General features: G+C 44.3%; 10 protein-coding genes and 1 long non-coding RNA gene across 20 annotated transcripts; 8 read left to right on the top strand and 3 right to left on the bottom strand.

The window, feature by feature from the left end:
* Positions 1-166: 166 nt before the first annotated feature.
* LOC122153939 (proline-, glutamic acid- and leucine-rich protein 1-like) lies at positions 167-1,264 on the top strand (the record flags this gene model as incomplete). The annotated part of the gene is made up of 2 exons (XM_042798151.1): positions 167-652; positions 1,105-1,264. Coding segments are annotated over 2 exons (570 nt in total), but the record flags the coding sequence as incomplete, so codon positions are not given.
* Positions 1,265-1,370: 106 nt separating this feature from the next.
* SNAPC2 (small nuclear RNA activating complex polypeptide 2) lies at positions 1,371-3,607 on the top strand. The gene is made up of 5 exons (XM_042798079.1): positions 1,371-1,621; positions 2,343-2,462; positions 2,572-2,640; positions 2,738-2,966; positions 3,309-3,607. Exons 1-5 carry the CDS (start codon positions 1,409-1,411, stop codon positions 3,557-3,559), a joined length of 882 nt encoding a protein of 293 aa, XP_042654013.1. The 5' UTR covers positions 1,371-1,408; the 3' UTR covers positions 3,560-3,607.
* Positions 3,608-3,821: 214 nt separating this feature from the next.
* On the top strand, positions 3,822-7,887 carry COPS6 (COP9 signalosome subunit 6). The gene is made up of 10 exons (XM_042798027.1): positions 3,822-3,950; positions 4,439-4,564; positions 4,992-5,123; positions 5,404-5,492; positions 5,606-5,668; positions 5,783-5,830; positions 6,084-6,198; positions 6,454-6,546; positions 7,347-7,447; positions 7,646-7,887. Exons 1-10 carry the CDS (start codon positions 3,872-3,874, stop codon positions 7,784-7,786), a joined length of 987 nt encoding a protein of 328 aa, XP_042653961.1. The 5' UTR covers positions 3,822-3,871; the 3' UTR covers positions 7,787-7,887.
* A 61-nt stretch (positions 7,888-7,948) lies between these two features.
* Positions 7,949-14,200, bottom strand: MCM7 (minichromosome maintenance complex component 7). Its single transcript, XM_042798022.1, has 15 exons — positions 14,082-14,200; positions 13,889-13,968; positions 12,509-12,673; positions 12,297-12,421; positions 11,867-12,047; positions 11,615-11,752; positions 11,016-11,165; positions 10,809-10,923; positions 10,591-10,722; positions 10,235-10,318; positions 9,758-10,151; positions 9,508-9,591; positions 9,247-9,415; positions 8,569-8,678; positions 7,949-8,321 (listed from the first exon to the last, which is right to left on the bottom strand). Exons 1-15 carry the CDS (start codon positions 14,110-14,112, stop codon positions 8,117-8,119), a joined length of 2,163 nt encoding a protein of 720 aa, XP_042653956.1. The 5' UTR covers positions 14,113-14,200; the 3' UTR covers positions 7,949-8,116.
* Positions 14,201-14,316: 116 nt separating this feature from the next.
* AP4M1 (adaptor related protein complex 4 subunit mu 1) lies at positions 14,317-18,292 on the top strand. Of its 4 annotated transcripts, none has more exons than XM_042798024.1 (16): positions 14,317-14,373; positions 15,008-15,072; positions 15,171-15,265; positions 15,363-15,469; positions 15,549-15,645; positions 16,011-16,121; positions 16,245-16,325; positions 16,427-16,489; positions 16,644-16,710; positions 16,793-16,846; positions 16,951-17,057; positions 17,137-17,228; positions 17,323-17,367; positions 17,445-17,495; positions 17,600-17,717; positions 18,060-18,292. In XM_042798024.1, the coding sequence occupies exons 2-16, from the start codon at positions 15,015-15,017 to the stop codon at positions 18,156-18,158; spliced, it is 1,245 nt and encodes a 414-aa protein (XP_042653958.1). In that variant the 5' UTR covers positions 14,317-14,373; positions 15,008-15,014; the 3' UTR covers positions 18,159-18,292. The 4 variants fall into 4 exon arrangements, with proteins under 4 accessions (XP_042653958.1, XP_042653957.1, XP_042653959.1 ...); XM_042798023.1 differs by having other exon boundaries at positions 14,321-14,373; positions 17,896-18,292; XM_042798025.1 differs by lacking the exon at positions 14,317-14,373 and adding an exon at positions 14,519-14,526 and having other exon boundaries at positions 17,896-18,292.
* On the bottom strand, positions 18,183-33,158 carry STAG3 (stromal antigen 3). 4 transcript variants are annotated; one of them, XM_042798018.1, is made up of 33 exons: positions 31,325-33,155; positions 27,837-27,930; positions 27,641-27,757; positions 27,397-27,493; positions 27,214-27,290; positions 26,936-27,140; positions 26,700-26,851; positions 26,544-26,617; positions 26,300-26,423; positions 26,119-26,217; positions 25,968-26,047; positions 25,665-25,772; positions 24,824-24,923; positions 24,628-24,739; positions 24,085-24,188; positions 23,914-24,003; positions 23,732-23,821; positions 23,062-23,262; positions 22,673-22,743; positions 21,353-21,440; positions 21,174-21,254; positions 21,004-21,096; positions 20,752-20,932; positions 20,529-20,656; positions 20,307-20,408; positions 19,879-20,024; positions 19,664-19,792; positions 19,355-19,545; positions 18,916-19,066; positions 18,800-18,838; positions 18,586-18,661; positions 18,415-18,459; positions 18,183-18,318 (listed from the first exon to the last, which is right to left on the bottom strand). In XM_042798018.1, the coding sequence occupies exons 1-33, from the start codon at positions 31,492-31,494 to the stop codon at positions 18,310-18,312; spliced, it is 3,624 nt and encodes a 1,207-aa protein (XP_042653952.1). In that variant the 5' UTR covers positions 31,495-33,155; the 3' UTR covers positions 18,183-18,309. The 4 variants fall into 4 exon arrangements, with proteins under 4 accessions (XP_042653952.1, XP_042653951.1, XP_042653950.1 ...); XM_042798017.1 differs by having other exon boundaries at positions 21,004-21,042; positions 22,673-23,262; positions 31,325-33,157; XM_042798016.1 differs by having other exon boundaries at positions 22,673-23,262; positions 31,325-33,157.
* A 480-nt stretch (positions 33,159-33,638) lies between these two features.
* Positions 33,639-37,697, top strand: GAL3ST4 (galactose-3-O-sulfotransferase 4). 2 transcript variants are annotated; one of them, XM_042798272.1, is made up of 4 exons: positions 33,639-33,914; positions 35,159-35,351; positions 35,574-35,841; positions 36,208-37,697. In XM_042798272.1, exons 2-4 carry the CDS (start codon positions 35,242-35,244, stop codon positions 37,015-37,017), a joined length of 1,188 nt encoding a protein of 395 aa, XP_042654206.1. In that variant the 5' UTR covers positions 33,639-33,914; positions 35,159-35,241; the 3' UTR covers positions 37,018-37,697. The 2 variants fall into 2 exon arrangements, with proteins under 2 accessions (XP_042654206.1, XP_042654207.1); XM_042798273.1 differs by having other exon boundaries at positions 35,239-35,351.
* A 191-nt stretch (positions 37,698-37,888) lies between these two features.
* On the top strand, positions 37,889-42,977 carry TRAPPC14 (trafficking protein particle complex subunit 14). Of its 2 annotated transcripts, XM_042798249.1 has the most exons (11): positions 37,889-38,691; positions 38,893-38,988; positions 39,490-39,622; positions 39,713-39,799; positions 39,933-40,053; positions 40,236-40,383; positions 40,738-40,820; positions 41,095-41,258; positions 41,475-41,629; positions 41,735-41,928; positions 42,231-42,977. In XM_042798249.1, exons 1-11 carry the CDS (start codon positions 38,293-38,295, stop codon positions 42,382-42,384), a joined length of 1,734 nt encoding a protein of 577 aa, XP_042654183.1. In that variant the 5' UTR covers positions 37,889-38,292; the 3' UTR covers positions 42,385-42,977. The 2 variants fall into 2 exon arrangements, with proteins under 2 accessions (XP_042654183.1, XP_042654184.1); XM_042798250.1 differs by lacking the exons at positions 37,889-38,691; positions 38,893-38,988 and having other exon boundaries at positions 39,611-39,622; positions 39,684-39,799.
* A 162-nt stretch (positions 42,978-43,139) lies between these two features.
* Positions 43,140-45,238, bottom strand: LAMTOR4 (late endosomal/lysosomal adaptor, MAPK and MTOR activator 4). The gene is made up of 4 exons (XM_042798098.1): positions 45,174-45,238; positions 44,889-44,969; positions 43,878-43,995; positions 43,140-43,521 (listed from the first exon to the last, which is right to left on the bottom strand). The coding sequence occupies exons 1-4, from the start codon at positions 45,174-45,176 to the stop codon at positions 43,424-43,426; spliced, it is 300 nt and encodes a 99-aa protein (XP_042654032.1). The 5' UTR covers positions 45,177-45,238; the 3' UTR covers positions 43,140-43,423.
* A 3,595-nt stretch (positions 45,239-48,833) lies between these two features.
* On the top strand, positions 48,834-95,687 carry LOC116963669. Of its 2 annotated transcripts, none has more exons than XR_004408344.2 (4): positions 48,834-49,086; positions 50,284-50,403; positions 87,539-87,613; positions 94,500-95,687. It is a non-coding gene; the product is annotated as an uncharacterized LOC116963669 (long non-coding RNA). The 2 variants fall into 2 exon arrangements; XR_004408343.2 differs by lacking the exons at positions 87,539-87,613; positions 94,500-95,687 and adding exons at positions 55,477-55,647; positions 57,761-58,241.
* Positions 95,688-110,362: 14,675 nt separating this feature from the next.
* On the top strand, positions 110,363-188,145 carry RB1CC1 (RB1 inducible coiled-coil 1). Its single transcript, XM_042797853.1, is given in 25 exon segments — positions 110,363-110,627; positions 122,719-122,834; positions 123,985-124,112; positions 126,615-126,741; positions 127,003-127,173; positions 137,192-137,394; positions 138,487-138,919; positions 142,898-143,068; positions 149,779-149,963; positions 151,621-151,807; positions 151,888-151,969; positions 152,402-152,463; positions 153,500-153,603; positions 156,647-156,773; positions 164,304-165,989; positions 165,991-166,220; positions 170,625-170,784; positions 172,427-172,535; positions 172,651-172,891; positions 176,635-176,686; positions 178,027-178,074; positions 181,281-181,339; positions 183,099-183,226; positions 187,051-187,121; positions 187,502-188,145. Coding segments are annotated over 23 exon segments (4,785 nt in total). The 5' UTR covers positions 110,363-110,627; positions 122,719-122,834; positions 123,985-124,041; the 3' UTR covers positions 187,580-188,145.
* The last annotated feature ends 59,686 nt before the right edge of the window (positions 188,146-247,831 follow it).

A 247,831-nucleotide genomic window follows, 5' to 3' on the forward strand; every position in this document is an offset into this window, starting at 1 on the left:
ACGGGGATCCCCGGGGAGCCCGACCCGGCCGTGATCAACATCAACAGCAGCGAGGAAGAGGAGGAGGAAGAGGAGGAGGAGGAGGAAGAGGAGTTCGGGGAGGAAGAGTTCTTTGAGGAGGAGGAAGAGGAGAGAGGAGGAGGAAGAGGAAGAGTTCGACGAGGAGGAAGAGCTGGGCGAGGAAGAGTACGAGGAGGATGAGGAGGAGTACGAGGAGGACGAAGGCCTCTCGGAGGAAGAGGAGGTGGAGGAAGAGGAAGAGGAGGAAGGGGGGGCCGAGGAGGGCAGCCCTGCCAGTGCCCGAGGAGCCCCCCCACCCCCTGGGGACACCGGAGCCCTGGTGATGGAGGTGGATGAAGGCCACCCGCCCCCGCAGCCCGGGGAGGAGGAGGAGGAGGAGGAAGAGGAGGAGGAGGAGGAGGGGGCTAAAGCCCCCCAGGAGGGCGGGGAGGAAGAGGGGGAGCCCCCTCCCGTCATCCCCGAGCCCCCACCCCCACTCCTGGAGCCCCCCGAGGTGCCTCCCCCCGCCCTGGATGCAGCCCCCCCGCTGCCGCCACCGCCGCACCCCGAACCCCCGGGGGGGGCCGGCAGCCCCCCCCCAGTGCCCCCCCAGCTGGAGGAGGAGCCCCTGCCCCCCGTGGGCAAGGAAGAGGTACAGGGGGGGGTGGGGGGGATGTGGAAATTTGGGGTTGCTGGGGCGATTGGGGGGGGCAGTTGAGGGGGGTGGATGGGATGGCTTGGGAGCGCTGGGGGGCAGTTTGGGGGTGCTGGGGCGCGGGGGAGGAAATTGGGGAGAATGGGGGAGTTTGAGGGGCAGTTGGGGGGGAATGGGGCAGTTTAGGGGTGCTGGGGGGGGCAGTTGGGGGGGAATGGGGCAGTTTAGGGGTGCTGGGGGGGGCAGTTGGGGGGGAATGAGGCAGTTTGGGGGTGCTGGGGTGAGAGGGGGTGGTTGGGAGAATGGGGCGGTTTGGGGGTGCTGGTATAGTTGGGAGGGAATGGGACGGTTTGGGGGTGCTGGGGGGGGAACTTGGGGGGAAGAGGGGTCCAGTGTGGGGGGTGCCTGGGGAGGGGGAGCATTTGTACCCACACCCCCCCCCCCCCCAGGAGCTGGATGAGACAGCCACCATGCTGGCGGATTTCATTGACTGCCCCCCGGATGACGACAAGGCCCCCGAAACGGCCCTGTGACCCCCCTCATCCCCTACCCGCCCCCCCCCCGACCCCACAGCGGCGAGACGTGGAATAAACACGGACCCCCCTCGAACCCCGAGTGTGTGTTTTATATTGGGGGGGGGGGGGGGGTTTGAACTACAACTCCCAGTGTGCCGCGCGGCTCCGGGCGCGCCGGCAGTGACGCCATCACCGCGCGCCGCCGCCCCCCCTCCCCTCCCCGGGGCCCTGTGCCGCCATGAAGCCGCCGCTGCGTCCCCGCTTGGCCCCGGCGCGGTTCGTGACGGGCCCGGGGGCGGCGGCGGGGCCCGAACGGCCGCGGGCGGCCTGGTCGGGCCGGGAGAAACGGGCGCTGCTGGCGGCGCTGCGGGCTCAGGCCGCCCGCGGCCTCCCCACGGACCTGCAGCCGCGGGCGCTGCGGGAGCGGCTGCCCCGGCGGAGCGAGGCCGAGGTGGGGGAGGACGGGGGGGGGGGGGGTGACATGGGGTCCGTGGGGGGTCCCTTGGGGGGTGACAGGGGGGTCCCGAGGTACTGAGCTTCCTGAGGGGGTGTCCCCAGTTCCTGGGGGGGGGGGGGGGTGTGACATGGGGGTACCGGGGCGCCTGGGGTTTCGGGGGGGGGGGGGGGGCCGTGGCATGCCGGTCCCGAGGTGCTGGGGTTCGTGGGGGGATTTTGGAGGCGTCCCTGGTCGCTGAGGGGGGTGACATGGGGGTTTCTGGATGTCTGGGGTCCCTGGGGGGGGTTAACGTGGGGGTCCCGAGGTGCTGGGATTCCTGGGGGTCTAAGGGGGGGGTGGGGGGGTGTCCCCGGTCCCTGGGGGTGTGACATGGGGGGGGGTCCCAAGGTGCTGGGGTCCACGGGGGGATTTCGTGGGGGTCCCTGGGCGGAGTGATATGGGGGGTCCTTGGGGGGAGGGTGGGGTGGTGCTACATGGGGGTCCCCAGATGCTGGGGTCCCCGGCGGGGGTGTGACGCGTCGTTCCCCAGTCATGGGGTTCCCTGGGGGGAGCAGCAGCCCCGCAAAGGCTGCCCAGGATCACCTGGCCCCCCATGGGTGCCCCATCGTCTGCAACCCTGTCCCCCCGCCCCCCCCCCCCCTCCTCGGGGCTGGATGTGGTGTCCCCCCCCACGACCCTGCATTGCCCCCCCCCCCCCCCCCCCCCCCCCCCCCAGATCCTGTCGTTCCTGTGCCGGCTGCGGGGCCGGGCAGCGCGGGAGGCCGTGCGCACCCAGTACCGGCACTGCCTGGAGCAGCAACGCCGCCGGCGCGCCCAGGTCCCGGCGCCCATCGAGGTGCGGGGGGGTTTGAGGGTGAAGGGGTGGGGGGGCCCTTCCCCAGGGGCGGGGGACCGGGGGGTGGCCAGGCCCCCCCAGCGTCACCCCCCCCGGCTTCGTTTTTCAGGTGTGGCTGGAGCTGGCGGAGACGCTGGCAGAGGGGCTGGAGGAAGTGACAGCAGCCGCCTTCTCCCAGGTGAGGGGTTTTGGGGGGGGTGCAGGGTTTCTGGGGTGGGGGGGCAGAGTCTCTCAGGATGTGTCACCACCACCCCCCCCCTCATTGTCACCTCCAGGTTCTCACTGTCGCAGCCACGGAGCCGCTGACCCTGCGCCACTCCCTCCCCCCACTCCCCGACAGCACTGCGGTGCCGCCGGATCGGGGGGGGTCGGCACCGGGGGACCCCGCCACCCCCCCCCCACAGCCCCCTGCCCCCGAGGGCTTCACTGTCAACTTCCAGAGGGTCTACGAATACCTGGCGCGGCTCTGCCTGCGCAGCAAGGTCCCCCCGCTCCCCCCTGGCGGTGAGTGGGGGGGGTCCCCGGTGCCAAGAGGGGTGTTGGGGGGGGAAGGATTTGGGGCCCCTCTGTCTTTGGGTGTGGGGGGGTGTTGGGGGCCCCCTGGACGGTTTTGGCACTGTGGGGTGATCTGGGGAGGGGGATTTGAGGAGCAAAGGAGGGTCTGGGTCTCTCCCTGACCTGGGGGGGGGGGGGGGTGTTGTCAGTCCTGAACTGGGGCGGGGCTCCAGCTGGAGACAGCATCGCTGCTGTGTCCCCCCCCATTGTGGGGCTGGGACCCCCTCCTGCCCATAGGGTGTGGGGGGGCCGATGAGGGGTCCTAACTCTGTGTGTGTCCCCCCCCCCCAGAGTCGGCGGTGGTGCTGGCGCTGCTGGGCTCCCTCCCCCAGGAACTCGGCGCCCTGGACCGCGTCGCCCTCCACAGCCACCTCCGGGGGTCCTACAGCGCCCTGACAGCCCCCCGCCCCACCGGGACAGACCCCGCCGCCCCCCCGACCCCTGCGACACTCACCCCCGGCTGGGGGGGGGTCGGCCTCTGCCCCCTCAACCTCTTCCTGGTGCCTCTGCGGCTCCTGGCCCGGGTGGGACCCTCGGGGTGAGGCGCAACGCCCCTTCCCCGAGGAATAAAGGTGGAAATTTGCCCAAAATTGGAGCTTCTGGAGTCATTTCGGCAGTGGAATAAAGGGGGGGAGGTGTAATCACCATTTTGGGGGTTGCAGGGAGGGGTGACGCCCCCCGTGAGGCTCTGGGAGGGCACCGGGCAGGGGCTACCCCCCACACACACACACGTGGATCGCGTCTCTCGGCCACAGCGCATGCGCGCCCCGGCCTCCGCGCCCACCCCCCCCACCCCCCCGCGCATGCGCAAAGACGCTGCGTACGGCGGCCGGGCAGGGACAGGCCGAGCCAAGATGGCGGCGGCGGCGGCCGGCGCCTCTTCCTCCGCGGCGGGGAGCAACGGAGCCGGCGGGATGGAGGTGGACGTGGCAGGTACCGTGCGCGGGTCCGTCCCGGCACCCGGAACCGGCGCCACCGCACCGGAGCTCCGGGGCCTCCCCGGGACCGGCCCGTCTGCCCCCCCGGGCCCCGCTTCCTCCGCTGACCCCGCCCCTCGGCCTTTGCCCCGCCCACAAACCCCGGGGACCCGCCCCCGGTCCCTTGCCCCGCCCCAAAACCCCGATGGATCCTCCCATGGGCCTTTGCCCCGCCCACAAGCCCCGGGGACCCGCCCCTCAGCTTTTTACCCCGCCCACAAACCCCCGAGGTGTAATCGCACCTCAAACCATTGCCCCGCCCCTAGTCCCCGTGACCCCGCCCCCCACACCGCCTTGCCCCTGGCTACACAGCCTTGGGGCCCGCCCCCTGCCCCTAAGCCCCGCCCCCCCGGCCCCAGCCCCGCCCCCCCGGCCCCAGCCCCGCCTCCTAGCCCCACCCCTGGTCTCACCCTAATTCCCCTCTTTTTCCCCCCCCCCCCCCAGCCGCCCCCTCGGTGATGGCCGGGGGGGTGACGGGCAGCGTCTCGGTGGCCCTGCACCCCCTCGTCATCCTCAACATCTCCGACCACTGGATCCGCATGCGCTCGCAGGAGGGGCGCCCCGGACAAGGTACCACCGCCCCCCCCCCCCCCCCCCCCCGGGGTCCGTCCCCCCCCCCCCCGCCAGCAGCCCCACAGCTCCCCCAAATCTCCCAGAATCTCTCCCTGGGGCCTTCCAGAGCCCCCCCCACCCCCCAGTGGTTTCCATGCCTCTCAAGCCCACCCCCTTAAACCCCCATGCAGCCTCCACAGCCCCCCAGGGTTCCCCCCCCACACCCCCCCCCCCCCACACCCCCAGGGTGGGGGTCTCTATATGCCCCCACCCCAATCTCTGTCCCCCATATCCCCAAGGTGGGGTGGTACCTGGGGCTGGTGGAGGGGTGTCCGTCCCTCTCCCCACCACGAGGTTTGGGGCCGTTGGGGGTGCACCCCAGTGCCCCCCATCACCCCCCCACCACCACCACCACCACCACCCCCCCCCGCCTTAAATCCCGCAGTGATCGGGGCCCTCATCGGGCGCCAGGAGGGCCGCAACATCGAGGTGATGAATTCCTTCGAGCTGCTCTCGCACACGGTGGATGGGCACGTCCTCATCGACAAGGAGTACTACTACACCAAGGAGGAGCAGTGTGAGGGGTCCGGGGAGCTCCTGGGGGGTCCTGAAGGGGTCCCGGGCTGCTTCTGGGGGTTTTTTTTTTGGGGGGGGGGGGGAGATGGGTGGTAGAGCTTGTTGCAGGGGTGGGGGAGAGAAAGGTGGTGTCTGCTGCCCTCAGGGGGGCTGTGGGGTTCACCCCTCCACCCCAAGCTCCCAGATTGGGGGTTGGGGGTGATGGGCGGTGCCACCCCCCCCACCCCCCAACTCAGCGTGGCCCCCCCCCCCCCCCCCCCCCCCCCCCCATCTCTCCCCAGTCAAGCAGGTGTTCAAGGAGCTGGAGTTCCTGGGGTGGTACACAACTGGGGGCCCCCCTGACCCCTCTGACATCCACGTCCACAAGCAGGTGAGTGGGAGGGGGGGGGGCAGATGTCGGGGGGCTGGTGGAGTGGGGGGGGAAGGGGTGTACACCCCCATCCTGACAGCTTCCCCCCCTCCTCCTCACTACACATGCTCCAGGTGTGTGAGATCATCGAGAGCCCCCTCTTCCTCAAGCTGAACCCCATGACAAAGCACACAGATGTAAGTTGGGGGGGGGGGAACAGTCCCAGCATGTGGGGGTAACCACACTGTGAGGGGGGAGTCTGGGCCCCCCCCAAAACACAGCTTTTCTCTCTTTCCCCCCCAACACCCCAGCTGCCCGTCAGCGTCTTCGAGTCTGTCATTGACATCATCAACGGGGAGGTCAGTCGCTGCTGGAGGGGGGAAATGGGGCTGGGGGGGGCGGGGGAAATGGGGGTACAGGGGAGGTTCCTGAGGCTGGGGGGGGATGATGGGGGGGGTATTGGGGCTGGGGAGGGGTGCGGGGGGTCGCTCAGGGTGGGTATGGGGTGGTTGGTTGAGGCCATAGGGGGTCTGGGGGGGGGGTGGTTGGGGGGCTTGTAGGGCTGTCCTGCCCCCCCATCATCCCCCCCCCCATCATTCCACACCCCCCCAGGCCACGATGCTCTTCGCGGAGCTGACCTACACTCTGGCCACCGAGGAGGCCGAGCGCATCGGGGTCGACCACGTGGCCCGAATGACGGCGACCGGCAGCGGGGAGAACTCCACAGGTTGGGGGGGGGGGGGGGGTTACACAGAGACACACACAACGTGGGGCTGGGGGGGCAGTCCCAGAGCTGGGGCGGGGGCGCAGGGAAGGGGGGGGGGGGGGGATGTGTGTGTAGGGGGGAATGTGGGGACAGGAGCTGCAGGGACACGGCTCTTGGGCTGGAGCTGCCTGGGGAGGATGGGGGGGGGGGGGGGCGGGAACAGACACTGGGGGGGACACACAGGTGGCCTTGACCCCCCCCACCCCCCCCCTGCAGTGGCTGAGCACCTCATCGCCCAGCACAGCGCCATCAAGATGCTGCACAGCCGCGTCAAGCTGATCCTGGAGTACGTGCGGGCCTCCGAGGCCGGTGAGTCGGGGACACGGCTGGCCCCAGCGCCCGGGGCGGGTGACGGGGCAGGTTTGTCCCTGGGCTGTCCCCAAGTGACTGTCCCCGGTGCCCGGGGGGGGGGGGGGGTGTCCCCGTGGAAGTAGGGCTGTCCCCAAGGGCCCTGGCTGTCCCCCTGGTGTCCCCGAGACTGATGGGGTCCGGGGAGGTCCCCGTGGGAGTCAGGCTGTCCCCCTGGTGTCCCCGAGACTGACAGGGTCGGGGGGGTCCCCGTGGAAGTAGGGCTGCCCCCCTGGGGTCCCCAAAACTGACAGGATCTGGAGGGGGGGGGGTGTCCCCGTGGGAGTTGGGCTGTCCCCAAGGGCCCTGGCTGTCCCCCTGGTGTCCCCGAGACTGATGGGGTCCGGGGAGGTCCCCGTGGGAGTCAGGCTGTCCCCCTGGGGTCCCCAAAACTGACAGGATCTGGGGGGGGGATTCCCCGTGGGAGTTGGGCTGTCCCCCTGGGGTCCCCAAAACTGACAGGATCTGGGGGGGGGGGGGGGGGGGGGTCCCCGTGGGAGTTGGGCTGTCCCCAAGGGCCCTGGCTGTCCCCCTGGTGTCCCCGAGACTGATGGGGTCCGGGAAGGTCCCCGTGGGAGTCAGGCTGTCCCCCTGGGGTCCCCGAGACTGACAGGGTCCGGGGGGGCCCCCGTGGAAGTAGGGCTGCCCCCCTGGGGTCCCCAAAACTGATGGGATCTGGGGGGTCCCCGTGGGAGTTGGGCTGTCCCCAGGGGCCCTGGCTGCCCCCCTGGGGGTCCCCGAGACTGACGGGGTCCCCGCAGGCGAGGTGCCCTTCAACCACGAGATCCTGCGGGAAGCCTACGCCCTGTGCCACTGCCTGCCCGTGCTCAGCACCGACAAGTTCAAGACAGATTTCTACGATGTGAGTGAGGGGGGGGTGCGGGGGGGGGGGGATCAGGTCCCCGTGTCCCTATCGGGGCACAGGGTGGGCCAGGGCTGGCTCCTCTGCCAGTGGTGCTGGTGGCTGGGCTGGAAGCAGTTTTGGGAGGGGGGGGGGGTGGGGTGGGGCAGGGGTGTGGATGGGCACCACAGCAGCCCAGTAACACCCCCCGCCCCCCAGCAATGCAACGACGTGGGGCTGATGGCTTATCTGGGCACCATCACCAAGACCTGCAACACCATGAACCAGTTCGTCAACAAGTTCAACATCCTCTACGACCGGCAAGGCATCGGCCGCCGCATGCGGGGGCTCTTCTTCTAGGGACACGCACACACGCTGGGGTCACCCTCCCATCAGGACTGTCCCCCCTCCTGGGCGGTTTCCCCCCCCCCCCCCCCAATAAATCAGCTCCAGGATGGGAAGGGTGGCCTTGTTTGATGTCTTTGGGAGAGCTGCACTGGGGTGGACGGAAGAAGCTGGTGGTGCCGCTAAAACCAGGATTTATTGGTAAAAAAAAAAAAAAAAACAAACAGAAAACAACCGAGGGCTTGGAGAGATGCTGTAACAAGGGGAGCACAGGGGAAGGGGCTGCCAGAGCCAGCGGACACGCTGACAGCGGCTGCAGTGTCCCCCCCCATCCCCTCCCCAACCTCAGACGAAGGTGATGCGCGTGCGGGCAGGGTTGACCTGCAGCACGTTGAGCTCCTCGTACTCCTGGAGCGCGGCCTGGACCTGGGCGGGGGTGAAACCCTTGGCCAGGCAGCGCTGCAGGGCTTCGGCGTAAGGCACGGCCCGGCCCCGGCCCCCCGCCAGCTCCCGCACCGCCGCGAAGATGGCATCGGAGGGACGCTGCACCCTGGGGAGGGACACACACACACACACACACACACGCAGAGAGGGGTCAGAGTGGCCCTGGCACCGCCGCCTCCTCCCAGGGGGACACGATGGGCGACCCTTGGCTCTGCCACCTCCTCTTCACCCACCCCGGGGACAAGCTCCCCCAGCCCTGCCACCGCCACCCGGGGATGCCCCAGGGAGGGGCACTGTGTGTGTGTGTGTGTGTGTGTCCCCCTCCCCAGTGTCCCTCTGCGTCCCCCGCTCACCGGCTCTGCTGCCCCTTGTCCCCCAGAAGCGAGTCCTTCGACATCTCCATGAGCCTCATGGCTTCGTTCACATCCTCTTTTTCCACCACGTCCACCAGCCGCAGCCGGGCCTGGAGGGGGGGGGGGTGTCAGGGTGGTTGGCAGCAACTGAGACCCCACTCCTCTGACAGGCTGGGGGTCCCCCCCCCCCAACTCCTCCCTGCCCCAGCAAACCCCCTCCCGAGACCCCACCTGCTCGGGGGGTGCTGCCAGCCGGCCCCAGGCAGGGATGTGGACATGGCGGGGGGGGGCCAGAGGCAGCGCTGAGCTGGCTGTGCCCCAGGAAGGGGACACTGGGGGGGGGGGGGGACACACACACACGCTGGGGGCCTGGAGGGGACGCCAGCCCCATGCTGGCTGTGCCCCGGGGGCTCTGGAAGCGCTGCACACAGGCTACACCTGCACAAACAGCACTTTGGTGCCCCTGGGGCTTGAGGAGGACAAGCTTGGGGGGGGGGGGGGGACACACAACACAGGGACACTCTCCCAGCCCCAGTTGATCCCTCTGGGTCTGGCCTGGCTCCATCTGGGACCCGCTTTAGCTCGTCTTCTCCCGCCTGGTCCTGCTCAGCGATACGGGTCCCGCTTTGCCGCACTCCCCCCCCCCCCCCCCCTTCCCGGTCCCGTCCCGGGGCTCACCAGGGCGGTGGCCAGGCGGAGGATGCCCAGCAAGGTGCGCGCCGAGGTGTAGGTCGTGTCCTTGCTGGCCCAGGCTTCCTTCCGCATCTCCACGTAGGCAGCCGTGATGTAGTCGGCCAAAGCCTCCGGCACCACCGGCTGCTTCCTCTTGCACATGGCGATGTAGCGCCTGGGGGGACGGGCAGGGGGAGGGGGACGGGCAGGGTGAGGGGGCCAGCGGGGACGGGGTCGGGGCCAGCGGACCTCGGCGGCCTCTCTCACCTCATGAGCTTCATGTCGAGCTGCTGGAAGGAGCAGGGGGGCTGGCGGCTGTGCTGGTGCACGTAGGTGATGTGCTGCGCCAGGCTGCGGGGCAGAGGGAAGGGATGGCAGCGGGGCTCAGGCTGCCCCACGACCACCAGCCCAGCCCCACAGCTCGCGTGGGTCCCACATGCCCTCCAAAGCCCCCGTGGACTGTCCCAACAAGCCCAACACCCAGCCCAGTCGCCCCTCCAGCCCCGCCCCGGCTCACCGCAGGTCGTTGTCGCGGTCAGGGCGGTCTTGGATGAGCCAGAGCAGGTCGAAGCGGGAGAGGAGGGCGGCGGGCAGCTGGATGTTGTGCTCCAGGCTACGCTTGGGGTTGTAGCGGCCATAGGCGGGGTTGGCGGCGGCCAGGATGGCACAGCGGGCATTGAGGGTGGCCAGCACGCCCGCCTTGGCGATGGAGATGCTCTGCTGCTCCATCACCTCGTGGATGGCCGTGCGGTCGGCCTCCAGCATCTTGTCGAACTCGTCAATGCAGCAGACGCCCCGGTCGGCCAGCACCAGCGCACCCCCCTCCAGCGCCAGCTCGCCCGTCAGCGGGTCCCGCAGCACGGCCGCCGTCAGCCCCACGCCCGAGGAGCCCCGGCCGGTTGTGTACTGGCCTGGGGGGAGAGGGGTGAGTTGGGGGGGGGGGGAGCACAGGCCAAATCCTGCCCCTCCCCGGGCCCAGAGCACAGTTACTCACTGCGGGGAGCCAGGCGGTCGATGTAGGACAGGAGCTGGGACTTGGCCACACCGGGGTCACCCATAAGGCAGATGTTGATGTTTCCTGGGGGGAGAAGGGGAGGATGAGCCTGTTGGGGGGGGGAGGCAAATCTGCTGCCTCTGCAGCACTTTTGCCACGCTCCTGCCCCAAATCCGGTTCCCTCCGCGGTCCCACGAGGCCAACCCCCTCCCCAAACCTGCTTGCGCGAGGTGGGACGCCCTGACCCCAAACCTCCCAGAGCTTCGGGTTGATCCCAGACACCCAAAACCTTCCCGCAGGAGGTGGCTGGGGGGCACCCCCTGGCAAAGCCCCCCCACCCCAGCGCTCAGACTCACCCCGGATCTTCATGCCGTGAGGGTTGCGATCCACGCCGCCCACCAGCAGCAGCAGCAGCGCCTTTTTCACGTCCTCGTGGCCGTAGATCTCGGGGGCGATGGAGGAGGCCAGCTTGTCGTAGAAGTCGTCCTCTGCGGAGGCAGCGAGGGGAGACGTGGGGCAGCCCCAGGGCTGGGGGGGCGTGTGTGGGGGGGGTGTGTGGGGCAGACAGCCTCACCTGTGATCTGCCGGAGTTCCTCCTCGCTCAGCTCCCCGGCCCCCGTCTCGTCCTCCTCGCTCTTGTTCATCTTCACGATGCAGTGAGCCTCCAGGTAGGTCTCGGAGAGCAGGCCCTGCACGGGAGGGGAGGCTGGCGGTGGGTCAGGGTGGCCGTGGCCCCCGCCGCAGCCCCCCCACCCAGCCCCCCTGCCGCCACGGTGCTTGCCTGGCTCATCTGGTGGAAGCCGGTCCTCAGCAGAGGCAGGAAGACGCCGGTGATGCTGACGTGGTCCCCGGGCTGGGCCAGGCGCGTGTTCTCCCCGTGCACGGCCACGCTGATGGAGCGGGGAAGGTGTCCCACCGGCACCTGGTCGGTCTGCGGGGACAGACAGGGCTGGGGGGGGGGTCCCGCAGCGCCAGGACTCTGCCCCCATCCCACCCCTGCACCAGCGCAGAGGACAGAGCCACGTGGAAGTGTCACCTCCTTGTCTCCGGCAGCGATGACGCTGACCCAGGGGTTGGGATGTTATTGACAGGGGGTGACTTGTCCCCCTCCACCCCCATGCTGGGGAAACCTTGGCGGGGGGGAGACTGGGGCCAATTCAGGGCTTCCCCAACCTGAGGCCCTGATGCCACCGCAGCCCCCAAGCTCCACGAGACCCTGGGGCAGGTGACAGAGCAGCACCAGACTGTCCCCGGAGGAGAGCAGGGATGGGGAGGAGCCCCCTGGGAGGGACAGGTCCCTCTGGCTGCAGCCGGGGCTCACGGGGACACCCCAAGGTGCCACGCACACCTCCACCCCACCCCACCCCCCCCCCAACTCACGTGCTCCTGCATCTTCAGCTCCTGGAACTTGATGAACTTGGAGCCGCGGCTCTGCAGGTAGAGCCGCCCCCCCGAGCGGTTTGTCTGGCACTCGCGGCTCGGGCACATCAGCAGCGGCATGAAGGTGGGCGACTGGATCTGGGGGGGGGGAGTGGGGGGGGGAAAGTCAAGGCTGGGGGGGCTGAGCAGCTGGGGGCCAACCAGGGATCTCCCCCCCCCAAACCCACCCCGGGGCCCTTCCGCTGCACTTACGGGCTGGTAGGTCTCGGCCCCGCACTGGTCACAGCTGTAAGTAGCCACCACCATCATGGGCTTGACCTCGGTGACGCGGGTGACAATGCCACGGACGGTCACCAGCTTCCCGATGCAGTCGGCCTTGACCTCGCGGACCACGCGGGCTTTGGTGGTGGAGGGGGCCTTGAAATAGAGCTCGCTGGGGGTGGGGAACAGAAAGGGCCCGGGGGGGGGTTAGTGGGGAGGCAGCTGAGCTGGGAACGTGGGGTGAAAGAGCAGGAGAGCGTTGGGTTGAGGGGGGGGGCAGGGAGGCAGCACAGAGGGATGGAACGGGGTCCCAAGGGATTCGGACGCGGTTGGTGATGTGGGTTAGAGAGGAGACGGGGCTCCCCGGGGACATGGGGCAGCGGGGGGATGCGCCCCCCCCCCCCCCCCCAATCACACTCACAAGCGCCGCAGCAGCTCAGGGGGGTACTGGTTCTGCGGGCTGCGGGCGTCCCCCGCATCCCGGCCCCGCTGCTCCAGCAGCAGCCGGTGCTCGATGTACACGTCCAGCACGTCCTTGCGGGACACCTGGGGGAAAGGGAACACGGCAGGGGGGGCTGCTGGGGCACCCCCCCCCAACTGTGTCCCCACCTGGGGGTGGGACGGGACCCCCACCTCGCGCTCCTTGTAGAGGGGCAGCAGGTCGTGGACGGCGTCGGCGAAGAGGCGGCTGTAGCGCTTGGCGTTGTCGCAGACGGCCTCGGCCAGCTCAGGGTCGTCCTCCACCACGTCGTCCAGCGCCACGTACAGCGCCACGCGCTCCCGGTGCGCCAGCGCCGTCTGGGGGGGGGGGGCGGGGGGGGGCGGCGGTGTGGGGACCCCAAATGGGCACCCGCACACGGGGACAGGGCAGCGGGGAACCCTGAGCAGGGCAGGGCAACAGGAGGGACCCCAAGCGGGTGGGGGGGGGACCCCAGGCGGGGTAGGGTGACAGGAGGGACCCCAAGTGGGGCAGGGCGACAGGAGGGACCCCAAGCGGGTGGGGGGGGACCCCAAGCAGGGCAGGGAGACAAGAGGGACCCCAAGTGGGGCAGGGAGACAAGAGGGACCCCAATAGGGTGGAGGGGGGGACCCCAAGTGGGGCAGGGCGACAGGAGGGACCCCAAGCGGGTGGGGGGGGACCCCAAGCGGGGCAGGGAGACAAGAGGGACCCCAAGTGGGGCAGGGAGACAAGAGGGACCCCAGTAGGGTGGAGGGGGGGACCCCAAGTGGGGCAGGGCGACAGGAGGGACCCCAAGCGGGTGGGGGGGGACCCCAAGCGGGGCAGGGAGACAAGAGGGACCCCAAGTGGGGCAGGGAGACAAGAGGGACCCCAATAGGGTGGAGGGGGGGACCCCAAGTGGGGCAGGGCGACAGGAGGGACCCCAAGCGGGTGGGGGGGGACCCCAAGCGGGGCAGGGAGACAAGAGGGACCCCAAGTGGGGCAGGGAGACAAGAGGGACCCCAGTAGGGTGGAGGGGGGGACCCCAAGTGGGGCAGGGCGACAGGAGGGACCCCAAGTGGGTGGGGGGGGACCCCAGGCAGGGTAGGGTGACAGTAGGGACCCCAAGTGGGGCAGGGCAATGACAGGGACCCCAATAGGGTGGAGGGGGGGACAGCAAGTGGGGCAGGGTGACAGGAGGGACCCCAATAGGGTGGAGGGGGGGACAGCAAGTGGGGCAGGGTGACAGGAGGGACCCCAAGAGGGCCAGGGTGACAGGAGGGACCCCAAGAGGGTGGAGGGGGGCACCCCAAGTGGGGCAGGGCGACAGGAGGGACCCCAAGCGGGGCAGGGCAACAACAGGGACACCAATAGGGTGGAGGGGGGCACCCCAAGTGGGGCAGGGCGACAGGAGGGACCCCCAGCTGCCGTGGGGCATGGGGGCTGCAGCGGGGCGGGGGGGGGGGGGGGGGACGGACGAACGAACGACCCAGGACCCCACACCGGCTCGCGCGGGGGGGTGGGTCGGACCCACAGCGGGCCCGGTTCCCCGGGGCGCGGGTGGCCGCTCTCACCAGCTGCTCCCGGTACGGGAACTCCTTGCCGCCGCCGTCGCCGTCGCGGTAGAATTCCTGCAGGAACCGCTTCGCCTTCTCTGGGGGGGGGGGGGGGGGGGGGAAGTGGGGGGGCTCCGTCACGGCGCCCCGGCCGCTCCCCGGTTCCCCCCCCCCCCCGCCCCGGCCCAGTTCCTCCCCGCTCCCCCCGCACCTTTCTCGGCGACGTAGTCGCGCGGTGCCATGGCGGGGGCGGTCCCGGGGGCCGGGGCCGGTGTCGGTGTCGGTGCCGGTTCTGGTCCCGGTGTCGCTCCCGATCCCGCGGCAGATCCCCGCGAGATCCACCCCCGACCGCGCCGCCGCAACCAAAAGTGGCGCGAAAACCGGCACCACGTGACTGCCGTCGCCCACTCCTGCGCGGGCCACGCCCTCCACTCCGGGTCACGTCACACCCCACCCCGTCGGCGGTGTCATGTGACCGCCACCCGCCGGGCGGCGGGACGCAGGTTCGGGGGCGCGCGGAGGGGCGCTGGACACGCCCCTTCTTAAAGGGGACGCGTCCGGGCGGGGGGGGGCGGGGCGGCGCGCTGGACTGTGGGCCTGGAGGGGGAGAAGGATCCGGGGGGGGGGGGGGGCTTGGGGGATGCTGAGCTCTGTGGGTGGGTGGGAGGATCTTGGGGTGCGGGGCCTGGGGTGCAGAGGGTGCTGAGGGGGGGAACAGGGTGCAGGGTGGGGAACAGGGTGCTGGGGGGGGAACAGGGTGCTGGGGGGGCTCAGGGTGCAGGGGGGGTCACAGGGTGCTGGGGGGGGAACAGGGTGTTGGGGGGGGCTCAGGGTGCTGGGGGGGGAACAGGGTGCAGGGGGGGGGTCACAGGGTGCTGGGGGGGGGAACAGGGTGTTGGGGGGGGCTCAGGGTGCAGGGGGGGGTCACAGGGTGCTGCGGGGGGAACAGGGTGTTGGGGGGGGCTCAGGGTGCTGGGGTGGGACTGGGGGTGCTGGGGATTCTGGTGCAGGGCCCGGGGTGGGGCAGGGGCTCTCAGGCAGGCAGTTTTGGGGTGCACAGAGCTCGAGGGGGGCTGCAGGGCCCACACCAACCCTCCCCACCCCCCCACCCTGATCCCCCCACCCTGGTCCCCCCAGCCTGGCGATGCTGTCCCAGATCTTCATCCTCTCCTCCAAGGGTGACCGGCTCATCCACAAGGACTGTATCCACCGCCCCCCCCCACACCCGCTGGGGTCCCTCCTCTTTGGGGGGGCTCCCCAGGGCCACCCCCCCCCCCATTCTCCTTAACCCCCCCTCCAGTCCGTGGGGAGACCTGCGGCACCACTACGGACCTCGCCGACACCTTCTACCGCAGGATCACGTCGCTGCCAGGGGACCAGGCCCCTGTCTTCATGGTAAGGTGGGCAGGCTGAGGGGGGACGGGGGGACGGGGGGGGGGGCTCCATTGGGGACCCACGGGGCTGGGGGTCCCAGCTCTGCCCCCTCCCCCAGGCACACGAGGGCCGGCACTTTGTCCACGTGAGGCACGCGGGGCTCTACTTCGTGGCCACCACGACGCCGGATGCGTCCCCCTTCGTGCTGGTGGAGTTCCTCAACAGGTCTGGGGTGACCTGGGATGGGGGGGGGGGGGGTGTGACAGGGACCCCCCCCTGATGTCTGGGTGGGTCCCTCCTGCAGGCTGGTGACGCTGCTGCGGGATTTCTGCGGGCCCCTCAGCGAGAAGAACGTCAGCCTCAACTTTGCCCTCATCTATGAGCTGCTGGATGAGATGCTGGTGGGGACGTGACCCAGGGGAGCTGGGTGGGTGGGTGGGGGGATTGCTGGGGACACCCTACTGAGGAGGGGGGGTGCACCTTGGCATGGTGAGAACTCCCTGGAGGGAAGGGGGGGGGGGGGGACGGACACCTCAGGGGGCTGGGGACACACCTTGGGGTGGTGGGGACCCCCCTTTGGGGCTGGGGACAGTTCAGGGGGTGAGGGGGACCTTGCCAGAACACCCAGTTGGGACACCCCGTAGGGAAGAGGACAGGGAACACTTTGGGGGGGCAGAGGGGGAGGGCGGGCAGAGGACACCCCCAGGGACCACATGGGATGGCTTTGGGGAGGGGGTGACAACCCCCGCCCCCCCGGCCCCTCCAGGACTACGGCTACATCCAGACCACAGCGCCCGAGGTGCTGCGCAACTTCATGCACACGGAGCCTGTGGCCACCAAACCCTTCAGCCTCCTCGACCTGGGCTCCATCGGGCTGGTGAGGACCACGGGACACCCCAAACTTCACCCCCTCCCCAATCCCCCCACCCCCCCCGGCCTCCCAAGGCCTGGCTGGGGTACCCCAAACCCCGTGTCACCCCCCCCTGCCCCGTCATTGCAGTTCGGCGCCGAGACGCAGCAGAGCAAGGTGGCCCCCAGCTCAGCCGCCAGCCGCCCCGTGCTGCCGCCCCGGGGGGAGCAGGTAGGACCCCCCCCCCCACCATGATGCCCTGTCACCTCATTGCCCCCCTCCCCCCCCTCTCCAAAAAAAAGCCTTGACCCCCCCCCCCCCTCTGGCTTTAGGGCACCAGGAACGAGGTTTTTGTGGACGTGGTGGAGAGGCTGACGGTGGTCATCGCCGCCAATGTGAGTGGGGACAGGGATTCCCTACCCTCCCCAACTCAGCATGTCCCCAGAGCGTTGGGGGGGCCATGTCCCCTGGGTGTTTTGCCCCCCCCCCCTCGTTGGGACCCCTATGTTCTCCCCAAATCTCACCCACACGTCCTGTCCTCTTCCCCAGGGGACACCCATGAAGGTGGATGTCCAGGGGGAAATCCGCCTCAAGTGCTACCTGCCCAGCTGCGTGGGTAAGGGGGGCCCGGGGGGGGGGTCCATGCACAGCCAGGGCCGTCCCTCGGGGTCACCCCACACCGTTCCCCATCCCCACAGAGATGCGCATCGGGCTGACGGAGGAGTTCTGCGTGGGCAAGTCGGAGCTGCGGGGTGAGCTCTCCAGGTCCCTCTGCCCTCCAGCACCCCCCAACACCCCCCTGCTCTGTCCCCCCCACCCCATAGTGCCCTTCTCTGCCCCCCCCTCCCCCCCCCAGGGTACGGCACGGCCGTCCGGGTGGACGAATGCGCCTTCCACAGCTCCATCAAGCTGGATGAGTTTGAGAGCGGGAGGGTCCTGAAGGTCACCCCGAGCCAGGGGGAGGTGAGAGACGCCGGGGGACATGGGGAGAGGGGGGAGGGCTGTGGCAGCTCCCCCCCACCCTGAGCCCCATCTCCCCCAGCTCACGCTCATGCAGTACCAGCTGGCTGATGACATCCCCTCGCCTCTGCCCTTCCGCCTCTTCCCCACCGTGGACCAGGACCCCACGGGGAGGTGAGTGGGTGGGTGGGTGGGGTGGGCGGGTCACCCCCATTCTGACCATCCCTGGGGGCTGACCCCAATTCTGACCGTCCTTGTTTCCCTGCAGGCTCCGGCTGTACCTGAAGCTCCGCTGCGACCTGCCCCCCAAAAGGTAGGAATCTGGGGGGGGGGCTGGGGACACAGCAGAGTCTGGCCCCTGACACCCCCCCCCCACCTCAAATATTCCAGCCAAGCCCTCAACGTCCGCCTGCAGCTGCCTGTACCCAAGGGGGTGAGCAGGTGGGTGCCGGCATTTGGGGGTCTGGGGGGGGGGGGGGATTGTCTCCCACCTTGTCACCCCCTCACCCCCTCCTCGTGCCCCCCCCCCTTGCCCCCCCCCCCAGCCTGGCACAGGAGCTGAGCAGCCCCGAGCAGACGGCCGAGCTGCAGCCCGGCACCAAATCCATCCGCTGGGACATCCCGCGATGCCAGGGGGGGTCACAGCTCTCCGCTCTCTTCAAGGTGAGGGATGGGTGGACCGAGGAGCGGGGTGGGGCGGGGTGGGGGGGTGTGGGTGTGCCGGGCAGGGAGCTCCCCCCATGGCCCCCCCCCCCTTTCCCCGGAGCTCGGGGACAGGCAAGCGACCCGTCCCCTCCCTGCTCCTGGGGGGTGACCGTGGGGCACCATGCCCTCCCCGCAGCTGGAGGTGCCGGGGCTGAGCCGCGCGTCGCTGCTGGAGCTGGGCCCGGCCAACCTGGCCTTCGAGCTGCCGGCGCACACGTGCTCAGGGCTGCACGTCCGCTTCGTGCGGCTGCTGGGGCCAGCCAGGCCCCCCCAGCGCTGGGTGCGCTACCTCACCCACAGCGACTCCTACGTGCTGCGCCTCTGAGGGGGGGAACCCCCCTCACTCCGCCAAAACCCGCACCCCTACGGCCCCCCCGACGGCAGGAAAGCGTGCCCTGAAAGGGAAACCTGCGCCCCTACGCCGGCTGTCAACCAAGTATTTATTTAACCGTCACCAAACGGGGCCCGGGGCGCCGGGCTCCCCCAGATTTGGGGTTGTAACAACAATAAACAGGCACCAAAGTGCTCCGTGCTACCGGGGCTCGCTCGCTCAGCTGTCCTGTGGGGAGTGATGGGGGGGGATGTCCTGTGAGACTCCCCCAAAGTGGGTGAGGGGAGGGCTCTCCTTTTGGGGGGGGGGTCCGTGCATGCTCACCTCAATTCCCAGGATGGTGGAGTCAAAGAGGTCCCGGAGCTGGTCCTGGGGGTCCAGCAGAGTCGGGGGCAGGGGAGGGGGAGGCAGATTGGGGTTGGGTGGGGTGGGGGGCACCCCAGGGCACCACTGGCCCCACCCCTGCAGTTGCAGGTGGGCGGGGGGACACCTCACCTTCTGTTCTGGGGTGTTCTTGCTGCTCTCCTCTTCAATCACCTCCTCCTCCTCCTCCTCCATCATCAGACTGAGCCTGGGGGAGAAGGGAGGGAGGTGGGAGATGGAGGACCCTCCCCAGGACTCTCCCCCTACAGCCCCAGTGCCCACTCTGGTCCCCCTCATGCCCACCCTGTTCCCCCCCAGCAGCCCCAGTCCCCTGGCCCTCACTCACCGGTTCATCCCACTGCGCTGGCGGGACAGTGAGCTGGTGCTGGAGGAGAGGATGGGGAATCAGGGGGGTGCCCTGGGCAGGAAGGGGGACCCTCACCCCCTAACCCAGCCACTCACCTCTGCAGGAAGCTGGGGTCAGAACCAGGGTCCTGCGCTGGCAGCCAGGGCTGGGGGGGCCGGGGGCCCCCCTGCAGCATCGTGGAGGTCAGGGCCGGGCTGGGGAGGCGGCTGCTCGGCCATGGGCTGGAGTTGGGGTGCTCCGAGGGGGCTGCAGGAGAGGGCCGAGCGTGGGGAACCCCCCACGCCATCCTCACACCCTAATATCCCTCAGCCATGTCCCTGTCCCATCCCCTCCTGTGGACAGCCTGGCTCTGCCAGTGACAGCACCGACACAAACCACCTCTCGGCTTCCTCCCCTGCGGTGACCCTCCCTTTGTACTGGGGAGACTCAAATTGGTCCCCCCAGCGAGGGGCAAACCCTCCCAGCCCCGCAGAGCCCACAGCCTGGGTGCTGGGGGTGGCACTGCCCCAGGACATGGGGTCCCCCGGGTCTCACCATCCATGCGGGGTCTCTTGGCGGCGGAGCTGGGCGGGGGGTGCGGGCGGGGGGCTGTGCTGCGGCTGCTGACAGAGCCCCCCTCCTCCTGCGGCTGCAGGGAGTTGCGGTAGGTGACAAGGGACGGCCACGGCGTGTCCTGTGGTGCCAGCCACCGCCGCTCCTGGCACATCTTCTCCAGGTAGGCCAGGCTGTGGGGGGGATTGGGTGACACGGCACCAGGGACCTGTGGGGTGCTGGGGGACCCCGCATCGACCCCACGTGGCCCCTGGGGACCCAAATGGGATCCCGCCCCGTCCCCCCACTCACATCAGGGCCTTGTCAGGACGCAGCAGCCGAGGCGAGAACTCGCTCAGCACCTCCAGGAAGGGCAGGTTGAGGGGCAGCAGCCCCATCCCGGGGCCTGGCGGCTCCTGGAAGGCGAATTGGATCCCCTCCCTGGCCAGGGAAGAGGGATGAGGGGTAAAGGTGAGCCCTAGCCCGGCCCCCCCCGGCCCCCCCCCCCCCCCCCCAGCCCCTTGTACCTGTGCACGCTGAGCAGCGCTGGGCGGTTGCGGAGCTGGTGGAGGCTGAAGAGGAGGGAGAAACGCCGCGCTAGGTCCCGGATCTCCAGGAAACCCTTGGCTGCCTGGATCTCGGGGCCCTGCTGCAGCAGCAGCTCCGTCATCAGCTGCGCAGGGGCAGAGGGTCAGTGCGGGACCCCTTGGAGACCCCCAGGTTCACGCGGAGCCCCCAAACTTCCTGGATGCCCTCCTACCCCTCCAGAGTCCCCCTGAGCCTCCCAGACCTCCCCAAACTCCCCAAACTCTATCCTCATCTCCTGGAGCCTCCCAGGCCTCCCTACAGCACCCCGAAGACACCCCTGGAGACCCCCCAGATTTCTCAGAGACCCTCACAGCCTCCTGGAGGACAACCCTAGGGACCCCCAGAACCCCCCCAGCCGGCGGCGTACCTGCTGCAAGCTGAGCAGCAGAGTGCGAGCCCACTCCTGCCGGTCGATCTGCCGGGTGCAGTTCAGCGTCTCTTTGATGATGTCCCCATAGTCGCTGTAAAACTGGGGAGCAGGCGATGGGGGAGGAGGTGACGGGGGCCGGTGGCGGGGTGTGTGTCGATGTCCCCAGGGCGTTGTGGGGCCGGGGGGAGAGGGGGGAGAGCCCTCCCGTGCATCCCCTACCTTGGCGTAGTGCTTGAAGACATCAGAGGCGGCGCTGAGCTCCAGCACGTTGTAGATGATGAGCTTGCAGAAGCCAGCCAGGAGCACCCGGCGCTGGTGCAGCTCCTCGATGCGGCTCTCGCCGTCCTCTGCGGAGACAGGAGGGGACGGTGTGTGTGTGGAGGGGAGAGGTACCCTGGGGGAACACCCCCCCCCCCCCCAAGGTAGCGTGGAGGGGACGTACCCGTGGCCGAGAGCTCCTCGTGGCTGCAGGCATGGTTGAAAACGTGGTCCATGAGGAAGGCGGCCAGCTGGGACTGCAGCCCGGCGTCGGGCAGCAGCACCAGCGGGGCCAGTGCCTCCCGCCCGTCCTGCGGCAGCTGGGGCCCGAACACCAGCAGCAGGTCACTGAGCACCATGAAGGCCTGAGGGCACGAGGATGGACTCGGTGCCAGGCCTGGATCTCCCCCCTGCCGTCCTCTCAGCCCCTGCATACCCGCTCCTGGACACCGGCGTCCACGTCAGACAGGCAGCTCTGGCACAGCGAGCAGAAGGAGGTGACTCTGGTCTTCAGGCTCCGCAGCTGCTCCTGGGAAGGGGGACCCGGTCGCCTTTAGGGACACGGAGGCCGCCCCAAACTGTCCTCGCGGCCGTCTCTGTGCTCACCTGGGGGACATCGGTGCTGGGCAGGCGTGAGAGCTCCCAGAGGATGTGGAAGTGGAGGCAGGTGATGGTAGGGACAAGGACCTGTGGGGGTGGATGCGGACAAGGGATGGCCGTGGGGCTGAGGAGCCCCGCCACCTCCCTGCCATGTCCCCACTGTGTCCCCAGGGCGGTACCAGTACCTGTGAAGGCACCTCGCCTGTGTCCACGGTGTGCTGCAGGAGCTGGGCGCAGGGCTCAAAGAGCTGCCAGGGTGTCAGGTCGTGGGCGCTGCAGGGACAGAGGGGCGTCAGCCGGGCGAGGGGAGATGTGGGGCAGGAAACAGGATGCTGGGGGACAGGGACATGGGGAGCACGTGGGGCAGGGGACAGGGACACGGGGACAGGGAAATGGGGAGTGCAGGGGACAGGACACGGGGACAGGGACATGGGGAGCACATGGGACAGGGACACAGGGAGCACGTGGGATGGGGACAGGGATATGGGGAGCACATGGGATGGGGACAGGACATGGGGACAGGGACATGGGGAGCACATGGGGCAGGGGACAGGACACGGGGACAGGAACATGGGGAGCACATGGGGCAGGGGACAGGGACATGGGGAGCACATGGGGCAGGGTGCCAGGGGCACAGTGAGCACATGGGATGGGGACAGGGACACGGGGAGCACATGGGACGGGGACAGGGACATGGGGAGCACATGGGGCAGGGGACAGGGATGTGGGGAGCACATGGGGCAGGGGACAGGGGCACAGTGAGCACATGGGATGGGGACAGGGACACGGGGAGCACATGGGATGGGGACAGGGACACGGGGAGCACATGGGGCAGGGGACAGGGATGTGGGGAGCACATGGGGCAGGGGACAGGACACGGGAACAGGGACACGGGGAGCACATGGGGCAGGGGACAGGACACAGGGACAGGGACATGGGGAGCACATGGGGCAGGGTGCCAGGGGCACAGGGAGCACATGGGATGGGGACAGGGACACAGGGAGCACATGGGGCAGGGGACAGGGATGTGGGGACAGGGACACAGGGAGCACATGGGATGGGGACAGGGACATGGGGAGCACATGGGGCAGGGGACAGGGATGTGGGGAGCACATGGGGCAGGGGACAGGACACGGGAACAGGGACACGGGGAGCACATGGGGCAGGGTGCCAGGGGCACAGGGAGCACATGGGATGGGGACAGGGACACAGGGAGCACATGGGGCAGGGGACAGGGACACGGGGACAGGGACACAGGGAGCACATGGGATGATGACAGGGACATGGGGAGCACATGGGGCAGGGGACAGGGACACGGGGAGCACATGGGATGGGGACAGGGACACGGGGAGCACATGGGGCAGGGTGCCAGGGGCACACAAGGCAGAGGTACAGGATGCCACGGGACAGGGCACAGGGGAGGCACATGAAGGGGGACAAGGACACTGGGGAACCCCTGGGGATGCGGGCGGAGGGGTGGTGTGGCCTCCCGGCTCCCCACTCACTTGAACAGGATGGAGATCCTCTTCAGTGTGGCCGCCATGCTGTACACCTCCTCCTCGTCCAGGGACGAGGCCTGGGCAGGGCCCAGGGTTGGGGACACCCCAGCGTGGGGTTGGGGATGCTCCGCGCAGGGTTGGGGACCCACGCGAGGCTGGCGACACCCCACTCCCCGTGGTCCCTTGCCAGTTCCCCCACCCAGTGCCTCCCAGATCGGCTCTCTTCCCTGCCAATCCTGCCCAAGCCACCACTGTCCCTCCGGGTCCCGGTCCCTCTCCTGTCCCCAGCCCTGTCCTGGAGTGCGAGTCCCTGCCTTGGGGTGGCCCGAGCTCCATCCACATCCAGGTGCCTGTCCCTGACCACAGACTCGGGGTCCCGCTCCCGTCCCCTCTACCTGGAGCAGCTCGGTGACCTCTTGGTGGAATTTGTCGGCCAGCTGGTCGGCGAGGCGGCTGCGCACCAGGTCCCCGCGGCCGTGGAGGGTGAGCTCAGGGTCGCAGAGTGCGTGGAGGGCACGGGAGGCGGCCTCCAGCACCGCCTGCCCCGCGTGCTTCTCCACCACCTCCTGCAGCTGGCCCAGCACCAGCTCCAGGTGCTGCGGGGAGAGGGGGAGGCAGGGGCTGCAGGGGGCATGGGGATGCGACGCCTCCCCGGGGGGACGAGGGGACTTGCAGCCTCCCACAGGGATCTACGGCCACGCACTGGAGAGGATGAGCACAGCCATGGGCCCCCCAAGGGGACAGGGACAGCCCCTTGATGGGGGGCGCAGGGGACGCAGACAGGAACCCCATCGGGAACAAGGACACGGCACCCTGACCGGGACAGGGCACACAGCACCGCAACAAGGACAGGGATACAGCACCTCGATGGGGACAGGGACACAGAGAACCCCGATGGGGACAGGGACATGCAGAACCCCAAAAGGAACAGGGACGCAGCACACCGATGGGGACGCAGGGACGCAGCACCCCGATGGGGACACCCAGAGGCCTCAGCATCCCATCCCAGCAGACCCATTTCCCCAGGGGGGGTCGGATCCTGCCCGGGGGGTGAGGGGGAAGCACCTTCTCCAGCCGCCCGGTGCAGTAGATGCTGAGGTCGAAGCAGCGCAGCACCTCCAGGAGCAGAGCCGCCTTCTCAGCATCGGCCGAGAACTGGGGGGGGCCAGGGGAGGTGGGGGTGTCAGCACTGAACGCCCCCCCCACCCCCAGGCCCCTGGGGTGGCAGGGGGCCCCATCCCCCTCACCTTGGCCAGCAGCTGGGGCAGGGCCGGGACAAGGCAGTGGGTGAGCCGGGTTCTCTCCTCCACCTGCGCCTTGCGCTCCCGGGCCGAGGGCTGAGGGCAGAAAGGGGGGCTCAGGGCGGCCCAGGGGGGCCCCCCCGCCCCCTCCCCAGCCCCTTCCTGGGTCCCCGTTACTTTTTTGGCCGGGCCGCGGCCCACCGGGGGCTGCCCCTCGGCTGCCTGGACCACACTGGCTGCCAGGATCTCCACCAGCGCCTTCTCCTGCCGGTCTGCCAGGTCTAGGGGGGAACGGGAAATGAGGGGGGTGGGGGGTGGCCCGGCACCCCCTTGGCTGTGCCGGGGGGTCCCAGAGCATTCCCACAGGTCCCGGTGCATCCCAACAAATCCCAGTATGCCCCCTCGACCACCCACCAGTGCCCCAGCAATGTCGCAGCCCACCCCAGGGACACTTGAGCATGTTGCCGTATGTTCTAGTGACGACTCGGCGCCTCCCCATCACATCCCAGTAACGTCCCAGACTCTCCCAGGGATGCCTCAGTATGGCCCAGTGCATTGCAGCAGTGCCCCGGTGCCTCCCCGTGATTTCTCAATACATCCTAAAGCATCCCAGCATCTCCCAGTGCATCCCAGCAGCATCTCTGTACAACTCAAGGGTGTCCCAGTGACTCCTCCGTGATGTCCCAGCACATTCCAGTGGTTTTCCTGGTAGTGCCGTACCCTCTGTGGGCGACTCTTCCAGCAGCAAAGCGCTGATGGTGTCCCAGTCCCTCAGCCTTGGCCCGGCGCAGTCCCACAGGCTGTCCACCAAGTAGGCTGCGTGCTCGTGGAGCTGGGGAGGGGGGACAGGGGACCGTCGCGGCACACCGGGCCCCCCCCTCCCCAGCCTGCCCGGGCCCCCTGCGACCCCTCTCACCTCACTCTCGATGAAGAAGGCCAGAAGCAGCCGGAAGAAGACCCTGTTGTCCCCATCGCGAGATGGCTCCCTGTCCACCCCTCGTTGGGGGTCCAGCAGCCTGGGGACACACGTCCGAGGTCACACGGGGGTCCCCGTGGGCCCACGCTGGGTGTGAGAGGGGGCAGAGCCCTGAGGGGACGCAGACACGGGGGTCCCAAGTGCCTGAGCAGGATGTACAGGGGGGAGCCCCCCAAGGGACAGGTCCTACATCGCTCTGGGGACAGAGCCCCAGGGGATGCAGTCACAGGGGGTGTCCCCCAACCCCCAGCCCATACCCTCGGGCGGCACCCGAACCCGGAGCCCCGCGGGACAGGGAGGACCCAGGCTGACGGCGCGCGCAGCTGCGGCCGCCCCAGATGTGCAGAGGAACAGGGCCGTGACAAGCCCAAACACCCGCCGCTGCCAAGAGCCGCCAAGGCCTGTGCCGAGATAAACAGGAGCCGAGCGCAGGAGCAGGAGCGGGGCGGGCGGCCAGGGCTTGGGGGGCAACTGACCCAGCGTGTGCTGGGCTCGCGCTTGCCCTGCGGCGACCCCCAGGCGGTCCCACTGCCGTTAAACTAACGAGTCCGGGATGAAGGTAGCCCGTCGGCCGGCCTCCGCCAGCCCGCCTGCCAGCTGCTCCCCACGGCGAAGCGGGGGAGGAAATTGAGACTGACTCAGGGTTTGGCAGGCAGGATAGGCTCAGCTTTTCGCGGGGGGCTGCGGCCGGGTGACAGCAGCCCCGGTGCCGGGCAGCGGTGGGCTGGGAGCCAGCCGCCGATACGGGATGGGCTGTGCCAGGCACCGGCCCTCCGCTCACCTGCGGTAGAGGAAAACCCCGGCGGCGGAGGCCAGTGCCCGACTGGATACGTAAACCACGGGGTAAACACTCTGGCAGTCCTCCTCCGTCAGCGCCTCCTCCGCATTCCTGCGCACAAGGAATAGTGGGGGGGTCCCCGCTCCTCCCGTCCCCCCAGCCCGGCTCCCTGTTCTCGCTGCCCCAGGGCCCCGCATTCACAGCGGGACCCTGTCCCCCCCCTGGGCGCCCTCCAGCCCCATTGTCCGTCCCCTCTCACTGGAGGACCCCATGTCCCCCCCCCCCCAGCCCCAGCCCTGCGCTCACTCCAGCATCAGCGTCAGCAGCTTCACCACCTCCACGGCAACGTCAGGCTCCTTGTCGAGCACCATGGAAACTATGCGGGTCTGGCGAGGGGGGACACGGTCGGTGACAGCCTGCAGGGACCCGGGGGACCCCTGGGGGTCCCCCCGCTCACCTTGAAGCGGCTGGTGAAGAGTTCCATGTGGGCAGCCGTGTCCCGGCGGCAGTACAGCCCTTGCAGCACCTTCACACACTGCAAGCGCACCTCCCGCTGCTGCAGGGAAGGGGGGGGCTGTCAGCGGGGACCCCCGGCCCAGCCCCACGGCCCCCAGCCCCCCCCCCCATCCCGAGCCCACCTTGTCATGCAGGGTCCAGCCGACGTACTTGAGGTAGCCGTCGGTGAGGAAGGAGGCCGTGTAGCTCCTCATCCACGTCCCCAGCTCCTCCATGCAGATGGCTCGGATCTCGGGCACCACATCTCTGCCACGTGCGGCACCGCGCCGGCTCACACCGTGGACCCCCGCATCACCCCCCCCCCCACGCTCCGCGCCCCTTCTCCCCCAGTCATACCCCCTCCCGAGCCACTGGGCTGGCCCCGACCTGTAGCGGTGCACGAAGACGCCCTTGAAGACGGCGTTCATCATGTTCTCAATCTCCTCCTGCTGCTCCTGGAGCTGGGGGGACGCAGCGGGGCTCGGCGTGGGGGTGCCTGGCCCCCCGCCGTCGCCACCCAGCCCCCTCACCACCGCCGCTCACCTCCCGGCGCTTCTCCATCAGCGCCTCCAGCTTGTCGGTGGCCCGGCGGCCAGGCCCCTTGCTCCGCTCGGCCTCGTACTGCCGCTGGTTGTTCTCCCGGTGCAGGCTCACGCCCAGCGCCACGTTCACCAGGGCCGTCATCAGCTTCATGGCTGGGAGGGCAGCGCAGTGGGAGTGGGGACCCCCCTGGGGAGCCCCCCCCCCCCACACACACACACCCCCAGGGACCTGCCTACCTGCCAGGGTGCTGGTGTGGCGGAAAGCCCGCACCTGGGAGTCGGAGAGGCCAGTGAGCAGGGAGATGAGAGCGTCCATCAGGAACTCATCGTAGACGATGTTGTACTGGCACTGCCGCACCACCACTGTCACCAGCTCGCAGAAGCCGGCCCGGAAGCGGCGCCAGGGCTGGGTGCTCAGCGAGAGGGGGTAATCGGCTGAATCCTGCGGGAGAATTGGGGTGAGCCAGGCCCCCCACCCCCCCGGCTGCCGCCTTCCCCTCACACCTGCCCCGCACCTCCTCAAACTTCTCTGTCAGCTGCTGGATGATCTCCGAGTTCTGCAGGTGCCTGAACATCTCTGGGGTCACCACGCCTGCCAGAGGAGCCAGGGGTGGAATGGGGGTCCCTGGGCTGGGGGGGGGGCAGGCCCCACCAGCAGCACAGAGGGGACAGAGCACCTGGTGGGGACCCCTCCACACCTCTGCAGCCACAGGAGCGGATGATAAAGTTGGCGAGCTCCAGGAACCCCGCCTCCCGGTCCTGTTTGTAGGTCTCCAGCCAGTCGTCCACCACTGTCTGCGGGCGCAGGAAGGCGGCATCAAAAAGCAATCAGACAGGGACACCTGAGTCACCTGCTTGAGCCACATACAGCCCCCCCCGTGCCCCTTCACCCCCTGTCTGAGCTGGCTACGTCTCCCCAGGGCACTGGGTGAGCAAGGTTACCTCGACAGCGATCTTGGCTGACCGGATGGCCTCAAAGAAGGTGTTTTGCTCTGGGTTGCTGACAGCCAGACCGTTCCCATCCCCGCTGAGCTCCCTCCTCCGGGGACGCTTTGAGACCTGGTGGGAGGGGACACGGCAGAGGTCTGGAGCAGCCCCGGGGCAGGGGACACAGCCCGAAATAAGGGGCAGGACGTACGAGGCCGTGGTTCGGCGGCTGGCGGGGTCCCCGCTTGCTGTGCGGCTGCAGCGTGTCCTCGAAGTCGCTGCCAGAGTCACCGCTGCTGAGCTCCCTGCGGGGACAGGGCAGTGGTGGGGATGGACAGGGAGATGGTGGGGATGGACAGGGAGGTGGTGGGGATGGACAGGGAGGTGGTGGGGATGGACAGGGAGGTGGTGGGGATGGACAGGGAGGTGGTGGGGATGGACAGGGAGGTGGTGGGGATGGACAGGGAGGTGGTGGGGATGGACAGGGAGGTGGTGGGGATGGACAGGGAGGTGGTGGGGATGGACAGGGAGGTGGTGGGGATGGACAGGGAGGTGGTGGGGATGGACAGGGAGGTGGTGGGGATGGACAGGGAGGTGGTGGGGATGGACAGGGAGGTGGTGGGGATGGACAGGGAGGTGGTGGGGATGGACAGGGAGGTGGTGGGGATGGACAGGGAGGTGGTGGGGATGGACAGGGAGGTGGTGGGGATGGACAGGGAGGTGGTGGGGATGGACAGGGAGGTGGTGGGGATGGACAGGGAGGTGGTGGGGATGGACAGGGAGGTGGTGGGGATGGACAGGGAGGTGGTGGGGATGGACAGGGAGGTGGTGGGGATGGACAGGGAGGTGGTGGGATGGACAGGGAGGTGGTGGGATGGACAGGGAGGTGGTGGGATGGACAGGGAGGTGGTGGGATGGACAGGGAGGTGGTGGGATGGACAGGGAGGTGGTGGGATGGACAGGGAGGTGGTGGGGATGGACAGGGAGGTGGTGGGGATGGACAGGGAGGTGGTGGGGATGGACAGGGAGGTGGTGGGATGGACAGGGAGGTGGTGGGATGGACAGGGAGGTGGTGGGATGGACAGGGAGGTGGTGGGGATGGACAGGGAGGTGGTGGGGATGGACAGGGAGGTGGTGGGGATGGACAGGGAGGTGGTGGGGATGGACAGGGAGGTGGTGGGGATGGACAGGGAGGTGGTGGGGATGGACAGGGAGGTGGTGGGGATGGACAGGGAGGTGGTGGGGATGGACAGGGAGGTGGTGGGGATGGACAGGGAGGTGGTGGGGATGGACAGGGAGGTGGTGGGGATGGACAGGGAGGTGGTGGGGATGGACAGGGAGGTGGTGGGATGGACAGGGTGGTGGTGGGATGGACAGGGAGGTGGTGGGGATGGACAGGGAGGTGGTGGGGATGGACAGGGTGGTGGTGGGGATGGACAGGGAGGTGGTGGGGATGGACAGGGAGGTGGTGGGGATGGACAGGGAGGTGGTGGGGATGGACAGGGAGGTGGTGGGATGGACAGGGCGGTGGTGGGGATGGACAGGGCGGTGGTGGGGATGGACAGGGCGGTGGTGGGGATGGACAGGGCGGTGGTGGGGATGGACAGGGAGGTGGTGGGGATGGACAGGGAGGTGGTGGGGATGGACAGGGAGGTGGTGGGGATGGACAGGGAGGTGGTGGGGATGGACAGGGAGGTGGTGGGGATGGACAGGGAGGTGGTGGGATGGACAGGGAGGTGGTGGGGATGGACAGGGAGGTGGTGGGGATGGACAGGGAGGTGGTGGGGATGGACAGGGAGGTGGTGGGGATGGACAGGGAGGTGGTGGGATGGACAGGGAGGTGGTGGGGATGGACAGGGAGGTGGTGGGGATGGACAGGGAGGTGGTGGGGATGGACAGGGAGGTGGTGGGATGGACAGGGAGGTGGTGGGATGGACAGGGAGGTGGTGGGATGGACAGGGAGGTGGTGGGATGGACAGGGAGGTGGTGGGGATGGACAGGGAGGTGGTGGGGATGGACAGGGAGGTGGTGGGGATGGACAGGGTGGTGGTGGGGATGGACAGGGTGGTGGTGGGGATGGACAGGGAGGTGGTGGGGATGGACAGGGAGGTGGTGGGGATGGACAGGGAGGTGGTGGGGATGGACAGGGAGGTGGTGGGGATGGACAGGGAGGTGGTGGGGATGGACAGGGAGGTGGTGGGGATGGACAGGGAGGTGGTGGGGATGGACAGGGAGGTGGTGGGGATGGACAGGGAGGTGGTGGGGATGGACAGGGAGGTGGTGGGGATGGACAGGGAGGTGGTGGGGATGGACAGGGAGGTGGTGGGGATGGACAGGGAGGTGGTGGGGATGGACAGGGAGGTGGTGGGGATGGACAGGGAGGTGGTGGGGATGGACAGGGAGGTGGTGGGGATGGACAGGGAGGTGGTGGGGATGGACAGGGAGGTGGTGGGATGGACAGGGAGGTGGTGGGATGGACAGGGAGGTGGTGGGGATGGACAGGGTGGTGGTGGGGATGGACAGGGAGGTGGTGGGGATGGACAGGGAGGTGGTGGGGATGGACAGGGAGGTGGTGGGGATGGACAGGGAGGTGGTGGGGATGGACAGGGAGGTGGTGGGGATGGACAGGGAGGTGGTGGGGATGGACAGGGAGGTGGGGGGGATGGACAGGGAGGTGGGGGGGATGGACAGGGAGGTGGGGGGGATGGACAGGGAGGTGGTGGGGATGGACAGGGAGGTGGTGGGGATGGACAGGGAGGTGGTGGGGATGGACAGGGAGGTGGTGGGGATGGACAGGGTGGTGGTGGGGATGGACAGGGTGGTGGTGGGGATGGACAGGGAGGTGGTGGGGATGGACAGGGAGGTGGTGGGGATGGACAGGGAGGTGGTGGGGATGGACAGGGAGGTGGTGGGGATGGACAGGGAGGTGGTGGGGATGGACAGGGAGGTGGTGGGGATGGACAGGGAGGTGGTGGGGATGGACAGGGAGGTGGTGGGGATGGACAGGGAGGTGGTGGGGATGGACAGGGAGGTGGTGGGGATGGACAGGGAGGTGGTGGGGATGGACAGGGAGGTGGTGGGGATGGACAGGGAGGTGGTGGGGATGGACAGGGAGGTGGTGGGGATGGACAGGGAGGTGGTGGGGATGGACAGGGAGGTGGTGGGGATGGACAGGGAGGTGGTGGGGATGGACAGGGAGGTGGTGGGGATGGACAGGGAGGTGGTGGGGATGGACAGGGAGGTGGTGGGGATGGACAGGGAGGTGGTGGGGATGGACAGGGAGGTGGTGGGATGGACAGGGAGGTGGTGGGATGGACAGGGAGGTGGTGGGGATGGACAGGGTGGTGGTGGGGATGGACAGGGAGGTGGTGGGGATGGACAGGGAGGTGGTGGGGATGGACAGGGAGGTGGTGGGGATGGACAGGGAGGTGGTGGGGATGGACAGGGAGGTGGTGGGGATGGACAGGGAGGTGGTGGGGATGGACAGGGAGGTGGTGGGGATGGACAGGGAGGTGGTGGGGATGGACAGGGAGGTGGTGGGGATGGACAGGGAGGTGGTGGGGATGGACAGGGAGGTGGTGGGGATGGACAGGGAGGTGGTGGGGATGGACAGGGAGGTGGTGGGGATGGACTAGGCCGTGGTGGGGACGTGCCCTGGGGCCGGCAGTGCCCCTACCCCCCTGCTCTCCCCCCACTCACGGGCTGTCGGGGTCCGGCGGCAATGGTGGGGAGCCGCTCTGCGCCCCGGCCCGCCCCGGGGCGGGGCTGGAGCCGGTGCCGGGCCCGGCGGAGAAGCTGGAGGAGCCGGAGGATCCGGAGGAGGAGGAGGCGGCGGCGGCCTGGAGGCGGGCCGAGCGCCGCGGGGGCATGGCGGGGGGTCCGGAGTGTCCTGGCGGCCCCTCGGCCCTGACACCAGCCCGAAGGCCCCGAACTGCTCCGGGGAACCGGGGGAGGGGGGGGGGGGGGGGGTAAGGCCCGGCTCTGCCCCCCAAGGGCTCCCCGGGATCACGCGGAGGTCACGTCAGGTCACGTGCCCCGCCTCGCCTCGCGCCGCCGGAAGGTCACCAGGCCCGGCACGTGCAGGCTGGGCCCAACGCGCAGGCGCACTGAGGGGAGGGGGGGGGGGGGGAAGCCCCGCCCCCCCCGGGAGGCACGCGCGAGGGGCGTGGCCCGAGCAGGCCCCCACCGACCACGTGGGACGGGGTGGCCTCGGGGTCCTTGTGCCCCCCGCCCGTCTAGCCGGGGGTCCCTCTAGCGCCCTGCCTTAGTTCCGTATGTCCCGGGGACCCCCCGCAGCCCTGTATGGCCGTGGGGTTCCCACCCCGCGGGGCCTCGGTGCCCCCCCCACAGCCTCGGCTCCCCTATGGCACTCCATACGGTGCCTGCAGATCCTCTATAGGCCCTTATGGCCACCTGACGCTGGGGCCCCATCGGGTTCCACTTGGCCCTGGCATCGCCAAGAGCCTCGGGATCCCCTATAGCCCCGTATGGCCTGGGGGTTCCCATAGCCCCCTATAGTCTGGAGTGTCCTTATAGCCCCATATGGCCTGGGGGGTCCCATAGCTCCCTATAGTCTGGAGAGTCCTTATAGCCCCATATGGCCTGGGGGGTCCCATAGCCCCCTATAGTCTGGAGAGTCCTTATAGCCCCATATGGCCTGGGGGTTCCCATAGCCCCCTATAGTCTGGAGAGTCCTTATAGCCCCATATGGCCTGGGGGTTCCCATAGCCCCCTATAGTCTGGAGAGTCCTTATAGCCCCATATGGCCTGGGGGGTTCCCATAGCTCCCTATAGTCTGGAGAGTCCTTATAGCCCCATATGGCCTGGGGGGTCCCATAGCCCCCTATAGTCTGGAGAGTCCTTATAGCCCCATATGGCCTGGGGGGTTCCCATAGCCCCCTATAGTCTGGAGAGTCCTTATAGCCCCATATGGCCTGGGGGGTCCCATAGCCCCCTATAGTCTGGAGAGTCCTTATAGCCCCATATGGCCGGGGGGGGTCCCATAGCCCCCTATAGTCTGGAGAGTCCTTATAGCCCCATATGGCCGGGGGGGGTCCCATAGCCCCCTATAGTCTGGAGAGTCCTTATAGCCCCATATGGCCGGGGGGGGTCCCATAGCCCCCTATAGTCTGGAGAGTCCTTATAGCCCCATATGGCCGGGGGGGGTCCCATAGCCCCCTATAGTCTGGAGAGTCCTTATAGCCCCATATGGCCTGGGGGGTTCCCATAGCCCCCTATAGTCTGGAGAGTCCTTATAGCCCCATATGGCCTGGGGGGTCCCATAGCCCCCTATAGTCTGGAGAGTCCTTATAGCCCCATATGGCCGGGGGGGGTCCCATAGCCCCCTATAGTCTGGAGAGTCCTTATAGCCCCATATGGCCGGGGGGGGTCCCATAGCCCCCTATAGTCTGGAGAGTCCTTATAGCCCCATATGGCCTGGGGGGTTCCCATAGCTCCCTATAGTCTGGAGAGTCCTTATAGCCCCATATGGCCGGGGGGGTTCCCATAGCCCCCTATAGTCTGGAGAGTCCTTATAGCCCCATATGGCCTGGGGGTTCCCATAGCCCCCTATAGTCTGGAGAGTCCTTATAGCCCCATATGGCCGGGGGGGGTCCCATAGCCCCCTATAGTCTGGAGAGTCCTTATAGCCTGGGGGTTCCCGATAGCCTCCTGTGCTCTGGGGTGTCCCCCCGACCTGCTGCCCCCCTTCCCCGTGTCCACCCCCCTTGTCAGTCTGTCCATCCTATCCCTCCACCCCCCCCCCCCCCGGTCCCCCAGTGCCCTCTCTGCGACCTCCAGTGCCCCCCCAGGCCCTGCAGCATCCTCCCCCCCCAGCGCCTCCCAGTTTCCCCCAGTCCCACCGCCCAGGGTGCAGGGGCAGCTCCTGGCCCCGGTGTCCTACGGCGGGGGGGGGGGGGGGTCCCGTCGCAGTCCCGGTGCCGGCCGTTCCGCCGTATCCGGGCGGGGGCGCGGGGGCCGTCCCGGTACCGGGGGCCGTCCCGGTGCGGCGGGGCGGGGCGGGACAGCGGGAGACAAAGGAGAAAACTTCGCGAAGAGCGAGAGAGCGGGGCCGGGACACCGGGAGCCGCCGGGACAACACCCCCCCCCCCCCCCCCCCCTCCGCCCCGCCCGGAGTACGAAATACCCCCCACCGGGTATCGGCTCCTGCGTCAGCGGGACCCCCCACCCGGGACACCGAGGCGGCTGGACCCCCCCCGGGAACCCCCCCCCCCCCCCCCCCGATCGCGGCGGGATGCGGCGGGGCTGAGCGAGCGGCCCCGCGTCTGCGGTGAGTGCGTGGGGAGCACCGGGACCGGGGGAAACCGGGGTCACGGGGGGTACAGACACCGGGGGAGGGGGGCACCGTGGGGCACGGAGGGTCGGGGGGGACACCGGCACACGGGGACGGGGCACGGCGGGGAGCCGGGGGTCCGAGGGGGAGAGGTTGGGCACACGCGAGGGACGAGGGGCACGGGAGGGACACGGGGCCGAGGGGGGCGGGGGGGTGGCACAGAAATTGTGGATCGGGGGCGGGCAGCCCCTGGGAAGCCACACGGGGCCTGGGGGACACTGGGGACAGTGGGACGAGGAGACTGTGAGGTCACGTAGGGGTCAGCGGTCCTGATGGCACTCGGGGTTCAGGGGGGGCACGTGGCTGTGCAGCACTGGAGGGGGCAGGGGGGGCTGGAAGGGGATGAGGGAGGTGGGGGATCCAGGGGTCTGGGGACAGGAGGGGTACAGGGAGTTGGGGGGACCCGGGGGAGGAGGTCCTGGAGGGGAGATACAGGTCTGGGGGTCGACCTGGGGGGGCTTGGGGGGGGCCCCGGGGCACGGCTGGGGGAAGGTGGGGTGTGGGCAGGCAGCCTGGGAATGTGAAGGAGGGATGGGGGGGTACAGGGAGACACGGGGGGTGAGTGGGACAAGAGTTTGGGGCTGCAGGGGTCCCAGGGGAATGTGGGGTCCCAGGGCTCAGGAGCAAAGCAGGGGGGTGGGGGGACAGAAGGGGTGTCGGGACGCGGCTGGGGACATGGGGTCAGGGGACGGGAGTGTCCTTGGGGGGGTACAGGGGGAGACGTGGCATTGTGGGGCAGGGGCTGTGGGGGACAGATGGTGATTTATGGAGGGGGACAGGGGGGTCCTGGAAGGGACAAGGAGTAAAGGGGGGGTCCTGGAGGGGGACGGGGGGACACAGGGGTTTCCTGGAGCTATGGGGAGAGCGGAGGGTCCTGGAGTGCGACAGAGGGGCCCCGGGGACATGGGGGGGGTCCTGGGGCAGAGGGAAGGATGGGGGTGTCAGAGATCTGCCCTGGGGCGGTGGCCCATCCCTGTCCCCATCCCCATCCCCTTCCCGTAAGAGCCCCGGCCGTCCCCGGGTGGGGCCAGGCTGGCGGGTACCCAACACCCCCGCAGACCCCCCCCCCCCGGCATCACGACGTGGCTTTGGGCGGTCCCGGGGCTCTTCCCAGGCGGAATTGGGGCTGGCTTGGTGGGACCAGGGGGACCCCGATGTGGCAGCACCCCTGTGTCCCCCAGGAAGGTGACGCCGGGGTGCTCTGAAGCCACCCTGTCCCCCATCACACCCCCTCCAAACACCCCACACCCCCCGCCCCCAGACGATGAAACTGCCGCCCGCCTGCTGCCGGCTCCAGACGCTGGGAGCTGCCCTGGGGGTTTGCGTCACCATCGGCTTCACGCTGCAGCTCCTGGGGGGGCCCCTCCAGCGCAGGTGAGACCCCTCCCTGGCTCACCACACGCTGCACCCCCAAAATCCCCCGGGGCCGCACCCAGCGGATGTCCCAGCTCGGGTGGGATTCTTGTCCCTGACCCCTCGGGCATCCCCTGGATGGATGGGATGGGGGTGCCTGACCCCCTTGGGGCTGAACCCCCCTGGCAGGATGGGGGGGGGGGGTCCCCACCAGCACCCCCTGATCCTGCCGCACGCCCTCAGGGCCCCCGCGGCCCACCCTGGCCACCCCCCCGCACCTTGCCAGCCCCGCACCCACCTGGTTTTCCTGAAGACCCACAAGACGGGGGGCAGCAGCGTGGTGAACCTGCTGCACCGCTTCGGGGAGGCACAGGGGTTGCGCTTCGCCCTGCCCCACCGCTACCAGTTCGGGTACCCCAGCCCCTTCCGGGCCGAGCGGGTCAAGGGGTACCAGCCGGGGGGTCCCCCCTTTGACATCATCTGCCACCACATGCGCTTCAACCTCACCGAGGTACCGGGGACGACGTGGGGGGGACAGGAGGGGGTGTGTGTGCGGGGAAGTGGGGGAGTGGGAGTGGGTTGGGGGGTGTGGGGCGGAGAGGGGTGGGGGGTGGCTGGGTTTGGGAGGGGGGGGGAGGACATGAAGGGGAGATGGAGGGGGTTTTGGAAAGAGAAAGAAGGGAAACTGGTGGGGATGCCTGGGGTCTGGAGGAGATGGGGGGATGTAACGTGAGGCGGACGAGGTCTGGGGGCAATGGGTGGCTGGGGGGCAGACGGAGGAGGCTGGGGGGGGGGGGGGGCCAACGGGGGGGGTCCAGGGGACACCCCGAGGGTCGGCCGGCGGGGGTGCCGAGCCGCCGCCGCGGTTCCTGCCCAGGTGCAGAAGGTGATGCCCAACGACAGCTTCTACTTCTCCATCGTGCGGGACCCCGGCACGCTGGGCGAGTCGGCTTTCGCCTACTACCGGGCTGTGGCGCCGGCTTTCCGGCGAGCCCCGTCGCTGGCCGCCTTCCTGGCAGCTCCGGGCCGCTTCTACGAGGCCGGGGCGCGGGGCAACCACTACGCCCGCAACCTGCAGTGGTTCGACTTTGGTTTGCCGGCGGTGGGCGAGGAGGACAGGGCCGGGGTGACGGCGGCGCTGGAGGGGCTGGAGCGGGTTTTCCCGCTGGTGCTGCTGGCCGAGCACTTCGACGAGTCGCTGGTGCTGCTGCGCGAAGCGTTGTGCTGGCCGGAGGAAGCCGTGGCCGCCTTCGCCCACAACGGCCGCCCGGCCGGGGACGCCCCCCGCGTCTCGCCCTCCCAGGCCGCCCGCCTGCGGGCATGGAACGGCCTCGACTGGGCTCTCTACGCCCACCTCAACCGCTCCTTCTGGCGCCGGGCTGAGGCTTTCGGGGCCACCCGCCTGCGGGACGAGGTGGCCCGTCTGCGCCGGCGACGAGCCGCCCTGGCCCGGCGCTGCCTGCGGGGCGGCGGGCCCTCGCCCGCCCGCGCCATCGCCGACGGCCGCCTCCGCCCCTTCCAGCCCCCCGGCCGGACCCAGATTTTGGGGTACGCCCTGCGGGCCGGGCTGCCCCCCGCCGAGCGGGAGCGCTGCGCTCGCCTCGCCACCCCCGAGCTGCAGTACAAGGACATCCTCGACCGGCGGCAGTTTGGGGGGGGGAACGGGTCGGTCCCGCCCGGGGGGTAGCGGGGTGGGGAGCCCTGACAGCGACAGGGGAACGGCGCCGTGCCTCGGTTTACCTGGGCTGGGCAATGGGCCCCCTAACCCCGATGGGGGCCAGGGTCCCCCCATGGAACCACTCTGTGCCTCAGTTTACCGGCTGTGGGTAATGCTGCCTCCCACCCCACCTCGCCCTCCCCCCGGTCTAATAGGGATTGGGGTCCCCCGTGGTACAGCTCTGTGCCTCAGTTTACCTGGGCTGGTAATGGCCACCCTGAAACCTGACTGGGATCGGGATCCTCCCGTGGTACCACCCTGTGCCTCAGTTTACCAGGCCTGGGTAATGGGCCCCCACCCCCCTCATGGTACAGCTCCGTGCCTCAGTTTACCAGGGCTGGGTAATGGGCCCCCACCCCCCTCATGGTACAGCTCCGTGCCTCAGTTTACCAGGGCTGGGTAATGGGCCCCCACCCCCTTCATGGTACAGCTCCGTGCCTCAGTTTACCAGGGCTGGGTAATGGGCCCCCACCCCCCTCATGGTACAGCTCCGTGCCTCAGTTTACCAGGGCAGGGTAATGGGCCCCCACCCCCCCCCACGTGCACACGGAGCCCCAGCACCCCCTGGGGGAAGGGGCTGGCGCCGGCCCCGCCCAATCAAAGGCGCGCTTTGTGGTAACTATGGCAATAAAGACTGGAATCAAGCCGTTGATTGGGTGTTGCTGCTACCAATCACTCCAGGAAGTCCCGCCCCTCCCGGGCGGCTATTGGTCCCTGTGCTGGGCGGTGGGGGTGTATGTGTGTGTGTGTGGGGAGGGTGGAAGCATCGATGCGCTCGGCGCTCGGCTGCACTACCAGGCCCTGGCGCTCGGTGCTCGGCGCCGCGCCCTGCGCGCGTCCCTCCCCGCCGCGCCCGGTCGCTCCGGTAGCGCCGTGCGGCCCCGTTCCCGGCCCCTCCCCCGCTCCCGGCCCCTCCCCCGGCCCCTCCCGGCTCCGGGAGACCCGTCCGGGCACGCCTGGCCCGGCATCCCCACCCGCGGTATCCTGCCGGTCCGGCCCGCGGGTTCCCCTCCCTCCCTTCCTCCCTCCGCCGCCCCGGTTCCCTCGTCTCCGGGCTTTCCCCTGGCCCGGAACCCGCGGTTGCCCTAGCATCGCCCCCCCTCCCCCGATCCCTCCCGGTGCGGCCGGCCCCCGGCACCCCCCCGATCTCCGGGGGTACCGCCGCGGTCTGTCCCTCTCCCCTAAGATCCCCCGGTTCTCCCTCCCGGTCCCCAGGCCCCCCCCCCTTCCCCGCGGCCGGTGCCCATGGAGTCGCAGTGCGATTACTTCATGTACTTCCCGGCGGTGCCGTTCGCGGCTCGGGAGCTGCTGTCGGGGGAACCGGGCCGGTACCGGGCGCTGCCTCGCCGCAACCACCTTTACCTGGGCGAGACCGTGCGATTCCTCCTGGTGCTCCGCTGCCGTCCCGGTAGCGGCGGCGGCACCGGGCCGGGCCGGCCGCCCTGGGCCGAGCTGGCGGCCGAGCTGGCAGCCCTGGCCAGCGTCAGCCCCGGCGGCACAGAGCCCGGCGGGGACCGGGACGGGGATGCGGATGGCACCGGGGACGGCACCGGGAGCGCGGCCTCGCCGGAGACCACCGTCTTCCGGGACTGCCGGGCGCTGCTGACCCACAGCCAGGGCCCCCCGGGGCGCCCCGCTGCCGGGGTGGGCGCCGGGGACCGGGGAGATGCGGTCGGGAAGGGACACGGGGACAGGGGCGGGTTTGGGGGGGGATGTGGGAGGACGGGGGGACGCTGGGGACAGGGGGGATGTGGGGCGGGGGGGGGGGGGACGGGGACAAAGGGGGGATGTGGAGCGGGAAGGGGTTGAGGGTGGCTGCGGTGCTGAGCCCTGCTGTGCCCCCAGATACCGGTGGAGGACCCCATCGTGTCCACAGACGAGGTCATCTTCCCCCTCACCATTTCCCTTGACAAGCTGCCGCCTGGCACCGTCAAGGCCAAGGTGAGGCTGAGGGGGTCGGGAGGGGGATGTCGGGGGACATCGAGGGGACCTTGGGGGTGGGAGGGGACCTCGGAGACAGTGGGGGGATTTTGGGAATGGGAGGGGACCTTGGGGGAGGGAGGGAACCTCCGAGACAGCATGGGGACCTTGGGGATGGGAGAGGGCCTCAGAAACAGCGTGGGGATCTCAAGGGCAGGAGGGGACCTTGGGGACAATGTGCAGTCATTGGGGACAGGATCCTGGGGACAGCGTGGGATCACGGAGGTCTAGCCCTGGTCCTCTTTTCTGGATCCATCGAGGTAGAATTGGGGGGCAGGAGGGGGCCTCGGTCACAGCGTGGGGACCCTGGGGACAGCACAGCAACATGGGACAGAGGGCAGGATCCAGCCCTGCTCCATCCCCTCTCCGGGTCCGTCAAAGCTGCTTTCGGGGGGCTGTGGGGGACAGGGGGAGCTCAGGGCTGGACCTGAGGGCTGCGCCCCACGTCCCTGCTGTCTGCAGATCGTGGTGACGGTGTGGAAAAGGGACGCAGAGCCGCCTGAGCTGCAGGAGGGCGGCGGGTACCTGAGCCTGCTGCAGACGCGGGCACCCGCGCACGTCTTCCGCCAGGAGCAGGGGGCCTTCAAGGCGCAAGGTAGGAGCATCCCTGCGTCCCCTCTCCCACCCTGCATGTCCCCCCTTCCCTGTCCCTGCAGCCCCTGACCCGCCCGGCGTGTCCCCGCAGTGAGCACCCTGCTGACGGTGCTGCCCCCGCCCGTGGTGCGATGCCGCCAGCTCACCGTGTCTGGGAAGTACCTCACCGTGCTGAAAGGTGAGCGGGACGGGGCTCCCTGGGGTGACATCCGTGGGGTGGCTGTGACAGGGTGGAGGATGCGGGGCAGGGGGACGATACCACACGGGTTGGTTGGGGCCACGGTGGCGTCCCCTGATGTCCCCGTCCCCAGTGCTCAACGGGTGGTCCCAGGAGGAGATCTCGCTATGGGACGTGCAGATCCTGCCCAATTTCAATGCCAGTTACCTGCCTGTCATGCCTGATGGCTCTGTGCTGCTGGTCGATGACGTCTGGTGAGTGCTGGGACAGCTGGGGGACCATCCCGGGGGTGGGGGGGCATGGCCACGCTGTCTCCCAGACCCCATGGGGTCCTCAGGCCAGGGCCATGCCCTGGCCCTGGGGAAGCCCTGGGGTTCCAGGCTGGCAGCCTGGGTCCCCCCGTGTCCCTGAGCTGTCCCCATGCCCTCTCCTGCAGCCACCACTCGGGCGAGGTGCCCGTGGGCGCTTTCTGCCGCGTGGCCGGCGCTGGCTCGGCCTGCCCCTGTGCCCTCAGCGCCCTCGAGGAGCACAACTTCCTCTTCCAGCTCCAGGCACCAGAGAGGCCCCCCGAGGACGCCAAGGAGGTGAGGGGACAGCGGTGGGGTGGACCTTCAGGGCTGGGGGGACTGCCCTGAGGCCAGGCACGAGGGAACACTGGGGGACAACCCGGGCAGGGACCGTCCTAGGTGGGAGATGTTTTCTGGGCCGAGATCAGGAGCCACCATCTAGGTTGGTGGCCTTGGGGGTGGACACTGTTCTTGTCTGGGGTCCTTGTCCTCCCCTGGGGGCAGCGGAGACCGTCCTCGCCTTGGGGGACTGTCTTTGTTGGTCCACGAGGTGTCTGTCCTTGCCAGGGAGCCTAGGGGGACGTGTGGATGGTCCTCGCTGGGAGCAATGCTGACAGAAACATCTCTGACCCATTGTCCCCCCATACCCAGGGCTTGGAGGTCCCACTGGTGGCCGTGATCCAGTGGTCAACGCCCAAACTGCCCTTCACCAGCAGCATCTACACGCATTACCGGTGAGAGCCGCCCTGAATGCCCTTGATGTATCCTGTCCCCGAGCAGGGAGGGACCCCCAGATCCTCCTGCCCCCAGGAGGGGGAACCCAGAGACACCCCTGATTGTGCCATTAATCTCATGTCCTGGGGCTGCCGTGTGGCCATCTCCCAGTCCCCACATCCTCTTGGCTCCCTGGGGCTGTCCCACGTTGCTAGTGCCGTGTCCCCACAGTTCCTGGGGGCCACCCCCACATCAATAACCCACCCCCCCCCCCCCAACTTTTGCCATCGCCAGGCTGCCGAGCATCCGCCTGGAGCGGCCACGCTTTGTGATGACGGCTGCCTGCGAGTCGCCGGTGCGGGCTCGGCAGCGCTTCACCGTCACCTACACGCTGCTCAACGACCTCCAGGACTTCCTGGCCGTGCGCCTCGTCTGGACCCCCGAGACCGCCACGGCTGGTGGGGACAGAGGGCACGGGGCTCGGCGGGGGGACTGAGAGGGTGGGGAGGGGGATTGGAGGGGCTGGAGGTGCCTCTGGGTGCAGCTAAGGGGACAGACGGGGCGCGGGAAGAGGGGGTGAGCAGGACGGGACGGTCAGAGCCAGGAGGTGCTGGAGGTGGCTGGGCTGGGGGGGGCCAGCGGTCCTGTCCCCGCCGTGCTGGTGGTCCCCGCAGGGAAGAAGCTGTCCGGGGAGGAGCGCCGGGCCACACAGGCGGCGTTGGACGCCATCGTGTGCCACACGCCACTCAACAACCTGGGCTACTCGCGCAAAGGCAGCGCCCTCACCATCCGCGTGGCCTTCCAGGCACTGCGGGCCGGGCTCTTTGAGGTGAGCCTGCCTGATTGCTGGGAGGGGGACGCAAACACCCCCGGGGTCTGGCTTGGCATCACCGTGCTTCCCCCCCCCCCCCCCCCGCCCCTGGTTTGTCTGCAGATGTCCCAGCACATGAAGCTGAAGCTGCAGTTCACGGCCAGCGTGGCCAACCCACCGCCCGAGGCCCGGCCCGTGTCACGGAAGAGCAGCCCCAGCAGCCCGGCTGTGCGGGACCTGGTGGAGCGGCACCAGGCTGGGCTGGGCCGGTCCCAGTCCTTCTCCCACCAGCAGCCATCCCGCAGCCACCTCATGAGGTACCGGGGGGGGACGGCGGGGACCTGGCAGAGGGACACGTGGGACAGGCAGGGCACTTAGAACGGGAGGAGCACGGCGGTGGGATCAGAGTGATGGGGTGAGGGGACGGGCAGGACGGGGCACACCTGGGACAGGGAGGACACCCAGGACAAGGGTGGATGTGGGATGGGGACGGCTGGGGCTGATGGACGCGTCGGGGGGGATATCTGAGAGGACGTGGGACAAAGGGGAGAATGCAGGGAGGGGACAGCCAGCCCCGCAGGGACCCAGAGCAGCCTCCACTTGCCTCCCCACACCCCAGGTCGGGCAGCGTGATGGAGCGACGTGCCATCACCCCGCCGGTGGGGTCCCCCGTGGGGCGTCCCCTCTACCTGCCCTCCGAGAAGACGGTGCTGTCCCTAGACAAGATTGCCAAGCGGGAGTGCAAGGTGCTGGTCGTGGAGCCCGTCAAGTGACGGGGACCTCGGGGACAATGGGGACGGACGAATCCTGCTGCGTCCTGGAGACTGCGCTGGAAGGGGATGAGCTTGGGGGGTGGGGGGCTAGGGATGGGGCTGTGTTCCTACACACCCAGGGGACGAACCTGCTGCTTCACTGGGACTGGACTGGAATGTGCCATGGGGGTACCAATGGGGACAAGGGTCTGTCCCCAGCCTGGGGGTGACAATGCTCTGAGGATGAGGGTGGCAGAGGGAAGCGGGGGGACGTCCTGCGGCTGGTCCCAGCACTGTTTACACCCCTTTTAGCTTCCTGCGTTGCCTTGAATTTGGCTGGTGGGGCGGGTGGGGAGGGAGGGGGTGGGGATGAGTGGGGAACAAGGGACCGGGACCTGTCCCTGGGGCCACAGGGGACACCGTGACCTGTCCCCAAGGTGCCAAGCCCAAGGCGAGTCCTGCACTGCCAGCTCCCGTGCCTCGCTGGGGACGGGGACGTCTCTGTGCCCCCCCCCGATACGGGTGGCACCTCCGCCCCCCCATTATTTATTTGTCTCTGCGCTGGCTGCCGTCTGTGTATGTGTGCGTGTGTGCCAATAAAGCGCTAGCCTGGACACGGGGACAAGTCTGTCACTTGGGGTGACATCAGCAGGGAGTGGGAGCCCCCGAAGGGCTCTGCATCCCCCTTTTCTATGTGAAGGCCCCGTACCTCACCCTCTGACCTGTCCTGAGTCGACCCGTATCCCCCCCCAAGGAAGCCGGATGGGGGACAGGGACACCAGGACATAATTTATTGCCTCATTAGCGGGACAGCGTGTGTGGGGGGGGTGACACTGTGGGGTCCCGAGGCACGCAGGGGATGCCACGCGGCCTTGGGGACTGCAGGGATGTGGAGGACCAGTCCCCAAGGCCCCCCCCGAGGCGACAGGGACACGAGTGGGTGTTGCTGCAGGGCCAGGGAAGCCGGTGTGTGTCCCCCACCCCTTCCCGTTAGGCTCTGGGGACAGTGGGGATGAGGGGGACCGGTCCCCCCCACTCTTGGCAACAGCAGGGACACCTCTCAGACGGCAACGGGCTCCTGGACGTGGTTCTGCCGCTTCACCACGAAGAGCTTCTGTCCAGAGACAGTGACGAGGAGGGAGTGTTCCCCGAACACCACTGTGGGGACAGGGTGAGCACAGGGACAGGGCCACCGCCAGTGCCCCACGGACACTGGGGGCACTGCCACCCCCAGGATAGTGGGGACACTGCCGTGGGGACAGCACGGTGGTGGGGGCTGTTCTGGCCACCAGCATGGGGACAGCGCGAGGGTCACAGCTGCCCTAAGGACAGCACGGCTACCGCTACCAGGGGGAAGAACTTAGGTCACCCCTAAAACATTGGGGACAGCAGTGCCACCACTATGTCCAGTGGTCAAAGACGCCTGGGGGAGTGCAGGGACAGAGGGACGCTGTCTTGGCCCCGGGGGTTGGGGGGGGGGGGTCAGGGCCCCCCCAGGGACAGCCCACACTCACCTGAGAGGCGCTTGAAAGGGGGATCGTGGCCGCGTTGGAGCCGCAGCCCGCAGGCCGTGGCTACTAGCTCGGAGAGGATGGCGGCCGTCTGCTCGTCGTTCTCCAGGTCGCCTGACGACTGAGGTGGGGTGGGGGGACAGCGTCAGTGGGACCCGGGCGTCGGAGCCTCCTCCGTGCCGAGATAGCCGGGGACCCATTCCCCTCCTGCACTCCCCGCCCAGGCCTGGGGTGTCTGCACCCCCTGATACCCAGGTACCCTCCCCCCGATATCTGGGTACCCCTTCCCACCCCCCCCCCCAGGACCTGGGTATCTGCTCCCCCTGATACCCATGTACCCCCCCAATACCCGAGTACCCCTTCCTGCCTCCCCCCCCCCCCCAGGACCTGGATGTCTGCTCCCCCTGATACCCACTTACCCCCCCAATACCCGATTACCCCCTCCCGCCCCCCTCCCAGGACCCGGGTGTCTGCTCCCCCCAATACCCGGGTACCCCCCCAATACACAAGTACCCCTCCCAGGACCCGGGTGTCTGCTCCCCCTGATACCCATGTACCCCCCCAATACCCGAGTACCCCTTCCCAACCCTCCGAGGACCCGGGTGTCTGCTCCCCCCAATACCCGGGTACCCCCCCAATACCCAAGTACCCCTCCGAGGATCCGGGTGTCTGCTCCCCCCAATACCCGGGTACCCCCCCCAATACCCAAGTACCCCCCCCCCAGGACCCGGGTGTCTGCTCCCCCCCAATACCCGGGTACCCCCCCAATACACAAGTACCCCTCCCAGGACCCGGGTGTCTGCTCCCCCCAATACCCGGGTACCCCTCCCAGGACCCGGGTGTCTGCTCCCCCCCAATACCCGGGTACCCCCCCCAATACCCAAGTACCCCCCCCCAGGACCCGGCTGTCTGTCCGGCTGCCCCTTCCCCGCATACAAGTGCTTGTCCCCCCCTGCTCCCCGCTCCCGCCTCGCAGGGGCCCCGGTTTTGGGGGTGCCCCTCCCCAGGCCTCACCGCCAGCACGGCCCCATCGCTGATCACCAGGTAGCCCAGCTGGTCCGGGATGCGCTCCAGCCCCTGGGTCAGCGCCGTGGTCTGGGGGGGGGGGGGGGGGGGGGCAGTCAGCCTCCCCCAGCTCCCCCCCCCGCCCCCGATTCCAGTCACTCCGGGACCCCGGTGCCTCCAAGCGCCCCTTCCCCCCCCGCTCCCCCTCATCCCAGCGCTCCCAGTCCCATTCCAGTTCCCCCCCCCCCCCCCCCTTCCTCCTCCTCCTCCTCCTCCTCCTCCTCCAACGCTCACCATGGCGGCGCTCCGGCGCCGTCCCAGTCAGGTGACGGCTGCACCCCGCCCCCGCCGCCCCATTGGCGTGGGGTTCCGCCCGTCACCGGCCCGCCCGCCAATGGGAGCCGGCTGGGCGGGGCGTGGCCTGAGCGGTTTTGGCCTGGTTTTTGTTAATAAGTGTATTTGCGTAGAGGGGGGCAGCGGGGGGGAACGGGGGCTCTTGATACCTCCAGAGTTTTTTCCGGGTTGAGAGACTCTTTTTTTTTTTTTAATTCGGTGAGTGACTGAGGGGTTTGGGTGGCGATAAACCCCAGGAGCGTCTGTCGCGATAGTTCTCCTCTACCGGGTGTTTGAAGCTGACGTTTGTTACGTTTGCGGAGTGTTGATTAACTGTGCTGAAAAATAAAGTTTGGGTTTTTTTTGTTTTTTTTTTTTTTTTTTTTCTGTTATTTATCTGAGAGATTATGCTGCAGGGAAACCAGGCAGGGTTCAGGGTTGCCGGAGAAGGTTGGGGGGATCTGTTTGGGGTGCAGGGGGGTTCAGACAGGGTTCAGGGGTTCTTGTTGGGGTGCGGGAGGTTCGGACAGGGTTCAGAGGGTCCAGGCAAATTGCAGGGGGCTCTGATGGGGGCGCAGGGGGTGTTTGGGTTGAAGGGGACCCAGACAGGTTGCAGGGGTCCTTGTTGGGGTACAGGGGGGTTCAGACAGTGTTCAGGGGGTCCAGGCAAGGTGCAGAGTGTTCTGGTTGGGGTGCAGGGCGTCTCTTTGGGGTGCAGGGGGCAGAGGTTCTTGTTGGGGTGCAGGGGGTTCAGACGGGGTCCAGGGGGTCCATGGAAGGTGCGGTGGGTTCTGGTTGGGGTGCAGGGGGGTCTGGTTGGGATGGAGGGGTCCCAGACAGGGTTCACGGGGTCTGTTTGGGGTGCAGGGGCTTCAGACAGGGTTCAGGTGGTTCTGGTTGGGGTGCAGGGGGTTTGTTTGTGATGCAGGGAGCCCAGACAGGGTCCAGGGGGTGTTATTGGGGTTTATGGGGTCCAGGCAAGGTGCAGGGGGTTCTGGTTGGGGTGCAGGGGGTCCAGACAGGGTGCAGGTGTTCTTGTTGGGGTGCAGGGGCTTCAGACAGGGTTTAGGGGGTTCTGGTTGGGGTGCAGGGGGGTTGTTTGTGATGCAGGGAGCCCAGACAGGGTTCAGGGGTGCTTGTTAGGGTGCAGGTGGTTTTGTTGGTGTGCAGGGGATTCAGGCAGGGTTCAGGGTGTCCTGGCAAGGTGCAGGGGTTCTTCCTGACATGCAGGGGTTTCGGGGGTTCAGACAGGGTGCAGGGGTTCTCGTAGTACCGCATTTTGTTCGCCAGGCGGCAGTGGCGAGCACGTCAGAGGGCGACATCACCGCGCATGCGCGTCTCCTGGGCTGCAGTACCGCATTTTGTTCGCAAGGCGGCAGTGGCGAGCGCGTCACAGGGCGCCCCCACTGCGCATGCGCATATCCTGGGCTGCAGTACCGCATTTTGTTCGCAAGGCGGCAGTGGAGAGCGAGGCACAGGGCGCACCCAACGCGCATGCGCCTCTCCTGGGCTGCAGTACCGCATTTTGTTCGCAAGGCGGCAGTGGCGAGCGCCTCAGAGGGCGCACCCAGCGCGCATGCGCGGCTCCGGGGCTGCAGTACCGCAATTTGTTCGCAAGGCGGCAGTGGCGAGCGCGTCAGAGGGCGCCCCCAGCGCGCATGCGCCTCTCCGGGGCTGCAGTACCGCATTTTGTTCGCAAGGCGGCAGTGGAGAGCGCGGCACAGGGCGTCCCCACTGCGCATGCGCATATCCTGGGCTGCAGTACCGCATTTTGTTCGCAAGGCGGCAGTGGCGAGTGAGGCACAGAGCGCACCCAACGCGCATGCGCAGCTCCTGGGCTGCAGTACCGCAATTTGTTCGCAAGGCGGCAGTGGCGAGCGCGTCAGAGGGCGCCCCCACCGCGCATGCGCCTCTCCGGGGCTGCAGTACCGCAATTTGTTCGCAAGGCGGCAGTGGCGAGCGCGTCAGAGGGCGCCCCCACCGCGCATGCGCCTCTCCGGGGCTGCAGTACCGCATTTTGTTCGCAAGGCGGCAGTGGCGAGCGCGTCAGAGGGCGCCCCCACTGCGCATGCGCATCTCCGGGGCTGCAGTACCGCATTTTGTTCGCAAGGCGGCAGTGGCGAGCGCGTCAGAGGGCGCCCCCACTGCGCATGCGCATCTCCGGGGCTGCAGTACCGCATTTTGTTCGCAAGGCGGCAGTGGCGAGCGCCTCAGAGGGCGACACCACCGCGCATGCGCGTCTCCTGGGCTGCAGTACCGCAATTTGTTCGCAAGGCGGCAGTGGCGAGCGCGTCAGAGGGCGCCCCCACCGCGCATGCGCCTCTCCGGGGCTGCAGTACCGCAATTTGTTCGCAAGGCGGCAGTGGCAAGTGCGGCACAGAGCGCCCCCACTGCGCATGCGCGGCTCCGGGGCTGCAGTACCGCATTTTGTTCGCAAGGCGGCAGTGGCGAGCGCGTCAGAGGGCGCCCCCACCGCGCATGCGTATGTCCGGGGCTGCAGTACCGCAATTTGTTCGCAAGGCGGCAGTGGCAAGTGCGGCACAGAGCGCCCCCACTGCGCATGCGCGGCTCCTGGGCTGCAGTACCGCATTTTGTTCGCAAGGCGGCAGTGGCGAGCGCGTCAGAGGGCGCCCCCACCGCGCATGCGCCTCTCCGGGGCTGCAGTACCGCATTTTGTTCGCCAGGAGGCAGTGGCGAGCGCGGCACAGGGCGTCCCCACCGCGCATGCGCAGCCCCGGAGCCGCTGTACCGCATTTTCGGGGAGCAGCCGGGAATCCGCAGGAAAACACACAAAACCGGCACCAAAACTACACCTCGAGCCGCGCTGAGGGGGCCGCGCACCACAGAAAGCACCGCAGCTGTCCGGCAGCCGCGTCCGCAAAAACTACAGCTCCCGGCATGCCCTGGGGCAAGTACAGCATGGCCGGCCGCCACCGAGTGCTAGAAGACTGCAGCTCCCGGCATGCCCTGGGGCAAGCACAGCATTGCCGCCCGGCGCCAGAAGACTACAGCTCCCGGCATGCCCTGTGGCAGGAACAGCATGGCCACTCACCATCGAGTGCTGGGAGACTACAGCTCCCGGCATGCCCTGGGGCTAGCCCAGCATGGCCGGCCGCCACCGAGTGCTAGAAGACTGCAGCTCCCGGCATGCCCTTGGGCAGGAACAGCATGGCCACTCACCAGCGAGTGCTGGGAGACTACAGCTCCCGGCATGCCCTGGGGCTAGCCCAGCAAGGCCGGCTGCCACCGAGTGCTAGAAGACTGCAGCTCCCGGCATGCCCTGGGGCAAGCACAGCATGGCCGCCCGGCGCCAGACTACAGCTCCCGGCATGCCCTGGGTAAAGCACATCATGGCCCGCCGCCCGAAGACTACAGCTCCCGGCATGCCCTGGGGCAAGCACAGCATGGCCGCCCGCGGCCCGCCGCCCGGAGACTACAGCTCCCGGCATGCCATGGGGCAGGAACAGCATGGCCACTCACCACCGAGTGCTGGGAGACTACAGCTCCCGGCATGCCCTGGGGCAAGCACAGCATGGCCGCCCGCCGCCCGAAGACTACAGCTCCCGGCATGCCGCGGGAGGCAGCTCGCCCTGCCCTCTCCCCCCTGCGGGGACCCCGCGGTTCACCCCTCCCGCCGCGGCTCCGCCCCGGTCGCCCCCGCAGCCCCGGAACGCGCCTCCACAGCAGCCCCACCGCCTCCCACCTGTGAGAAACAAGCTCACGTATATAAAAAAAAAAAAAAAAAAAGTTTTATTCGGGGACAAAGTCAGTGGAGCAAAGAATACAGCGCTGGGCGCAGTGGCGCGCACCCCGCCGCGGCCGGGGGCTTCGTTTTATAGAGCAACCAGGAGATTTCATTGGTTAAGCAAAAATGGTGGGTTTTCTCCTCTTTACACCTGCACAGTTCCTTTTTCTTTGTTTCTCGGAGGCTGGCTGCCTCAGTGCTTTTCCACTGCCCTGGGGTGGGGGGGGGGGGGGGGAGAGGGGCTAGGGAGGGGTTGGGGTGGAGGGGGGGGGGGGATTGGGGCCCGGGGGGGGGCAGCGAAGTCCAGGTTCCTCTTCATCGGGTGTGCTTTGCCTCCTTTTCTGCTGGCTTCCCATCTTTCCCGGCCTCTCCCGCCCAGGTTCCCCTTTACGTGACGCCAAACCACAGACCACCCCCCCATCCTACTGCTTGCCCAACTCCCCACGGTGCCCACTCATTTGCCTAATTGGTGATCAAAAAAGGTTTGCTTAATTTTCAACAACGCTAATTTAGTAACACCTTTAGCCTAACTCAATAAAACTAATTGTTTCATTACTTTTAGGGAAAGCAATATCCTTCTGTTGCTTATAACGTGGAGATATCCTGGGCCCAATTCAAATTTAAACACGCTTCAGAGCTCATAGTAGAGAGCTATTGCAAATCCTCTGTTCATAAAGATAAGAACTGAACTCGTGTCATCGACAACGTAAATGATTTTACTGGAGTTCGTTCAGTATAGCAAACGTGCTCTTTTAGATCCCATTTATCAGTGGTGCAGGAATCTCACTTCAAAGAAATTCTTATGTCCTAGTGCAGTAGGATGTGCCTTCTGGGGACGCCTGACTGCTGTTCTAAATAAAACACCCCAAAATACATTTACACAGGAATGGTCAGTCAGGTACATCCTGCATGGATAAAATCTTACTCTGTCTGTATCTCTGTTTTCTAGTCTTTAATTTCCTTCACCATGATTTTAAAGGTGTGTCAGGAGTCAGCTAAGACTTGCTTGTTGCTAGTTGTTGCTTCCTATAGTCTCTTAATTTGTACATACACTGTACCTACATTATTATTGATAACTCCACAGGTAGTCCAGTAGGTACCAGCTTACACCCTGCCTCTGGGTTTGATTGTTCCCTGTTCCAAGCAGGGCATTTAATTCTGTTCCATGTGGGACAAGTACACAGCTGGCTATGAGGAAAGCCATCTGCCCTTCACTGAAACGATCTAGAAACTATCCATAGGTGTCCTGAATAACATGTTCCTCTTTAGATAGGAAAGATTGCATTGAAGCTCATATAGCCCAAAGAAATAATGTATTATCTCTAGGTTCACAGAGTGGTGACTTTGCCTTCAGGAGGAAATCCACCTTGGCAAGTTCGCAGCTTCTCTCTTTTTTTCCCTGCCCAGTTCTACAGCTGTGGCTGTTGGTTATCTTCCAGTTTTCAGGTGAGTGTGGAGTGTGACTCCCCACAGGTTCCCACAGCTGAGCTACATCTTCTTTAAAGGCAAAACAGCTGACTGTGACCTTTGGCAACTGTGGTGTGCAGCAACACCCTAAGCAGAACTACTGGTGAGCCTCTGTTCTTAACCCTTTGACTCACTGCATTAAACATGGCATATGAGTAGGAGGACACTAATAATTTGTATCTGAGTAAGTATTTCTCCAGAAAAAATAATTTTATTCTTGGAGATACTTCTTTAAGAAACAGTGCAACTTATTACTATATTTTAAATATACAGATACCAAGGAGATTTAAACAGAAAAAGCCAGTGAGACTGTTTTGGGGCTGAAGATAAAGGATTCTTGCTACAGAAAAGTTTATTAAAATAAAAGCCTGGGAGCCGGGCAGAGTAGCAAATACCAGTTACAGGAGAGAGACTTGGGGGAACTGGTGGGTGGAAAACTATGAGCCAGCAACGTGCACTCGCCGCTCAGAAAGCCAACTGTATCCTGGGACTGTAGTGATAGCATGAGGGGTAACAGTTTTAAACTGAAAGGGGGTAGGCTTAGATTAGATGTAAGGAAGAAATTGTTCCCTGTGCGGGGGGTGAGGCGCTGGCCCAGGGTGCCCAGAGCAGCTGTGGCTGCCCCCTCCCTGGAAGGGTTCAAGGCCGGGTTGGACGGGGCTGGGAGCCCCCTGGGCTGGGGGAAGGGGGCCCTGCCCGGGGCAGGGAGGGGTTGGAACTAGATGATCTTTAGGGTCCCTTTCAACCCAAACCATTTTATGAGTTTATGATTCAATGATATAATGGCAAAATCATGTGGTGTGTTGTTTTTTTTTTTTTTTTTTTTGAGCCCTTCATGCCTTTTCCAGCCTGCTGCTTTCCAATTGCATACCCTTCAATGAGGTGCTCAAATAAAATACTTACAAGATTTTTTAGTCTGTGAACCACCAACATCTGGCACTTTGTGGACTGTTTTGCTCTCTTTCCAGAGGCAAAACCAGTCTTCTGTTCTGGGGCATAGCCAGTGCTAGTCTTGGGGCTGCTGCTTAGCCTTCATCTCCCATAGCTGTGATGTGTTTATCACCACATTCAGGCTACTGAAAGCATCCCTAGAATGAAGAACATTGTCAGCAAGCATGTGTTGAAATCATCATGAAGCATGAACAACATGCTCATGTACTTCTAAGGCAAAACACTGGTTATGTATGGACAAAAGAGAAAAGTCTCTTTCCCTCTCTCCTCCTCCTTTTATGAAGAAACCCATCCTCAGAGATGCTTGGAAACAGTCCAGGGATTTATTCTGTGAAAAAAGCAAGGCATAGGCAGATGGGGATGGAAAAGGATAGGAGCAAGGGGGACAGTGAAGATAAATTATCACATACAGTCTGACTTTTGTGAGGTGTCAATGGGAAAAAGTAGGCCTTGTAAGGGACATGTACTAAAAAGTCTTTTAGGTTGAAATAAATGAAGCAGGAGAAACTATAACTTCCACAAACAAAATGGGAGCATGGACAAGGAATGAAACCATGCTGCTTTAGTACATACATACGTAGGGAAACTTACATATCGATGTAGTCTCTATTTCCTCCATAGCTTACTCCTTAGATGCTGGCTACTGAGAGATTTCTGTGTGCAAACTGGAATACAAAGACTTACTGTCACTTTACACAGAAAACTAAAATCCTTTCTTCTAGACACTTCGTGTTAACTTTGATCTTTGTGCAGCACAAATAGCAAGCACAATGCTTGGTGTTTCGTGCTTTGCTTCTGCATGTGCCGCTCGTGACCTATGTTTCCAAGGCTGTTTCTGAAGTTTTGGGATACTATTACGTATCTTGTGATGAACTGAAATTTTTTCGTTGCTTCCTGACTCAATTGCTTCGGTCTGTCTGTGGCTCCAGACAGGCAGTCCTGAGTTTGATTGCTGTAGTGACTCATGCGTTTGTGGCCTCCAGCCACTCTGTTGCTAGGTCCTGGTTAGTTTTCAACTTTTGGACCAGTTCTAGGTCTATGTCAGAGCTAGAAGCTGACCGTTCCTCTTTAGTTTACCACATATTCAAGAACACTTGCATTCTCAGCTGCTGGAAGCTAGACCTATGCAGCTTTGTGTGCACGGCACTGTCTTTAGGTAAACTGTAATTTACATAGTATACATTATTCCAGCATGTCATTGTTCCCACCATAAGTAAACCCATATGCTTGCTGATGGACTAATATGTCTAAATTGACAGCTGGACTACCCCAGCCTAGGAATATTTCCATTCTACTATGTTCTGTGACATAATCTGTCCTTTATCTTTCCTTGTGTTTCTTCTTACGTCATCTGTTTTCATGTTTAAATTAAACTTAACAATTATCAAGGTAGAGGGGAGAGGCTTGCAATTAATTGTGAAAACTCAAATGATATTAGAGAACCAGTAGAGTAGATTTGGATGGTCGGCGCTGTGTCATAGGCAGTTTGCTTAAGAGGACCTTCCTCAGTGCCCCAGGAAAAAAATCAGTCAACCTGGGTGCTACAGAAGCAAGAGTCTGACAACATGCATGTTGCCCTTTTTGCTGATAGCTCTTTTTATAGGATGAGGAAAGAGACGGCTCAAGCATTTCCATCTCCAATTATGGGATCACTAACACAGACGGAGCTTCCCAACAGAGTTTTTTTTTTTCTTTCTCAGAAAAAAACTGAGAAATTCATGACATCTTCAACTCAATCTGGATAGCACCAGGCAGCCAGAAATTCTCCTGGAAAGAATAAATCACTGCTAACAAGAAAATAATTGATTTAAATCTGTTCTGTGGACCTGTAACGCTGCCAGGCAGTATAAAGAGGCAAAAAAGTCAGGCTCCTGGCCATGATTTTGAAAAATGGGTATGTAATTAACTATTCTGACTTGCAGCAGAACCAAGCATCTAGGCTTTTCTGCCTCATTATGAATACTCAGGTATGCTGTGACTTTTTTTTTTTTTTTTAAGGTTTTTATTTGGTTTTCCCACTCCTTGATATCTTCAAGGTAACCCGCCTTCAGTGGACTGTGTCTTTTCAGCAGCTCTCACTCCACAGAAGGAAAGGTCAGAGCCTCAGACCCTGCCAAGAAAAATGTTTGAAACCATATTATATTTTGCTGGTTTCACCCAAGGTTATATACCTTCAGTGAACTATACCCTGACCTTAAGGTAGAACTATGCCTCATACAAAGGGTTTTGCTTCCTGTAAGGAGCTGGACAGTAGCAGCAGTGATGCTGTGGAGGAAACTGCATCTGGTGGGAGAAGTGCTGACTCAGCACCAGATGTGGACAATCTTGGCTTAAGTAGGACGGGGCAAATGGGCAGCCGTGCTCTCAGGCTCAGGGCACGCCGAAAGCTTCACAGGTTCCTCCTGATTGTTGATCTGCTACCCTTTTTGATCCTCAATCTGTAAGGACTTTATGGTGGAGCTCTATAAGGATTCTCCAGAAAAACCTTACGGCTCTTGGCTCCTGCACCAGCTACACTTTCTACCAGACAGATCTGCAGCTTGGGGCTTTTCAACACTGCAATACCCAAGCATTCAGTGGTCCTAAGGACAGTGAGGTTCCTCTAACCAGGTATCTAACTCCTACTTGCCTCATTGTTTTCTCCCCTAAGCATTAAAATAAAATTATTTGATTTACAAAGTGCAGCAAGTGGTATGCAAGCAAAACTAATTTGGGACAGGCAGTGTGTAATTTCAATGTTGGTATGAGGAAAATGAACTGTTAGCTGGACTTCTTAATTACTTTTCAGACACTGAGGCCAGTAGGCATGAACAGTCTGCATCCTTAGTTCTAAATCCTGCCTTCAAATCATGGTGGTGCCCACCAGGAATGGCCTCTGGCCTCTCCTGATCAGTGCAAGTTTATTCCTTTCCTAGGTACTTTTTAGCCTACATGTGCATGGAGCTGTAGTGTCTGGAGACTGTGTCTGTCAATAAACACAAGTGAGAAATTTAACACTGAAAAACTTGGTTCTTTGCCAGGAGAACTGTTGACTTTTCCTTGCAAATACTGATGTGACATTTATTTCAGTCACAGGAAGTGGGATTCTTGTATGCCTGGAATATATCCATGCCTCATTTTAACATTGCAAAATAGGTGCCATCAACATTTCCTTTCTTTAATGAACGGCATAATAATGATACTAATCTAGAGGTCATTAATGGTACATTGTTTAGACAACTGCAACAGCAGAAGTTTTGCTGAGGTTACTTGATGAGGATGCTTGGGTGAGAAGCTTGAAAATAGTATAGTGAGTAGTTAACGAGGGCAGCTTGAGCACAGAAGAACCAGGCTGGTCAGTGTGGGAAGCAGCTGGGATTGTGGAAGAGGTGGTCCAGAAGCTTTCTCATGCCGAAAGCATCTGTTTGCACTTTTTTGCTACAAGTGAAGCCCGTTGTTGATCAGAAGGCAGGAGAACTGCCAGCGAGGCTCGGAGTGGGAGGCAGGGATGTAGGACAGGGAGGAGCATGACTGGGCAGGCAGCAGCATTCATTCCAGGTCCTGCTCCCCAGCGTGTGCATGACTGCTCTTGATCTCACCTTCTTAACCTTCTGTATGAAACTTAGATCAAAAGTCCATGGGAACAGCAAGCTGATTTGCCTGCAAAGCTGAGGTTTGCTGGAAATGTTCCCTTCACTCTGTCAGTCCTGGGCATCTGCTTGTCTGCTTGTCTTCCTTTCTTGGTTTTCATTTTAGCACTTTTTTTTTTTTTTTTTTTTTTTTTTTTTTTTTGTTTTTTTCATGTGTTAAGATGTTCAGTGTTTCCAAGCCTCAAGTTTTTATGTAAATTCTAACACTTTGCTCCAGCCCCCTCCAAGTGATCTTAGGGAGGATATTCCCTACTCCACTCCCACAGCATTGCCATATGAAACTCCTCATTTTCTCTGACTGCTAATTCTAACCAATGAAATAAACTTATGGTCTTTGAAATTTCACTGGAAGCATAGGAGAACCCTAGAGACTGGGCAGGCCTCTCAGTTCTTGTCTCACCATTGGTGAAAGGATATGGTGTATCATTATAAATCTTTAAGAAATCATTACTTTATTTCTGCCACTTTTCAGCAATGTTTCCAACTAGCCGAAGCTTCTCGGGTATGCTCAGCTTTCTGTTCTGATGGAATCTGAACCGAAGTTTCATAGAGAAGCCCTTCTTCACTGTGTGGCTTTTTGAGATGTGGAAACAATACACTGCATAGAAGCATTTGTACATTGGCTTGGCTGTTGTCCTACACAGTGAGTATCGGTGCTCTGATGCTGCAGAATGTGGTCTTATGGAATTCATTATTGCACACATTACCTGTGGCTTTGCACAGGTGCTGATTACCACGTGTCTGTCTGACGGAGCTACAGATTAAATGATACCTTGTGAATTTGAGGAAGTGAAGGAGGACAGTGAGGGACTTGCGAGGCTTGGAGGGAAAATGGGAGATGTGTTGACTTTGGCTGAATCTGAGGAGTTACTTTTAGAATAAATTAGCTCTTAGAATGGAAAAGTAAGCCAAGGTGGCAAATGCCAAGAGTTTTCTCCATTCCAAGATTGTGTTTTTTTTTTCCATGGTCAGGATGCCAGTTCTCAAGGAGTCTTCAAAAAGAATTGATACTTAACATGTCCACTGGAGCATCAAATGTATCACACAGAAACAGCTGAAAAAAATCCATTATTTTTTTTCCTTTTTGCCAGATTCACTATGAAAAGACATCTGTTCCATAAGCATTATCAGTTACTACACATTTCATATGTTCAAATTTGCCAGCTGCAGAATAAGGATACCAGTGAATAATCATTTTGTTCTCTGAGTGTGTCCACTGCATCTGTAAATTACAGCTCCTTTGGGTGTTTGTGAAAGTAGGGAGACAAAAAATTGTGGTTTAATTTAGCTTAACGCAAAAAACTGACTAATGTTTGTGGTTTCAGTAGGGCATAGATGAACAGGTAAAAATATTCTCCCTGAGCATTAGCAGCTGGGCAAGTACATGATTTTTTCATCTACCAACTAAAGCAGAATCTCAAACATAGGCTGGTAGTGACTTCTTAAGGTCAATGTAGACTCTTCTAGAGGACTTTTTGATAATAAATTAGCATATATGTGAGAAGCATAAAGCCATGAACAGCTGAAAAAATATTAATGAGCACTGGACAGTACGTTGCCACAGAAAAAGAGTAATAATATGTCTTTTGAAGCTTAGTCCTAATAAACTGCAGTAATTCAAAGCTCTTTAAGAAGCTTAACCTAAATTTATTATTCCCTTTCTCAAGAATCCATCCTTATACTTGTCAGTCTTTAGAAATAATTGCTAGAAGGGATTTATACAATCCTCAGGCACAGGAAATAAGGAAGTGGTCTTTAATACTTGGGGGATAGTTGGCTAGTGATTAAACCTAAATGTTCTCCTGTCTTACAATTTTGATCAAATGCTAGCCCCCCCTTCCCCCCCCCCCCCCCCCCCCCCAAAAAAAAAAAAAAACAATCCACCCCACCCACCTTCCCAACTCAGTGGGGATCAAGTACTGAACTCCATCTCTTCAAAAACAAGGATCTGGCTCACAAAAAATCCTTAGTCAGGAAAACATTTATCTAGCACTTGTTCTTATCATCCCTTCTGGTTAACAACGTTCAGTTTCTGATTCAGTAATGAATTTCCATATGAAAAGAATTTGATTTCTGGGTCTTAGACTATTATAGACTGGCTAGAGTATTATAGTAGAAAGTCTTCAGAGCAGTAACTGACACTGCACATATGTAAAGTCTCAAAATCATGGGGTCTCAACCTGGTGAGGTAGAGTTTATTATAATACTAATCCACTATTAACTGCTATAGTCTGTGTTATGAGTGGAACATCCATATGAAATCTAGGTTAAATTGTTTATGAATTCAAAAGATTATAGATAGGTAATCACAACACTTGTGGAATTTAATGACTTTTTTTCTGAATAAATAAATGTAAGAAATATTCTGTGCAATTACCAGGGAACTACCATAATCTTCAAAACCTGTTTGTATGTATTCAGTTTTTATTTTATTCTCAGTCCCTTTTTAGAAAGAAAGTAAGAAGTTCAGTGATAGATGTGAGATTTGTGGTTTTCCTTCAGACTTTCCTGGGGTGGTGGTAGGGATTTTCTTTCTGTAGCTGCTTTGAGAACCTTGTTCTTTGAACATTCATTCATACTTGAGAGATAGAGGAAAAATAGGTTTGAAATAGGTTTAAAATTTAGTAACGAATGAGATTTTTTGATATTAAGAGTAGGTATGTTAAGCAGTGGTTTTAATTATCAGTTAAGCAGTTCATGTACTTCAGATACCTTAAAACAGGGGAAAATAAATCAAATTTTTCTGTTTTTTACAGCCTGCTTTACCTCACAAAGTTCCTTAATGCAACTTGTTGGAAGCAGAATGGCCACTCCAGGGAAGTGCTACAATACACTTGCTCTGTTTTTAATATCTTCCCTGGAGACTTCCTCTTGCCTGCTGCACGATGTTTGGTCTCATTTGATATATCTATTTTATGGTATATAGCTTTTGCCTCAGCATTCAGTACCGACCAGCTTTCTTTTTTCTTTCTTTTTTTTTTTTTTTAAATAAAGGTAGCTGGAAACTTGTGTCTTCTAGAATTTTCTTCAGATGGATGTTAGCTGATTGTGTTGCTGTTCTTTTTTTTTTTTTTTTTAAATGCAGAATAGTATCTCTTACAGACCAGGTGTAGGCTTCAGGCTAACTCTTCCTTTGTCTTGCTTCTGAGATTTTGGGGCGGATTTTTCTTTTCAAGTATATGAGATAGGTAAACACAATGGTACCCATTACATAAATAAAAGAAATTTCTAAAGTTAGGGAGAGTTTTCTCATTTATTAAAAACTTTTATTTCTGTTAATTTTTCTGGGATCTTAAAGCAATGTTTGATAAGCAGCTGAAATCAACATTCCTCCCTGGAAAAACTTTTCTACCTACTCCTGACATGATTTGCAAGTGCATCTGATTTAAGTCACTTTATTTTGTTTATCATTTCATGTTCAGATGTCCAAGGGTTCTGAAGATGTTTTACTCTTTCATACTTGATATGTAATTACACACTTGGAAATGAAAAGATACATACAGTTGTGTGTTTTCTACTGTGAATTATTCTGAAATATATAAGGATGTAGTTTTAATGTTATGAATATGGTCTTAGAATATAGCCAAGGGCGCACTGTTAACTAATATAAGATGGGATCCTTTCATTTAGAGGGTGATTTGTTGGAAAATCTGGAGGAGTTTCATCTAACATGTATGCCCATATGTAAAATCAGACCTCACTCAGCCTGACTGTGGGGGAAGCCCAGAATAATCACTGTAAATTTTGATCACAACCACACTTGCAAATACAACCTATAACAAGAAAAGATGAATGGGGAAAAAATGACTGTGGAGATAAAATTTTTAACTATGGGTTTAGAGACCTCTTGGAGTCTGAGGCCAAAGGAGCAAAACTCACCTGTGTTCTCTGCTAGTGCTTAGAGATGCACTTACATGCACCCACTTGTATTATTTGATGTCATTGGTGGAAAAAGAGACACTATTCATCAAATTGCTAAAAGTTTTCACTTACTTCATTAGATCTGTTGGAGATACTCTGGGACGTATGCTGTTTGGAATATTTTGGACCAGATTTTTTGCCACTCGCTTTACAGTAATGTTTTACGTATTAGGAGGCTGGTAGTATGTCAGTCTTTTTTGGATAGACTTAGCAGAACTGTTTCTTCAGCCTTGTGCAGTACTATTCTCCAGACCTTCTGTTCTCAGTGTTTTTTTCTGAACTATTCCGAGTTCAACTCATAGCTTTATTGAAGTGGGATGTCCAAAACTGACTATCAATGTGCAGATCTGCAGTATAATCTCGTTCTACCTGTAGAACACACTAAGCCATATGTTGCTTCAGTCTTGCAGCCTTAACATCTGTGATGTGGGATAGCCAGGCCCTCAAGTGCTCTCCCAAATGGCATTTCATGAACTTAGGAAAACAAAGAAAGTGATAGTAAACTATCATGGCTAGAATGCCCTTGCATGCTCTGTTACAATTACTAAGTGGCACAAAAGGAACAGAATATAGATTTGAAAGAAACTGTCATCCTGAATTTACCAGATGCCTTTTTGTGCTGCAGTCTCTGCCAAAAACATTAGAGCATTTGACATCAGGGAGACAGATGAAAGAAATCAAAGTGAAAAACAGAAGCATCCAAGGGAGAAGATGCTCCATAGAGATTTTTATATTCTGGTCCATAAGTAGCCTGAAAATTCAAAGTGTATCAAACTGCATACAGCAAGCTACTTTCATGCTTTGTAGAAGACAGCAAAATGTAGCAAGATTGAGCTAATCCCCTCACAGAACAGTTTTGTTTCTCCAAAGGGTCCACCTGTGCCCTCATAGAAAGGAAAATTTTTAGTAAAGGGACCTTACTTCAGTCTAAACCTAGGAATCCAATACCTGGGTATGGTGTGTTTCTCTAAGCAGTAATTTAGAGATGGACATCATTCTGCTTAATTAACAAGAAAAGTAAAAATATTCTGGAGTGGTAGTCCCCTCTCAAATTGTAAAAATTTACTTGTTTGTCTTGGCCAATACCAGTTCCTAAGGTTAATAATAATAATAATAACAACCCTAAGATAGCCATCTGAAAGATGGACACTAGCGGGTGAGGACATCTAATTTGGATTAGAAGACCCATCCTGTTTCAGGGAGCGTGGCAGTCCTACAGAACTGAGCAGCTGTGTGTGCAACCATTTCTACATCAGGAAGCTAGCACTCAGTGCATCCTGCAGGCTCCTGCCAGCACAGCTGTGAAGGAGGACATCAGACCCCCTTAGCTTCATTAGTAAATCTATATCTCTTCTGAAGCTAGCTACTTTATTGAGTAATTAGATGTTTCTTACTAGTTATGAGGGACTTGATATTAATTTTTAAAAACAATATTTCAAAGGAAAAGCTATTTTTAAAATGTCTTGTTTAGGAATTTGTTTCATAATTTGAAACCACAGACAAACCTTTTTCAAAAAATTAATTTTTGCGCTATTCAACAGAAACCATACCCTTAACAAACAAAGCTCAGAAACTTATTGCAGGGACAGCAATTCTATACACCCGTGAAAATCTCCAGTAAACGACATAAAGCTTCATATGTCCATTGAATCTCATTGTAGTGTATTCAGATTGAGACAAAAGAAAATAAATGGAATACATTCTTTCCCCAGCTCTCTGTCATCCATTGCCCCCCATCCGCTGACTGTGTGCACTCTGTCCATCCTTATCCCCTTGCATGAGGGCTGATGGAGTGTTTCTACGGTTGCCTCCCAGTATGTTATTAATCCAGGAGTAGAACAGTCAGATGCAATATCCCTCAAGTCAAGTGACTGGTAGTGGCATTTGTTTATCATATTACTGAAGCACTTTTTAATATTCTACAATTTGATTTTCTGTGGGTTTTTTTAATGTCCTCCACCCTGATTTATTAATTCATACTCTTGTTCGCTCTCCTTGATGTATCTCTTCTGCAGAGTAAAATGAAAAATAATGGAGACGTTAAGGGTTTCGCTGAATTTGGGGAGGGCTAGCCTTAGATATAGAATATCAGAGAAACTCTGAGGGCTTTCAGACTTACCCCATTTATGTCTCATTCACCGTGCACAGATGCTGCCCGACTACAGCCTGTTTTCTATTCCAAATGTGATGAAAATTAAGTTTGCCTGTCTTGTAACTCACTCTGATGTAAAAAAGACTGTGTACAGCTGCTGAAGCAGATAAGGTGGTCTGTGGAAATCTGTCTCTATGAAGCAGCTATCCCTGCCACGCATGCTGGGGTTGGTATTTCCAGGGTTGGAAACAACAAAAGTCCTGGAATTAGGTAAGTGTGTTTGTGCAGAAGAGCACTGTGAAACTTGTCCTTGACACAAGGCAGCATGAGATCTACCTTTAAAAAGTTCACTTTACAGTGTATTGTACCCCCTTTATCTTTCACACATCTGTTTTTTGCCTTTTTGTGAATAAAATAAGAAAGGATTCATGATGTTACTCATGCCCAAACACAATGCTGTTTACTCATTGCTAACAGGCTCTACCTCTTTTTCAGTTGGATAATTTATACCATAAATAGATAATCGTCTTGTGCTGAAAATTTTACCAGGAAAACTGTCAGCTGCTCAACACCACATTCTTTATCAGGAAGAAAATGCCCATAATTACTTACTGCTGGGTGGGACATAATCAGTTTGTTTTGTTTTGTTTTTTCTTCTCAAATTATTTTTTTTTTCCCACTGAAAAATTTGTCATCTCTCATGTCCAAATATTTTCCATAAAGCCATCTTTTTAAACATAAAATCTTATAGTTTAGGCAACTTCAGAACTCTCTTCCATTCATACATTCTTCCAAAGTGAGTGCTATTAGTCTGGCAATCTTGCAGTCTGACCACTTCAATTTAATCAGTCTTCTAAGTACAAAAGGTAGATCACTGGCAAGCAAAGATTAAGTCTGCACTGTCTGGCTAGCGCCTCTGAATTCAATGTCTGCTTTTAGATAAATGGGGCTATTAGAACTTGACAAATTTGTCACCACACATAGACAGGTTTCTAGCAAGCTATACTGGTAAATATAGCCTTTTCAAATTGCTTTTCAAATAAAATGAATGCTTTTCAAATCTCCAAAACTAAGATAAAAAGGCAGGGTATGGATCTCCAGAATTCCATACACTAGTCTTTTAGCATAGGATGTCCCTGTCTGCACTTAGCTTACCTTTTCTCAGCCTTTTGTTATGGGATACTTCAGTCTGGTTTTGATTACAAGTAATTTACTTCCCTGCTCACTCCATCTGAGCAGCAAATGAATGGTCCTCTGAAGCTTTTAATTTGCTCTACGTAGAAGCATTTTGCAGATATTTCTCATTTTCTCCCAATAACTCTCAAATGACTTTTCACAGAGAAAATGTGATGCTGGAAGTGCCCAGAGTGGCAGCCTGGTAACAATGCTTCTTCAGACTTTAAACTTTTTCCTCTCAAAGTGGTACTCTCTAGTATCATTACGAATTATTTTCCAAAAAATATTTTTTCACAGTTCTGTTTTCTGGGCATTACTTACGGTGGGATTTTATTTGAAGTAGGTGAAAAGCATGGAGAGCAATGCTTTGCTTGGGTGCTCTTTGTAGTGCCCACAGCTGTTTCAGAGGCTGTAAATTATCAGTAGCATTATGGAGCCACGTGGGAAACTAAACGATTCTTACCTCCCATATGCCCTCAGAAATCAATTGCTCAGCAACAAACAGTGGATAGCAAATAGTTAAAATGGAAACCTGGAGAACAAAAAGGAGTTTAAAAGTCAATTACACAAACTGTTCTGTGGGTAAAAATGAAAGCTGTCTTCTCATTTCAGGCTGTTGTGCTGTAATGGGAACTAAAGCCAAGAGACCTTTGTACAAGGCGTCAGGACTTCAGCTGGGTTTGCTCTTTTCCCGACATGCAGGATGGCCAGAGTCTAAACAGTAGCAGCCAGGGCTGGTGGTGCTGGAGGAAACCTATCTTCCACACCGTTAGCTGCACACTGGTGCATTGGCTTGGCATTCAAGTGATGCTGTAGCTGGCTCCAGGACACTTTGGCTGACACTTTAAACAGTGTACTCATCCTTCCTTTCCCCCCTCGTGACCTCAGATGGAAATCAAAAACCTGCAACATGTAGGTTGCAATAAAAGTCACTGGAATACTTTTTCCCAAATCATATTGATAAAAAAAAAAAAAAAAGAAGCCTTTTAGCAGGGAGGATGGGGAGAATATTGGGATGCCTATTATGAACGAATGGCATATTTTTGTCCTCAGGCCTCAGAATCAGAATAATAAGACAGTGACTCATTTTTAGAGTTTCCAGGTGGAGTCAGTAAGTCTGTCTGGCTTGGTAGGACTTGCAGCCAGCCTGGTGTTAGGAGGCCTCACGCTTCAGAACCAGTTGCTACTTTTAGGCTGAAATATTTCACTGACATCTTCCTGGATGTCCTGAATTCTCAGCTATCTCACTGAGTACCCGTCAACAGAGCAGGCTTTCCTGTGAGCGTTAACAGTGCTCTTCTATAGGGATCACCTGGTTTGCTGTATCTGAGCTTTTCAGGATAAGGTAGATGCAATTTTTTGAGCTGTGGCATGAATATAACATCATTACTTATTATAACGATGTGTATTAATCTATTACTACATTTATGTCTTTCTATTCTATTTATCTTTCAGTTGTCAACCTTTATAATTACACTATTCCTTAGTATCAAAAGTCAACGTTTAAAGGGACTTCCTGTGAAATAAAACACCTCAGTGTGACTAGGGCTTTCACAGACCTTCTCAGACATTGGCTTTGGCATGGAACAATTAATACAAACAGATTTTTCAATATGACTTGCAGGAACAGGTTGTACTATGTGGTTTGAGGGAAAAAAAAATTAATCTCTAAATAGAAGCCAAAGTAGTTCACAGGCTGAAATGAAAGCTTCTGGTGAAAAGCATCACCGAGTACAGTGCTGAGACCTATTGCATTCTCCTCAGTTAATGTAGAAGTGACTGTGAAGCTCTCATCTTGGCATCCAGAGTGCAGGCACCAAACCATCACCTTCATTAATTCCACCAGAGTACCCACTGGCCATAGCCTACTGTAATGGAACACGGCACACTGCCACACCGTCTTGTGCTCCACAGGTCAATAAAGTTACTGGCTGTGGGTGGTGATTTGCCATGTCATTATTCTGCAGTAATTTAAAAGATCCAGTCATGTTCACAAGCAACCAAATCTGTTGCAACTATTTAATATTCTTTTCCAAGTCTTGTGTTCCTGTGAAGCAGCAACACAGCTCAGAGTTTAGAAGTTTACGCTTGATGCCTTTCTCCCCCTTCCATCTGCCTTTAGTTTAAGGTCAAATTTATTGAATACAGTGCCCAGCTTCTGGGACTTGCATGTCACTGGAGGGAGAATTGCACAGTTTTGAAATGGCAATGTGATATAAATTGGTGTTAACTGAGCTGGTGGCTGGAAAGCAGTGCTTGTGAATAATGCAGCATATTTTTTCACAGTTTTTGGAAAGTTCTGAAGTGTTTCTTATTCTGAAACAAGAAATAAAAGCAAATATGTAATTGTCAGGATCCTCAATTACTTTAGGGGTTTTGTTGCAGGTGCAGTGATATTAAATAGCATCCAAAGGTGAATATAAGCAATACTTGACTCTCTGAAGATGGAACTGGGCAATGCTCTCCCAGGAAAATCAAACTTTTGTTCATTTTATGTCAATATTGTAGAATACACTGTCAAGATTTACAAGGTATCTAATAGGACAAATGTTAGAATACCTTTCTCATTATTTCAGTTTAAAGTTTTTGCCAATTTAGTCAAAATTAAAATACAATAAATCTCTAAAAAACATGCTAATATAATTTTACTTTCTTACAGTACTGTGTCCAGTGGTATATCTAATGCAGTCATATGTAACACTAAATAGTTTAAGAGTGTATATTACTCAAGGTGTTTTGATCTATGCTATGGATAAAATATACCTGTAATGTATACTGCTGCCTTAAAATCTGAAGTTCTGAATGTGTGTTAGCTTACTGCACATTTCTTGGGACTTGATTTCTATGGATGGAGATCATGAGCTGGGGTCTAATTCTCACTGACCTATGCCACATCGTTGTACACTAGTCTGTGAAATCAGGGTCACAGCAAAGAACACTTTTACTGCATGTCAGAGAATTACTTCATTGTGCTAAAAACTTAGGGGGTTTAGAAGGGCATCTTGGAACTGTTGTTCCACTGATGGGCTCCACAGTCTGCTGGATGTCACAAAATGTCACGGTGAATTGATAACAGAAACTTTTTGGAGTCAAAGAGAATGGTGCACAACAATCGAAAAGCCTATTTCTACTCACATCTCTTTTGTCGGTAGCTACCCAACTGAATGTGGATGGTCCCACAAAGAAGCAAATGAGGAAACGTATTTATAATGTATGCCCTCAAACCAGTTCTCTGACTCTTTTTCCTCTAATTTTATTAAAACCTTTCTCAACTCTTATGGCAGGTTTAGTAGTAATAGCGCAGAGTGTCCTGAAGGATTTAAGATGCTAGGGCATTCAGGAATTTTAATCTCTCCTCTTCACTCTGTATTTGCATCAAAGGAAATTTCTGGTGTACGTAAGAAAACCATTTTGGCAGTGAGAGAGGTCAATCACTGGAGCAGGTGCACGGAGAGGCTGTAGAATTTCCATCCCTGGAGATACTCAAACTTGCCCAGAGAGAGCCCTGATCAACTTGATATGAATTGGAAGCTTGATTTAGCTTTAAAGTTATTCCTGTTTTGAGCTGGGACTTGGACTAGATATTCTCCAGAATGTTCCCCATTTTTTTCCATGATCTTGCAGGGTCTCCTTAAACAAGATTTGGATCAAGAATCAGTCTGAGAAAAGAATGGCCATTAAACAGTTCTTTTGGCCAAAGGTCCAATTTAGTCCTGTACCATTAATTCTTATTTCATTCAATGTTCTATTTCTTTTTCTTGCCTTTTTTCCTTTCTTATAGGTATGTCAGAAAAAGCGTGTGTTCCAACAGGGAATAGTATCAGTCAGGTGACAAGCAGTACGAAAGTAAAATTTTGAAATTTTTAAAACCTTGGACACTCACGCAATTGAAAAGTGTTTTCTCATGTTCAGAGGGAACCTCCTGTCTTTCAGTTTGTGCCCATTTCCTCTGGTCCTGTCACTGGGCACCACTGAAAAGAGCCTGGCTCCATCCCCTGTGAACCCTCCTTCCAGGTATTTCTATACATTAGTAGGATCCCTCCCTGGGTCTTCTCTTCTCCTGACTAACTCTATCAGCCTTTCTTCATAGGTTCCCATAGGTTATAGGTGCCCATAAGACTTTTGTTTCTCTGAAAACAAGAATAAAAAGAAGGCAAAGAAATTAGGGAGTGATTTCTGTGTTCTGCTGCTCATGGGCTGAAGCCCAGGAAGCGTTACTATTACTTATCTACGTACTATTCTGTGTATGCATATGCTGTTAATGAGTAAAATTTGTTAGGCACTTTTATTTCAAGTACTGTGCATCTAGGATATGACACAGCTCGGTGGCAGCTCAAGTGATGGTAACTGCATTGGCCAGATGCGATCCCCCAATGCAGGTCAGATGCAACCTGCCCGGAGATGGATGAGGTCAGCCCCGGCAGCGTGCCAGGATGCACAGCATCATCTGCCAGGAGAGGAGCCGTGGAACCACGCTGCAAGTCAGCGAAGAACTCATGGATGAGCCGGGATGTTGCTTTGCAATGGTGGTGTGAGGCTCGATAGGATTGGAAATTACATTTGAAACATTGGATCTGAGTGTGATTTTGACTGTTACCATAGTATAGATTAGTGGTTTTACCCTGGGGACTCCAAAATCTATATGATAATGACTTGTGAAAGTGACAATACCAGCAAATACACTGTGCTGGTATGGTGGATAAAAGAAATGTAACACAGATGCCTGTGTACAAACAGTCATAAATTGCAACTAATCTAAGGCACATGTGCCAGAAAAAATAGCCAATAGTGCATATCATGTCTTAATTCCAGTGGCTTAAATAATATTAACTCATGATCTATTCTCCTTCATGGTAAGTAAAAGGAAAGTTGTAGATACAAGATTAATCTTTCCTTGTTAGTGAAGTGAAAGCCCTTGAGATTATTAAAAGCGTACAGTGTGTGACTGAGGACTGCTCCTGGTGTGGAGAAGTAAAGCTCTTCTCTCAACCTCATTCTGTGGTAAATGAATGCAAAGTTTTCCACAGCGTTGAAGGCAAGCATCAAAAAGACAGGAGTGAGTTTCTGTTGCCAGGGAGCTGAATGGGGTGAACTCATTTCACTTACTCGAGGCTTCTATAATTCGGAACATGTTCTTTTGTTCCAGTACCAATCTCCAAATAATGCTTGAGTGATGGAGAAGGGGGAGCACCTGCTGAGAAGGACGTGGTGGTGTGGTGTTGCCATGCGACCCGTGGCGGGAGCACTGCGATAATCCGCCTGTCTCTTCGGGCATGGAATGGGCGGGCCAGGAACAGGCTCCAAAACAAGCCACAACTGTAATTAACAATATGCAGTAATTAGCAAGTAACTTTATTTGAGCTGGCTGGAATGTTTTGGGGAAACTCTGAGCATGTCCTACCTGTGTGTTGGAAGGTTATAAAAATCCTTTGGTGCTCAGGCCACTGGCCTCACTCACTAGTCAGAGAAAAATACTAAATTGTGATCGTTGGAAGTCTGAAAACTGAAATATTTTTTCTGTTTTTCAGAGAAAAAGGCTATATATGTTTGTCAGGCATCTGGTCAAATTCAGTATATCTGTTTCCCTTCACTAGAGAGAATCTAAAACTCACTGAGAAAGTTCAGAGTAAGTATTTTGTTGCCATATGAGCGTTTGGCTTTTGGCTGCTGTTAAATGAAATGACCAAAACCTGCACAGATTTTTTTTTTTTTTCTTTTTAAAATTTATTTAATCCCAGTTTTAGTTGCCAGGAGAGAATTCCTTAGGAAGAAGAAGTTAACTTTGTAGTTGTGTTTTCAAATTTGATTTGTGAGGAGATGAGAAAAAGCAGACGGTACATAGGTTTTATATCTTATCTCTGTAAGGTGATGGACTGAAGCTTGAGGATGTCTGAAAAAGTTGAACTTGCAGGTCTGAAGTCTGAGTCATTCAATCATGTGTAAATTAGTTCCTTAAGAAGTTGCAAAATACAATGTATCCCACCTTTAAAAAATAGACTGACAGTATCTGTACCTTCTGCTTTTATGATTACTGCTTAAATTGAGCGCATTCACCATTTTTCTTAGGTGGTGGTAGAAAGAACAACAAGGGATTGGGCTAAAGGATCAGCTACTATCCTAAGCAAAAGGACCCTAGAAGAAAATTTCATAGGACATTATTATTACTATAGACCTGACAGCAGTTTGCCTTGTGTTTTTATGAGTGCTTTTGCAGAAGATTCAGAAGTAGCAGTTCAGTCCAGTATCTACATAGACGTATTTGTGTTCATGTGTGGTGGGAGAGGCCCTTTGTAAACACTTTGTCTTTACCATAATTATTGAGAGAAAAATTAAATGCCAGAAAAATATCTTGAGGGATTCAGTAAGCAATAATTTCATAGTAATATTTTTATATATAATGCATAGATAAATACTTATTTGTGAATATATATACATAAACAGTTCCACATACAAGCTCTGATTTATTATTCATAACAAACAAAAGAACTTGAAAATAATTCAAATACAGAATAATGCAGAATATTTTTTTTCCATATCAATGACAGATGATTTTTAGCTTATGGTGATATAAAATATTGAAACGTGGCTTTGAGCTCTTGTGCCTAACATATAGCTGCAAACATTTAATGTTGCTGAACAGCTTGCTTGGATGCCTTTCCAATGATTTGCAAAGCCTTAAGGATTTCACAGTGATTAGCTCTACCATATGCTTTTTTCAAAGGCCAATTTTGCCAGGCCATCAGTTTATATGCAGATTAAACTGTCAAGTGTGAGCAAACTTTCAGAGTGAAGTAAAGGAAATGTTAATTGCTTGTTACTACTTTTGGTTATCTTCTTGTAATAGGAAAGTTACAATATAAGGAGGATAGATGGGTAATAAATGAAACTCCCATTTGGAATGACAGCTGGAGTAGCAGAAAATTCTCCTGTTGTCATGGGTTGTTGCTAGCAGTTATTTTACATATAAATTGTTTCACTCATCTCTGGTTGGCAAGTTTGCTTGGCACCGCCAATATTTATAGTGGCTAGTTCTCTAAGCGAATGCTGAGAAATATTTTCCTCTCTAACTGCTTATGAGTGACTTGCATTTGGCACCAGAATAAAAGGCAGATTTCTAAATACACATTAGAGGCTTTGGGCCCTGGAAATGGACAGAAACAGGCAGAAATTAATAAATACACCAACACTTAGCTTGTAAGGAAGATGGTTAGAGAATCCCTTCTTCTGCAGCATCTGATTATCCAACAAGACAATAATAAGTCTTTCTGCTCTGACCATAGACAATAGAGTGAAGCAGAATAGATACTGGTTTGTAGGAAAATGTGAGGTGTCTGTCATAGTATACTTCAAACCAGGGTCAGGAAGTCATGAACCCAAAAATGTGCTTTATTACTTATGTGTGTAGCTCAATTAAAACCAGGACACGTAATCTCATATATATATTTGTATGTACCATAGATTTACAATTTATAAATAATTTGGTGTATAATCTTCCGCCTTTGCCCTGATATCTTAATCTCTTTCTGCCAGGAGGGAAAGAACATTTTGTTGAGAAGTTTGATGAACTGCTTATATTTGGTTATAGATGACTTCACTTAGCCAATAATGTTTTCTAAATTTATGGGTATGTGAGGAAGTTTCCTTCAGGAAAAAACTAAGTTCAAAGTTCTGACTGATTTCTCTTTTTAGAAATCTTGAAGTAGATGCTGGGAAAAGGGACAAATCTGAAAAAAAAAAAAGGCAGGGAGAAATTTAGGCTTAGAATTGTCTCCTGACTGCAGTACCCTTCTAGTGCATCAGACCTAAGGTTTATGTAAGAGCAGACACACAGCTGAACTGGCAGTTAGATGACAAGAAGGGGGAGATCTTACACTGAGACTGGTGAAAGCTTGCAGCTTTTTTTATTTCTGTGAACCTCTTCATAAAACCTTTTGAACTATTTTCTACTTCTGGACTGTGAAAATGAATTACTAATATTTACTTATCCTGTGTTCCTGGAAAACACGAAAGCATGTCGATAACTCAATACAGCTTCTAACGTACTTACAGGAAAAAAGGGAGATGCTCTTGCCTATGGAAGCTGAAACAGATCTTGGAATACAGATTCTCTGTGGTGGGAGTATCTTGGTGTGATGAGACTCAACAGTGACTCCCAGGTGATGGGAGAAGCTTCCTGAAATTCAAGGGTTTACAGCAGGTTTGTAGTAGGTTTGCTACCCTTTCAGAACTAGAGAGATCTAGGAGTTACTGAAATCTAAAATCAGTCCTGGTTTGCATTAGTAGATCCTGGTATTAATTGTTGTATTTCAGTAGAAGGTTTGGTTGCTGAACAGGTAATGCATACTCGGAAATTAGGGGAATAGGAATTTTATTCCCCTTAAGTGAGGCTTGCTTAACCATATTAGTAGCCACCATGGTGAAAGAGTTAGCAGGATCCTAAAAAAGCACAACAGGTATTCAGTAGGATGAGGTTTTGTCTGGAGGGGAGAGGTGGGAAGTTTGAAGAATGAAATAGATATCATAGCTTAGAGGCAGTCAAAAATTTAAATTAGGGGAGGAAATCAACACAGAATAAGCAATAGGAAAACAAGCAGATAATTAAATGGATAACAAGGAAAGAGAAGAATTAACTATAATTAAACAGTTGTCAGGGAGACACAAGAAAATTAAGAAAGGCTGAAGTGTGGAAATAAGTGATTTGTTAATATTAATCAAAACAGATAGGGGAAATCAATAAATGCATCAGGGTGATACATCCTAGAAAGCTGAAACTGTACCACCATGACTATAAATGACTCAATTAGAAGGAAGATAGTGAATAAATGCTGAGACTAAATAAACAGGAGGTGAGTTATATCTCATTAAAGAGCAGGTGTAGGAGTACTTGGAAACACTGTGAACATGCTCATACTGGCCATCTGACACAATACACACTTCCCATGATACTGGTAAACAAAATTGATTAGCACTGAAAAGTCACTCAACACAGGGAAAGGAGCAGATGACCAAGACTTTTTTTGACTATAGAGAGGTACTTACAGCATTCTTTTGTGTGTTCAGTGAAAGGACAAAGTGTGTCTGTGGCAGCTTTTTATTCTTTTGCATTTCTGTCACTTGTTCTCCATTATGACATGAGTGAGAGATAGTTCTATAAGAAAGACAAGTAAGGACCACCAAAATAACATTTTTTTTCAGTGTCATTGTTCATTCCCATGTTCTTGAAAAAATTTTTTTTTTTCATTTTATAAATACTGTAGGTATTTTTTTTATAGACTTTATAAATATTGGCATATAACTTAGTTATTAAAGGGAATGTATAACTCATACTGATATAACTTCTTTAGATGCTTAATGCTTATGACCGTAGAAAGAACAAATAGAATGAACTATAAAGGTTTCCCAAATTTAAATTCCAGGATGAATACTCACTAGGAGTGCATTTTGTCCCATCACGTAGATCATTAATGAAGACACTGAACAGTCCAGGACCCGGTATTGACCCTTGCAGGCTTTGTATATCTGGAATAGAGATTGTATATGTGTGGGGTCATGAGTTCACTCTCCTTCATGAATTAGAAACTCTGAATCTACTGCTTTCCTCATAATTTTTGTCACATTTGAGAAGTAAGGCAGAAATACAAACACCTTGCTTTGTCTTGTTAGTGTATTATGTGACAGGAGACTGGGACTATGGGAGTAGGAGTGCTCAGCAGAGCTACCAAGAATATTGGAGAAGTAATTGGATTACTTTTGATCTTTTCCTTTTCCCTTATACGGGTTCGAAAATATCCTTTCCACTCCTAGGTACTGTTCACAATATACACAATATCTGAAACAACTCTGTTCTTTGATTTGAGAGAAAGCTGGGCAGCAGGATCAACATCAAGGTTTATATCAGCTAGTCACAAGTTCATTATAGGTACTAATCCCTAAAAGATAATCAGATAGCCTTAATTCAGAATTATGTTTTCACTGGTTTTAATCCCGTCCTCCCTTTTTTACCTTCACTACTTCTAGTTTCTTTGACTGCAGTATTAATTGAATTTGGTTCTCCTGAATAGTTGGGTTTTTTTAAAGAATGATATTATATCTGCGGTCTTTTAAAATTGTAATGCAAACTGCTTTCAATCCGTTTTTTTTCAATTTTTGAGTCCTTAAAAAATTTCCAGTAGAGGTCTGGACCTTCTATAGTGAACTGAAGGGTTATTAGCAGCAGGGTTGATACTTGTAATAGTTATACCAGAGCGTCTTTAGAACTGGTGTGTGGACCTGGCTGCCATCACTTGAAATCATGGGATCTGATCAATTGTCCTGCCTAGACTTGAACAATGAGGCCTGTTGAGCAAATGTGTATTTTGCTTAATCTCATTAATTAGCAAGCTGTACTTTGACATACTCATCTGATATTTAAAGGCTATAAAAACAGAAGAAGAGCCACTGGGTATAGTTTTAATGTAACTTGTTGCTTGTTGCTTAGATGCCTCTTCTTCTGGGGATGGCAATTATGTCATCCAGCTTCACTACCTACACCTACAAGGGATTCTGCACCAAGGCAGTTTGTTCTCGCAAGCTTCCCAGTTGCATTCTGTCAAAATAACCTGGGTCTCCTGGCCAGGAGGGAGGACTTCTGTGATCAGTCCAGGAAGCAGTACTGGGAAGGAAATGATGGCACATAGCTGATGGCACAGCAGATGCATCTCTGAACCTGAACAGAACTGTATTTAGCTACGGGGGGTAGAAGAGCTTAATCTAATTCATACACATCCATCTTTATTTTAGGAGTAGTTCACACAATGACAAATCTAGAATAAATTTTATTCTCTCAGAACATCTCTGGGAAATGGAAGATACATTTCTTACCTGTGTTGGCTGAGCTATGTAGCTGATATAGATACCTGATACAGCAGTAATAGAAGCTATTTTTTAGTTTTCAGTCACTGCTTCCATACTGCCTTTCTCGGTTCAGGCCACTTGGTTAGCATCACATCCATTTCATTAGGCTTTCTTTACTAAGCTATGCATTTAGAGAACAATTGGGAAGCTGGAATCTGATACTTCTACTTTTCTGTTTACAGCGTAAAGGTTACGTACAGCCACAAAATCATTTAAATGGCTTTTAAAAAATGTAATCAGTTACAGTATATTAAATTCCCTCCTGCCAGGGACACGTGGGTCTTGATGTAGAAGATAAAAACATGTGGCTGTGTGTGAGGCCGTGCTGGAGCAGATATATCTCTGAAGGCATTGTGGCCCACGGGTAAGGCCACGCTAGGACTGGTGTATCTCAAGGCGACTGTGGCTGTGGGTAAGTCTATGCCGCAACAGGTACACCCCTGAAGAGACTGTGGCTCGTAGATAAGGCTCTACTTGGAGCAGGAACACTCCTAAGGGACTGCAGTCTGTGGACAAATCCAAGCCGGAGCAGGGGCAAGGGGAGGAGTTCATTGCAATATTGTCATGGATGGAGTCATGCACTTCAGTTGTAGGAGAGAAGCAACAATATACCTTTTCAATATAAAACAGTTAAAAAAGTTCAATAGTAAATGCAACAGCAGTTTAACGAGATTCAACGGCTCTTGATTATTTACTGCAGAGAGGACAGGGTCGGACAAAACTCAGGGAGACCCTCCTATTGAGTCATGACGTTCAGAAGGGACCCCCTTGCTTTCTAAACTCCTCAGAGAGGAGTCTAGCTGCGGCTGGATCCAAACTTTGTCTTAGACTTGGCTAATAGTTTAAAGGATTATATATGCACAATCAATCTTTTATATCACTTAGCTAAGATTTCAAAGTTTAGCGTGCTGTTAATCACTTCCCGAGAATCTGTTGCAGCAAGGAAACTCTCAACCTCGAGGAACTGTGGGAATGAAGAATTGGTGGTTAGCAAAAATGTAAACTGACCTTTAGATCAGAAAGATGATTGTGCACAAATGAGGCAACGTTGCAGAACGTCCTGTTGCCAGTGTGAGAAGCCGCAGGTCGGAACATCACCTGTTGAGCGTATGACGAGCCTGTGATCAGCAAACAGACAAAATCTGAAGATCAGTAGCATGTAAAAGCAGAAATGAGAGTATGTAAAAAATTGGTAATAAACTGGGGGCTTGCATACAGTGTAGGAGCATTCGCTCATGGCAGTGATGCCCCTTCAACAAACTGGAGTGAGTTTGTCGTGATTCAGTACCGTCGCTCCAATCCCGGGAGGCCCGAGACCAGCTGACACGTATTTGTAAATGAAAAGGAATGCTGTAATGTCTCAGCTCTATAAATATGTATTTAAGTGATGGCATGGACTTTCTCATTGGCAGGGAACACACACAGTGTTGTGCCTGAATGCTTTCTGTAAATTACCAGCCATCTTGCCTAAATTTGGCATCTGAGTGAAGCAGATGAGTTATAAATATCCCTTGTAGGCTTTGTAAGGTTCAGAATTAAAACTGTGGTCTGTGTTAAGGTGACTGTTGGAGCATTTTCAACATTTTCATAGGAACAGCAGGATATTGTAACGCTAGTTCAGTAATACTAATTCAGACCCAGTGAAGGTATTCTTTTGGCAGACAGTAAGACACTGACTATTGTGCACAGAAACATGTACTCCTCAGACATCTTTCTCTTCAGTCCCTCCCACTGTCACCCTATCTATTTTTTCAGCATCTCCTATCTTATTTTGAATTTTGTTAAGCTTTCTGCTTCACTGCTATTTGTGACAGTGCAGTCCAGAATGCAGGACATTCGCTTACTCTCTGAGAATTACTATTTCTACCGTGAAATGTAAATTTGCTCCTTTAAGTTTCATGCACCAGCTAGCGACTCTCAACTTGGCTTTTTAGGCTCATCTAGCTTTCCTTGGGTGTGTCCAAAACCTCTGTGTATATGGTACTATGACTACCCCAAAACCAGACTAAGATTTCATTGTATACGATGAAATTTCATTTAGTTGCATATCTATACTGTCTTTGACAAATAACTTGATGTGCACCCTTGATTTGCTTCCTCTGGACTGGTTTAGCTTATATAGTCTGTACAAGAAAGAGGCAAGATTCTGTCCTGAAACACTGCATGTGCTTAAGTGCATTGGATCTATGCCTCAATCAAATAATGAGCTTGCATAAAAGGCTTGGGCATTGGTTTGGAAAATGCTAACTGACGTGGATCATTAAGCAAGGCAATAGTCACACAAAGGTAATTGTCACAATACTTTTCTGTTGCATTTCCATGGCTACATAAAGGTAATTCTATAACAGTTTCAGTTACACTGAACTCCAATTTCATTTTGAGATTACATTTTCATTTCATTTCAATTAGTGAAAATTCAAATGCAGTTCCGCTCAGTTTCCTTTTTTCTTTCTTGTGTAGACCTGAAAAGCTGACTTGTCATTCCTTGTTTGTTGATGCTAACTCTCTCCTCACGCTCGCAGTGCTATCACTACACTTGTTCACAGATGTAAAAGTACTTTACCAGACGGATTAAAGCAGCTGGGCAAGCTTTATCTCTTCTTTTTATTTTTCTCATCTTAGCCTCTAAATAAGGATAAATTTCTTGAACTTAGTAAATTGCCCAAACTTCCATACAGGAAAAAAAATAAACCTTTATTCTTAATTCTTTAGCCATAATTGGTAATTTGTGCTGAAAATTTATGAACATTCAGAATGTTCATCAAAATTCAAGATGAATCTGTTGTTCAAGATGGATTTCTCTACTGAACTGTAGAAAACAATTCAAATGCAAACCCATGTTTTTTTTCCAGAAACTATTTAACCTTCTAGATTATAGTTTTGTGCACACATTTCAGAATTATGAATGAATACTTTCTATTTATTAATTTCTCTTAACAATACTGTGAAAAAGTTGATTGTACAAAACTGTGTGAATCCTAACACTTTTGTTGCTAGTAAATTCAGGTTTGTGCTTATGAAAAGCTTCCTAGGTGTTCATTCTACTCTGTAGAGAGAAAAACAAATAAAATCAGTAACTTCTTCATCAAAGGCTTTTCATGCATTAATGAAAAGCTAACCACATAGGTACAGTTTCATATATTTCTTCTGACTGTTTCACGGGAAGCACCATCTTCTAAACAGAAATTTGACAGATCATCTGCTCCAGCCAGCCCAGCCAGCTGTTGTGTTTTGTACAGGGAAGGTGCAGGCAGAGTTGTGGGGAGGCCGGTCATTGTCACAGGCTGTCTCTGGCTTCTCGTGGAACAAGATAGCTGAGCCTAGAAGAGCCACTACCTCAGGTAAGGTCTGATTAAGAAAACAGCTACCTGAGCAAAAGGTTTTTGTAAAGAGGCTGAAGGTAAACACAGCTTGGTGGTTTTGTTTGTTTGTTTGTGCTTTTTTTTTTTTTTTTTTTTTTGGTGGGGTGGTGGTGTTTGTTTTTTTGTGTGTTTTTTTTTTTTTTTTTTGTTTGTTTGTTTGTTTGTTTTTTTAGCAGCATGTTTACAACAACCAGCAAAGTATTTGTCGTGGTTTAGGCCTGATTGACAGCCAATCACAATGCAGCACCTCTCTCTCCCTTCCCCTCCGGCAATGAGAAGGGACAGAGAGCCAGGCTTGGTGTTCAAGATAGGACTGGGATGGGGGAAAATCCCCCTTTTATGATCATGAGCAAAAGGCAGACTCGTTAGGGGAAGAAAAAAAAAACATACATTTATTACAGACACTAACAACACATAACAGAGTAGGACAGTGAGAAGCATTGCCACATCTTGAGAACACCTTCCCCCCACCCCTCCCTTCTTCCCGGGCTCAGTTCTGCTCCCGATATCTCTACCTCCTCCCCCAGTGGCGCAGGGGCAGGGAATGGGGGGTGCAGTCAGTGCTGCCACTTCCTTCATCTTCGGTAAGGGGAGTGTCCAAAACTTGTTACCCCCTGCTCCATCGTGGTCCCCCTCTCACAGGAGACATTCCTCCACAAACTTTCTCTGACTTGAATTCCTCCCATGGGCCGCAGCGTTCCCCACACTGCTCCGTCATGGGTCACTAACTTCCTCCGACTGGATTCTCTCCCACGGCTGCAGCCCTTCCCGAGCTGCTCCGGTGTGGGACTCCCCCGCATGCTGCAATCCTCCCAGCACTGAATTACAGCAGCGGGGCTGCCTTTTCCCATGAGACCCCGGCCTTCTTCGGGCACAGAACCTTGATCATCTGAGCAGGAACAACAGGCTGTAAATCAATGTCTGCTCCACCGTAGATCTTCATGGGTGGCAGGGTGGGGCCGCCCTGCCATCTCACCACAGGATACAGGAGGGTCTCTGCTCCGGCACACCTCCCCCCTCCTTTCTTCCTCCGTTCCTCCACTGACCTTGGTGTTCATGCAGCTGCAGCAACTCCTCCTCACAAGTCCCACTGCCCGTCACCACGTCCCTTCTTAAATACGTTATCGCAGAGGCGCAGCCGATTGGCTCAATTTCCCAAACAGAGGTGGAGCTGACGTGGAGCTGGGGGAGCTTCGAGAAGCTTCTCACAGGGGGCTGCCCCGATAGCCCCCTCCCCTGCCACCAAAAAACTCCACCACTCACTCAACCCAGGACAGTATTGTAAAATAAAATGTAGAAAGGGTTGTTATCTAGAGAAGCATCCCCCACATACACCCCATAGCAAGTGATAAAAGACAAAGCCTTTTGGGAAAAGTCCTGGCTAGAAAGGTTTAAAATGAAACATGAACGAGGTGTCAACTTTTTAATAATTAAAAAAAAAAAAAAAGTAACTTCATTAATGTGTTGGGTTTGTCTGTGTGGTAGGGGGTTTGGTAGTAGGGTAGGGGGGTTACAGAGGTGGCCCTTGTGAGAAGCTTCTTGAAGCTCCCCCAGCTCCAAGTCAGATCCACCTCTGGCCAAAGCTGAGCCCATCAGTGATAGTTGTTGCACCTCTGTAATAACATATTTTAGAAGAGGAACCTGGGAGGAGGAGTTGTGAGTTGTGAGGAAGAACTGTGAGGGAGACAGCTGTGCAAACACCAGGGTCAGTGGGAGGAGGAGGAAGGGGAGGGGAAAGGCACATCGGAGCAGAGCCTCCCCTGCAGCCCGTGGTGAGATGGCGGGCTGTCCCCCTGCAGCCCGTGGAGGTCCACGGTGGAGCAGATGCCCACCTGCAGCCCATGGAGAGGAGGACCCCATGCTGGAGCAGGTTGATTGCGCCCAAAGAAGGCCAGGACTCTGAGGGAAGCCCCCACTGCTGTAATTCAGCACTGGGAGGGACCCACGCTGGAGCAGTTAGGGAAGAGCTGCAGTCTGTGGGAAGGACTTGTGTTGGAGGAAGTTCATGAAGGACCGTCTCCTGTGAGAGGGACGCCGTGCTGGAGCAGGGAAAGAGTGTGAGGAGTCCTCCCGCTGAGGAGGAAAGAGCGGCAGAGACAATGGGTGATGGACTGACTGCAACCCCCATCCCTGTCCCCCTGTACCACTCTTGGGGAGGAGGTGGAGAAATCGGGAGCAAAGCTGAGCTCAGGAAGAAGGCAGGGGTGGGGGGAAGGTGTTTTTATGATGTGGTTATACTTCTTCCTGTCCTACTCTGTTAAGTGGTAGCGGTGGTGGTGGTTGAATTAAATTGATGTCCTTTTTCTTCTCCTAATGAATCTGTATTTTGCCCGTGACCATAATGGGTGAGTCACCCCTCCCTGTCCTTACCTCCATTCCTGTGCCTTTTGTTTTATTTTCTCCTTCACATTCCTGAGGGGGAAGGGGTGAACAAGTGGCTGCATGGTGCTCAGTTGCCCTCTGGGCTCAAACCATGACAATTAATTTTTTTGTGTACTTTTTCCTTTTGGAGACTGTTACAAGGCCTCAAATATGCCTTAATGATGGGATTTGGTAGAGTGATGCTATGAAAGAGACTAAGTTACAAATGAACACTCTGATGATATGTGTACTAAACCATCAACAATGGAATAATGACTTTTGTTCATCATTCCAGTTGCCAGTGGTGTATTTCAAGTCCATTTTAAAAGTGTGGAGTTTTTTGGCACAGGCAACAGGCACAGTCTGTGACTGTTCTTTGAGCTTTCCAAGTGTGGGATGCGCTTTGAATGATGCGTCAACACTATCATGAATTCGGCTTTCACTGAGACTTGTAAAACATGTCCATGTAAAAGCTGTTCAAAGCTCACAGCAGATCTCTTAAAAAGACTTGATACCAACAACATGTGTAGTAATAAGACTTTATAAGTAATAGTGATTAAGAGAGCAAAAATGTTGTTTTTCAAATTCTAGGTGAAAAGCAGCATGAACTGTAGGAAGGATTCTCTCATAAAAGCACATGCTATGACCTAAAATTTTGCATAGGCATAAGGAAAGAGGGAGAGGCAGTAAATACAGGAATCCCATTTTAAGGCAAAAAAAGAAATTGAAACCTCAGAGCGGTTTTAGTCTTTAACAACAAGAACCATTAGAGGACAGGACAGCACTGTGTTAAGCTGCAGAAGATGAAGATCCTGCTTTATAAATGAACAGGATGTTAGAGGTGCTATGCAAAATCCTTCCAGTTAAGTGGAATTTTAACAGCATTGGGATTATTTTTTTTTTTTTTTAATTTTATTGTACTATTGCAAGCCTGTGTTTTCAAAAATTCTCAGTTCATCTTTCAAAAAGGTCTCTAGGGATAAAATCGATCCCAGTCGTTCTAATATATCAAGCCATTCTATTCCTACCAATATTAAAATCCCTAAAACCATGTTATGGGGAAAGCTCTTGCAGTCAGGGGTATTACAAGAAAAGTTCTCAAGGGTACCCAAATGTACAATTGTGCCTGTTTTCTCAAGTACATTTAAGAGCTACTACAAGAGCCCTGTGGAATGCTCCTGCTTGTAATGTAGTTATGATGCTGATAACTGTATTGAACCCGTGCCACTGTTGGACTCTAGCATTTCTAATATATTTTAAAATGCCTTATCCTTAACCTTCCTGGGCATAATTTTAATGCATTCTTCTTTGTAACTGTCAACTTTATTTGCATTTCATTGTTGTCAATTTGACTTTCTTGCCTATATTTACCATGGGCTATGTATTGAAGGGATGGGGAGTTTCGTTTGATCACAGTTTTCACTTCAGCTCAACAAGTACACTGTTTAAATTAAAAGGGCTTTATTTTTCTTGCACATGTTAAAATACTTTAAAATAATTCCCCTTTATAATTTGCAGTCGTATAGTTGTATTTTCCTCCACTTTCATCTTGTGTATGTGCACTTCCATGGTAAAGGCTCTTTTCCTTTTTTAAATTTTATTCACCTTGAGTTGTGTCTTATCTTTCTAAATTTAAAATTATCCATCTTCTTTACTTTTTATTGACCGTATTAGGAGGCAGTTTTCAGCCTCCAGATCCAGCAGCAATATGTCAACATTTGGGCACTGGAGTAATTATTTAACAAGTGGTTATTAACTTTGTCATGAACATATGTAGGAAAATGCAATGTAAATAATTTGTTAGAAATGCAAAGTATATTTAAGAGGGAGAACTAAAGGTTCAACCCACCTGTCTACAAATGTTAATAAAATTGCTATTCTGCTGCTTGTTCAGAAAACAGAAGTCAGGGCTGATTGACTACAGTCATTTTCATCCCCACATTCTTCAGTGGCAGAAAAAAATTACAGGGAAGCAAAGCCTAGAATAAATCAAATTTGGTTTAGTACATATAATTTATCTCTACCCACACTCAATTAAACAGTATGGTATGAGGCTTGTCTAATTTCCTTGTTCCAACACACAGACACCCACTATTGAAGTTAATGGTTTTTATTTTATTTTACAGAGCTATTTCAGCTATGCTAAATTAGCAGGAACATTTTAATCAAAGCTTGCAGTGGATAGTCCCTTGTCAGTCTCAGGGGGTATTACAGCTTGGTGCATGCAGAGGTTGTGTTTGGTTAAACACATCTATACACTGATATATGGTTGACTCATTTCATGAACACAGACTGGCTAAACTGTATAATTTGATCATAGCTCTAACAAGTTCAAATGAATTTCAACATTACCTTGCTTTTGTGCAGTCTGCAGATTGAAATCACAACCTGAGTATTTGGAAAACTGTGCAGATTATTGACCTTTGGAGAATTATGGAGTAAGCACGGGTAAAGCTGAACTTGAAAACATGACGGCTTCTTGCCTTGCTGTAGTTCCTCCAGTGGAGAAGTGTAGTTTAGTTCTCAATGAGTTGGACTTGCTGTACATTAGGAACCATTTGATATTTACTTTATAGTAACGTGTAGGAATAGGTTACCTCAATAAACCATCTCATTTTAACGTTCACTTGTTCAGTAGGAGTGTTCTTGTGAGACCTATTATATTTTACAGTAACATTTCTCATCAAAGAAGAAGTAGAAAAGATACAACAGCATTCCTTACTGAAAATAAAATTGGCTTAGGTGAGCTTAGGTTGAGGTCTTAAGTCATTAACGAAATAGCACTATATATCTAACAATATGAGAGTGTTTTCATGCTCTGGAAATGTCAGAATTACTATTTGCTATGTATTCCTAGTCTTCTTCAAAAACAGCACAGCCAATTGGAAATGTGATTGCATTAACCATAATAAATTAATATATTTTTACACTAACAACAGGCAGAAGATAGTTTTTTACTTTTATGCATAATACCTAAGATACCCTATCAAGAAGACAGAGACAGGCTCTTCATAGTATTGCAGTGGGAGTACGAGAGACCATGGGTACAACCTGAAACGAGAGAGGTGTTGACTGGATGTAGGGAAATCCTTTTTCCCTATGGTGACATTGTCAGTCACATATGTGGATCTGGTAATGCGTATCCTGTTCAGTTCCACCGTGTGGAATAAGAAACCATACACCTGGTGTTACATAAGTTTATGCACATAAAATCAGGATAGATAAAAATTGCTGCAGTCCTTTGGAGCGTCTCAGAGTTTCCTCAAGAACTCTTTGAGAATGTTTCCTATTGCATCTGTTTTCTAATCAAGAGCAAGTCTGATTATTTTTTTTTTTTTAATCTTGAAGAGTATCTGAATTATTTGTCCTTAAAAACTTGTCTTCCCATTAAGTATTATTTTTCTTGTGTTTTAAAGGATTTTTAATGGAGATTTTCGGTAATGAAAACATGTAAAAATTTTTTTCAAGTAAAATTAAACCCAGTATACTGCACACTTTGATTAAAATAACTCATGTTACAGTTGAAAAATAATTCTCCAGATGAAAATAAAACACTAGTACAAAAATGCCTTTATTTTCAACTGTTGTCTAAAAAAAATTAGTTCATGCTGTTGATCACATTTCATACTCAGTACTGTCCTTGTTCACTGTAAATAGGATTGCTTGGTGTATTTACAGTAACACCCTCTTTGTAAGAAAACATTACTGTTGGGTGAGATTAGGCGCTCTGAGCAAATAGGAAGCAAAATGTATTCACAGTGAATGCATTTGAATGTATTCAAATGAATATGTGTCTTGCTCTTTCCCTGACCTGTGTCTTGATTTCTGCAGAAACTGAAAGCATGAAGGGCCAGAAGCCATCTATTTGTTCCTTGTGTTGGTCCGGGTTCTCAGCCCGGGCTTGATCCACGATAGACACTACTCGTTGCTCCAGGCAGCAAATAATCCTTAAAAAGAGCTCCGTTAGCAGATGGATCTGATGCCATATGAGTAGAAGTCTTTCCTGACCTCGCAGCAGACCTGTCTGCTGCAGATCTAATGACAGCAAATTTCACTGTGTAGGTGGAGCGGGATAGGGTGTGCAGTCTTTAGGCTCAAAAGTGCAGGGTTCTTCAGCGTGAGGCCCTGAGCTGTCAGTAAGAGCTGATTCTTCATCTTTTTCTTCTCTTCATCAACAGTGTCAAAGAGGAGTTGTCAAAGGCTGTCGTCATTACACACACACAGAAAAGCGCCCATACTGGGTCTGGCTGGGATGAAGTTAACTTCCTTCATAGCAGCCCGTATGGTACTGTGTTGTGGGTTTGTGGCTAGAAAAGTGTTGAAAACGCACTAATATTTCGGCTGTTGTTGAGCAGTACTTGCACAGCATCAAGGCTTTCTCTTTTTCCCACCCTGCAATGAGCAGGCTGGGGATGAGCGAAAAGATGGGGGGGGCATAGCCAGGACAGCTGACCCCAACTGGCCAAAGGGATGGTCCATACCATATATCATGATGCTAAATAATAAAAACTGGGGTAGAGTAAAAAGGGTGTGGGGATTTGGGGCTAGATACTAGCTGGGACTCTGTCTGCTTGAGGCGGTAGCTACCTTCGCATCACTTGTTTTCTTCTCTTTCCTTCACTTATTAAGCTGTCTTTAACTCAACCCAGGAGTTTTCTCACTTTTTCTCCTCCTATTCTGTCGCCTGTTTTGCTGGGGGAGAGGGGGAGTAAGCAAGCAGCTGTGGGGGTGCTTGACTGCTGGCCGGAGTCAACCCACGACAATGTCTTTTTACATATTTCTTTAATAATGTCAGGAGACATTGCCAGACTCCAGAATAGATACCTTTAGCAGGTTTTTAAATGAAAAAGGGGTTAGTAATAAAACGCTGAAGAAAATTGCTAAGACAAGTTAAGGAATTTTGAATGTATGACTTCTGACTTATCAACTAACCAGATAAGAAAGCAAGAGTTACTAACCATGACAGGGTTAGGTTATAATTGGATTAGTTTTTAAGAAGCAGATTGTGAAGGAAACTTACTTGGAGCTAGCTACCATCATAGATCTAACCACTCACTTTTCAATGACAAGATGGGTTTATTTAACTTTGCCTTCTGTAATATAATGAATAGTATTACGTATGTTTTCTTTATAATGCAAAGGACAACAAAATATTTTGTCCTACAAAACAAGACATACATCACACCTGCTATCCACAGTGCTTGAGGGTAGGATGAGGGAACAATCAATAATTGATATATGCTAGCTGCAGTGTGATTTTGAGGCAGAAACCTTAACTACTCTGAGATGTTCCCTGTAAGATATACACTTTTCTCTGACTTTAGTCTTTGGTACTGCTATAGGACTTGCATTCAGGTCTGTACTGTAAAAAGGGATATTGAAAATTGGATATTCTGTGGGCTAACGCATGGAGGGGAAAGCGTGAGTAACACCTCCAGTCTTTCCCTTTACCACTGTACACTTCTGTAAGAGGAACTGGGCCTTAACTCAATGCTTACCAGAAACGTTAAAAGAACTTAACAAAACAAAATATTTAGCGCAGGTGTCTGCCATTTGATATCACACAGTTTCTACTAACAGATAGCTATGAAGAAAACTAATGTGTACTGATTAATTTTTCATTTTCTAACATCGTTCGCCAAACACCAGTTTTGGCACTTCAAGCAAGTAGGAACAGCCGTTAGCCTGTCTGGGAGCACATTTGGCTTTGACAGGATTGTTGGATGCCAAAGTAGAGAATATGTTTTGTCCCCAGTGATATCTGGGTCTTTGCTTTGCTCTTTGCCAGATGCTGAAAGGCAAAATGCTTAAAATGTTGAATGATTTTTGGATTGAATGCAACATGATGTTTCTTTCTTCTAGAATTTATAAGCAAAGTAGTTTAAAACCAAAACCACCTTGGTGATGCTTTAGATACCTAAAGTAGGTGGAAGAGAGTATGTGTGAACTTTTTATTTATGCATTTTGAAAGACATTTAAAAAACCCTAATGTATTGCTCTATCCTGATCTTCTAACAAGAACAGAGAGAATTTCAGTTCTCTACCATAAGTTCTCTGCTAATTTCTTCTCTTAATAGTCTCTTTTCTTCCTTAATGATAAAGTTTCCTTTGAAAAAATTTTAACGGGAAAAGAAGTATTTCAATGGGATTTCTCTGCAGAAATGACATGAATGTTGCACTGTATTGACTCAAAATATGTTCTCAATTTTATATTTTATCAATATTAATCAATATGTCCAGGTCAACTGCTGTTGTATTTCATTAAAATTGTTCAGTCATACTTTTGGTCTCCAAAGAGAACAACTTATCTCAGCTTGCCAAGTATATAACAAAGCTCCCCCAGCCTTTCCCTATGGTTGAGCTAAGGGAGGATTTGATGTGGAATGAAAGTAAAGGTGGGGTTTTTTTGAATTTTCTGTGGAATAGGATTTCCTTTCTTTCAGTCACCTACAAACCCAGTCACTGTTTCCTCCACATTTCTCCTTTGTCACATTCTGAGAAGGTAAATAACTTGGTCAAGTTGCATAGCCAGACCTTAAAAGGCGAAAAATACTAATGGAAAAAATTAGCAGATTGAAAACACTGTCATTAGATTCCCAAGTACAAGAATTGGAGCTGTGTTTGAATCCATGACTTCCCATGCCTTGCACGTTCCAGATGCCAAATTGTGCTCTAACCTCCTGTAAGGAGCTGAAGGAATTAATGCCTCAAACATTCATCAACACAGAAAACCTCAAGGGCAAGCTGTGGCCTTTGTGATTAGTCTAAGGAACGGTGCCCAAGGAAGCATGGAGTGTATCAAAGGATGCATGTCACCACTCCCTTGCAGTTGTATTGCCAAACTCCTTAGATAAGCCTCAAAGAGGGAAACATGGACCAAGTGAAACCATATGTTCATGTTAAAAAAACAATAAGAGATTGTTGTGGTTTGAGCTCAGAGGGCAACTGAGCACCACGCAGCCACTCACTCCCCCATTCCCCCACAGTGCTGAGAAGAAGAAAATAAACAAAATGCTCGGTGGTCTGAGCTCAGCAGGCATCTGAGCGCCATGCAGCCACTCACCTCCCCTTCTCCCCCAGTGCAGAGGAGAAAATAAGCCAGACTTGGGTTTCAAGATAGGACAGGGAGGGATAAATCGCCCGTTATGGTCACCAACAAATGGCAGATTCGTTAGGGGAAGGAAAAAAAGAACATAGATTTATTATAGACACTAACAACAACACTTAACAGAGTAGGATAGTGAGGAGCATTGCCACATCTTGATAACACCTTCCCCCACCCCTCCCTTCTTCTCAGGCTCAGCTCTGCTCCCGATATCTCTACTTCCTCCCCTCAGCAGCACAGTGGGCAGGGTTTGAGGGGTGCAGTCAGTGCTGCTGCTTCTTCCATCTTCGGTGGGGGGGAGCTTCTGGAACTTCTCCCCCTGCTCTATCATGGTCCCCCTCTCACAGGAGACAGTTCTCCACAAATCCTCTCCAATGTGAGTCCCTCCCACGGGCTGCAGCCCTTCCCGAGATGCTCTGGCATGGGACACCCCCACATGCTGCAATCCTCTCAGTGCCAAACTACAACAGCAGGGGCTGCTTCTTCCCACAGGATCCCGGCCTCCTTCGGGTGTAGACACCTTAGTGGCCCATTTGAGGCCCCTCCCAGGCCATAAATCAGCGTCTGTTTCACCATAGACCTCCATGGGTGGCGGGGGGGGGGGGCCACCCTGCCATCTCACCACAGGATACAGGGGGGTCTCACCTCCCCCCTCCTTTCTTCATTAGTTCCTCCACTGACCTTGGTGTTCACACAGCTGCAGCAACTCCTCCTCACAAGTCCCACTGCTCGTCACCACGCCCCTTCTTAAATACGTTATCGCAGAGGTGCAGCTGATTGTCTCGGTCTCGGTGCAGATGTTTGTCCAATTTGGAGCCAGGGGAGCTTTGAGAACCTTCTTACAGGAGGCCACCACTGTAGCCCGCTCCACTGCTACCAAAAAACTCCACAACTCACTCAAACCCAGGACAGAGATAGATAATGAGCACCAGATGGACCTAAGCAAAAACTGAGGAAAAAATAAAGGGCAGGGGGCGGAGTAAGCACAACCACAGACTCAATTGGTTGAGGAGGTTGGTGCACCCCATTCCCCCTTAATGCATGTGCAGAATCCATGCTCCAGCTTTTCCTTGTCTCTCATGGAAATAAATTCATGGAATACCAGCCTCTCTTTGTCTAGTATGCTGATCAGATGAACTTAAAAGATGACAGAAAACTTTGCTGTGTGTGCATGCACCAACCAAGATTACGGGACCCGAGACAATGCTGGAACCTGAGGTATCTGATCCAGATACTTTGACTCTCTTTCCTTTCCTTTTCTTTCTTATAGGTTTATCAATAAGAGACCACATTGCTTACTATCCTTTTCCAAGTCTGAGTCGTTTCTATGACAAGTAAAACATTTTAACCAGTCGTTTGGTGTTGTTTCAGCTTAATTTAACCTGAGGGGATCACAGAACCTTTATGACTCCCTGGGCTCCCAGTCTGGGTTGTAACACCTCCAAGTACAGTTATCAGCATGTTTTTTTCAATGAAAGTGTAAGCTCCTTCCAGCCCCGATCCTTGCTCCCGTCCTACTGTCTTATATATGCAATCAGCTGGAAGGGGAAATTCATGACTGAAAATTAAACTAGCACTGAAAAAAGGCTATTTTTAACTTGTCCCTGTTCCTTTTCTACCACAGCTCCACAAAAAATTGTAGTAGTGCAACTGAAGAAATGACTCTGGAGCAGTAGCTGATGTGGCTGTTCAAAGAAATGTGAGTATAAACAAATGTTTTTCCTTTGTCATGATGAGCCGGGTAGAAATGGTTGTAAGTCTGCTTTACCTTTCTGAACTAATCCTGCTGAGAGATGTGAACTGTCAATTAATTTTAATGAAATATCAGCTTTGAAATCTAAAGATGTTAAAGTTCATACTTCACGTTGCTTCATCACTTATCACCCTGGCAGAAGCAGACAGCTAACATGATCCTCTCATAATCCTGCATTTCCATTCCAAGCATCTGGGAATCAAATGCACATAAAACATTCAACAAAATTACCAAAAATTTCTCAGGTCCCTGTTCCCTCACTCATTTCTTCCCACGCTTCATGTATCTGTTGCTGAACAAAGTTTCCTAAATGGTATATATGATAAAATGAATGTTAATATTGGTTCATGCTGGCTTCTCTCCTAAACATATTTTTGTGCAAAGATTATGGTTGAGCAGATATTGTCACATCTTAACTTTCCAGAAACATGTACTAATCTTATGAGTAATTCATAATACTATGGTTTTCTCTTGATTAAAACAGTAGTTTTCCTTTGTTTTAATTTCCTCAGCTTTTCTCCAAGTTTCATTTTTTCTGCTGCTTCATATGGTTATTGAAATGTCCTGAAGGCTGCACATTTCAAAATACCAGGAAGCTCCTGGCACTAAGTAAAAGAAGGATAAAGAAGCCAAGACAATTTCTTTTTGCTCACACTAACTTGCAGCTCTAAGATCCTCTCAAGCCTGCATAAAACACTCACCAGACATATTCACCAGACACTGAGAACACATGTGAATGCCTCACTAATATCATGCAGTATATCTTATTGTTATGAAGATGTATTTCTTACTAAAAAATGTAAAAAGTGTTACTCAGAGAAACCCTTAAATACTTCCACTGTGATAATTTGTTCCTCTTGGAAGTGGATAAGGTTCTCTTTTCAGTAGTCTTTTGTAACTCAAAAAAGTAATTCAACTGGCTTTCTACTGTAAAATTTAAATTTAGGTAAATAGTCAGTTTTATAACTATTGAATCAGATGTATACAGGAGTAGGACCAGAGATATTTAACTGATTTTGACTGAGCAATTAGTTTTGAGGGAAAGAGGTCTGATTTGCTCATACGAAATGGATGTAGCCATAAATCTGTCTTCAGTGAAGATTTGCAAATGTACTATGTATTTTGTTTATGTTCCAGCCATCACTGTACAGAGTAACTCTCCTCTGCTTTTTCCACATTTATCTCTCCTTCTGTCTGTGCTCCTTTCTGCAAGCTCTATGTTACTACAGTATATTCCCCTTATTTCTCAAAAATTCTCTCCCATTTAAAGTGTTGCATTTTTTTAAAGAAATAACAGGTTTGAAAATGCTTTTTCCAAGCATTTCTTTAGTGCTGGAATTTGAAGGAGTATGATTAGAGTTTTCAGGTTTTTTTAGTATTAATATCTTTAAATAAATCCATTTAGGAGGTTGAAACAAGAAGCTATCCAAATTATTTTAGCTATTGTTTAAAAAGAACAGAGAAAGAGGTGTTTTTAAAGTAATTTTCCCATTTTAATAACTTTTCTCTGTCTGTATCCAATCTATTTCCCAAAATTATATACACGGGAAGATGAAATCTTTTTAGACAACTATTTCTCAGCTGTTCCCTATTTTGACATCTCTACACCAATTTGGGCATGAATTTCAATGCTAAGAAGTTACTTTCCACTGATCTGAGCTTCATTCACCTTTCCTAGTGGCAGGGTGAATATCTGGAGAGGAGGAAAAACATGCTTCTAAATGGATTTTATACTCAGGGATGAAAAATGAAGATAGTCAGTTGTCACAGCTCCAGTTCAACTTTTTAATTTGTCATGATATGGCTGCTTTTGAACTTGCAGGATAGCTTTAGGTGCTTCCATGCAGGCAGTAATTTGGAAAGAGTTAGCTATGGGCTTTAGTGGGTCTATCTGCCTGATACCACTTTCACAGGAGGGTTTTCATGTGCTAGTTGGTCTTTTCCAAGGTGCTGCTGTTTGATTGGAAGGTTAGTCAGGTTAACAACCACTTGTGGTTGCTATACCAGCTCAGCTGATGGTGTAGTCTCATTGCTGAGCAGCTGGCTTGGTACATGTAAAGGTTTTACAAGCTAAAACACAGGCAGCTCCCTTGGCTCAAACAGAGCTTTTACAAGACAATCCACAGCTCCTGAAGTCTGCATTAACACATTTGCTGAACTATGAAGCAAGTGGTAAGAAATGTGTTCAGCTGTAACTCTGAAACTGTAAGTTTTCATTTTAATAGCACAATTTCTGTGCTCATGAGAAGTATGCTGTATTTATGAAATCTAGCAAACACAATGCAAGTGTTCTGTAACCAAACTCCCTACTTTCATTGATTTTCACAACCTGTCAAGACACTGAGATTAAAATTAGAGTATTTTTATACATAATCTGGAGAAAAGTCTGATTTGCTCTTGCAAAATTCTCTGCTCTTACATCACCCAGGAAATTATTTGATAAACTGTCAGTACAAGAATGCGATAGTATTTCTGGATGTCAATTAGGGCTGATTTACTTAAACAAATGCAATAATTTTTAATTATCTTATTTCTTAATCAAATATTGGGCTTTATTATTGCTATCTAGTAAAGGATGTGCAGTTCCCAATAAAAGTGTTATTCTTTGATGCAATTCATGTCATATGTGCTTAGACATTATTTTACTTAGGATTTTTTTTAGATCATTCAGAGTAGTAGCTCTATAAACTCTTGTCATCACAGACATGAACAACAATTAAAGCCTTCCTCTGAGAACAGAGGAGGGCTGGAGATCAAGTCTATTTTCTTAGTTTGTCCATTTGTTACCAAGAAGTGTTATGCAGGTTACACGGTACTGAAAGAATATAAATTTTCAGATGGCAGATACTACAGAAGCAGCAAAGTGTCTGTAAAATAATAGCATCTTTTGAAAGTGAACCAGAAAGGAGATTACAAAGAGGTGGGAAGATTAATATCGTGCCAGCCTTCAAAAAGTGCAAGGTGACGGGTGTAGGCTGGTCAGCCTCACTTCAGCCCCTGGGAGAATTTTTTGGGCAGATCTGACTAGAAGCCATTTCCCAGCATATGCTGGGCAAGCGGATGACCAGGAGCAGGCAGTGAGTCTTTGTCAAGGCAGCTGGCTAACCTTCTTCACTTCCATGGAGAAGTGACTGTTTCTGTGACCAAGGGGACAAACATTCAAGTTTGTTTAACCTGACTTTAGCCAGGCCTTCACCACTATCTGCCACGGCATCCTTACAGACAAACTTGAGGGGGAGGGTTTGGATAGGTGTGTGTTAAGGCCAGTGGAAAACTGACAGGACTTGCAGGCTCAAAGCAGAGTTCACAGTTTACAGCCTGGCCATGCCTAGTGCCAAGCACTATTCCCAGTAATAAATTCTGGAGCAGACAGTGTTTAAAATCTCCATTTATGACCTGAATGATGGGATGCATACAGTGCACCCTCAGCAAGCTTTTGGGTGGCACCGAATTGGGGAGAGTAGTCAACATACTGGCAGAAAGGGCTGCCTGTCAGAGGGGCTTTGACAGGCAAGAGGAATGGATTTCCTGGAAGAAACCCCAGGAAGCTTAGGAAAGATAAAGGGGAAGCCCAGTGCCTGGGAAAAAATAATCCCAGGCAACAGTAGAGGCTGGGCTCTGGCCAACTGGGGATCAGCCCTGCAGAAAACATCCTGGGATGCTGGTAGACAGCAAGTTATGTGAGGCTTCAGCGTGCCCCTAGAGTGATGATATGGCTGTGTTAACAAGAGTGTGTCAGGAAGTCAAGAGAAGTGACTATTCCTTTCTAGTCTGCATTTGTGGGGGTAAATCGGACCTACTATGTCCTCTTTTGTGTCTCCTTCCTTCCCAGTACAAAGAGAGATTGAGAACCTGGAGGAAATTCAGCAGAAAGGTTCTAAGATTGTTAGGGTGCTATAGCATAATATATGAGGAGAGGCTAAAGAAGATGGTTTATTCCAGCCTGGAGAAGAGAAGACTAAAGGTGAGGGAGCGTAACTGTAGTCTTCAGCTAAGTGCAGGCTATAGAAGACTCTCACTCCAGCTTCTCTGTGAAGTGTATAGGATGACAGGCAACAGCCACAAGATGTGCCAGGGGAAATTCTGACAGCTTTAAAGAAAAAAAACCAACCAAACAAAATGAGATTGGCTAAGCACTGGAACATGTTGTCCAAAGATGCTGTGAAATCTCCATCCTTGCAGATACCTGAAAGTTGACTGGACAAGGCTCATACATAAGGAGCTACCTTATCCAACATTGAAGTTGGCCCTGCAAGTTAGGCTGGGTAGGTGAAAGTGGGTTGGATGCCAGAAGTTCCTTCTAACCTAAATTACTGTGATTATAAGCTCAAGTTAAGCAGAGAGGATGTCTGTTCTTTCCCCCAAAAAGTAATAAATGGCTACGTTTAGTGACTCTGATAAGGTCAATGAATGCCTTCTTAGAACTGCTGAAAATGGATTAAACGTTGCTTTTACCTAATGCAATATTAGAGCTACCACAATCTGACTACTTTTTGCCACTCATTGTCCAGTGACACATTTTGGCAGTGGTGATTTATCAGATAAATGTACAAATTGCAGGGCTGAAGCTTGTTCCATTTAGTGATACTTCCTTGAACATCGATATCATCTCTCCAGGCATGCCCTATTGGCAAACCATGCACTAGGCTTACAATTAGTTTGTCTCAGAGTTGAAGGGTTTTGTGCATCTTCTACATTTTTAATGCTATGCTGCAGGCACTATTGTACTGCGTTATGCTATTATTTATGGATATAGGTGTTCATAAGATGTAATCCTGACCTTATTGAAACAAGTGGTTAATCCCCACTAATTGTACTAAGGATTTCACGCTAGTGTTTCAAGAAGTTTCACCAACATGTCAGCTCCAAGATGTTCATTTGGTGGCTATTCTATAATATGAGAACCAGGGGTCCTTTGCTGATAAGAGATAAAGAACTAATCAAAATGGGGGGCTTGTATATTTCCATGTGTCATAATCTTTCTATCTTCTGAAAGTTTTAAAAATAGTACCTGATACAGAAAAAAGAGGAGAGCAGGAACGGTATCTCAGAACTGATCCTCAGGAAGGTGCATTACAGAGAATTTGGTAAAGCATTTTGCCCTGTTGTCAAAGAATAAGGTTTCTGTGAAACTATGCATCTTGATGCATACAAGTTCTTTTTTATTGACACTTAAAAGAACAATTAGAGAGTCTCTGCTGGCACTGATCAATACCAAGATGTGTGGATATACACTGATAACATAACTGTGTTGTCTGAAGCTTTTATTATTTCATTAGTGCATTACTAAGAATCTTTGACTTTAATATACAGCTTGAAAACCTATTTTATCAACTTATGTATGTTTAGAAAGTGAGAAACACACTATGTTTTCTTAATCCTTTATGTGCTGCAAAGGCTGACTTAGTGTTAGGATGATTTCATCATACTCATATAACTGTTAGTAAGGGTAAGGTAATTCCCCAGTGAAAAGCAGTCAGAATCACATATTAGGAAGTCAGTAGATGCTGCCTCTCATACCCTACTGCTAGAAATGGTAACAATTTATGATTTCTGTGGTCAAGCACAAATGGTGAACCGAAAACAGGGTTCAGCTGTTGAGAGGTATTTTGTATTTTCCCTGCATAATATATCTTGGACACTCAGTGATTAACTCTGAAAACATTCAGGAGTCAACATTAAATCCAAGAAACAAGTACCACATATAGACCAGTAGGTGTCAAGCTTATTGTCAGAAATTTAATGGGAAACAAGTCATAAAAGAAAATGGAATTAGATGATTTTAGACTTTCCTACTTTTCAAGAGTATTCAGTTCAGTTGTGATGCTAGCTCAGTCTTCTCATACTATGGAATCCATTATTGTTTTCTGTCCACAGATGTGCCAAATTAATGAACAAATGATGTTTTCCCCAGTCATTTGTTCGATAGTAATGGCTGCAGCAGTTTTATAAATCAGACAATGAAAATCTCTCTGAAAATGCATATTTGAGACAACAATGCCACTGGAGACAGTGCTACTGTATCACACATCAGAGGTCAAAAATTTCTTCCTATTTAGCAACAAAACTGTGGAAATGAAAGGATGTATGTCCATGCAATAGCAAGTTTCCTGTTCTGTCATCAGTAGATTATTAATGCTTTAAAAAGTGTGGATAAGAAACAGTTTTGCACTTACCATTATTTTATACGTTATCTGTAAAATATTTCTTGTTCTGTATCTAAATTGCTTCTACACCTTCAACAGCATTATGTCAGGAATGTCTTCACTTGAATCTTTACCAAATGATAACACAAACCAGCTGGATTGTATTTTAATTTCCCAGGGAATTTTTTTTGGCCCCAAACACGACTCTGTTAAAGAGTTTTAGGTTTCCCTCTTTACGTCTACAGTCGAAAACTGATGAGCAACATTTTGAGCAAAAGGCAATTAATCCCATGCAAAAATCCCTGACACAAATTATCTGCTGTCCAGCCAGTGGTTGTGGCTGTACGTAGCCCTGGAGCAACAGCATTTCAGCCTCTGCTATTCTTACTGCTATGAGAGCAGGTGTAGATGCTTCACCGTTACACAGAGCAGTAACATGCTCATTCCCCAGGCTGAGACCTTTAGTCTAAACCAGGGTCCTACACTGAAAAGAGTTGCTTTCTTCTAGGATTGTAGAAAGGTAATTGGGCAATGGGGAGTGACAAGCAGCTTCAAGAAAATATTTGTTTACTATGGATATGCAATAGCAGTTTTATTTCTAAGGCAGTGTGGAGGAGGTGTACTTCTCACCACTGCCCATATTTTGGGACTGATTTTTTCTCAAACTACCTTCCTGCTGCTTGTAGGTGCTGAGGTCCAGCTGGCAGTGTTGCGGGGATGAATCTGCTCCTAAACAGGTGCAAATCCTCTGCCTTCCTACATTGCCTTCCACAACTTCGTTCAAGCTCACCTCTGAATACAGCCAGACATTTGACATTCCCTGGGACGTCTCCTGTAAGGACTCCTCGCAGACTTCAGAAGCGTGTGTGGCTTGGAAAGATATCTCTGTGTTCATTTAGTTTCACTTCCTTTTCAGAGAGAGAAATGTAGGGTAGCACTGGTTTGAATTAACAGATTTCCTTCTGCCTTAAAGTTTATTTGAATTAAGATAATCAGCCCTCTCTTCAGTTTTTCTTCTAGGTGCATTTATAAATCAGCATTTTTATCTGAGTTTACTACTAACCATGCCTGAGTGTGACAGTAATGAAGCAATTCACCCATCACTTTGGGATTATTTGTTGTATTACAGTAGGAACTTCTTGTCAGACATGAAGAGCTCTTTGTACTATGAAGACAACTTACACTGCTCTTTTGTACCGAATATACTACTACACTATCCTGAAGCCAATTAAACCATGTGGTATGTTAAAAAAAGGGCATGCTTGTATTCGTATGTTCTTGATTTAGACTCACTGAAGAAATCTATGGTAATTCTGCCGTTTCATTGGCTCTAGACCATGTTTCATAAAAATTTGGCATTGTAGTGTATGTTGGGTGTAAATCTATCACTTTTTAATAAGACAGGAAACAGTATTTCTGGTTTCCCCTTTACAGGCCAAATTCATCATCTGCCTCTCAGAGAAAGTGTTCTGATGTGGGACCTGGAAAAGCCTTTGTGACCAAACCTCTGGAGTAGGTTCTTTTTTTTTTCAGTGTCAACTATATGCTTGTAACAAAGACTGTTAACCAAGATTGTGCTTTCCAAAACATATTGTCTCCAATGCCAGAAGGCATCATGATGTTTAAATTAAGGTTCTGGGAGGCTACCTCATCCATCTAAAATACAGTGTCCCGAGTCCCATTCCTACAGATTCATGTAACTTTTCAATTTTTATTGTGAACAATATAATTCTTTTATATCTGCCCTATTACTCTTTCTGCTTTCTTTTGAAACACAAGTATGTTGCCAGTTTGTTGCCTCTGCTGTATTTTCAACTACTGTCTTTATTTTGCTTCTTCCAGAGATGCTCATTAAAAAGTGTACTTTTAGTCAACTATTATTACACTTGATTTATTGTTGATAGCAGGAATAGCAATGGCAAGAATAATTCAGACAAATGATTTTTCAGACTTCAGAGCTTCGCTGCATGTGAATTCATAGATAAAACACGTTTTAACCTAGTTTTCAAAGTCCTTAATGGTGAGGCCGTCAGTGATGCAAAATTTTGTTTTATTTCCTTAGATACACAGTGGAACATTTTTTTAGACCTGAAGATCCACAGATAAAGAATTCAAAAGCAGATCTTTTATCAGAGTAGACTACATTTATCTAACTCTTTTAGGTCTGGCTGTGAGCTGGATGCAGGAAAAGAGAAATTGGAAATGACTGGATCGTACCTTACCAGGAACTGATGTAGACCTACATTTAAGATTCCAGATACAGGATCATTTCACAGAGCTAGACATCTAGTTTTAAAATAATCATGAGCCAGAGCACAGGCTCACTTTACCCAGAAGCTGATTTTCAGAAATACCCATAAGCAAAAATCTCTGGTCTTATCAAGATACAGTAATGAGGGATAAAAATAATGTTTATTTAATACCCATATAGATACTTTTTTCTGTGCTCAACCTCTTCTTTCAAGTCTAATAGGGACTGAAAGTGGAGTATGGGTCCTGCCCTTCTATTACAGTGATCCCATCATCATTCTGTTGTGCAAGTTTGGCTTTTAGCTGTACCCGAAAACCAGAAATCCCATCAGTCTTTGAATTAAACACCACAGAACGTTCTGAAAAAGGAAAGAAAATTGGGGTATTAACATTCTAAATACTAAAACTAGAAGAAAATTAAGCCAAACTGACAAGATCAATAATATTCCCTTGTTCATGCAAAATATCTAATTCCAGAAATAACACTAAGGGTGTATCAATGATCGTAACACGTAACCTTAACTGAATCTGTGTTTCCAGTTATGTTCTACTTCAAAACCCTGTTTGCAATTACTGTCTTCCACTGTCACCTAGTGTCCAAAAAACTTTCTGCAAGTGTTTGGTGATTACATGGAAGAATTAAATACTGTTTTTTTTCCCCAACTTCATTTAAAAACTTTTAATCAGAAAGTAATTCATAAAGTTTGGCTACTGAAATTTTTCTTCTGTCTGTATAGTTACTCAGCCTTGAAAAAGCCTATGCAGCTGAACATGCATGTCCATCAAGAAAATATGAAATGGAGAGGAAATACAGAGCTTTAAAAAACAACACCACTACAGGAGGTGGTGGAAGGAACAGGTCCCAGTTGTGTCAGAACTTTAGGGGAGTTGTGGTCTAGAAGAAAGCACAGTTAAAATATCCCAGTACGGTTGAACAGAAGAAATAAGTAAATGTATCTAGTGAAGAAAAACATTAGGACATTTTACTAAAAAAAAAAAAAAAAAAGAAAAAACCAAATAAACATAACAACTAAAACAAGAACATGCATTAAATATATTTCATACTTTCTCATTAATTGCCCCTCTGTCCGACATGAAGTAACAAGAAAGCAAACATGACAGGTTTGACTCATGCTCTCTAGGGCATTTGTAAGGTATTTCAGTGAGCACACTGTTTCAGCTTGCATAGTGAGGAACAAAGCCATATCCATAGCTATTCTATTTAAGCCTTACTTTTCATAAACACCCACGTTTATAATTTTGATTAGTAACATTGCACTAAGGAGATCTGATCACCTTTCCAAGGAAATATTTGTTAGTTTTCAAAGTGAAAGATCATATGAAACTGTTGTTTCTACTTACAGGTACTTAACACAGTCACATGATGTAATTCAGTTGTCATTTCTCAACATTCAAATAATGCACAAGATATTCTGAGAAAAGTGGGAACTATGCTCACATATCCAAAAGGAAATAGGATTAAAAATAAACGCCAATAACCTGAGATGTTATTAATGTATTTAGCCCTGCTGAAATTAGCTTCAAGGAACCATGGCACCTGACTCTTAATATTATTAACAAGCAGTGCAGGGCATTAATATCTGTTCTTGAATGTAAGTTTGCAGTGAAATATGCATTATCTGTTTACTTTGTAAATGTTATTTCAAGGGCAAAAGGCAGTACAGCAAAGCTAAATAACCCAAAATGACATAGGGGCAATTTATTAACATAAAACATATTATTAAAATAGCGATTTTTTTTTTTTAATTTGCCTTTGCAAAAAAAAAAAAAAAAAAATCCAAGCCAAAACCAAAACAACAAAAAATACTGCTTATGTAGGTGAATAGGTAATTCAAATATAGAAACAACTTTAATTCCATCCTTTTATGACCAATGAAGGACAGAAAGGTTTCAAAATAAACTTTCAATCTTTACAAATCAGATTCATGCCACTTCAGACTGAAAAAAAAATGTATCAGAATATTATTTGAATAATAATAATAATTAAGGAACAGGTAAATGTTGCACTGATTTAAAGGTTTAAAAAGAACAAATCTATATTCATCTGCTCATCCTTGCAACGTGGCAGCAGTATTCTTACAAGTTCAGCTGAAGGAAGCTTGGTGTCTATACCATTTAAGAGTAAAAAAATAATAAAGACCTGACAAGACCTTAATTTTAAAATATTTATTTGGCGGTTAGTGCAAGTGTAAAATAAACCTGCTATTGTTGATTAAGGTAGGTACTGAACTTAAGTGGGTAAAGGAGAATAAAGGCTTCAACCTGTTCAACAAGACTGTTCTTAACTTTTAAGTTTTGTTCCTGTATTTGCTACATATGTAAATAATCAACTACATTTACCAGTTTTTAGTGAGCAAAAGAAAGAACACACTGCCATTCGCTTTCAGTTGGTAACTTACAGTAATGACTCTTGATTATAGAATTCTGGTTAACATAAAAATAAGATTAATAGAAGGTGATTTTTAAGTCCCAGTATGTCCTCAGAGAGATCCATAGGGCAAATGCAAAGACATCTGGAACCCAATGAAACATGTACATTATTTATTATCCTGTCTATTGCCTCACCTAGTAACTAATGAAATTTCAGTAGCTTTGGGTTCTGAAAGTATTTTAACTAATTTTCTGTAAATAAAACAATTTATTCTGTAAATTTTTATTATAATTTCCTTGCATTAAAGTGTGCTGAAAGAAAATCTAATAGTAACTTTGGAACTCAGTAGCAAATACCATACTAGAAATGACTGTCCCACCTAAAATGTTGTTTTAAGAAAACAAAAATTTTCTTCCAGAAATACTTTTTTTGTTATGTCATGCTACATTGGACCTCTAAATTTCCACTTTCTCTTTGTTTGAGCATTAAAAATAGTCAAGGATATGCCTTTTTGCATTGAGTGAAAGACTTTCAGATGACTTTGCAATCATTGGATTGTAAAAGAAACGGAACAAAGATAAACTTTCTCTCTGAAACCCCTTCTAACCTCATCAAGGATCCTACATACTATATTTTGCATCAGAATTCAGAGAAATTCTTAAAATTGGCCTTTAATAAAAAATATTGAAAGGCGAATTCATGCTTGCTAAGTGAGAGACTGGGAAAATAACTAAGAACCAATTAGAGAGTAAGAAATAAATTACATAGGACTGACATGTAGTTGTTAGACCATTGTGTTGTTTTTAATATATGTATTCTCTTGTCTTTTCTGGGATTGCTCTCTCACTCCTAAAAAAACAGAAATAATTAAAAAAAAAAACTATTTACCTTTTTTTTTTTTCCCTAAAAAAAAAAATATACAGAATGAAGAGTGAAGAGTTATGAAACCATAGCTCAAGAGCGGATTTGGATCCACACCATGTATGATTAAAGAAGAAAAAAAGGTAATTCCTATCATTAAACTCCAAGAGCCCCAACGGTTGCAGATGAAAAATGTAAAGACTAGCAATGCCATCTAGTGTTGCGTTATAAGTACTGCAATATACTGTTGCTAGCATTAAACCACAGCATGAAACAGCCAAGTAATTCTAGACTGTGTTATTCAACTATGTGGTGTAATGCAGAAGAAGCTCTTTTAAATAAGAAGAGATGCTTTGCCTATTAACTAAAGCTAGCAGCAGGAGAAATCGACTGCCGTTTTCCTTAAAAGTTGCTAAAGTTTGGATTGGTAGTGTCTGGTTCTGATGACGCAGTGAGAAACTTTCTGTACTCTTCTTTGTGTCTGGTTCAAGAACAAGGATGAGATGCCACTCTGGCTGGTTTATATGCCCAGGACAGGTAGGACAGTGTCGTGGCTTAACCTGGCAGGCAGCTAAACATCCCACGGCCATTTGGTCACTCTCCCCACCTCCAGTGTAGTGGGGGAGAGAGAACTGTAAAACAAAGTAAAATTCGTAGGGTTGAGATAAAGACAGTTTAATAGGAAAAAAAAAAAGGAAGGGATAATAATAGTAATAATGATAATAATAGTTAGACTAAACAAAACAAGTGATGCACAGTGCAATTCCTCACCACCCACCGACTGATGCTCATTCCATTCCCGAGCAGAGGCCCCCGGCCAGCTTTCCCCCTAATTTATATGCCGATCATGATGTCATATGGTATGGAATATCCCTTTAGCCCATTTGGGTCAGCAGTCCTGACTGTGTCTCCTGCAACTTCCCGTGTCCATCCCTCTGCTCCATCTGCTTGCTGTCAGGGCAACCTGAGAAGCCGAAAAATCCTTGGCACTGCTCAGCAACAACTAAAACATCCATGTGTTATCAACATTACTCTCATCCGAACTCCAAAACGCAGCACTATACCAGCTACTGGGAAGAAAATGAATTCTATCCCAGCCCCAACCAGGACAGACAGGGGAAGCAGGAGTAAGTGAATTAAATCCCAACAAGAAGAGCAAATGAGAGGCCATTATATTTCATACTATTGATGGATATGCATCCTTTGGAACATTTGTGGAGAAGGACAGAGAAGTGTTGCTTTCTAAGACAAACTTCATGCAAGGATAAGGTTATTACTGTCCCCTACACAAGCAAACGTCCCTGTTACATATTGGCTTTATCAGCCATGAGTGTGAATAGAACAAGCCTAGATGCACAGATGCAGTTTAAAAAAGATGGCACTAGGACCTAAATAAATTGTCCATTTATGCTTGAGAGGAAACACAACACTGCTCTTCGGTTACACCACAGAATTCTCGGTCTAACTCTTACAGCTCAGACCTTGCTTTTAGATTTCCTGTGCAATTATTTAAGAAGTGGGATCAATTTATTTCTAGTGAATATTTAAAAAAAGAGAAGTCTATAGCTTCAGTGAAATATGAAAAATTGTCTTTAGGGACAATCACCACAGGATAGTTAAAAGGATCATATGAAATCTGCTGTGAAACCCTTGTGCTGCTTACCTGAGGATTCAGGGGTACTTCACAAACATAGCTGAATTGAAATCACAAAATCATCTTCCTATGTTTTTCCAGGGCTTGCTCTGGTCACCAAGCACTGAAAAGAGTAATATTTCTGTGCCTAATTCTACTTTTGGATCTGCCTTGTTCTCACTTGCACCTCATTTTTTTTCTTCTTAACATTTCTTTTTTTTTTTTTTTTTCTTCCTGACATTTCTTTTTTTTTCATCCTAACAACAGTGTTAAGCGCTCTGCTGAGCTATTTCTTACAGCTGTAAGAGTTTTCATGTGCTATTTAGCTCTCTGATTTTCTTTGAATGCCTCCATTTTATTGCTACTTCCTGTATCACTGTGGATACATTTTTTTCAGAGTACACCTGTGCGATGCTCTAGCCAATCTATATCTGAAATTTGAGACGATTTTTATTGTAGACTTTCAGAAATGTAATGCTGTAATTAGAGAGAAAGTTACCATAAAACCTCTTGTCAAAGGTTCGACTCTGCTAGCCCTAAACTGGTTTCAGCACTGCCGGTGCAAAGCTGCAGCAACAGAGAGCTCAGGCTGGGTTAGCTGATTGTGAATTTCCCCTTCGCTGGTTTTGCAGCCTTGGCTGAGCCATATGATGTTTCAGCTGTGCTGTCAACGATAAAAGAGACAGTTGCGTAAAGCAAGTTCCACTTTGCTTCTACAATCTGAATTCTAAGATTAGCCGTCTGCAGTAAAATCACAAACCGCCCTGATTCGTGCTAGGGTGTACCTCACAAAATATTAAGCGGCGCAATGATCTTAGGGGTGTGTGGAAAACAAAGGCTTTTTGAGATGGTAGGCTGGAGTATTTCTGACTTAAAGGTAATTGCAGGAAATGCTTGAATTTCTACATGGCTTTGAAGAACTTAACACAAGCTTAAGCGGGCTCAGATTTTAAGAAGCATTTGGGACAGACCAGGGGTTTCTCTTCTTCTGCACGCTAAGCAAACTCCAAAGTTGAGTTAATGGTTAGAGAAATATGAAATAAAATTCTTTATGACGGTTTCTCCAGCTCTGTCTTTCACGAATAAACTTTTATAACTAAGATGGACAAAACAATTTATTCTGCAGATAATTCTACATTAAGTAATTCTTCATCTGGGATTTGTGACTGTTTAGTGACCACTAATACTTTTTGTCTCACATTCAGAACAGGTATGTTTTGTTCAGATTAGGGAACATATGTAAACTCAGCAATTCCTCTTGCCTAATTTTCCAGAAGTAAAGGTAATGAGCAAAATTGATCTGAAAGGACACAAAGAAATAAAAATGTGGATGAAAATTGAGTATTCTTTCAAGTAATTTAATAAGCAGACAGAAAGCCCAAACTCTGCAAGCTAGAGAGAGCTACTGCTAAGAGCCTATCCAGATTCATCAGTTATATAAAAGACATAGTTTGAAATTAAACAACAGCAGCAGCAACAAAACTAATCAGTATTATGTAACACACCAGAGGAAAAGAGAAATGGATAGGAGCAGTGTGAACTGGAAGCTATGAAACATGAAACATTGAAAAGCTGAAGTCCACAGCCAGTCAAGGCAGGGGTCACTTGCTCTTTTGTTCCCAAAGTCCTAGAACTAAATACTAAGCTGAAAGGTGCATACAACACTGAAGTGCTGAAAATATTAATGACGTTAAAATTGTCTACCGATTATTAAGAGTTACTAGACACTCACAGAAATTAAGTCAGTCCAGATAACTTGTGGTTGTACACTCTGGTCCGCTGAAGTTAATAAAAATGTGAGAATCAGGGAAACATCAGAAGATGGAAAGAGTACTAATGTTAAGGTAATGTTCAAAAAAGTCAAATAGATAAAACCGCCTAATCTATAGTTTGATGTGACGCTTGTATCACATTTTTTATGATGCCAACAGTTCAATTCAGTTAATACAGCTGAAAGGACTAAGAACGCAGTTAATGTTGCTCAGAAAGGTTCTGTAGAAATGGATCCAAACCAGTACATTTTAACTGACTGGGATTATGCATTTGAGGAAACAACATACATACTGCTTACTGAAGTTAATATCTTCACTGTTAAATCAGGAATAATACACAATTTTATGCACAAATCTGATTTTGTACATACAGTGTAAAATATAAAGAAAAGCAAAACCTCAAAACAGTCAAGGAAAGAATCTTCTTCTCAGTTGGGGGTGGGAGCATTACAGTTTTGACATATTTTTCTTTCCTTCCTATGCCCAAATAATTATGCAGGTATTGATGTCTATTATCTCTAACTTGCTGATTCCAGTAGAAGAGAGCAACTTGTAATTAGTAGAGATTTTTACGTGTTAGCTTCCATTTTGATGTCCTTCATACATTGGAGTATAAATATACTAAATGCCATCATTTTAGAAAGACATTCACTTAAGAGCTTTGGATATTAACTTTAAAATGGCCCACCACAATCTCCATCCCTCTAAACAATTCCCTGTTTGGACTGATTTGAACAATCTATACATGCTTTTAAAATGCACAGGGAACATAAATGACGCAATCAAACCAGCAGTCATCTGAGTTGATGTATCGGAAGGCTCAAGTGCAGAGAAAATTCCAAAGCTGAAAAGCCCTGAAAGAGGATTCTACCAGCACCTACGCCTGATCTCATCAATGAATATAAAAAAGCTCCTAAGAATGAGTAATGAATGCAAGGGCACTCAGAATAGTCAGATTTCTTTTTTTTTTTTTTTCCTAATGATTTAAAACCTAGTTTAAATCAGCCTACTCCTACAGTATCTTTTAAAATAATGTAGCAAGGTACTTAGGAATGTTTGATAGGCGTGGTCTCTTCTGGAGATGCAAAGAATCATCATTTCAGTTTACTTAGTTCATAATTTCACTTTATTCCATTAATTGAAGTCAATGACTAATTCTTTAAATTGAGACTCTGGGAGCTGAAAAAAAAAAAGATAGCTTTGCTTCTGTTCCATTCAGAATAAAAATGAAACAAAAAGGGATGAATGCTATAAATTACTAGAACAAAGAACAGAAAGTTAATTCAATATGTTAATAGATTATATTTTCATTTAACAATTCATCTTCATGTAAACACAAAGTGTGTTTTATAAATTTGGTTTAAGGCTCTTAGGAGTTATTTAAATGTAATTAATAAAATATATTAAATGAAGAGTTTCTGCATCTTGAATTTCCAGTTTGTGTCAATAGAAAGCTTGGGGAGGAGAGGAGAATTTATATGCTTATTTTAAAAGGCAGTTAGTCCTTATTAACAAAATGCAAAAAACCACAAATGTCTAAATTAGCAACTTCAATTAAATATAATCATATTTTTCTAGCTTTAAAAAAGCTAGACTCAACATTAAAGTCTAAATATCGGAGGAGTGGACATAGGTTAGAAGTATCTGAGTCTGTCTCACTGGAGTGCCTGATGAGGTACATTTCCAGGTTGGCTGGCTTGTGGCCTGAGGTTTCAGATGGAGACATCCAAAATCCCGGTTCGTGGTACAAGGTTTTCATTTGCATCTGGTTTCCCGTACTGTTCCAGGGGTTATAGTGACTGATGAAATTCACTGCTGGGGCTAAGGGAGCAGCTGAAGCCTCACAGGTATGCTTGCAACCCTGAGTTTATGAGTTCTGTATGGTTACCAAACCAGGAGAGTGACTGATGCAAATTATGAAGGGATCATAGAATCATAGAACGGTTTGGGTTGGAAGGAATCTTAAAGATCACCTAGTGCCAGCCCCCCTGCCAGGGACAGGGCCCCCTTCCCCCAGCCCAGGGTGCTCCCAGCCCCGTCCAACCTGGCCTTGAACCCTTCCAGGGAGGGGGCACCCACAGCTGCTCTGGGCACCCTGGGCCAGTGCCTCACCCCCCGCACAGGGAACAATTTCTGCCTTAGATCTCATCTAAATCTGCCCTCTTTCAGTTTAAAACTGTCAACCCTCATCCTATCCTCACACCCCCAATAAAGAGTCCCTCCCCACCTCTCCTGCCCCCCCTTTAAGCCCTGGGAGGCCGCTCAAAGGGCTCCCCGGAGCCTTCTCTTCTCCAGGCTGAACCCCCCCAACTCTCTCAGCCCGGCCCCCCAGGGGAGCTGCTCCAGCCCCCCCAGCATCTCCGTGGCCTCCTCTGGCCCCGCTCGAGCAGCTCCGGGTCCTTCTGCTGTTGGGGGCCCCCGAGCTGGCCCCAGCACTGCAGGGGGGTCTCACAAGAGCGGAGTAGAGGGGGAGAATCACCTCCCTTGACCTGCTGGCCACAGAGTAGGTTATCTGTGAACAGAAAGACCATTAGATATTTAGAATGTTATTTTGCAAATGAGGACAGTATATCCTATGCCATAACTGTAAAAAAAGAAATAAATCAGGTTTCTACAAATGCAGGCCAAATTAGTTCTTGGTATAACTTCTTCAACCAAAATATTTGCTTATGTAATTATTGTTAGGAGAAGTTAGACTTAACGTTTAAAACCATGAATGTATATGTGAACATGACTTAAGTGCTTCAATATAAAAACCAAAGCTGCTACACAGTAAAAAATGGGAACTCTATTCTCAGTAACATTAAATATTCAGTAATGCTAATACAGCAATACCTTTCTATAAATGTAATATTACTGTTGTTCCAGTTAGTCTTTCTTCAGTGTATTACTTGTTTGGCCTTGTTGCATTCAGTATTGTCTGTGTGTTGTGGAGAGGTGGTGGTGTGGGAAGGTCCAGTTGCTACATTACACAAATGGGGTCTCTTAAATCAAAATGCGCAGCAGGGGATTTTTATAGGATTATTCAGGCTGCCTGTTTTCCCTTGAGAGCTTCCGTCCTTAACCACTTCTAAGGGTATGTCCATTGTGACTATTTTATCTGAGATTTAAAAGTCCTTTGCATGTATCTGTCATGAGAACTGATCTCATGACCTAGATGTTAAATTGAAACTAACTATCCCCTCCCTGCAAGAAGCTCTGGCAACAAACAAGAAAAATCACTGATGAATTCAAAACCCGTGTAGTCAGAATTACTGAAATGTATTGGGAAGCCACACGATGTTAAAATCACTGGTTAGGAATGATCCATAAAAGGGTCAGAGGGAGTGGCATGCTTTCAAAAATGGCATCAGCTGCTCCTGAGTCATTGACCATTCAAAAACAGATTACTGAGAGCTTATGGACCAGTCAGTGCTCTGGAAAAGAAGCAAGAGATGAGATAGTACTTCATGTTTGCAATGGACTGCCAGGGTACATTAAAGGATAATCGAAGTTCTTGACGTATCTCTTCCTAACATGAGAAGAATGTTGTTGGAGACTGGTGCTTACTTTGTATATTCCAAATCAAGACAGTAATATATACTTCACACTTAAAAAAAAAATATATATATTTATTAAAGTGTTTAAATTGTTTAGCTGTAGGAAAACTTAAACTGAAAATGAATACCTGTTCAAGATTACTTACCAAAATGCCACCAAGCCTCAATGGAGAAGGAAGGAACTTGGGTTTAAAATGGCAGCGTGGCTTAGCAGGGAAGTGAATGCAGCTTTTTCCTATATTAAAAAAAAAAAAAAAAAGAACAGACAAAAATGAAGGGAATTTCATGAAGATAGGAACCGTAAGCGAAGCAGAAGTACAGAGGGAGAATTTATGGCAATCAGAGCTAAAGAAAATAGGAAGATGTGGTTTCTCAAGTACATTTGGAACTAAATAAATACTGGCAGTATTGGTCTGTTACTGGTACAGCAGATTACAATCATACAGAAAGACTGATATGCTACTTCCCTGTTTGATACTGAAATAATTTTTCTGACCTGGTGATATCAGTTTAAGATGGGTACTTGATGTACTAAGAGTATTGCAGATGAACTACAGGAATAAACTGTTAAGAGTAGAACTCAAGAAGCTTAGTTTATTTGGTGCCATGGAAAAAACTAAGAGGTGTTAAGGAACCGCATGTGAACAGACATCTCCAGAGAGAAACACATAACAAATTAAACAGCTGACAGTGAAACTGCCCAGTTGAGGTAAAAGTATGATGCTAATTAACAACTGCAATCCTTGAAAGTTTAGATTCACAATCGATGTTTTTGCTAAAACACACTGTAAATCAAACAGGAGTTTTCAATCTTGTCCCATTTGTTTTCCAAATAAAGTGGAGTGATGAGACTAACTCCCATCTCCTATTTTTTTTTAGAATTGAATGAACTAAATAATTTTATTTTTCTCTAGATCATTCCCTCTCAAAAAGCATTCCTGAGATAAATAAATCCACAGCCCCCATAGCTTGTAACAGCTAATCAACTATGCTTCCATTTTTAAAAGATGTATAATTTTGGCTTACAATTGGAATTTTTAATTATAAATTACATTTATGGTATCCAATATACAAAATCTACTGAGAAGTGTATATTTAAATTAAAAGGAGAAGAGTCATTGCATAAACTAAAAGGGTCATGAATGCAATAGCTAAAGCAGAATGGATTACCGTGTTCAGGTGTTAGATTGGATATAATTTGACAATATTTGGGTAGCAAACACTCATAACATAAATCAATTCTGAGATTGACTATAAGAAGATGGTAATCTGCAACAGCAGTAGGTTTACCTGTTTATTTCATCCTGGGTTCTGTATCTATGCCGTGTTTTAACTCTGCATATAAATCTACTTCCAGTCATGGCTGCTGGCAGAGCACTGTGCTGGGGCTGCTCCCCCCTTTGCTCGGGAGCTGCATTCAGCCTTCAGCCCTTGGCCTTGGCCCTTTCTTGAGCTAGGCTGTGGCTGTGACCCCACTGCTCCTGCTGGACTGGGCTGGCTCTACCCTAGACCTGCCTTCTCACCATGAACTTGTCCACCAGTCACTGAACTGGTGGCTGAACTGTGTTTTTGTCACCAGACCTCATTCTGACACTGTGGGGCTGTGCCCCTTGCCCATGACAGCGGCCCCGCCTGCCTTGCTACCAGCCCCAGCTCCCAGCTTGCCTTCCCTTGTAGAGCAGCCTGTTCTTTGTGCTCCCTGACTACAGCTGCATAAACATGTAGTTAAAAACAGACACATTCTTTGGTGTACCAAATTTAACACCCAAAATTAAAAGCACACAGTGAAGAACTCCTTCTACATTCTTGTCTATTTTATAGAACATGGAAAAAAAATACAGGTGAATCCTAAGCAGAATGTTGAAAGAATAATAACCTACATTTGGTACAGCACATTGAAAATGTACAGTATTATCAGCAACCCTGGTTTAATGCTTTCTTTTCATATATCCTGAAGCAAAAGAATCTTCATAAAATACTGCTTTTTTAGGATAGAAGTGCTAGATATAATGTTAAATTTTGTTTTTTGTTCAGACAGGCTCATGAAAAAACCTTGTAATTAGTTGCTTGGCATGAAGTAGCTCTGGATCACTTTGTGAGGAAGCAACATAATGAAACGTTACAAGAACAAGCCAGACCAACCTGCTCTGCTAGCAGCGCCTTGCTTACTCCCCAGTTCCTGCTTCAGTCCTGAATGAGCTGTCTCTCAAATCAACAGTTGCTCCACATGTGCTATAAAGAACTGAAGAGTGCTTAAGTGTCTGGAGCCTCATTTTATGCAATTGCTGAGACCGTGAGTGGCAGACGTGCTTTGTGAGAAAACTATGAACCCTGTTGGCGCTGCAGCTTCAGTGTCTGAATAGTTGCTGCTGCTTCTCTTGCTGGTCTCTCAGCTCCTCAAACTGCAAGAAGTCACTCTCAGTACTATCTCCTCTCAGCAAACTGAATGAGGCTCACTGCTGCTTCAGGTTTACTATACCTCAAAGTTGTTTTTTACCTGTGACTTACCTCCTGGTTTATAGCATGTATGGTGCTTGTTCTCTGACATTCTTGCTGGATGTCATTCCCTTCATACTAAAGATTAGTCTTTCATCACATTCAAAGAATTTATGAAGGGTAAGAACGTTTTAGGAGATGCAAAAAGCAGAAGTTGACATCTGTAAAATGAAAACACTATTTAACATCATCAGTATTGTATCACTCAAAGGTGCCTTGAATTGCTTTGTTAGAAACATGTATTATATTTCCCATTACATCACATCTGTTCATCAGAGTTCCAATGTCTTCTCAGCTCCATTCACTGTTATAAAGTGCCAAAGATATCTTTCAGAATGTGGGTAACTAGGACACATGCCCCAACAAGGTGCAGTTTTGGAGAGTGCTTGTTTATCAGGTGCCACAAGGTGGCAACTGGGGGTAACTAATTCGTGTTTACTTTCAGAAGCCCACTGCACCGGTGCTTTCCGAGGTACCTGTCTGGACACGCTGTGACCATTCAACATTGTCTTTGACATAACAGGCAGCTCTTCAACATGGTGGAAGTAACTACCAAGAGTTTACTGTGGCAACTGTAAACCTGGTATGTCTTGCTAGAAGTGGTAGACTCACAAGCTGATGAACTGGAAGTAAAATATAAAATTACTCGAAGGGCTGTGCGTATGAGGCCTAAGAGGAAACTTTAGGTGAGGGGATGAAAATGCTTAATGTAATGAACCGGGCTCTTTTACTGAATGCATCTGTCTTGCAGGCTGAAAATGAGATGATTGAGCTGTCCTTTGCATTCCTGTGCTTGCTTTATATTCTGGCCGCAATATTGTGCTCTGAATTTCCTATATTCCATGACCTGCCGCCTAAGGTGTATGCTATGAAAGTAGAGGTTACAGCGAGGCAGCAAAGGCAAGACCCAGCCGTACGCTCTGCTCAAGGGATCTTTGCTGGAGGCTGTCGGCAACTCCAGCACCGCGACCCCCACCGGCACTTCCAAGTTAAACAAGCAGCTTCCTCACACCCCTCTCCAATTCACTCTTCTCTGTGGCTTACATCCTCATCTCAAAGAAATGTTCAGCGGGCTAAGACTCTAAAAGAAACCTAGAATAAAAGAGAAGCCTGAAAGCTAGGCGTGTGAGGTTCACTCTCGTTTTCTCGGGGCAGGAGTAGGAGGCTGGTTCCTACCCTAAACCTTCTGCTTCGTTCCGAAAGCTGCGTGAGCCCCCACCGAGGCCCGGTCCGCCCCCAAAGGGAGGCGGCGAGAGGCGACCGCGCCCGGAGCCGCCCGCTCCCGCCGGGGGAAGGGATACAATTTAACGTTCGTTCAAGGCGGAGGAGGGCTGCTGCCCGCCTCGTTACCGGTGCTGGGATGAGGCCCAGGCGGCCTGTAGCCCCGAGGCCGGGCCGGGCCGTTTAACCCCGCGCCTCAACGGCCTCCGGTGGAGGGCGGGCGGGGGGGGGGAGAGGGGTGTGTGTCTCCCGGGGTGAGCGCGAGGGCGCGACTTCCGCCTCCCCCCGAGCCCGCGCGCCGCCGCCGCCGCCGCTTCCGGCCCGCGGTTCCTCCTCCGGGCCGCCCTCTCCCGGCATGCACCCGCGCCGGAAGCGGCTGACGACAATAACAAACAGCGGTGGCGGCGGCTGCGCCAGGACTCCCCGGCCCCGGCTCCGGCTCCCCCCCCCCCGCCCCGGCCCGGCCCGCCCCGCCGGTGCTGCGCCGCTTCCCCCGCCCCACCAGCCCGCCGCCTCTCCCCGCCGGGGCGCGGTGACCGCTGAGGCGGTGCGGCTCCCCCGCCAAACCGCCGGGCCCTGGCCGCGCAGCGGGGAGGGGGAGGGGGGGGGGGGAAGGGAGGGACGCGCCGCCACCGCCGCAGGACCCTGAGGTGAGTGTCCCCGGGGGAGGGGCGGGCTCCTTCCCCCCCGCCGCCTCGCTCCGCGTCGCGCCCCGTCCCAACCGGCGGGAGCGGGGTTGGGGGGGAAGGAGCCCGTTACCGGGCGGGCGGCCTTGGCATAGGGCGGCGGTCCCGGCTCTGGGTACAGCGCGGGGGGGGGGGGGGGGCGACTAAGAGCTGGGAGGAGGGAGCCGAGAGGGTCGACGTCCCGCTGCTGGCTCCGGTGTCGAGGCGGAGGAGTTTCCCCCGCGGGGCCGGTGCTGGGCCAGGGGGGCCGGGGTGCTCCCTCCCTGCCCAGGACTCCGCTGCCAGGGCAAGGGATTCGCGGTGAAGTTACTCCAAGGGATGACTCAGCCCGGCTGCGCCTCCGTGTTCGGCGGCGGCGGTCGGACGAGCGCCGTGCAGGAGCGTTGTGTTTACGAACGTCGTTCAGCCGTTCCTTCGGTTGTTTACTTGCTTCTGCTCTCGAGGACGCGTATGTCATGTGCTGAGTTTTCCCGTCGGTGCCTCGTTGTTGCTTTCTAATAGACTTTCAGGCTGCTTTGTTGATCCGTTCGGCGTTTCTTGCCCCGTGCCCCCCAAAGTTTTGGCTGACAGTGAGCCAGAGGTAGAAATGCTGATATGAATGTGGGGATAATTAAACGAACTGATCTTTGTAACACTCATGTCTCTTACTTAATTTCATGTAGAGATAGGAAAAAAAAAAATAATCATGTCTGAACCTGAGATACTCAGAACCAACCCAGAAATGTTAGTTTAGTCCTTTTATAGCCATAGCTTTTTTAATTGTGTCACTTATTTCTTGTCTGAAGTAATTAAGTGGTATGTTCTGGCAATGAGCCATTTCCCGTGGTTGGTATTTAAAACTTTCACTTTTATTTCTCTATGGGAGAGTGTGAGGAGGTTGAGTATTTTTTTTTCTGCTGCTCGCATAAACGCGAGTTAGAAGTAGTTCATGCTATTGTCTTCATGGCAGAACTTACACTTCTGAAGGTGTTTGGTTGACTGCATTGTAAAAGATACGTCAATGGTGCTGGAGAAATAATGAGAATGGATAAACATCCTTCTTGCAGTACATGCATCTAGTGTTCTAACATAAGCTTTAGTTGCAGGAAGCAAATATGAACAAGAAAGAAATTAGATGTTTAAACATCATTAAGATTAGCTTAAATGAAAGTGTGCAGAGGATGTATTTGTACTTATTCTAAATGCTGTCTGGAACTCAAAATGATTTTATGTTGGGAGTAGAAAAGAAAACAACTTACTGAAGAACATGAGGTAAGGGATTTCAGCTGTGCCAGTTAGAGCTGGAAATACAAATGGGATCTTTTGGGATAATGGATTAGTGTGAGATATAATTCCAAAGTGCTATTAGGTCTGTTATTGTTGTATACTTTGTACGCGTAGCTGTATGTTTTGTAGATTAAAAAAAAAAAAAAGTAAACCTATCTTATGCTATATTGTGTTGACCTAGCCTTGTGCTCAGCACAGATTTGGGTTAGTAGTCTCTGAGATCATGCTTGAGGGGCTGGCGCTCTCCCCATGTCATGTTACCATATTTATAATTAGAAGTGTATGCAGCAGGCTTGCACTCTGACTGGAGAAGAGGGCAAGGGTTATTTTGAGGTCTTTTGTGGAGTCTGTTTAAAACATTGTTTGTCCCAACATGTTGTCTGAACATCACTAAGGTTATATAGTCTTGCAAAAATTAAGGTGAAAAACACAGTTTCTAAACTATTAGTACATTTCTTAGGATTCCAGTTATTTTGGTTAAGTAGGGGATGAATGTATGGTGGGGGGGAGAGGAGTAGAATGTTGATTTGCTCCTTTTGATAAGAGAGTGGCAGTTACAGTAGGATTGTTTGGAAAAAAAAAAAAGTATGTTATCCTGGAGGGTAGGTTTTTATCAGTGTGTTCTTAAGTCTTTATCTGGTTTTAAGCTAGCAGTTAGTTTCTATGGAAGACTGGCTCAGAGTGGTGTTGAGGCTCTTGAGACTTATTGCACAGGTTGGGTTCATTTGCATCTTGTGGTAAAGTGAAGCAAGTCAAAAAGAAAAACTACAGTGTGCGTACCTGGCTGTCACACAAGCTATTTCAGAGTCATTTGGATACTATCCAAGCAGTCATGTGTCTCCTTCTGCATATGCATATTGCTCAAGAAGGTTGTGATCCTGATTTTGGTCTGCAGCTCAATGACATTATACAAGGAGTTTCTGAAGAAGAAAAAAAATAAATTTTTAATACCCTACTACTTTCAAGGACCCTGCTATTAGTTTGCATTCCAATGCAAAGCTGATAATCAGTATTATCGAGTAGCAAACGCTTGATTACAAGATGCCAATTTACGTAATAATATTGTATTATACTGCAGGACCTGACTGAATGATATCCAGCACGCAAAAAAAAGTATCACTAATATGTAAATTACTAATCTAATTGCTAGAATCAAAAAGTATCTATTTTGTACCTGATTTGTCAGAGTAATTATTTCAGTGTACAAGTTGAGAGATGCTTACATGAATTCTTTGTTGTAAAAGCCTACAGCATGATTAATGGTGATAGAGAAATGAACAGTGATTTTTGTGAGCTTATTAGTATTCTGTGGTTACTGTGAAAGTCACTTGTCTGTGAGTTAATTCATATTGCAGATCCACTTTTAATTTGGTTTCGAGTTCAGTTGAAAGAGAAATTGGAAGGCATCATACCGTGTATCAGCTCTTCCTATCCCCATTTGTAAGCAGGGTTGGAAGTGGAGATACTTCGGTGATGTGTTTTCTAATGGGATCTGAGATAACTAAATTGTTAATAGTACACGAGTAATATCTAAATCTCAATTGTTGGCATTTGTCAGTAGAAATATCAAAACAAATTTATTGATACAAAATTTTCATTCAGAGATTCAGATAGGGATGGCTACTGTTGGCAGGTCAGGAGAACCAGCAGGGATGTCAGGGCAATTCTTGCTTATCTTCTGTCCATCTCCAGGTGTGTATTTTCCTTTTGCTGTTTAGGTTTGCAGTCCATGGTTCCAGTAGGGTTCTGAGCTCAAACTACCAGCTCAAGCAACAACTCAGAGTGGCTTTTTGTGTGCGTCCAAGATGTTTACAGTTTCTTTTGTAAAAGATTTTTGCAGCTGGGCCTGCTGTCTTTGTTGCATCAAGGTGAAATGATTGCAGTGTGCTGTATATAAATCTCTAGTAGTTTCTGCATCTAGAAATTTAGCTGCTGTAGAATGTGGTAGCCTGCTTTCTATGTGAAATGACTTGTTTAAGTGTTACGGGAATTTCTCTCTCACTTGTATTGATTACCTGTTGATTGAAAGTAAAATGTAAAACTGCTTTGTTGACTAGTTGGGTTCTAAACGTCCTGCATCTGTCTTGCTGTGTAAAGCCATAGGTCCAACAAGAAGAATGATGTGTGACTATTTGAGAGCAGCTCTGCTTAAGGAATGTTCTAGTGGATCTCTGACTTCAGAACATGCTTTTCCTGTTAGGAAAGAACTCGAGTTTCCTTACCTCCTAAGACTTAGTTTTGAAACAGTATTTTTGATTTTTCAGAATAGGAAAGTTGCGGTGGTGATTAAATAGTGTGTTCAGTATTTCAATTGCCTGTTTTTATTTGGAGTAATTAGGTGAAACTAGTGTCTGTATGATAGAAACACATCAATCTTCATCATTATTCTTGAAGATGTGTTTGAAAGGCCAGTATGCTGCTTTCAGTTTGAACAGATTGAAAACAATGTGTATTTTAGAGGTAGAAAGCAACATTGAAGAACCAATTAAAGGGAAAGTCTTGCTTCTATCATGGATTCAAAAATCAGACCACTCTTAATAAAGCTAAAATATAAATTCTGAATGGCACTTTGCTGATATCCAGTTTCTAAAATTTGAGGTAGCTGCTCCCAAATACACAAATTTCATTTTGATTTAGTGTTCAGGTTCTCTTTTGTAACTGACTTATGTGCCACTTTTTTGTATGTTTGTATATGTTCATGCTACACTCTGTAAAATATGGTCTTTTATGTATTTTGTATATTGTAGATGTGGCTGCCGCAATTTTTGCTCTTTATTATTTGAGTTATGGTGTTTTCCTGATATTGCAGGGACTGTAAATGTCAGTGGTTTATCTCAAATTTTATTTTGGGTTTGTTGTCAAGTAGCTTTGCTGGTATGTCAAAAGTGTGGATATTTGACCTTTACTTAGTATAGTTGTGCCTAGGATAGACTGTTCATACTGACAAAATGGTGCTTTTATTTATACAGTTTTCCTTCCATCCTCCAGAGTGTGTATTTTTATTAAATTCAGATGGAGATACTTATATAAGAATATATTGTGTAACTGGACTAGCAGCTCTCTTCTAATGTAATATGCTTATGCTGTATTGCAAGTTATTCTGCTAGTAAACTCCAGATGACTTATTTGTCTATTGTAATTAAGAATATTCTTTACAAATACTTGTGTTGTCTACTGATTGAAAGAGACTTGATTCAAACCCAGTGAACAGTTTTTTAAACAAAAAATGAAAATATGACTCAATTCTCAGCTCTGTCTGAACGAAAAGAGGGGGTGTAATGTGTAAACTTTCCTTGACTTATATTATGTGAAAGGCTCCAAGATAAAATACCTATAAACTTTAAAAAGCAAATGTAATAGAACAACAATTTCACATGCATGTTATCACTGCAAACAGCACAAGGGTTCAGTAAGGTAGGAGTACAGTTGTAGTATCTCAACAGTTCCAGGTTGTGTGTGTGTGTTTTTTTTTTTATCTTGTGAGGTTGTGTAGTTCTTAAGTTGGTAATATTCCATAAAGGAATTTATTAGTGCACTTTAGTGCCTCTTTTAAACTACCAAATATTTATCTTAAAAAGGTAAAGAAGGGCAGTTGAAAATTACTAGCCATCTTCTTAAGATAGGCTTTAATATTCTTCAAACATTTCTCAATGCATTGCTGTTATCTTCTTTCATATTGATGCCAATAGAGTTCTGAAGGTGGTTTGTAACTGTAACATGCAAATAGATTAATAAACTGATTTGTCAAAAATCTAGACATGATTTTTGAATATGTATACATAGGGAGGGTGGGGGTTATGTTGACTCTGCATGTCACTGATGGTCCTTTACTAGTCTGTTTCAGATACCACTGGAAAAAAAAATTCTGATAAATGGGAGGAGGTTCATAGGTGATGTGAACTATAAGGAACTTATGAAGAGAAACTGTAGAAATTCTGTCTTTAGATCATGAAAGTTCAAATGCTAAATTTATAACCATCCATATGAATAAGAAAAATTTGAAACAAGTTTGGAAGTTACTAATCATTTGAACAGTTTACCAAGATGGTGATGGATTTCCTTATTGCTGGAAAACTTTAATATTATTCTAAAATGGTTGCTTGTGAATAGAAATTAATTAAGGAAGAACCTGTGACTTTTATGTAGGCAATCAGACTAAATCACATGGATCTTTACTCGTCTTACATTTCATTACTGTCAATCTCTTACTTTTTTTCCATCTGTAGTGTTTTCACTCCCGTGAAAAAAATGCCGTTTAATCAGTCTTACTTTCTGCAGTTTCATCTTTTAAAGTAGGTCTGGCTGAGTTACCTTGTACTACCCACTTAAGAGGAAAAAAAACCCTTGTAGCATTATGATGATCTATCTGGAGAGGAAAATGCAGGAGAAGTGGCCTCATAGTCTGTATTCTGAGAAACTCTGTCCTCAATTGCATCTGTGGTAATTGCCCATTTTTGAGTTATCTCAGCCTGCTCTTTAAGAGGGTACCAGCATTTTTTTTTAATAGGTTACTATTTATAAGAAGTTATCTATTAATAACTGATGATGCTGTGGGTAGTTAAGAATGTGAATGATGCCTTCTGGAAATTCTCACTTGTTTTAAATGGTGGTGCTGGTGTTTGGTACCCCCTGTATTCATCAGTCTCTTTTCAGTCTTAGTTGTAGTGTAACAGTTTGTGGAGCTATATAGTGAACTGGATCATGGAACTAATTTGAGCTAGCAGTAACCTGGGGAAGCATGCCATTTCTCACTTGTTACAGCAAAGTAATCCAGTTTATTCCACAGAAGTATGGAAAGTTGCACCACTGAAAGTTGGTACAGGGAGAGGAGTAGAACAACTCGCTGAGGAAAGGGATTCATAAACACTGGTTTGAATGAAGCACCAGACTTACGTGATTGTGGTCTTAGTTAACCAGAGAAAGAGTGAAAGAAGCATTGGTGCCGACTTGTCTGATTTTGATGTAACAAATAAAGGGATTTTTGTTGGCTGTTTCTTGCAGAATTGTTTGCAAACACTAAGATTTTACATGCTAATTATTTTTAAAGAGTGTATGTCTACAGGGAGAACCTTCCCACCAGTGGAGTCAGTAACTTGAATAAAACCACCTCAAGCTCCACATACGTAAGAGCAGCATTCTTTGCAAAGTGAATGTATTAATCTCTAATTGAAGGGAGACTTGTAGTCTACAAGTGCTTTTGAAATGGCAAAATTACTACATTAAAAAAAAAAAAAATTTAAAAGCTGACAAAACCTTTGGTTAACTTTGTCAAGAACCAAGACAGCTGTGGAAAGATTTTACATCAATTAAAACCAAAAAACAACAACAACAACAACAAAAAAAAAATCAAAAAAAAACAAAACCCAAAACCAAAACCACAAACCCGAACAAAAAATGAAACAAACACCACCACCCCCCCCCCCCAACCAACAACAAAAACAAACCCCTAAACAAACAAAACTGTGTTTTGGCAGCTCCTCAAATCAGTGAAAAGAGCAGTGAAAATAGATGCTAGGCCTCAGATCTGAAGCTTTGTGTTTACATACACATGGAATCATGACAATGCCTAATAATGTTCTTCTTGCCTCAAAGGTGTCTGAAACTATTGCTTTCCTAGAATTCACGATATAAATTCTGTCTGAGCTTGTAAGAAGCTGCATTGTTTTGAGGCACACCAATTTCAAAGCTACTCTTTAATGCACAGTGTTTTCTTACCAGCCCAGATGCAGTTGCTTTTGATCTCCTGCTGTTCTATCGTTGATGTTGTTGAGGATCTGTGAAGATATTGCTGCACCGTCTTGGCTGAATGAGGAGCTTCTATGTAGTTCAGGGTTGCAGGAGCAGCTCCGAGTACGGTGGTCATATGTAACTCTTAAGCATTAAGTTGGTATTATGTAAAATGATTCATCTTGAAGGGAGGGGAGAGAGCCTCATATACTATGAATTACTGTACATGGAATTACAAAGTTCTGAAATTCCTGTTTAGTCAATTGGGAAGCAGGGGCTCAGGCCTGTTTCCTGGTTGCTCTGCAGAATTGGAGCTTGGTTCTTGTGTTGAGTGGAAGAAACTTGCTTTACTGACCAGCAGCTGAGTCTGAGAGCTGTTAACACAATGACTGTTGGAGATGCTGTAATTAAGTAACAGCCTCTGTACCTGATGCACATCTCAACACAGTATAAATAGAGCTCCAGATGGCACCTTACAGATGTCAGGAGTTGACACCCTTTCTTTAAGACTACAGTACATTTTGAACATGAAGTTTATGGGCTTTAATATAAGGTGGTAAAGGGAGATACATGTTACTCCAGGTGGAGATACTATCTTAGTGATTAGATGTAGACTTCGGGTTAAATTTATTTTAGAGGAGCAGGGGATGAAATTATTCTCTGCAACTGGGTTAGGAGGAGCCCTACTACTCGTCACATAGCTTAGGAGCTTTTTTAAAAAAGTTTCACTTTAAGTGCCTTTTAAAGCATGTTTCCTTTCAACACTTGGTTGTCCAGATGAGGGGTATATATTTACATTGTGTTTTATAAACTAAGCCATTTCTGTTGCTAAAAGCATTAGTAAAGAATGTGTGCCCTCGTAATGAGGTCATTCTGTCTGTTCTTCTGGTTGTGGTTGTAGTCTTCTGCAAAATCAGGATATTTCTGGTTAGATGCATTGGTTGCAGTATTAAAGATAGCTCCTTGAAGCCTGCTTTTAGAGATGATCTTACAACTAATACGAAGGAAGGTGTTTGTTTCCTTAAATTCAGCTTCAGTCTCTATGTTTGTTTTCCTTTGATATTAGGATTTATGTGCTATAAAATCCTTTGCTTATGAGGTGAGGTGTGCAAGTTGGAGCAAGAGAGCATTTTTTAAAAAAGGTACCTGAAAAAACAAAGGAAGCAGAGGTAGAAGACAGGTTTGTAGAATAAAACAAAATGAATCGGAAGGAACATTCTGCATTAGTCTTGTACCTTTGTCTGTTACAGAGCTGCCCAAGTTGAAGTGAAACAGGAAATCCTGCTTTAAAAGGAGAGGAAAGTGAAAACACAGGAATTGCAGCATCTCAAAGGCAAACCTTAAGATTTGCTGTATGGAAATGAAAGCACAGCTTAATAAAATGTTAATGTGTGCCAAAGTTGGCTCTTCATCTGGAGAGGTAATAAAGGTGTATTCTCCTTGAGGGGAGATGTGGTCCAGATAAGATACTCAGTGAATGAGGAATAGCAGTTAAGTCTCAAGCACGTGACAGACTTGTCAGCCTTTGCCTCAGATAAGCTGCCCTTTTGACAGGAATTCTGCAGTGTTGTCCCATGAGATGCCTGACCCTTGGAATCAGGGGTAATGTTTATGACTCATATTGAAGGCTCTGTCTGTTACCTGCAGTATATCCTCAGCTGGTCTCCAGTAAGAGAAGAGAAACTTACTTTATTAGCAGCATACAGATGATGTTCATACAGTTATGTGAATGTCTAATAATTAGCAATGTGGAATTGCAGGCTTCTGAGTGAACAGTGAAAGTATTGCCTTGATTAGGTAGTTAAGCTAAGTTCTGTCTGCTTCCAGAGTTGAGTCCCTTCCAACCTGGAGATGTATGGGGGGGAAAGAGTGTGGGCCTCTTGGTTCTCTGTGACCTGGGAGATGAAGCTTTGGTAAGTATGGCACTTACTGTACAGGTGTGAAGCAGTACTTCCCCAGGCACAAAAAGCAAGGTACCTTGTACTGCTGGTGTGTTATTGTTGTAGAAGATGGAATTTTAAACCACTGAGTTTAAAGGAAAGCCATAAATTTGACGTAGTTGAGTTTAAATTCCAGGGAGTTAAAGAAAAATGTATTAATACCTGTGTTTGCTTAGGTTTAGTTTTAATCAAATTTATAAACGAGGCATGGAAAATGAGATGTCAAAAACATGTGCATGAACTTAAACATTGGGATATAGTAGAGGAAACTTAATGACTTGAAAGTGAAGTTGATAATGCCCCTTTAAACTCAAACAGCATAAATGCTGATTGCTGTCTTTGTCCTATCCTGAATGTGGTATTTCAGTGTTTAAGTCTTAAGTTGGAAAGAATTGTACCACGAAACAATGGAACAGTCAGACTTGGGTAATGGGGCAGGAATTCTGCACTTAATGGCAGAAATGGATGATTAATGTAGCCATAGGATTATTTGTGGAGTGCTGTGAAATCCATGATGCCTCCACTGTAATTAAAAAAAGGAAAGGTCTGTAAACAGACATTAATTTTCTTTTACAGATATAACAATGAGCATGTTCTGAAGCAAATAAGATACATTTCAGAACTTCAAAACAACATGCAGTGAAAGTATTGATCCACACACACTTCAGAAGTACTTGGTTGTTGAATTTATATTGGATAGGAAAAGCTTGCAATACTTCCATGAAGTGAAGCAGATGTAGTAATTGCATTGCCATGTAAACACAATGTAGAGCAGTGAAATAAATGTTATAACTGCCATAACCTATTTGTGGCTGGTTTTGGTGTTTTGTTACCTAATGTAACAAAATAGACATCTTCTGAATTAAATCTGGAAGCTCTTTCTATTTTGTGCTGTTCCTTCATTTTTGTCATCTCATTCTTTTTCTTATATTCATGTCTACCGTATTCTATCTGCTCTGGCAGCTGCTACAGAAATTTTATTTTCAAATTTTCAGCTATTTTTTAAATGCTGTTACTGATAATTCATGGCTGTTGATCAAATAAAGAACCATCCCATAATTTAAAGGATCTAGTTTGTGATAGCACAGCTCTAACGCTGCAGGTCACACAGTTCTAACAAATAATCTGGGTGGATTAGTCATTTTGTTATAGTTTGCCTGATGACAGAGTTGGCAGCTCTGTCTTCAGTAGTTGTCAAATTTTGTAATTGTTTTAACCTGACCTTTGAAAGAAAAAAGATTTAGGCAACAGTGGCCAGTTTTCATGCATCTCCCTCTTTAACCAATCTTGGACTTTGTTGGCCAGACTCAGCCAGGTGTTGTCTGGAGATGCAAGACTAGGGAGAGCTCTCAAAATTCAGTTTCTTCCAGTGTTGTGAGAACTGGCAGCTGGAGAGAGGCACTTGACGTGGTTCCTGCTGAAAGGAGGGCTGTAGCCTGCCTTTATTGGGCACCAGTGAATCTGCATGAGAGCTTGGTGTTAAGGACACATATTTTTTGAAACCTTCCTTCACATGATTCCTCTGCTTCTGGAAGTACTTGCTGAAACTTGTGGCAAGCTTGGGAGTGGGTGAATTCTACTTTTTTCCTTCTTTAAAGAGTAACCTAATACAAATTTGTCCTGCCCGTGTAAATGTAGTTCTGTTCCCCCAGAATTGTTTGTTGAGTTGTTGGGCGGAAGAAACAACGCTTGTTTTTTGACTTCTTAAAGGTTGCAAAAGAAATAGAAGAATAGAGATTATAGTGATGTGATCCTACTTTGTGGCAGAAGTGTTTCAGTAGTTTCTTGTTACGGATGTTAATGTGCATTACTTTGATGTAAAGGAAGTATTCATAAACTTATTTTGCTCAAGTACAACTACTGACTGCTGATAGCTAAACAGGAAGAGGACACTTGAGTTATTGGTTTTCCAATGGTGGTATTTAAACACATTGCTTTTTTCCTTTTTATTGCACCTCTGCTTCTGACAAGGTGAAGTGTGTGTTTTGCACAGGAGTAAAGAGGGACTGGACTGGAAGGAGGAAGATAATAGCTCAAATAACAGCCTAACAAAGTGCTGTCTTCTGTGCATGTAAAATACATGTACTACTTGTGTATTTTTTCCTTTGTTACAAGCTTTTCAAATTTGGGGTGAAGTGTTTGATTTGCCATTAGTAGCATGAGTTGTATACAATGATACACATGTTCTAATGGTTTTTCAGGCTTCAGCAAACCTATTTTTAGTAATGGATTATCACCCTTTATAGTGCCTGATCATCTTCTCAGAAAGCTTGCTAGGGCATTGACGTGAGAGAAATAATGTTTGTTTGCAGTTTGGAGTTTGGTTGTGCACTTGCCTGACTGCTCATCACTGCCATCCTTGCTGAGAGCTCCTTCTCCTTTGGCTGCTACTTTAGCTGACAAGTTGAAATGAACCCAAAAATGTAGCCCAAAAGACCACCTTTGCTCATCTGGCTCATTTTGATTGTTGGAGTTTCCATTGTAGTTTAAACAGCAGTTCCGGGAGAGGATGCCGGTGACAAGGAGCTGGGAAGGACAGAGTCTTTAGTTTTATTTAAAAATAAAATTAAAAACAAACAAATGTTTTTGAAAGTGAGTGAATAGCTTAACAAATAAGGTTACCTTGTTTCAGGTAATGAAGCTGATGCTGATTCCTGAAGGAATCTGTTGGATACAGCTGCAGGAGATGATGTTCGTTCAACAGCAGTAGCCCATGTGCCTTTTTACACTGGATTTTCTTAGATAAATTATATTGTTATGAGTTTCTCTGTTGCTCTTAGCATCATTGGCATTCTGCACCAGTTCTGAAAAATACTTTCAGTTAATGGAGACTTTTTTAGTTCTCTTTAGTGAACTAAATTTTCCTCCTTGTAGATACTGAAGAATATCATTAATGGTTATTTTAAACCAAATTTACAGGCAAAAATATCTAGGTATGTAGCAGTTTTGAGCAGACATGTAACTGAATAGCATTGTTGTTAAAAAAAAAAAAAAACCACTACCACGTAATTATTTTTTCTGGCATGGACATACACTGATTTCAGGGTTTGATGCAATGATTACCATAAAACCTTGACATTTTAATAATACTTGTAATTTCATTCTGTATCTTTTATTTGCAGGTCTTCTCTGGCTTTGAACAACCATGCTACTTTGTTGCCAAAAATCAAGTGAAGTGAATGTATGCATTTATTCTCCTCTTGAATTTGAAGGTGTTAGCTTTTTGTAGTGCCTGAAGGTAATTCTTTCTTTGCTTGAAGTTAAAAAGTTTGCAAGTTTGAGACCTCTGATGCATGCATGGCAGATGCTGTCATAAGTATTTTGATCTTGATAGTGTTTTTTCCTTTCTATGTTTTGAATAGCTTTAGTGGTAAGGTATGGAGGGATAAATGTTTGCTTAAAATTTTATTGTATGTACATGAGGTTTCTGGACAGATTATCTCTTAAATATCACTTAAACATTATTTTCCAAGTTGATGTGAAAACTAGATACTATATAAATCTTTAATCTCTGCTTAGGTGGAAAATTATTTTGTTTGGTGGGTGCCCCATGGTGCTTGCTTTAAGCATTGTATTATTTAACATTTGTTTTTCATTTGACCTGGATCACAGTCACAAATACACCTTTTTGTGAAAAGAAGTATTTTTGTCCATGTGACTGATTAATTCTGAAACCTAGGCCTAAGAATTTAGTAATAAATTATTGCTAGCTTATTCTTTGTGCTCCAGTGTGTTGGTCTGCACTTTCTTTCTTGATTATTCCATATTTGCTGTTATTGGCAAAATAAATAGCTACAGATTTAGCTAGTGCTGAAAACAGAGGAAAGTATTTTTTTAAACTATTACTTAATTATGGAGAGATACAAAAAGAAAATCTGCATAATCTTAGCTATCTTTAAATTTTTTGCTTGTGCTTCCATATGTTTGAGTGCCAAAACTATGGATAAGAGTGAACAGATAGACTTTGTAGGTGTAAGTTGAGGACTGACTGCTTACAGCCTAGATCATGCTTCTGTTTGTAAAATGTAGAAAAGATGTCTGGATATAACTGTATCTGGGGCTTTAAAAATGCATTCCATAGTTGAGAAAAGCCAGATAATGGTCTAAGATGGTGGCCACTGCAACTGAAAGTAGTCTCTTTTTTTTTTTTTTTCCCTCAGTTTTCCTCAGTGTATATTTTAATGTGTTCTCCTAACCATTTGCATATGCGGAGGCTTACCTTGCCCCTGTTTCTGGTCAGAGGAACACCTGTATGTTTAGTAATGGATAAAGAACTGTAGAATGTGAGAGCTGATGTATTCACCCACTACATAAGTATTTTTTCAAAAGCATGTATGTGTATTTTGTGTGAAATTAACACTTGATTTTTTTTTTTTTTTTTTCCCCAGTTTCTAAATGATTTTAGCAGTGCAAGTTATAAACTTCAGAGACCTAAAGAAATCATCATGAAGCTCTATGTATTTCTGGTCAATACTGGAACTACCCTTACCTTTGATACAGAGCTTGCTGTACAAAAGTAAGAAAGTCAATTAATTGCATATTTTTTGGTTTCTAAATTAAGAACAAGTATATGTACTTTTTGTATACTGAGTTCAGGGAAGATGGTACTCAGTTGGTTTTCAGTATGTCCGTGTAGTTATGCTCTACATTTTTATGTATTTAAGTGAAAATTTTTTTTGTTTCTTTTTTGAGTTTTGTTTTGATTAGTGTTTTCAATGCCTTGTAGGTGACTGTGCATGTTTGAGGCTGTATGAAAGAGTGGAGAGGTTATTTACTTTCTAGGGCAGTGACAGGGTGACCTGCTCTTAGCTGAGTTTGGTGCTATATTTTATGCTTTTTGGAGAAACTATCAGAATGACTTCTGATCTTCTGTGACCTTTTGTTGGACAGTGTTTTTATTTAGGATTCCTTTGTAAAAGGTTTATTTTTTTACTGACTGGCATCATAGGAAAAAATTCTGCAGATTGCTCTTTCTCCTGTCAGTATATACTCATCGTGAAGAAAATGTGTGCTCTGTAATATTTTTAGATTGGATGCTAAAGAACTGGCATACAGGTTTTTGTCTCAAGTCCAGGATCAGTAGAAGTTGGTTCTGTCCTATGATGTAAGACTCCAAAATATTTTACAGCATTTTTTAGATAAAACATGAACTTCCGAATGCCCAACTGCTCTGAAACGTGAGCAGTGTTACAGTTAAGTCTCAACAACTTTGCTATTCGTATATTTTTCACGGCCCATTAAAAGCATATTGCAAATGTAAAGATGCTTCTAGAGAGGTCTAGATATACTGGATGTATTGTGTCTTTTTCCTTGTTCTCACGTGGAACTCTGATCTAGTAAGTAAATTGTGTATAATATATCATGATAGCCCATACACCTTGGAGCTAGCAAGAGCCAAGCTTACCTGCTGTTTTCATGTTATATCAGTGATGAAGGAGTTGCAAGTAATTGTGCTTGAAAGACTTCTACTGTGGATTTTGTTCTCAAACCCATTGTTTCCTTTCTCCCAAATTACTGTTTGTAATTTTCATGATTCAGGTGAATTTGGATTTTGAAACTTGTTTGGGGCGGAGGGCCCCTAAGACTGCCTACACTGATTGTTTTTGTATGCTCTTCTGCAAAGCCCACTGACACTATTATTGAGCATGAAATAATGTTTTATCTCAGCCATTCTGCATCTGCTGGGTAACTTGCAGATGTGTCAGCACCCCTGCATGCTGTCTGGTACACTGAGACATTCTGTTCTTAAATTATGGTGAGGTGCAGCATCTGAACTGCCAGATCAGGCCCCTAATAGTCTGGTATGGGCTGACTCTTTGCTCTATTGAATAGTTCTTTGAGAAAAAAGCTTTCCAACAGCTGAACCACACAAAACTCAAGACTCTTCAGTTGAACAGTTTAATTTCTTATTCTGTATATCTCTGTATTATAGACTTGGTCTTTCTAGCAAGACCGACTTTCTTGCATTCTTTGCCTGTCTTCCTGTACATGGACAGGCCAAGCTATCTTCCCAGAGACCATGGTGAATGCTTACTGTAACACAGCTAGTGACTACAAGCTTGTGGTCGTGAGATGTGTGTAGTGAATCCATGGTGTTATGTAGAATCATAGTTATTTGAGATACTTGATTCTTGTTTTTCAAGTACCATAGCCAGTAACATTGTTATGCTTCCTGCCAGTTATATCAAAACCACAGATGCTGATACTGATTATTCACTTGATACTCTGAAGCTTCTTAATACCTTTGCACAGGTAGTACCCCAGAGTGTTATAGTCTGGGCCAGTTACTGTATCATACTAGCAAATTCTTGTTTACTTGGCTGTTTGCTGTCAAGACAAAGTCTAGAACTGTCTAAAATAAGCAGTAATGTGAAGATGTCATCACCTAGAATTAAAGGTACAAGGATGGTGAATGAAAGCAGGGATGCTTTACTGACCTACTGTATCTGCATTAAAAGTGTCTGTAACGTTTGTATGAATATGTTGGATATATATACGGATTGTTTAATCTCCTGATATTGTTAAGTGCTATACTGCACTTCACGTGCAGTAAATCAGTTGGAGCTGATTAGGTGAAATTGTGTTTACATTATGCATAATGAAATGGTAATACTCTTGTTGCCATCTTCGAGTTTCAGTAAGTTGGTTGTTTGTTCATAAAGTATGCATTCAAAGAACACAATATGACTTTCACAGTTATTCTAAACACTTGATGTGACTTAATCCAGGATTTTAGCATGCTATCAGATCTTGGAAAAAGATTTCTGGTGACTTACTAGTAATGCAGAGGTTGTCTTCATTTACTGATGGGTGCCCAGAATGCAACACATTATAGCACTTACAAAACTTTGAAATATGTCATTGTACTTTCTTCATTTTTTTTTTTAATTCTAAAAAAGCAGTAGTTATTTAAAAAAAGTTCTGTTTTGACACAGATAAGTCACCTGTCTCCATTACAGGCATATGTAAAATTAAGACACAAATAAACTGATAGTGTCATCATCCCATTTTTTTCCAGTGTGGCTGATCTGAAACATGCAATTCAAACAAAGTACAAGATTGCCATTCAGCACCAAGTCCTGGTTGTCAATGGAGGAGAGTGTATGGCACCAGACAGAAGAGTGTGTAGTTACAGTGCTGGAACAGTAAGTGCATACTGCGTTCTTTGCCTAAACTGTCATTTATAGGGGAAGAAAAACATGTTTTACTAAGGGATTTTCAAGTATTTTTCTGTAGTGTACTGTTTGGTGGATTTCTTTGGCTTAAGAAACAGATGTTTACATATTCAGCTTATATATGTAAATTTTAACATGTTCTTAAAACATCTGATCCACATGATGAAATAATGACGATTGAACAGTATGTTGCTTTTACTCAGCTTTTGGTTTCTTTTTTTTTGAGTGTAGGATACCAACCCAATTTTTTTATTCAACAAAGAAATGATCTTGTGTGAACGTCCACCAGCTATCCCCAAAACCACATTTTCAGCAGAGAATGAGATGGAATTGAAAGTAGAAGAATCTCTCATGATGCCTGCAGTGTTTCATACGGTAGCATCACGGACACAGCTTGCTGTGGTAGGTAAATTCTTACTGTACTTGCACACCAAAGGAAAATAACATTTTTGTATGTCAGAGGAGAAGCTTGATACGAATTACAAAATAGTTTGTTCAAAAGACAGTAAGAATGGCATAATAGTGATGATGTATTCTTCAGAGCCTTTGTCTTGAACCTCCAAGGTAGGTATTGAAATGTGCTTACTTCTTCAGCATGTTCAAAGCTTCTTTCAAAAGCATATTGTAATACAGCTTTATAGATGTATATGTTTACAGCATTTGCAAAATAAAAGCAATTTGGTTGTTTTGAACCCATGCCTTAATGCTCGGCCTTATTTTCAGTGTCGTCTGTCTGCTTCAACCTGAAAACAAAAGTTACTTTGGAAATGTTGTTAATCCAAGTAGAAAATTAGCAGTATAATTTTTAAAAGCACCTTGCCAAGCTTCTGTTTGATCTTATGTCTAAGCAACTGGTGAGGAATTAATAAAACTAAGCTTGCTTTTCCTAAAATTCAAGTGTCTCATTGAGTGCTGGCTTTTACTTGCATAGAAAGCAGACTTGTCAGAGCTGTGATTTGATGACTTCTGTATTATTTTAATAGGGGGAGCTAATTCCCTGCAACATGGTCAGTAAGATATCGAGTGTGCATGCAGTAGGAATGACTGCGTGTTCAAGAGTGACACAGTGCATTCAGTAGCTGGACTGATTTCTTCATGTTAGGGAATACAGCCCTCACTTTCTTTTTCAAATTTAATATTTAAATGCATTAAATATTTTTCCTGTCTCTAAATATTATTTAAACATCCAACAGCTGATATTTTATCATCTTTCTTCATCAAATCCATAATTTTGTGTTCTTAAAAATCCTTAATTTTGTTTTTGGTCTGGTGAAGTTAGTATACACTGATAGGACAGATTTAATTCATCTGGAGTAAACTTCTTAATATTCTAGGAGTTCTATAAAAAATTAACCCTACTTAGACTTGAAAATAATTGTTAGTGCTACCTTCTCTTCCCCCTTGATTCTGAAGAGTGTATTAATATGCAGAGCAAGCAAGTTAATTGCAAATTATTGGTTTAAAATTAATTATTTAGATCTTTACTGGCTCATTCTGGTGTCAAGTCTTCTGTGAGGGAAGCCCATATTTCAGAAATACTCTGTCAAGTGCAGCTTTTATTGGACAACTGGAGCTGTGATATTTAGCTAGACGGAAAAGTTTAGAGAGAGTGATCCTGAGCTGATTTGGAAGAAGAGAATAAATCTATACTTGATGGTACTTGATATTACGGGATGGGGGGAGGAATTTAGGACTTTAAACATGGATCTAAGTAGAATGGAGGTTTTATTTTAGCCTGCAGATTTATCTTGAAAAAGATTATTATTGGTTCCCTACTTCTTCCAGTTCTTTCCTGCTTCTAAAAGGGCTACAATGATGGTAGAATCTTTTGTGGAAAACTTAGAAATTAATGTAAATATTAAATAGGTCATAATAATCTTAAATATGATATATCTTTTTACCCACAGTAATTTTACCCAAGATTTTAAATCTTTCAAACCATGGGCTGTGTGTTAGGCTCTGAAAATGCATTGGATACTTCTTTGGCAGGAGAGGGGAATGACAAAAGCATCATGTGTGGTGAAAGATCAGTAAATAGGCTATCGTGACTTTACATCTACCAAGGTGTGAAAACTGTATAAAGGAGTATTGCAGTATTGTACTGAAGCATTTTTTCATGATGCTGGCTTGAAGCGTATTGAGCAGTAATTCAGAAGAAACTGAGGGAGAACTGGGAATATGGTTAGATCATTAATCTTCAAGATTCACTATAAGTCTCTTAGCTGGGAGGAGGAGGGAACATGGCGTATTAAAACTTCTCAAAATTGTTTAAGATCTGGGGAGAGCTAGAGAGGCTCTGAACCTCTGTGGTTGAGACTGATGCATCCAAAGCCACACTGAGAGTACAATACAGGAGACTTCTTGCAAAATGGACATGAAAAATCTGCCTTCTAATGTTCCAGACTTTGTCTTTTTATTAATTTTGGAGAGACAGTAACCTGCTTTACCAGAAAAGCAGCATGGCAGTATTGTTGGAGAGTTTTTGCCTGTTGTAATTATTTAGGGTAATTTAATTAATTAAATTCAAATTATTAATGTTCACTATTAATACATATACTAATATATGATAAAAATGTATTAAGAAAATGAAAGTTTAAATTATTGCTCATGATAGAAAGTCTTGCCTGTTCTTGTCAACAGTAAGAAAGTATGATGTGTAACTGTGTAAAAGTAGGGGAGAATGTTTGATAGCCACCAGTTTTTATTTAATTTGGTGTCTATTCTGCCCAGAGGATATACAGTATGATTTTAAAATCAGACTTGATATGAAACAGCAAAAATTACTTAAATGACAGCTAATTTATTGTACGAGAGCTCTTGGTTATCACTTGTACTTTATGCCCTATGTCTGCTTTAGTAATATGCAAACTAGTGTAGAAGATTATGAACATTTCAGGGTGGGAGGACTTACTTCTATCTTGTTTCTCCCTCATTTTAAGCCTGCCTGAAAACTGTTGAATTTAATCAAGTTTTCTGGCATCTGTGCCTTGAATTGTATGCTACTTGGCAACTATGCTGTAGAATTGTATGAAAGGTGGTGGTGTGTTTTTTTTTTTTTTTTTTACCTTATTTTGAACCTTATTTGTACTGTGGAGAAAAGTGGGTAGATACTTCTGATTCACTTTGTTCCATACTATGTATACACTGGTATACTTTTTAACCTTTTTTTTTTTTCACAATAACAAGTAGTTCTACGTTCTGCTTTAACAAGTATTTTTATTAATCCATGCCTTTATTTCCTCTCTATTGTTTTTTGCCTGTGTAAAACTGACCATTATTAGTTTAAAGTCTGCTTTTGCTTTCTGCATTATTTTTTGGGGGCCATATTTTTCAGATATCCTTAGTTATTATTCAGGTACAAATAAAAGTCATCTTCTAATTCACAGTGGAGGCCCTGGCATTCTTATAACCTTTTGTCCATATATATATATATATATATATACATACACATATATATAGGGTATAGGTATATGTAAAAGCAGATGCTACTTGTTTTCTTTTCCCAGTTGAAACTAATTTCATTAACTTACTTGTAGCCTTTTTTAGATTTTAATACCACCTAACCAAAAATCTTTCCTATGGGAAACTTATTACCTCATTTGGTTTTCCACGGTACTGTGATTGTCTTATCAAGATACCTCAGTTTTTTCTTTCTTTTTGCTTTCATGATTTTAACACCTATACAGATTTTCTTAAATTTCTACTGATTACCGAAGATATCATTATGTAGAATTTACAGTATAAAGAAAAGGTAGCTTTTAAAGAAGCTGTGTCTGTTCCTTTAACTTGTTCCTTTATCAATTAATCTGAAATTCTTGCCATGGATTTTGTCATATGGGGCATAATATCTCTGTTTTATAAACTTTTTTAATCAGATCCTTTTTGGTCAGTGTTGCATTTGCTGTCTGACTTTTAAATCTCAGTTAAAGCAACTTTCTAAGTCCTTTTTTTGTTTTATGTCTCAGTATCCTGGTTTCTCTTTGACTAAAAGCTTACCTTTGAGATGTCTGTACCTGAAGGGTTACAGCTTGCCTTTTTACAACCAGCCTTGTTTCCTGCCTTTCTTTCAGTTCAGCAGTTTTGGCCTTGAGCTGCAGTATGTGGACAATGAGGTGCACAGAGTGTTTGCAAAAAGTTACGTACACGCCAGTTTAGAAGACAAGCTGTTCTCTGCACAGTGTGTTGTGCAATACAGTGTTGTGTGGATCTTGTCTTATCTTCTGGTCTTTTAACACTACTGCTTAAAATAATTTCTCGTAGCTTACCCTTTAGGAAAGGATTATTTTTTTTCAGTGATCTAACTGAAGTTCCTGTGTTATTTGTCCCAAAATGAGGATATTGGAAACTTGGACTTTTTGTTAGTGGGTATGTTTCACATTTCATGTGATATGGCTGCTGTCACCATCAAACTGTCAATTCCGGTCAGTTTTTATTTGAGAAATGGGAATGAGGATGAGAAACTGTGGTCATTTCATTTGGTTGCCTAAAACCATGGCTGTACTCATAGTAGCTAGATGATGATTAGTTTAGTTCCAAACGCTTCATAATACTTAAGCCAAGAAGTACAGTCATGCTTCCTGAAAGCTGTGTATCTACTATTTAGAGAAATGCTCTTTCACTTCTAGTAGAAAGCTGTTTTGAGACCCTCTGGAAGAGAGTTACTTTAAAATTTTAGTGTTGTTTAAGGTGGTGTAATGTTTATAACAATTGTGTTGGTAAATTAATGTTATTCATTCTTTTTTGGTTAAATTATTAGTCTAATAGCCAGACATGCTTCTAGCTCTTCCACAGAAGTGCAGACTTCTTTGTAACTCGGATTAGTCTTCAATTTCATAATCTTTTAAAGTAATCAAGTTGGCTAGTGTTAAAATGAAGTAGGTTTTACCCTTAATGTATACTAAAAGATCTACCTTAAGGTATGCTAAAAGATACAGCATTTGTTTTGTAACCCGAACTGTTAGATAAAGCTTTTAGAAAATTTACCAGGAGAAGATGACTTCGGTGGCTTGGAAGCTAGTAGAAGTTATCACTTATCTTGTACCATGATTTGATTCCCTGACTGTGGTGGTTTGTGAGCTTCTCCGTATGTTTTTTTTGGCAGTAAATTCTGTCACTTGAGTTCTCCAAATGTCAGAGCAAAGAGCTGGTGAAAACAGTACTGAAGAAAGTCATTAAGCTATGATTTACAGAATAATTTATTCTGTATTATGCTGATGAAATGTATGCTTCCTGAGTATGTAATAAGTTGTGAACTGTGTGGACAAATGTCCAAAGGATGCAGTCACCAAAAATGACCAACATTATAAGAGAATGGAATAATCAACTGTCTAATTAATTAAAGGAGAGAAATTGCCAGGAACTATCAAAATCTCCCTTACAGGAAAGTTAACTGTTCCGATTACAGGTTTTAGAAGCTGCAGTCTTAATCTAGTGGTTAATCTAGTACCTTTACTGATATTCTACTTGGGGTTGTCTGAATTAGAGATAATGGTCTTGGTTACTAATTTTGGTAAGCAAGATAAGTTACCTTTTGTGGAAGCATTTATCTGCTGCTGTAGTGTATAGATGTGTGTAATTTCACTTTCAAGGATCTTTTATTGTTGTCCTGAGGTTGATTTTTAGGGTGACTGAAACCTATAAGGAGTCCTTTTTACAGAATTTCAGAGACATGGCAATAGAGGACTTTGATGACTTGTTTCCTTTTACCACAGGGTTGTAGAGAATGGAAAGAACCCTGCATTGCCTGAGAACTTTTGTTATTTAGAGGTAAGTCCAAAGATCATTTAAGACAAACAGACCTTCCCTGGATTTTTTTTCATTCAGATGAGCAGAATTATGATAGTCAAATACAAAGACAAAATCTTGAAATTGATGGGAAACACTTTACCATTTAATTTCTATTTAAGATGAAACTTACTTTGTTACTTCTACTGATTCGGTTGAAACATACTAAATAAGTGATTGTAATCAGAAGAATCACCTACATTTAAGTTAGGATGATTGAGAGAAATAATTAGTGTAAACATTCTGCTAAAGCACCCAGCGAAAGATAAAAATCTTTCTGGTGGGCCTGATGAATTTCTTGACAAATTAGGAAGTGAAGATGCGTTTAGTTACTCTTCAGTATAATAGCAAACTGAGATTAGCCTGGGTTTGTCTCGTCTTGTAGTGGTGCTTCTTGAGGTCCACATTCCAGTGGTATGGTGAAGCTGTCAGTGTTCTAGGTGTGCTGGTATAACAGAGGGCATAGCTCTCCAAGGCAACTGAAATTAATTTTAATGCTCTGTGAACCATTGGGTGTCTGCCAATAACCCTTGAGTGGATCTGTGAAAAATGAATGACACAAGCAAGCCTGTTGTTAGACAAGCTCCATTTTCTGTGCTGGAGCTGGCAACTTTACTGAGAGGTGTTAAAACATATGTTGGATTTCAGGCTTTTATTTGTATCCTGACATAATTCAGTCTGTGGACTTTATTCATTTATCAGTGTTGTGTAATTTTTTTTTTTTTCTGCATACAGACATACCAGTTATGCGAAACAGATCAGTCTTGATCCTTCTAAAGTAACCTGAGGAATTTCTCCCCAGAAATGTTGTATGGAGATGGTAGGAAGAAAAAGCCAATTCACTTCAAGATGTATTTCAGCAGTGATGGAATGATAAAATAGATAGATCTGTGTAGTTTTTTATTTTCTTAGCTACTTTTAAGCTACATAGGTACTCCAAAGGAAGTGAAAAGCTTCACCACTTCATTTTCTTGCTGAACACACTTGTGTTTTGAAAGCAGGATTGTAGGACTGACTGAAACAGAGTTTTCTTCTTGACCCCTCCATGCAGCATTAAAAAATAAAATAATGATTTAACATAGTGTTCTTCCTTGCTCTGATATCTGCTTAGTATAGTCTAAAACTGAAATAGTTCTGATACGTAGACATGCAGTTGCTTCATGTGGTTTGAACTTTGTTGCAACCATCTACTTGGACTCCCTGGATTCAGATTAGTATTCTTTACCATTTGAACATAATGAGTTCATTTCATGATATTGCCTAAGGAATTGGCATCAAAAGCAGTACTGGATTCCTATGGTCTCTACCTGCATTTGGGTTCATCCATGCAGACAGAATTCTACTGCTTGCCTCCCACCACCCAGAGAGAATTTGTTTGACACTTGAGAAACACATGTAAAATTAACTTTGGGAGGATGATAATATGGAATGCTATTCTAGTATCTTGCATATGTGACCTTAGTTGTACAGTTTGACTTGTAGTGTATTAGCTTACAGGTAGCTTTGAAAACACGTTACGTGAAAGAAACTTAGCTATGTTTTCAAGCTAATGGATTCTGAGCTCAATGTTAGTTCAGTTTGAGCTCTAAATAGTTTGGAAAAAATCTTTTGTGTCTCAGTATTGTATTTATGATTGCTTTGATAAGTGGATTTTTTTGTTTTAATGTTCAAGTCTCCTCTGTGTACAACAAGGGGCTGTAACTCATCTAGCTGAATACCTGGTTGAATACTTAAATGGCATTGGGGTATTTTTATTTTTATATAATGGTTCCTTTGGGCACGTCTCTGTTATATGGCAGATAGTGACAGTTATTAGAATGCCCTTCTGTTACCTGGTTTCTGAAAAATAAATTGCTGCTCTGGGATATACTGTTGCTTACTTTCACTTTTCTAGGAGTCAGACTACTCTGAGACACAAGCTTCTGGTTTGGTTAAATTTAGGTAAATCCCCACAGGTTAGAATCCTTGATACAGAGTGTCAGTGCTGGTCATCAGTAGTCTAACAAGTGTTCTCAGTTGTAATAATTTTTTTTTTTTTTAATCCTAGTAGAATTTGATAACTTGTGACTTCTATTTTGTGTTTGAAAGTATTCTGCTGAGGAAACAACCTTGTTAAAACTAAAATCTTCGATTGATGGCGGTTAGGTTCTCAAGGGATCATCAAGAATGACATATAATAAACCTTCATAGGACAACATTAACTCGTAACTTTTGACTTCCATTGTGAACACAATAAAAAGATATAGCTAAAAAAGCAAACGTTGGCCACTAGTTAAGAGTATGTCTCAGGACAGGAAGTCTGGTCCTATCAGGCCTAGCATAATTATTTCCTTATTAGACGTTTGAGCTGTGCCATGCTAAATAAGTTTGTCCAAAGGGAAGTAGAACTAATGAAAACCTCTACCAAGGGCTTTTAAAGAAACATTTTTGTTTGAAGTTGGGAGAAGTCCAGTGCCTGGTAAACTGTGATACTTGAAGGAACTGCATAAAAAGCCTTTATGATCAGTTTTGATTTTGTAGATGGCTTATATTGTTTTAGTCTTCAAACTAATGCATATGGTCTCACTTCTGGAATTATTGTCAGTAGTTTGGAGGAAGCTTGACGTTGGGAAGAGAATAGTGTTTGTGACTTGGAAGTAAAATGTTTGTGTACATTCCCAGGACGTAGATTAGACCACAATGGGGATGTTCATCAGTTACCTTTTCAGCTTCTTTTTTTTCTGGTGTATTTTTCAGTATGCCTTAGTGTAAAACAGCATGTTCTTTTTGAGGAAGCCGTAATTCTGCTTTTTCATAGGCAGTGGAATTTGAGTAACTTGTAGACAAAGTGAATTTAATAAAAAAATAAAATTGTTCATGTTGTCAATATTGCACTAGTCAGCTTCTGTGATTCTAAATTGTATAGATGAACTGGAGATAGTCTGAAGAAAATGACTTGCAGATTTCAGCACTATCTGGATGCCATCCCAGTTGCGTTACTGGTTGATTTTGACTTAGGAAGTGAGAGCTCTTGCAGCAAATAAAACAACTGTTCTTTGCGAAACAGAAGTCCTTATCATGGGCACAGGAAGTGACAAAAATTCAAGAAACAAGACAACAAATACCATCTTTACTATAAAGTGATAGAAATTGGTAATAGCTTCTGATTTCCTTGGAGTTGCATGTGTAAATGCTTTGTGTAATCATTGTTCATCTGCTGATAGCTTAGATACCAGTGATTTGAAAGACTGGAATTTTGTCATGCTGAGACAAGGCTTGGACTTCTTAATTAAAAAAAAAAAGGGTGTTCATAACTTTCAGGTTTTGTCAGTATTAATTCTGAAATGTTTGGATAAAGTGCTCTGCAGTTTTGTGGTTTATTTTGGGAAGATAAGTGTTGTTGGGTTCTAAATTTTTAGTTTATGCATATGTGCTGCTAACCATGTGTTCAGCAGCTTTCTGAAATATACTGATGTGTTGAGTTTTTAACACTGCTTTCTCACTGTATTTGTATAACTTGTTCCTCCATGCATGGTTTTCTCATATGTACTATAGCAGAGGAAAATTGTGTGTTCAGTCCTAGTTTGACAGTATGCTCAACCTGCAAAAAATAGTATTTTCTTTCTTGGAGGGGAGGTAGATATTAAAAACCATCATACAAGTATGCTAAGGAGAATGTTTTCCATGTAGTATGTTATTGGTAAAGTATTGAGCTGAAGGATTTATCATGTGACTTCTGTTTTACTTTCTTATTTTGGCATTTGAGTAGTAGGCCCTTTGAGGGGGACAGCCTGTTCTTTTAAGTTGGTAAACTTAAAATAGTTACTCTTCCTACTAGTTAAAACTTTGCAATTGAATATAATAGACATTGCAGTTAGTGCACTTTTAGTAAGATATGGTATGTGCCCTATGTAGGTCTCTGTTTTAACTTTGCCAAGTTGGGTGGTAATTAAATTCTTACCTTCTTAAGGCAGTAAAATGCCTCTGTGTCATCCATTTCTTTAAGAGAAAAGCTTTTTAAGAGAAAACCATGTTGGTTTGCATAGACCAAGTTTCAGGGCGTGTCTTAGAACTTTGTGGACACTCTGCACTGCTTATCATGTTGCATCTGGTTTATTAACCAGTGGAATAAATCAATTATCTGCCTTGCTGTTTTCCTTATGCATCTCTTCTTGCATTGATGCACCTGTGCTTCTGCTGACTGATCCTGCAATTCCTTGTCTTGTTCTGAGCTTCTGCTTGACTCATCAATAGTTTTCTCCTTAATGGACCTTGTTTGCCAGCTGCTTCTACCAGATTAGTTTAAGCGTTATTATTCATGTATGTATACACTGAATATTTTATATTAGCAGCATTTAATCAGTTTTGTAAGTGTTTTTATGAACTGTAACTTTCACCTGCGGTTCTGAAGATATTTCTCAGTAAATCATCTATACATTTTTTTGTCATGTAATTTTTCTTTATTTAAGAATAATGCAAGTTTTGTTATTTTTGATGGAGTTCAGGTGTAAAACTTCTTAGCTGTCTACATTTAAAACTTTTTATGTTAATATTTTCTAAATGTCTCACTAATGTTTTATATAGTTACCACAGTAATAATACAACAAAATGCAAATCACTTCAGGTGGGTGTTTGTTTTTTTGTTGTTTTTTTGCAGGAAATGTATGAGGTTGCCAAGAAACTTTGCTCCTTTTGTGAAGGTCTTGTGCATGATGAACATCTTCAGCATCAAGGCTGGGCTGCCATAATGGCCAACTTGGAAGATTGTACATACTCTTACCAAAAGCTACTTTTCAAGTTTGAAAATGTATATTCAAGCTATTTGCAGTCCATAGATGATATCAAGTTGAAACTTACACAGTAGGTTTGCCAATAAATACAGCTTCAGTCTCCAAAACTACAGTATTTTAAACTTATTTTTGAGCATTATATGTCTGGTGCTAGTTCTAATTAATCAAACATGTATTTGTTTGATTGTGTCATGGAGAACATTCTATATGTTATATGTTAGTAATTTTTTTACCTGACACTTTCCTTGTGTTCATCAGCACACAGAAACCTGTATTGAATTATGTGGAAGATATACTTGTTAATGAACAGCTGTTTAAGAGCTGGAGTCCTCTCAGGTGTGAACTAGAAATAGCAAGATAATAAATTTAGACACTAATCAGCATTTTTAAATACATATTTGCACTTTTGAATTAATTTTGTAAATATACTTGAGCTGCTATTAAGAATGATGATCTATGTACCAAGTCATAATACAAACTTGGTGTCTATATGTATGCCATTAGCGGGGTGGGTGGGTGTGAGTGTGTGTATATATATGTGTATACTTGTATCCTGCAAACTCTGGATGTTACTTCAAGGAAAATCTTTGACATCTTTCTGGATTTTATACTATTATGATATTTCTAGGAGTACTTTGCCTAATAGAATGTAAGTGGATGTTGGATTCTCAAAGAGATAAAACATAAATATGTTTTACCTCTTAAAAAAAAAAAAGTTGAACTTCATAGCTTTTACCAAATGTACAGAAACTATTCAAGCTCTGCAAAAATAGTTGCCCAGAGGACACTCAGTCTTTGCTAGTAAGCATTGGTATCAGTACAGATTGAAAACGTAAGTCCCAATTGTATGTCTTAAACTGAGATATGCTTATTTTTTTTTATCAAGCTGTCCTTTTTTCATTGCATGATAAACCTAAGCTTACTTGGAAGTTTAGAGGAGTTCACATTAAGCAGTGGAAGAGAGCAAATATTGTAATTACTTTATCTGTCCTCTCGTGATGTTGATACTGAACACAGTATTTTGAAAGGGGTAGTTACCAAACTCATTTCAAAATATGCTTCAATTGTAAAACAAAGAGTACGGGTGGTTTGTATCTAATTTTCTATGTTGCTCTGGCTTCTAGATACTGATATGTTTTTCTTTTCACCCTTTTTAAAAAAGCTTGGCTTCTGCTGTTTCTATCATGGCCAAGATACCACTGCTGGAGTGCCTAACAAGACATAGTTACAGAGAGTGTTTAGGAAGACTGGATTCTTCAGCTGAGCACGGAGGGGCAGAAAGTGAAGAAACTGAGGATGAGAAATCTGCTGAATTAGCGCTTTATTCTGATACAACTAAAGCGAACAGTAAATCGATGTTAGCCTCATATTGCAAGTCAGTTGAACATTCAACTTTGGAAGGTGCAGATCCTGAAAATGTAAAAGATAAGGAATCTGGTCAAAGTGCTACTGTCCAGGACAATGAAACATCAGTAGAACTGAAAGATGAGGATCAGCCTTCCTTCAATGTGTCTTTGTTAGACTGGATTAATGTTCAAGATAGACCAAACGATGTTGAATCGCTGGTCAGAAAATGTTTTGATTCTATGAGCAGGGTAAGTTAACAATTTTTTAAAAATCATATTATATTGCATTGAGTGTTGTTTATTTTCTAGGTGCTGGTGCTTTTGAAATGACTCAACTTTTTGTAGCTTGTTTCTCAGATAATTTTCTTAATGGACACCACAGCAGAGACCGAGGGGTGGGGTGGGGGTGTCTGAAGTATTTTAAGAGTACTTGAGTGTTAAGAATGTGACCTTTAGGGAAATGTGTAATTTCACAATAAATGCTTGTTATCTTGCTTCTTTCTCAAGTAGTCATTCCGGTTGGAAAGCCAATAGCTTCTTGTAGCATATAAGCAAAGTGACTTGACTTTTTTTCTTTCTTCACAGCAATTATGCTTAAAATGAAATTAAAGATTTTTCTGGACCAAAGTTAATGTTCTCTGTGTTTAAAAATGTTGAAGCCTTTATTAAAATATAGAACAAATTCATGTGGTTAATTGTGATAAATTTACATACTCTATATACGCATTCATTACCTAATGCGGATGAGCTCAGAAGAGCCCAGTATGTCAGCTCATATTTCTGCTGCTAGTAGACTAAAACATTGCTCACTTCATTTACTTTCCAAATCATTATTTTAACCTCTGAGCATTACAACCTTTTAAGATCCTTTTGTGTAGAGATTTCCTTCTTTGCTTTCACTGTAGCTTATATTTCTTATATTGTCTAGCTGTGTTTGAATATGTATAATTTTATACTATTACAACTCAATATACCTTGAACAAAGAAAACTATTTCTGTTGTCTCTGACACTTTATTTGTTCCATCAGGTAGGACTGGAAGACTGTTTGTCTAATCTGTTTGTCTAATCTGTTGTTATGATGCTCTCAGTTCCGTACATTGATTTTTCAGTTCTATATTAAAAGTAGTTGGAGAATTGAGCTTAACATTAAGGGCTTCTTAAGATTTTGACCTGTCTAAATTTTAATAGTACAGAAAAAGATAAGAGAAAGATTGGACTTTGCAAGGTTTTTTTTTTTTCTGTAGCAGAAACAATATTCAGTTTTGTGTGAAAGGCTTTCCAGTTGCTGAAGTCTGAGTAAATTCTCTGTCCTGTTTTGTTCAGTAACATCACAAGGTGCTTTCTGCTAGTAACAAGAATAACAAAACCCTGTAGTCCAGTTGTGAGAGAATATATTCACTTTCTACATAATATTAACAGGGCACAAATGTAATGTCTCTTAAACTTCAGTATTTTAAGAGGCAGACATTAAACAGTTGCTTCCAAATAAACTATAGTGATACTAAAGATTAAAAAAATGAAAAAGATAACCACTTAAAATGATTATTGTACCTTTTTTCATTATCTTGTAGTCTTATCTGATATTAACATCTATAAAATGTGCAATTTTCTTGTAATTGTGTGTATTTCTGTCCTTGTCTTATTTAAGACTAGTTAGAAATTCTTTCTTTGAACTATTGTAATTGTTTTGTAACTTGAGCTGATTTTTGTAGGAAAAAATATGATTACTCCTGTGAAAATGAACTTTCTTTTTGTTTTCTTGGCATAAGCAGAATTGGCAGATGGGGAAAATGCTTTAGTCAGAATATTCTGGCCACCACCAGAACAACTGTGATTGATAAATCTATCTACTTTGGTTCAAAAAAACCCAAAGCTTTGAAGTAATGTCATTAGTTCCTACTTTTCTGTAGGAAGACATTAATTTACTTAATTTTCATAGCAGCACAGACAAAGGATTGAATCTTTGCCTACCATTGATTTAGAATTAGTTTGAAAACAGAATTGCTCTGCAACTAAAGTGGAAAAGAAAATACTAAATAAATATCTTGCAACTCAATTGTTCTTTTAATATTTGAGATGACACTTTAACATAACAAGCTGGAATAAAATGGCACTAATATTTTTTTTTTTCCCTGCATTTTGCCTATGCCCTTTCCTTCTTGGAAATGTGAACCATATGAATGGTTTGTGATTGCAATTCTTATTTGAACCTCAATTCAGGTAAGATTGTCATGAAAGTGTAAAGCATCAGAGCATGAGCTTTATACCTGTGACAGTGGTACTCTTGGCAGAATTGGTGTGTTGCACAGCGCGCTGCTAGTTGTCTGGTTCTTCTAGCCTCTAGATGTTTCTACAAAATGACACTTCTAATTGCAGAAACCTAGGCTGCAGTAAAAGTAGTGGGTAAGTAGGAGCTAACCAGATGTTCCTGTTAAGTGCTGTCGAAGCCTCTTAAATAAAAGGCTAGAGAAGGAAGAGACTTTAAAGATGGAGAGCACTATTGTATACCACTGAAAGTAGAGCTGAGTGCTCCAGATATGCTTAGGTCAAAGATGGGATAAAAAGAATTATTGGAGGAGGTAAATTACACGGTGGAATGAGAGGAATAGGCATTATTTGTAAAAAGAGATAATACACAGTTTATAAAGGTAAACAGAAGAAAAATGACTCATGTTCTTTAGTATTCTGTCTGTTAAGAAAGAGTTCTGGATGCCGCAGTGGAGGAGTTCATGATACCACAGGGGAGTAATCCTGTATAGGATGGCAATAAAGATGATCCTAGAAAAACAATCTGGTTTAATCCCAGAGACTGTTTTTATTGTGGTTCTTAAAGATGAACAATCACTTGAGAGATTTGTAAGACCATTCATAATGTACTAAAAATTAGCCTTTGCCATTTTCAGAGAACTTTCAGAGAACTTCAGCGTATTCTGTCATGTTAATAATAGCAGTAATTATTCTGAAAAGTTCTGGGCTAATCACTAGTTTTTGGTCTTTCCCTGCGTGGTCTTTTTGTTTGTTTTTGGGGGGTGTGTGTGTGTTTGCTTGAAGATAATGAAAGACTTGTTCTTTGTAGTTAGTCTTTAATTTCTAATGCTTTTCCTCTTCAGGTTCCCCTCTGTATCCCGAAGGGCTGGTTCCAGAATGGAAAAATGCTGTGTGTGAAAGCTTTTATACAGTTAAATAATAGATTGAGGGGAAAATAGTACTTTTACTTATGTTAATTTTGAGCCATGTGTCTTCTTTCTGAGGGTTAATCTGTGTGCTCTGCAAGTGGTGTAAACCCTGCTTGTTGATGAAAGAAGCCAGTGCTGTGACAGCTACTGTGACCTTACAGGATAGTGTCCTTTTCTCTAGATTCTCATATAATAGATGGCATACCATAGCCATTTTGGATAAATTCGGGCAAATGTGTTCATATTCTGCTAACACCTAATGACTCTCACTATGTCCTTAACTAATATATTCCAGATTTAAACTAAACTCTGACCTACGTAAACTATTGCAATTACCAATCTTTTTTTTAGAACTAAGGAAATAAAGACTAATTTTTTTCACTACTCTTATAGTGAAACTTGAAGAACCACCCTTAATATCTGTGGACATTGGTAGCGTCTGAATGTTTCAAACACTTTTTTTTCTGGATAGTGGCCTGTGAAGGAATATGATGAAATAATTTAAAAAATGTGCTTTTATTAAGAAAAACATTAGCAAAAAGTATGACAAATGTATTATTTTTCCATAGCTTGTTTTCCAGTTACTTAGAACTGATCTGCTTGTCTGAGGAGTCAATTAAAATACTCGTTTAGTGGGAAAAGGCTAATGGGTCTTGCAGCTTTTTCCCATCACCCTCCCTACTGTCCTCTCTGCTGAGTCACATTCATCACTTGTTTTGATTGTAACTGTATGGACTCTGTTCCAGGGTACACTGCCTGTTCCCCCCACATTCTGCTTTGTCCCCTCAACTAATGTTCCTTCCACTTGGAAAGATCCTGATTTCTGTAATGATTTGCTTGGAATATTTCGAAGAAATTCATGCTGTGATACTAAATCCACAGACTCATTAAATCAGAATTCTGGAATAGATGACAGATGAAGGCACACATTAGATTAACCTTAATATTTTTTCTTTTTTACTTTATAAAAACTTGTTTAGGTAGCTCACATCACCTTTCAGTATGTCAACTGCTAATAAACGTTTTTTTTATTTCTCTTTTTTTTTTTAGCTTGATCCGAGGATCATCCAGCCCTTCCTGGCAGAATGTCGCCAAACTATTGCCAAACTAGATAATCAGAACATGAAGGCTATTAAAGGCCTTGAGGATAGGCTCTATGCATTGGACCAGATGATAGCAAGCTGCAGCAGACTGGTGAATGAACAAAAAGAACTTGCTCAGGTAACACACGTTTGTGTATGCAGCATTGAAAGATGGTAAATTTTTGATATGTGTATGCTGTTAAAGATTGCAACAAAATAATTATATGTCTAATGGAAGATAGTTTTCAAAATATCATACTGGAGATGCTCAAAAAGGTGCTATATTCATAATCATAACAATTAAATATTTGTAGGTTTTTATATTTTGTGGTTGTTTTCAGTTCATAAGTCCTACCATATTAATTTAAATTTTTTTCAAACATCGGACTAGCTGAAAATGCAACCGTGAGTGGTGGACGACACCAGAACTTAAATATAGGGCTTGTATTTATGTCACTTCATCTATATTGGAGAGAAAGTCAATACAAAATAAAAATGTTTTCCTTAAACTATCCTAGACTTCATGCACTACAAAGACGCAGAGAGTAATTCTCTGCAACTTTGTCAACTGCATGTTAAACTGTATATTTTGATAGCTAAAGCATTTCTGTCAACATTCTCTTGGTTATAATTTTGAAAACTATATTTAATTATAGTTCAGCCAATCAGCATTGTCATAAAAGCACCAATGTAAAAATGCTGGCTTCTGAGATACATCAGTATATGGTATTGTTTCTGGAATAGAATATATCTAGTTTATTTTCTTTTTAGAAATTAGGTTTCTTCTGGATAAGTAAGAATCACTTAGAATATAGTCAAATTTTAAAACTTTGAAAATACCTTTTAGGGTGTTCCTTTTGAGTTAAGGTGTATCTTGTTAAATCTAGTGAATGGCTTACAGACAGGTTTAACACTTTGCACATTAATGTAGAAAGCTGCTAATAAAAATAGGAACTGATGAAGATGTCTAACAGCTATAAACTTTGTAGGTATTTATTTTAAAGCTTATTCAAAAATTGATGTTTTTAATTAGTATTCTTAGATTAAGTAAGATAAAACATCTGGTTTAAATATTATCTTAGTATCTGCCAAGACATATCTATGTCAAATCTGTCTGAATTCCACCTGGTTTGCAGCTACATTTAAGAGCAGTCAACTTTTGGCCAGTGGTAGACCATCAAGGGCAGCCTGTAGTTTGTAGTTGCTTCAAGAGAAGTGTGGCCAGCAGGTCAAGGGGGGTGATTCTCCCCCTCTACTCCGCTCTCATGAGCCCCCTCCTGCAGTGCTGTGTCTGGCTCTGGAGTCCCCTGTAGAAAGAGGACATTGAGTTGTTGGAGCGAGTCCGGAGGAGGCCATGAAGATGATCAGGGGGCTGGAGCACCTCCTCTATGAGGCCAGGCTGAGAGAGTTGGGGTTGTTCAGCCTGGAGAAGAGAAGATTCCAGGCAGACCTTATAGCAGCCTTCCAGTGCTTAAAGGGGGCTACAGGAAAGGTGGGGAGGGACTCTTGATCAGGGAGGGTAGCGATAGGATGAGGGGTAACAGTTTTAAACTGAAAGAGGGGAGATTTAGATTAGACATAAGGCAGAAATTGTTCCCTGTGCGGGGGGTGAGGCGCTGGCCCAGGGTGCCCAGAGCAGCTGGGGCTGCCCCCTCCCTGGAAGGGTTCAAGGCCAGGTTGGACGGGGCTGGGAGCCCCCTGGGCTGGGGGAAGGGGGCCCTGCCCGGGGCAGGGGGGCTGGCACTAGGTGATCTTTAAGACCCCTTCCAACCCAAACCGTTCTGTGATTCTATATGCTGGGGACCAGGATGCTGTGATTTGATTCATCTTTGCTAGTTCATCCAGCCTTTTATTAAATGGAAGGCAAAAATGGAAGAAACCTCAATAGTGGAAAGGGAAAATGATGCATGAAATTGGCATCATGGCCAGGCGGCATGCCTTGAATGCTTCCTGTCACACCACCGAATTCATTGGTTTGTTCTTAATATGTTGTTTTCTTCTGACCTTTGTATAGATCCTGAGTCAAACAGATACAACCAGACAGTTGGTGAGCTGGTTTACTGTCCTTTTATCCTTTCTCTTGGTGATGGTATTTAGCTCACGTGCCACTCCATACAGTTAGCTGTTCTTGTTCTGAGGGGGCACGTTGTTTTGTTTTCTGAGCTGAAAAAGGGGAATTATACCCCTGATGCATTATATACTTCAAGACTTAGAAAAATTGGGGACCTTCAGGTTTGAGTTGTGGAGGGGTTTTCTATTATCCTTATGGTCTAGAAGTAGAAAACCAGCTAGAAGATCAGAACTTCAGTTGGAGGTATGGAATAAGAGATGAATAGGTTAAATTTAATTTTGAAGGGAAATACTTTGTCCTCGATAAGTTGTCACTTAACAGTACATGATCAGGGAAGAGGTAATGTCCTTAATGGTTGAACACCAAGCTCTAGTAAGGAGAGTAGTGTGCCTGCACTAAACAGTGTCATTTGAGGGGATAAGAAGATTGATTAAGGACTATTTTAAATGTAAAGTATATAGTTCCTATTCTTTTAAAACATTGCAGTGGCATATCAAAGCTTATTTAGTAAATACAGTTTCTGTAAAGAGCTTCAGTTAACTTTATATCTGTGTCCTTTAGTGCCTTGTTTGTAACTGAAAGTATATTAAAATCTGTATGTAGTCATTATCTGATATTTTGATTTCCACCATTACAGCAGAGCTGGGACCATGAAGAAAGGCATGAGTTCCTTATTTTTGCTTGCACATTGGTATATTACTAGTAGGAGTAAGTGAACAGTGTTGCCTCCCTATTTTGGGTTGGTTATAGCCCCCTTTTGAGGACACAATTGGGCTGACAGTTGCGTAGGACCCAGGCTTCCTGCTGCATCTTCTGTCTGGTTGGTACATAAAGGCAAGTGCTACCAGTTTTTCTGGCAGCATTGTTTAGAAGTGGAGCTTGTCTTCAGATGATTGCAGTGAGTAAGTTTACAAGTGTTTGCTATTTCTCAGTCTTGCAGTGTTTATATTGTAGGCTAGTGCTAAATCCAAGGGAGTCTAGCATGATGGAAAAGTGGCTCTACCATCCCTATGCTTGGTTGCCCAATGCAGTGAGTGGCGGTTTTAGCTGTTTTCACTCCTCACTTGGATGAAGACCCTACCTCAATTTTGCCAATTCCCCTTTTGAGTGAGATGCCTAAAAGTCGGTTGAAAAGATACTTTGTCACCTTGTTTAAATGATACTGTAAATTTAGCATTTGTACCTTTTGAAGTTGTCAGACACTTTAACTTTTAAGTCTTCATCTATGCCTTGTCTCTTTATAAATTGTCTATTCCTTTACTTAGGATAGAAGGTTTTTTAAGAACAGTCAGATGAGATGTGATGGTGTATTTGTTTTTTTTGAAGATTCAATAAATTAAATGTTTGTAGTTAAACAAGAGATTAAGTGTACTACCAGATGCTTTTATTCCTTGATTTTTACATTCGAGCCTTAGGAAGCATTTTCATACAAGTTTTAGCAGTTGTTTGAAAAAAAATTAAATGCTTATGAGGTATTAGAGTTGGTATCATGTTCCTCATTCAAATGATAGTCTGCATAGAAATCTAAGAATAGCGAAGTGCAAGGGTTTAATTATGTTTAAGTTAGTATTTGTGGTTTTTTTTTAAAGGTAGTGTACACAATTTGTGTGATAACTGTTAATATTTGGTGTTCTCTGAAGAAAAAACTTAAACAGTTTTCCTTTACGTCACACCTTCCAGGAGTGAACTGTTTGTGTTAATAAAGAATTAAAGTGGAGGTGCTTTATAGAACAAGGGTAAGAAACAACATCTTAATGGTAATCCCATTGGCAGTATTTATATTGGAAGCTGTAGGCTTATTTTCCCCAAGCCAGAAAAAGCTGATGTTCTATTCAGAATTTGAGTGGACATTCTACTCCAACCTCAGTTTCATTATTAAAATTCAAACCAAACTTATCCCTGAGAACAAAGTCATCTGCTGCTAGAAGGTGTCATTGCTTGATTAATTTGCTTGTTCCTGGACCTGCCTTAGGATTTCTTTTGCTTCCAGTCAGCGTTTTCAATGAATTGATTATTGAACAGCCTTTTATATGAAAAAATACATCCTGAGTTATGTAGATGAATAGTTGATCTTCTGGCTCTGATGTTTAACATGGAAAGCTGCTTTGTTAATTTAAAATACTATTTTTCTCTGTGGAAGCTGGGATGTCCAACATAAGCATATAGAATTGTGGTCAGTAGGTGGCATTATGTAATAAGAGTATGCCTCTAGAAAACTTGGAGCATCTCTGATTTTCAGTGTGATTCTGCCCAATATCTTATCCTTCCCAACGTTTTCTTGTTTGATTTGTGTTTTTTTTTTTTTTTTTCTTAATTTCCCTATTACTAGTGTAGCTTTTCAAAACATTTTGTTACATGCAAATGCATTTCCATCACTTAGGTCCATAGAAGTGTTACTCTTATATTATCTCTGTTAAATGTAGTCAAAAAAACCTGGTTGGCAGATGGCCTTCTTGATTCAGGGCTTGTTCTCTTTCACTTGAAGTTGTTGGAAAAAGGGCTTTGTCACTCCCATATTCTATACTTCTATTTTCCTCCTGCTTCTTGTTACATCAAAGAAAACCTTAGATTTATAGTGATTCAGGGTCTTCTCAGCTGTTCTTTACATCACTGACTGCCTTCCCTGTTGATTGAACTTCAGTTTAAAATGGTTTTAAATGTCTTTTTTATTGCTTCTTTGATTTGGAAGTAGTAACAGGGAAAAATCCATAAAGACATTATCATACCTGTATTTCAGGACCCTTCTTAGTTTGACTGTGATGCTTATGTCATGAATACTGTCATCTGACCAGAGATAGACAGGCAAGGACTTGTGACAACAATTGATGATTTGGATTTTGGACTTCTCCACAATGTATGTGGCCCCCCCTCTCCCCTCTTTCATTTTTTAGTTTACTGTAGTTTTTCTTTACTGGCCTTTTTTTAGTATGCTGAGATTTTTCTTTGATTTACGTACTAGGGTAATTTTAGTTTAAATTTTATTTTAAAGATGGCTCCACAGATACAGAAATGGCAAAAGATATCCAAATCTATGAATATAATTTTATAACAGAGAGTAAAGCTGGAAGGGATTTTCTAGCTCACTACATCCAGTTTTTTGTAAATTCAGGCTCAATGCCATGTGATTCATTTAAAAAAGCTTACTGAGCTGCTACTTAAAACCAATTATTTTCTTGATTTCTATACTCCTGTTGCAAAACTGTGTAGAATCTGGTTGTCCTAATGTTTATAAGCATCTGTTAATCTCAGATCTGAATGTATTCTTGACTAGTTCAAATCTATATGCTCTCATGCCTATGCTGACTTTCATTTTGGTGCTTGGCTATTCCCTAACAGTTACCATGTTTTTTCAATGTCTTTTGTCCTCCTTGACTGAACAACTCAAGTTCTTTTGATGGAGCAGTCTTCTTCATCTCAGTAATAACAGTTCTTCCCATCTTTTCTGGTTCCCATTCATTTGGCTTGGATAATATATACAGTTAAAATGTTTGCAACCTGCTTTTGTTTCCCAGTGGGTCCTCACTCATTCAGTATAAAAGTTGCTCAGAGTTCAGTAAATGGTTGACTCTTCAGTATTTTCTTCCATTTTCATTGTCAATCTCCTTTCTTTTCATTACAGCTAATATGCTTGTTTCATACTTACATTGATTTCTGTGCTGTTCTTGCTAGGATATAAATATTTATTGCAGCATTTGCAAATGTGTTTTATACCATCTTATGATAAGTTTGCTTTACCTTCAGTATCAAATCAGTAATGACAGTGGTTTCATTTTTCAGCAGTTTTGTGTAGCACTCTGTGGTTTACTGTTCTCATGAACTTCAGCTTCGGAAACAAACACTTAGAACTATTGTCTGGTTTTGAATTATTCATTAAGAAAACAAAGGCTTAATAAACAAGCTTGTAGAACTACAAACATAGCCACCACTGTGATGTTCAGACAACAGGTCAGAGATTATATGAATGGACAAAATCAAAGCTATAATTGGTAGTGTTGCGTGGTATTTTCTTGCCTACAGAACCACACTGTTTCCAGCAGAATTTATCTCACTCGTTCAATGTGGTGGAGACAAAGGCCTGACACAGTGGTTGTTATGCCAGCAGCATTTTGCCTTTTCTGTATATGTCCCTTCTGTATATGTGTATAGATGGTACCTCCTGTAATCAGCCATCTAAGGCAGTCCATCTTCCCTGGTTTGCCCCCACCCTTTTAGGGGTTGCCTGTTACCACTCACAACAGATAGTTCTTCACTGTGTCCAAATCCTATGTGCAAATAAGGTGTCTTGCTGTGATCCTGGCTCTCAAGGTGAATTAGTTTCATGTATGAATTTCTTTATGCAAAAACCAGATTCTCTAGCCCACAGTAGTACTGAATAATACTAAATTGATGTCAAGTCTTGCATATGCCAGAAGTTAACAAGCTGTTTGTTTACAGAAATTAGAATGATGGTTGATCCACTCCATTCTAGTTGTTACTCTTCTGCTGCCTTAACTTCTGTGAGTTTTCGCTGGTGTTGGTTAGTTGTGTGAAGTTTTTATAGAGTTGTGTTGGTAACTGTTTGGGGGGGAAGTATTGGATAAGATTTGTTTGGACTACATTATAGAATGAAAAGAAAGCAACTTTGACAGTTGAATTCTCTATGTAGCATTCTGTTACACTCCTCAGTGGTTACAGTAAGTTTATATAAAATGCCTGCATTCTTACAGAGAAGATGGATCACTTCCATGCTTTTTGATTGTCACAAAGCTTGTGTAACAAACTTGTCACTTTTCCTCTAGGGATTTTTGGCTAATCAGAAGAGAGCAGAGAACTTGAAAGATCCTTCTGTGCTGCCTGATTTGTGTTTGAGTCATGCAAATCAGTTGATGATTATGTTAACTAATCACAGAAAACTGTTAGATATTAAACAGAAATGTACCACTGCCAAACAGGAGCTTGCAAATAATCTACAAGTCAGACTGAAGTAAGTTACAACTCTTCAACTTTATATGATTTCCACTTGTATCAGGACTATTTAAGGAATGTGTGTCTTAAGAAAATTTTTGGTAATGAAGGGAGTTATTCTTAATGGGAGAGAAAATAAAGGTTGAATCACTTCAGTTTATAAATTAAGTTATTTGTGTGAAACAAAATATTATTTTAAGAAAGTTTCCTTCATGTTTAAATGGTTTTCATATTAATAAAACAATATCCAAGAACCTACAATCCCCTCGCTCCTCATCAACCTCAGAAGCCATCAGTATCTTGTTTAGAATTTGACTGGCAATTATGTTCACGTGTTCAGAGGGTTATAAGTGAAACACTCCTAAGTAGCTTGTGATCACATCAAAGCAGAGAAACGTGCCAGTAGTTTGATTTACTTGTAGTTCATAAAAAGTAATTATATCCAGTCACAGGCAGTAAAAATGGCAATTTTTCATGTAAGCATCATTATTGTATAACATGGTAGTCAGTAAGTAGTCTCTATTGCTCAACAGGAAATACAGTTTTTCACATTACTACACTTAATTCTTAAGCTTTAGATAATTTGTCATGTCAGATACATAGAAAAAGTGTACAGAATTTAATAATTCTTGGAAGAAAAAACTTTGTTTATGCTAGCAGCTAATAATTAGGCAATGTTCTTTTCCACTAATTAGTCCAGCTTCTTTTTGAATCCATAAGCTCCTATTCTTTGCAAATTCTGCAGCTTAACTGTATGTTGTGTGGAAAATGTACTTCCCTTTGTGTGTTGAACTGGCCAATTGTTGGCTTTGTATAATGCCCTCATTTTATTTCTTACTACACATTCCTATGAAAATCAGCAATGCATGTCTTGTTGTTTCTCTGCTAGTATATGTTCCTAGTTGCTTAATGTTGACTTGTTTGTTTTTGTTGTTTCTCTTTTCACTTCTGTCAGTAAAAACAGTATTTTCATTTGTTACTCATGAGATGTGCCTCTACCTTATGCCTTCTCTGGTGGCAAGGTTGCTGTAGTATTTCCCCTCAAACACACCGATTGATCACCTTTTTCACAGTTATCCTGCAATTTAGTTATGTTGGTGGCTGTGCTTGAAATTAATGTACTTATTGTATCAATAATATAATTGAATATGTGGTTACAAGGTGGGGGAATTTGTATGATACAAGGGCTGTGATTTGTAGTGCATGAGTAGATGGTATGAACTTCTGAAACAGCATCCTTACCCTTAATATTTCTTGCTAATGTTTTTCAATACGCTTTTTTTTTTTTTTTTTAAGATTTATACACAAAAAGTAGTCTCTTTGCTATGGATGTACCAGCTTTTTTTAATTTTTCTGGAGAAAGTTAAATTATCATTTCTCCAAAGGTTATGTATGCTATGAGCATTACTTGTCAAAAACAATACCTTAACTCAAATGGTGGTAAACATTCATTTTCTGAGCACTGATGTGGATATCTTACTGTGAGAAAATAACAGGGAACCGCAAGGCAACTACGGAATTCTGAATTGCTTGGTACTTCCAGATAGCCTGTTGTTGTCCCGTGTAAAATGATGTCATTGTTCAGTTCATCCAGACATGTTGCTAATCTTAGTGAAATTTAGATGCAGAAAAGATGACTAAGTTGTTACCTTCTAAAGTGTAACCTACTTTTGTAGGTGGTGTTGTTTTGTAATGCTTCATGCTGACCAAGATGGAGAGAAACTACAAGCATTGCTTCGTCTTGTAACAGAGCTCCTAGAAAGGGTCAAGGTTGTAGAGGCTCTCAGTACTGTTCCTCAAATGTACTGTCTAGCTGTTGTTGAGGTTGTGAGGAGAAAAATGTTCATAAAACACTACAGGGAGGTAAGTAAGTAAAACTTCAAGACCAAACCTTGGTGTCAATGTATAAATTAACAACTAACTACATATTTTCCCTTCCACAGTGGGCAGGTGCTTTAATAAAAGATGGGAAACACCTATATGAAGCTGAAAAGGCAAAAAGGGAATCTTTTGGTAAACTGTTCAGTAAGTACTTGATCTTCTGTTATAAAAAGCTGCTGGTAATAGAAATCTGATTATCTGTTCTTTTTCTGTAAAATCTGCAATTTATGCTCTGAATGAACTGTTAAGAAAATTGAGCAAAAGGTTATAAAAAGTTTGGAAAGGAGATTAGCAAAATTACAATGAAAATTTGAAAAAGGAAGTTGAGACTTTTGCAGGGGTGAACGTTAAGCAAAAAGAGGGTTCAATGGAGTGAGAAGTTCTACTTGGTGGGTTTTGCCTGAAGGGCGGTAGTCACTTGCAATTTTTAAGTTGTCAAGAAACAGCATAGTTAATAATGCTTTCAATTCGGTTCAGCTGTTAAACTGCAGTAGCTTAATTTTTTTTCTCTTGAGGCATTTTTTGTATGTTGCATTTCTTTCTTTTAAATAACCTTTTTTTTTTTTCTTTGCCCAGGGAAGTCTTTTCTAAGGAATCGTTTGTTTAGAGGACTTGACTCCTGGCCGCCATCCTTTTGTGTATGTACTCCATATATTTTTGGGTTTTATTTTATTTTTATAAACAGTACTTTCATAATTTAAAGCTAAGCTTAATTTATTCAAGCTGTATGCCTGTCACATGGCTCTGACACAAATGAGAAGCTGCGAGCCAGTGTTCTTTGCTGTTTCAAGTGACCTATACTAACATTGGTTCATAACTTGCTGTGTGGCGGGAGAGGAAATGTAACCTCGATACTCTTTTTAAACAAGGAGTCTGTGGTATTGAACAAAAAATTGCTGTTAATGATCAGAAAAAAAAGGCCAGGAGGGGTAATTTGATCATCTAATTCTCTCTTCTGAATAATAGAGACATAAAATTAATTGGATGGTAAAAGCAAGTAAAAGGTTTTCATATTTCATCACTGGATGAGTGGAAAAGCACTTTTGTATCTATTGGCTGATAACAAGAAGGGGTGAAAAAGTATAGCTGTAATCAAGCATTGTCTTTTCACTTTGATTTCATACAGCTTGGTTAAATCAACTATCATAACTCTCACTAATTCTAATGTTGCCAGTTCACTCCGCCTCGTTTAACCTTTTCAAATTCTCCTTTGCAGCTTTTATTTTTTAAAGGATACTTGGAAAATAAGAATGCAACTCATGTCAGTGTTCTGAATACTGAGCTGAATTAATACTTGACTGTATGTTTAGCAGCATAATAAAAAAAGCTTCAGTGTCATCTCATATCCCTTAACTTTTTAAACACATCCTTAATGTTTATGAAGCTTGGTAATAGGGAGGAAGTTGGACTAGATGATCATTGTAGATCCCTTAGAACTGAAATACTCTTATTGTACTCCTTCCCAAGGCTCTATGGATGGAATTATTGACTATAAATTTTGGGGGAGGGGGTAGGCAGATAGGGTTCCTTTAAAAAAGGTATGAAATCTTTTGAGAGTGAGATCAATAATTTAACATGAACTTTTCTGTGTTAAGATTTTATTAATCCTTCCTCAGTTATCATGATATTATTGACCTTAACAACAATGAGTAAATTAATTTCTTCTTACTACAGACACGAAAACCTCGCAGATTTGACAGTGAGCTTCCAGATATCTCATTAAGTGACTTGCAGTTTTTGCAATCTTTTTGTCCTTCGGAAGTACAGCCGTTACTCAGGTAAAGCATCTTTTTAAACTTTGTACATTATGGAAATAGCTTTCCCCTAGTCCTACCTCCTTCAGTCTCCCCCATGCCCCACCCCTATCCCCCAGTTCATTTTTCATAAGGAACAGACAAAGATATCTTTTGAACTGATACCATTCTTAAGCAGTGGTCTTCACTGGTGTAATGGAGAGACATATTATCTACATGCTTCATTTACTCAAGCGCAGATGATTTGAACCCATACGTGTATTATGTATTGAGATGTAAAGGATGTTGGATGTTCCTCTGAGCTGCCTCATAGTTAAAAAAACCTGTCAGTTTTAAACTGAAATAAACTCATAAATTTATGTATGTTTTGTCAGATCAGAATTAGGTTGTGTCGGTTGGTTGTGTCGGTTGGTTGTGTCGGTTGGTTGTGTCGGTTGGTTGTGTCGGTTGGTTGTGTCGGTTGGTTGTGTCGGTTGGTTGTGTCGGTTGGTTGTGTCGGTTGGTTGTGTCGGTTGGTTGTGTCGGTTGGTTGTGTCGGTTGGTTGTGTCGGTTGGTTGTGTCGGTTGGTTGTGTCGGTTGGTTGTGTCGGTTGGTTGTGTCGGTTGGTTGTGTCGGTTGGTTGTGTCGGTTGGTTGTGTCGGTTGGTTGTGTCGGTTGGTTGTGTCGGTTGGTTGTGTCGGTTGGTTGTGTCGGTTGGTTGTGTCGGTTGGTTGTGTCGGTTGGTTGTGTCGGTTGGTTGTGTCGGTTGGTTGTGTCGGTTGGTTGTGTCGGTTGGTTGTGTCGGTTGGTTGTGTCGCTTGGTTGTGTCGCTTGGTTGTGTCGCTTGGTTGTGTCGCTTGGTTGTGTCGCTTGGTTGTGTCGCTTGGTTGTGTCGCTTGGTTGTGTCGCTTGGTTGTGTCGCTTGGTTGTGTCGCTTGGTTGTGTCGCTTGGTTGTGTCGCTTGGTTGTGTCGCTTGGTTGTGTCGCTTGGTTGTGTCGCTTGGTTGTGTCGCTTGGTTGTGTCGCTTGGTTGTGTCGCTTGGTTGTGTCGCTTGGTTGTGTCGCTTGGTTGTGTCGCTTGGTTGTGTCGCTTGGTTGTGTCGGTGTTTTTTTTTTTGGTTTGTTTGTGGTTTTTTGATTTTTCCATTTGCTCTTTGTTAAGTGTTAGTCTGGAGGAAATAAAATTTCTTTAGTCCTGCACGAGATCATAGATATCTCCTGTATTCAATTACTGCTTTTTCTCTGACAGACCGATTTCACTAAAAAGTGTACTTTCTAAGTGTCTTTGTCTGTGGAAATCCATAATTTTGAGCAGAAGCTCTAATTCTATGTTATCTCCCAACGAGGCAGACATGCAAATCTAGGCAGGAAAGCTACTGTTTTGTTCCACAGGTAACTTTGCAGGATTAGTTTCTTATCTAGAACTTGGAGATGTCTTTCTGGAAAAGTTGAGTGTTAGAGTGAGCTTTCAAACTCGTGTCTTAAACATGTAGCAATCAGATAAAGAAATGCCAACCAAGATAATGGGCAAGAACTGGGCAGTAGCAAGTTGTATGTAATGTTCTGCCTAGGAAGAGATCTGTCTGTCAGCATGACCACAATCAGATGCTGCTCCTGAGAGATCTGCAGTCAAGAGATTGCTGAGATTTCTTCTTTTAGCCCCAAGGCCCCAGTCCCACAAAGGATAGGGTAAATCCAAAAGGATTATGCTCCACTGTCACCTGTCAGGTTCACCAACAGTATCTAACCTGAAACCTCTTACTGGCGCATACTGCGGGAGCTGAATTCACATTGTTTTTCACCTATACTTTGTACTGTCGTTCTTTTTGATTCAGAATTTTTGGCCATCCTTTTCATATTGCTGCTGCAATTAACAATAAGTATAGTGAGCTTAGTCTGCTTGACAGTGGATTTGCCATATATCATAATACAGCTGATTTTAATTTTTAATTTCTCTTGTTATGCTCTTAGGTGATTCTGCAGGAAAAAAAGTGCAAACTGTAGTACCATATTGCTGATGTTTGCCTGATCTTTGGGTTTGTGAGAATTTTACAACCTTCCTGGGAAGTTTGGACTGAGTTCAGGAAGCCTTTGGCCTTGCTATTGTCAGAAAACCAATCACTAATCAAATTGTTTAGTTGGTCTGAACTGTAGTGACATAACTTTCCACTTGATGGCAACAGAGGTGGGATTATGTCACTTTCTGCCCAGTTTCTGGGCTCAGGATTACATTTGGTTGAAATACTGATGATAGTGGTGGATTTACAACTTGAGTGGACAAAGCTGTCACACAGCTTTGGTAGACACTGAGCTTCAGAAGGAACATTAGAACAGTACTTTGGTATTTGCATTTAACATCTAAAGAACAAGCAGTGGGCAAACTGAGACCCAGAAAAGTCCTTTTCTGTCAGCACCGAACCCCTCAGCTGTATAATTAAAATGATGCTTCTATTTACTTGGTAGTGCTTCAGTCTTCTGAAATTATCTATTTGAGCAGTTATTGGAATATTCTACAAAAATACTCTAGATATCACCTGCCCTATGTATTCAATAGAGAATGAAAAATACCTTGATGTAATCTGCTTTTCATATAGTTAGTGTAAGTAACTCCTACTTCATGATTTCAGTGGAGCTGTTACTGAACAAATAAAAAATTCTGCATATACAGACTCTCAAGAAAAAATAAATGTTGCTTTTCCAGAGGTTTAGAAAACTTGCAATTGAAAACTTATCATGCAATACTTGCAATGTGATCATGACACATTAACCAGTCTTTTAATTTAGGTTACCTATCACTAAAAAAAAATTAGAGAATTAATATCTACTTCAAAGGTAAGAGCTGGACTGGAGAGAAGAATATAGTCATTTGCAAACATAAGTGCTTCAATTACAGATCTAATTTGTACCAATTCTCTTCTGTTACTGTTATTGTAACTCTAGTTACTAATGGTAAACGTTTTCCTCAAAGTATAAACCTTATACAGAGGGAAGCTTAGTCTTGTTGGAATATACACATAATAATTTAATGTATTTGAGTATAAGATTAAGAATGTGGAAAAAAAAGTTTAATCCTATACTGTTTTTAAGGGTTCCCATACTTTGTGACTTTGAACCTCTTCACCAGCATGTACGTGCTCTACATAACCTGGTAAAGGCAGCACAGAGTTTGGATGAAATGTCACAAACCATTACAGACCTGCTGAATGAACAAAAGGTATTTTTGTTTTTCTTTACCAAGAAAAGAGAATATTATATTTAAGAATAGAATTCTTAAGAATTTTCATAATATTGTATTATTGTCACTTCAGAAAGAAACTGTTTTTCGAGATGTAAAGATCAGTTGATCTCATAACTGCATAATAAGTTTCCTTTCTAATCACATACTAGTAAATATTCTGAGAATTTTCAGCTCTTCCACGAGTGAGTCTATCTAGCAAATAGTCAGATCATCTACTGGATATTTTCTAAACATTTAACAGATGCTTATATTCCACAGAAATTTTATAATTATTCTGTTAATATTTCTGTTTTCTTCCATTTTCTAAAGCTTCTGTGTGCAGAATTTGTGCGTTTTCCCTTTGTTGCTTTAGTTTGTATTTAATGAAGTTGTTGTTACTTCTCTAGATTTTTGCATTGCTTCTTAAGTCCTTTTGGCACAAGCAGTTAAGGAGAATTTAGGGCCTCGGCTGTATGTCCCCATTAGCCTGAATACTGATGTGTCACTCTTTCGTTGCAGCCCTACCTTGCGGGGAAGGGCAGAAATACAGGCAGTCTTGGTGAATAAGAGGAACAGATGGCAAAAGGATCTCTTCCTAGTTTCACTCTGCCTGTCAAGCAGATTCTTTCCCTTAGAAACTGTTTCTGCCAGTCACTTTTGACTGCTGTGCATTCAAGCCTCTAACTTTCATAATATACCAAACAGGGTCCTTTTAGCTTCTGACTGTAGACTGTCCCAGTGGAACTCTGGGTGAATTAAGCAATGCTTAAAATTTTATGTGAAGTTGACTGCTTCAGACTGCCTTTAGCAGTTTTGATATAGAAAAAAGGTGTCAATTTTGTGGGACTTGATGTTATCATCTACATTGTAAGTGTTTGTATGCAGTTTGACTAGCAGCATCTTCTGTAACTGCCAAGGCTATGGGCATGTTAAATTAAGAATTAGCAAGTTCCTGGTTAAACCAGGTGACACGAAGTCCTCGATCTTATTCCTCTGGGACTTGAACAAGAGATTTACTGTAAGTCTTTCATTTGTGTAAAATAGGAGATCTAGGCTGCTCTTTCTCCTGTAATATAGAAAAAGTATGTCATTTATGTAATTTCCTAGCTCTTTATGAAGATTGAGTTTTATATGAATGGCCATTAAGAACAAGAGTACTAGGGCCTGACCACTGTACTAGGCAACGAAATGGCTATGAATGGTGTAAATTTTGTGAAATCTGGGAGTTGCTGAACATACTCTTCCAACAGACCATTCTCTGAAATATAAAGTCCACCCCCAACTTGGAGCATCCTGAAATCTATCTCACCAGGATAATGTTAGGTGTTCTAACAAATTATTTTTTCACTAAAGCTTGCAATGTCAGAAGAGTGTTAAATAAATCAAAGGAGTAAGTTTTAATTCATATTAATATGCATAGTAACAGTAGCAAAATAAACAGGAAAGGTGCCTTACTTGTTCAAGTCTTGATGGCTTGCCCTTTTTGGTTCAGACTTGTTTATCTGAGAAATTTTTATCAGTATCTGGCTGCAGAAAAAGGATATTTGCCAAACCAGGACGATCTGTTCTTCCCACTCTTCTGTTTTACTGTGCTTTGACCAGTTTGGATTCTTGGCTGACTCAGAAATGTCAAGTGCTTAGACAGATTTGGATAATTGTCTCTTTCCTTTGAGTAAATTGCATTGCAGAGAGCTGGGCTGTTCATGATGTCATCTTGAAAATGCCCATCTCTGTGTGTGATTTCAATGCTTCATTTGAACTCTTTTTTTGGAATTGAAGCAAATAGATCTGTCAGATTTTTTACTTCTCAATAACACTGTTTTTGTTACTACTTGATGAAAAATACTAAGTCTTTCTCTGTGTTGCTTTGTTCCACAGATGATCTAAAAGTGTTTTTTAAATTATACTACTCTTACCTGTGTTCTTTTTTGAGTAGAGTTACTGAAATAATTTGAAAATGTTATTTTCTTATCCTTAGTATTGCTGGGAAGTTTACAGTATATAATTGGAAGCATGAGTAAACATTTAATAATGCTCCTGTAGATGCCTACAGCTTCATGCACTTACACATTCTGTTGGTGAACTGTGAGATACTGTCTCAGCTTGGTACGGAGTTGGTGTTGACTGTTGTTGTGGTTTGAGCCTTGTTGGCAGCCAACCACCACGCAGCCGCTCTCTCCCCCTTCTCTTCTGGCAATGAGAAGGGACAGAGCCAGGCTTGGGGTCAGAGATAGGACTGGGATGGGGAAAAATCACCCTTTATGGGCACAAGCAAAAGGCAGACTCGTTAGGGGAAGAAAAAAGAACATACATCTATTACAGACACTAACAACACTTAACAGAGTATGACAGTGAGAAACATTGCCACATCTTGAGAACACCTTCCCCCCACCTCTCCCTTCTTCCCAGGCTCAGCTCTGCTCCCGATATCTCTACCTCCTCCCCCAGCAGCACAGGGGCAGGGTATGAGGGGTGCAGTCAGTGCTGCCACTTCCTCCATCTTCAGTGGGGGGAGCTTCTGGGACTTCTTCCCCCCGCTCCATCGTGGTCCCCCTCTCACAGGAGACAGTCCTCCACAAACTTTCTCTGACATGAGTCCCTCCCACGGGCTGCAGCGTTCCCCACACTGCTCCGTTATGGTTCAGCAACTTTCTCCAACTGGATTCCCTCCCACGGCTGCAGCCCTTCCCGAGCTGCTCTGGCGTTGGACACCCCCGCATGCTGCAATCCTCCCAGCGCTGAATTACAGCAGAGGGGGCTGCCTTTTCCCACAAGACCCCGGCCTTCTTTGGGCACAGCACCTTGCTTATCCAGGTGAAAAACACAGGCCATAAATCAGTGTCTGCTCCACCATAGACCTTCATGGGTGGCAGGGGGGGCCGCCCTGCTGTCTCCCCACAGGATACAGGGGGGTCTCTGCTCCGGCACACCTCCCCCCTCCTTTCTTCCTCCGTTCCTCCACTGACCTTGGTGTTCACGCAGCTGCCGCAACTCTTCCTCACAAGTCCGACTCCTCCTCCCCACATCCCTTCTTAAATATGTTATTGCAGAGGTGCAGCTGATGGACTCAGTTTTGGTGCAGAGGTGGAGCTGACTTGGAGCTGGGGGAGCTTTGAGAAGCTTCTCACAGGGGGCTGCCCCTATAGCCTCCTCCCTACTACCAAAAATCCCCACCACTCACTCAAACCCAGGACAACTGTGCACTTGTGAAGTGTTGCCCATGCAGCAGATGTTGCTCTTGTACTCTCCCAAGGAGACACTTTAAGTCTCAACCTCCCTTTCCATACAAGTGGCAGCGGAAGCCTGGTTCTTCGAGTTGGACAGGGATAGTTTCCCTGGTTTTTGGCGGTGCAGCAGTTTACCTCTGTCTGGGTCAAGTGAGAGTTCATCCTCTTGCATCAGGCACAGCAGCTGGTCTTTTGATAGTTGCTTTAGGCAGGAGGAGATAAAGCTGTGGCTGCAGACAAGTGAGCAAAGAGCAAGTCAGAGACAAGATCTCCAATATCTTAATGGGAATGTTAGTAGCATTTCTTTCAGTGTCCTCATAACTCTTACTATTTCAGTTTTCAAGTTCATAGAACATTAATGACACACTTCCCTATCTGATACCTGATTCCTTTTATTTTTAGTATTACAGCAGGGTACTTGGAGAACAGTGTTGTGGATTTGTGTTTAATTTGCTACTACTTGGAAATCTGGTTTCCTTTTTGAAGCTTTCTGCTTATTCTTTGTAATTTAATGGTCTCACACCAAAAATATTGCTGTGCTCTCTCATTTTGAAAGTTTAAGCAGATCAGTGATTGGGTTAAAGATGTCCAGGAGAAAGTTAAGGTTGCCCATAGGAGTCAGGTAAGATGATTCAAGTGTCTTCTCCATGGTTAATAGGTGATTAACATTCTGGTATTAAAAGCTTCTCTTGTAAGAGAAGCTGGCTTTTCAAATCAGGTTATGAATCTACCATTTGTTCTACCTGAGTTTGAAATTCAAACACTGTAATCCTTACAAGAATTGCCCCATTCCCTGTTTATGTTTATCATAGTAATGTAACTAGAACAAGGCATGTAATCCAGAAACTCTTGAAAATTTTAAAATTAATTCTGCTTCTCTGTTGCTTCTAGATTTTTCTTGTTTGTTCTTGACTCCTTTTCATTTGTCCTCACAGGAATTACAGTGTATGATACATCCATACATTGCTGCCTGTAGATTGTAAGTAGACTAGATGGCAGACACCAGCTTCTCAGGGAAATAGGAAACAGTAAACAGTCGTCCATATAGTTTCAGCTACTCAGTGTGAGGTTTAACTCTTCACTAGGCAGTAATATGGAACAATAAGACCTAGCTCACCACAGCCAGTGCAGAAGCATGGACTTTGTTACAGCTACAGGTCATGAGGAAAACAAGCTCAGTAGACTGTTGTTCTGCACAGTGACAATTTTTTTTTTTCTTTCATGCTACGTCCTTTACCTTCTAGGATGATTCTTCAAGGATTCCAAAAGTAGATACCATCTTTCCTTTGCATATGGCTTTCTGTAAGGCCTTCTAATATATAAAGCCTTTGAAGTGCTTTTTTAGTCTGTGCTTACTGACATCTTTGTTACTAGCTTTTATTACTGTTAAAGCTCTGGTTTGTGTTAAATGTTTGTCACTTAAACCCTATGCTTTGAATCCAGACATGTATTAGCATATACAATATCCTTCAACAGGTATTTTTCTAAGTTTTCTTGGACAGCAAGCTGAAATTAAAACCCAAGGAAAATGCTTAAATTGGACTAATAGTGCCTTTAACAAAAGGAGAATTTCCCTTTAAGTTTTTTTGTCTCATGTTTTATGTTAATTTTTGATAAATAAAGACAGTATTTTGTATGTCATGGACATAAGGTTTTTTACAGTGAGTTTTCATCACTGGATTTCAAAATTATTGTATGATTTCCTTTCATATAGATGGAAAGGTTAATGGGAGTGAGGTGTAAATACAGCTCTGCTAAATCGAAGAGTGTCAGAGCTGGAAATAGATTCTGCCTAAATCTCAGTTCAGAATTCAGTTAATCATATTACATCTCAATTAGGAGATGATTTAGGTGGTACAGAGAAGAATAGGGTCCCTCTTTAGGTAGCAGCCATTTGGAAAAGATTGAGAAAACAAAAACCATCTATTTATACATCAACAGTCTAATATCTGTCACTTCTGTGTGTTGTTTTTTTTTTTTGTTTTTTTTTTTTTTTTTTGGTGCTCTGTTGCTGAACATTTATTGCCCAGCTCCACTTACTGTTGCTAGTCAATTAGCTGAGTTCAGTGGGTAGCAAAAATTTCTTTAAAAACTAACATACTAAAGAACACCAGACACACAATTTAAATGCATGGAGACTACATGGATGGTTTGGAAAAGAGGTGCAAGCAGAATCATCAGGGTTATCAGCTGGAGGCAGTGTTGACTTTTTGGAAAAGAGCACCATTCTGAAAGAACTCCAGCACTTTGAGACTGAACATCTTCTAGGAATCATTTACTGCAAATTTTCCCCTGAGTCTTTAGGGACAGTTTCTTTTCAAGATGGTCATGTTCCTCAGATGTATAAGATGAAACAAGTCCTTCAAGGATGAAGGATGGAAAAGCAAGGTAAAGGTTGGACTATGGTGTTGCAGATAATCCATTCAGAAAACTCAACACCTCTTACAGTTTGTGATCCTAATGATCTTACTCATACCTCTTCATCCTACATGTCACAGATACTCTCCTTATGTATTTTAACTGTGCGTATTTCACTGTCAGTTTCTTACAAAAAATTACTTTGCTATCCATCCTGTTACAAACTTGTCCAGCAACGCATCCTTGCTGAAGCTGTATAATGCTTTTTGACTTCCACTAGGGTGTGTTTTGCACTTGCTAAAGCTTAAGGTTTATATTTTTGTTCTAAGAATCTGCAGGTGATATTACTGTTGGCATTAGGGCTCCTATATTTCCCTATTGTATTCAAGAGTTAGTAGTATAAAATATTACAGGTGTTGACCATTTGTTTCTAGTACTGATAGATGTGAAGATAGTAAAGGAAGAGGACTTTAATATGCACTTCACTTACTCCGTCAAACAAAACTTGCAAGCAGTAAATTTATTGTTACATCTATTAAATACCAAAGATAAGAAGATCTATAACTGAAATGTAGTATTTTAGATGCATCATACTATAAGTTAAATTGAGTTTTAGTCACATACAGAAAGCTTGAAAATCAGAGAACACAGTCTGTTTGCACAGTCTCTAAGGCCTTGCAGAGGTTGATTATTTTTCTAAAGCACTTCAGAATGGTGCTTTTCTGAATTTCAAGTGCTCAGAAATAAGTGCATATAACTTGGCTTGCAGTTACAGCTGTTATAGCTGTGATAAATCAAACTGCAGCTGAATTCACTTAAAGTATATATTCCATGTCTGTATAGAAAAGTATGATGTCTTTGAAATAGCAAAGGTTGGTTTTCAAACACTGTGCATGAATTTACATTTTACAGCAGAATATGCTGGAACATGAGATCTTGCTTTATAACTCATAGTAATGAAGAAGAACTAATGATGATGAGATTTAAACATGCTACCTAACCACAATTAATTGGAAAACTGATTTGAAGGTATATTTTTAGCCTTTTAAGTATCAAAAGTGCTGGGAATTGATCAGAACTACTTGGGAACAGTTCTGTGAAGATGGAGAAGCTTTACTTAATTGGTTTACAAGCTGCTGTTACTCATGGATGATTATGGGTGGTTATTCTAACCATTAGCTTTTCAGCTGAATATTGAAGGATCTGGTGCTAGAGAATCAGGTTTGATGATATCCAAGGTCTAGAGGTAAAATGCCAAAAAATGGGAGCAATGGGAGCAGCATGGAGGGGGGAGGGGGGAAGCCACTTAGGCTGAGATATCCAGCATTTTGAAAAGTCAGAATGTTGCTTTTAATTAGAATGTGTCCTTCATTATACTGTATTACCGCTACACTCTCACAAGCAGAGCAATCCTCATGTATGTTTTTGATACGTTAGTAGACAACAGCTTTGTTGCAGTAAAGCTTTTTGTAAACATTTTTAGTTTAGTATATTAATAGTGCTTGGATTACAATTATTTTTAATAGCAGTATTATCAACAATAAAATAAAATATTTTCATAACAATTAGGAAAACTGAAATCAGAAAGCTGTTAGAAAACAAAGCCTATTTCTGACTTGTTGCTTATTTTTTTTGTATCATTCACAATTATGTTTCAGCCCTTTCAAATACAATTATATTTAATCTATGTAGGACTTTTGGATAGATGAACAATTAATACTTATGTATTTACAAATGGTGCTTTTTCTAGATTTACTGGAAAAATCTCTCAATTTCGGCAATTTTTACTTAAATTTTAGTCATACGTACTTGGACTGTTACTCATAACAAGTCTGACTTCTTAAGTTAGTGTTTTGCCTGGTAATTTTTAATCAATTTAAAAATATTAAGAGTTTTGGCTATCACTTTGTTAAGTGTTTGTTTCATATTTTATAACCTGTAGGCCTCCAATAGTCAAGCATCGCCACAATCTGCTACCACACCACGGATGGAAAGTACGACAGGAACTGCAATTGCTACCTCTTCAAGAACTCCTCCATCACTCAGTCTTCAGGGTCCCCTGTGTCCTCCTGTGTGTCCCCCAGCTCCATTAGAAGAGTTGTCTCCAGACAGCATTGATGCTCATACATTTGATTTTGAAACTATTGCCCATCCAAACTTGGAACAAGCTCTTAAGCAAGGATCACTAGATTTGGATTCATTAGCAGAAAGTCCAGAATCTGACTTTATGTCAGCAGTAAATGAATTTGTAATTGAAGAAAATCCAGTATCTCCTAATGTAATAAGTGATCCACAAAGTCCAGAAATGATGGTGGAATCTCTTTATTCTTCAGTTATCAATGCAATAGACAGTAGACGTATGCAAGATACAAATTCTCGTGTAAAGGACGTTTCAGTAGAAAATGCATCTCACAGTGTTTGTATGGAGAAGTGTAGGGTTATTACCCAAGACTCAAAGGTACATTTAAGAGGTATAAAAGAAGATCTTTGCCACTTTAGAACACTTGTACAAAGAGAACGGTGTGATTTTTCCAATTCTTTAAAATGCACTTCATTAGAAATAGTAAATACTATTGAGAAGGTAAAACTTTCACTTGAAAAAACACTAAAAGATAAACATCAAAAAGAATTGCAGTCTTTGAAAAGTGAGTATGAAACTAAAATTAATAAATTATTGGAGGATGGTGAAGAAAATAAAAAGAAGATTAAAAAGTTAAAAGGTGACTTATTAGGCCTTGAGGAAGTTATTCAGAATAAGAATGATGAATTTGCAATGGTGAAAAATGAGAAAGAAGCTGTAGTGTGCCTTCAGAATGAAAAAGACCAGAAATTACTTGAATTGGAATGCCAAATGGAGACACAAAGTTGTGAAATTAAGGAACTGAGGCAGTCACGTGAGATAGTACTTGAAGACTTGAAAAAGCTTCATGTTGAAAACAATGAAAAACTGCAACTTCTGAGGGCAGAACTCGAGAGCTTAGAGCAAAGCCGTTTAAAGGAGCTGGAAAACAACCTCCAAGCCAGGCATTTACAGGAGTTTGAGAAGGTGCTAGCTGAGCACAAGGACTGTTTAGATAAATTAAAAAAAGAGAACCAGCATAGACTTGAACAAATGCAGGAATCTCATGCAGTAGTTGTGCAAGAGAAACAACAACAGGTAGAAGAATTACAACTCAAGGTTTCAGATTTATCTGATTTGAGGTGCAAATTAGAAGTTGAACTTGCCCTGAAGGAGGCAGAAACTGACGAAATGAAGCTTCTTTTGGAAGAAAGCAGAAACCAGCAACAAGAGACCTTAAAATCTCAGATTGATAAGCAAACTGAAAGCTTAAAAAAGGAGATAGATAAATTAAACAATAAAATACAAATTAACAGTGAAGAATATCAAGTGGGTTTATCGGAACTAAGGACTCTAATGACAATTGAGAAAGATCAGTGCATTTCTGAGCTAGTAGACAGATATGAAGAAGAATCAAATTTGCTTAGAACGGAACTAAATAAAGTAACGCTTCTTCATCAAAAAACTTCTGAGGCAGAAAAAAGACTTTCAGAGCAAATAACGGAACTACAAAGTAAGTTAGAGTTGGAAGTGAATGCCCTAGAAATGGAAAAAAACAGAAAAATTGTCTCTCTGTGAGCAGCAGGAAAAGTATGAAGCTATTATCCATAAGCTTAAGGAAGAGAAAGAACTGTTAGTGTCTAACCAAGAACAAGACAGGCAGTTGCTCATTCAGAAGCTCAATTGTGAAAAAGAGGATGCAGTACAGACTGCTTGTAAAGAGTTTGAATTACAGAGGGAAGCTGCTGAAAAAGGGCTTTTGGAAAAAATACAACAACTTGAGATGCAAGTAAATCAGAGGTACTGTAAGAATTAAGTTACTGTGTTTTCCTAGTATTTTAAAGTAATTAAAGTGGTATATTCAGGTTGCATTATGCAGGAAGTAAAATTTCTATGTACTTTTAATAGTGTTTACCTTGGTTGGTCTCTATATTCAAGTTTCAAGTTACTTCCATTTTGATATTTCAAGATACTTCCATAATGATATTCTTGTGTGTGATGTTAATCTCAAAAACTGTAAAATATCTTACACAATATTACTTCCAGACATCAATGAAGGTTTTAGGTATCAGTCTTCTAATGTTACATTGAAGGAGTGTTTCCACAATAGCGTGTTGCTTGAAATTCTGATTTTGATGGTCTCAGCCTCTCTCTCTCTCTGTTCCCATCCTTTGCTCTGGTATTGGCCCTTTGTGGCTACCTTTTAGGCTCATAACTTTTTTTGATTGGCTAACTATACACTCTAGGTGGTGCTAATTGTGGCATGAAAACCTGTGTGGGAATATATGTATGATTGACTTAAGAACTGTCCCATGGCCACCTGGACTTCATTGACTTTAGCTGCCAGTCATGTGTTTCAGAGTATTCAGTTTGATGTTTATAACAAAGCACATGTGGGCAACAGCATTTTAAAGAATATCCTAACATCATTGTTTTTCATTGTTAATTTCTGCAGGGTTTTTTCCATTTTTAAAAGAAAAATACATTTCCCTTGCCATAAATGCCTAGAACTACTCTTTCTGACTTCTCGTATCTTTCTTACTAGTTCATAATGCCTATCAGTAGAGTAGATTATGATGTTTTGGAATGGAAATCATAGAATTTTTCTATGTGAATACTGCTAGGAGCAATTTTCTGTTTCGAAATGCTAGAATTTTTCATTTATGTTCTTGTAGTGTGAAGAAATGCAGCAGATAGATCTTGTTTGTATGATACCTAAATAGAGCATTTTTTTCCCTAGGTATTGTGATATACTAAGTGTGTGAAATGGGAAAAGACCAATAAAAAGGACAGAATGGGCATGAAAGCTAGAAGAGTACTGCAGAACATGAATACAGACTTAAGTTAGCATTTAACTTTCAAATACGAATGTAACGTTAATAAAAAAGGAAGGAGAGGGGAAGTTATGCAGAGTTCAACACATGCACACCATCCTTTTACATAAAGCAAGGGAAACCTGAATATCTGTTCCACTTGAATTATCCACTTCAGTTCCATTACCTGAGGATTTTGATATGTGAACATATCCATCATTAAACAATGTATCAGTGTCTGCTTTGTATGTCAGTGTAAAAAAAAAAAAAAAATCAAGATAATTAATTGAATTAAGATTGGGATATGATGAAATTAAGAACTGCCTCTTAATTGAACAAAATATTCTCTTCATGAAATATGGTGAAATGAGAAGTAAAAAGGTGATAAACTCTGTTCTTTTCTTTTTATGTGTATTAATGCACTGTAGAAGTTCTAAAAATTTGACTCATCAGGAAAAATATGTAGCTGTGTCACCAGAGTTTTTAAAAATCCACCATTGACACTTAAATTTTAACAGCTTTGAGCACAGCTGCTTGTATTCTTATACATTACTACCTGTTTTATCCAGTTTGTATTTCAAAGAAATATTATCTCCTTCAGTCTAAAGGAGTGTTAGTAGTTTGTTATGAGTTCTGTCAAGTAATTTAATTTTCAGTGTGATGTTAATATGTATTGCCTCCTAAGGCTCCTGTTTATGCCTTTAATCTGCTGTTAGTTTTTTTTTCTCTAGGAATAAAGACATGCTGTGTTTTATTTTCAGAGAGCATATATCTTAAGTGAATCTGTCTTAATATTTCAAAGTCACTGTCTAGCTTGGTTTTTGAGTTCCTAAAACCCCAAGCTATGTCAGTAATTCAAGTTGATTTGTTATCCTCATTCAGTTGTCGTTTAGCAGTTAACTTGTAATGGTAGAAACCAGCTTTATTTGATGTATGCCTATATGCTTGTCAGATAAATGCCCTTTTCTGCAAGAGCAGTGTTACATTAGCCATCTGGAAGGCATGGACAGGGAGATGCATTGTTAAATTTGACCCAAGTATTGCACTGGTATCAGGAATTTAGCTTATGAATTCACAAAAAAAGCTAACAGAAATATTTAGAAGTGACAAAGAAATGTTTGTGACCAACATATGGAAAATTAATGTGTTTTGGTTATAATGTGCCTGAAATTCAAGTCATGATTAGGAAAGATAAAACTGCAAGGCATTTGCAACTCTTTCTACTGAATGTAGTATGTACTAGCCAGGATTAACTGAAAAACACAGTTTCTGTAATGACTTTAACTGTTAAGCAGTTTGCTGGTTAGTTAAAAGATTTATAACACTGTAAAGAATGTTAAAAATAGAATAGGAATCCTGACTGCTTTGAAAACTGAATTACAGCTTTGGTATCTTCCAGCTTTGGTATTGTACAGCCACTTCTTTCAGACCACCATTGGTAGTGAAGCTTCTCTGTAAAGCATGTGCTCTCTCCCACAGCTAGGCTTAATTTAGAAATAAATTCAGATTTAATACCTCATGAAAATGCTTTCTCGGTGGCACAGAAAAATTTTGCCTGGGTGTCTCAGGACTTGCTTTGTTCTCTGCTTATTTTACTTCTGATTTCTGGAATGTCAAAGGTTGTTTTGCCACTGAGAACTTCAGTTGACTTTCAGAGCTCTTCTATTTAGAACTTCTCACGGGCTTTTTGAGTGCTTAGCTACTGCATGATAGTTTGTATCTTTACTACATGCCCACATGGTAGAACAGTGGTAGTACTGCTAAATACATCCTTTGTCATCTTCGAGAAGTACAGTATTTCATTGCAAAGGAACAGCAATCTCTGAAGAAATGAGCTTTTGGTATTTTGAAAACACTAAAAAAAAAAGTTAGGCATTGTCACTGTTCCCGTGGACCATTGCAGATTAGATGCATAAACCCAATACCTGATATAGTGTCAAGATTTAAGAACTTTTAAGGTGCTAGCATCCTTTGCAGAATAACAGTATTGTTTACTTGGCTGTTGTTTGGCCAACAGTCAGTAGCCCAGATGATGCTGGCTTCAGTTTAGTGAAGCTAACACCTCTGGCTTTAGGCTGATTTATTAACTTGGCATTTAGGTAACCTGGAATAACATGAGTGAATTTTTGTTGCTTGTAAAGTAAGGTGCAGGCATACTTCTTTACACTTCTCAGAAAAACTTATCCCTTGTTTTCTTAACTTGTTAGGGAGAATTAATGGCAGAAACAGAGGTAGGTGAGTGAGTATGTGCTGGATCATATGGTAAAGCAAAGACTAGAAATGGCTGGAACTGCTCATTTCATGGATGCCCAAACTCTTATGCAGTAGGCAGCAATCGGAATTTTGAGTTTCCTGCCTTCTCTGCAATTCAGTTGTCTTTCATATTCTGAATCTTTCTGGTGTCTCTTAGGTTCTGTAGCCCTTTGTATTAACAGAGAAGCTTTGCATTATGAAGCAGGAAGAAGTCTTGGATAACTTTTAGCATTAGGAGTTGTGCTTGTGAGTGTTAATATATTAACACATGATGTTTTGCTTTCAGCACAGCCTACCTAATATCAGGAGACCATACCTCCAGGCTGTCCTGGCTAGTGAAAGTCATTGACACATGTATGTAGATGGAGAGTTAGGTTTGGGGGGATTTTCTTTATATTAAATGTGATTCTGGTGTAGAGGAACAATAGAAACTTAAAATAATACCGTTTTTCACAACTGTTGCTCAACAAAGGGATTCCTCCATCCCAGTGTTTTTCCCTGGTTCCTGGTAACTCAAGCCAAAATACAGAAGAGTGTAGTTAATGCTTTTGTTTCAGTGATGGAAAATATTTGGCCTATGTAACATTGCCTTTTTCAGAAGCCATTTAAGGTAGTTATCCTTCCTTTCTACCTCGGTGACTGTTGATGCTTTTCCTTTCTTTATGATCATTACTGCTGTCTTTCAGATTCAACCCAGGGTTTTGAGTTTTGTCTGGATTCCTTAGCATCAGATTTATTACTGAATTGTTTTCATTATGTGATAATTCTGGAGGCTTTGCATTTTGACATACTGAGAATCTTCAGGCAATTGATCATCATTGTTCCTCTTTTTACTGCTTTCCTCGTCTTCTATTATGTTAGAAAGGTGAAAACAAAAACCTCTCCCCTCAACAAAACTTCAAAATTACAGCCAGTGTAGTACACTAAAAACCAGAAGGCTGAAGAGTAAGAATTTGGTGAGATGCTTATGATGAAAAAGTAGATCTTAAGATTAGTAATGACTTCGAATACAGTAGTTATTAAATATTTCAGAATATATGTCTCAAAATGAACTTCTGACTTTTTGTGTGTTTGCTTATTTCATGTATTCTGGAACTGTACATACTGCAAATTTAAAGCCTAAACATTTTCTTTTAAGTCCTCCCACTGAGTCATCTGCTGAATCAAGCTTGGTTGCTGAACTTCGAGAGAAGCTTCAAGAAGAAAAAATGAAGTTCTTAGAGCAGCTTGAAGAACAAGAGAAAAGAAAGAATGAAGAAATGCAGAACATCAGAACATCGCTCACTGCAGAACAGCAGGTAAAGTAGATTCTTTTTTATTACTTTTGCTGGTTTATTTCTTTTGCTGGTTTGAAGTTATGGAATTGGGGTGGGGTTTTTTGATATGTAACACACATTCTAAATCTCTGCTATTATCTGGAGCCGGGATATGATGTATTAATGGAACCCAACACTTAAGCATTAAAAAAAAAAAAGAACCCAAAACCGCAAACCCAACGAACCCCGAACAAAAGAAACCCACCTTAAATATCTGTGAACTGGGCAATTCAGATTCAATTCTTGTTATTTAGTGACTTACTTTGCTTAAGATAGTGCTATAAATTTTTATCCATTAATCTCCTGAACTCCAGAAAGATACCAGTTAAGTATAGTTTAAGTTAACAATACAAAATTAATTATTTGAAATACTAATTGATTTGGAATGCTCCTTAATGGATTTTAAACTTTGTAGCCTGGGCAGATGGTGTTTGATGTTCAAAGCAAATGTTATATTTTACTTAAACTGACAAATACTATGTTCTCCACACCTCGATACAAAATCGTATTGCACTGGGTTAGTAATTATATCTGTATCCACACAGTTTTTCCTTTCAAAACATCTTGAATCTCTCAGATTTTGAGATGAGTCTTCAGTTCTTACATCTTGATTAGTAACAGCTATTAACTACTGCTTTGTTACATTTAAACATTAAGAAAGGATTTTCTTTTTTGAGCACCTCTGCTTACTTTAGCTATGGTAGGATCAGCTAAGGACAAAGAGACAGCATAGTGGTCAGCCAGCGTAGTGAATGAACACTATGGATCAATTGGTACAGAGAGGAGAAAATTGCAGACAGTTAAAAAGAAAGGAATATTTTTGAAATTTTTGGCCTGCAGACATTAATACTGAACTTTCTATAGTAAATCTAATAGGAATATTTCATACATTTATTTGGTAAAAGTAGGATTTCTTCTTCTATCAGAATATGCCGTAATATGCTATTTTCATTGTTATCTAATAATATTTTTCATTTGGGCAGCAGATCCATGGAAGGGAAGGTTCTGAGGCATTAACAGTGTATTCCAGGGAAAGATGGAAACTTCAGTTAAAAAACTGAAACAACAAAACAAATGAACAACAACAAAAAAAACAAAAAAAAAAAAAACCCCCAAAAAAACCCCAAACACATAAAAAGAACCCACCTCAGAACAGCAATGTATTGGTCAGTGCTGAAGGCTTACTGGACTAGCTCTGCTAATCACTGAATATTCTGGGTATTCAAGCTCATGCTTGATGTAATTTTTTTTTTTTTTCTCTCTCAGTAAAGTTATCTTAGAGGTGTTACTTGTGCTTGTGGTGTATGATAGTTTTGTTAATTGGACATACACCAAAGGTCACTGTGCACTATGTTTATAATTATACTACATGTGTATATTGGACTTGGGAGAACCAGAGGGATAAAAATTTTTAAAAATTGTTAGAGAAACCTTAAAACAAAAGGTACAGAGACGTTATCTCTTCACCACAGTAATATGTAAACAAGCTTAATTGCTTGTTTAATTATAATTTAGGAAACTGAAATGCATTGTATCGTTTGTACTTTTTTGTTCTAGTGATGTATTTTGCATTACGTTTATACAGTACATTCCTTATTTCAGTAACACTTCTTTTTGTTTTCAGACCAACTTTAACACTGTTCTGGCAAGAGAGAAAATGAAAAAAGAAAACATAATTAATGATCTTAGTGACAAATTGAAAATGCTTACACAACAGCAGGAAAAAGATAAGGGTAAGTGAAATTCTGAGGAAGTATTCATCTCTTAATTGGATAATTCCATTCATTGCAGATTGGTTTTGATCCTTAGTGCTGCTGTTAAAAGAATTTTTATTTACTTGTATCATAGATCTGATTGAAACACTTTCTGAAGATCGAGCTCGCTTACTTGAAGAGAAGAAGAAGCTTGAAGAAGAAGTTAATAAACTTAGAAGTAGTAATTTTTCTCCGTCAACCTACTTGGCAGCAGCGTCGGAAGCGTGTGGAGCTTGCGCAGCTGATATTCCCCCTGACACAGACAGACTGGTTTCTGACATTGCAGCTGAAGGGAGAATGGACTCCACAATGGAAACCAGTATGATGGCTGTGCAGTAAGTATGGGCCATTGTAGTAGAGATACACAAAGCATGCTCTCATTCTTTAAATGCGTGCTCTTGGGTGTTGTGAAGTACAAATAAGCATGTTTAACACTCCTTCTGCCTTTGATGTTCTTGCTAAAAATATTCTTTTAAATGTGCGCGTACAATTGTGGTGTCACAGTCATCAGAAATGTGTCGTTTTGAAGACTTAAAAGTATGCAACTTAAAGGTGAAATCTGTCTCCACAATTATGACATGAAAAAATAGACTTAGGTATATGAAATGCAAGTAAAACAGGAGAACAATTATGATAGTGAATGAGCTGGGTGGCTGCATGTTACTGGCAGATCTTTTGAGCAGTGGCTGGCTCTCATTTAAAAACAAACAAATTTTATGATTGTTTGTGCACATGCCTGCTATAAGATCACATCATGACATTCCTTGATAAAGGGGAAGGGGCGATAGGTATGCTGAGTAGAAATTAGGCTGAATCCTCAGGATTCCAAACAAGTAATGGGACTCAGGCTGATTAAATGACCTTGATGGATTGATGTTTTATATGATTGGACAGGACAGGTATTCAGCATCCCTTTGTTTGTATAACCTCTGAATCATCAGTACTGTCAGCTGTGATGTACCGCTGACTTTCTAGAAGGCAGTGATGGGACTGAGAAAAAACTTTGCAATGATTTAAACCCTTGAGGAAAACAGCTAGGTCAAGCAACTCATGTACTTCAAACTAAATTTTTAATTTAAGATTGGTTCTTTTGTGTTTGGATCTGGTTGATAATCTGGATTTACCAGAGATTCAAATAATGTGTTGATACCGCACACATTTAACTGTTTATCACCCTCGTTATTATGGAGATTTAATTAGGCAGGGGCTAGTTTGCAGGTATGTATCTAAAGCTGTGCTTGAAATACTGAGCTGATTATAGAGATCAGAGGGAACTTCCCGAGTTTTTTGCAGTCATTGATTTCACTGTATATTCTACTTTGGGTGTCCTACAGTAGCAGTGCATTTTGTTATTGGCATATAATGCCTTGCTTAGTAAGTTCAGGGTCTACATGTAAAGCTAGTAGACTATGATCTGGTTTGGGTGCATGATTATGAAGTCTTCTGAACTTAAATAATTGTGACCGGTACAAAGTTGTCCTGTTGGTGGTTGTCAGGAATCCAGCATACTGCAGATGTATATTCTCTTTTTTTCATTACTCATTTCCATGAAAATGTACAGCAAGTTCAGAGCCTTGATTCTTACTTTAAATGTATCTAAAATAATTTTGTAAAGGTTTTTGAGTAGTAAAGACTGTCAAGTGTTCCAAGATAAGGGGTTATGATGATGAATGCAAAAATCCCATTCTTTTTGTTTTTAATTTCATAACAATTCTTGTAAATTTCTCTTAACAAATGTAGAATATTAGGCTTAATAACTCTGTACTAAAATGAGCACATTCTATTACATGTACTCACTGACTAGGATAAGATAGCACATGATATGTGTGCACTAAAATAGGACTTATTACTAGAAGATACTCAATTATTACCATGTTTAGTGCAGTGTAAGAGTCCATTCAGAGTAGATTACTGAGAGAGAATTTACGAAAAATGGGTCCAGAACTTTTGTCCAGGGCATTCCAGTTGTTTAACTCCATATAGAAACTGGGGAAAACTAGAAAAATTTTAAAAATCTACGGTATGGGTATGTTTCTGCTATATCAGCCTAACAAAACAGAAACGGTCAATGTTTAGGTTTTTATTAATTAATGAGAACTATTCTTCATGCCAACACTTTGTACCTCCTTGTGTTGGAGGATTGCATTTCTTTAAATCTCTTATAGTAGAAATACTCATTTTAAGATCCTTTCTACCATGTCTGAGGGCATTTGGTTTTGAACTGGAAGGCACTTCTGAGTATTAGCAGTCACATGGAATGCTTTTTTATGCTTTTACACCTGCAGTAGGTTTTTAATAGGCTTTTAATGCACTGGTTATGATTGCATTGTCAGACTTGCTCTCTTCTAATCCTCCTGTAGTCTTTCTAATTTGTTCAGGTGATAAATATCACAGGTTGTGTCGTGTTACCCTGAATGGACAGCAAACCTGCTTTGTTCTCTTAACTTGGTGCAATGAGATGTTTGTGAAGACAGATCTTGACATCTTATTTAAAATTAAACAAAAGTTCAGATGCTATTGTTTCCCTCTTATTTCTGAGGCTCCTTGAAATATCTGTCTGATTTTATGCTTCAGAACTGTACACTGCAATGCTGTTTTCATTTGCATGGGAGGGGAAAAAAAGCTTAGAATCCCCAATTAATTTCATTATACCCCTAATATTATTAAAGGCTTCTTATTGTTCATTAACAACACTTAACGGAAGAAACTGTCTGCATGTTTGAATTATCCACTTAATACAGCTTGCAAATTTTTACTGTTGTTGAAAGGAAAGCAGAATAAGTAACTGTAGGCTCCTGGTTGCTACCCCTTTTCCTAGAATCTTTGTGGAAGATCATTAAGGAGTTGTGACCTATGCATTTTCCTCACTTTTGTGCCACTAGCTTTTTGAAAAATCCAGAGTACTTCTTACCTCTCACAGAAGTAATGAACCTTACTGGGAGACACACTAGTGGAATGAGGTGTTGCCAGATAAGCAAAAGCAGAGTTGTTAGATATACTTACATTCCTTTTAATCAGTGCACATCACAGCTGATGCTGCCTTACCCAGGGTAATATACCCAGAGCACTAAATAACTTTGTGGAAACGAGGATGAAAACAGTTGTTGCATACCAAACTGAGCTTGCACTGATAATCAATAAAACACTGAAATATCCTCTCTCTAGAAGAACTATTTCTTACAGTAATCATTCTAGTCCTGAACTCTCAAGGCAGGTTTACAAAAAGAACTTGAAAAGATAAGCACGGGAAGAAATGAGCCAAAAAAAAATTTAGCTTAATGTGTTAAAAGGTAATAAATATGCAGAAATTATTACAGTTTTCTGTTGACTTCTTCCTATAACGTGAGAGCTAAACGGCCTCTTAACCGAAGTGATGATAAGCATGGCTTAATTATAATCTGTTCGTTCTACTTGGCATTTTGCTTGGAATTATGGCATGTTTTGTCAGGCTGGACTAATGGACTTTATGTCCAAAAACTTGTTAATTTTCTTTTCCCAACCAAATCAGTTTGGACTACAAAATACATTGTTTCTTCCCTGTTAAACTGCCTCTGTGTTTTAGGAAACCTCTTCTTAAGATGTTAGCATTATCTTATTGTGCCCCAGTGCTCAGTTCATATCACAGGCAAATGGAGGCAAGTAGGAAGTTCACATTAGTGTGTCTCTACCAGAGTCCGAGGGCACAGAGCTTTTAAACTACAAAGATTAGGAAAATATGACACTGTAGAGCTGAATCTTTCATCCTGACGTTTTGCAAATAGTGCAAAATATGCAGATATAGCCCCATTAACTTTATAAACTAATCAGTGATTGAGAATTCACTGGCTTGTGGCAACAAAGAAGCTCCTTGGGTTTAAAGTAAAAAAAAAAAAAAAAAAAAAAATCCCCCCAAACCTGCCAGAAATGTTGATGCTGATTCTTAATGTATCTTTCTGTACGGGTCCCTCTGTGCTAGCAAATACATGGCACTCATCACTGAGTGAACGATGGGTCGGGATGGAAAAGATAGTTTTTCATCAGGAAAAAAAAAAAAAAAAAAATCATTTTTAACCTATCCATTTTCTTCTTTCTATTTTAGTGAAAATGTCCATATGTCTGAAGAAAAACAGAGGATCATGTTGTTAGAAAGAGTGAGTAGACTGTGAGGTTAAGCATTACAACTAAGTACTTACAAGTATGTATGTGTGAAGTTGTGCCGTGGCCTGTTACATACTCTGATGCAACGTAGTAACTGCAAGGCTTAAATATAATTCCAGGGAATGTTTTTTCATTGTACTTGTTTCACATCGGTATAATTTGTTGAAGTAATTTAAAATAGGTATTAATACATTATACCTGGCCTAGTTTAAAGTTTGTTTATTCTGTTTATGTAGGTGTCAGTATGAATGAGTCAGGTGTAGTATTTCTTCTTAGGAGTGACAGGTGATTGATCTAGGGAATTTTTATGCCAAAAAAAGGTTGGATTACTTTTTCCAATTAAGGCATCCAGAGCAGCTGGACGGGAATTAAGATTGATTTACCTGTTTCTTTTTGGAATATGTAATTTCTCCTCTTAGACTGCTGTTACGTAGATGGCTTTAATTCTACCTGGGGTGCATTACAATCTTGACAGTACTGCTTTTGTAAAAGGTGGAATAACACTTGTTATGAATGTGCTTAAAAGTACAATTTTCTGAAGTAATTAGCTCCTAAAGGCTAGAATTTTATGTTTATACTTCACCCCCTGCTTCTTCCAAATACATACCTTAAATTTTCACTTCTGTTTAGAGCTTTTATTTTGAGCATAGCTTTCAATGTACACTGAGTAATAGAACATTTTTGATGAAATAAAAGTTGTTATTCTTGGTAGAACATTAGATTAACCCTTAGTAGTTACACTGGAATCTTTCAGATTCTAGTAATTTCTAACTATCCAGACATAGCTCTCTCCATTCCGCTTGCCTTTTTTTTTTGCCTTTTCAAAGTTGACCTTAGAGGGTAAAAAAAAAAAAAGCACATCTTTAGCTTTCTAGGATCACTTAGACTAAAATCTGTGATCAGTTAGAGAACATGAATGTTTTCTGTTAATGGGTTGTGGCATTGTGAGATGCAAGTGGTTGGATGTTTCTGACTAGGAGAATTTATGTGCTTTATTCTGTCATCTGCTTACAAAGGATTTGTCACAGGTAGAAGCTATAAACCAGTAATATATTACATTTCTTTTGCCGTTCTATCAGTTAAATGTTTTTCTAACTTGAGAAGGATGAGTATGGAGATAGGCATAGCTTAGCAGTAGGATTTATAGTACTGTGGTAATTGCTAGACTTAATTTTTTTTTTTTACGTCTTTGTTCAAAAGATGTTTTGATACTGTTTTAAAAGTGAAAGCTGTAGTAATTATCTATTGTACAAGTAGTCTGGCTCTAGTCATATCAAAACACAAAATCTTTATACTGTATAAATTTTATTAGTAAGATAAGATTTTCTTTCAGACTTTGCAGTTGAAAGAGGAGGAAAACAAGAGATTAAATCAAAGATTGGTAAGTATTTATGCAATGCATGTTTTATGTCTCAAAAAAAATAAGAAAAGCTTACTAATGTTAAGTTTGTTAAAATCTAAAAATGTGTTTTTATTAACTTCAAAAACATTTTAAGTGTTAAGGCAAGTGGCAAATGAGGTACCTCTGAAAGGTTATCGGGTTACTTAATTTAGCAGTCTTCTCATGGAAAAGATTCACAGGACTGGAGAGAAAGACTTCTTCCCAGAGAACACAGACCATCCAGTCTTGGGGTAGAGGCAGTTAATTTCAGTGGTGCCATGGCTCAGATTTTCAACAGTACATTGAAGGCCAATTTACAAGAATGTAGATATGCCTGCACGTTGAGCATAATTAGGAGTGTTAGCAGTAACTTAGATTGTTTTTGGAAAACTGTACGTGTCATTTTTCTAAGGTGTGAAACTTTAATTCTGCCTAGCAAATAGAAATACAAACAGTCATTATGTTAAACATTCAAATAATAGTCAATGCCTATTGAAGGAAGTAGAATATAGTGACAGAGTTCCCTTGATCCCTCTGCTCTTTACCCACAGTTTATCCTTTCTATCAGGTCTCAACCTTAAGTCTTAAAAAAAAAAAAAAATGTGTGTATGGGAAACATATCCTTTGGTAGTTTATTGGTTGGACTGGCCATGGAGATCTCACTTCCTTTAAGTGACAGGTAATGTCAGTTCCTGCCAAACTCCTAGATTTCTGTGTAGTTGCAAGTTACATTTTATAGCACAAGTTTCTCCGGTAGGAACTGCCATTTTTCTGTCTGGAATAGGATTGAAAATTACTATATGATTTACTCTTGATATGTTTTGGGGTATGAAATTGCAATTTTTTTCAAACACCTTCCATTCCACATTAATACCTGTATGTAATAATCCTGCTACTATAGGGTATAAGAAAGGATCACAAGACATCTAAAAGCATATTTTCTAAAAGAATCTCTTAATTCAGAATGTCAGTGAAGTGCACAGAAGGTATTGTAGTATAGTTTTTACAGTGAAACTCAAAACATACTGGGCAGTCTTCTAAACGTCTCTGTAGATTTCCTGAATTAAACTTTTGATCTCTTGTGATCTCAGAGTAAAATTAAATTGAAGAAAACATGGTGTTGTAAAAGACAAATAAAAAAATTATTTTTGTTGTTATGATTAATACCAAGCCACGTAGGAGAAATTGGCAGCTCACTGGTGTCTAAAGGAACTCAAAATTGGCTTCTAAATGGGCATAGGAACATGTCTTTTTTCAGTTCTTTACTTATAAATAGGTTATTTCATAGGTAAGATTAATTTTTTTTTGTCTCTTCAGCTTTCTTTCTCTCCCTCTCCTTCCCAATACACTTCTAAAACTGAAATATACATCAACACTTAAATATCAATATTTGTTTCTATTGAGCTACTTTCGATAAGGAACCCAGAATAGGTTCCGCACAATAAAAGAAAATCTTTTCAGGTTACTGGATTTTGCAGCAAAACTTGTGGGTTACCTCTGCAAGCAATAAAAAAAAATCAAAAGGAGCTCCTTTTAATACCAGGAATGTTATTACAGTAATATTGTTATTTTATATGAATTATTGAGAAAGGGAACCTTTTTTTCTGTGTCAGAGGCTAAAGAACTTTACTCATAAAACATTCTTTACTGAGTTTTAGTGGAAATATTCTTAATGTTCTAATTTTTTCTGTTTTTCTTAAAGTTAGAAATTAATGAAAAATACAGAAATCAAGCCAGTTTGCATTTTAGTTTAGTACTTGCTCCAGATTTAAAAAACATCAAAAAAATATTTGGTCTTAACATCTGAACTCTCACGCACTTTTGTGAACAGTCTAAACAAATGATATGCATTTGACAATTTGCATGCTAGCTGCAGCTTTTTCAAGAAGGAAAAGTAGAATGTGGATAAGTCAAAAAAACAGTTTCTAACAACAACAAAAAAATAAAAATTGATCTGAAGTGGAACCCCATAAAGGAAACTGCTCAAAGTGTTGTCAGAAGTTAAGAGCTTTTTTTTTTTGTTGTACAGTATTCAGTTTGGAATCATTCTTCGAAGAAATGAAGAAAACAAGCTGTGAATAGGCTTCAAGCTTGTATTAAGACAGGCTGATATTGTTTCAGGGGAAGCGTGGGGGGGAAGACTGACAGTCGGAAATATGCTGTAGGTAACGATATTCCAGTTACGGCTGAAAAATCATGTGCTAAACTTCAAGCATGAGTAATCTACATTTCAATAGCATGTATAAATAGTTGAGGAAGTAGGAACCTATGGAAAAAACTGCAAGTCAGAGTTTCTACAGGGCAATTATGAACTGTTTGCTATAAGAAAGTTACCAAAGGGTACTGAAATGTATACATTTACATAGACCAGCTTTGCTATCTACTTGCCTGTATGTAGGCTGTGATACAAAGTAGCATTATCCATTTCCATTTCTTATCACGGTTACTATAGAAAGCATATGTACACTTATATTCATTTTAAGATCTAGTTTATCCTATTGAAGTTGGTTCATGTTCCAGTATTAATTGATTTAAACAGAATTGAAGGCAAAAACTGTGCATATAGGAAATAAGAATTATATATAATAATACACATATTTGCTATATAATTGTTTGGTCTTCGCAAATATGACTCCAGTTTTATTTCAGGGAGTGCTGCTCTGTTTATTGCAGTAAACTTTAGATTATGTGACAGTCCTTAGTGAAACTTGAGAGATCATATCGAGTTCAACATCCACAGTTTAACTGCAGTAAATGTTTAACCTCCAGTGTTTTGCCATCAGCCTTTTATAGAATGCCAGTGGCTTCTGTGTTAGAGTGCACAGCTATATCATAGCTCTTGTGTATGCTCAGAACAAGTCTTCACTGGCACTCATGTGGAAAGCACTTCTCAGATAATGAGGGAGAAGTCAGTAACGTAAGAAATTTTATCATCAGAGGTAGCTATTTAAAAAAACAAACCCAAAACCAAAAACAACAAAACAACCAAAACCTAATCACCCAAACCACAACCAGCCAACCAAGCCTGCTACAGAACAGGACGACAGAAAGGTATGCTCTTGTCTTCAGTGAATGTAAGAGCTGCAAGAATAGGCGCTTTTTGAAATCAGTAATAAAGTCTTTATTTTAACCATACTGTTACCTGCAATGTACATTTCATCATAGCTTGCCAATACTTTATAGGTTTTCTCTTTTTTTTTTTATAGATGTCCCAGAGCATGTCATCAGTATCTTCAAGACATTCTGAAAAAATAGCAATTAGAGAGTAAGTACATGTTAGGTTTCATATAAACAGGTGGATATGCCTTCAGTAGTAAGTATGTAGTTAAAGAAGGTCACAATTCTGTTCTTGCTCTGTGGTGAAAAGATATATAGGTAATCTCTATAGTATAGCTGTCGGTTATTGAACTATCACAGTTGGGCATAAATCAAATTTTATGAACCCTTTTTTTTAAACAGAGGCCATTCTGAGTTCTATATGTCGGTGGCTTTCTTAAATTCTGTGCCTTTCTATCACATCATAGGATGCCTATTACATCATAGGATTTCTAGAATCTTCCCAGAGTTTTCTTTTTTTATTACTTTCTGGTTTTCTGTAACCTTCTTGAAATCATGCTAAGACAAAGTAGAAGGAATCCTGAACACTCTGAATATGTGTAGTGCTTCATTATATTTCAAGAGAAGTTTTACCTTCTTTGTCTTCAAAATTTTTGGCTTACCTTGACAAAATGAAGTTAAATGAACTCAGATATTTTGTTAGATAACAATCTGTTAGCAGCAGCATGTAGAATTGTTGCTGGAAGAAGTATTCTTGCAAAATATGAAAGCTACAGACAAATGTTCTTAAGTAGCTTATCAGTCTGATAATGAGTAATATACAAAATCTTTTTTGAAAGAAAACCTACACTGATTATTCCTTTAATGTTTTCTGAATTACATCAAATGGCATTTTTATTGCAACAAGGTCAGTATATGCAGTATGTGCACAGGCTTTTCCTGTGAGCATCTGAATATTCTGGCAACTCTCTTGGTAGTGGTGAAGAAAATCTCATGAAAGAATTCATCTGCCCAGTAGAGATGTGTTTAAGTCAGTATAGTCTGTCATCATAAGTCCAGGCAGAAAAGCTTGGTGTGTTGTTTGTTTAATCTGAAAGTAATTTATAAGATGATGAGCTAAAGATCCCTCTAGAGTTACCTGTTTATGTATCTGCAATCTCTTTTTCTGGAGAAGTTTTCTACTTTTGTCACCATCCCCATAGTAGTAATATTTATTCTTAGAGCACTTTCGTGGTTTTATGCTTACTTTGTGGCTATTTTAAACTTCATTCATTAATAGGTAAATAATTTACTTTTTCACAGTGCAAATGTGTTGACAGAAGTTGGAGACAGAAAAAGTTCTCTAAATTCTATTACTGAAACTTGGCATGAGAACTTGGTGGCTTCTTGTGTTATCCTGGTGTCAGGAAGAAACAAATTTTTTAAACTTTTTATGCAAAGTTGCCATAGTGTTTCTTTTGCTTTTAACCCTTTGATCAAAGGTGATCACTTCATCCCTTTTTTCTGTGTGCTTAAAATTTTAAGATTGAATAGTTATATAAATGTTTTGTATTTTTCAGTGTTCAAACTGACTTCAGTTTAAAACATCAAAAGAGAGTGTTTGTAAACACCGGTACAGTGATCATTACCATAAGTATTGGTGAATAAAAATAATGAAAATTTGAAACATTAGTATTTTAAGTACTTCTGTTTAAATTCTAAAGCAAAGCTGTCAGTTCTTTTGAAAAAAATAATTCAGTCCGATAGATGTAGAAGAACATTTCAAAAACACTTTTTAAATGGTAGAGTTTTACTGATTTCAGAAAATATAAAATGTACATGGGTTGGCATAACAAGTAGAAATGTCTGTACGGCTGTTCAGCTAACTCTCAGTCTGTGCAATATTTGGGGAAAAAATTGTCATGTAATTTAGTTTTAACTAAAAAAGCACAGAAGCTTAAGTTCTTTGATTATTTCTTTTTTTCCAGTTTTCAGGTTGGCGATTTGGTTCTCATAATCTTGGACGAAAGGCATGACAACTATGTATTGTTTACTGTCAGTCCAACCTTGTATTTCTTGCACTCGGAATCTCTTGCTGCACTGGATCTCAAACCAGGTGAGTGTGGTAAGTGTCGAATTACTTCTAATACTTTATCTCCTATAAATAACACTCTTAACGTTCTAACACTTCGTAAGTGATTTTATAAATATATGTGATAAATATGAGAAGCCTGTAATTGTCAGCTGTCTTTTTAGCTTTTGCTGTTTGTTTCCATAGAACCATAGAACGGTTTGGGTTGGAAGGGACCTCAGCTATCACCTAATGCCAACCCCCCTGCCATGGGCAGGGACACCTTCCACTAGACCTGGTTGCTCAAAGCCCCGTCCAACCCGGCCTTGAACACTCACAGGGTTGGGGCATCTACAGCCTCTTCGGGCAGCTTGTTCCAGTGTCTCACCACCCTCACAGCAAAGCGTTTCTTCCTTATAGCTAATCTAAATCTACACTATTTCAGTTTTTTCTGTCACTACATCTGTGGTAAAAAGTCCCTCCTCATTTTTCCTGTAGCCCCCTTTAAGCCCTGGAAGGCCACTATAAGGTCTGCCCAGAGCCTTCTCTTCTCCAGGCTGAACAACCCCAACTCAGGCTGTCCTCATAGGGGAGGTGCTCCAGCGCCCTGATCATCTTCATCCCCCTCCTCTGGACCCTCTTGACCAGGTCCATGTCTTTATGCTGGGGGCCCCAGAGCTGGACAGAGTACTGCAGGTGGGGTCTCACCAGAGCAGAGCAGAGGGGGACAATCATCTCCCTCTGCTTGCTGGCCACACTTCTCTTGATGCAGCCGGGGACACGGGTGGTTTCTGGGCTGCAAGTGCATGTTGCTGGCTCACAGTCAGTTTTCCATCCACTAACACCCCCGAGTCCTTCTCCTCAGGGCTGCTCTCCATCCACTCATCGCCCAGCCTGTATTTGTGTTTGGGATTGCCTTGATCCACGTGCAGCACCTTGCACTTGGCCTTGTTGAACTTCATGAGGTTTGCCCAGGCCCACCTCTCAAGCCTGTCCAGGTCCCTCTGGATGGCATCCCTGCCCTCCAGCGTGTCAACTGTACCACCAACTTGATGCTAAACATTTTTCAAGGCAAAACATTTTAAATCAAAAATTTATGTAGATGTTAATATCTTGGAAACATAGGAAAAATTATCTGCATCTTCAAAGCAAGCTGTAAAAAAAGAGAGGGGAAGATGCCAGTTTTGTGCACGCACTGCACAGACAGAGTATGTTAACATGTCTATGGGGAAAACATTCAGGCTGCTTAGCTATCCAGTAGCGTGAATAATAATGTATAATTGTGTAGGTGTCAGGCGTATTTTTAATGTGGATTAATGTTTTCTTTGAGGAGAGTAAATACAAAACTTGAGGTAACATTTCTGTCAAAACTGCATGCTCTGTTCCTGTTTTTTTAATAACTGATTTTATGATGTTCTTTGAAGTTTGTCTTTGGATAAAATTTGTTCTCTCTGTAGCTCATCTTCTGCAAAGTGACTGAAATTTATGAACCCAAAGATATGTCTGAACTAACAAAATGTAGACCACAGTATATGGGTATTTGCAACCAATTATTTTTGCTGATAAAGCTTTTCCACTCATTTTAAATGGTGTTTAGCGGGGCTGGTAAATTTTCAGAGAACAGTTTCTGTAAGTTTTGCTTATGTCCAGGTTGTTGACATATTTGCTTTTTTCCTCCCTTCAGGATTTTCATTGGCAGGTTTTGGCAGCTATGTAAACTTTGTAAAATTTAAGTATTAATCTTTTTTAAATGAGGAAAAATAACAGTGCTTTGCACGAAACAAGGTGCTACATGAAATAGATTAATTTAAAGGTCTTAAACTATCAAATGTAAAATTTTTTGCAAACCCCCACCTATGTTCCCAACTTTGCAGAAATGTCTAAGAACGTTCATCAAAAGGAAATTTTGTATTAATTCTAATTTATTAGTAGAAGTTTCTATATGTTACTGCATGTCAGAAGCTGTTAACTTATTTTCAATGAGCAGACTCATTGCAGATTTCAGTTACAATGAAAGGTGGTAGCTCTTAAATAATTGTGTAGTCTCTGGAAGACCACCAAGCTCTAACTGAATTCTGAGACTGCTGAAGGATCTGTGCCATGTGTATTCTGCAAAACATGTGGAAAGAACCTCCTCTCACAGTTGTAACACATTCTGAACCGTGGCATTAGTAGTGCGTACATAATTATGTGAAATATGGTTGACTTTTCTTACTGTTAGTTTACGTATGTAAGGCGAAAGCCATATCAGCTTGTATATTATTCTGAGTACACAATTCATTGACCTGTCTGTTTTAAAAGGGACTTAGCTTGCTTCATTCCTTACCGTTTGCTCACCGGAGCTTATCTCAAATGTGAGAAAACTGCACATAAAACAAACATGAAGACTTCCCGTTTGCCTTAGGAGCACGCTTGTCTCTCACTCAGTACTTCTGGAAACCATGTCTCTATTCTATTTCTGCATCAGGGAAGTGGGGAAAATGAAACCCAGAAGAGTAGTGTTATTTGTGATAGATTAAAATCGGTGTGAGCCTAGGTACTGCAAATCACTGTTCCAAGGACTGCCAAAATACTGCGTCTAAATCTGACCTTTTGTACCAATATGTAATTATCAAGTTGTTAATTCTGTATAGATCTACCTCCAGCATTAAGTGTCAGGGACCTAGGCTATCATAGGTTGTCTCTGCCTCCTTGAAGAGCACTTGGAATGCTGTGAAAGCACTGAAATTGGTTGAGGACTGCATGGTTTCTGTATTGTCCCTTATCTTTGGGATATGGAAATTTTCATCTGCAAATGTAAGGAAGAAAGCACTGCCTCTTTCTCACTATCTTTGTTACATCAATGAAGTCTGTCGGCCAAGCAAATTAAAAAAAAAAAAACAAAAAAAAAAAAACCCAAACCAAAGATTTTTTGTAATTTAAATATTACTTGTAGATCATTCAGGCCAGACGTGAATATTTTGCACTGATTTGTAGAAGTGTGGAGTAGACAGAATCTGCTCCGTTGTCAATAACCAGATTAATCTTGAAGGGTAAGATTAAAACTTCAAACTCTGATTCCTGAGTGACTCATATTGTAGTCACTACATACAGTATCTCATAAATAATCATGCTTAGAAAAGCATATGTGAGCTGTTCCTTCCGTCTGTTTTGAAGTTTTCTTCATGCCGTGATTAGTGATAGTTAGAAAAGAGCAAAGCAAGTAAAATGGATATAATTGCTTGGAATACAAGACAAATACGCATTTCTTACTGTTACATAAATGGACATAAGCTGAATGTTTATTTTTGTCCACTGCTGCTTTTTTGACCTGTCAGTTTATTATTGGGGTTTTTTTGCTTTTCTGCTTTCTGAACAGCATCAAGTACTCTTAGAAGACTGCAAGCGTAACTAGCAGACTTTTACAGCTTTACAATTATTGTTTATGTATAATTTCTGTCACTAATACAGAGAAATAATCCAATGTTTCAGTAAGGGCAGTAATAATAGCTGAGTACAGAAGACATTCTATCCTTTGAAGTACTTCAAGAAGTTCTCACCTTAAACCAAAAGTCAAGCTTCGTAGATGAGAATAATTTTGAATCATTAAATTAATTTCAGTTTTGATTTGCTTTTGTCTCCTCTAACGATAGCTTTTAAAACAAAATTTAAACTGGAAAACCAGGGCTTTTTTTTGTTAGAAAATGCCAGTGACCTGTCTTGACACTTGAACTTAATTTTTGTTAATTTATTTGAAAAAGGATTTTTTTTTTTTAATAATTTCTGCTATCAATGAAATAATTTTCACAAATAAACTTTAACCGTATTGAATGCATTATCCTGTTTCCTGTAGTTGATTGTCTAAAATAATAAATATATTGTCTCTTTAGCTTCAGGTGCATCTAGGAGACCTTGGGTGCTAGGAAAAGTGATGGAGAAAGAATATTGCCAGGCAAAAAAGGTAAGGAAGTAGTAATGGAAAATCATCTGATAAAATAAATAAAGAAGAAAATCAGATTTAATGTTTGTAACAGGTATTAAAAGTACCTTCTGTGTAATAAGTGAGATGAAAATTGTCATATGTTGTGCCATTCCTGCTCTGTTTTATGGTTGGTGAATAGCAAGAGAAGGGAAACTAGAAAAAAGAGAGTTAAGTAAGCAGTGGCTTGGGTAGTTGTGTCCATGCTGCTCAGAACCTTGCCAGACTCCAAAGTGTTTTGTAAATGCTGAGGGGTGGGAATCAGTTTCTGCTTAAAAATATAAAAATCAGAGAAATAAACCCACATTTCTAATGTAATGTGACTTTTGTTTTGTTTTTTTTTTTTTTTTTTTTTTTTGTAGGCACAAAACAGATTTAAAGTTCCTTTGGGTACAAAGTTCTACAGAGTGAAAGCAGTACCATGGAACAAGAAAGTATAACACAACAAAATTTTAGTTCATTCTGTCTCCATTCTTTTTTGACTTGTCCTTCAGTGCTTGTTCATCGCTCCAAATACCAGGCCACCTTTTTATACTGAGGTCATGTGACAAGATATGTCATTGATGTACTGCTTTTACTTTTTAACAGGTCACATTTTAGAAACAAGAATTTCATCAAAAACTCTGGCCCTAACTGTTCCAATTTTTTTACCCAGATAACTTTAGGAGTGTGGACCAAATGAGTTCATTTTCTCAAAGGGCAACCACATGAAACATGGTTTGTTAGCCATGTTAATTGCCTGTTAAATATACATTAGCTTGTATTTAGATGTTAAATGTTAGTTACCATTATTACCAGCGTACGTCCTTTTGTGAAATCATTATCAAAGTACTTGCACTCTTTAACAGATTCTTTATATGTGTAAAATTCATCAACTATTTAAAGAGGAGTGTTCATTGCATGCAGATAATCATATAATTTTTCTTCGACATGAGTTTGCCTCAGTAGATGAATAAAAATAACTACTGCAACTTGTTTCATTACATGAAAATGCTCTTTAATGTTAAAAAAAAAATCTTGTAATTTGATAGACTGATTTTGAAAATCAGTCGCAGTTAGATCTGCAATCTTCAAAAGCACTTTCGATGGATTGATCACAGAGATTCTGAAGGGAAGGCACAGGTGCTGTTTGTTCAAAGTGAAGCACTTGTTCTTCCCAACAAAACAGAAATCTTGTATTAATCTATTTAGAAAAATCATATTGATGAAATTGTATTTCATGGTTGAGTTTCAGGAAAAAACTCATTGTACATTAACCATACAGGAGTCATTTAAGTAACAAACTATTGTAATTGTAAAAGACATGTAGAATTTTAAAACAATAAAGATTTGAAACTGTATGTGTTTGAAGTATTTGTGTGCCTTTTAAATACTATCTATAGTATTTATTTCGTGTTAATCTGTTGCAGCTTCTCTTTGATTCCTCCAACAGTTTCATTACATAGAAATACCTAAATTTTTTACAAGAGGCATTCAGGAATTACAAGAATTCAAGTAGACAAATTAATTTTGTCAGCATACTAAACAGATAAATTATGTTTTTCAAAATAGTTATACTGGCTACATTTTAAAAATGTAGTTTATTTTATGTTTTCTGATAACACTACAGAAAGTTGTACTATAAATGCATAGCCACTGTAAAGTGAAATTCTGGATTCAACTGTGAGCTTATGTCTAGGACTTAATCCATAGAGTTATTCAACTGTGATTTATCTTCAGAAGGTGTGGAGTGGAGGAGGAAAAGAGATAAAGAAATGATCACATGAAAATGTCAATGCTTCTGCCCATATGTTGCAAATAATATCTCTCCAGGCTAACCAGTCCACTTGACTACCCAGAAAATTCTGTATATGCTTTATTTAAAACTTTGTTCCATAACAATTTTAAGTTCAGATTTTTATGAAATGCATGGGCTTGTAATTGTATGACATCTTTGAAATAAATTTAAGACAGCTGATCTCTGGAAAACAGAATGTCATTTTGTCAAGTTGCATTCTTATCTGATTGTTGATATACTGGCTTTTTAAAATTACTTTCAAAAAATGTGCCTTGTTCTTCAAGAACAATATTACCATAGTTGAGTACTACCCAGTGTCAAACCTGTAAATAACTTGGATTCTATTCTATAGAATAGGTTTAAAGCACAAAAAATCATGATGCAATATTTTATCACTGGGTTTTTATCCTTCAACTAAATGGGAATTCAGTTTTGTCTGCAATTTGGTGCAGTCTTGTTCCCTTAGTCAACTGAATCACCAGTGGTTTAAGAAGGTGCACGTGTAGTGCGACTCATTCCTTCTAATACGCCGAGTGTTCAGAAGCCTTGGTATCTTTTACCTCACTGACAAGTCTTTCCCAGGCTCAGATAATCTTGCTACTGCTTGTGAACATTATATGTCCTTCTGGGGAGACAGTTAATCCTAGAGTAGCAGCTCACAGTGGGTCAGTATAGCAACGTGCAACCCAGGACTAAAACGCGAGACCCCCGTCGTCGGTTATTGAATAGTCTACTACAAAGATAAGTAAAAGGTCCCCTGGGATTTTCTCCGTGGTGGGAGGGATGTGCTTGTCAAGTTATTCCAAGTTGGATAAAACTGCAGGTTTTATGATGGCCCTACAGGACTGTACAGCTATGAGCAGCACTCCTTTTTGTGCATATAAAAATTAAAAGTGTTTTTCTGCTACTCTGGTCTCATTAAACGCTAAGACCTTTGTGTCTTGCTACTCTGTGTGGATGACACACCACGAAGTTCATTGCGGGCTCTGGGGTGGTGTGTTGAGTGCAGAAGTGAGGTGAGTACAGAATGCCATGCTGAGAATTAAAAAAAAAGTCAGGAATTCATCTTTGTCTATAAAAAAATATAAGCTTTCTAGTCTCAGTTTATAGTTGCCCATATTAAAAAAAATACATCTATTTAAACTGATATGTGGACAGTAGCAGTGATGATTTATGATGCTATGAAAGTTGGCTTGATTTCTAGCTTAAGATAGACAAAGGCGTGACTGACGTTTATATAACTCAGAAACACATGAGCAATATATGAAAGTGAACTTGTGAAGCACCTAAATAAATTGATTAAAATAAAGTACTGTAATGCAAACTGAGGGAAGAAAAAGTTCTTCCCTGCTGATATCTGCCACTTAAAAGAATACCAGGATGTGTCTGTTATTGTTACATGACATCATATTTTTAGAATATAAATAACCAGCAATGGCTGTGGTTTTTAAGAATATTTATCATGTGTTTCATTTTATAATCTTTATGTATATTCAAAATGGAAATTCTGTCAAACAAACTCCTAACATATTCAGTAATGATTCTGAACAGTCATTGAAAAAAATGTAGTTTACATTTTTTTTGTATGTCACAGTCTTACTAGTTCTTGAAACTATGCTTGTTATGCACCACCTATGTGTTTCATCTTGCTCCATAATAAAACTCTGTATATAGCTCTATAATTCAGATGAGAAGCATATTCAGAGGGGAGGGGGGGAAGTTGGAGGATAAATTTGATGATCTGAGATTTCTCTAATTCTTTTGTGCAGCAGCATGTTGGAAATTTACTGATGACTAGAAAAGCCAACTGTGCTGCTGGTAGTATGGGTTTTATTCCATAAGTCTAGCTTTAGACAAAGGCAACTATTTTTGAAGTGCAAAAAGGAGCATGAATGGTAGAGAAAGTTGAAAGCAAATGTTATCCTGCAGATTTAATGCAGAAAGGATGTGATAATTTAAAGGGATTTTTTAATTTCGGTGTTCCTGTAGGGCTGTACCCATTTGAATACTTGGAGAAGCACATGGCTTTTTGCGCTGCTCTGCAGTAGGTCTCAAGTGAGGAGCTTGTGCTGTTTAGAATTCAGCTGTGGTTCATTTGTATCGTAAGATGGTCTACGAGTAGGACCAGTTTACACTCAAGTATACACTTTTCCCTAAATGTAGTTGTCACAACGTATGTTGCATAGAAGGACTGGAAACTCTGCCCTTTGCAAAATTACTCTGTGCCTTTTTGCAACGCAGATTTTCTCCATGACCTAATGTTGTATCCTTTCTTTTTTTTTTCTGCGGAGTTTTAGCTAGAAAACACACTGGCTGTAAACACAGCAAAAAATGAATAGTATTCTGTGGTGCTCATTCCTATAAATTTTTCATTAATAATTGTAGCACGGAATTACTTCTTAGTGGCAGATTGATAATTTTGGAAGTGGAGCATTCGCCATAGAAGAACTCTGCTGCTGTTTCAAGCTATATTTATCTATTAAGCGTCAATGAGCTATCTTAGTGTTGCACTTTTAAGGTCACCAGCATCTAGATCACTGTACAGGCCATTCTGCAGTCCTAGAGCTCTGCTGATAAATGATAAACAGTCACTTCCTCTAGCGCTCACTGTATCAACACTCATATTAGCAACACCCACGTATAATACCAAGCAGCAGCGGAAAGTCTAGCCCCCAGACTCCAAATACTGACTGAGAATTTGGTTCCGTGTTGATGCACTCCGGCAGTGTCAGACTCGCAGAATGGTTGAGGTTGGAAGATCCCAAGGTTGTCTTGTCTAACCCCCTCAGTTTAGGCTGAACTGCTGTGACTTTCACACTAAAGATCTTGAGTTTACAACTAATTTGGCAAACGCTCAATTTAGTCCTTTGTTTTAAAGCCTGGGTGCAGTTGAGTAATTTTAAAATTTTCCCCTCAAAAAATTAATTCCCTTAAATAAATACTAGCTTTTCTCATGCTTTTGCTATATATATCTATATTTTTTAAAATTAAGAAATGTCATAGCTGCCAAATTATTATTTCTATGGCAAGACCCAGCAAACGCACCAAATTTTTGTTCTGTACATTAATTTCATGCTTGTAATAGAATGTTTCAAGCCATGAATTTGTGGTATATTACTGCACTGCTGAATAGTCGTTCCATATTTTTGTCTCAATTCTATGATGCTGATTGTGGGTGGCAGCCCTGCTTTTCTTTCTCTAACTTCTGCTTGTTGGATGTAAATTTGCCTTTTACCTGTTTGTCTTGGGACTTTCTTATCAAGTGATTTTCACTGTGTATTTTATTTTTTAGGCAAAATTACTAAGGACCAGATTTTTCTGTGGTGGGAGGAGTGTTATTTCCTAATCAAGAGTGTGTACCATTCACCAAAGAGTGTTAATGGAGAACTTTGTCATCACCTTCATGTAGATTAATAAATCCTGTTTCTGCCCCAGATCTCTATATCAGGTCTACCTATTCTAAAGCTGTGGATACATGCTTGTGTACACACCTTTTAACAAATACTGATACTTGCAGCCAAAGCTGCTGTTTTGATCCTGTTCACCTGTGCTTGGGAGTATTAGAGGTCCAGAAAAATTCAGAAAGTAATGATTCAGTATTTTCTTTTTTTTTTTTTTTTTTTTGATGAAGATTAGCTGCAGGACTAGGACCTGTGTGTTTGTATAACCAAAGCATTTCTGTTTTACAGTTTAACTTTTATAAGCTTACCCATTCTATAGTCATTGGAGGAAAAATATCAAGAAAAAACAAATAAAATAGCTTAAAAGTCCTGGATGCTTACGGAGAAGCAGTCAGCTAAAAGTACCTTTGCATCTCTTAGCCTGTATTAATTTAAACAATTGGAATGTTAGCACTTAATGTCCAGTGTAATTGCAGTGGTAATCAGAAGAGTGCTTAGCCATGTCTCTCACAGGGTGCTGGTCAGCATTAATTGACCACCATGTCTCTTGTAAATGGTGAGGTCTGGTTTTAGCACAATGGTTGAAATAGCAGAAAACATTTATGATGACTGCTGAACTTGGCAAAGAAGTTCCTGATAATGTAGAGAACGGATCATTTTTTAAACTTCAGAAGAGAACTTTTTGTGTAACCTACTCTATACACAGAAAAAAGGTATTTCATTTCAACTGAAATCAACTGTATGCTTTTAAAAAGGCTGTAAGCTGCAAATATCCTTTCTTGGTATATACTAAGCTTTCTTGAATTGGACTGAAATAATTTTTCAGAGATTGTACCTTTAAAAGGTACAAAACAGCTAACCTGTAAAATACCCTCTTTTAATTTAATTTTAGACCTTGTAATACTCATTGTATTTATAATCCTTATATTTGTAGTTCCAATGTATAAGTGAACTTCCGTAAGCACCAGATCTTTTGGATCTATGTATAGGATAGGACAAGGGTTAATGGTTTTAAACTAAAAGAGGGCAGATTTAGACTAGATGTAAGGAAGAATTTTTTACAGTGAGGGTGATGAGACACTGGAACAGGTTACCCAGACAGGTTGTAGGTGCCCCAACCCTGGAAGGGTTCAAGGCCAGGTTGGACGGGGCTGGGAGCCCCCTGGGCTGGGGGAAGGGGGCCCTGCCCGGGGCGGGGGGGTGGGAACTAGGTGATCTTTAGGGTCCCTTCCAACCCAAACCATTCTATGTATTATTGCACTGTCAGTATATTCTTGTGATGGCACATGCTTCAATTTTTGCAGTTACTAAGTTTTTAAGCACTTAAACTGACATTTTCTAATTTTTATTACTGCTTGTCAAACCGTGCTTTTGTATGCAGGGGGATGCACTTTTCAATTAGCTAATTAGATTCTCTTTTTCTGCTTTTGTCTCTTTCACATCTGTCTTCATAGTTCTACCTTTAAACCTTGCCTTGAACATGGGACACATTCTTGTCCTTTTTATGACAATTTCCATCAGAATGCTTGCTGTGTGCTTCTTAAGACATGAGAGTCTGCAGTACCTGAAGACTTTTGGTGCCTGAAAACCAGGGTGACCAATCTGAGATACTTGGACTGCTGTTTCAGCGCGTAGCAGTTTTTGTCTCCAAATACTGTCCCCTCACCATTTGTTCTCTCTTCATTATGTAAATGAGAAACTGCTGTTACAAAGTAAAACAATGTGTGCAAAGGCACATAGCACCAGAAGTAAAAATTGCAGCCTTGTGCCTGTGCCCAGTTTGACACTTCCAATTCTCCTGTTGGGTATCCCTTGAAACTGTGTTGGTAGTCTGCGTGGATAACTTTGTACTCTTTAAGCCAGTTTCCTGTGTTAATACAAGGCATGCGGTTGTACTGTGCTGTGTATCAAATCACATATTCCTTTTAGAATTAATCTTTGAGGAGGACCCAATACTCAATTTTTGTTCAAGCATCCTCAATATAGATAAACAGAGTTATGCTAATAAGTATTATTTTTATTGTTAGAAAGAGAAGTCTGTAAAATATGTCTTATACTTTTAAGCATAATCTAAATAAGAAATAAATCTCATGATGAGACTGTTCAGTCATTGCCCAGTAGATGTTCTTGGAAACCAGATTTAAAAGATGAGATGAGAAAAGTGACAAACCTGCTATGTTGTGCTAATGGCTATGTTCCTCTTCTGCTGAACTGTGACCAGTGTGAGAAGAGTATTCTTAGGAGTTCATGGTAACCATCTTCACCAGTACAGAGAAATTAATTGGAAGCCTTAAAAAGTAAACCAAATTTTTACAGCCTAAAGAACAGAGAGCCTTGGTCGAAAGCTTGTAGCCACATGTGCCAAGCACGGGAAAGCTGCTTAATGACCAGTAGGGAGAAACCTATGTCAGTACAAAAAAGGAACAGTAGGGAAGAAATTACAATCCTTTTGCTTTCTACTTGTTATAAAGTTTATACCATCCTCCATAAATACTCTCTGCTTGCTTTTCATGGTTTCAGTTGCCCCATATTTGTTATATTTCACTTGTTTAATTTTTCCCCTGGGTTGGTGGGATTTTAAATTTTTTCCAGGAGGAATTTCTGAAGAAGCTGAATCGCTCTCCTGCAGGCTGGTTGCTATCTTCCTTTGTGCCCATGCCTTCTCACATTCGATAAATATGGTGTCAGCCTCCCTGCATGCACTGTATACTCATGATCCTCTTGCTGAATTTACAGGAGGGAAATTAATGACAGCATTGTTTTGCTGTGGACCAAGTGCATTGTCTTCAGGCTGGATTGTAACGGTTGTAATGGAAAGCCCCGGTATAATGGTCTCAGCTCTCTGGCTGCTCCGTGCTGGTTTTACAGTGGTTTACTTTTCTTCCTCAATGGCACCTCATGCACATTCCAGCGGAGCGACGCCCTCACCATTCATGGCCAGTTCTGCTGCCTGGGTGACCTGTGTTTTTTCTAGACACTGGTTGAATGTTGAGGTTGCCTGCTCCATACTGTGATTATTATCCCATCACTTGTATTAGCATTGTGGTGAATTAAATATTTATTTCTAACAAAATGATATTTCCCCATATGATGCTTTAACGCTCTGATCTGCTTGCAAAATTGTGGATTCTGGTGTTGGTTTGCTTCCACATTACAGGCCCTATCCCTCCTGTTGTAAGCTCTCAGTGAACGTGATGGAGGCAGTTGAAAGGAGCGAAGGAGGGATTGGGTGTTTGAACACGTACGTGCTGGGGAGCAGGAGACCACGCTGAGACCGGAGCTCTGACTGATGTTGGCTTGTGAGTGTACTTGTTACACAAGATCAACAGGAAGGTTCTTTAGGGTGTTGGTTTGCCTCGTGCCTTTCCTTCTGTCATGCCAGGCTGCTGCGGTTGTGTTGACTCCTGGTTGTAGGTGTGAGGAAGATGAGGATGGGAGGTGGAGTTGAGGAAGCCCTGCCATCAAGCTTCCTGTGATTTCTCTTAACATAAATCCCAGGAATTGGTACTCAGATGGTCCAAACCGTTTTAGCACAGGTTTTTGTTCCTTGATGAGCAGAGGAGAAAAAAAAAAAAAGTAATTTCTGAAACTGCTTTTGAAGTTTAACCCTTCAGCTGAGTGCTAAGGGTGTCACCACAGGATCAGCGGTAAGCAGTTCTGCACATGTTCTCAAAGAAACAAAACCCAGGACACTGTTTGGCCCCCCTCAAAAATTCAGGCTGTTGCTCTGCCAGCTCCGACTCTTCCTAATCACAAATATTCAGGGTTTCAACCACTTGTGGTTGTGGCATTTAGATATCTTTAATACACCTCCAGAAAGTACAATCTCCACATCTTTAGCTTCTTAAAATAGATGAATAGTTTCTACAGGACAATGACTGTCACTGTTGCATAACCTTCTTTGGGTTCTTTCCAAGAGAATATTTTTAAGTCTATGAACACAGTTATTAGATAAATGACAGAGCAATAGTACCACTTCCATTTCTGTATACTTAGTTATTCCTTTTTGAACAAGCATGTGATTATAACTACTAAATCAACTACTTCAATTTTCATGTTATTTTCATTTGAAATCCATTCTAGATGTGAAAAAATGTTATGAAAATCCAATGTAGGGAGGTCTATTATTAAATTTTTGAAGGCATAAAATGGATCTTGATAAGTTACCGTTTCAAGAGTGTTCCAGGAATCCAGAAGTCTTTTTATAACACAAAATCCGTGGGTTACTTGAATGAAAAGTAAAAAGCAAACTATTATTCTAATACAATTTTTTGACATAACTAATATTTAAATCTATTTTTAAAGATATAGAATTAGATGCTTTCTTATTTTAAAACCAGATTTAAGAAATCAAGGTTCTGTTTTATTGAACTGCATCCAATTATGTATGCAGGGTAGTTAAACAGTTACTTTGTGATTTTTAAGACACTTAGTCTGTGTTTGTTTTGTGAACAATAAAAGTAGAAAATAAATATAGTAACAGCTACGATGAAATTACTTGTTTTCTTCCTTCTCTGTTTCATCCTTTAGAGAATGATTGTGACTAAGGCAGTACACCTGAGCTATTAGTGCTGTGCCTCTAACCTATGTTTCTCTATATGTTACGTAGCATGCAAAGAGCAATACGGTGTTGCTGTGTGGATAACTATGACTGTGTGATGTTTCAAATGTGCTTAAAGTAAAGCTGATAATTCCTGTTGCCTGTTTCTGTCTGATTTGAGATTATTCTTTTCATTAGACCAACTTCCTCTAGGTCTGCTTTTAAAAGTTGCATGTGTTGAAGACAAACATCAAAAAAGAGTAATTTCCTGCAAGGCATTAGTTTCAGTAGCCTGTGTTTCCTCTCTTTCCAGTAAGTTCTAATTTTGATTTGTGAGTGAACATATCTTCTGTTTAAAAAAAGAAAAAAGTAAAAATTATAAGGGAAACTGGAACTATACAGGCTACAATTCTGCTTTGGAAGAAGCAAAACCCTCAAATTTTTGAGAAAAAACAGTTTTAGAACAAATCATGAAGGGAGAACTACAGCTAATGGATCAAGTAACTCGCTGGCTATTAGAGTATACTTTTTTAGGGATAAGTAACAATATTTTACTATACTGTAGTTCCACTTATTCTTACCAATAGCTGTTACTCAATTCCACTCACTTCCCTGTATAACATTTTGGTGGATGGAAACAAGGGGCTCGGCTGGGTTGCTTCTCCAGGTCTATGTTTCGCATAGACTAAGACTTACAATCTGAGACTTCTCAGCATATTTTTAATTTTCTTCTATTTGTGTTTTTGTTTTTTTTTTTTTTTTTTTTCCCCCCACTTTCTACACTGTATGTTTAGCCCTTGTTCTTTTCCTTGTTTCCTGATTTCTCAGCTCTGTTATTTGTTATTTATACTGTGGGAGAATATATAGATTTTTTAATTTTTTTTTTTTCCTTGAGGAGATTGCATCATTTGCTACCCCAAAGTTCTAAACTGTGAAAGAAGAGAACGACCGGTGCTGTGCCAGGCATCTAAAGCTTATCTGCTGATAGTTTGCTTCTGACCTGGAGACTTCAGACTCTGAGTGCCTCTCTGATGGGAATTTTAAGGAGGAAACAGCTGCTTCCATTTCAGGAAGGCATGAAAACGATGAAGAGGCAAGAAAAATTTTGCTGTCTTCAAGGTAAAAATAAAAATTGATAATTCCTGGTATTAGCTGGTTGAACAGGCTTCAGTACTTGTAAGAAATATCGGAGCGGAAATGTTGTTGTTCACGTCTGAGGTGGAAATGAGCTATGTGATACAGTTTCTAGAATAATCCTGGAATTTCATAGGTTATTCTCATGACAGAAATAGCTATCAACTTTGAAGAGGGAAGGAAATTTTGATTTATTCTGCCACAGCCAAAAGGACAGTCGGGGGAAAGTTTGCTGGGTGCAGACTGCCAGGAGCGGCGAGACCAGTGGGGCTCCGGGGGCCCAGCGACGTCCACGGAGCGGTGCCTGCTGATCTGCATTTTCACACTGACAAAAGGATTACGTGCTGGTAGTATCAGCCACGTACTCAGCTGCTGTAGGGCTCAGTGCGAGCTGTGCCGCTTTTTGTTTGTGCTGAAGATTATGGATGTTTCCTTGAAGACTGCCATGTGCTTCACCAGATGTTCTGACGGATCCTGGTATTCCCAGTATCTCTAGTTTTCTAACATAAAAAAATGTTCCCATAATCCTCACAGTTCGTAAGGTGCAAATATATGAAGTAGTTAATGAAAGGCAGCTGATCCTGCATCAGGCTGTATTTCCAGAGCAGAATGATGATCACTCATGTGTTATATAAAGATATATTAAAAGAAAGTCTCTGACCAGTTCAGAGATTTGAGAAGACCTTTTCATAACTGCTTTGACTAGAGATACTGAAGAAATGCTCATGGCTTTGCCTATATATGCTAAAAATAAAAGACAGGAAGAGCAAGGAAGTCGAAGCTGGTGGTTTAGGGAAGGTCAAAGTTATCCTGACTGGCTTGTGCTACGTGGAGGTAAAAAAATAGGCACTTGCCTTACACTTTTACCCTTAATTTGTTGTACCGTTATCCCTGTTTAGACTTCACTATAATGTCACCCAGTACTGACACCTATTACAGAGAAACATCTCGGTGGCTTCAGATGAAGGATATCTGACAGTCTAATGTTTGTAATGAGCTGCATATTGAGCATGAAATGCAGGGCTTTGCAGGGAAGTTCAGGCTTAGATACATGATTCCAGGTGTTTGTTTTCTGCATCCCAAATCACTATGGGGGAGAGTGTCCAAAGCCATCAAAGATCTGCACTCTCCAGTTATTTTACCAGTTTCTGTTTTTTTTTTTTTAAACAGAAAACTCAGAGTAACTCTGTTAGAGATCTATCTGCCTGCAGTTCCTCTAACACTGAAGTGTCAAAACAGACAATGGTTAAAAATGAATTGAAAAAAAAATAAAAATCTATCATTATTTAGGATGCCAGCAGTTGACACTGCAGCAGTAGCATGATGTACACAGGGAGAAAGGTGGTGCTTTCTGATTAACAGTGTTTACGAATATGATAATCTCATAAGAAAATTAAGGTACCTTCAGAGATGGGCAAATAGAGGGTTAAGGGACTTCAAGACACTGGAGAAAGTGAGTCAGAAGTGCCAGATATTCCATCCTGCTGGAGGAAAGCATCTCTCTTGCTTTGAGGCCCAGTGGTGCCAAATGAAATGAATGTAATGCCTCTGCATGGCAGAGCAGTGCTACATAAAGGAAGGCCTGCAAGTCCAGGCAACAGCAAAACATCACCTATAAACTGAATTTAGTAGACCAATTCAGAATTTGGAACGTTTTTTGCCAATTTTTAGGAGGCATAGATTTTTTTTTTTTTTTTCCTGTAGTAGGAATTTCTAACTTTACACAACTTTTTCTGAATAGCAAGGAAGAAGGGTAGAGATTTTGTTGCTGGGGAAAGCAATGGCAACTGGATAGGTATGTGTGAGGAAAGAAGATTTTTTTGGGGGTACTTTAAATCTCTGAATATCACAGCCACAATAGTGGGAAATTCCCATGAAGTTATGAAACTAATAAAAGACCTGCTGTTGCTTTGAAATATTATTTTTTTTTCAAATTAGGAAAAAGTCATCTGTGACAGGAAATAAGAGTCAAAAGATAACTGATGGAATAGCCTTTGATTTTTTTTCATTATTCATAAGAAGCCTTATCTTTAGTAAGAATGGTTTCTATTAGTGTCTTGCTGAGATGAACCTTTAACTCCTCTAACATCTGCAATGCCACGGACAAAGAATTCTAACTGGTATGGTGTGCTATGCAAGAATTCAAGCAGTCCTAGATATTAAACACGCCATGGGAGATATTGCAGGATCATGCAGTGGCCAGCTTGGTCAAAGAAATGTTGTTGGAGCCTTTCTCCAACGTCTTTAAAATAATAAAAGGAACCAACAATCATCTACAAAGAAATATATGTGCCAAAACAAAAATACACTGCATGAGAAAGGCTGCCTTCTGGGATTTTATTAAAGGTATATCAATTTAAAGGTATCTTTGTAATCATGTATAAGCTAAAAGCTCTCAATATCTGTTCTATCTGTTCGGTTTTCCAACAACTGAAAAAGCAATCTAATTTCACTTAAAATATTTTTTATGCCAAATGTGTCCCTAACAATCATTCTGCACCTCTGATACTTGAGGAAAGTACAGGTATTGAAAAGAGGGGGGGGGGTGGGGGTGTGGCGGGAAAAGGAGAGCAAAAAAGGTGTGGGGAAAAAAGTAAATAATCTAATGTTAATTTATCTTGGGATAACTGAAATAATTATGTTAAAAATCTCTTGGCATTGCACCATAAGGCTAAGCAAATGTACATTCATTGTAATGGCCTTAAACATCTAGGTAACTATTTTGGGTACTGGCCCTTTAGAGTAGTCCTCCACTACAAGCTAATTAGATGAACTGCCTTAAAAACCAAAAACATCCATTGAGCTGTGAACTTTACCTAGCGAGTGTGTTCTTAGAGTAATCTTCATGGTAAGAAGTGTCTCAATTATGGATAAATATGAATTTATTTAAAATAATTCAATAGGGTCCTTATATTAAAAAGTAAATAATTAGGTTTTTTTAGACTGATCTATTTCTAAAGCCTTTCCTCAGTGCTGTAGAGTAACTGCATATTCAGCTAGCATGAGTGATGCTTCCATCTGTCAGAAAAGCTGGGGATGACTTCTCTTGCTGCTGTTCTACTGAGTTTTAATTTTTATGTTTTTTTTTGTAATTTCATAGTCAGCTGATTAGATCACTTAATTTGGCACACTATAGGCTATTACATTTTACTCCATTAGGACTGAATTGACCACAACCTGCCTAACTAAAAATATCTTAAAACACGAGTCTATCTTCCACAAGAACAGTTGGTCTTGGTGTCAAGACTCCTACTAATTCCTAACTCTTTGTTACAGTGATTAATCTTACGTTCTAAAAATAAGAACAAAAACATGGACCTGACTTTTAAATCTAGTGCATGCGTCTTAGTTTCCAGCCTGTGCTCCCATTTTGCTGGTCTCTGGCCCAGGGCCTGGGGGGTACGTTGCGCACAAAAATGCTTCAGTGACTCTGGGTTACGGCCTTCCCTCCTGAAGATACTTGTGTCTTCTTCTTATTTTTGACTGACTTGCATAGGTTGATCTTTAGAAGTCTTCAAGAGGTTTGTGTGTGTTTATTTATTTTTTTTTTTTTTTCTGCTTGTGGTGGGGGAGGGTTTAAGGTACCTTCACAAAAATCTATCAACTAGACGGACCGTTCTAACCAGATTCACCTTCAAGGGTAAAGACTCCACATCTTTCAGGAGGGAATATGTGCTCCAGCTCCTGCATCTGTTGTATCTGTGCACATGCTACTTGGTGTTTGTCCAGTCTTCAGCTCTGTGACAAAAAATCCGAAAGCAGACTGTCGTCCTGAGGGTGGATATCAAATTATTTCTAGTACAGTTTTGCATTGGCTGAGTGTTCTGTTGCTAGGGCACAAAATGGCTGAAGGTGCTCTCATTGTATGGGATGTGTAGACATCATACTGACATTTATTTGGAAATATTACAAATGTTTTTAAAATTATTCTATTACATTCAAAACAGCAACCAAAACCAGTGCGTTTGAGCAAGTTAATCACCAGTAAAAAGTGACCATGCGTGTGAGTGCAGAGAGGGGCACAAAGGTGTTTGACAAACCTCCCAGGAGACAATTCCCTCTAAGTCCTGTTAGGTGCGATGGCAAAATAGTTAGATGGTGGAGGAGGCAGAGTCTGATCTCTTCAAGCAGAAGCAGGAATTTTGCTTTTCTGCTTTGTTTTGGAGTTTAATGGCTTAACTGTTATAAACAGGACTCTGGGGCTGCATTTTTATATTAAGTTGTGGGGTTTTTGTGTGCCACCCCTTCTGTCCCCAGCCAAAATTGGTCAACCGTTTGATTTATCTGCAGGATTGTTCATGGCCAAGGTCTCCTTGAGGTATTTGGTGTGCTGTCAGCTGCTGGTCTGTGACGGCCTTTCTTCTCAAAGGTATGTTAGGTTATTCTCAGTAAATAAGTAGTTTATAAAAAATATTGTTCAGCTCTCCCCAGGAACCAGAAAGATACAATTTCAGGTCTCCTGTTAGCCAGGCCTATTATTTAAACCTCTATACAGGAGGCGGGTAGCGGTTTCACAGTTGTTTTGTGAACAGTTGTTTTATCTACCTCAACTCCCACAGAAATGGGAATAGTTGATGGATGCAACTCCCTGGCAGAGGTCCCAGGTTTGCCTAGCAGGGTGACTGGGGTATTGCCTAAAGAAAACCCAGTTCCCTGAGACTCCACATGCTTTTCTCTCTGTTTTTTTCTTCTGAATGCATGTAGACCTCCACTACGTGAGTTGGCTTCTCGGAATTTATTTTATCTTATACCTATGTTGCTGGCTGCCCTTAGAATTAATTATGTTCCCAGGTGCTTAGCCTGCAACTAAGTAATTTTGACAACCTAGGTCCTACTGACAAATCTTGCTTCCACACCCCACACTGACTTCTCATTTGCAGTGAAGTGCTGTGGTGAGTATGTCTCTGCTAACTGGCTGATACTGTGCAAAAGCTGCAGAGACCAAAGGTCAGGCTGGTTTTTGGAGAATGACACTCTGGGTTGCTCAGAAGAGAGAACAATATCATGTTTTAAATCATGTAAGCGGCAATTCATGCAGCCTTTCAAGGCCTTAGCAAGGGAGAAAACACAAGAAGGATCAAAGCATTCAAGGCAGTAACAGATAATAAGTATCACTACTTATACTTTTTGCATTCCTGTAGACATAATGGTTTTAGTACATCTTCAAAGGTGTTTGTTGCTGTTGGCTCAGTAAACAAAAAACTGGTTTGATTTCCTCTTTTCAGATTCTTCCAAAAAAGTATTTAACGTTTTTTTCAGGCTGGTCTTCTTGAAATGTGATGGGCGTGATACGTTGGGCTGCTTGTGGTTTACCCACACCCCTCCCCAACTTGGTTTGAAGCCACTTTTAGCCTTTTGATCTTTCTCTGATCTGGTTATATTAAATAAAATGACCACTTAAGCATTTTAGTGGGATAGGTAGTATCGGGATTCACTCAAACACAGATGACGTCCCTCTGATAGCTGCTTCTGGAGGCAGGGGCCCCCTGATAGCTGATGAACAGCAAGGCTTCCCACACCTTTGGGATTTGTGCCTAAACAGGACACGATGGCAGTGCTGGGAATGGGCCGTTAAGCAGGAGCCGCTGCACCCTGTGAGCATCTCTTCAGCTGCTGCAGCTGCCGGGTGTGGAGAGATCTGCAAGCAGGTTATGTGTCCTGTGACACCTGCGCTGTGGGAGGTGGAAAATGTCCAGCACAGCCTGAAGGGTTCCCAGGAGTCATGAAAGATAATAAACATGCCTTAAAAAAAAACAACAACAACAAAAAAAAAACAAACCAAAAAAGACAAAACTTCTCAGATATTAATCCTGTCAATTTGTCACTGGGGTAGCAACAGCCCTATTTAGCAAGGTATAAACTTCCCTTTTTCCTAAACATCCCAGGCATTGTGGAATTTGCAGCTTAAACAGCTGAGAGGAGAGGAGCACAGCTGAAGAATTTGAGGAACTGCATTGCATAGACAAGTAGGGTCATAACTTATTAAAACATTTGCAAAACACATTCCACCGAGATGAAGTTAAACAGCTAGAGCATCTTCCCACGTAAGCAAGGCATCAGGGAGCAGAATGGGTAATCACAGAAATTGGCTGTCTGGGCACATTTCTCAGATGTCTGAACTCACTTGTGATAACTCTGAACTCCCTATCATTAGCTTGTAGGGCACATTCAATTGGTATTACAGTGGAAGTGAATGCTGGAGCCTACGTAAGAATTTTTTCCTTCTGATGCCCCACTGTACTTCTAAGCTGTATGTGATCGTAGGCTGCCTTGCAAGCATATGTTTGGGTCAAAAATAGAGTAGTGTGCAATATACATTTTCCTGAAAGCCTGGCATATAAATAGTACAGGTGGGAAACATGAACTCAGTTGTCCTCCAGTTCACCGGCAGTTTGAAAACTGATCTGACTGTCTTAGCAGAATGATGTAACGTTGGCAGTGGTGAGCATCAGTAGAGCCAGGGATTTCAAGTTCATGCACAGAGCTCTAAGGCTGCTTCTCTGTGCTGCATCCAACATGCAATTAGTGCGGCTGTATAGTCATGACTCTTTCCCCTTGCATCCCTGTTAACCATTGCATTTTGAGGGTCCAGAGCACTGGATAGCACATCCTCTGAAGAAGAGGCAAACTAGGTGGGAAGCTTCCCACTGTCATTTTGTAGGAAAACTGTGCAGCTATATGCGGTAAAGGTGCTTGCCCTGCACTTTTAATGGCAAATGTAATGTTAATAGTGATGTAGAAATGTGTCCTACTGTTGAAGATGAAAATGAGAAGTTCTTTCTGCAATGTATAACAGGCAAAACAGACGCAAAAGTTTCTCAGCGGTCTTTGGTGAGCTGGAACACAAATACCTTCAGAAAGCTGCAGGCACTGTTCTGAGGGCAATAAGCATGTTAGGGAGATTTTGTTTGATTTGTCTCATGTCACAAAGTGGTTCTGAATATTAAATAATAATCACCATCATAGGATATATCTGTACTCTACACTCTCCACTATTAACCATTTAACAATGTACAGAAAACCAACTGACATGCTAACTGGAAAATTCAAGTGCAACAGCACTTGAAATATTCTTTGAATAATGCTTGCATACAGTGAGTAAAATCTGTAGATAAATTGATGAATAGTGTAACTGAAAGTGAACACGAAAGTGGAGATCGTAGTCGTCATTGGTCAGTTCCTTAACAAGATGTGCAGATTTAGGATTAATTATTCTTAAATCAACATCCACTTCTGCAAGGCTGAGTGCTGATAAACGTCACATGCTGTTGTATTAAGTGTAAAAAATTTATTGTTTTTCTGGCTCTAAGGCTAAATGCTATTAGCCCAAATGAGCTATCAAGGTGATACGGTAAAAAGGCCCTGTTGAACATTTATACAGAATTAAATTAAATACGTATGTGCTGCTTGTTCTACAAAGAACATAAGGGAAAATATGACTAATACATAAGAGCAAAGACTAGCTTACTTGTCACTTCATGATCATGATATAGATGGAATTTCCTTCCATAAAAGCAGCATGACAAAGAGTTCATGAATATTTTCATCAGTAGCTAATGTTTCCATCCCCGGAGGAGAGCTCTAAGCCCACAAACAAGAAAGGCTGCTATATCTAAGATTCAAGGAAATGTCATCATAAAATGTAAACTGTCTGCAAGAAACTTCCAGCTTTGATAGTTTTATCGCATTAGAGACAAGTGCATCACAGCTGTGAACAGCATCATAGCACAGGCATGGCCTGTATTTATAAAAATCTTTGAGTAATATAGCATTTTGTTATATTAGAAATCTGTGCTGTCACAGTGCAGGTCTGGGCTCCGCTGAGAGCAATGAGAGTTTGTAGGTGGAGGGCAGTATTGTGTTTCCATTTTGTTATCATTTTCAGTTGAAAGGGGCAGCTTTTACACTGCCACAACTGTGAGGATGTATTTTCAGAGGATGGCATAATGAATTTATATGCATTTAGTATTTGACATTTCAGTTTGTTCATAAATATAATAGATTAAATTACAATTTAGTAAATAACATGTAGGTGCAGTGCATATACGTTTTGAATATGGCTTTATCATAGAAATTACTGATCCTGTTTAGTAACTTAAAAATAATTCTTCTAGAATTATGTCCTCATAGGTGAATAGGAGTTAGTTAAATATAATCTGACTTTGAGGCCTTGTGTAAACAGTTTATGTGCTGAGCTGATTTGAAATATCAAGTATTTGGAGGTACATGACCTTCTGCCAAAATGAAACCTGTGCATCATTTTGATCAGCCTTATGTACCTTTCTCAGCCTTTTTATCCTGTCTTCTTGAAACTGAGAGGGATAGGGAAAGGAAATTGAAAGAAATATTACCCAAATAGGGGTAATAAAAAAGCAACGATGCAAGAGATCTGCAGAAAATAACACATAGGAGAAAGTAGCCCTAACAGTAAATGAAGGAGAATGGTGAGGCTAAAATTGGAACAATATTCTTAAAAGTGGATACTTAGCAGAATGAGTTAGAGATGTCATGGGTGGGGGGGGAATATTTTCCAAAATGTATTATGAGAAAAGGCTTGCAGCCTTCAAAACACGATAATTAAAAAATCAGAAAATTTCTACAAAGGGAAATATCCACCACCATATAGAAATATTTTTATCTTCAGTTGAGTGCTGTGACACTTTTTCCACAGGAGTACAGAAATTCAGGAAGTTCTTATTATAGCTGTTGAACAAACCCAAATGGGCAAACACTTAATTTTTTTTCCAAGCGCATGCAAGTTCTAATGGCAGACAGCAAAGTTCTAAGAAAATTAGATAATTTAGTTACAGGATCACAGACGTTTACTTCTAAGGAAATCTTAGAGAATATTTTACTACATTTCTATTTTTTTTTTAATTATTATTTTAACATCTATAAAAGACAGCTGGCCTATGTAATAAAATCTTCTGTTTAACATGTAGTGTGGTCCAAGAAGCAGTGAGGATGTATCTGGAGTGGGATAATGAGCAATGTCTTTAAATGCCTGGGAGCATACTGGAGAAAACAAGAGTCTCGGGGCTCCGTGCCTTCCTGATGCTCTGCGCTTGGGATATCTGCAGGGCCAGCCCTGTGCTGCATTACAGAGAGAATCCATGTTGCCAGGTGCATATTGTGCTGTGTAGTGTGTGGCTGCACGGGCAATCATCCTCCCGATGCCCACTGACATTGTGCCTATTTGTCCCGGTTTCCCACATATCCAGCGTTCTGTGCTACCAAATATCAGGAAACATTAGCTGGTGGTCACTGCAAGAAAGACTGTATCTCTCTTCAAGTAATACATTTCTTGGTGTTTTGCCCTCAAGACCTGTTATATAAAGTACTGTTGAGGGAATATTTGCATAAAAAGTGGTCTACCTTTCTGCATAACTTTGAGGGTAGTTCCACGTAATAATGTGCAAATAGTCAGTGCTACAGGACACTGGGGGAAAACAAGCAGAAAGGAGTAATGGGATGTTTGTTGCAGAAGGAAGATATGTAAAAGGGATGATACACACATTAAGCAGAAAATGGAGTGTAGTGGTATGGCAGGAACTTCTCTGGCAACACAGAATTTGGGAAATTTAACGTTATGGAAAGATACCACAAAGGCAGGGGCAATCTGTCTGTTTTTCCGATATACCTTATAAGAGAACAAACTTTGTCTTGTTTAGGGGATGTCCAGGCAAAAGACTACTGAGAAGCTGCCACGATGCCCAGGAAAGCAGTTGATTTTCAAAGAAAATTCCCTGAAAGCTCAGGAGTAAATTATCCCATTTTACAGGAAGACAGATAATTCTGGCAAAAGATCTGCTTGGCCAAGCAAGGAGATTTTTGATGAAATAAAATGCAAAAGGAGAACATGTAAAAAAAGGGAATGATGACAAGCTGCAGAGGTGTAGCATAAAAACATTGCTTGGACATGTAGATATAAATTTGGGAAGGCCAAAGCCCAGCTGGATCTTAGACCAGTAAGGGGCATAAAGGAAGCCTTTTACAAGTTTGCTCACAGAGAAGCTCAAAGAAAATGTGGGCTTTGGGTGAATAGTGGGAGACAACTGAGGGAAGGATGACACAGAGAAGGCTGAAGCACTCAACACTCCTTTTTTTTTTTTTTCTTCTTTTTTTTTTTTGTTTCATCCCCACTACCTTCTACCCCGACTTGGTCTTCACAAGAAAACCAAACCCATCGTGGTTTGGGAAGATGAGGTGAATAGCAGCTCTGCTAGAAAAGGATCAGGTGTTACAGCAGAAACCATGATGAATATGAGTCAACAGTGGTCTTGCATCACTAGCAAGGTGAAACCTGTGCTGGGCTACCTTGGAAGAAGCATGGCCAGCGGGAAGGTTTTATTCTGTTGTTGCCTTTTGGAGGCGTGGCGACCTGGTTCAGGGACGGCACGGTGACCAACCCCCGGCCGCTCGGGCCATCAGCTCACGGACACCAATGTGGTGGATGGCAAATGGCATTTATTGTCATGTGGCACAACCTTATATAGCTTGGGTTTACAACGTCACTTCCGTCTGCTTACATCACAAGCCAAACGCCATTGGCTGTCCGGAGAGGGGTCCTACCTTCCCGTACAGCGCGACATCTTCCGACCGCCAAGACTTAACTACCTACATTCTGTCTGCTTGGCACTGCTGAGGCTGCTGTAGTGTGTCTTCTTCTGGGTCTCCTGGTTTGAGAAGGATGTTGGACTGAAAGAAGGTCTAGCAGAGAGCTACCGAGATAACCAGAGGTACCTGACTGGTGGGGAGGGATTAAGGGTGCTAAGGGACAGTGGCAGGGAGGGGTTGTTAATGGCAGCATACAACTACTGGAGGGCATGCTAAGGGGGTCTTGGTGGCAGCCTCAGATTACTTGATGGGGAGTTACAAGCACAGTAAAGCATGGGACAAATCACAATTTGGGAAGTTCCTTTCTTGGCTAGGAGGGTGGAGCAGCACTGGAGTAGGTTGACAAAAAGAGCTGGGGTTGGTGCTCTTGGAGGCCTTCAGGACTTTGCTGGACAAAGCCATGGCTGACGTGTCCTAGTGCTGGAGATGGTCCTCCTGCTCAATCAGGGAACTGAACTGGATGGCCTCCAGAGGTGGCTTCCAACCAGCACTATTATGATCTTATGAACTTCCTGAATATTTATACGTTTTATATGTACGGCTATATAGCAGCTATAGTTTTCACAGTTAAAACTAAAGGGAAAAAAAAAAAAAAAAAACAAAAAACAAACCACCACCAACAAAACAAAGCAAAAGAAGACTATAATCCTCCTGATTCAGAACATGTCAGCCATGAATAATACAGAAGTTAGCAGATTCTCATAGGATTACAGATGCATTTGCTTCCTCAGACATGTTATGCATCAGATGCACATTTTTAAATGTGAGAGGGAAACTGCTGGCCCTCACAGACCTCTGGCTTACTGACTGAGTAGCAATGCCTGTGTCAACTGCTAGCATGGTCAAGTCACTTTAGCAGAATTCATGAGCTCTCCTACGGAGCCACGTAACTTCCAAGCTATACTGCAAGCATATATAGGACACACCTGTGGTTTCATTAAAGACATGGATTAAGTTACAATGGCATTAAAAACTCAGGAAAGGAAACACTTAATACATGAAAACAATTTAACAGTCATGACGGGAAATAACAACCATCAGCAGAATTATAATCTCTGAGTACTTCTGGCTGGGTGGCTAGATGTCAATTGAAATCTATTTTCTCTGTCTCAGTTTGGAGATATTTTGTTGCTAAATGGTGTGGTATGTTAGTGAGCACCAAGGCTCAAAACCAGAACGCAAAAGAATAAAGCAGAATCACATTAATATGCATTAATCCATCACATATTAATTCCCTGTGCAAAATCAAATGATTGTAGTGGATTTAATTACATACAATTAATGACCACTTGAGGGCTAAGGTCTTAATTTTTTTATACATGATAAAGATGTTGCCTTTCGCCCTCTTGAGCAATAAGATCTATGTCCATTGCCGTTTGGTCTGCTTTGTAAACCCTGGGCACATGCACTGGAAATACACTTTATTGACGGAATCTATACTGTTGAAGCATCTACTGAGAAAAAGCAGAAACTAGCTCTAAATGCTTTTTCTGCATTTCCTAGCCTAAACATACAGCCTGTTGTCTTAATTGAGCAACAACACCTGTTGCTCTGGAGAAACAGATGTGTGAAATATACTACCAGTTGGGAAATATCAAAAAGGTGAAGATGAGTCTTCAGCAGCTCCAGAGGCAGCAAGGAAACTGGAAGAGAAGACAGATGCAATATGTGCTTGAAAACAGGGCACACAAAAGAGGAAAAAAAGATATCATGTGGATTGTTTAATTTGCAATGATAAAGAAAACCTCCAGGAAGAAAAGTGCAATATTTTGAGGGCCTGATTAAGCTTTTGTTTTCTTTAATCGCATTCCTCATTTATAACAGAGTTTTAGGCTTAGGGGTTTCCCAGGAAGTCTTTCATAGTTCTAGATGCTGTTTTATACTGAATCTAATGGGTTTGATATCAAGGAGATATTGGACTAGTTGAATAGCTGGGTATAATTCTTGGCCATATTATAATAATTCACAGGTTGAAAGTGTGGCTCCAGGAGATCAAATAGTTTTTTATTTCATATCAGAACTTTGCCCTGTTTTTTAATTTTTTTTCACAGCTTGATCAGAGCAGAGGAAAAAAGAAAAACGTGTTGGCATGCTGTCTGTTTTGTAGTGGCATTAGAACTGAGAACTCTCAGGTCTTGTAATATTATGATTATTTTTTTTAAAGCTTTGAACCATGGAATTTAATGCTTTATGTGTATGTGAAAACTTGGACAAGTAGCTTGAATAAATGTTCTAGCTTCAGAAGATAAATAGATTGAAAGTTAATTATTTTTAAAAAATTATTATGGTTTTAAGTATATGAGATAATGCTTTGGGATCTGACCTGTAGTACTGTAATGCTTGGAATAGCCAGTCCTGGATCTCCCCATGTTTCTCAAATCCTGATGTACTTCAAATCAGCCTTCTTGACTCTGCAAAAGTTGGCCAGAGGTCTTTGTCCTTTCTATCTCAGACCAGCATGGAAAAATCAGAGTTGAGAAACAATGGTTAAATAGAAAAATATAGTTCAGATAACACACTTGACCTTGTAAAAAGTTTTGATCTGTTCTGTGTTTTCCTTGAGTATTTGCTTCTCCCTTTACAGTGTTCAAAATTATGGAAAGTGGGAGATATTTTGACAGCATTTCTTCCTTGGGGAGAAGGATTCATTTCCTGACCCTTATATGATGCACTGTCTCTTTGATGGTCTTTGAGAGCATTTATTCTCAAGGCTGCAAGCTAAGAGAAATGCAGGCAACAGTTGTTTTGCTTCTGGACACTTTGAAGGGGGTTAGCAGAAAAGCTAAATGTAGAATTGAGCTGGCATATAGGAAATACCATCCTGGATTAGGTCCAAAACCCACCTAATCCCATAACGTGTCTCCAGCAATGATGAGTGCCATACATTTCAGACAAAATGGAATTACATGGTCTTTTCTCCTCCACAGCCATTTGAAGGCTTATTCCGAGTTGTAATCATTTGGAATTGACTTAAATCCTGAAGGCTCTGGTTTAACATCTCTTGCACTGAGTCAGTTGTAATGAATTATGATATTGTGGATGTTTCTGTCATCACAGAAATGACCACTCTCTCCTCAAACTTTGCAGATTTCTTCACAGCTTTTAGTGGCAGTATGTTATGCACACTTTAATTGCATTTGGGGTGAAAACAGCTTTGGAAGTCTCTTTTGTTCCTGTGTTAACAGGGAAGGAGCACAGAAATTTCTAGTCTATATTCTTTGGAGCACTGGTTATTTCTGTGAAAGTTATTTTGTATGATGTTATCTCAGCACCAAATTTTCATCTCTTTTTCAGGCTACTTTTTGCAATCTCAGTTCAAATGATCAACTTTTTTTTTTTTTTTTTTTTTTCATGTTTGATCATTCTCAGGGTATCTGTTAGACTTCCTCTATTTGGCCATGTCTCAGACACTGATACTCAGAACTTCCTGTGGCAGGAGAACTGTGTTAAGCGAGAAACACTGCAGGTAGTAAATTCAGAGAAACTTCCAAGGCAGAATAAGGGCTTTTTCATTAATTGGGGTGAAGAGCAACAAAGAAAGTCTCAAAGAAAGAGAGATGGGAGAGTGTGAAGCAATTTCACCATTAAAAAAAGCAGTCAGAAGTGCTCAGAGACAGGACGTCTCAGGTGCTGGGAGGGACAGAGGAACACAGAAAGTTTGCAGTCCCCATCCAGGATGAAATACTGAAACGTCTGAGAAGAAACTGTTATAAAGTGAGATTCTGAAATAAATTTTAATATACTTTAATTTATCCCTCCTTTAACTGTTTCCAATTTTGTAATGAAAAATTTACCCTTAGTTTTCCAAGAGCTGAGAAACACTACAAATATTGTAATGTTTTACACTAGCAACACAGTGTTAGGTGACTACAGATCACCAGCTACAGAAAACTTAATTTAGAACAACTACATGAAATTTACTGACATAGTTTTTAAGTATGGTGTTAAGAGGATCCAATCATATTTTGTTGATTTGGAAGCATCTAATTGAGGACACGGTAAATAACATTGTTATAAAGAACAGTGGTGTTTCAGGGAGCGCTAGCACATTGGTCCGTCGAGTTTATTTATGTTGACTAAGTTGTATAAAGAGTTTTTATTATCTGCTTCAAAACACAAGCAGCAGTTAACTAAAACCATGAAGGGATCATGACTGCCTGAGAGACTAGATGGAGAAATCTTGTCTTACTGGGATGAACCACAAGTGACCTGGTGGCTGATGAGTTACTGGTCAGTGCTTAAACCTTTACTCCAATGCAGCCAGCTCCATTTCTGTGCCACTGCACAGACACAGGCTTGCCATGCTTCTCTTTGGTTGAGAGTAATTTTTCACTTAAGTTTATCAAAATACATCCTTTCAGAACATTGTTAAAATCAACAGTGACTACAGGTTCCTGGTCTAACCTGCTTCCCTACTGCAACTAAATATTGATTAAAGATTTTGCTATCCTTTTGCCCCAGTGAGTTAATGGAAATTTTTTATTGATAGTCAGACACTCACCATGGTGGCCAGCTATGTAGAAGGTCCTGGGACAAGGGAGAGAAGTTCAGGGGCAAAATTCATGATACCAAGCAAAGCTTTGGATTACAGAAGAGGAAGGCACACACAGGAAATGGAAGAGTGAAAAAATTTGAGACGTGGATGAGACCATGAGCCTTGTAGTTCCCATTGTACGTGATCATTTCCCCTAAATCTTCAAAGAAAGAGAATAGATCTTGACTTCTGTGTTGTTGGGGTTTTTTTGTTTTTGGTTTTTGTTTATTTTTTTAAAAAAGCCCCAAAGCTTTTGGGCTCATATTACACAAGGTTAATGTTATATTGAAAGAATGAACATATATTAAGCAGAGGGTTTTTTCCTTGAGGTAGGACTTTGAGTTATAGAAAAGCTTTGCAATCTTTCTTGTTCATCTCAGTCATACTGATTCTTCAACACACAAAGATGACTTCTGTGGTATGGTAAACAGAATGATAAAATTGTTGCATGATAAATGCTGGTATACCAGTTCACCAGTTAGAAGTGCTAGAATTGTTCTTTACACACAAAAAAAGACATAAGAAAGCCCTTTATTTTTCATTTGTGATTTTTTTAAAAAATAACATTTATTTTGATGTCTGTGAATATTTTTGTCTGCATGTTAGATCATGTGGGTAGATTTTCAGTCCTTGGGCATTTGCAGACTGTTACTCCAGCAAGGGCTTCCCAGCGCAGAAGGAACTATGGGGAGGGGGAGCTCAGACAGATGTTCCAGCATGAAAGCAAGACCTGCCACTCTACTTGGCTTTCCTCCTGGTAGGATCTTACTGTCCAAAAAGCTGTTACAGTTTAGTTGTGTTGAGAGCAATGGGGCTTGATTTCCATCTGCTTGTCTTGAGAGTCTAAAGAGAGCTACGATCCAATATGACAAAAGGCTGAAGCACATGGCAGGGGACAAAGTAGCCTAATGTGGCCCTACCGATCACAGAGGTGAAAGCAGGGAGTGCTCATTCAGCTGAGGGTCCATCTTCAAGTGACCTTCGTCAGTCTGGACCACGTGCACTGTTTCTCCCCAGTTGATATCAGACGCAGCAGCCATTTCCTCTATTGACCCATTACTAGGAGGTGTGATGGGCTCCCTTGTAGAGTCCTACTAGGAATTGCTCTGCACAATGCCTGTTGCTGTGCAGAAAAAACAAAAAAACAAAACAAAAAAAAAGAAAACAAAACACCAAAAGAAAACTGATGGTCAGAAGTGCCAAATGCAAGGCAGTGGGCACTGGTTGGTTTTGCTCTATTGAAGGTTGGCAGCTGCCTAGCGAATCCAGATTTATTGCTGGAAGTGGTGGGATGTGGAGAGACACACTGCAAACACTGGGATCAGGCAAAGGCTCGTAGGCAGCAGCCCAGCACGAACTCAAAGTTCAGGCTGACAAGATGGTGGGAGTGAAATTGGGAATGAGCTGTGGATGAGGACTAGTGAGTAACTTTGGAGTTAATCTTAATTACAGTTGAAGATAACTGAACCATATGGGGAAGCTTCAGTCCTTACAGCAAAGTATATTCAGGAGAGATTTTTGATGAGAAACACCAAGACAAGTCCCAAGAAGTTTTATGCATATTTTTCCCCATTTCTCAAAGCTCACCTCTGGGGTGTCTATAGTCTAACCAGTGGTGTTTGCAGGTGGGACCTGCTACTAATGTAGGACTCAGACCACAGTAAAATTTCTTTTGACATTTACATGTGACACAGCTTATTTCACTTAGTGTGATGAATTTGTTGCTCTTGAGTGGAATTTATCTTTGTCTTGATTAAAATCTTCATGCCTTGTTTTTCAGTTGGACCTGCACACGACAGTGAAGAGGCTGGAACAAGTAGGAGGAAACTGGTCTGTAACTACTGCAGAGAGAGGTCCCTGGGTCATACCTCTAATATTGGTTTTTAAATGTTGCTATCTCTTTAAGTAGTTGTATGAGACTGTATTTTTTCAATTGAGTGTTCTTTTGTCTTTGTTATTTAAGTTACAAGGTATAATCTATTGCTTCTGACATTCACACAAGCAACTACCGAAACACCAGCAAACTTGTTAGGATGTGGGTCTGTGTTAGTGAGCTTCTCGTTTCTTTGCAGATTTTACTAAAATTACTTTCGGACCACAAGGTTCTCATGAGGGAAAGGCATCGGAGTAGGCTTTTCTACTTTTTCCCTATGCAAATATTTATATCTAGATTGTGGACCGGTTTATGCAAATAAAATAAAATGAGAAATCAATATGTGCCAGAGAATATTAAAATCTAAAGTATTTAGCGATATCTGTGAGAATGTTCAAATTTTTATACTGTGTTCCCAGTATTATAAACCTAAACATTATGGTAACTCAAAAAACACAAGCTCAGAACAGTTCTAAGTTGCCTCTACCCTTCAACACAGAGCAAACCATGGCCTTTGAATGAACCCAACTTTTTAGAAAAAAAAACAAACACAAATGAAAATAACTGTGTAATTGTTTGAGAGCTGAAATACAGCCTTTACTGATACTTTATTAAGTGACTAGTATGCTTCCTTATCTGGTTGCCTGTTTACTCACTGTGATACAGCATTTTCTGTCGGATTGTTCAAGCTCTTCCATAAATGAGGTGCAGATCCAGTGCTTAGGCCTTATGATTTATGAATGGACTGACAAAACGGCAAGTAGACAACCTCTAATTGTTACCTTCTAGGCACTGCAGATGGTGTTTCAGGTATTTGTGGGTTTGTTTCTCGCCTTTAAATAGGGATTTAAGCCTTCTTTATATTTATATGAAGGCTAGAATTAAACCTCTGTTAGTTCTGATTGAACTGTTTTTCGTCTGTAATAGTAGCAGACAGATCAGGTTAAAATTCAGCTGTATATTCTTAACTGAATAGAAATCACTTTGTTTGTTTCACTAAAGATTTTTGGTGTTGAAAAGATGCCCCACCTAACCACCTTAAAATGTTCTTCCAGGGGAATTCAAATATTTATTGACACTGGGAATCAAAATTGTTACAATTAAATTAGGAGAGGGGGATTCTTCAGAAATATTGACTGATTTCACGTAAAAGTGAAAAAAAAAAAAAATTCAAACAGGAACTTATGATTTACAGAAAAAAATGTTAAAGTGTGAATGATTAAAGGAAGTTTAGTAGGAGTGATTCCAGCTGAGCTTTGTGTACTTGCACTTGATTGAATAGACATCCTTTCCCAGGCAATCCTTCAGTATTTCAGTTCTTTTATCTCTCTTATAAATCATCATAAACTGCATAATTTCCTGCAGTAGTCTTGGTTGGTATAAGCTTCTGAGTTCTCTGACTGTTAACTGAAACTATTACACACTTTAGATTAATGGCTGAACTGACTAAATCAACATGTAAAAATAAGTGTTTCTTTTCATATAGAAGGCATTCAATTATTTATCATAGGGGTGTTCTTAAACTTATGTTTCTTTGAAGACCATCTTTATCTTAATTGTTAGAATAAAGTAGTAAGAGAAAAGAAATATACAAAACCCTGCATTTTTTTGCAGTATGAAGAAATATCCCTTCCCACATATTAAAAATTAACAGAGAATAGAGGGGGTTTTAATTGCTGTCCCTAATCTTATTTGACTTGGTGCTGCAGAAATCTGTTTACTGTATGTAAGTAGAGTCTTGTTTTAAAACTACTATTTAAATATTCTTTGACAAGCAAACAGTTTTTGGTGACAGTTCTGTTTTGGCCTCTCTATCAAGAAATTACTTTTTATTCACACCTTTTTTAATTCAATTTTTTGTTGCCTTTTTAAAGGATATGTTGGATGATATCAATTTGGAAATGAGAGGCTGCAAAATTTCCCAATTGGGGAATATAATACATAGATCAGAAATGTTTGGAGGCTACATTCTGCCTTAATTTCCAAAATGATAATTATTACCTGACCAGACTGCTGTAAGATACACAAGAAATTGTTTACAGGCTGATGACCTTTTTCTAGCTATTGTAGATAAGTCTGGGTGTAGCCAAATGTCTGAACTTCTGCAGTATTTTCAAACCAACCCAGTCACTTCCACAAAGAGTCCATATCCTGACCATCTCCCTGTTTTCCATGTAAAAACATACTTTAGTCCTGCTGGAAAAATATAATCAAAAGGAACCCTTGAATTCTGGAAGCTGCCACCTAGTTAGGGAACAGGTATAACATGGGAGAGTTTTTCAGGCTTCCTCCTGATGATCTTGGGAGTGTGGCTCAAGTTCAGCATAATGCAGTCAGCTCTTGGCCTCAAAGGATTGTAGAGGTCCATTTCCTCTTGGACAGTCCATCCTCTACGCCAGCAATTATGTAATTTCTCTGCCTTGTCACTTGAAAAATTAACTGATCACCAAATATCTCACGCCTTCATGTTTTTTTGGCCATTGCTAACATGGGCTGGACTTAGTCAACATTTTTAGGACCTATTTCTCATATGTTAGTTTACAACCGATGATGCCCTTTCTAAAAGGCTTGTTCACAACTCTTCCTGATGACACCACTGCAAAGGGTCTTTTTTCTGTAAAAGTTTAAACTTAATCTCAAATAAATTTTTAAATTTAAACTAGTGTCTTGTTCCTGAAGGCCCCCATTCAACTGAAGGGTTTGGTGATTGCTAGAGAGCATGAATAGTTTCAGCACAGACAGCAGGACTGTGAATTTTCAGTAGATTTTGTGCTTTGAAGGCCTGAGTAGTTTGTTGTCATTAATGCACGTTAATGTGGCTGACTTTAAAGTCTTTGCATTCCCATTTGACTGGTGTAGTAGCGAAAGTTTTAGGGTTCCTAAATTTGTTTGCTCTCCTCTCAGTTAAACTGTGTTGATTCCTTGTTCCTCAAATGATGTCTTACACCAGAACGGTTAGCTGTAAAATAACTGGGCAGGTCTGAGTTGCTCCTGCTTCATATTTTTGTCAGCTAGCTAGTATTTTCCTCCTGAAGTCAAATGCTGCTGGACTGGTCTCATTCACACAGACAAAACCTGCCTCTGCACTGCAACGTGGTCCCCGCCAGCCAGTGTCCGTGGGCAAGGCCGGCACAAGAAAGGAGCGCCTGCAAGCTGGCAGCACACCGTTCAGCCGTGTTCAGTGCTGGCCTTGACTCAGCACTGCAAAACAGAACTGTTTATTTGTTTCAAAGGATATGATTCTTAAAGTCGGAGAGGTATAACGGTTTGGATGCCCAGTGACCCAGACTGCTCATTCGTGGTAAGTTAAAGCTTTATTTTTAAAGTTTAGCTCTCTTTTATTGGGTTTTTACCCCATACCAACATTGCTCTGTTCTTATACTGTGGTAAACATACACAAAGCAAGAGACTCTGGGAATGATAAGTCTTTCAGAAAAATTACCTTCCTGAATACATTTCTCTGTTAGAAAAGCAAACTACCAATCAAGGTATTAGAGATTCTCTATCTGTAAAGACCCATTATAGTACCAGGTCAGAAAGACCAAACAGTGATAGTTTATTTTGCTTTTGTTGTTGCAAAAACTGGATTATAGTAGGGTGTCATCTCCTCTTCTGACTCTTAGAAATATTTCTGCTGATGTGGAGCCCTGTACTTAGGAGGAGAAAAGTGTGTGCAGTTGAACAATCCTAAAGAAACTAGTTGGACTACCAGCCGTGATTAACAGCTTATTTGTTTTGGGGGGTCTCCTGCAAGGACATCTTTATATTGTCCCTCTCAGAGGAGCTAGGAGGAGCTGCTGGGATGTTTTTCATAATAGGGCTGGGTAATTTTGTTTATTTGATGAAAGGAAGCATTTAATATTATTGATTTGATGTGGCAACAGAAGAATATAAAGAATATAAAACAAAAGGTAGCTTGACTTAGATATAAGAAATAGTTTGAATTTCTATACATGAAGTCTGTGAAGATTCTGTGATATCTGATATCAACAAATATGTATTTAAATATTTCCGGTCATCTGTTCTATCTCTGTGGACAGACAAGTACAGGAAAATGCGTAGTTGCATTCTATCAAGGAAACCTAATCAAAAAGTCAGAGCCATCAACTCATCAAGAAATTGTTTGCCAAAAGTAGTTGGTGGTAATGAGGCTTAAGGTCAGTTATGAAATCTTTTATATGTTTTGTTCCTATAAGATGTGGGTTCATCCTGAATTATACACAACTTTTCAGTTGGTTTGTGACTGCAACCATGCAGTCACAAACCAACTTTTTTTCCTTTTCCAAAAAAGGAAAAACCAGTCCATCTGGATAGTGCTTCCCCCATACTTGCAGCAGTTAACCAATACTTGTGTGATGGTGGTGCTTTTTTTCAATTTGCAACAAATGAACCAGGGAAAAGAAGAATCAGAAAACAGTTTTATGACAGAGCCTTTGGCTTTTGTGTCACTCTTCTGCCCATATAAACAGAAATTAAAAGAGCAATGACATGACAGCTTACTGATCCAAGTAACAAATCAATAGGGTATGTGTATATAGGTACAGGTAGACCCCATGCATCCCAGTGGTACCTGGAAAATAAAAACTACATAGAAGCTCATCCAATCATTAATGTATAAATAAAATAATTTCTATTCTTTGGAGATCAGTTTTTTATTACTGAACAAAGGTGATACGTTCTGTCCTCCTGATGCTCGTTTTCTATTTCCTGGGTAGGAAGGATTTTTTGTTTCTTCTGTCAATAATATTGCAGTCTTCACAACTGCTGGAAGTCCATCCTGCTGCGGCTACCTTATCCACAGATGTTTTGACCACAGTGCTAGCACTTTGAAAAATCCTGGATCTGTCTGTTAGTGGTGAATTCTTCCGAAGTCAAAATGATCATAAATCTTCCCTCTTCTTTGATCTATCCTGAGGCACAGTTGCCGTGGTCTGACCCCGGCTGGTAACTCAGCCCCAACCACTTGTATGCTCACGCTGCCCCGCAGTGGGATGGGCAAGAGAATCGGAGGGGTAAAGTGAGAAAACTCATGAGTTTAGATAAAGACAGTTTAATAGGGAAAGCAAAATCCGCGTGCACAAGCAAAGCAAAACCAGGAATCCATTCCCCACTCCCCATGGGCAGGCAGGGGCTCAGCCATCCCCAGGACAGCCGGGCTCCGTCACGCCTAACGGGGACTTGGGAAGACAAACACCACCACCCTGATCATTCCCCACTTCCTCCTTCGTCCCCCCTAGTTGACACGCTGAGCATGATGCCATGTGGTGTGGGGTGTCCCTGGGGTAAGTTGGGCTCAGCTGTCCCAGCCGTGTCCCCTCCCAGCTCCTTGTGCCCCCCCAGCCCACTCGCTGGTGGGGCGGCGTGAGGAGCAGAAAAGGCCTTGGCTGTGTCGGCACTGCTCAGCAGCAACTGAAACAGCCCTGTGCTATCAGCACTGTTTCCAGAAAAAAACCCAAAACATAGCCCCATACTAGCTACTGTGAAGAAAATTAACTCTGTCCCAGCCAAAAGCAGCACAACAGTAAACTCCAGCTTTGGTAGCTGTTTCTGAGAAGATGCCTCCTGGTACTTGGGCGGTTGGGGTCAGGAATCGGAGGTGAAGTGCTTGAGCTAAAATGAATAGATCATGTAATAAAATTGTTATTTAGGTGAAATTACCATGATTTATATTAAGGCAGCCTGGGACACAATAGTCAGGCCCAGAAAAAACTGCTTCTTCCATTAACTTTCAGAGCCATGTGTGTTTTGTTACTTTTATTTTCTGTAACTTCTTCTCATCAGACTAGGGATTACTTTCACCTCAAAGTGATGTGGTTTCAGCAGGGAAAATGTGATATACATTTTGACCTATTTTGCCATAACTTTCTTTACAATGCATCATTTTGCATGGTAGTTTCCAGTGTACTGAGCTGTTCTCTGAAGAGTTTTCCTTTCTTCTCAGATTCTGGTGTCTACCACTGAGAGTGAGAGCAAATCCAAGAGGATGGGTTTTAGAGATGTTATTCACAGATCTGCAATACAACTATGTGGAAATGTTCAATGTGAAGGAAAACAGATCAGACAAAGAAGTCAGTATTTGAATAGTCAGATTTTTAATGAGGAAGTCTGCTTTACTGTTAAATATTTTCTCATCTAAGATGCAGAAAAATTAATAAGAAATGGAAAGAAAATAATATAGATGTATCCCTGATAACAAAATTTGGTCCATCTTTTCAAAATAACAATTTGAAAAATTGAAGTATTTCACACTAACAACATAGGAATTCTAGGGCTGTTAAATGCCATGAAAACCATTGATACGATATTGCAATAAGATAACGCAATAAGATTGCAGTTTTATTTATTAGTATTGGAAACAAAATGCCTTTCTGATACAATCAAAGTTTTGCATATTAGGACTGCAGAATAATTTAAAAATTAGAATAGGCTTGCCATCAGCACAGTATCACTTTTTAGGGAGTTCAGTGATGTGGATGACAGTTAATCTCCAGCATGGTACATGCCTGAGAATACTTTACACTACATTTTCAGAGGTGAATTTAAAGTTGAACTTAATTGAGACTTTGGGTACTGGAAATTTAAGGGGACTGATCAATAGCTTAGTTGAGGGCATTTTGTCCACAGTTCTTGTTTGCTGCTGAACTAAACAATCCATGTCTTTAGTCTGTTTCATGATTTTGTTTGTAAGCTTTTAGCTTATTGGTAATTATAGATGAGTGTATGTGTAGATATCCAAGTTGCCTGATAGCCTTCATGTGATTTAGGAGATACTTCTCTGTATCTTAGGTACAGAAATCATGTCTCTGGTGCTTCCATCACAGGTGACCACCAGGGACCAGAGTAACAAGGTTGATGTACTGCTGCCCGGCCACACAGTAAACTGGTATGTGACTGAAATATTTCCTGTTTTAGCAGTTCTCAGCTCCATCAGGAAATGATGGTACAGACTGGTTTGGGGTTTTATCAACACCTTAGGAAAACTGGGTGCTGCAAACTCAGGCAGTTCAAGAAACATGAGTGTATGTCTGGCAGCTTCCACAGAGAGCCTGCAGAAAGGAGGAGATGGATGGTGACTTCTTCTTCCATTCTGACAAAAAAAGAGGGAAAGTAATTTATTCAGTTGAGCAAAATGGTACTAGCATGAACACATCAGCTCTAACAAATGCTTTGATATTACATGTTGAGAGTCACAGTAGCTAAACAGTGGTGGCCTAGACCTTTCCGAGCTTTGCCTTCATCAATCAAGGTCAACAGAAACGCAAGAGTATGGTCTGTGAAGCACTGTTCAACAAGTGAAAAGCCATTTTCCTCTGGGAGGAATGCCACAAGCATATGAGGGGTATTGTAAACAAAAATGTTTTAATGTGTTTGACATCAATGTTAATATTCTGAAAAAAAAAAAAGGTTTTTTATTTAATTTTAGCTGCTCATGTTATTTGATTCTCTCTGGAGTGCTTAGCTGATATCTGTATGTTGCTGACAAAACAAACTGAATTTATGTTGCTGGAATCATCACAATGAGTCATTAAAATAATGAAAATGAGTCAATGAAATGAGTCATCAAGTGAGAGAGAGTTACACCTGCAACCAGCTCCTGTCCCTATGTTACGCAATTGAATTTTTGATTACGGGCTTAAAAATTCTGGCTGTCACGTTGAAGAGTTTCTTAACAGCTCATACTGCAATCTGAGTTGTAATATTTAGTACCGCTGAATGAGTCTTTGTAATTGAATGAACTTGTTAGTCACAGAAAATAGAATTTGGCACACAGAAAGCAAACTGTTGCTTGAAAATAAGTATTCTTTTGAAAAAGTTTTCATAAGGATATCCTTGGACAAAAATTATAGTGATATGAAGGTTAGCCTTCAAAACTGGTATATATTATGGAGATATAACCTGCTTTCCAGATTTGATTTTATTTACATCTTGGTTCTTGCACTGGTAAAATTTTAATTTATGTGAATTAAAATAGTTTGATTTTTGGGGGAAGGTGTGCTGCGTTTGTGTGTGTGGCAGGGGTTTTTTGGTAGCAGGGGAGGGGACTATAGGGGTGGCCTCCTCTGAGAAGCTTCTTGAAGCTCCCTCAGCTCCAAGTTGGACTCACTTCTGCATCAAGGCTGAGCCAATTAGCGACAGTGGCTGCACCTCTAAGATAACGTATTTAAGAAGGGGAACCTGAGAGGAGGAGTTGGGAGTGGTGAGGAGGAGCTGTGAGGAAAACATGTGTGTGAACACCAAAGTTAGTGGAAGAAAGGAGGAGAAAGCAGGGGAAGGTGCACCAGAGCAAAGATCCCCTTGTATCCCGTGATGAGACAGCAGGGTCACCCCCCACCACCACCCATGGAGGTCCATGGTGGAGCAGATTCTGACCTGCAGCTTGTGGAGGAGCCCATGCTGGAGTAGGTGATTGCACCTGAAGGAGACCCGGACCCTGTGGAAAGAAGCCCCCGCTGATGTAAATCAGCACTGGGAGGATGGCACCATGTGGTGGTGACCCATGCTGGAGCAGCTCGGGAAAGACTGGAACCTGTGGGAGGGACACATGTTGGACAAAACTTGAGGAGAGCTGTCTCCTGGGAGAGGCGGACCACGCTGGAGCAGGGGGCAAATGCCAGAAGTTCCCCCCCGTTCCCAGGATGGAAGAAGCAGCAGCACTGAATGCACCCCTCATTCCCTGCCCCCTGCACCACTGAGGGGCAGGGGAGGTGGAGAAACTGGGAGCAGAGCTGAGGTCCAGAAGTTTTTAAGATGTGGTAATTGTCCTATTCTGTCTGTTAAGTGTTGTTGCTGTTAGTGTCTGTATAAAATTTGTGTTCTTTTTCTCTTCCCCTAATGAGTCTGTCTTTTGCCCATGACTCTAATGGGTGAGTCATCCCTCCCTGTCCCATCTCAAATCCCAAGACTTTTTCTTCATTTTCTCCCTTCCAGCACTGGGAGGGAAGGAGAAGTGAGTGGCTGCTTGGTGCTCAGTTGCTCTCTGAGCTCAAATCTTGACAGGAAATGATATTTCACTGTATCAATTAAGCACTCAAGCTTTTTAAGGAGAGAGATTATACATTATGGGTATCCATAAAATGGCCTCCATACCTGTTTCCCCCTGTTATAATTGGTACCTTTATGATTTAAAGGAAAAATACAAGTAGTATCCTATCTGTATTGGGTATTATTTGCCAAATACTGAAGATCAGAAAATATTTCAGAACATCTAGTGATTTAAGATATGTCACTCATTTTGAGGAGAAATTCAATGAGGGTCTTATTGTTTTTACTGACTGTAAGACTCAGTAGTTAAAGCCCAAAATTTGCAAACTTGGGTACCTAAATACTGACTTCAATTACTTTTCTCTTTCTGGATTTGTTGAACATTTTTCTTTATTTGAGGTGCTTAAACATAACTTTCGTTGTCTACCTTTACAAAATCATCCATGAAAACTTTGGCCCTAGGTATTGATATCAGGTTTTGGGCAGGTTAGAATAGAAGAGAAAATCTGGCTTGTTTTGACCACTCTTTTTTTATGACTGGTAGTTTCTTTCCACTTTTTCCAGTTAGTACTCGGTGTTATAAACAAGCTTGTAGTAAAACACATTTCCAGTTCTTAGCTGATTAAGAAGAGGTTCAGAATGTTTTCCAGAATGTACCAATAATAATAGATCCATAATTCAATAACAGGTTAATAGCACGATATAAATCCACTGAGGCAGAATATTTCAGGATAAACTTATTAATCTAATTAAAAATGTCACGTCATTGGCATACTGTCAATCTTTATTCCTTTTTTTGTTTTGTTTAATCATATATATTTTTTCCCTTTCATTTCTGGACTAACGCTTCAAGTTGACAGGGCAAATAAGCAACATGTGGAAGATGATCTTGGTTATAACAGGTACAGATAGTTTCAAAGGGCCAGGGGACATCAGTGGCTGAGCTGCTTACAGCATGGATATTGTAATACACAGGGGTTTTGCATGCCTGGCCCAGGACTGGGATGAATGCTCAGCTGCAGGTGGAGGATGTGGGTCTTAGGGAATCCCTGAGAAATGGCCCTTGCACTCCCTTCTCTGGCACACTCTCTAGTTGCAAGACGATACATGGAAAACAAGAAGCTGCTTTGGAAGGAAAAGAGGTTACAAACTTCATTTTTAAAGACACAGAATCACGGTGGTTTGCGCTGAGCATGCTGCTATGCTGACAGTTTCACAGCCCTTGAAGAGCAAGACATGCAAAAGTTAGGTTTTGCTTCCCAGCAGGGCTTAGGAAGATGGTGGTACTCAGTTATTTCGGCGCTTCATCTTGCGAAAAACATGAAGAAACCTGGTATATTGATATGTTCATTTTAGAGTTTGGGCTGTTTCATAATCAGTGTAAGATTATGGAGGAGGAAAGTCACATATCTCTTCTGCCTGACCAGTGCTTTTTTTTGAGTAGGCTTAAGAAGTTCACTGAAGAATTAAGGGGTTTTTGCTTTTCTTACAGGTTAGTCAATAGAAATTTATGCTATGCAATAAAATGCCTTTTCTAGACAGATTACACAAATTTGTTCCATGAGTCTATTTCATAATCTGTCAGCTCACAGAGAAGTACTGACAGGAACTGCCTTTTCTTCTGGGATTAACTTCTATTTTAAAAGTGATTTACAATTCCCAGACAGAAAATCAGAGCAAAAGAGCTGTAAAATTTATTACTGTGATCATATCACCTTTCTCTGTGAACATCTGAGTATTTAATAAGTAAAAGAGAGAAAATCCATCTTCTGTGGGTAGTACATCATCTACACAGTGATGGCAATCTTTCATTTCTCTTTGGCTTGCGTGCACAGGGATATGCCATTTCTATGGGAAAATATCAATTACTTTCCTCTTATAGTGACAGATATCTCATTTGGAGCTTTCTAGAGAGAGCACTGTGCTTTTAGTCTGTTTTTTCAGCATATAGCAGAATGGAGGTTTGGTCATTAAGTAACTTTTTCTTCACATCTGTTTGCTACCCAAATGTCTTGTTTGTAGATGGACATGAGCTGGAAGAGTCGTGCTTGGAATTGACATCTAATACAGTTTGGATGAAAGAGGGAAGGAGAAGGAAGGGGAGTTTGAGACACCTAGTTGGCAGATGAACACTTTCAGTATGCCTCTTCATGAAGCTAGAGTCACATTTGCTAAACTAAGGCAAAGCAACACTAAGAAGAGCCCCAGATCTGTGAAAATGTTGATACTTTTACAGTAAAATTTCATTTTTTTTTCTAACTGCTGGTGTCAGAATGGTGTAAATACATCCTCCAAAAAATAGTGCCTCCAGCTGAATTCACTGCCTTGTTTTAGCTTTGCTTTCAAGTTAAATAACACAAGATGAAAATCAAGAGCAGTTTTCTTCCTGTTCCTTTCTCAGTCTGAATGTTTCAAAGGTTTTAAGGGAAATTCTCCAAGGACTCTAATAGGCAATTTCAGTAATGCAGCAGTGTTATAGATTCTTGGGTTTTCTGTAAGGTAGAATATGATTTAAGAGATAGATCTTTTTTCATTGGCGTTAGTCTTCTATTAAGTAGTTCTTGCCTTCCTGGAAAAATGCTTATTTCTGTCATTGATTGATGTCTTCAGTGAATCACAGTTTAAAACCTGGTTCAAGGATTTGGTAATTCTTAGTGATATGATTTAATATTTCCAAACAATAACTTTTGCCTTTAAAATCTAAAATAATGATATATTTCAGGAGATGGTGCAGGCTTTGTTGTTGTACCAGCCATTCCCATAACCAAGCCTGGAGCAATGGTCAAGACAATTATTTCACAGGAACAAACAAATAAAAAGCAGAAAACTTCTCCGGGGCTCCTACTATGTCATTGATCCTCAGAAAACAAATAACCAGCACAGTCACTAGTCTTCCCCAAAGATGGGTGTTACTTAAAGGAAGTGAAGATTTGAGGAAGACTTGATCATACTCTTCAATTGTGTTAAAGGTAGATATGGAAGAATAAGCACACTCACCCTGTTTTAGGTGGGGCTAAGAATAATGGGTTTTAGTTATAATAAGTGACAATAAACTATATGCAGAGAAAGCTTTCTTATATCATTGAAGTAGTTTGCTTACAGAGATGTGAGAGTCTCCTGTCACTGTAGGATCTTCAGAATAGATTGGACAATCATCTGTCAGAAATGTCAGTGATGTGTTTTGGAGAAGGGTGAGAGACTAGATGCTATGTGATAATCACTTCCAGCTCTACTTTCCTATGAGAAGAAGGAACTGGAGAACTGCAAGCAGAAAGAACAGTGCTGATCTCCTCTGAAAGCAGACAGTGGAGAGCATGCTTCCAATGGTGCCAATGATGAATCATCAACCCATAGATAGGACAAGTAGGAGAGCAGCAATATGACCTGAAATGGAAGGATGATGGGAAGGCAGTGCCATTTCTCTTTTGTGCCTGCAAGGTGTAAGCTCACTCTGCTTTCATCTTTGTTAATGGAAGAGGAAGCATTTACTAGCTGCAGGCTATGTCCAGAGGAGACACTGACACAATTCCGTCGCACGCAGTGTGATTCCTTCAAGCATCAGCCTCTGAGAGCTCAGCTATTGCTTTGGGCTTTTGGCAGTTACTGCTTAGCCTGAGCACACAAGAGCTGCACAACTTCATTTATATAGAGTCTCTCAGCTAGGTATCTCAGGGTGCTGCTCAAGCAATTCTACCCTGTTTTGCAGATAAAGAAAATGGGTCAAAGAATGGCTGAGTGGCAGCTCAAGATCGCCCAAAAACAGTCAGGTACTCAGAGCTCCCTGTCAACCTTAGGTAAAACATAGGAGTTTCCTCAGTAGTTTTTACCTGAATGAAACACACTGTTGTCCCTACTGCTAAATGGACAGGCACTGTATTCCCAGGAGACCCTCAAAGAAAAACTTTGAGACTTTTCAAGATTGAGCATTCCTTAGATGGGTCAAATATTTCAGTCTTGATAAACTCATAACAGTGAAAAGAACTCTAGTAAGCTTCGAGAAGGGGATGGTCTGTCTGAAATACTAGTCATGCTGGAGCATGTGGCTAAAGGATCTTGCATTTGCCATCTTCTTTTTTACACTCAAACTAACAAACTCAGCACAACTCCAGTGATACCTAGATTCTACTGAGCAAAACCCACTGACCTGACCTCCTTATTCCATGTTCTGTGTCTCAATCTGGTTGGTGACAAGCCAGAATAACATCAAAGGAAACCAGAAACACTGGAAAGAAACACTTTAGTTGAAGCATTTTTAGTTCCATGTCACCATCAATAAGTCTGGGGAACAGCAAACCATTCGCAACCACATGACCATGGAAGAATATGACAACAGTGAAAGGCTGAGTACTCATCCCAGCTGAAAGAAACAGTGACCATTTCAAAGCCTTGAGAAAAAAAGTATGTAAAAATCATCAAATCATCAGAAAGTGAAAGCAAGTCTACTTATAACTACATATCTACTATTCCAAGCTTACATGACGAGGCTTCTCTAAATCACACAACTATGATTAAAGAGAATTTTGTCTTAAGAATATATTTACTTTATAAGGATCTGCAGGGTATAACCTTTGGGTAAGAATGTCATAAAGAATAGTCTATTAGTAGAAATACAATAGGAAAGTTTTTATATGGTAACTGTTTTTCATCATCAAATAGATGTTGCTTCACTTATTCATGCACCTGTGAGACAGTAGAGTGGTGGCCACTTTCTCTAGTGATAGGGCTAAAATAGCCAAGTAGAACTTTCTTTACACATTCTTTAAAAGATAATTATAGCTGTAACTATTTTTCTGGAAAATTCTTATTGAGCTATGAGACTCAATTTTCTTTCTTTCTTTCTTATTATCTCTCTTACACAACACGTGTGGATACTTTCCAATCCCTCTGACTGACAGATGACGTCTTTCTATTCATTCTCAGTCAGTACGAGTGTTTTTTCTCTGTTTGTTTTTGTCCATGACAGATATTTTTTATACAACACACCAGTTATGCTTCTAATCTCTGGCCTAGAAAAGGAGGATGAAGGCAGGGAGTAACAATTGTGTGTGTGTGTGTGTATATATATATATATATATAATATATGTGAGTGTTATGTCTTGTGAGGAATCAACAACTTATTGAATTAAATTAGTAGCTTCATGGGGCTGAATTCAGCAATGGTACAAAGTAATCAAACCCAATGGAGTTACACAGATTTAATGTAAAGAACAATTTGGTTCATTCAGACTATCGTTTTTTCATGAAAGCAAGTGGACAATTGTCTGTGAATCCTGTTCTGGTTTTGATTCCATTAATGTTATCATAAGAGTGAAACCAAATAAATTCATATACTCTCTTCAAAGACAAGTCTAAGTTTTGTCTCCTGAGACAAATGGATTAAAGAAGAAAATTATGAAGACTCTCTAACTGTTTAAATAATTCCCATCTCCTTTTGCTGAAGTGGACATCTTTGTTGCCATTTCAATTATCAGGTCAGTGTAAGCTCATTTTCCAACCCCGTGGAAGTGTTTTTACCTCTTCTGTCATGTCAAGGATTCTGTTGGCTGAAATAATATAGGGGTTAATCTAGACAGACTCTCTGTTCAAACTTAATCATATTACTAAACAAAATGCTGATGTAATAGAATTCCTTAGAGACGTGTTTAAAGCAGCAGTGGAACCACAATAAAATCAGGGAAAATGGGTGTTTTGAAAATGGGTGTTTTTATTTTAGTAAGTACGGTGTACAGTGGAGTGATGTGGCTATAAATCTGAGAGATTAAATCTGTACATAAATGTTTCACAACTAGGCTTCTCCCCTTGTATAATCCATTGGTCCCTCACTGCCCTCTTCTATATCCACCTGTGAGATTTACATTAACTGTGGTGGACTTCATCCAATAAAACATGTAAATTAAGATTAATACCACCTTTAAACTAGAGCTGCATTAAAAGATTTGATGAAATTGAAAACTAAGAAGTTTGCAAAAAAGCTCACTCTGTGAATCCAGCCTGAAGTTCAGTTGGCACAAATCCAATTTTTTCCTTGGGAATTACTGCAGACCCCTTACTTTACGAGGTGGATCAAACATTTATTTCTTTAGGTACCAGTTGCTTGTGCTATCTCTATGCCTCACGGTCAGTGCAACAGGTAGTTAAATGTGTGTAAAGCCTTTCCTGTTCTTAAATTTTATGTGTCTTTACCAACTATGATGGATAACTGCTGAGAAGACCTCCCACAGGTTTCTTTTTAAGGAAAAGTGGCAAGAGAAGGGAGTCAGGGGGAACAGGATGGTTGTGAAGCTCATTTCCCCAACATCTCCTTTCTGAAATGAAGATCATCTGACTTGACCACCCTCTTGATTGGACTGAGACAGAGTTCAAAAGGAAATGGATCAGGGATGTTGTGTCTTGAAAGGAATACACATATTGCCTACTAGGGAACTACTTTTTCTCCCAACATCCTATTTAGGGCATTTGGATTCCCAAGTGAATGTCGGTATGTGAGCCATGTAAACCATTTTTTTTTTTTTTTTTTTTTTTTGCCACCAAGTTTTATATCTGTACTGTTTGTGTCTGTAGCATTACTGTTTTGATCATCTATTTTCAGTGGTTCATAGTCTTAATAATTTGGTTGACTCTAGCTCTAGTAATTTCAAAATTTAGTTAGGGCTGGTAATTAATTATTTTTCTCAGCTGAGAATCCTGACTTGATAGTGTGATCTTTATTATATTTACCCTTTCCAAACTTTGTAGGTTAGAACTGTACACAGTGTTTTATTATAAAGTACTTTGAGCTTATAGCCCCTATTTATATGCCTGAGAACATGTTTATTCTTCTAAGATTGAATTCCTGTTTGTGGAGTATTCGTCTTGTATTTTAAATACTTATGTGTTAATATGAAATGTCTGAAGTTTATAAATGAGAATTTTCTAATGATCATCATAGCAAGTTAGCCAGAAACCAGAAGAGAAAGGTATTATGTATTTGTCATGATTGAACAAATCTGTGATCACTAAGATAACTATTCCAGAATAGATCCTATACAACAGTTGAAAATTATGGGTGAAATATTAAAATGCGCTTGTTTTATGACATGTTGGCTTTTATTTTTTACTTTAACATAGGCTTGCTTTTGAAAGTAATAGATTTAAACCTAGCCCCCAGTCTTCTGTAAACTTTCTTCTAGTTATGTCAGTAAGCAAAACACACAAGAGAGAAAGCATCTTAAAAAAGCTACCAAAAGAGCTAAACTACCTACAGTTAACAGGGTCAGCATTCGCTGCAGCTTCTCTGTGTGATCTGGAAATATCACCAGCCTCAATTTGTATCACCTTACCCTCCTTCCCATCCCAGTACATTTGTTAACAGACTATAACTCTTACATATTAACTCCACTGATGTTTAAATTAAGTATTTTAACAACTCAAATACAACCTCTGCTATAAAACAGCAAGGAAAATCAATGGACAGAGGAGCTCTGATTTGAAATCCATGGAATGATTTGCTTTTCTAGAGACAGATACCAATCAAGTACTGAAATACATTTCTGTCAGTGACTAACTACTCTGCGTTGATTTTCTCTTTCAAAGGTCTGCATATTATGCATGGAGCCTCATTAATAAGGAGACTGTTCCTAATCCAAATATAGGTTATATCTTTACTGAACTGCTGTTCTGTTCTCTCTGTGGATCTCTCACTAAATCAAGAAAGATGGTTAGAGCATCAGATTGTTTGACACCTGTGCTCAGCAAATAATCTTGGGTTACTGTTATTTATTATGGATTGATTCTAACATATTAAGTGTATTATGAAGTATGGTTGTTACGGATCTCAGTATGGAATTAAATATCTAATAGTGTTTTCTTACTTTTCCAAGAATTAAAAATTAAAAAAATGTATTTTGAGCCTCTTAATTACTTTTACTCCTTTCAAACTTATGTTTGAGGACAGCAATGAATCTAGTACTGTCATCTAGAAGTCAAATTCTTCTGAAGCCAATTAGGTTAACAGCTTAAATGTTTCAGAGCTACTGTAACAGATGGAAAAAAGAGGTAGATCCTTATGTTTCTGAAATGAAAAACTCATGCAGATTTAAGGTAAGCAGTAATGACTCTGGATTTATTCAGACATGAATGAGAAACCAATGAAATTCACAAATAAACAGCAGTAAGGTTGTTCTGGCAACTCTTCTAGCACTGACTGAAGACTTGAAAAATCATCAAGGGAGTCTGTAGCTGGAGTTCAGGAGTGAGAAGTCTGAACTCCTTTCTAAAAGGGTCAAAGAGAAATTGTTAACACCTATCAGGGCTCACATGAAAAAAGGCGTTCTGATCCGTAAAACTTCCTGCCACCTTGTCTTGGTGTCATACATTACATTATTTATGGATGTCATGCACTGAGTCAGCTGTGGAAGTCTGGGCCACAGCCGAGTTGAAATTTTACAGTAAAATCTAGTGAAATGCTTGCCAAAAAAATGATCTATTCTTCTGGAGTCAGAGCAGAAAACAAATCTAATGCCAGATTAAACACAGTTTTATATATGAAGAGAAACAAGGTAATGTATGTACACTCATTTTTAAGAGCTTCCTGGCTGAATAATTTTGTAAGATTAGGCAGGAGAGCAGAGAAAGTTCAACCTGTTTTCTTTGTCCTTTGTTTCACATTCTATCATTTCTTTTCCATTATTCTTCTCCTTTTGAATAATATTGAAAGGGGAATAAAGTTGGATGGGATGTTTATGTTACCAACTACCAAACAGGTGCAATAGAAGAATGAGGAGTTACAAAGGACATTGGATGTAAGTTCTGTGTTTTGTATTCAGGTTTTGTCCAATTCAGCTGTGCATCTCATGTTGGAGGCATCCTAAGCAGAAAGATACAACAGATTATTTGCCATTTTCCTTTTGTCATACATGGGCTTTTTGTACTGTGGTAATTATCAGATCTGCTGAGCATGCCCAGTCTAGACCAGATTACATGGAAAATAATCATGGAATCATAGAATGGTTTGGGTTGGAAGGGACCTTAAAGGCCATCTAGTTCCCACCCCCCTGCCCCGGGCAGGGCCCCCTTCCCCCAGCCCAGGGGGCTCCCAGCCCCGTCCAGCCTGGCCTTGAACCCTTCCAGGGAGGGGGCAGCCCCAGCTGCTCTGGGCACCCTGGGCCAGCGCCTCACCACCTTCACAGGGAACAATTTCTTCCCTACATCTAATCTAAATCTACCCTCCTTCAGTTTAAAACCACTACCCCTCATCCTATCACTACAGTTCCTGATAAAGAGTCCCTCCCCAGTTTTCCTCTAGGACTGTGCTGGAAGGCTGTTATAAGGTCTCCCTGGAGCCTTCTCTTTAGGCTGAACAAGCCCAACTCTCCCAGCCTGTCCTCACAAGGGAGGTGCTTCAGCCTCCTGATCATCTTCACAGCCCTCCTCTGGACTTGCTCCAACACATCCACATCATTCTTACGTTGAGGGCCCCAGAGATGAACATAATACTGCAGGTGGGGTAGATCAGAGCAGAGGGGGAGAATCCCCTCCCTTGACCTGCTGCCCACCCTGCTCTGGATGCAGCCCAGGATACAGTTGGCTTTCTGAGCTGCGAGTGCATGTTGCTGGCTCATAGTTTTCGATCCACCTATTTCCCCAAGTCCTTCCCCTGAGGGCTGCTCTCAACCCAGTCATCGCCCAGACTGGATTTGTGCATGAGATTGCCTCAACCCATGTGCAGGACCTTGCACTTGGCCTTGTTGAACTTCATGAGGTTTGCACGAGCCCACCTCTCATATTTAACTTTTTTTTTTTTTTTTGAGGAATAATGTAAACTTTTCATTGGTAAAAATAGCAGTGCAAACAGATGTAGTTAGAGGTATTTTATAAGGGTTGATCTAAACTGTCAATGTAAAGATAAGCTGATTTTTTTCTGAATATACTGTCCAAATAAAGAAAAAATAATGAGATATTTCTGTGTCTTACAAACGTATTCACAACTGTTTAAACTGTATACACATCTGGGTATGTTTTAAGACACATTGTGTAACTAGTGACTTCTGATGGCTACTTTTTCTGAGGGCTTGTTCAGTCTTCGTTTAAGCTCATGGTAACTTTCAACATCCACAACACACTGTGGCAAGGAAGAGCATAGCTCAAATATCTCATGCATGGTGTATGTTTGCCTTTCATTGATTATGAACTGAGTCCTTCTAGAAACATTTGATGCTCCCTGGTTTCTTGTGAACAGCTCTACCTCTCAATCTGTAGCACTCATGAATTTGTAGACCTCTGGCATTATGTCATACAATTTTCTCTTTTCCAGGTTAAAGAGTTCTTTGGTCCTTCAGGTAGAAGCCACTTCATACCTTTGACCAGCCTGGTTGTCCATTTCTAAATAGTGTAAGTAAACTGAAGATTTGTAGTTGGCAGAATGGTAATTTGTGCTTTATAGCTTTCTGCTCTATTACTTTCCTACTAGTTCCTAACAACTGGTTTGGGTCTTCCCTGACTGCTTCTGTGCTCTGAATTGCAGTTTCTTGAAGCTATTATTAAGAGCTCTGACATCTTACTCCTGAGTGCTGTCAGCTCAGAACTTAATTTATGTTAGAATTATTTTTCCCATTGTGAATCACCATCCCTTTATTTACATTTAACTTCATCTGACATTTTGTCATCCATTCATGTAGACCCTCTGCTGTCCTTCATCTTTGCCACCTTGGGTAACTTGGTATCAGTTCACCCAGATTTTCAGCTCACTTATAACAGGAACAACAACATTGTTTCTCTTTGCAAGAAGAAATGTGAAAGTGGTGATAATGGGGTGTCCTGGTTTCAGCTGAGATACAGTTAATTTTCTTCCTAGTAGCTAGGATGGTGCTGTGTTTTGGACTTAGTGTGAGAATAACGTTAGGAATACAATGATGTTTTAGCTGTTGCTAAGTAGCGCTTATCCTAAATTAAGGATTTTTCAACTTCCCATGCTCTGCCAGTGAGCAGGTAGGCAAGAAGCTGGGAGGCAGTCTGGCCAGGAGAGCTGACCCCAACTAGCCAAAGGGATATTCCATACCATAGAATGTCATGCTCAGTATAGAAACTGGGAAGAGTTGGCCAGGAGGGGCAAGTCACTGCTCAGGCATCAGTCAGCGGGTGGTGACCAATTGCATTGTGCAACACTTGTCTTCCTTGGGGTTTATTTCTCTTTAAAAAACAAAACCAAAACCAAAGGGGGATGGGGGAGGAGGGAGGATCTCCTGCGTTGTCTTCTTTACAGTCTTTCAGGTGATGATGTAGGACTTCTGAGACCTTGGATAGGTTTCTTTTGCTCCTATGGGCATAAGTAAACCAACCAATTTTTTTTTTTTTTTTTTTTTTTTTTTTGGACATCAGTGTCATCTGTAAAACAAAGATAGCAACACTTCCACCTTTTTGTCTGTCTTGTCCATTTATGTAGAGAATCCCTTCAGGCAAGATTTTGTTACCTGTGAAAGTATCTAGTCAAAAGAGCTCCTGACTCACCTGGGGAGATCTTAATGCTACTTGGTAGGTCAGGAACCCATTCATCCCTACCATGATCTGCCTTAAAACTTGAAGATATTATAACCAAAATTAATAAAGAGCAGCTGTTCTCACATATTCACTGGTCCATGTTAACTAGAATACCGCAGCTGAGCTCAGGAGAACCTAGTCCTTTGAGCAGAGGAGACTTCTGCATCAAGGAAAAATGTCCTGGATACAAATTCAGCCAGCTGTACTAGAAACAAAGTGGAAATTCAGTAAGTATTTGCAGTACTATAGGGAGACCTCCCTTTTGTCTTTCTATAAGGCTCTGACATGGATCTGCAGCCACCACTAGTTCCTCTAGGAAGTTAGCTTAGCTGGAGGCCGGAAAGAGAGTATTTCTTTCTTATGGTGTTCATATCCACGGCAGCTATCCTATAGTTAGGAAAACTTCTATGCAATTCAAATGGTGGTGGGAAAGAAAAGGCAGTGAATGGAAGGAGAAAATGAATTAATAGCTTCAGAAGTTTTTAGGGAAGGGGAGAAGTGGGTTCAGCCTCTGTTCCTGTGAATTTTCAACTATGCAGATTGGAGCAGCTGGAAAATTTCAAAACATTTTATAGCCTGGAGTTAGGATATTTTCTTCAGAGCTATGGTCTGAATAGTTCTCAGGTAGAAAAGGGGATTAGCTTTGATTTTTTCCACTCCAGGTATATCTGTCACCCCTGTGCTAATGGGTAAAAGAGTGCTGCCACTGTTGTTTCTCCTTTGGGGTGTGTGTTCTGAGAGTTGCCTCATCAAGGAAGTCTTACTTTGTTAATCTTGCTGGAGCTTTAGTATGGTACCAATGCCTGGCTGATCATCAAATATTTATAGGACTCTGTGGAAACAGAAGTGCCTTCAGATTACAGATGGAACCATGATTAGGTGAAGATAAGTGTGATATTTTTAGCATTTACAATTTGGATTTAGGTATTTAAAGCAGGAGTTAAATGTCTAAGTCCTTCAATGAATCAATGGTAATTAGTCAATTCAAAGACGCCTGAAGACTTAAGAAACGGTTGGGGGTCCATTTTCCTTGAACACAGTGGAAAGTAAATAACTGAGAGTGGCCATGGAAGTAGTTAAAACAAAGAAAGTAGTTAACTCCTTTACCAAAGCTATGAGATGGTTTGATAAGTACTGAAATATGTTGGGGAAGGCACAGCTGTCAGAGATAAGATTTGAGTTGAAGTCTCCTTGCGTCTCAGCAAGCTGTGCAAGTGCTGGAAGAGAAAATTTTGAGTGTGTTGCATATTTCACCATTTGCATACTCAGACCTTTCAAGGAGTTGGCTGATCTTTGTAAGGAGTGAAAATGAATGTTTGTATATTCTGAGTCACTCAAGAAAATACATCCGCACTGCTGAGAGGTATAGAGGACTCAAGGCCAGTAAGTAGCATCTGGATTAGGAAAAGATGAACAGTGACTTGGTGAAGATTTGCTTTTCTCTTCTGTTGCTTTCATTCTGATAGCACAGCAGTCCTAGCTGATTTCTGTTTTGCTCACAGGATATGAAAGGAGAAATTTTGAATTTATCTTATACACCAGCTGAAGAGATTCTTTGCATCACCAGTGACATAAAACTGCTTATTCAGACAATTTGCCATTCTCATCCCCCAAAGCTTATTCTCCACCAACTCTGCTTTTGAGTATACCTGTCTTTCCAAAGAGAGTGGTGACTGCCTGCTGAGTCACCCTTGGCAGCTGCCCATTAAGCATGACAGACACATTGGAAAGCAGAAAGGGAAGGCTATAGAGAAGAGATGCCTACAGACCATGTAATATATGGTAGCAAAGGAAGTACACCCATCTGCTTGCCTCCTGAGAAAGGATGAATAGCTCACTGGCAAGGCTTCAGTCCAGTAGGCTGATACCACGGTGTTGAATTGGTTTTGAAGGAGGCATCAGAAGAGGTTTCCTTAATCCAAGGACTACCTGATACCAGAACATATGAAAGCATGGTAATATTCTGGTTGAAAGCATAAGAATAATAACAACAACTCCAGGATTTACAGAAGGATCTGCCTGAATATCTACATGTCTCCTGACACCTGACTTTTGTTCCACAATTTTTACTCCTGCAGGAAACTGAGTGCTCACTGCCATCTATTGGTAACACATAAGCTAACATTACTGTCTCACTAAAATAATGTACTAGAAATTATGTAATTTACCTGAAATTGAACATGCTACATTGCTAAAGATGATGATATATCTTCTCAGTCTACTGAGTCTCATGATGATTTTTTTTAAATGAGAGTGTTACACCGCATGAAATATGTACCCTTTACGCTGGCTTTTCTTCATATTACTTAGATGGTTTTGTCTCTTACATCACAGTTCTCCATTTATATGATTCATATGAAATTGCACTCATGTTTTCAGCAGAAAACATCTGGCTGGGAGAGCTTCAGGGGATTAATAAATTGGAATTCTCAAGTATGAGTTGTCCAAGGGAGAAGTTCCTTGCTTATGGTACAAATCTTCTGAGAAGTGCCATACGATCTTCTCATTGAAAGGCATTGATTGCCATATATTTTTTTTTTTATCATTATCACATTGGCCTTGATAGAAAAAAAAAAAAAAGGGAAATACTTGCTGCATGAAAGTTCTACTTATTTAAACATGTAAAAGAGAATTGTCCTTAACAGCACCTATGAAATTAATCAAAGGCAAAACAAAGTAAGTGACTAACTTTTTATTAATATCTAAAACATAGCTTTTAATTAGGGTACTAAGTGTACAGAGCTAACAAATTTAATAATGAATGATGTAATTTTCTTCAACATCTTTATTTTGGTTGTTCAGAATTCAGAAGATCTGTACACCCACAAATAAATAATTCAAAACTCATTTCAAGCAGGTCCTCAGTGTCTCAATGTCACTAACTTCATTAGAAGTGATAGCTGTTTATGATAGAAAGATGATAGCATGAAAGTAACATGAATGATGCTATAATTGCAGCTGTGTTATAATTAATAAAAAAATAAAGGGTTTTGCTGTGTCCATCTTTATACTTCAATTATATAGTTTGGACTCTAGGGAATTAAGCATAGCATATTTGGAAGGAAGAAAGTATTTTTATTGATTTTTTTACTAAATGGCTTATAGACCCCACTAAACACATTGAGAGAAGCTAGGTGCTCTTGCAAATTAACTAATGTATTTTTTCAGAAGCCTCAAATTTAATCCATGATATTTGTGTTGTCAGTTGTAGATTTAGATTTGAATTACTTCAGCTGACATCTTTTTTCTATAAGTAATTACTGTATAATTTGGATTCACCAAGTAAGATTAAAACTGGTATTCTATGTAAAAGTAGAATATTTATTCAAATAGATAGCCTAAAATTTCATTTTTCATTCATTAAAATTAATGTTTCCCAGGTCCTTGGTGCAGTAAACAAAACTCTGGAAACTTGACGCCACCCCTCACCCCCAACAAAAAAGGTTAAGACCAATCATGACAAATGAAATGTGCTGATTTGCAGTTCAAAAAGTAAATGGAAGAAAGAAAATATTTCTGGCACTATTAAACAGCTATATGTCATAGAAACATATAGGAAATTATTAGGGAGTATTTATTTTATTCTTTTTTACATAGGCAAGTCTCTTCCAAAAAAATCTAATAGGCTACTTCCATGTGTTTGGGGCATGTCTGACTCTTTTTTGTGTGCACTAAGCTCCTGCCCCGACCCTGGGAACCGCGGTCAGCCCACGGATGGGATCGGGGTGGCTGGTTAGAGCTCTGGGCTGAGCAGAGCTTGTTCACCCACAGCGCCAAAACGGGCACAGGAGGTGATGCCTTGCTCGCAGGTTAGCAAAGCAAGAGATTTTGGCATCATCTCGCAACTGTCCCCAACTGTCCCCAGGAACTGCTACTCACTCATGTCAGGAGACCACTTGGCACAGACCAAAGATTTCAGTCGTGTGCCGTGAAAGTACCAGGCAAGCAAAGCTTCCTGACAAGCTTTATGAATGTTTGTTTGAATTGTGTAAGGGAATATTCTCATAAAGTTGTAATCCTTTTATCTGAGAAGTATTGCTGCTTAAATTACTGTTAATAAAATCAAGAGTGGGAGGCAACAGAGGCCTGACAGTATTAAGAAGATCAAAGGATGCTGGCATCGATATCTATATTTATGTTGCAGGTTTACTGTATTGAATTATTTAGATACTTTAGAAGAGAAGAAACATTTCACTATCAATACAAGAAATATTATATTGCTAACTTTAGTTTAAAATTATTTGTTTCAGAAGAGTGTCTTTAATTTGCCTTTATCTAATAAATAATATTTGAAAAAAATTTTCTTTAAAAGAAAAACAAATGTTATGTTTTTCTGCACTTGTTTAAGGCTTAGGGGAAGGAGTGGTTTTCCACATCCAAGATAAATCTTGAAATGAGGAGGCTTCCTGCTTCTTTTATACTTCACTTCTTTCTTGTTATTATTTCCCCTTGTCATACATACAAGGGGAGAAGACCAGTTTCTAAAGTGTTAACTGTCATTTTGTATTGTTTGTCCTTCTGGTCAGTCACCTGTGCTTTCAAGACACCTGTGTGTCTCTGCCTCAGTCTTCACTCTCTGCCCTAATCTGTACATTGGCCAGACAAACCCGAGAAGGTTGGTCCAGCCAGCCAGGGCTGCATCCCTCAACACACCGCTTGAGCTTTTGACCAGCTGAAAGCGACAACTTCAGCAGATTCATGTGGCTCTGTTGGCCACCTCCCTCAGCAGATGTCAAGACAGAGAGCTTGCTCCTCTCTCTGACGCAATGATGTTCATACTAGACACAGACCACATGGTTTCTTGCGTTTACTACTCTTTTATTTAACCTTTCCCTTAATTCGCCCTGTGGTTTAAAGAACCAGGACCAGGAAGTCCCCAGAAAGAGATCAAGGTCCTCTCAGCTCATGTTTTATCTTTTTCCTGAAGACTGACAAATTGAGGAATTTTTTTCTTGCAAAGAATAAGATCAGGAGAAATGTGAGAACAAGTAATGCTGATGCAGAAGCCCTACTTCACGTACATATATATTTCTAAATATAAATACATTATTTACATGTATTTCCTCTTGCCTTCTTATTTTCCTCATACTTAATAAAGCTTTAAGAAGATGTAGTGATGATTGTTTACTGCAGGATTAAAAAAGTGACCCTTTCTCAGTTTAACACCATCCCCGGGATCATATTTAGTTCTAATAGCATGCAGTGACAATGTCATGACATTTCCTTTAATCAGCTGGGTTCCCTGAAATGAGCTTCCCTAATTTTGGCCTCTGGTTGCCTGCTTAGAAACTTCATGGCAGAGGACAGCAACAATTCACTATAGCCAGCTGGAGTAAGGGTTTTTTTTTTTTTTTCTCACAAGAAATATAATTTTAAAATAGGTGTACATACACATAGGCATGCTTACATATTATCTTTTATTACACACATATATATGTGTATATATTTCTTCCTGGACCAGGATGAAAAGTCAGAAACTCGACACTTTTCATGGGAATGAGATCCCTCTAATCTCTCGCTTGATTTGCCAGCTGCCAAACTCCTTTGCCTCCCACCCCTCTGATTGCTTTCCTGGATGCCCAGCTGCTGCACTGGCTTGTTGGCTGCCCAAGGAGCCAGCTGCTCTGATGGGGGAAGTGGAGGATCCCAGGGAGCCGGCAACCTGCCCACCCCACTGCCAGCCAACTGGCTAGTGCCTTCTCAAGGCAGGCTGCCTGGAAACCTCTATTATTTCTGCTGAATTTTTTGATGGACTCCTGCAAGATCCATATGTCCTGTTTAATCAGTGCTCTCTGACGGAGCAGTACTCCTTCAGCAACAAAAACTAACAAGCTTCAGTGTTTCTGTGGTATGTAGAAGTGCTCTTCTCAAATGTGTCCTTTAGCTACGGGTGCACTAATGCATTTTCAACACGCTTTCAAGATGTGCAGATGTATCAGAACAATATTCAAACAGGGCTCAAGAAAATGAAAAGAGACCCATGGAGGTACTGAAAGCTGATGACAGTGAAAGGCACTTAGGTATTACAAAAAAAAAGGTGCAAGCAGGGCATTTCAGAAGGATAGGAATGATCTAAGAGAATGGGGGGAATCCGGGGGGAATTCCTGACGAGCCAACATCTTTAGCTTTTAGACATTAGAAAACTATCAATGTGGCATGCTTCACAAATTCTGAGTCAATTTATAAAAGCTCAGGATGGTTGCACGAGTAGATAATAGCTAAAGAACATCATCTGTGGTTATGCAACAGCAAAGCCAAGTTCATCATCTTTCAGTTACCTCAGTAGCAAGCCAAATGCCAATATAATGTCCTATGCCAGAGAAAATGTTTTGCTTTGGGATTTTTTCAGCTAGTAAACAGCATAAAATCCAACTAACTTATCAAACAAAATCCATTTAAGACAATTCGTGTTTGAGTAAAGTGTATCAAATGTATCTGATTTATTGGTATGTGTTGTAGGTATGTATTTCATGACATTTTGGCAATGGTCTTTCTCCACAAATTATTGTATTTAAAGCAGTATTTCTCTTGTAAATGCCGCTCTCTCCCAGTTTATAAAAGTTTTTTTGTTGTTGTTGTTTTTTGTTTACTTCCCTTTTCTGTTGTTCAACTCCAACTTAATTCTTCATGTGGAAAGACCCCTTCATTTTCTATGAAAATAAGGTGAATACTATATTTAGACCAATACCTATATCCCTCAGCTTTTTCCCCTCCATATATCAAACGTGTTTTTTACTTTTGCTAATTTCCTCTTCTATCCCAGTTCACTATCTTTTTCTTCTTCTCTACTTAGTCTATTTCAATTCATTCATTTCTTCTTCATTTCCTTCAGTCTCTTCACATTATAGAAAAGGTGTGGAGTACCACTTCCTTCTCTCTGTCTTTCCATTTCTTTCTTCTTGCCCTTCTGATTTCACTGTAACAAAATTCTTCCTTCCTTTTAAAATTCAACTTTTTGATTTCTTCTTAATCACCTCCTCCTACTCTGCATTGACTCAGACTTTCTTTTCCTCCTCTCTTAACCCTTCTGTGCCTTCCATCTTTCCTCCTCCCTGCATCACTGCTTCTGCATTCACTCAACAGTCCTTTCAACAATTTTTCTACCTCCTCCACTCAGCTTGTTATCTTTCCTACTTAAATTTTCTTCTTGACTCATTTAGTGTTATTATTGTTAATAATAATAGTAGAAAAGAAGCTTTCCACAGAGAGCAAAAGAGAAGATCTCTGCCAATGAACTCAACAATATAAAAAGACATTATAGAGACAAGGGTGAGGTGAATAGAACTGAAAAAGGCAATGGCACCTAACGGGACAATGAAGTCCTTCATGTTTAGTTCTTCATCATATTGCTGTTTAAGTAATCTTCTACTAGAAGGAAATTGAACTAGGGATTAAAGTACATGTGAAGCTCATTTTAGATGGGTAGCTGCTTCAGAGGAGCTAGTGGGAGTGCTTCAACTATGTGACTGGAGCCATTTGTCAGAGACATTTATATTCTTCTTTCTTTTCCAGTATTGTCTGCAGTATTTATTCTTTTGCCCTACAGAGCTGACAGTGTGTCATACAGAAGAAAAAGGGGGGGGTTGGTCTTTGTGTTTGGTTTGGTTTTTTTTTTTTTTTTTTTTTTAATTTTTAATCTGAATTACTCTCCAAATATTTAGTACGGCTTAAATCCAAGTAAGTTAAACCTGATCAAATCAGATTTAGTAAAGGTCCATATGTTGCAGGCAGGCAGTGTGAGAGGATATCCCTACCCTTAGTCTTCTGCCTCAAATAGCTAAAGGTCTTTGTCTGGGCCAAGATCTGCTTATCTTAGAACTACTAGCTTTAGTAACATATGTTTTCGCAGCATTTTAGAAACTCTGTAAAACATCATGTCTGGCAGCTGAAATCTATTTTGCAGGTTTTTATTCAGAAGAGGAGGGAAGAAAGGGTTTGGGAAATAGAGCCTTTACCTAACCTTCAGTTGGGTTTTGCCCATCTTGGTGCTGCCTAGCAGGTGAGTGTTAGCACAGCTGTTGCAGGACGTTTGTGCAGTTTTCTCAGCAACATATTCAAATTCCTGTGATGATAATGAAATGAGAATTGTGGAGGAGGGGAAACGGAAGATGAGACAGAAGAGATGGAGCAGAAGTGAACCCAGTACTGGGCCCACCTCCATCTGAGTCAATTCTCTCTTGACCTTCTGGGAAGGAGGGCAGAAGAGCAGGAGGTTCCTCGTAAATATCTTTAATTACTTTCACTCTCCATGCACTAATGAATTGGTGTCTCTGCCTCAGGCTTTTATGTTTAGAGAAATATGAAGATAACTTTATCTGTTATTACACATCTGTCAACATGGTTGAAATGGCCAGTGTGCCCAAATGTTGTTAGGATGGGGAGAGGACATCACAGACTCATCTGCAGCAACATATTCGTGAGCATTGTAAGTCAGTATTGATTCTGGAGGATGCAGTCGTGCCGCTCCCTTGCTACCAGCTCTTCACTGACATCTCCATGGTATCTGCTTCTTCATATCTACAAGAGGAGTTGTGAGCTATAGAGGGGGCTGCATGAGGAAAACAGCCATTAGGAACTAATTTCAGCTTGAATCAGTAGCTTGACCCAGTTCAGCAAGCACCCACTGAACTCCTGTGCCAGCCTAACAGAAGTGGCAGCTCAAGGGCAAAAATTTGGTGGCCAGAGGCATGCGGTGTATGGCATCTCAAATTATATTGGTTTAAATTGTGCATGAATCTACAGGCAAATAATGTAACCAGGTGAGAATTCACTGCCTCAGAAAAACGGGCCAAACAAAGAAAGATTTTAACAAGGTATAATAAATGTTCATGCTACTTTCCAATTATAAAGAGTGGAGTAGTGTTGAGAGGCAAAACTGAGCAGTGGGTAAATGACTGCAGGTGGACTCCATAGGCTGTCCTCTCTGTCTTTTGACTCAGGCACATAACTGCTTTGGTCATTCTGGTAATCTTGCCCCTCCAAACAGGCATTTATCATCCAAAAATCAGTCACCAACCAAAACCAATAAATACCCTTCTCAATGCCTTGGGATGTTCCCTTAGACAGGGCATGTTTCCCCTATCTCTGCACCTTTGATTCATCATCTGGGAATCAGATGCCCTGGCCGCTTGCCAGTGCCCACATTTTGCTACCTGCCAGGTAAGGGTCAGGAGCTTCCCCGGGTCCAGGAGGGGCCACGTGCAGGCAATACTGCTGCCGAGCAGCCGAACGAGCACCTTCAGGGCTGTCTTCATCTCTAAGGCAGCGTCACAGTGCGCCTCATTAATCCTGCCAGTGATTGGGAAGGGTTGATACATCTTTAGTTTCGTTCTTTTTTTTTTTTTTTTCTGCTCCATTTGGTCCTTTCTACGCCAGCAGAGTTCCCTTTTTGTTACAGGATCTCCAGTTTTAACAGAGAGATGACACTGATGTAAAGTGGGTTCCCCGAACTGAAGTGCCTCTTCAGTGGTGCACAAAGAGGTCCAGTGGAAGCTATTAGACAGGCACAGCTTAGCTCGCACAGGGTCACACTGCCAGGATTTGTGGCAAAAGATGCAGTAGTAATTCAGAACAAGGAATGTACAACCTCAGCACAACTCCCAGTTTTAATATTGGTTTCAACCAAATTGAAAATAATCTCCAACAACAATACACCATGTAATTAACACAGCTTGATTTTCTGTCAGTCAGTCTTTATTCCCTTAAAAACGTCTGAGTCAATTTAGAAAAAGAACCCCACAGAAAAAAGAAAAACATCACCAACAATGAAAAAAATAACTATTAAAATTAAAACATTAAAAAATATAAAAATTGTTATTTAGTTTGTTAAACTGTCATAGTTCTGGTACCAAGAAACAAATGTTTAGCAGAAATTGTGTGTGTGTGTTTAGTATGGTTTCTTCTTCTTTTCCTTGGTAACAAAGAACTTAGTAGATGGCTTTCTGTTTGTTAAAAATACAAAGGATGTGTAAAAATTGCGTGAGTGAACATGGTTGATATTTCAGCTGTAGTGTCATGTGCCATTTTAGATTCAAAGAATAGCATGGGGGGATGGATGGCTGAAAAGAGGAAGGCAGGATCAACCAGCATATACCAAGGAGAAACTGAGGTAGCTGAAGGAATAGGTAAGGTGATTGTTTCAGATGTAGGAGTAGCATGGCAGAGAGGGAATAAGAAAAGAGGACAGAAAGAGACACAGTTGAAAAGGGTTAGGAAGATTTTGTTCTTTGTACGATTTTGGAGCTGACTTTGTCAACAGTCTAATCTTGCAATACAGGAAAAGGGAAAGCAAAACTAAATGCTTGTGCTTTTCAAACTTATTAGAAAAAACACATTTACATAATGTGTAATTTATTAGTGCCACTTATAATCAAGAGCTTCGGTTGGGACCAAGGATATGGCAAGGTCTTTAAAAGGATTTCAAATTTGATGTTAACAAATTAAACAGTTTATTTCTTTTGTTTATAAGGCTCAAAGCCATTGATATAATTTGTTATAAGGTGATTGTCATTGGCTATAGACTTTTACAAATTAACTTTTATTAAAGGATGGAGATCTTAAAAATTGTCAAAATCTACTGTCAAATATTCCTTCAAACTGTTATTTAATTTTGGAGAATTACTGAGAAAGCTGGGGGGTGGAAAAAGGGATAAACTCATTGGTCCCACTGCCTCTATTAGCAGAACCATGCCACACTTAAAAGTAATCTGTTAAAAATAACCAAGAATCCCAGTGAATTTAGAAGTTATGGGATCACTGCTCACTTATTCCATTTCCATTGCTTTAACCCCATGTTTTCACTATCCACCTGATGAAAACGGGGACCATTCCTTACACATACCTTTGATGCCTCATTTTCCTCAGGAGGAGGAGAGGAGGAAAGGATGGGTATTTTTTCCCTTCCTTTGAGTCACTGGAGACTTTCACAGCTGGAGACAATATGTCAAAAATATCCATTAGTAATTCATTAAATTCTCAGCTGTTTGGCTAGTGTATCATAATCACAGGCTCAGATATAAATCAGTCACCAGGGCTGGAGTCATCATAAAATTTTTCCTCTAGGTAAGGTAGGCAGAAGCATCCTGACATTCATAGCACGGGGATGACTTGCTTCCTCGGGTCTGTCTATTTAAAAAATAAATTTCCTACTCCTGGAAGGCTTTGGCATTGTTCTTGGGATTTTTTTGTGTTTTTTTTTTGTTTGTTTATTTGTTTGGCTTTTTTCCCCGTTATGTTCCTTCAGATATTATAGATTTGTTTTTGGGCCTATTACAAACATTTTAAATTTGCTCTAGACTATTTAAAAATATTGTGTCATCTGAAGTCTGTAAGGGTATGTGGAGTGCATATTTTATACTCTTGTCTGAAGTAGGTCTCTATTGCACTCTTACTGGTTATTTCAGTTTTATAGACTGAATGACCATGATGGTCTTTTCCAAATTTATGTTGCTAAATTAAAGAGTTCCCTAACATTAAATTTCTGTTTTCTGAGTACATATTTTAGGCTACTATCAAGGTTATCTCTGATAAGCTTGAGTCTTTTGCTTGAATGTATTTTATCCAAACTTAAAATCATATTCTTCGTCTCTAGTTTTCATTATTCTTCCTGAGGTGTAAACTGGTGATTCAAGTATCAGATTTGAGCATCAGTCTCCCCAGTGAGAAATAGTATTAATTGAGATTCTTCCTCCTAGACATCAACAGCATTTCTTTGGCCAATTATGATTTTTTCTTTTTTCAGACCAACTGTTTTTCAGGTAGGAATCCATGCTCAGATAGCTTCACTCTTTGCATCCGGTTGCATCATGATTGATTGTGACCTCTTGGTTCCAGCATCCATATTGGCCTGCAACAGAGAGCAGTTTTCTTTATCATTTGTCAGTCAAAAAATGGATTCCTGCTGAAAATCTCCTCCCAAATCAACACTGATGTGTGTGCTATTCAACTAAATGATGTTACCCCACTAACATTTTTGTTATGAAGCTTCTCAGGGGACCAGTTAATTCAGGCCATGTTAACTTTCAAAATTCTTAACTAAACTTCCATGGGCACAAAGTCAAATGCTTCTTGGAAGTCTCTTGCATTGACACCATCAATGTGCAGCATGTCTGGAAACATTGCCAGACTACTGAGAAATCAGACAAGAAATAAGAGGTCAACCACAAGACACCACTGTGGAAATCTATCCTTGATTTATCCTTGAATCTATCCTCATCAGAAAATGTCTTTACTGTAGGGAATGACATTGAATGTCTGAACTTCTGTTCTGGAGGCGGCATGAACCTGAGCTGGCTGACTTTTTCATTTTGGGTGGTCCCTCC

The sequence above is a fragment of the Tyto alba genome, unplaced genomic scaffold (assembly GCF_018691265.1).
Source record: "Tyto alba isolate M040663 unplaced genomic scaffold, T.alba_DEE_v4.0 Super-Scaffold_27, whole genome shotgun sequence".
Taxonomy (NCBI): Eukaryota; Metazoa; Chordata; class Aves; order Strigiformes; family Tytonidae; genus Tyto; species Tyto alba.

What these genes read in the sequence shown, in the direction of transcription:
- TRAPPC14 (XM_042798249.1), top strand. Translation starts at nt 38,293, where the DNA reads ATGGAGTCGCAGTGCGATTACTTCATGTACTTCCCGGCGGTGCCGTTC. An exon ending in GTACCTCACCGTGCTGAAAG is followed by an intron (nt 39,800 to 39,932) that starts GTGAGCGGGACG and finishes CCCCGTCCCCAG; the next exon opens with TGCTCAACGGGTGGTCCCAG. An exon ending in TCCCGCAGCCACCTCATGAG is followed by an intron (nt 41,929 to 42,230) that starts GTACCGGGGGGG and finishes CCCACACCCCAG; the next exon opens with GTCGGGCAGCGTGATGGAGC.
- GAL3ST4 (XM_042798272.1), top strand. Translation starts at nt 35,242, where the DNA reads ATGAAACTGCCGCCCGCCTGCTGCCGGCTCCAGACGCTGGGAGCTGCC. An exon ending in GGGGGGCCCCTCCAGCGCAG is followed by an intron (nt 35,352 to 35,573) that starts GTGAGACCCCTC and finishes GCACGCCCTCAG; the next exon opens with GGCCCCCGCGGCCCACCCTG. An exon ending in TGCGCTTCAACCTCACCGAG is followed by an intron (nt 35,842 to 36,207) that starts GTACCGGGGACG and finishes GTTCCTGCCCAG; the next exon opens with GTGCAGAAGGTGATGCCCAA.
- SNAPC2 (XM_042798079.1), top strand. Translation starts at nt 1,409, where the DNA reads ATGAAGCCGCCGCTGCGTCCCCGCTTGGCCCCGGCGCGGTTCGTGACG. An exon ending in AGGTCCCGGCGCCCATCGAG is followed by an intron (nt 2,463 to 2,571) that starts GTGCGGGGGGGT and finishes TTCGTTTTTCAG; the next exon opens with GTGTGGCTGGAGCTGGCGGA. An exon ending in CCCCCCGCTCCCCCCTGGCG is followed by an intron (nt 2,967 to 3,308) that starts GTGAGTGGGGGG and finishes CCCCCCCCCCAG; the next exon opens with AGTCGGCGGTGGTGCTGGCG.
- MCM7 (XM_042798022.1), bottom strand. Translation starts at nt 14,112, where the DNA reads ATGGCACCGCGCGACTACGTCGCCGAGAAAG. An exon ending in CCTGAGCTGCTGCGGCGCTT is followed by an intron (nt 12,048 to 12,296) that starts GTGAGTGTGATT and finishes CCCCACCCCCAG; the next exon opens with CGAGCTCTATTTCAAGGCCC. An exon ending in CGACCGCCTGGCTCCCCGCA is followed by an intron (nt 10,152 to 10,234) that starts GTGAGTAACTGT and finishes CTCTCCCCCCAG; the next exon opens with GCCAGTACACAACCGGCCGG.
- STAG3 (XM_042798016.1), bottom strand. Translation starts at nt 31,494, where the DNA reads ATGCCCCCGCGGCGCTCGGCCCGCCTCCAGGCCGCCGCCGCCTCCTCC. An exon ending in CTGCTGACGCTGATGCTGGA is followed by an intron (nt 25,773 to 25,967) that starts GTGAGCGCAGGG and finishes CCTTGTGCGCAG; the next exon opens with GAATGCGGAGGAGGCGCTGA. An exon ending in CAAGAGACCCCGCATGGATG is followed by an intron (nt 19,067 to 19,354) that starts GTGAGACCCGGG and finishes CCTCTCCTGCAG; the next exon opens with CCCCCTCGGAGCACCCCAAC.
- LAMTOR4 (XM_042798098.1), bottom strand. An exon ending in GCGATGGGGCCGTGCTGGCG is followed by an intron (nt 43,996 to 44,888) that starts GTGAGGCCTGGG and finishes ACCCCACCTCAG; the next exon opens with TCGTCAGGCGACCTGGAGAA. An exon ending in CCCTTTCAAGCGCCTCTCAG is followed by an intron (nt 43,522 to 43,877) that starts GTGAGTGTGGGC and finishes CTGTCCCCACAG; the next exon opens with TGGTGTTCGGGGAACACTCC.
- COPS6 (XM_042798027.1), top strand. Translation starts at nt 3,872, where the DNA reads ATGGCGGCGGCGGCGGCCGGCGCCTCTTCCTCCGCGGCGGGGAGCAAC. An exon ending in TTGACATCATCAACGGGGAG is followed by an intron (nt 5,831 to 6,083) that starts GTCAGTCGCTGC and finishes ACACCCCCCCAG; the next exon opens with GCCACGATGCTCTTCGCGGA. An exon ending in CAGCGGGGAGAACTCCACAG is followed by an intron (nt 6,199 to 6,453) that starts GTTGGGGGGGGG and finishes CCCCCCCTGCAG; the next exon opens with TGGCTGAGCACCTCATCGCC.
- AP4M1 (XM_042798023.1), top strand. Translation starts at nt 15,015, where the DNA reads ATGCTGTCCCAGATCTTCATCCTCTCCTCCAAGGGTGACCGGCTCATC. An exon ending in GTACCCAAGGGGGTGAGCAG is followed by an intron (nt 17,496 to 17,599) that starts GTGGGTGCCGGC and finishes CCCCCCCCCCAG; the next exon opens with CCTGGCACAGGAGCTGAGCA. An exon ending in AGCTCTCCGCTCTCTTCAAG is followed by an intron (nt 17,718 to 17,895) that starts GTGAGGGATGGG and finishes CCCTCCCCGCAG; the next exon opens with CTGGAGGTGCCGGGGCTGAG.